At 39.0% G+C, this 288,358-nt stretch overlaps 2 protein-coding genes and 1 long non-coding RNA gene across 9 annotated transcripts; 1 reads left to right on the top strand and 2 right to left on the bottom strand.

Moving 5' to 3' along the window:
• Nucleotides 1–68,922: 68,922 nt before the first annotated feature.
• Nucleotides 68,923–113,611, bottom strand: AKAP11 (A-kinase anchoring protein 11). Of its 5 annotated transcripts, XM_085059221.1 has the most exons (13): nt 113,503–113,611; nt 104,743–104,850; nt 98,945–99,061; nt 95,379–95,426; nt 93,812–93,946; nt 92,701–92,965; nt 89,133–92,259; nt 87,606–87,962; nt 85,210–85,365; nt 81,290–81,403; nt 80,521–80,567; nt 77,935–78,095; nt 68,923–73,306 (listed from the first exon to the last, which is right to left on the bottom strand). In XM_085059221.1, the coding sequence occupies exons 2-13, from the start codon at nt 104,800–104,802 to the stop codon at nt 73,160–73,162; spliced, it is 4,734 nt and encodes a 1,577-aa protein (XP_084915347.1). In that variant the 5' UTR covers nt 104,803–104,850; nt 113,503–113,611; the 3' UTR covers nt 68,923–73,159. The 5 variants fall into 5 exon arrangements, with proteins under 5 accessions (XP_084915347.1, XP_084915314.1, XP_084915321.1 ...); XM_085059188.1 differs by having other exon boundaries at nt 87,606–92,259; XM_085059195.1 differs by having other exon boundaries at nt 81,290–81,373; nt 87,606–92,259.
• A 2,415-nt stretch (nt 113,612–116,026) lies between these two features.
• Nucleotides 116,027–122,603, top strand: LOC146444691 (uncharacterized). Its single transcript, XR_014851785.1, has 2 exons — nt 116,027–116,258; nt 116,428–122,603. It is a non-coding gene; the product is annotated as an uncharacterized LOC146444691 (long non-coding RNA).
• An 8,207-nt stretch (nt 122,604–130,810) lies between these two features.
• DGKH (diacylglycerol kinase eta) lies at nt 130,811–287,949 on the bottom strand. Of its 3 annotated transcripts, XM_085059159.1 has the most exons (31): nt 287,762–287,949; nt 281,261–281,446; nt 207,291–207,401; nt 204,972–205,052; nt 189,162–189,266; nt 188,703–188,835; nt 181,951–182,057; nt 180,727–180,852; nt 179,818–179,920; nt 177,955–178,117; nt 175,490–175,598; nt 175,048–175,187; nt 173,425–173,509; nt 170,974–171,059; nt 169,446–169,545; nt 167,953–168,226; nt 167,371–167,499; nt 163,825–163,959; nt 163,104–163,221; nt 162,540–162,650; nt 162,288–162,384; nt 159,707–159,814; nt 156,721–156,834; nt 156,301–156,435; nt 155,500–155,666; nt 154,574–154,679; nt 153,805–153,897; nt 149,475–149,594; nt 148,961–149,069; nt 147,445–147,575; nt 130,811–141,657 (listed from the first exon to the last, which is right to left on the bottom strand). In XM_085059159.1, exons 1-31 carry the CDS (start codon nt 287,816–287,818, stop codon nt 141,568–141,570), a joined length of 3,729 nt encoding a protein of 1,242 aa, XP_084915285.1. In that variant the 5' UTR covers nt 287,819–287,949; the 3' UTR covers nt 130,811–141,567. The 3 variants fall into 3 exon arrangements, with proteins under 3 accessions (XP_084915285.1, XP_084915291.1, XP_084915300.1); XM_085059165.1 differs by lacking the exon at nt 147,445–147,575; XM_085059174.1 differs by lacking the exons at nt 207,291–207,401; nt 281,261–281,446; nt 287,762–287,949 and having other exon boundaries at nt 188,703–188,804; nt 204,972–204,991.
• Between the last annotated feature and the right edge of the window lie 409 nt (nt 287,950–288,358).

The following is a 288,358-nucleotide window of genomic DNA, read 5'->3' as shown; positions in this document are numbered from 1 at the left end:
AGGAAAGAACAGTGAGACGCAGTTAACAGTTGGAAATTTATATTCCCAAAGCAACCACTCCATCTCTAACCTTGCAGTCCTGACACTCCAAGACCAAAGATGGGCCAGAGAACTAAAATGGGCAACTCTGTGAGATACCAGATATTTGAGAAGTTTTCCCATTTCTCAAGTCTTGCTGATCTTTGGTGGGATTTACAGTTTCCTCTAATCATTCTGCCTTTATCACCACTTTTAACAGGGTCAAGATCACCCTCTGCTCCCAAAAGAGAAAACACTTTTCTCTCAAAAGTCCGATTGATTAAAATAATCAAATGGAATTCAAAGAAATTAGCTACAATTACTGTCATATTTTCTGTTTACTGTGGACTCAAAGAGTAGTTCTTCTGCATAAGAACGAATCTGCTTTACCTTGTCCACACAATTGTCTCTGTGGGCCTAATAAAAGTGCTTTCTTATCAAAATATGTGTCATTTTTTGGATTGTGTGAGGACTAATGACATACATAACAGTTCCCATAAACGAAGTCCTGGCTCTGTAATGTGAACTCTTGGCCCCTGAGCAGAACACAGCTCTTTGCTATTGTCTAAAAAATACTTGTGTTGTAGGTGATGATCACAAATATACTACCTGTTGTGATAAGACTGCATAGCTGCTAGGATTTTTTTCGTCATTTTGCTTTGAAGCAAAACAGGAAATAGAGTTTACATAAAAAGGCTGTGTTGAAAGTAGTTCTCATTGTGAGGTCGATTCTCATTGCAAAGTTGAAAGTCTCAAAAAATCTGAAAATGTCAAAGAGCAACAAGCCTGCAGGTCAAAGTAAAACATTAGGGGGGAAAAATTCAGAATTTTTAATTTTAGTTTGTTCTCTTCCAAAAGAGGAAGAGTCACAAGAAGTTCTTGTCCTGACCTACACTTCAAATAATACAGTGTTTTTTACCTTGAGGGAGATTATGCAGCTGAAATAGTCCATTTTGGTAAAGCAGTTAAACAATGTTATATTCTTACACCAGAAAGATTTTTTTTTTCCTGTGGACAGATGTTTGTAACTAAAGTGTCTGGTATTAATGTTGTTTGGAATATTGTCAGTGAAATTATTTCATCAGGTTTTGGACCTGACACAAATGTTTGATTAAGTTGAATCCATTTTGAACATGTTTTGGACAGTAAGGTTTCTAAGGAGCAGCACAGACTCTCTAGGGAATGTAAAGAGAATCCTATACTGAAACTCTGATCTACTGAGTGTGAATTGGGATGTTTTAATGCAAGAAAATAGGCAGAGATTCCATATACATTAGGAGGGAATTAAATTCTACAACTTCCAAAATTGTCATGAAATTGACTTCAACTTTTTTTTCCCACTTCTCTACATGCTATGCAGTGGTTAATATAAGTAAATATGTAAATGTAAAGAGAAAGGTGGCAAAATAGGACCAATTACAGAGAATGCCTTGGTGAAAACTCAGGCTTTTATTTAAAATACTATTCTAAAAAAGTCTGGGAAACAGCAATTGATACACTGGGAAATAATGACTATATTTTAAAACAGTGGAAAAATGCATTAAAATGTCATTTAAGTTTTCCAGCCATTCTGCTTCTTTCTAGTCTAGTGAGGAGGACAAAGGTCAAAACAATGAAACTGATATTGAAACCTCAACAGAAATAATTAGTATATTAAAGTCTTTTATGTAAAAACTCTTAAATCAAGGTAATAGAAGTAACTTTTTTCCCTGTTCAGGAAAAAATTACCTGAAATGAAATTGTAGGAATGTTCTTACACTGTTTTAGAGCTGAAGACAGCAACAGGATGTTGGGGAAAATACTGGGAAAATAGTTCATATCTCTCTAGGTTTGGTAAAAATAAACAAACAAAAACAAACAAACAAAAAGAAACTGACAAACAAAAAGCACACAAAAACCCCGCAATCCACACTACTTGTCATTAGTTAAAGTCTCAGAGCCTGTTAAAAACTCAAACAAATTGGTGAATGTATTTTTCAAGACTTAGATATGTTTTGGATCAGGTTTTTCCAGTAAGGCAGCTTGAGGTCATCTTACTTGGATTTGCACAATTTATTTCTGCATTGTACAGGTTTCACACATTAGGACTACAGCACCTTGAGGCCTCTTTTACCTCTTTCCGGATATTTCTTTAAGCCAGATTTGCTGAAACATTTCTGAATATTAAAGATTTTTTTAGTGCCACTTAACTGTCATAGCATATTTCTTTGTAGTGTCTGAGTTTCAAGTATCCTAGGCCATACAACGTCCATGACGAAGTTACAGGTGACATGCAGAGCTGTGAAACTCCTGAGAGGGAGTCAAAAGTCCATCCCAGTGATTGTAATCCATACCAGGAGCACTGGCAGTGAAGCAGTTTGGTCAGAAGAGTTTGATATTAGATAAGGTCACTCCAGTCAAACTATACATTAAAAGTGTTTCAGCTTCACTTTTTACTAAAAATCATGCTATCATACAATACAATAACCAATTAAATTAAAGCATTGCAGAAATAGTACTTTTCATTAAATGATGCTGTCAGGATTAGTTAGACACTTTCTGTCTTATTTCACTGAGTGGCCTTTCCTTCTCCATGATTTTATGTTGGAATACACGCAGCCCTACATTTTTATTGAGACCATCTGCCTAGATTTAAACATTTCAATTTACATTGCAGTTAGGAACTCCATAACTTTACCTTCTTGTGGCTGTCTTCCAAGCTGCTCCTACACATCTACTGCTCTCAGCACTGCCTAGAAATGGGGGAATTGCTCTGATGCCAAAGAAGAACCTGTTGCTGCTAGTACTGATCAGATTGAGTTGAGGTATATGCAATTGAAAACAATTCATTTGTTGACGGCATCTGTGCCGCAGGACAGTTTTCTCACACAAGAGGATGAGAGCAGTACTGAGTCAGACAGAATCCAGCTTCTCACACTGGCCTGTGTGGGTGGCAGCTGCTGTAGAATAGGAGTAGCCATGTCCAGCTGTGGAAAGCAGTGTGGGTAGCCCAAGCCCTGCTCTTTGGAAACCAGACTGCAGTTGCCTGGAGCCTGTCCTTCACAGGGACGGTTTTGTTAATCAAATGGAGTCTGGAGCTCCAGCCACCGCGCTGGAATTTCTGGGTCTGAGACTCTTGAGCTGGCTGGAAAAGTGGTTCAGGCAAAAAAAAAAATACTCCCAACCCAGGATTATGCATTAGCACCTGCAGTTCTCCATCCACAGTGACAGGGAGTAGAACAGTTGCATGCTCACTCAATATCCAGGACTCTTGCTGCCCAAGAAACCAATAGCCGCAAAATCAATAGTGAGTAAACCCAGCTAAGACAAGAGAATAACGTTCTGATTTCACAAGTAGGACTGGCCAACAGTTTATGCCCAGGAAAGAAATAAAAGGCCAAGCATGTAATTAGACTTCCCAGTACACTCCAGCAGCCTGTGGCTCAGAGCTGCCCTAAGCCAGTGGTGGTATTTTTTGTGTTTAAGTCTGCTTGAGGATTCTGATGGTGTGTGAACATGAGATGGAGCCTTGGTGGGAGCTGAGTCTTGGATGGGGCAGGGATGAGATGTGACACAAAAAAAAAGGCATAACACAGCAGTGATCGCAGCAAAGAGTATGAGTCAGAAGCTGTCAGACATGCCCAGCAGTGTTTGTGGCTCACAAGAGGGGACAGAGAGTACCAGATGATGTAGCAAAGATCGCTTAGAGATATTGAACAGAGAGGACCTGGAAACATGAAGTACTGGATGAAAACCCACGGGAGCAGAGGAAAATCAAACACTTGGAGGTCAACACCATAGAAAAGCTCCTTCTTAAAAAATAATGCCCCTAAATCATAGAAAGGCTTGGGTTGGAAGAGACCTTAAAGATCATTTAGTACTAAACGCAAAGCGATACTGGAAAGGAAGTCAATTGAGATAAATTAATTGTCCACTTGATGTAGACAAATCTTCATCATTCCAGGCCATACTGGAGGAGGAAAGAGGATCTCCTTTTGGAAGAGAAAAGGCAGTGCCTCTACCCTTCCCATGAAAGTTTTGACAGTCCTCTCATCACATGCCATCAAATCTCACCAACTGCTTTATTCCCACTCATCTTGTTGGCGGCAGTCATGTCTGTAGGTGCTCTCTGGGCTTGGCACAGAGCAGCCATTGAGGAGGAGATGCTGGGCTCTCCCACAGTCACTCCACAGGATGTGGGAGACTTGCCTTTACATTTCTTTTTTTCCAGTGGGATTCAAGCCCACAAATATTCCAGGATCCCTAAGAAGAAATCCTAACCACATATCTGTGTGCTGGCTGAAGGATGAGCTCTCCCAATTTGCACAACAGTTTTAGGGATTTTGAAGAGGAAGGAAATAGGAAAAAGAATAATATGTGGGAGGGAGGTGATGTATAGGTGTGTTCCCATAGAAAGCAATGTTTGCCTTAGAGATATTATCTGTCTATCTGTCTTCATCTCTCACTTCCTCTTTTCTCCACATATTTCAGTGGTTAAAGCATGGGGCAAAAGCATCTGGTTTCAATTCTGCCTCCATGAAGGCACAGAAGCGTGTCCCACGTCCCCAAAAAGTAATACAATTATCTGCTCTTCTGACGTGGGAGCAAATGCATTTGCGTAAGCCCACCTGTCAAAACTGTTCCACATTGCTTGGAATAATTAGAAGGAAAACAAATTGGGATTTTCCAGCTTGGAAGGATACTCAATGGAGAAAGGAAATGGCATGAATTGGAGAAAAGTTTTATGTAAGTTATGATGTGATGTTAAATGTATATCCTGAAAGCAGGAATGCAGGGCTGAGGAGTTGCAGACTCAGCACTGGACCTTGAGATTTCATTCGAAGTACCTACTTTGGAGAACAGACTGCAGACCCAGCTCAGGACAGTGTCCCAATGCCTTGGCAAGGAGAGCCTGAAATCTGGTGTCACAGTGCCCAACATGCCAGCCCCAGTGCCCTGCAGATGACCAAAGCCTGCACAGTAGTTGAAGTAACCTGCTGAAACGCACCTTCACTAGTTTTTCCTCCTTTATCCTCCTTTGATCCTGCAGCCAGTCCACTAAACAGTTCAAATAAAGACTGGTGTAAAATCTGGCCAGGAGCATTATAAAGCAGAGGCAGGCTTTACAGTCTGAGGCAACCTAACATAGCATAGCCACTGTAGCATAGTCAATAGCAAAGAATTCACTTGTACTTGTTACCTTTTCTTCTATTAGTTATCAGTAGGGCTGTAGTGCTAAAACTTGTATAAACCCTTCAACAAATGCAACAGAACTACACAGAATCACCAATGGTTTCAGGAAATATTCAAGTAGAAGGCAGCAACTCCCTCAGCATCATTTAGCTTGGAGCCTGAAGAAATAGTATAGTTTCTTCATGAATAACTACTTGCAGACAATTACACCCTATTCTACTTCATCATACAAAAGCACAATAAAAGAATTAACTGAAATAGGGCACAATGCTGTTTATTCTGCCATATTTTTTTAAGATCTCAGTCCTAATTACATATCATAAAGTACTTTGATGCCTAATATAAAAGCAAAGTGTGAAAATAATGCTTTGCTAGTTGAGAACTTCCTACTAATTATAGTTTGAAATGTTTGCATTTGCTTTATTTCCTCAAAGGCAATTACCAACAAGCTGGTGAAGTTGTCTGAGACTCCAAATATGATGCTCCTGTTCCACATCTATTTACACAGGGGGATAAAGCCCTGTGTAAAGGTGAGAGCTCAGAATCTGTCCCAGTCTGGTACCCACATTGAAGAAAAGTTTCAAACAGGAAGCAGAACAAAGAAATGGTGCCGGAATATCAGAGGATTGAAAAGCTTTCAGTCAAGGCTAAAGGGGTATAATTACTTGCCACAAATACATTAGGGATATGTGAGTGGCAAAGGATCTTATTTAAAGTAAAGGTCTAGAGACAAACAAATGAATATAAATTTTCAATGATTATTTAAGCAGGAAATCAGAAGAAAGCTTTCATAGAAGCATAGAATACTTCAGATTTGAAAAGACCATTAAGATCAGCAAGTCCAACCATTAACCAAACACTGCCAATTCCACCACTAAGTTTTGTCCCTAAGCACCACATGTACATGTCTTTTAAATACCTGCAGGAATGGCGACTCAAGCACTTTCCTGGACAGCCTGTTCCAACGCTTGACAATTCTTTTGGTGAAGACATTTTTCCTAATATCTAATCTAAACTTCCGTGTTGCAATTTGAAGCTGTTTCCTCTTGTCTGTCATTAGCTGCTTCAGACCAGAGGCCAACCCCTGACCCCCACCTCACTACACCCTTGGTTCAGGCAGTTGTAGAGAGTGATAAGGTCCCCCTGAGCCCCCTTTTCTCCAGGCTAAACAGCCCCAGCTCCGTTAGCTGCTCCTCATAAAACTCGTGCTTCCTACCCTTCCCCAGCTTCACAGATCTTTTTTTACCCATTTGAGTAGTAATGTTCTGGAATAACCTGTCAGTTAGAGTAGATGGAGCAAGGAATTTGTCTAGAAACCTCACTAGCAGACTTTGTCTGTGGAAGGGATTATTTGTTTTATAAGTCTTGCAATAGCAGGCATCTGTCTTGAAAGGTCTTTTCCAGTCCTCCTGCTTTGGTGACTTCTGGATATCAAGAACTTTCAAATACAAAGGGGAAGATGCTCCTTTGCTTGTGCAAGGTGCATTTGTCTTGAAGCACAGAGGAATTGTGTGGTTTCTACCTTAGAACTAAAAAAATAAGGCTGTTTCTCATGCAGTTTTAAAATTACTATAGCTAGGAGTTTTATGGGACAAAGGCTCAACATCTAGGTATTGTTATCAACATGGATAGAGAGGTTTAGAGAATTAAACTGCAATACAAGATTGCAATTTCGAGTTCTGTGCAGCTTCCTTTTCTCAGACACCAGTACCTCTTCTGCCTTTAATTAGCAGAAGATTGAATCCCACAAAGAAAGGGAAAGTTTCAAACTCTTACAATAAAATAGATGGCACTGGTAGAAAAACCTCCATGTTAACAATTTTGCAAATTGGAAAGTGAATGTGGAAAGGAGAATTCTTTCTTACAGTGAGAATACCTTCATACTAATGTTCTGGCATAGCAGCCAACATGCACTGCAAGTCCTTGGACTGTATATGCAGGTGATGGTTTTATCTCCCTCTTTCACACAGCAATGCCTTTCCCTCGGAACAAGTCAATGAATTTTACTTAATTTTGCTCTCCAAACATCTTTTAATTAAAAAAAAAAAAAAAAGCAAATAAAGCAACAAACGGCGCTTGGCCCAAGGTTCATTTCTAGCTGCAAGACTTGTCATTAATTAAATGGCAGCTTTTCAAGCCCATCACCACACTTATGGACAGCAGAGTTCAAGAAGTTCATGAACTGGTTCCCCACAGTTATCTTGAACATGAACTCACTGTTTAGTCAATGGCTTAGAAAAACAAGGCTGGACAGCTGGTCTCTGTGCTACTTACCACAGTCTCAGGGCAGGGACAGAGGAAATTTAGAGAATATTTCCAAATGCAGTCTGCCAGATTATTCAAATCTAAAATGCATCTACATAGATGTTAAGTATTATTTGCTCTGGAATTTAATGTACACTGTAATATGCTCCCTGTTTTATGGAGTGTGAAGGCTGACATTTGAAATTAGTGCTGTTTCATAGCCTGGTATCTGGTTGCTACATCTGGCTGTGTCATGTAGTCTGGGGAAGTGCTCTACCACAAGGACTTGAGCCGCAGAGGATGGTGAGACAGATGAAGCTAGATAATCTTTTTTATGTCCGTGAGGGTCAGTGTTTCAACACCAAGAAGAACTAAGACAAATAAACAGAAAGAGGACTCCGTGTAATTAATGGCTCCAGAACACAATAAATCCAAACAGCTTCTTATTTTCTATCTGTGCCTCACTTCAGACTAATATGAAAATTTAGAGGGAAAAAAAGATCTTTCCTCTTAACTGTTGAATTGAAACTTACCAGAACCACTTTCAAACTAAATATGCACATAGACAGAGCGCTCCCCCCACCTAAGGTCTCTGTCTGTATGTATGCATGTCTGTGCCAGTATGTCATTTGAGAGGGCTCTTCCTTTCACAGTGTTTCCTAATCCTAAGAAAACACCATGTCCTCACGTTATAACTGTGCAAGAACATTTCAAAAATGTTGCCACGTGGACTTGGATATCAAATACAGCTTGTTCCTTCTCAGTTTCTCCCGTATTCTCTGTCGATCCAAACCAATTTTCACTTTAAAGTCCTTAAATATGAGGCTTGAAGCAGAGATGGCTGCAAAGATTATTTTCAGCACAGATTACCAGATTCACACACTTCACTGTTGCTCTGTAATATGACAAGTTTTGCCGTGTGAAAACTGAAGATCAATCCAAATAGTTAATAGACATGATTTATTAGTACTATCCCCAGCCGCAAAGATGCGCACGCACACACACACACACACACACACGTGAAAACTGCAGTCTGGACTCAGCAGTCGCTTTCATCTTCCCCATGGTGTGAATTTGAATCTCACTTTATTGAATTGTGGTCACATTCAAGTTCTTTGAGTACAACAGGTCTGATTCAAAACACACTGCAGTCAATGAAATACTTCCATTTAGAGTCAGAGACTGCCTCCTTCTTTTTTACACCCCACCTCCAGCACCCCAAGGCATTATCTCTCCTCCTCTTTGGCTTTGACAAAAAAGAAAGAAAGAAGGAAAAGCAGTGAAGGGGTAGGAGGGACAAAGTGAAATTCCCAAGAAAGGCTGTGTTGCTTGGGCAAGCTTTGTGTTCTGATGCCTGTTCAAAGCAAGCCTGCAATCCTGCACATTATCTACTAAACACATACTGCATGATTTGAAGAAAAATATCTGGTTACGCATCATTCCTTGAGGCTGGTTCTTTGGTAGTGTCTTCTTTACAACTAATTCTGAAGCACTTTATCTCATTTTATTATGGAAGTTCAGGCAGTATCTCTTTATGAGATGTGTTAAATCCCCAAACACACACACACAAGTTTTCGGGTTTTTTAATTTTATTTTGAATAGCTACACTCATGTGGATTGTCAGTGTGCCAGCCCTTGTTGCAAATAGCATGCTGTCCTTCTGTGCCCTGGGCCTCCTGGTTGGTCTGGGAAATGCAGTGTGCTAGGAGTTTCTGGCCTCCTTTGGGGTTAGGTATGATGGTCTCCTTGTGCGTAAGCAAGTGGTTTCAATCCTTAATTGCAATGGGGAAGTGGTCAGACAACATACAGTCCTGGCAGGATAATGGCAAAATGTCTTGGAAGGAAACCAGAAAATAACAAATACGTTACATATGAAGTGAATATGTATTTCTAACATAACCTAGAAAATGTGTAACATATAGGAAAGCAAAATGCAAACATATTTTTGATGGTTTTGCTTTGTAACTGGTGCATTATCTCATTCTATTCCCTTATTCCTCTTTACAGAAATTAAAGAAGTGGTCTAAACATTTTCTTCTTACATCAGAATTACACAAATCCAAACACTTATTATGAAGAAATGGATGTGGGTTTTGACTATAATTATGAATTGAAAGTGAGCTGTCAGTCATCAGTAGAGAAGCACCAAATTACAGGATTTTGCCTTGTTTTATCTAGGAGAGAGATTGCTTCATCACAGATGTACACTAATACCTCATATTAGACAGCTCACCTCTTCCAAAGAGACAGGATATCTTTCACAATATCATTTTGGTAACTTACTACCTCCTTCTGAGATATGTTTTACTTTGCTCACTTTACAGAGGATTAAACAGAGACACTGAAAACTTAGCAGCTCTAAGTCTCTCTATAATTCAACATGACGGCTGGGAATTACTTCCAGGAATTGTATTTCCAGTGCTTTCTTACAATCACTTTAGCGATTCTCTCAAAAACGTGCTGGCCAGGATAAAATCCAGCTTATGCTCCCAAACTTGTCTGTGAAGCTGATTATCTGAATCAACAACAATTATCATGTACATCCCTGAAGGAAAAAAAAAAAATCCCAACCAGAATCAAAACAAAACCAAAAAACCAAACCCAAACAACAAATAAGGAGCAACCTCTCATCTGAGAGTTTCAAAGTGAGCTATTTGGCCTTCCAGCTCTCACTGCTACTTTCAGACAAGGCTGCATATCACTTAGATTTGGACTCTTCTGTGATTTAACTGGATTCTTTTATAAGGGTGGATGCATTCTCCCACCTGCTGACCTTACTTTGTATCTGTGCTCTATTTACACTGCAGACATTAAGGTGGCAGGACATTATGTATATAAGTTAATACAGGTAAATAGCAACACTGAGGATGCTGGTGCCCATTTCTCAGCTTCACCCTCTGAAGTGATACACAGAAGCTTTGTCCAAACCCACTCTTCTTGCAGCTGCTTTTCTGGCTTTTACAGAGTGAAGCTCACACACATAAAAATCGTATATCCATTAATACCACCTCTGGTTTCAAGTCATAGACTTTCCTCACTATACAATAAATTTTCCTCCTTGTTCATTAAAGGTCAAAGCCTATCTCTGATTTTATGTGAAAAATACACAAATACAAGTAACTCCTATTTGGTCTCAGTCCGAAATAAAATACCACTTGGAAAATAATAATTTAAGACTCTTTTTGACAGTAGAAATTACTCCTTTACTGTCTTAGAATATATGCACAAAAAAAGATGTAAGGGTTGTAGCTTAATTCAGCAAGAAATGCATTAGCTTACATCACCTGAGAGGTAGTGACAATAATTCTTACAGTGCAGGTCATGGTCTAATCTTAAATAATTTCTATCTTCATAAATAGGAGAGCTGGCTGCAGATGCTTGTGGAACTGTGGAGTCATCTTGTCCTACCAGAAGAGGAGCATGAAAGCATTCAGCTTCTCCAGGACATGTTTTCCTCTACATCCACCTTGATTCCAGGGGATGAGGATCTTTATAGCAAAAAATATTTATAGCACCTTGTGTTATAGGCAGCTGTTGCCTGCTCAGCTATGTCAACATGAACAGCATATCCTGATGTACCCAGCATTACTCCAGCTACTCCCAGAGAAGGCAAAACCTGAACAGGAGCTTTGATTAGTCAGTCTGATGCTGAGTAAAACATTCTTCCACACTTCTCATGAGGCAACACCCTAAGACACTATAAAACCTGGCATGTGTATAAATGGCTACTCCAGGGCTGGTTTGGACCTATTTCCCAGTTTCTATATGCGCCTAAAGTTTATAGTTCACCTGAACTTCACCAGCTTGTTTGAAGCTCAGTCACCATCATGTGGGGAGAAAGGAAATATCCATTTAATAAGGCCCTTTGTCTGCCAGTTCAAATGCCTTTGCTGATGCTGAAGATGTTGCACTCTGAGGCTCTGTTCAGTCTGACCAGAGAATGGCAAATGAATGGATTGTAATTGCAGTTGTTGTTTTGTCTATATAAAGGAAAAAATAAAGGAAACTGGAGAGGAGGGACTTATTACTTCAGTTATATTTCTGAATTAAACATACAGTACTTTTAATACAGTATTTTTAATATTTTAAAATTATTCTTCTAGAAAAAAAAACAAACAAACATCTATATATTTGGGGGAGGGGGGGAAAGAACAGTTCTAGTGATGACATAGTTTTTGTTGTTTATAACTCTTCTCACTTAGGATTGACCAAGTATCGCACACAAAAATATCTTGGGGAAATGTCACTGCCATTTTTCAATATATTAGAATGGTTTCAGATGGCTAGAGAAAACTGCTAAGACATTTTCAACCCAAGATGACATTCAGAGCTCTGAAGCATAAGTGAAAAGTGCAAATTGGTTTGTGCAGTTTCCATTTGCTCTTTTCACTTGCTTGCAATACACCATTTTCAGTATTAGACCTCAATACCTGGGGAGTTAGTTATCACAAAACAAGCATAGCTCTCCATTCTGGTAAGAGTTTCCCAAAGGTCGAGTGTTGTTCACTCTAAAACTGTGTTAAAATTTCAGTTTCAGGTGTGGTTTTTAGAAGTCACATACATATGGTCTGTGTGGGAGTCACTATTGGTTGAATTTGGGGGGATAAGAGGTGGATTAAGCTTAAAATTAACCTGAATGTAGCTCTGCAAGGTACTGTCAACACACTAAAAAAAACCAAACAAAAAAACCCCAAAAATCAACAAACAAGATGGAGTGGGCAATTCATTTTCTCTGATATATTTAAAATTAGTGGCTTTTATAATAGAAATTAACTGAATCTGGTTTTTACTAGCATAGAATATCTACCCTCCAACATGAAGAATATCCATCTGCCAAAATGAGGAAATACTACTTTCCCAAACCCCAAGTAGTAACCAAATTCAAAATGCTGGAAAGAAACCCAGAAGGAACCAAGTTAAGACAGCAGCACCGCTGTTTTATTTTTGTAGTTCTTTGTAACTCAGTTTCCTGTTCTGTAATAAATTGCTTAACCTCTTACAAGACTAAGCTTATTTTCATCATTAACCTTGTCCAGTAAAAGCGAAAGTGAATTGGCAGATGCAGGTTAGTCTGTTCCCACAGTAACAGGTAATCCACTTACGGGGTGGATTTGCATAGTATCGATGAGCCTGCAGCCCAGCACGTCTCGCAGTGCAGCTGCAGCAGGCAGCTTAAAGACAGCTGACAGCAGGGAGGAACTGCAGGCAGGAAAGTTCCCATTTTCCAAGCACAAGCCAGAAGGCAGGGAAGAGGCGGTGGGAAGACAGCTGATTACCTAAAATGCCGAAACATTGCTTGTCTTCTAGATCTCACCCTGAGCTGGCTGGTTTGTAAGGCTGCAAGGAGCTTTGTCTACAGCACCACGGAGATACAGAGAGTAATACTTCAAGTCTAAACTGCAATTTTCTGGCTCTCAGTGTGAAGTCAATGCCAAGTCAGGTATCTGCAGTAGGGGTTTGTGCATTATTAACAGCTTTCTGTTTCTTGAATATGAAATCATAGTTTGGCCTTCCTAGGTAACAGCTTAAATCATACCTCTTGAGCTCAGAAACTGTGGTCACTGCTACACCAAAATAAGGCAGCTATACCAAGAAATCTGAATGTGAGCCAGACTCACCAACAACAGCTTTGTAATCTGGTTTTAGATATGTTGCAATGATTATCAAAAAATTCAAGAGAACAGAAGGGAGAGAGGTCAAGGAAGAAAAAGTAAACAGGCTGATTGAGATTCTTGCATAAAGCAGCATCCTTGTGACTTAATACCAACTTTGGAAGTGCATTTGGGCTTGTTTCTTCACCTAGGTAGATGCCAAAGCTGGTTCTGCCTATCTCTAGTCTCACTCGGTGCTCTTTGTTGTAACATTCAGATCAAATCTAACTTCTTATCAGTCAGTAGATCGTTCATTCTCCAGGCTGAAATTGTTGATGTTGGATATATTGATGACAAGGGTAAGTTTAAAAAAAAAGTCAAAACCATTTATTTTGGACATGGTAAATGAGATATTATCAGCTGGCAGACAAGAAGTCATTTTGCACTACAGATATTTCAGTATCTGGCTTTAAAGGCTTTTTCCCTGCAATTATGTTACACTACCCACAAACTCAGTTTCTCCCTTAGTTCAAATGGCAGAAGCCCATGTACTGGACTGAAATGTTCCAGTCCTTCAGACTCACATTGCACAATGATGCTGAGCACTGGGACCTCTTTCCATTAATTTTTTGTTTTTAAAAATCTAGGAGGGAGACACACAAATCTGTTAAGAGCACAAAAAAGATTGCAAAGGAAGATAGGAAACTTGGTACATGTATATACACTGTAGTATGTTCTTTATATATCACAATCATACACAAATTTCATCTCTAGAGTATTTTGTTATTGTTTATTTTCTGGCAAGCCTTATTTGGAGATATAAATACTTTGGGCAAGGCATCAAAAGACAGTGTTGTACAGAACTGGCCAAACTCTCTCTCCAGAGTCCGAAGCAATTCCAGACCAGCTCCCACAATGAAAATGTGTTGTGTGACCCCATGGAAGTAGGCAGAAATGTACCTCTAAAATTTTTTCAGTCCTCTGGGCCTCAACTGTGCACCCAGTCTATTTCAGAGTGAGAGGGGAGATCCCTGAATATCTCCTAGCTATGCCTTCTATATGTCTTTGCCTTTGCCTTTGCCTTTGCCTTTGCCTTTGCTTTTGCCTTTGCCCATGCCTTTGCCTTTGCCTTGCCTTGCCTTGCCTTGCCTTGCCTTGCCTTGCCTTGCCTTGCCTTGCCTTGCCTTGCTTTGACAGTCTCTCTTTTAATGTTTTCTACTACATTTTACTTAAAGCCAAACAGAAAGATAGGCTGCAGTTGTAGGCCTTAGTTGTCCTAAAGTGCAATTTTTGTCTTAGTATATATTGTTCCCAAATGTTACAAAATTTCAGGGAAAAAGAGATTAATGGCAAAGGAGAATATGTATTCCCATGGCCAGAGGAATAGGGATAAAGGATGGAGCAGGGGAAGGAAGACAAGGTTGGAGAGAGAGACAGTGATGACATTTGTTTTCTCAGATGAAAAGCTGTTGTCCTTTGAGAATACTTAGCATATTTATCTTTTAGGGGAGGAAAAAGAATTCCCACTAGATAGACTGAAAATTTGACAAAGGTCTGAGAAATAGGATCTTCTCAGAAGATCTTTGTCTGTAGGTGGGTAAAGTCATAATAGCTCTGTTTTTCTTGGTTTTCTTTACATGAGAAAAACTGAGTAAGAATGCCTTACTATGCATAATTGTAAGGATATTCATTTCTTGGAGTCCTTTTTACACTGCATCTCTGTCAATGGAAAGGTCAGTTTAGTTATTTTTCCCTCCCTCACATCCTATACTGAGGGAAAAAACCAACACCAAAACATGTAGACAGGTCTTTCAGATTTCAATGAAAATAACAGCTGCTACCCATCAAAGCAGCTTCCACCCAGAGCACGGATGACATCGCCACAGTGACTGAGATTTTCCTCCCAACAGGCAGAGCTTTATCTCAGGCAGAGCCAGGCACTGCTTTGCTTAGCAGAAGCAACTGTCGTGATTTCACTGTCAAACCTCCTCTGCTTTGGGACTGAAAGGAAACCTTTGATCTGACTGCATCTACCAAGTTACCATGTAGATGATGGAGCATATTGACTGCAAAAATTGCTAGGTTCAGCAGTTGTTTGTTTGGCATGGCACATGCAGACACTTTGGTTTCATATTGTTTTGGTCAGATGTAGGTTTTACATTCCCTTCTTATTGCCTGATCAGTGCACTGGGAAGACCACCAATCTTTTGGGTGGGCTCTACAACAGTCTCTTATTTCCCAATTTATTTAAATTCAGGGTATGAAATCATTGCAACAAAACCACAAAAGCCATGGAGTTTACAGACAAACTAAATCCTCTTCTCCAGTGACTTAGATGCAATTTTAGTACATACCAAGCAAGCAAATATTGTTTAGCAAGGACTTAGTTTCCCTCCTAAAGCAGTGAATAGGAAGACAGTCATTTCATGTGTGCCTCACAACAGGCCAAGCACTAATGTAGTAAAATAGGGATTCAAATTCAGCAGAGAAGCAGGAAACAATCATGGACTTCCATAGTGACCTTAGCCCATCAACGTGTGTCCCATGGCCAGAGGTGAAGATGATCAAACACTGTAGGGCAGAGAAGCAGGCACTGGGCTCATCTATAGCATGGGACTGTGAAATAGGTGAGACCACTAAGAGTGCATGGAGCCTGGGGCACTTTTGACAGCTCTAGCACTCCTTACACTTAGCCACCAGTGTTGGAAAATATATTTGATGAGAACATTTCGGCTAGAGGTTGGAAAGAACATGTACTGTGTTTCCCAGTGACACTCAGTAAAAGAGTCTGTAGTCTGACAGTAATGAATTGCATAAGAGCCATAAGAGAAAAAGAGTTTAAAAAAAAAATGGAGGAAAACCTGTCTATAAAAAAAATCTAGCTCTAGTTGGATGTGCGTGACATGCTTGAAACTGGGTTCAAGATTGTCAGAACCAAAGTGTTGCTACATCAAGCAGTGGTGGGCAGCAATAGACAACCCAAGGCAGTGATGAGTAAGGACATTTGTCTGTGTAAAAAGGCAGCAGCACCATTACTTTTTCTCTCCAGCTGCTGGCTTTCAGACAGCCTTCAGCAGTGTCTCATCCTGGCAGTTCACATTTGAGTCCTGGGGTGCACAGTGCTGTTACTTCTGTTCGCAGTCAGGGCATCTCCCAGCAGAACTAACATTTCAGCTCCTGAACAGCTTTCACTAATTGAGCTCTGAACATTAAGTGTGCGATATTAAGGGATAATGTTGTGGCTTTTTACATTGTCTGCAAGTATGCAGAGCTGCTGTGCATTACTGAGGCTTCTCAAGAGACCTGTTAACTGCTTTTTAATATTTCAACCTCTGACATGGGTGTTAATGTGGTGTTATAATTGGAAAGTCTCTCTCCCTTACTCAGCAGTTTTGCTCCATGTGTGTGTTCCAAGACTTACTTGCTGACTTTATTGACACACATAATAAGTTTATTGCTTCTCCTCTTGCTCTATACTGTTATTGCCAAGTCCCAGGCATGAAATCTTCAGTCTTGATGGAAATACATAAGCTAGAAAAGCATAAAGTCTGACTTCTTTTATCCAGGCCTGGGGTTGCAAAGTTGTTAGGTAGCAAAATGAGAGGATAATGGGGAAATGCATCCTTTCAATAAAAAAAAGTTGATCCAGCCCAGCAGTCCTGTCAATACAGGTTAACAGAGTACTTTTAACAGAATCACAGACTATTTTGAATTAGAAGACATCCCTAGGGATCACTGAGCCCAACTCCCTGCTGGTAGTTAAGAGCTCAGAGCATCATCCAGACACTCCTTGAACTCTGACAGGCTCAGGGTTGTGACCTGGAGAGCCTGTTCCAGGGACTGACCACCCTCTCAGTGAAGAGTTATTCCTTGGCCCACAATTCGGCCATGCTGATTTCTCCTGAAGCATGGCCAAAAGTAGCAAATTGGACATTTGATTTTAACTTTAGGTTTAGGAGGAGCAGTGCTGCCTTGAATAAAATTACTTTTTACGAAGGGAAAGAATAGAAGAGTGGCAGTGAATAGTTAGGATCAATGGGAGAAATGGAGATTTCCTACCACCATACAGGGAATAGTAATTTGAAAAGGATGGGCTCAGTAAAAAGAAACTCATTTGATATGAAATGTTAGCACATCCCCAGACAAGTAACTTAGTACTGAATCACTCTTCGCTGCATTCATTAAGATTGTCTTTATTTTCTCCTTTTTATACTCTTTTTTAGGACTTCCACAGATCTGATTCAACATCAGCTTAAGTCCTCCAGCAGAGTAGGGAAAATTGAGTTGTTTGGGGATTTGGAAGCTGATCCTAAACCTAGGATCTGGCCAATGTCATGGCAGTTCAGCCACCCCAAGGGGAAGAAGGGCAGGTACAAAAGGGGCAGAGGAGGGGGAGGTCTTGCATAGCTATATCTGTGGCTTGTGCTACTGCTTAGGAGAAACAAGCCATAAAATAATGACTTGTAGGGGGTTTCTCATCAGCAGAAGTTGCCACACAAAATGCCAGATCGTATTTTAGTTATATCAGCTTCCTGAACTGACATGCCACATGTTCACGCTCAGTGGTACCAGCATTGGAAATGGGTGGGAAAAGATATTCAAGAGCAGGGGAAGGGGAGCTGGACCACATCATCTTCAGCTCACGTGAGCTTCAGCTGTTGCAAAACCACAGGGAAAGAGCTGTGGCTGTGGGAGAGGGCTTAGAGCAAGGCACACACCTGTATCACTGTCTCCAAATACATCATCTGGCCATGAATCTGGTCTGATGAATGTCATACCTGAATAGCCACTATTAGGGCAAGGTGAAATTTTTAGACAATTAATTTCATGCCACGCTTACCTACAGTGGTAAGAACCACAAATGACTCTCTAGGTTTCATATCCTCTGTGTGGTCATGGATTTTCCAGACAAGCTTAGCACCTTTCTGTGCAGCCCAGTGAAGCAGCCCCAAAATCCCACAACAGAGATTGATATTGTGCGCTCCCTCAAATTCAGCTTCCACTTATCCCAGCATTGATTTGTTGTGTTGTTTCTAAACAGTGAGAGGATGCTTGGGCTCACGCAAAAACGAGCCTCATAATCCCCCAGTATGAGCAGAGCAGTGCTGCAGCATGAGCCATTGTAGCACAGCTTCTCATGTTAAAACACTGCCAGCAACGCCGAGCAGCCTGTGGGAGACAGCCATATTACCTTCCCACTGCACAGTTTTGACAAGGATAAAAGGAAATACTCGGGTGTCCTGTGGGAATGTGGGTGATCTCAGATGCGAAGGAGTGAAGTGTTAATCAGTCACTGCATTTTCTTAATGAGGAACCACATTAACTGTGTCATTTGGTATTATTGCTTGGAGGGCTGGGGAACTGTGTTACATTCATTCAGCTCTGATCCTGTGCATAGTGAACATCCTGTCTAACTGCACACCTTGTCATAAGGAATAAATCCTTGGAAAAGGATTGGAAAAATGCTGTGACTGATTAAGAGTGGTCTTGTTAACTAGACATCTTCCCAAATGGCAACATCTGCTTCGGCAAACCATGAGAAATGGAAGTACCAGCAAACACAATAATACCAAACCCACAGCAGCAGGTGCTGACTTTGGAACAGTTGTCTTTTCATTTTTAGAATCTGTTACTCCTTTGCCAATATTCTATAGGTATGCCAGGTGACTCAATTCTCCTTTTTTTTAATGTTTATTTTTGGCAAACTGAAAAAACATGACACTTCTGAATAAATATGAATAAAACAAGAAATATCTTGAGAGGAAAATATATTTAATAAAACTTAAGAAAAAGCTGAAGATCTGGTAGGTCTGGTAGTATTTTTAAACAATATATTTTTGTTTCAGGAGCCATTATTATTTTAACCATTTTTGTTAGCACAGCAAAAATAAAAAGGACAAACAAATATTTTTGTGTTATTCCGGATGCACAATTTGTGTGCTCCAGCATAAAAAAGGATTATTTTTATCACTCAAAGATGCAAGGTTTTTGGATCTCGATGCAGCTCTCAGGGTATCTGTCTACTCCTGGTTCCAAACCATTGTGCAGCAAAGGGGAACAGCACATTTCTGGCCTCTTTCTGCACCTGTGAAGAGCTGGGATTTGCTGCAAAGCCAGGTAGCACAAAAGTTAAATAATTTGGAGAAATCCTCTGTCAGGATGGTGGCTCAACATCTGCCCAAACTCTGCTCTGGCACTGAGATGAGGCTGCCACAGTCAGAGGGAGCATTTCCACCCTGCAAGGATGGGGCTGAGGGCAGCAGGCTCTGCCTGCAAGAAGGTCTGGTTACCATGTCTGCCTGAAGATTGAAGGTGGTGGCTTGCTGCCAGGAGGAAAAGGTTGAGAAAAGCTGATGACTTTGGGAACAGTAACTCATTAGTGAAGATCAGCAGTAAATGCCCTGGTGGCTGCAGCCCATTGCTAGGTGGGGACTGGGTGGGGAGGGATGATACCGAAGAAGGGCATTTTCTCACTTCCCAGTACTGTGTTTCCAGTTAAGGAAAGTTACCATTAAGTAGCTAAATGTTTCGTGTCTCTGGAAGTATCCTGGGGGCCCAGGAATACCTTCTCCTGTCCCCTTCCAGAAGGCAAGGATGCTCACACACACGTGGGCATGGTCACTCAGAAATCAGGTCCCTCCCAGGACTTTGTCATGTGGTTTTCCCCCCTTTTTTTCCCTAGCACCAGGTAGGAATCTCTGAATGCCCGTACCCATTATATATTGGGTTTGTGGTTCGGGGGTTTTTTGCCCCAAACCATGGTCCCACTCTTTTCAGGAGATGGTGCTGTGGCCTCCTGATGGCTCCACACGACGCTGATGAAAGCATCAGATGTGCCAACTGCCTGACTCGCCTTGTGGGTGTGGCTACAAAAAAGGGACTGGCCCATCCCACCTAGTCTAGGGCACACCACAGGCAGGGGATGGGGCATGGTGACAGTTTTATAGGGCAGCTATAGTAGTTTCAGCCAGGCAGGGTTGAACCCATGTCCTCTCAGCATAAAGGCAGGCAGGCAGGAGGTTTGCTGGCTCCTCTGTTCCTTTACCTGCCACTGAGTATAACCTAAGAGGTGGGAAACTGAAGCCAAACATTGATTTTTGGGTAGAAACCTGGGTGTCCAGGAGCCTGGACTGATTTCTGTTTCCTCAGCAGCTGGTTAGCTGCATCTACAAAATGATGCTCTGAACAAGGAGAAGTCATACTCTTTATTTTTAGATCTTTAACTTGGCATGCTCTGAACTGGTCTCAAGCTAAATAATGAAGATGTTTTCAAATAGGGATGTTGTGCACTCACTGAGAAAATTCACTAAGAAAAAAACCAGTCTCTTTAAAAATACCTTAATACAATACTGCACTGCAATGATGGAGGAAATCCTTACATTTTCTGTATTATCAAACAAGCAGAAAGAGAAGCTTGGAGGAGGCTAAGCCCGTCTATTTGTTATCTTACATATTGTTTGGAAAAAGAAAAAAATCCTGCAGTTCGGGTATGTGTAATCTTGGAAGCTTTAAGCCTCCAGCGCAGAAAAGAAATACATATATATATATATATATATATATATATATATATAAAACAAAGTGGGACAAATTCAGGTGTCATTTTCACTTTCTTTCGCTGTTTGGAAGATTAGCTGGCTAACCAAAACACTTCTGTATCTCTGGGTAACAAAGCAGGATTTGGCTTTTCTTCAGGGTTGTGGGTGTTCATTGTGGATTTTACTGACACATTCTTGTGCGTTTTAGGGGGAAATTGTCTTAGTGTGGGATGGCTAGAAAGGGTTAAGAAGCCACTGCTTTTGTGTGCGATAACATTATTATCTCTATTTCATTTTCGCTTCACAGCAAGATAGTTGTTTTGCTTTCCCGTGTTAATGAACTGAGCACTGCCATCTTGTGGGGATTTGTAGCAAGTGAAATTATTCTAGAAAATCTGCAAAGTGCAGGAATAAAAGTTATCCATGAAGATCTTGCAGATTGATTACTTTCCACCTTCATTATGATGCCTCTGTTTACATCTGTGGACTTTGGCTGTGTAAACCTAAAAATGCAATTAATAAATTATATTAAAAGTGTAATACAATTTTAGAATCATATCCCTATCTCGTCCTACTTTTTTATTTTTTTGTAGGGACATTAACCAGTATCACATGAACTTCGCAATCATGGCCCTCAGTATTTCTCTGCACATTTCTGAGACCGCTTCACAGACCATGAGCTCAAAATCCAGTAATTGTATTTAACGTTTATTGACTCATGGCGGAGGGGTGATTCTGTGAAGATATCCTTGATCCAAACTTACCAGCTCTTTCTGACAGGTATAAATTGAAGAGCCATTCTTTGAATTCTCCCTTAGGAAAAAGCTGTGAGACAGCATCATTTGGAACACTCTAAGGTGAAACCAGGAGCCTGAGATATTTCAGTCTCAAGACTGCTTAGCATGGTTCTCCAGCAGAGAAAGATGCTGACACAGCCTCCCTTTAGAAAAATCATTGAATAAAGCATAAATTTAAAGAAAGAATGCCTCCTGTTGTCTAACGCCTAACTTTTTGCACAGGCAGATACTGATGGGACAAGGGAGAAAGAAGGGAGAAGATATTTAAAAGAAGGGAGAAGAGATTTAGATTAGCTATTAGGAAAAAGATTTTTTACCCAGAGGCTGGTGAGGCACTGTCACAGGTTGCCCAGAGAAGCTTCCCCATCACTGGAAGTGTTCCAAGCCAGGCTAGATGGGACCCTGAGCAACCTGGTCTAGTGGAAGGTGTCTCTGTCCATGGCAGGGGAATTGGAACCAGGTGATGTTTAATGTCCCTTCCATCCCAAAGCATTCTGTGATTCTGTGAGTTTAGAGAAACATTTCAAGGAGAATTGCCAGTGTGAGAGGATCATTGTATACCTATGCAGTGCTGCTAGAGAAGTCAAAATGCATTACAGAGTGTCAAGGAACAATACACACTCATTAGAGTTTCTTATCTCCAAGAGAAATTGGCAATGTAAGTATGTCTCCAGCAATGTAGGTAAAAGTATGGCAAGAATGGGTATTAGTGAGAATCCACTTCTGCATAACATAAGTTAAAAAAATAAAGGGTTATTCAGTAGCATATCACAGAGATTGCTGAAAACAATTCAAAACTGGGAGGCAAGGCCATCTCTAACTGGTGCTTCAGGTGATGTCTAGACCAAGACAAGGCACCAAAGCCATTGGCTCAAAAACCTGGTCAAACAGCCTGGAATAACAATGATGTTGTCCAAGACAACATTTCTTGCCTCCTGCCAGGAATAAAGTGTGTGTCACTTGATGGTGAGGGACTTTTCCTCTGACTCAATGCCTGAGGTAAAATCTTCAGTGACCAAAGTCCCCCACTTACAATCCCTCAGTCCAAGAACAGTGTCCTCACACCTGTCTTCTGCCATTTTTTGGGCTGTGCTTAGGCTTGTGGCGAATGCCACAGATCCCAAGCCATCTCTCTGGACCATCTCCAAAGACCCTTAGACTAGAGCCAAATGATAGAAAGTTGGAGGAAGCCTCCCATGTCCACCAAGCAATCCTACTCCCAAAGCCTTTGGAGAAAGAGAAGATAGATGCAGCTGCATGGTTGAAGTATATGCATATATTATTTTTTTTAAGTATATGTACGTGTATGTGTGTCCATGTGTGTGTATATATATATATATATATATGTATATATATGTACATGTCTGTATGTATATTTTTGCAAGCAAATCAGCCCTGAAGAGATTGGTGCAGGGCTTTGTCAGTACCAGAGGTCCTCCAGCACAAATGTGCAATGCTCGTGGGCTTTCACTGCGATGAGAATGTGTGCAGCAGCCCACCATGTGGACATACATGGGACTCTCTGCTTTGGGGTGTGCTTGCTGAACAAGTTCTTAGGAAGCAGCCTAAAGAATCCACACTGAGGGCTGCTTCTCCTCCACTGACCTTCCAGTTCTGCCCCAAAAATCCCCCATGACTGGTGAAAACAATTTGCACCATGTACATGCTGGCATATAGGTATCATTGGTTATATATCTGTAAGTCAGTCCTGGTTCTTTATAAAGCTTTATTTCTTCATCAGAAAAGCAGGCTTAGTAATAACATGGTTTGGGTTTTGTTTGTTTGTTTGTTTGTTTGTTTGTTTTTGTTCCAAAGAACATGGAAAGCCACAGCTCAGTAGTCCTTCATGTAACAGATAAAAGCTATTAACGGTGTCTTCATGGCTCTGGTCAATAAGGCAGAAATAAATTGCTTAGCTAGAAAGGATTATGAATGGTTTTATTAACATTTGCAAAGTACTTTGAGGCTCTAACATGGACAGTGGAAACAAATATTGTATAAACATGCTGTTATTAAATGACTGCTCATCTCTGGGAAGTGGCATGGGAGCGGTTTTTCCATATTTGTTGTGACTCAGTAATTCCAGGTAAAACACACGCATTTCACAAGTTAAAAAAAGAGAGAACTCTAAACTGTCAGCTCTGTCAACACATCTGAGGAGTCAAAAGCCAAGCCATGTTTTTCCTGGCTTGCTGATTAACGCCAGTAGCGCTGATCTTAGAGGGCAAATGCTCCTTGCTGTTGCGTTCCATCCTATTCCACAGGATTTCACCTGAGGACGTGAGCATGCTGCCTGTAGATGAAGGGCTAAGACACTGTCAGTCATTGCTTATTTAACAGTGCTATTGACAGACAATGCATCCAAAAGCCTTCAGCTCTCCCTCCTCATTCAGTTCTGGCTCAGCAGAGTTTCCACATGTAGAACAGTTAAACATTTCTTTAGATTAATAGAGAGAGCAATGACTAAACTCACATGCAGGATAAGTACATTGGGTAAAAAACACTGTTTTTACACAGTCACTCTGAAGGATGCAATGTGAGGTACTGAATTACACAATTATTTTTTGTCAAAATGCTGAAAATTATTCATCTCCCTGCCCTAAAAACCCATCAAAATATCACTTCTTTTTCAGTGCAGCTTCTAACCAGTGGTATTTAACACGGGTAATTATGCCTCTTCAAATGCAAAGTAGTCAAGTTTTGTAAAGGATGATGCATGAAGCAGTTTTACCAGCTGTTTTCCCAAGTCTGAACTTCTGAGCTAGACTGATACATTGTGATCCTGATGCAGGACTTCTGGTGGTTTCATGAAAAGCATCGGCAGGCGAAAACATTGTTGTATTGTATTTCTACTGTGTTTGGATGCTGGCCCGTGTGGGCTCCAACACCCCCAGAAGCAAGCTGAAGCTGGCCTTGTGGCCATCGACACTGCTCTGAATATGGCTCATGGAAAAGTTCCATTTGGTTTTACACTTGCAATAACATTGTGCTTTGTATGTTGTTGGTTGTTTTTTTTTTTTTGCTAGCTGAAAAGCATATGTTTTGACTTTTCCCATCAACGTAGGAGCAATGGCTTGTATTTTAAGTCATGGGACAGAAAAGAAATAACAGAGTCAAGGCTTTCTTTCCAAGCTGCTGCACCTACGCAACATTTCTACAAGCTTTTGTGCTAATTTGCATAATTGCTTTTTGCTATTTTTTACTCACTTCTGCTAATTATCATCACTCAATTTTTGCGCAGAATTAACAACTTGTGAGGACATTTTCATAGCACAGAAGCAAATTTTCTCTATGACAGTGTTTAATTATTCAATTCTAGCAAAAAAGTGCTGACATACATAAAATGAATCAAACATATTACCCTCTTCACTGGTCCATAGAAAATCTAATAAAATCAAGAGGCACAGAAAACTTTTTGCAAGGTGTTCTGACACTGGAAGTCTGGATTTCATTATTTATAAGGATTTATTAAAGCTAGTTGATTACCTATGAATTGATTACAACTAACTCATGTCGGATTTTACATTAGTGGTCAACAGCCATCGCTTTTCAAGCCTTGTCAGTTGGTGCACAAGAAGGATAAATTTGAACTGATGCGATCAGCTGTGAAGCAAAAACCTGTTTAAACTAGTAAAGGTGTAAAGATCTGGCACTGGGTATAAATGCCACCTTGCTGTTGTTACATGCTGGACTTCAGATACTGTCCATCCAGTAAGTATTAAAAATATCAAAAATGTACAGTTTTTCTTAATACCACCATCATAGTTTTCAAAAAATAATCACTCTAAAATAGAATAGCTGTAGATTTTACTAGCAGACCCATCAGCTACCCATCTCTCTCATTACACTGATTTCTACAATGACTGTAAAAGCAAGTTCCTCCATGATGCTGAAACCATAAATAAATCTGGGGAAAATTACAACAAAACCCACGAGATGTCTAATAGATCTGATTCTGGAAGTATACCTATTTGACAGTCAAGTACACTGTTGATGTGAAGGGAAGGACTTTTAAGCATGAACTGACTAGCATGATCCCATTTTATTGAGTTAATAAGAACCAAAATTTTTAAAAATTCCCCTAAACCAGTGCTGGTGTACTGATACATGCTACAACTCAGCCTACCTTTTTGAAACCACTTTGAGTGACAGCTCAATCTTCTGAATGTCTCCAGGCGCACTTTTTTCTTCCTGGTGACTGTAGAGAGAATTTTAAAACCCTGTTCAGAAAGAATGTTTCATCAAGTAAGTCAAACTTAGCTCCTCTGCTTAGCTGAGCAGAATAGATCCCACGTAAATATACAAACTGAACATTAAAAAAAAGCTGTCTGCTCATGTAAATTTACTCTGGATGCTGTGCTGAGTGAACATGCCCACCTGAAAGCCAGCTCTGGTGACTCTTGTAGCTTGTGTGAGATCCTTGGTATTTCTTAGCAATTGAAGCCCCTGCCAGATGATATCCTGAGCTGGGGGACTGTCCCCATCTCAAAGCTGAAACTTGCATAACATCCATTTCCATAGTGTGGATTTACACCCGAGGAGGAGATGGTTGTATCTCAGAATGTGAACATTGAGTTGATGATCTTTGCCTTTTATTTTCTAGAATGGGAGATTCACCCATGCTGGCTATTGCAGGAGGGCAGCAATGAAAGGAGCCCTGGGGACAGTGCAGCTCACAGCAGGCACCTTGGCTGTGTGTGGCTGCCTCTGAGAGCACAGCAGCAGGGGCATGTCCCCTGGACTGAGGGACACAGCTCAGCCTCACAAGGGGACTCGGTGCCTGATGTGCAGGCAAATCAGTTCAGGAATCATTAACTGGCCTTCTCCTAAAATGCCACTGAGGAGACTGAAGGTGTTGAAGGTGTCCTCACATTCAACAGAGCAGACACTGAAATACTGATACTGATACTACTGATACTACTTTTACCTAGCAGCAAGGAAATTTTATTGGAGAAACCATCCATTTTGTGAAGAAAAATGTGCAATTTATGTTCTATCCCCAGTGAGTATTTTTGATTTTTGTTTGGAGGCTGCATGTAGATAATACCTCTCTCTTAGTGACACACCATACTACACGCAGAGGAGTCAGACACAGCGGTGATTATCTTGTGGACAATCCCTTGTTTCTCTTGGAAATGTTTCAGGGATGAAGTAACAGTAACCACAGTGAAAAAAAGTCAAACAAACAGTACAGTATTATGGCAACTGATTACATCTTGTTCAAGAAAACATTAAGAGTCCTGCTCTATCTTATTTTCTTTTTTTTTTTTAACTTGCACATATATTTTTTCCCAATCCCTGTCCTTCCTCCAGCACCACCTTGCCAAAATCTTCTTGTTGGGATTAATGTACAAAGCAAAATAGCTAAATTAACTGCTCATTACTGTTCCCAAAGGAGATCCAAACTGTAGGATACACACTGGTTTCAAGGCTGTAGTAAAGTAGTGCATTTGACTGTGAAATTAAAGATGGCCCTGGGGATTCCTTTTGTGGTCACACAGATTAGTAGGGTAAATTTCAGTATACAATATATAACATTCAGACCAGGATGATCACAAAATTGGTAGTTAAGGCAAATTAATGGTCAGCCAAGTAAGACAAGTTTGTCATGATCATGCAATGATCACTTATCACTCCTGCAACTTCACAGATTGTTCCGATTCCTAAACAAAGCATTTTAGGGTATCCCAAAAATTAAAGTGCACCAAGAATGGAATAATTCTTGGAAATAGCCACAGAAATATTAAGTTCAAGGCTAGCTACCATGTTCCACCACAAATTGTCTGGCCTCAAGTACACATTTGCTTCTAAACTCCTGGAACTTATACACAAATGTATAAATAAGCATTTACCCTAAAACTATTTGGTCTGGGAAAGGAAAAGCACTAATTTAGAATATAACATGAAGGATGCACTTCTGGAAGCTACATTTCCTTAAAGTCAGGAGAGTCCTGGTTAAATGCTTCCTCTGATTGCAAGGCAAAATGGCATGAAGCAAGAATCAGTTTTTTAACAGAGCAAATCAAACCAGAATGCAAATAGAGTTAACTTTGCCGGAAACTATAAACTCTGGGATGACTGACTGTGAAACACCAGTGTCACGAGCAGGCACTAAATTATAGCACGTGTTGATTGTGCTTTGCTACAGTTTCTGGAGAGGTGAAGGTACAGTTTTACGGCAGGAATACTGCCTAAACTCCAGCTGGTGTGCACACAGCTCTTGGTATCTGAGTCTAGACTCAGAAGCAGACACAGCCTCCTACCCACACTGGGTGAAAAAAAGTTATTTATTTGAGCCACTTCCACAGGGATGAACAGCCACCACCCGCTTCTCCTCATCTGGTAGTGCTTGGGCATTGCCAGATCAAGTCCTCATTCCTATCATGAGGCATAGTAAAGGGGAAGGGGAAAGGGAAAGGGAAGGGGAAGGGGAAGGGGAAGGGAAAGGGAAAGGGAAAGGGAAAGGGAAAGGGAAAGGGAAAGGGAAAGGGAAAGGGAAAGGGAAAGGGAAAAGGAAAGGGAAAGGGAAAAGGGAGAAAGAAGTTGCAAGATCGAATAAGAAACAAAAGATAAAAACTAAAAATAGCTGCTATACTTCTAGTTAAACACTTTTGAATGTCTCCAACATTTTAAATAAATAAATAAATAAATAGAATTCTTTCTGTCATCTATGTTTAAATCAAATTTCACTTAGAGCAGCAGATTTCTGTATTACTAATATTTTGCTACACGGCTACCCACTAAACCAAGGGCTGCTTTCCAGTAGACCCCTCACTCTGCCGCAAATTGCACAACACAAGCAAACATAAATAATGCAACTGGAAATACATGACATATTTAAAACCTGCAATCAAAGACAGCCCAATGGGGAGAAAAGAGCACTGGAACAAGTTCTATGGCACTCATATAGCATGGACCCTTTGCCCCCGAGTACAATCTGCTCGATACATGCTGGAAAACCTCACCGGGCCAGCCCTTCATTCCTGATTGTCCTCGGCACGGGTCCAGCTTTAACCATGCTGGCTTCAGCCAGATAGATTACTGAGGGAATGAGGGAAGATGGATAAATTCACCCACAGGTCTGAAGGCCAAAAACATCTGCCGGAGTCATGGAGTTGTTGGCTGGCTGAGTTCACATAAAGGAAGCCCCGCTGGGAGTCAGAACCCAGCTCTTTTGAGATTTGAGGGCTGTCCTTGGAGACCGCAGCGCTTTGCTACCTAGGGGCAGCAGAATGTCAAACCGACCAAGAAATCTTGCAGCCTATTAGTACAGCATGACACAGCCAAAATGCTCTTTGTGAGTATCAAATAGATATTAACATTGGGAGGGGGTTTTTTTAAGAAATCCTTGAGGCTGCACACAGCCCAAAGGCAGAGCTCACTCCCCTAAATTAAAGGTTTCAGATGTGCAAAGATTTATAGTGCATTCATCTGGGGAGATGTGAATGTGGCACCAAAGTGACAGGCAGCTGCACAAGTGCTGAAAACAGTTAAAATGTGGCAGCTTTTCTTTTTGAGTAACAGGACTCAAACAGAATTAATATCAAGATTAAATAGGAGGATCTTTTCTCTGTCAGGCAATTTTCCGAAGAAGTTTCTTATCCCTGATGCTTGGTGAGTATTTCATGTGGTGGTGTTTGCTAACAGTGTTATGTCAGATTCATTTGTATGATTCCAGCTTGTGGAATCAATGAGTGTTTCTGAAATAACCTGCTAGTCCACAACATTCTGTGTCGCTGTTGAGCAGCTAGCAGAGTAATGAAGGCACCAGTTCTCAGTGGCAAGAAGGAATGACCTTTATTGTTTTGATTTCATCATATATATAGAGTTCTCAAAAGTCACCCAGATTGGTTGGTCAGAAGCCTTCCCCCAGGCCTGATTGGCCAGGCCTGCACTGTCCAAGTTCTGGGACACTGTTCCAATAACATCCAAACTTTATCTTTATTTATAAAACACAAGAAAAATTCTCATGGGAAAAACCTGTGCTAGCCACAATTCTGGATTGAATAAATCTTATAAATACCTTAATCTCCAACTCCTAGATAAAATTAATCTTAAAAATCCATATGTTATGTAAGTAAATTGATAATCCAAAAGCTGCATACTGTGACCCTGTACCAGACTTTACAACTGAATTTTGCCACTCTCTGATGACTAAGGAGTTGCAATAAGTGTTGTCCTTGTGGTATAAATACAATTTCCTAGCAGTCCGCTGTGTCTGAGTCATCCCAAACACTAGGCAATAGAGGAATAAAAAAGTCTCTCCCTTCATTTTTTCCTTCTCATATCTGCACAGGGGGCATGGAACATTTTAGAGCCCATTCCCTGGTTCAAAGCCCATTGAAATCAGTGGGAGCCTTTTTGCTGAATTACTTAGTTTTGGATCAGAGCCACGACTCTTTAATACATTAAACAGTGAAGCTTAAAAGTTGCCTCTTTCTTGAGATTACTAATCTCAAAGTATAGAAGTGTTTTATAACAGTTACCTTTATAGCTGGAGATTGAAAATCCCATTAACCTGGTCACTATGGGAAATACATATATAGATATAAGAGCCTGATCCTCTGCAAATATTAACACATTTTCAACTGAAAGTTATGTCTTTGGCACTCATGCAGATGTTGCAGGTGGGAGTCAGGGCAGGAGTTAATGTGCATTTTAGATGTGCATCCTAGAATCTTTTGAAGAGTAACACCACCCCACAGCATGACAAATTTGCTGCAATGAATTGCTGTACACTGCTTTTGCCTGCCGGTTACATCCTTTACTTACTGGTTTATTAGTTATAGATCACAAGCCACAGAAATGCCAAATCTGTCTCTCCTGGGCTTTGCACTTCACTGGCTGTGAAGCACTTGGAAATCTTCAGTGTATCTTGACATTCAAGCTTGAGCCCCTCAGCAAGGAGGCTGAAAAGCAGGAGCTCAGAGTTTTATCATCCAACACACAATGTCCCTCTGCACCTGAATTTCCTCTGCTGTAGAAATGGGACCACTTCTGAGTATGATGACAAAAATAAAAGCTGTGTTAAATGTTCTGTGAGGTCTTTCAAAAGTTTTTTACAGAAAATAATTTCTGATTAAAAGATAGGACTTTATTTCATGTCTTAACTTGAAGGTCAGACTAGATTAGAAGGGGACTTTTGCTCACAGACATTTTTTCATCAAAACTTCACTCTCATGACATAGGCAGCAACACTGATTTGGCTAGGGTTTTAGAAGAATGAGAATTAATTCTTATTACACATTTAATGGGAGAGGGAGAAGAAAGAAGATATGATCTTTTCTTTGTAAATTTACTATGTGGTTAACAGATATATGGAGAAACTATCCTATTTTAGTAAAGTGCTGGTTAAATATTTAAACACTGAAATGCTAATTCCACAGCAATTTTTAAGTTACTATCCATCCTATTTCTGTAAAATGTCTCCTAAGAATTATAGTGTTGAATTCTGAAATATTTATTGAAGCAACACTGTGTTTTCCCTGGGTAACAACTCAGTAATGACTTCAGCATATAATTCGTATTATTTAAGTCATATGCAGCATCCATATTTTAAGCAGTATGTCAGCTCCTTTAAATTGTATCAACACTGTGTTGTATAAGCTTGTGGCAGGAATAGAAGCAGCTTTTGTTTGAAGCTACTATTTAAATTTTCACCAGAGAAAGAGAAGGTAGTAATTTATCCATGGAAATAAGATGTTTCTGAATATTACAAAATAACCATTATTTATGGTTAACTGCATCCAGAACCTTTTCTAAACTTGATGTGAACTTCTACAGTCCTTCCAAAGAATGTTTTTAGTCAATCCTGTATGACATCTATAGCCATAATCTGGGGAGAGTAACTGGATTCCACTATTTAGTATCAGTAGTATCTACTCTGTCTCTAACTATTTATCAATTATGTTTATAATGCCCAAGTAACCAAGCAGTACAATAAAGACACTGATTGCATTCTTGAGAAATGAGCCTTTTAAATTGTAATGCTGAACTGCTGAGCTGACAGGCAGCCAGATAAAGAATGAAATGAATATTAAAGAAGAGCTTTATTTTGTTGTGATTACAATGTGATGTAAGAAATTCTGTGCAAGTCAAAAACATGAAAAAGTTACTATCAACATTGCTTTTTCATTTGTTGAAAGAAAATAGATTGGGGTTTTTTCTATCAAAAGTGAAGTAAAAATCTTATTTTGTTCAGGATGAGAATCTGAACATAAATTAACTGATTTTTAGATCTATGAAGATTTGTGGTGTCACTACTCATGACATTCCTATCAGTCAATAGGAGTAGATATTATTTTTACTGTGTGCATGTGTGTCATTTTCCTGGGCCTGGTTTAAAAAAAAAAATTTAATCCAGATACTTTTGAGAGTCAGAAGTCAAAGACACAAAGAAAAATAATGTTCCTGATTAAAAAAAAAAAACCCAACAAAACAACTCAGGGGGTTACATCAGGCTTTCACTTTTAACATGGCCATGATTTCATGGCTCTCTGGTTGGCTAGACACATCACTAACATTTTTGGTAATTAACACTGTTTTTGTCGCTTTGTGGAATTGTTTGCAAATCTATATTTACATAATTGCTTCTCCAAACTGCAACAGAATCTGGCAGAGGCGTGCGTCACAGAACGAGCTGGTTTTAGACCCACTCATTGTCTGACCTCTCTGATTGTAACACATACAAGGTTTTACCTTCATCATCCTAATTAGCTGGCCTGTGCTGTGTTGAGGTCTTCTACAAGCTTGAAAACAAGTAGCCTCTGTTTCCTGGTAACCAATCTTAACTGGCACAGACATTGAAAAACAGATTTCATTTTGAGCTGCAAAATAAAATTCATGTGGATATTTATCTCATTTATCTGTTTTCTATACTTGCTCATAAGATCAAACCTGTACGCAAGCTATGTAATATCAATGGAATAAACCAACCCCTCCAGTCCTGGTGCTGCTGCAATCTGCCTGTGTGGCATTAAATCAAGGACCAAGGCATTGCTGGGGCACTCAGTTCCACTCTTACTCAAAAAATGACTGCATTTTTATTCAAAGAGATACGCTCAGCAGTGAGGCACCACATATTTACAGCATTGAGCTTCAGCCCTCTCATGGCCTGGAGACAAGTCCTCTGAAGCTCTGGACCCCATGGCGAGAGAGCCAACACAGAAAATACAGCCTTTGGAAAATCAGAGTTATCTTGTCTCAGAAATTGCCTGTAGAGTCTCCTGTTATGGATGTGAGCTTTTCATGTTTCCATTCTAAAGTCTATTGTGAATGTTGAAATCCTGTCCTTCTTTCAGCCCTAATGCTTTCTGTAAAGCAGCTATAGAAAAGAAATTTCAGGCTGTGCCTACTCCTTTCTATGTGAACGGAATATTAAACTGTGAGAGAACAAGAACACCAGGGAATTAAAAAAAAAAACCACATTGCAAGAAGGAAAAAAATAAACATGCTTTTAGTCTTTCTGTTGATAACAGTCATACTGCAGCAAACCTAATCCACCTTTTTGAGCTGTAATTGACAGGTCTGTCATGTTTCTAATCATATCTCAGTCTTTCACAAAGTCTGACACTCTGTCCACCACACAAACAGAAGATGCATTAATCCCAATAGCAGACTGTTAAATCTTGTGTTCTGCTTCTTTTCACGGCTGCTTGCCATGGAGGTAGCTTTACTTAAGGCACTTTACAAAGCATGGAAAGAAAAACTCCAGCTTCTCAGGGCAAACAAGAGTTTACAGGTGTCCCTGTGCCTTAACACCTCATCACTCCTTCCACACTACTCTTACACACGTTTTTATGGCACTTCTGGCATGTCTGAAATGACCACAAATTATCAGACTGTTTGCTCTGCTCCTCCCAACATGTGGAAAATAATATAGGATGCAACTGGGCTGTGTGGCAGAGCAGGAAGCATATGAGTAGTCACCACACTGTCATTCAACATTTCCTCCATCCCCAGCTCCAGGGTCCCAAATGAAAGGCTGTTGAGGTGGGGAAACTCCACATCTGTTTATTTTTTCAATGTTTTCACTCATGTCAGATGTTCTGAGGGGTTTCCTAAGCCACTTAAGCAAGGGTTAGCCTGTTTCTCAATATCTGACTGGTATTGATGCAGATGCATCAGAAAAGTATTTTAAAACAACTTAGTAAATAGTTATGGTTCAGTATAAATTACAGAGCAACCTCTGTTTGGAGCCTTATCATCCCCTCTGCTGTCATTCTCTCTGGATTTATCTGGGAGGGAAAGGCATGGAGAGACAGTAAAGGTCAAGGAAAGAGACTTCTATTTTGAGGGGCATGAATCAGCCATTCACTGAGCCTCTAATAGATGTGCATCAGTTAAAACAAAGTTCAAGCTTCCTCTTTGTACTTGGTCACACTAAAATCCTGGATTACTGATGACTACATAGCCCCTTCACTAAACAGAAGAAACAGGATTAGAAGCCATCTGTAAATACGAATTATCACTAAAGGCTCAGGTCTGTTGCCCACACACAGATATTTAGAGGCACTAGATGTTCCCTGCTGAATCCTGCCTGAACTCCATCTCCTGGCCCTCAGCTCCCTCTTAGGCTTTGTGTCCTACCCTTCAGTCCACCTTGGATGTCTCAGACACCACAGGGCATCTATGTTTAGGCAGCCTAATCCCTAAGCCACAAGTGTTTGATATTCAGGTCCAGACTGCAGACACATAAATATACTTTCTAAATGTGAGTGTCTTCGTGTGATCCAGCTCCCATTATAGCAGGTGGAGACTAGTCCATAGGGGCAGAGGAGTCTGGAGCACTCTTCTGCTCTCCCTAAAGCCAGACCTGTGTCTGGCTGGTTGAGCAGCCCCCCTGCCTGTGAGGATGGGCTGGCTAGCTCACTTTACCTGACCAGCAGCCTGCTCACGGCTGGGAGATCAGTGCTTAGACCTTGGAAGTGCTCACAGCCAAGAGCTAAATCCTGCCCTGTAAACCCAGGGCAACTGGTTGTGAGAAGCTGTTGGCAGGAAGGGAGGTTCCTGGCTGAAGCCTTTATTCCACACAGTCTCAGACTTTTCTGAATTTCAGAGACATCAGTTGTGATGAGTTGAGCTACTGAAGAGGTCTCTGCAAGTATTGCCTGACAGATTACACCGGGTGGGCTTTGCAATAAGCCACAGAACAAGAAGTAGAGGGGCTGTGAAGACATGAGATGCCCATTAATACATCCTCCTGGGAAAGACCCTCAAGTCCAACACAGCAAGGCTAAGAGAGAGGAAGGACCCAGCACAACACAGTGCTACAACAGCTCCAGGAGTCTTGCCTTCGGCTGCCATTAACAGAGGATTGCAGACCTGGCAGGGCTGATTAAAAGTATTCTTTTAACCCACACAGGGAGAAAACCTGCTAAATCCCCTTTTTCCACTCAATTAATCCATTCTACAAGATTCTTCAGAGGCATCACTGCTTTTCTTGGCATTCCACTGACCTAGTGCAATGCATCATATCTGCAGGGTCCCTGTGAAAAACTGTATTAGCTCTATTAACACCACCAAGAAAACCCTTGGGCAACATGCAACAAGTTTAAAAAGCAAGTCATTACAGTGTGTTTGCCTACAACATCCCTTCCACAGTACCAGCTACAATTTCTCTTCATTAATCTCCTACTGCTTTTTACCTAAGAGGCTCATTTTTTAAAAAATTGAGATATATTTAAAAACCCAGAGAATTAAGTACTAGCCCATGACCCAAAGTAAAAAATATTTGCCAATAACTGAAAGAAAATTCAAAACCATCACCCATGCTCCCATTTTCAGAACAAGTAATCCAAGGAGCATCAAGAGGCATTGAGAGCAATTGAACAGGACAAAAAGAGGTGAAGAAAAAGAAAGCATTTCCTGTTGTCCATCTCCTGCTGTACAGAGCAAAGGATTGCAGTATTGTGTGCTAAAATACAGTCAGTGCCTACCATTAAATGTGCACAGAAGAAACATGGTAAGTAGCCAGGGAGAATATTCTTTTCGTTCTTTCACTTACCAGTTCATGTGATTCATATGTCTGTGTAGCAACTTGAAACTGGTGGGAATACCAACATTCAGCACCTGCATACCAACAGTAAAATAAATAATTGCCAAAAAGCTTCTGCAAGTCCTCTGAAATTCCATTACTCTGCCACTCCAAGCAAAAAACATGAAAGCATCCAGGAAACAAAAACCAAAAATTAGAGGGGGGAAATGTTTCATTCATTTTCTCCATATCTACATAGCTTAGTGATTTCTTAGGTGCCCATCCTTGTGGACCCTTTACTATGAAAGACTTTTGTCTTGTGAATCCCTTCCTCTATTTTGATAAACTCAATACACTTTTCACCTAGTCTGACAATATTCATAACATGTATTTACTTAATCTTGTTTTCTTTTCTTTTTATAAAATTATATTTATTATTAAGAGAACTTTAAAAGGAAAGTTTTTGAGTATCATTTTTAATGGGGAAAGGAAATTTTGGGAGGTTTCTACTGCATTTGAAAATGCCTTCAAAATAAACTTCACATTTGAGAATACAGCCCCCAAAGGATAACAAACCACAATTCTGGTCTTGCTCAGAGCCCAGGGGAGGGGTTCATATGCTTTAAGGAGACCCATATTCTGTGTTTGACTGGTTACTGGAGCATCCAGCAATTTTCAGAATGAAGCCACCACTGAAAAAAGGTGTATGTCAGTATATGATGTTGAATCAGTATTTAATAATTATTTTGATACTACATTTATTTTCATATAATGTTTTCAGAACTGCCTGTTTTGGTTTTTATTCTCAATACCACATGCAGTGTTCAGCCAGGCAGACACTGAGGCATCAGCATTGAACTGAAAAGATGAATGTTCACTCCACATATTTCTTTTCCTCTGTTTCACATCTTGGCTCATGCTTACTCAATGTTCACTGTAGATTTCTGACATGTATTTCCAAAGGCCCAAAAGACAGCCTGACGTGCTTGTGCCATTGGATGCTGGCTTCTTTCCTATCAATAGAGAGACCTCTCCCTCTCCCTAAAAAATGCCAATAACTATGACAATTAAGTAATTTTTTTTAGTTATGCTTAATTCCAGAGAATTGAGAGAAAACACGGTGAGCAGAGAAGACTTTCTAAGGAGAGAGGATTTGAGTAGTCTCAGCAAAGTTTTACACACTGCTTAAATATATGTCTTTTTATATTAAGGAAAAAAGTCCTTCAAAGCCCCTCAAGCTTAGAGTTTGCTGCCTGGTTTGAGGCAGTTTAACCTTAAGGTGTGGCAAGCTCTGGAAACTAGTGACTCACTGAGTAATAACCAGCTACAACATAAAACATCAGCCTACACACAATTTTCCAACCTCATTCTGTAAATCTTTTACTTGAAAAGAAAAATAAAACAATTATCTCATTTAGTCTGTTTTTAATCTTTATGGCAAAAAGTAATAGACTTAAGGTATATTGTTCTTTCTTGAAAACATACTAAGATACTAAAAAAAATCACAAACAAGTCCTTGGAAATTTCAAAGAAGTTCTACTCTCCATTTCTTCATTTTCATTTTATTTCTAAATGAGGATAACATTTGTGATATAATATGCAAGTATCTGCAGCACAGAAAAAATAAACTTGTAATATCCATGGCATTACTATTATTATTATTGGCAAAAAAAGCAAGAATGGGGCACACAGATTTTTAAAATAATAATACAAGAAAAACCCACAGAAAATACATATTTTCTTTATTCTTCCAGACAGGATAAGTGTTATGTTACCCCCCACCCCCATGTGAATAATCTTTGTTTGCAGAAATATTCCAAATTACTCCAGAGACAGGACCAAATAAAGAATGCCGTTAGCCCTCAAAGGCTTCACCTCATTAAATTTCCTTTTCCCAAGGGGAAACCAGCATTTCTGAGGAGTGAGAAGGAGGAAGAGACACAGGAAGGGCAGCATCTCACCCAAAATTGCAGTCAAGATGTGGCTGGATGCACACCTGGATCTGAAAACTGCAAAGTGCTCCTAGAGCCTCTGTTGAGGATTTAGTGTCTACATACACAAACACACAAATCCATGCAGTCTCGGGTGAGTGTGGAGTGAAGCCACCCCCAGATACAATGCTCCATTTACTAGGATGCAGTCAGGTAGCTGGGACATTCAGGATATGATCCCCTCTGCTGGAGCTGCTCCAAATGCCTTTGCCAAGAAAATGAAGGTTGTTCGAAGGTCAGGCAAGATGGGTCTGGTGGGAAATATCCCCACAGCTGATGGAGTGGGCTAGGTTGATCCGGGCTGGGTGCCAGGTGCCCACTAAAGCTGCTCCATCACTCCCCTCTTCAGCTGGACAGGGGAGAGAAAATCTAACAAATATAACAATCGTGGGCCATGATGAGGGCACAGGGAGATCAGCCACCAATTACTGTCATGGGCAAAGTGGACTCGACTTGGGAAAATTGACTGAATTTATTACCAATCAAATCAGAGCAGGATAACGAGAAATAAAAGCAAATACTGAAACACCTTGCCTGTGCCCCTGTCTTCTTCCCAGGCTAACTTCAAATCCAAATTCTCTCCCTCCTCTTGCCCCACAGCACAAAAGCACAGGGAATGGGAGTTGTGGTCATTTCGTCACACATTGTCTCTGCTGCTCTTTCCTCCTCAAAGGGGTGGACTCCTCAGCCCCTCCTCCAGCATGGAACCCTCCCTCCCTCCAGCTAGTCCTCCAAAAACTTCTCCAAGGTACATCCTTCTCCTGGGCTGTAATTCTGCAGGAACTCTTTCAGTGTGGGTCACTCACATGGGGTACAGTGTGGGTTCCCTGTAAGGTCACAAGTCCTGCCAGCAAACCTGCTCCATTGTGGGGTCCTCTCTGCATAGGGACACACATCCTGCAAGATTTCTGCTCCAGCATGGACTTTCCACAAGGTCACAGCTTCTCTCGGGTATCCACCTGCTCCAGCGTGGGCTCCTCCAGGGGCTGAAGGTGGATCTCTGCTCCTCCTGGGACCTCCAGGGGCTGCAGGGCAATCACTGCTCTGGTGCACCTCCTGCCCCTCCTTCTTCACTGACCTTGGTATTTGCAGAGCTGTTCCTCTCACATATTCTTACTTCTGTTCCCAGCTGCTGCTGTGCAGCATTTTTTCCTCTTTATAACTCAGCTGTCCCAGAGGCACTGCCACCATCACTGATAGGCTCAGACGGGGCCAGAGGTGTGTCCATCTTGGACCCAGGTGGCATTGCCTCTGTGGACAGAGCAGAAGCTTCTCACAGGAGCCACCCCTGCAGCTCCCCCACTACCAAAACCTTGTTATGCAAACCAAAAACAGGCACATGCTTTGCAAAATAAAAAACAGAGAAATTATGAAGGGATGTCTTCCAAACAAGAAGCCTTTTATCAGTACTGAAGCAGCTCATCCTACTCAGGACTAAACTTAGGAACAAAACTGTGAAGCATCAGTTTTGCTTTTCTCTGTGACCTTGGATACCAAAAATATACTTATTTTGAAAGACTCCAGGATATAATTCGCTGTTGTATTCTGTATCCCCTTTCCAGATGCCAGAATTAATGCAGCCATTTCCAATTTCTATTCCAGGATTTAGATGAACAGGTTTGGGGAGGCAGTTTCCATCAAGATAACAATCTCACCTCTCATGGCTTGATTTTTTTTTAAGCCTTTGGTTCCTGTCTTGAACAGCTTCTTCTGATAGATAATACCAAATGAAGGGATTAATCAGTGGCAGAAAAATAAATCAATGCAGAGCTTTCCACATAGTTTAAGGTCTTTTAAAAAAGGAGATTTTTGAGTCCAACATCAACTGCCTAATTTTGGTAGGAAGCATGAGGTTACTCCAGAGAGGGGAGGCAGTGAACCATGTATTTGTGGCATTCAGATTGGTGATACAATCATGTAGCTCCAAAGCAGGAATAATCCACGCTGCCAAAAGCCACAGAACTAAGTGTGATGCAGATGATGTACAGAGGTGCAGGAGCACAGCAGACTGATTTTTTCTAGTGATTGCTCCATTATGTGCCAAGTGTACAGGTGAAGTATTATTGGAGCCCAGTGCTTTCTAGAAGGAAGCATAAAGGCAAAGGTGTACAGACTGGGAAGTATTAAATACACTAAATTGTCGTACTGATCCTTTTAGAGCCAATGTTTTTTCGCTAATCACCGCAGCTTTTCCAGCAGTGTGTCAAAATATCAAATGAAATTGCATGGCTAATTTAATAAAATTGCCTTGGCGTGTGTGAACCAGGTGACTGCATGTGCAGAACCCCTAAAGCAGCCAAGAGGCCACCAAGGCACTCAGCCTATGCCTATAATTACTTTAACAGCACAGACACAGTCTGCACAAGCTTTTGTCCTTTGATATTTGCTATGTGAATGTTATACGTTAAAAGAAGTGAAAAAAAATCCAACACCAGAAGTTTTCCAAGCCTATGGAATGACTTACATAAAGGTTTGGGGGATTGGGCCCCAAATGCAGGAAACAATGTTCTGTCCTAGTTTTAAACTAAAAAGGAAAAAAAAAAAATAAAAAAGACAATTCTAAATATTCTAAGTTTGTAGATGGCACAGGGCATTAAGCTGTGGAGCATCTCACACAAGTTTTGCTTGTGGCCATCTTGAATGCCTACAGCTCCAAATACACTGTAATTACCCCAACCCATGTGATGCAGTGTGTGCTTTCCTCTGCCAAAGGAGAGATGTCTTTTCCATACAGCAGTTTCCTAGCAGCATACTCCATGTGCCATAAAGCTCATTCTGAATACAGTAGGAATATAGCTGGTCAATGCAAGAAGAAAGCAATTAATCAGGATAATTTACAGCCTTTGAATTTCCTAAACCTATTTAATACAAAACTTATACAAACACTGTAAGTAGAAAAGCTAAGCCACTCCTACATGTGCATATAAAATCACTCATTTATCTTTGCTGGGTGTACCACAAAACCCACACATTCAATTAGAATGGCATTAAAAAACAAATGTATTAATGCATTAAAAAGGAATTAAAATATAGCTCCCCCAAGACTGTAAATGTTTAAGAGAATCATATCTGTAATTGAAACAAAAATTGCTTTGACAAAACATGATAAGCATAAAGGATTTGATGGCAATTATTGTAAGAAAGGAAAAGAAGTGCTCAATAGTCCACTTTTCCTGAGCCAAAGAAAATACAGACAAAGACAAAAGACAACAAGCTACGGCTACAACATGAAGTCAAGAGATGTAAAGAAGCCCATGCAAATATTTACTGCTGAGCTTGAAAGAAAGCCACTGAAAATTACTATCAAATGCAGGAAAGTCTGCCCCAAAAGTCCCAAGAGTCTGAATTCTCTAACTAAGCAAGATTTTCAGTCTCAAAAGTGTGTATATTTTTAAGCGCAGTGAATATGCTGTACAATGATATAATGTTTATTTTGATAAATGCCAAGTCATTGTGGTTTTCAAAATTAATAAATATATGGCTAAAGAAAAATGTCCATCATGCTTAAATTGAGCAGCATGGAACAGGGCTGTTGGTATGTAATATTTTGAATTTATTATGCACTCCTAATGGGTCTTTGTTAAATAAATGGATAAATTCCATTCAAGCATTTCTAGCTATTCTTTGTCCAAATTTTAGCTTTGAGGAGCAAGGCAGTGAGTAATTTTATAGGTACATGTTTGCATTACAAGCAATGGACAGTGGGAATAAGGTTTTATCATGGATATTAAATACATCTATGCTATCTCAGTGAGGTTATTTTTTCAATAACTGTTTAAATTTCTGAGGCTTAAGCTGTAAAACTTCAAGCTTTTTCATAACAACAGCACAACTATAGTAGCAAAAAAAGAGTGCCTAAAGAGGATTTGCAAAAACTGAAAATAATTACATCCCCTTTGTAAGTGCACACACAAATACGTAAGAGCACAGAGAATGATCATTTGAGGCACATGCACATTTAAACTTCTGCTTTGTCAAATATGCAATTGCAGAGGAGTAAAATCACTTCATTACTTTAAGCTGCAGATGAAAAGTCAGTGACCTCTGCGAAAAGTAACAAAGAGCTGACAGAAACTCCAGCACTTTCAAAACATCATATTGTACTTTTTTCCTATTTTTTAAATGGCATCTTTCTTTCAAAAGGTATAGAGACACACGTGAGGTTTTTAAGTAATTGAAAAGGGTGTGTGGTGCATGAAACATTAACATTGTAGTGTATGAAACATTTAAATTTATGCCTAATTATTCATTTATTCAAAAGTTTGTCTTTTGACCAGTAAACAAGAAGAAAGAAAAAACCAAAGCCGTCTTTGCCCAAGCTTCCTTTGGATGCACATTCATGTTTCGCCTGCTTGTTTTGAAAAGCTGTCCATAAATTCTGTCCAAGTGGCATTGTGGCTCCAGGGTTCCTAGAAGTAAGAGATAACAAAACACTCCTAGATCACTCAGTTCATCTCTCTGCTAATGTCAGACAAAATAACAACAAAATAACAGCTCTTACTGCCAGGAAGTTTCTCTTAACAGCTACCAATGGCATTTTCTCTCACTGTGTCACTCCCTTGTGTATGCCTTGTGCACAAGCTTGAGTTATTCCCTCATTTTCTGATGTTGCACACAGCCAGTGTGATGTGGCTGTATTGTAAACTGCCCTCCACTAGGCACCCACAACGTGTTAACCTCAGACATCCGAGAATCATAAGGTGTGACCTCAAAATTACAACAGCTTTAGAAGAAAGCCTAAATTTTGAAAAAGTTATTTAATTGAATTCTCTTTATTCAACCTTTATTCAAGGCTCTTGGGGTTCACAGATTAAAATGGTTTTTCTGTGCAGCTCCAAGAGCTGGGACTTCTCAATGTGTTTTTAAGTGAAACCTTTGATTTTGTGCATTTGCTCAATAGAAAGATTAGAGTTAAAAAGCTAAAAATGTATGAATTTCCAAGATTTATAAAATATTTACAAGTTTTGGAAGTATCTTCCCCCTTTCCTGCATTTTCCCCAATATTTCTGGATTTATCAAGAAATACTGCCTCGCCCTTCTGGCAGATACAAGGACTGATGATTGCTGCTATGGACTTGGCACTTTACTCTGCATTTCCAAGACTCATGTTTACTGCAGAACCAATTTCCTGGGAGTTTCCTGCATCTGTGGAGGGAGAAAGGAGGTGGCTGCCAACTCTTTGTGGGAGGCACAGTCTAGCTCCTTCTCCATACAGTTCTGATTTTATTAAAACAGAGGAATTACTTGAGCTTGTGTTCACCTTATTCCAAGCTGTCTATCAGCTGTCTGTCTCTAGATGATATCCCACCACCTCCCATTTTTAATGAAGGCTTTTATTTTCCTGGGAGCGCAGAATGGAAACAACAATTGAAACCTCAGAAGTTGCCACAAAGCAAATTTTTCTGGCAGCTCTGTTCACATGGGAATTTTCAAAGAGCCTTTAATAGTCTTAAATCCAGAAATATTGCCATGAATTTGTGATTTTCATCCGCAATGGTCAAGAGTTTCCATGAATTGCAGTGTAGGAGTAAGTCTGTCCAGAGGAAGATCACTGCCTACTTTCCCAAACTTTTGAAGGAATAACTGAAAGAGCCGCCTCTGAGGAGGGTTTCTGTCTCTGCTTGTTTCCAACGAGAAGAAATCCAATCCCGCTGTCTCGACACTTCCCCCTTTTCTATGTCCATTCCCGACAAGGATGAAAAAGTCAGCAGAAAACCACAGCTGGGTGCTGGCTTGGTCCAGAAGTGTTGACTGGGTGGAAGGAAGGAGGAACCAAGAGAGGACTGGGAAATAGCTGGGCAAGAGAGAGCAGGATTTAGGGACACAGGGACGTGTGAAGCAAGAAAACAGATTGCACAGGGGAAAGCGGATGGAGCTCCGGCAAGAAGCGAGTAGAATGATTTCGTGGGGGCAGGACCAAGCTGCCAGAGCAGCTGAAAAGTGACAGCTGAGTGAAAGAGCAATGCGGGAAGAAATGACAGATTTACAGTCTTAATTACAAGCCGTGAATAGGATCTTCTTTCCTAGACAGCGGGCGAAATGGCTGGACCTGCACGGACACGTTTGCCTCGCAAACCCTAAGCAGGCAGAACAACAGCGGGATGCGTTTGCTCATTTCCTTCTCATATCCTGGATTTTAAGGCTGATCTCCAAATATCTGAAGGCGGTAACAGCGTAATGACAAGAATGAAGACGCCGAAATGACAATTTCAGTTTATATTATTAAAACACCTGCGTGCCAGCTGCCGCTCAGACGAGCCCTTCAGTGTTCCAGCTGGAAATGTTTCTGAACCAGGAAAGACTGAGGTGCTTGGGGAAAAGAGAATTTCTCTTAATAGGGAAAAAAAATGTATTTCAAACTTTTTGAACCATGGGCTGGCATTTTGACTGGGATTTTATAGGATCCTAGGGTCCAGAAAAGATCCATTATAAAAGACAAATTGGGGATATCTGATACAATGAAGTGGAAAAGATCATATTTTGCTGAACAAAAATATTTCCTTCATAACCGAACATTGAGTTTTGATAAAATTTGGATGTGTAAAGGAAAAATCTATCGTATTCCACATGGAAAGGTCCTTAAGTCAAGAGAGTGAACACTGGGGCTTCTGAGTGACTCTTTACTATTCCCCACCTTCTGTTAAAAGAGATTAACATCAAGCTAGGGAATTGCACTTACTTGCATCAGAAAACCTCATTCACATACCAAGATGTCAGAGCACATCAGGAAACCCTGAATTGCGCAAAGCCACAAGTAGCCTACTGTGCATGATATTTTTACTATGATGAATTAATATGTAGTGGTTTTCTCTATTTGTTTCCTGTTCAGTATTGTCCTTAAAAAAATTACTCACTTGTTTGCTTACATTACTGGAGGGAATGATCACACTCAACAGAATCTGAAGGGCAGTAATAACACAGAGGATGAAGTCAGGCAGCATTGTACTTCTCTAGCAGCTCTACTTCTTTCATTTGGCTGCACTTAGTAAGGAGGTCCTCAACATGGAATTGTACCACCGTTTCTATGGTGATATGTCACATACATGTCAGCTTTTTGTGGCATTTGCAACCTTCTGAAGATTCAGTTTAACCTAAATTTGTAGGGGTAGATTACTGGAAATGCTCTTGGCAAAGGTGACTGGCTGTGGTTAACTGCTAGTGTGCAAAAAACTTGTAGAAACAATGAAATGTGACTCATCACTAGATGGTGTGGGACTTCTCCTCCCTTACTATATAGCATTTGGTCTTAAATTGCAATTTCATTTGTACTTCAGTATTTCTAACCTCAGATATTACCTAAGCAGTGCAAGGTCGTTCAAGGGAAGATGCCACCTCCACCACTCTGTCTTGTATTAGAATGTAGTTACAGTAAGATGAAGTGGAAAATTTTCTGAGAAGAGGATTTCTGCCTATAAAGTCTCTGAGAATGACTTTGTGAGAGTGCATGCTTGTCCTTTTCTGTATTACATATAAAACTGTAGGGAGTTCACATTCAGGGAGCGTGAATGACATTGAGTCAGAAAGACACTTTTAACAAGGGACTGCACATCACTGGTTTTATAGCATCATTTGTCAAAGCGGAAGCACGATTTAAGGACAATGACTTCACATTAATTTGAGAATTCTGAGTCCCTTGACACTTTTTTAAAATCAGAATATTAAAAAAAAGAAAAAGAAGTGGAAGGAGGAAAAGAGGAAATAGTATCCCCCTGTTGTAGTACTGTGAGCAGTGCATTTTCATCTTTATATGATGAAAAAAATATTCCTAACATCTTTAAGGAACCTGAGCTCATTTCCCAGCAACCAAGTTCATATTTATCAGGAAAACCTATGGATTGTCTGGTCATGGTGGGCAGGTGGTCCCACCGTGGTGATCCCACATTTTCTCAGAAATGTGGAAGAATTGTAATGGGTCCAAGTTGAGTGACAGATATTCTGCCTCAGTGTCAGAAGTTTTAAAAGCAGTGTTGAGTCCCACAGCTCTTGATTTACCCTCTGATCAGCAAGGATACTTGTGGAGACTTCACCCAAAGACCAACCCAATCCTAAAATCATTTCAATAAATTGTTTCCCCTTTAATACCAGAAGTTCAAAGCAAGTTCAAAGCTCACTTCAAGCCAGTCCTTCATATATGCAGAAAAATAAAGTGCATCAGGCAAAGTTTTCAAATGGTGGTGGAGCTCCCTGCCAGCCATGGCCAAATCATCCAGCCATGGTGTTCTCCAACCAAATGTCCACTCTTGCACCAGCATACCACTCAGCTGTTGGAAAGTGGACAAACAGCTGGAAAACTGCTTTGCACATGCAGTCAGCATTCATAACAATACTTTCCTTGCTATTATTTCTGCTGCATCTAATCCACCACAAACTATTCAGTCCTTCCGCTTACTGCATTTTCCTTTTAGCGAAGTTTGTAGGCTAAAGGCTGCTTTTGCTTCTCACGTGTTCAATCCACACAGCAAAATGAGGTTCCTGTTTTGATAGCAGCTACTGATGGTTACAAATAATAGCAAAAATAAACTGCTGCTACTATTTGACATGACCTATTTCCAGATAGGAAATGGTCTATCATAGCATAACTGAGAAGATAACCCATTATTAACTCTTGTCTCCAAAACTTCCAAGAAGACTGATTATATGGTTCACCCTGAAACACTGCAATTTCACTAACATATTTGTTGAAAGCAATTATAATCTATACAATACTTCATAGATCTTGGAATACAGTAACTTTAAATGGAGTAAATGGCTTGCATGTCCTGATCTCAATTGAAATGTGACACTATTATATCTTCAGAGGTTACCAACAAATCTTTTTCTCCTGGGTAAACAAAGAAAATCATGAGGAGGAGAGAAAAAGAAAATATTTTGAAAAGTTGTGAGCCCAGTTGTTCTCTGCCAACAGCTCTGCAGACACTGAGGCTGACTTGTTGCCAGAATCAGCACACTAGTTAGAAGTCTCACATTCTGCAGGCAGCAGTTTGACAATAAAAAAGGAAAAAATCTTTCCCTTCTTGCCGCCTTCAGCAGATTACTCCAGACTAGAAGGAAGTCAACCCAAGTATTTGCAAGAGCAATTTGTTGAGTTTTTGCTCATTAAAAACTTTGCCAGAGCTTTACTCCCTGACCCGAGTGGCTGGCTGACTGAATGCCTCTTCCCGGACTGAGGAGGCTGAGCCAGGGTGGCTCTGCTCTCTCAGCCTCATGTCTTAAAAGGGTAAAATGAGGGGTTTCCACCTCTCAGCCAGACAAGAATACAATAGAGAACTGCTGAGTGGCTCACAGGCACCAGGGGCTACCTGGGGCATGACAAGAGGTGCTGTTCCACCAGCACAGCACGTAGGTCATTCCTTGGGAACAGGCAGCAAGGGCCCTGGTATAGCACCTTGGTCTGTGTTCAGAGAACACTGGAGAGAAAGCAATAGCTTAGGTAGCTGCAGAGTTAGATTTTTGTCCTCTAACCTCTCCTATGCTAGGGCACTGGAAGAGAGCACTGCAGGCAGGGATCATAGGATCCTGGAATCAGAATGGTTTGGGTTGGTAGGGAACTCTAAAAATCATCTAATTCCAACACCCCCACTTGGGCAGGGGCACCTTCCACTCAATCTGGTTGCTTGAAGCACCATCTAACTTGACCTTGAACACTTTTCTGGGGAGCAGCCCTGCAGAAAGGGATCAGATCTGGGGGTGCTGGCTGGCAGTAGGTGCAGTGTGAGCCAGCTGTGTCCTGGAAGCCAAGAGGGCAAAACACATCCTGGGATATATCAAACATGGCATCACCAGCCAGGCAAGAGAGGTGATTATCCCACTGTATTCAGTGTTGGAGCAGCCCCACCTGGGGTACTGTGGGCGGTTCTGGGCTCCATAACTTAATAAGTACATGAAGCTACTCGAATGCACCTAGAGGAGGGCAATAAAACTGATGAAAGGGCTGGAAGGAACATCCTATGAGGAGCAACTATGAATATTTAGGCTTGTCTGGTTTGGAGAGAAGGACACTGAAGTATGACGTCAGTGCTCTCTACAGCTTCTCAAGCAGGGGAAAGGGAGAGGGAGGTCTGAGCTTTTCTGCCTGGGATCCAGTCATAGAATGTGTGGAAATGGTTGAAAGCTGCATCAGGAAAGATTTAGACTGGATGTTAGTAAGCATTTCTTTACCAAAAGAGCAATCAAACACTGGAACAGGCTTCCTAAAGAGGTGGTCGATACCCCAAGCCTGTCTTAGTTTAAGAAGCATTTTGACATTGCCCTTAATTGTATGCTTTAACTTTTGGTCAGCCCTGAACTGGTCAGGCGGTTGACTAGAAGATCGTTGTAGGTCCCTTCCAACTGAACAGTCCTATTCTATTCTATTCTATTCTATTCTATTCTATTCTATTCTATTCTATTCTATTCTATTCTACTCTATTCTTTCCTTTTCTTATCTATTCAATTCTTATCATTTCCAGTGATGGGGCATCCACAGCTTCTCTGGGCAATGTTTCAACATTTCTCCACCTTCATTAAAAACAATTTTTCCTCATATGCAGTTTAAATTTACCTTATTTTTGATTAAAACTATTAATCCTTGTCCTATCTCAACAGGCCCTGCTAAAAATTTTGTCCTTGTCATTCATATTAGCCCCCTTTATGGGCTGAAAATCTAATAATGTGTCGCTGGAGTCTTTTCGTCTCCAGGCTGAAGAAACCAAGTCATCTCAACCTTTCCTCATATTGAAATGTTCAGTCCCTCAGATCATCTTAGTGACCCTCCTCTGCACTCACTCTAACAGGTCTGCGTCCTTCTTGTGCTGGGAATGCCAGAGCTTGACACAGTACTCAACACAGGACTCATAAGAGCAAAGTAGAGGGCCAGAATTGCCTCCCTCACCCTGCTGGTCTCTCTGCTTTTGATGCAGCCTACAACATGGTTGCTTTGTAGGCTGCAAGGATATGTTGCTGGCTCATGTTCAATTTTTCATCCAGCAATATCCCCAAGTCCTTCTCCTCAGGGCTGTTCCCAATCTCTTCATTCCAAAGCCTGTATTATACTGGTAGGGATGATTTCTCCAACCCAGGGTTCAGTGACTCTTATTTATGTAGCTCCCTGCCACCCTTGACAGAAAATCTGTTGGCTTAGCCTTTCATCCCACAACCCTCTGGCTGTGTTAAGGAAATAACATAGATTTAGAAAAAGAATATATTTAGATTACTATGAGTGGGGATTCTGAGGCACCCCTGCATCCCTAGTCCTTCCTCTTGACTAGGCAGAAGTGGCTTCCCAAGAGCATGTTTGATCCTTGATGCCAAGAGCAGGCCTGTAACTCCATAACAGAAGATGTCCAGAATGATCATCTCAGAGTTTGGGAACCCCCTCCTAAGGACCAAAAGCTTACAAGCATCTGTATCCCTTTCCACTTCTATTTTTTAATCTCTCCCCAACATGGAGGTCTCCTTTTGTTCCAAGGCTCAATGCCCAGATAAGGTGAAATCAGGAGTTTCTGCTGGTGAACCATGGATGTGAAGGAGGAACCTAAAGAGGCAACAGCTGCTTCTCCCTTGGTGTAATAGATAAGAAAGGATGAGGTTCTCCTTTCTCCATGTGGTATGATTTTGTAGCCAGTTTCCCAAATGTATCAAGCAGAAGCCAAAGAAAGTATTTTGTCATGCCTCTTCCTGCCTGCACACAGAAAGGCAAGCTGTGTGTGCATCATGGGGCAGACCTGCTAAGAGGAAACTTAGGGAGGATGTGATGTGCCAAAAGGAGGTTGGGGAGTTTTTGGTGGTTAAAATACACACCTCTGTCATCAGTTCTTAGCAGAAAATGACAGTCAAAAGACCAAAGTATCTGTGAGGTAATTTAAAGAAACTAAAAGGTCCTCAAAATAACAGAGGTTTTGTCTCTGTAATCATACTGCACTGAGGAAATCCATTATCTTATTTATGGTTTGTTTTTCAGGGTCAGAGCGGACATGGTACTGCATATTGAGAAATACAAGTTGTAATGCTGTAACAGGTTGGGCCACCTCTGTGGCTTTGTCATACAGTCCTGTACACTTTGTTTTAACTAGGGTGCACTCATCAAGTATACAAAATCAGTTAGAACTTTAATGAAAGCCAGGCCAGTATCAGCTAACTTGCAGTGTTTTAACTCTGTCAGATGGTCCAAAGGAGGTTTTGCCAACCTGTCCCAAGAAACAAGAACTCAAATTTAAGAGAACAGCAGCTAAAAATGTCAGAACACCTGGTATGTTTCATTTGGCCAGGTGAAGAGCCAACCAATTTAACTGAAAACATCTGCAAGGCATGGATAGTATCTGCAGGGCTCTTGGAACAAAATTCGCAAATTCTAGCAACAACTATCAACCAGATATTGCCACTCAGAAGCAAAGCGGCATTTTGCAAGTACACTATGTCTGCACAACAGAAATAAACCCTAAAAATCAAGTCAGTATTTATAGCAGAAATATACCCAAGAAATAATTCAGTGTTTATAGCACCTCATAAAGTATCCCGTGCTTTCTCACCTGCTTTCGGTAATGGAAATTCCAACACTGGCTGTGCCTTGCCTAGCTTTGCATCATGTTCCATGTCGCAGTCAGCTTTTGAGCCAGGCTCCTATTGCTGTCATCCTCTCTCTTCTTCTGACCTACTTTAAGTGTCATGGAGATTAATATCTCCAATAGAAGTGCTTCTTCATTGACCATAAAGGGACTTGGGGTGATGAAGATGACTGAGATCAGCTCACACAAAATCTATGCAGACAGATGAAGATTCATCTGTTCAAAAGTGTGATGGCATCAGTTCTTGGTTATCCAACTTGAGGATGGTGGAATCAGAGAAAGTTCAGATATGCCTATCCCCAGACTTTCCTAATGGCTTCTCGTCGCAGTTTCTGAGGAGTCATTTGGACAATGTCCTGTCCCAGAGGACTTCAACATCACTTTCTGACAACTTGGAAACCAAACCCCAAACTCCTAAGTTACTCTTGAAGTGTTTCCAGTATTTGTGGTTTAATGGTTGGGACTGAGCATATTTGGTTGTTTTCTTAAAGCCCTAGTCCCTAGCATCAGGTTATTTATTACCTGAGAATTCCACCTACTTTCATCTGAAAGCCCTTGTTGTAATCACAGGGAGATCACAGGAGAAAAACCACTAGCAAACAAAGGGGAAAGCATGTGAGTATAACGAAAAAAATGAAAGTAGTCCAGAAGTAATGATATTAGGAGCTGGATGATTTTTAAGCAAATGTCTTGATTTGCTGGAGTCTGACCCAGGTTTTGAGCAAATGGAGCTATTTCTTGTCACCATTTATTTGACTCATCCTTCAACTCCTGAGCATTTTTGTAATCTCCAGCCTTCTGTCAGGCTTCCAAAAATGAGAGTGTGCACTTGAGAAGCACATTCTTCCACCTTACCCAATTTTCTTTAAAGCTAATATCCACAGATAGTCTAAATGATTAATTTCATTGAGACCAGTTTGGAAGTTGTTTACCCAGAATTATCCTTGTGCTGAGCCACAGCCTCTTCTTGCAAGTCAACATGAATTTTTTTGCTATGAGCAAACCTCATGCATTGAAGGAAGTGGCACATCAAGGACAGAAAGTTTTCAGGTTTCCTGCCATGAGGGATCACACATTGCTATTGCCTTGGGGTGGTGGGCAAATGCCATTTTCTGAATTTCCACCCTCCCCCACTGCTTACTTTCAGTCTGAGTAAACCTGACCGATACTGTGACTAGGCTGGTTTCAAGCAAAGGCAGAGTGGGACGGGGTGGGTGGATAGGGTAGGAACTAAGATACCTGGAAATTTATCATGAGATGGTTGGTTTTCATTCATATAAAAAAAACCTTGTCCATCCCACCTTCCAGACACAGCATCATGATCCCCTGGACTGCTGGAGGCTGTCTATAGCTGTTTTGGCATGGAGATATCCTGGCACAGGCAGGATGTGTCACAACATAAGAAGAATGTGTCTTCCATCCATCTGGTTTACTGATAGCTGCCTCCAAGTGCATTGAAAGTGCTGACAGAAGATACAGAACAATAAATCCACAGTTTGCCATTCAAAGCCTCAAGAAAAATAATAACTTTGCACCCTGTCCTGCACTTTTTCACTTTATGCTCCAAAAGGACCTCAATGTCTCAAATGGGCTATCCATCTTGAGAGTCATGTTTTATTGGCAGCTCATTCTGACACAAAAGGGCTAAGAGTGCATGCCTGGTCTTAAAAATACCCACTTGAAAGTTTTCTGAAAAAAGTTTAAAAGTCTGCCTGGCTGGTGGCTTGGTTTCTTGCTCCACTACCAGTAACTTCACATTTTCTGTGTCACTGTAATCTTACGTTGATGAGCCAAAATTTCCTCTTTGGAAAATTCACTTCTTCCCCAGCAACTGATAGCCTTCCACCTTCCTGGAAGCAAGCCCCAGCCCAGCTCTGTGAGGGCACCAGGCCAGGACTAAATGCTGCATATCTAGCGTAAACCAGTCTGAAAATGTGCTCTGCCACAGCAAATCGGGTTCTTTTAAACTCTGAACATATTTTCAAGCAGTGGATTTGAGTGGCCATGGGGCTGCAAGACCCAACACCAGCCTGAAATAGGGTGCAGGGAGGCCAAGGTGGGCCTGGCAGGGGAGGCACTGGTGTGCCAGGAGCAGCAACTGACCATGAAACCCCAACTTTACAGCTTCCCTGGGTTCAGCCAGCACATCCCCTCTGAATGCACCCACTGTGCCACCCCTGAGGCTCTCAGTCATCTCGTCTCACTCATGCTACCAGAGCCAACAATACTGCTGGCTTTGCCACGGCTTGTGAACATATTTTCTCCTTACACAAGACCAAGACAGGTAAAGACAAAGGCTTCCCCATCCATTTGCTTCTCTCAGCCATACCCAGTGGGCTGATGGTGTCTATAGGTAAGTAAATGGCCTTTTCTGCGTCTCATCCAAGTGCTTTTTAATTATCTTCTGTGGGACTAAACTCTGTGAAAGACTGCTTTTTAAAAATATCATCCCTATTCATGATTCATTTTGTTTGTGTCAAGAGTTTACTTCTTTCATCTTGGCAGATGAGTAAATGCATTTACTCTTTAATCAGGCACTGTAGGCTCATCTTTTTCACAATATTTATCAGCAAGCAAATGGGATGGCTGCCCACCATCAGGAACCAGCAATGCTAGTGGCAGGGAAGAGTGAGTATGAGGGTTTTTAAGGATGAACCAAGTTGACTGTTGTTACTGAAACACAGTGATAAAAACAAGGCATAAAAACATGTAATTCCCCCAAAAGCACTTAGGCAATCTGCAGGTCAGAACTATGTCACTTCTCCTCTAAACATCACCCTTAGAATTGAGCTGAATATTCTTTTTCTTACAGGCAAAAGTTCTTCCAGCATACTATCTGATTAAAGAAATCTCTGAAATGTTCTGATGAAGGTAAAGTTGAAAGGCATGTTCCCTCAAAATCTGAATGTTGTGTAGGGGCTGTGATAGGAAACATTTGCTGCCCAGGATACTAAATATTTCTCTAAATTACTGCATGCCCAGGTACATCTCTACTAGTTCTGTCAGCTCGAAGACAAGATGTATGGCACAATTAATCTCTGCACATATGAACCCTTCCATCCCACAGTGGCTCAGCTTCTTCCATACCCTCTATTTGGAAGGGTCCCTTGGCCACACCACCCTCCAGTGCCTGCACAGTATGTGCTAATTACTGGTACCAGTGTTGCTATTTGGTAAAGCCCAGGTGTCATTTTTTAACATTTCTCTTTTGATTTCTAAATTGCCAATAGTTAGTGATGAAAACAAGGCTCAAGAACTACTACAAAATTTCAGCCAAAAGAGGCATCTTTCCCTATGGGCTTAATTCACGTAAATTACTGCATGTGGGAACCATGGGCAGTAAACTATGTAATAACATTACTCTTCTGTTCAGTAAAGGTATGAGACTCAAAGACAAAACCATTTGGCTCCCAAGCATGCATAGAGAAAGGAGAGCAAATGCATCAAGGCTCAGCTAAGTGCATGGACTCAGCCATGGGCTGTGACATCAAAGCTTGAGGCTGAAGTGAGTTCTTCCACTCCTACTGAGGCAGGCAGGAGCCCAGCAGAGTTTTTGATAACATAAAGTGTACTCAGCTGCATAAAGACTTCAGCTATCCATGCCGGGTTAATGTGAGATGAGACAGGGCAATATATGTTCTGATATCTGCTCGTAGGGGGAAGGTTTGGGACCCAATAGGGATCAGACAGCAGACCTGTTGTCATATCATTTTACTGATACAATACACAATTGCAAATCTTCCCTTGGATTCTCTGAGTGGAAAAAAAAAAATATATATATACATATATATATATTTAAAGGCTTTAATCTGATTTTCAGCTGCTGCTGATTTAAGAAGCTGGGCAACCTCTTCATTATCTCCTTGTTTAGAGAGTTTAAAAATCATGCTACGTTTAGCCTTGGAATTAACAGGTGCTTGTTTGCATCAGAGGTTAAATTTGTTGGAGTCAAAATGCACTAATAAGTAACAGACATTCATTCTTCGTGCTCAAGGCAACAGGGTTTGTTCTTGTTTACAGGGCACCCTTATATAGCTGAAACAACTTGCCTGAGCAGAGGGGGGATGACCTGCCTGTCCCCCTGACAGAGAGCCAGGAATGATGGTGCAGTGCAGGGCGGAAAACGCAACAGGAGACACAGGGAGGATGTCCTGTACCGCAGACAGGGACAGGGCTTTTAGTGGTTAGGATGACAATGAATGCACACCTCTGTCATCAATCCCTAGTAGCAAGCCATATCCATGGAGAAATTTAGAGAAACCAAAAAGGTCCTCAAAAACAAGTGAGGTTTTGTTTTTTGAATAATGATAATATACTGAGGAAAGCCATTATCCTATTTATGGTTTGTTGTTCAGACTCCCAGCCAAGAGTGCACCATACTCCATGAATATATACATTCTAATGATATGATGGGGCAGGACACAGATGTTATGGGTTTGTCACACAGTCCTGCCTGGTTTGGCTTAACCAGCATGTAATTGCCAAGCATAAGAAGCACTTGCAATTTATAATGATTGCCAGGCCAGTGTCTACTAGTTGCTGTAGCATGATTGCACATGACAACAAGAGAGAAGGGGGAATAAGAAGGAAGTGATAAAGGGAAGGGTTCAGGGGACCAGTCCAAGGAATAGCAAAATGAATTCAAAACAATTCAAGTTGAAACCGCATAGCAATTTTGTCATGCTGAAGCAGAACTGCAACTAATTTAATTGACTAAAGAATGAAAGGAGAGTCTAATCTCAAATACTGTCAAAGACCACTTGCTCCTCTTCTCTAGCGATGGCCAAGCAGTAGAAAATCTAACAGATTAGGATTATGTATCACTTTGTCTCTTCCCAACAGAACCACTGAGGTGGAAATATGTCTGAATCACCATTCTCATTCTCCTTTTCCTGTGTGCTTTTGTAACCAAAATCTTCCAAGATTTTAAAAATAAGGGCATTTTAAATATGGGTGCCTTCCCCCTCATGCCCATATAATATGTTACTTCCCAAGCAAATCTTTTAAAGGTAACTATTTGCAATTCCCCTTGACTTTAATTGCAGATTTCTTTAAATTCTTGGTTTCTACTCAGTCCTCCAAATATTTGAGGCACTGAAAATTAGAGGCCATTGTTGTCAGATGAGATTTTCAAGAATAGTTTAGGTCTACCCATCATGGCAAATTAGACAAATGTTCAGAAAAAATTGATTAGAAGATAAAAGGTAAATTGTTGATACAGCACAAATAGGGGTTTACTTGTATATGAGGCTGGATTTTCAAAGAGCATTGATTTTTGCAACACTTCAGTGTTAGATTTGTACCTCTTCCATACAATTTGGCATCTTAAGAGATAAATGAAGGAAGGCAAATATCTGAACTGGGATCTGAGGTCCAGATGAGCCTCTGTCCTCACTGCACAAATCTAACCCCTCTTCATAGTAGGTTTGCCCTGGAGACAATCTCTGAGGGATGTCTGAAACTGTGATGGAGAGCAAGCCAGCTCTTCAGCATTGTGGATAACTGGGGCTCACTTCCCAACTCTTTTTTATTTGGCAATGCAGACATACCCTTAAAACCCTTCCACTGTCTCTGCAACTGGACAAGTACATCCAGAAGCCAATTCAAACTTTGGAAGAGCTGCCTTATCTTCTTTTGGATATGCCTGTATCCCTCCACTGGGTATAGTGAGTGCCAAAGCAATTTGGTGACTAAATCTTCTCGTAAATCTAGCCATTTACAAAAGAGAGAAACAAACTGAGATTCTTGTGGGATTTTAATTTTTTTTTTCCAAAATATTTGAAGATTGTTGAGGATTGAATCCAGGTAGCTCAGTGTGAAGATGCAGTGGGAGCTGCAGGTTGAGCTCTGGAGGATGGGAGCCCTTGGCAAGAGGCCATGGACTGCTGACCACTTACATAACAAAGAGCACAAGGACCTGTGGCACCAGCCAGGTGACCAATCACTCGACACATGGCAGGAGCCGAGGACTCAGATGGAAGGACCCAGACTTTTGTGCACATCAATGTTAAGGGTATAAAAACCCAGCGTTTCCTTTGTTTAGAGTCCCTCCTTGAAGACATCTACTCAAGTTGTTGCTGCACCATGATAAATTTTCTTGAAGGAACCAGAATCTTGAGACTCTGCCATGGGTAACCTGGGGTCGAACCAGTGAGGAAACCTGGTCTGACTGTGTGAGTGGGTGTGTGGGGAGCCAGGGGGGACCCGTTGGTCACTGGAGCCTCCTGCTGAGAAGGGGCCTTGGTCTCTGGCCTTGGGATGTGACTGCCAGAGTGCCTTCTGAATGGTCAGACTGGGAAGATTCCTTAACAAAAAGCCATCACATGTTTATGATGATGTTAAAAAGTCAATAACATTTCAAGCACTTCGGAACACATTAGCTTATCTGAAATTTCATCCAGAAATGAAACCTGAAATGAAAACATTATTTGCTTTAATTATTGTCATCTGGTTCTGTTTGCAATCAGAAAAAAAAAAAAAAAAGCATTTTGTATAACAAAACGTTATGTTGTGAGTAGGAAAAATTAATCTTTCCTCAACAATCTAGAAGCAGAAATGCTTTTATGTAAATAGATTAAATAATACCTATGAACACAGCTAATGAAAAAGAGGAATTTCTGTTTAGTGATGAAACTGAGTATGTCCAAATCTCATCACACTTCCTAATATGGGAAGAAGCATGAATTCTATGTTTTAGGGAATTTATAGCTCAGGCAACTAACTAGGTTATCAGGTCAGGTCATACCTGCATGCTGTGTGTGACAGCCACAGATACCTGTGATGCATCTTATAGAGAAGACAAATAATAGTAAGTCAAAAGCCTGGAATGGCAACTGAGAAGCTCTACTCTTTGAAAAAAATGAGCCTCTAGAACTCAAAAAAGAATCCTTTAGGACTTCAGAGGACATGGATTAATATTAATACTAAGTTAGTTTTTGGTTTTTTTCATTTGGATTCTACCAAGCAACTCACCAAGCATCCTAGATCCTCCCAACTTGAGGCAACAAATGTGACGTGTTGATGGAAACATGTCAGAAAAAAAAAATGAAACCATCTTCCTGTGGTAAATTTTGATTTTTATGAGAACCACATTTTCCATTTTTAAGATAGAATTTCCAAGCAACTCTTAAGTATGGCTAACAAACATATCCACAACCATCAGGAATCATTGGTTAGCAAATGGAAAGAAAGCTCAGGTTCAAAACAAACAATGTGGGTTTGCAACCTTTTGTGGTTTCATTGTAGGTATCACGATAACCAGCCCTTTTACCCCTAACACCAAACAAAAAGAATTTGTTCACTGTCTCAGATCTCACAAAGAAAACAAAAATGTGAGCCCTGAATGCTCAACCACCAGCAAGAAAATAAAAACAACACAAAACACATTCTTTGTACATCTCTCAGTTTTGACTGGTTGGGGTCCTGACTCATGAGTGTTGAAAGTTTGGAGTTGCCAAAACTGCTTTTGTTTGTCACTAATAATCACTCATCCCAAGGAACATGTGGTTTACTGTCTCATGCCAGGCCTCCAATGCTAGGGGCTGAGGTTCCTTGGTGAGACAGCCTCTCCCAGCTCCAAGACATGTTCTTCCGCATTATCGGAATATTTTATTTTTTTTAAGCATCAACTGTAAAATAAATAGGTCTTTCCCTTGATAGACATGAGATTTTAATTTTTTTAAGTTAACATTTTTAGCCACAGAACTTTTGCAATGTTTCAAGACCACTGATAACTGAGCAGGATGGAAAAGAACACAAGTACATGCAGCCTGCTGTTTGTTTGGTTTTAATTACTTTCTCTGCTATGGCTAGAGACTTCTGGAATTATCCTCTGGGTGGAAATAAAGTTAGGCAGTTGGGCTTTGCTATCAAAATACTTGGATGAGTCATAAGGGTTGGGGAAAAAGTAACACAGGATGAGTTTAGAGTGGTATGGAGTTGTCTGGTAAGAAGGTACATTCTTCAGGAGTGCCAAGGTAAATTGCATTTTCTAATGTGTTTTCATTCTCTACACTCTTCCTGATTGAATAGTCCCAAGATGAGTTGCTTGGTTTTCTATATGTCCTCTCACTGGCAGATTCAGGCAGTCCACAAGTACCACCTGCCCCAGAGAAGGCAATGCAGAGTCCTTCTATGGCAGTAATTGTTGGAAGAAACTCCCATAAGAAAATATTCCAGTCCATTTTCTGCTTGGAAATATCTCTCCATGAACAAACAAGTCCACTTCAAGCTCTGACTACAACTGATGTCCATTCCCTCCTCCCAGTTTTTTCCAGGAATATGGTAATCTCAGAACTACTCCAATAATAATCCTACAAGCAAGTAATATAGACAGAAATTCAGTGTAAATATTTTGTGGGACTGAGCAGTTAAGCCAAATGGCCAAATGCCCAGAGTGGGACTCAATTCTAATAATATCAAAAAACTACTATGCAATCATCCCAAAACAAGAAAGAAAAATTTTACGAAGAGTGTAGTCATATACTGGAACAACCTCCACAGGGGCATGACGGTGTTCCCATCACTGGAGGTTTTCCAGATATGACTGGACAGGGTGCTAGATAATCTCATTAAGACTCCCTTTCCCCCAGATCAGACCAGATGATCTTTCAAGCTCCCTTTGAACCTGGACTATTCAATGATTCTATTATACATATCAATACATTGACTGGTAATCTGGACTCCTTTATGGTTTTAACCTGGTGAAAGGACTAAAAACCAAGTTTATGAGGAGTGACTGAGGGAGTTGGGGGTGTTTAGCCTGGAGAAAAGGAGGTTCAGGGAGAGCTTATCAGTCTCTACAACCACCTGAAAGGATATTTTATGAAGGTGGGATTCAGGATCTTCTCCAAGGTAAGAAGTGACAGGACAGGAGTAAATGGCCTCAAGCTGCATCAGGGAAGGTTTAGATCAGATATGATGTTAAGTTTCTTAACTGGAAGGATGGTTAAACATTGGAATATGCTGCCCAGGGAAGTGGTGGAATCACCATCCCTGGAAGCATTCAAAAATATGTGAACCTGGAACTCATAAACATGGTTTAGTGATGGACTTGACAGCACTGGGTTAATGTTTGGACTCTGTGATCTTAGAGGCCTTTTTCAACCTTAACAATTCTATGATTCTCTGTTTCTGTGACTGTTAAAAGAAATAGAGACCAATTGTTTTCAAATGTCTGCATTAAATGAGACAAAACATGCTACAGAAGGAGATTTTGTTTCACCTGTGTCCTACAGGGAACTTAGAGCAGCTGATTCCAATGTAAGTGGCTCCTCCAGTAAGGTGCATCACTTTATGTGCCTACATGTCTCATAAATGACATTTCAGCTCTGATAGGACTTTGCTCATATAGTCTTTTATTGCATTGCAGATTTTATGGCTGGGGCCTCAGCTATACCCCAAATCTCTGCTGCAGTTCCAGACTGGAGAGAGAAGGGATTCAGAAACTTATTCAGTTCACTAGGGAGGCTAGTACTATTCTGCTCAAGCAATGTCTAAAGGATGTGGACTCATAGGAGATCCTTGGATAACTGAGACACCTTTTGCTGTTCCCATACTTGCTTCTTGGTAGGAACATTGCTCCCAGAAAGGATACACTTGCTACTGTGCCTGTCTCATCTGAGGAGCCTTTAAACCACCAAGGCACTTGCAATCCAAGAGTTGCTTGTCACTGCTTGTCACAAAGCAAAATTTGACTTTACAGTTCTAACTAAGCCTTGCTGCAAAATACCCTGTGAACATCAGAGTGAGCAACAGAAATAAGAGCACCATTCTGGCTGTAGTGCTATAAATTGGCATCTTCCCTGCAGACAGGGAATGTCTTGGCCTCCCTTCTAGGCCTGCTTATGCAATTTTACACGTCTCGTTTAAGCTGCTTTGGAGAAAACGCATAAAGGGTTGTATTTGAGCTGCTAAAAGGTGGTCTTAGGCCTGTTCCTGAAATTAAGCCTTAAATGCTTTGGAAAATGTCTTTCCATCTCTGCCTTAGCATACAGATCTTGGCCTGACTATTCATGGGCTGGAGCTTTATGCTGTCAGCGGAGCCAAAAGGAATGGAAGGGAGATGCTATTAGAAAACAAGGATATCCAGCAGCAGATCAGGTGTCTCACCCTCTCAGCCCTTCAGAAGTTCACTGAAGAAGTTTGCAGTGCTTACACATCTGATCAGGACTCATGGCAGGTTCTCAGCCTGTCCATCAATGGTCTCAAGCTGCCTTCCCACCTGAGGACAGACAAACCAACAGAGGTAGTCAGCACTGGGCTTTGGGCTGAGAGATGTCTGCATTCCTCTAATCCCTCTGCATTCCTCTAATAAGAGCATTTTCAGCATGAAGCAGTACATGCTGCTATACAGCAAATACTGATTTATACACAGGCCAAGGACATTGTCCTGCATGTTTCTGTGAAGTAAAAGTTAAGTGCCATAAAATTAGCCCCTAATGGAAGAAATAGATTTTGTCTCATAAACACAGTGCTTTTAAATCCTGATAATAATTTTTTGGTCTCATAAAATAAATCTAGTGACACCACTGTGTGTTTATTTCTGACTCTGAATCTCAAAAAAGCCAGTAACCCAGTAAGGAGTCCTTGCTATTTATTTTCCTCCTGATTCTTACCCATTAATGTATCAAAGTGGCAATTTTCCAAACAGGCATTCTTTTGGACAAATGCATTTTACTGACCCCTTTCACAGAGGCCAGACCTTGGAGAATATGTAGAAGTTTCTATAGAAAATTACCTCAGTGTTAAGTAGTGAGGACACTGTATGTCTCCATCTCAGCCATCCATAAGTCATCCTGATTTGTCAGATGCATTGACTTTTATAAAAGCTCAAGGTAAGAATAGCCACAGGAATAACAAGCCTTGTCAGCTACATTTTATGTTTCTAGCAACAGTCAATAACAAAGATGTTCTCTTCCCATATGATTCTTGTACTTCCAAAAATATTCCTTTATTTACATAATGCCATCAGTCTTAAAAGGTTTTCCAATAACTATGAATTACATTTTAAATAATTACCTGATTGGAAATTAGGACCAGGATTTTCAGCATTAAAATCCTTAAACTGCAACCATCTGTGATGTCTACACAAATGCATCTCTCCAAGTAACTCAAAAGCTTTGTGAAACTGCAAACTGGAGAGGTCTGCTTATCTTCCTTCTCTCTCCATCTAAAATGTCCTGGGATTGGTGACACTGCATATGTTCTCTAAAGAGCTAAAAAGTGTGGATTGACGAGCTTCCAACTGCAGAATTCATATCCTAGAGATAGATATGCAGAGCTCTGTTTATACCAGGTACACATTTTTAGCTGGGCTTAAACCTGGGTATTTGCACATTCACAGCACTCCAGGTGTTCAGCTAAATATGAGCTTATGCTTATAGCCAATTTAAAGAACAAGCAGACAGGCATAAGGCAGACAATGCCAAATTTGATAGCATAAGTAAACTCCATCTTTGAAAATCTGTTACTAATCTTGGTGTTCACTAGGCCTGTATCTAACCTAACACCTTAATTTAACAGCTCTGTCTGGGCTTTTATTTCTGGTTCTGCAAAGTGTGATGTTTCCTTCTTTGGTCATACACTGGCTGGAGGTGCATATACACAAGCTAAGAGATCCATCCTTTCTCCAAAGGCTTATAATCAAACACTCACCTTACAGCAAGGTTGTCTGGTTTCATTTTTTTGCATTACAACTCTGACACATTATATTGCCTATTTTTGCTGCTACTTAGAATTCCCCAGCTCCAACACCTCTTTGTTTTTCCGGTAATCTGTGCCTTTTCGCTGACCCATATACCCACAGTTCAGCAGCTGAGCCATGTTGGGTGCACCACTGGTGCCTGTGGGTAACCTCATTCACCTCTTGGCCAACTACTCTTCTCACTCTCTTGCAACACTTATCAAATGGGAAAATCCCCTTTGCAGAAACCCACCTCTGTCATCTTCACAGCCCAGTAAATCTGCATTTTCTTTAACTCCAGCATTGAAATTACAAAATCATAACAAATTTCTTATGATCTGGAATTGCCACTCTTACTGTGGTGAGGATGAAGGGTTTTAAAGCAAAGAAAAGATTTTTGAAAGTAAATTCAGTTATGAGCCAGGTTTCACTATAATTTCCAGAGCAAAGTTATTAAAAGGAGATGCAGAAAAATGCAAAGAACTAAAAATGGGCCAATATCCTCTAAAAGGTAACAGGACATTACTTATGGGATATTGCTGATGCTGAGTCTCCGTGACAGTGTTTTTGTTCAAGTGAGGGTGGGAAGCAGGTGGAAGATGTGGAAGATCATTTACGGCTGATGAAAATGCATCCATGTCACAGACACAGTTCACACGTAAAGACTTAATAGGAAAGATTTATTTCATAAGATATCAAAACCCACAACTTTACCTTTGGCTTCCAGGGTTGTATGTTCATCCTTAACATAGGAGACATGAACATTTGAAACTTCTTATCTACTGAGAGACTATATCTCCAAGAAAAAAGAAAATCTAAGTATAGACAATCATTCTGTAGCACTTAAAACTCTTATTTTTGTGTCATTCTTTTCCTTAAAAGGCCGTTGGAACTGCCAGTGATTAGTACAAAGATTAGAGCTGAGTAGAAGAACTGGTATAACACTATGTATAAGCTAGAGGAGTACAGAAAAAGGGAGTAATATAAAACAGCAATTAAATCTGGACCGGATGTACTCACTCATCACTAGACATGTTACATGATTAATCACTTGTCCTCATTGTAACAACGAAGCCAGGAAATCCACAAAACCTCAGTATGTATGTAATAGTGCATTTCTAGCTAACAAATTACAGCTATCAAGCTACAGAGAGAAGCATGCACTACATTTACTATAATTTAACATACTGGCCTTGCCTGAAAACCTGGCAAGGTTTGCCACCATGCAAGCCCATAGCATCTGTATTTCTGCAAGGGTAAAAATCCAAGCATTTAGCATTTACATGAGATTGAGGCAGAAGGACCACGACTGGGGCAATTTGCATGAAGTGGTTCATAGTGAAGGTACTCCCGATGGGCCAGCCTGGCCAAAACATCCATGGATAATCATAAACAGAGCAAACATTCTAAACAGGTTGTGGTGGCGTTACCTGGAGCCAAAGCACAAGCCTGGCAGCATTTTATGTCAAACCACTGACCAGCCCTGCTGCCGCTTGGAAAGTATGGCTGACATCCGATTGCGGGTCACCCCGTGAGGTTCACCAAACCACCAGCAGGAGAGTGGTTATGCTGCTTTCTTCAAAACATTTCTGGGGCTTTCTTGAGAGCACGGTATTTGTCAGGTGAGTAGCACAGCCAGGATGGTTTTATCTCCTTGTTGCCATTATATGTGCTTCAGTCCCATCCCAGAGGCCTCCCTTCTGCTTAGTTGTAAATTGAGTGTATGAAGAACCCTTCTCTGGAGGGGCTGCAGGCTTCATAACACATTTTAAGGCTAACAAGGAGCATTTTCTGTCCGAACTCCTGTACACCCAGCAGGAAATACCCAGTTATTTATGTAACTCTACTTAAAGCATTTTTTATTTCTTTCAAACACAACAGTTTTACCTTTCAAGCTGCAATTTTGAATCATGTTAATTCATGACCAGTACTTTCTCAGTGGGAGAGGACTGCAATTCTGAAATGGTTACTTCAGGTCTTCTCAAGGGGTGGTTAATTAGGTGTTGAATTAGCTCTCTGCACCTAAATTAACACATGACCACCTAACACGCCTGTTAACATCCATCTGCCACATGACATCCTCTACTGCTGACCTCTTTCCCTGGAGCCTCATCAATCAAATTCAGCTTGGCAGGAGATTCTTTGTTCATGTAGAGGAGAGAGGGAGACAATTCCCACCATCTCCCTGTGCAAAGGACAGGAAGTGTCAGTCAGCTTCACAAAATGAGGAACAAAGAAGCATAAGACAGGAGACCTTACCCAAAAGATCTTCCAGAAGCCTCATGTCAAACCTGAGTAGAAAATTCCCATATTCCAGGCAATCACAGTGCTATAAATATCATGCATCTTAATGCAGTCTTTACTGTTGTGGCTTTTACTACACAGAGGGATAATACCATGTAGAACATTAGTTCCTTTCATTTCTAGTGTTATCTTCAGGAATTCCTAGACAGGAAAACCTAGCCATGGGTTTGCTACTGCACTGAAAGTAAGCCATCATCTAGAACAAGGAGAGACATTTCATCCTTTTGACTCCCCACAGGAAAACAGAGCCAGGGACTTAGAATGATAGGATGGTTTGGGTTGGAAGGGACCTTAAGACTTACACAATTTCAACCCCCCTGCAATGGGTAGGAACACCTTCCACTGGACCAGGTTGGTCAGCCTGGCCTTGAACAATTCCAGGGATGGGGCATCCACAAATTCTCTGGGCAACCTGTTCCAGTGCCTCGCCGCCCTCACACTGAAAAATTTCTTCCGAATATCTGATTAAATCTCTCCTCTTTCAGTTTAAAGCCATTCCCTTTTGTCCTATCACTACATGGCCTTGTGAAAAAAACCCCCTCCCAGCTCTCTTGCAGCCCACTTTAGGTACTGGAAGGCCTCCCCAGAGCCTTCTCTTCTCCAGGCTGAACAGCTACAGCTCTCTTGCTGTGTATTCACAGGAGAGGTGCTACAGCCATCTGACCATCTTGGTGGCCTCCTCTGCACCTATTCCAGCAGGTCCATGTCCTTATGTTGGGGGCCCCAGAGATGAACTTACAAAGTGAATAATTTCCAAATTATGAGGCTTTTTCTACATGCAACCAGTTTGGGACAGTCCCGGAGTGATTTCCAGATTTGCCTGAAAAGACCCAAAGTTTTCAAGCTTTATTACAGGAAAGTATCTGAAATTGTAAATGATTTTTTTAATCACATTTGATAGAGTAATGAAAATGCTAACTATTGTGGGATTTGGCAAATACAGGGAGTAATTTTCAATGTCCAAAATTCTTCAGAAGAGCCCAGGATCATTTTTCCATTTTATAGACTAGCTCTTTCCAACAGAGACTTCACTTTCTTTGAGGGTATCAAACCTCCTTCAGGGTCAATGAAGAGTCTGCAGCACAGGACTTGAGGCTGGGAGACCTTTTAGGAGCACAGAGTAGTATCAAAACAAAGTCAGGGAAACAAAATGCAGAAATTCCAGGGAATAGGTACCAAGGATGACATGTGGGATTAATGCAATCCACAACCCCTGCTGAGAAGGTGCACTAGTGAAAAAGTCTCATCCTGTAAGGACACTACAACCAAAAAGAAAGAAAACCTTTGCAACCTTTACCCTTCTCAACATCACAAGACTGTAGAAACTGCACATTAAAAACAGATATTGAATTTAGGACACAACTGTGTTAGAACATTTGACTTGCAAACAAAAGATTGTAGGAAATTAATTTCAGTTCAAATTAAGTGAGCTCTGGGGTTAAGACTGTATTATGACCACAGTTCATTCTCGTTTGCTTTCTCCTTGTTAATTAGATACAATTTCATGAGCTTTAGCTTTACTGCACTTCCAGTCTAATTACTGGAAAATGTTTACATTTAAAGAAACAAAATTGAAAATGAACGATGGAAACAACCAATCTTCTCATTGCTCCCATGTATTCAGATTAATGGTTATTTCCCTAATTAATCTCAATCACTCATCCAGTGTAATTTGGATGGCAGCAGGAAGGATGACTTTTTTATCTACTCTAATTTTTTCTTAACAGTTGTGGCAAGCTAATCCATGGAGAAAAATAAAATAAGTAAAATTTTAAACACACAGGCTACACTGAACATATACCATAGGCAGTGCCATTCCAACAGCTGCAGAAGACAGGAAAAATCTCAGAAGATAATTTTAAACAAAAATGACCACATTCTATGAAACCATTTCTCTAGGAGCCTCTCAAAAGCACTTTGATCACACTGATGAGGACTCCTTGGGGAATTTCCAACACCCACCTCTTTATTTTCTCAGGCAGTCACAGGAAAAGAGGTTTTGTTGAAGATGCCAGCATGTACTAGGCTTGTTGGGATGTTTCAGGCTTAACACTTTGAAGACTCTGATTGCCCTAAAGATACAATATTCACATCATGGTTTGCAGCAATAAACTAGGACACAAGCCAAGTTCTGAACCTCCTAAGTTAAAAGAACGAAAAATGTGTGTGATCTGTTGCCACAGAAATATTAGTTAAGTATCTCCCGTTCTTGGAACAGTTAGCTTGGATGGTCTCCTATTGTCAGTGCCTTTTAACTCCAATGGATTTAGCCGTGAACTCTAACTCCTCTCTGGTACATACTGCATAACATAGGGTAAAGAGTTCAACAAGACAGCTGAGTATTGCCATTTCTCTTGACATAATTTCTCTGCTTTTACAGCTTGGTTTCCACTGAGCCATATTCTAATTTCCTACAGAAACATCATGTGTCTCCTCTAAACTACAACTTCCAGCAGGAGCAGAAGGTTCTTTGCTGTATTTCTGTCCATATTGTTTGCATTTTTGTAGCATCATGTCTGATTTTGTGTGGTTAATTAATCCAGTTGCAGCATCTGTTCACAGCACAATACTATTGGGCAATAATTATGAAAACACGACCATCTTAGTTCTTGACTATTTGCTATTAAAGGTTACTACCCATCTAAATTAAGCCCTGTTATTAAAGATTACTATTTATCTAAATTGAGCTGATGCAACTGGATGAGACAACCGGGATTTTGCCAGCTTTCAAAAGGATTGAGTTTTGCCCTGTGTCTGGAAGCCAATCAGCAGCACACTGCACATATAATGGCAGGAATTACGGAGTATGCTAGAGTTACATTATACTTCAGTATCAGTTTAAAAGTTACTTTTAGATCAGCATAAAATCCAAGGGTTTTGCAAGCAGCAAATTGGGTTCCAAACCAAAGCAACCACAGATTACTTTCCTACAGGAGTGAAAAACTCAGCCAAAAGCAAGTTTAGCTCTTCTTCACTGCTTGATGATTTCTGGTAGGCAAGCCTTATTCCATAGCCTCACAGCTAAGACTCCCCTTGCTGGTTTTTAACCACTTCCACCAGACAAGAATGAGAAGGCCAGAAGTCACATCAGGACAGCAGAGCAGGGTCAAAAAAGAAGCTGAAGACGACAGCTGCACTACAAGACTTGACAAGGGACAGAAAAAAGTAGAAACCAGCAACAGCCACAAGGAAAGTGTAGGAAGAGACTTAGAAGTTAAATGAGGTGGAGGCTGTACAAAATAAGAGATTGGCACTAAGTGGGCGACAGGGGCAGATAGCAGCAAGAAGTACCACATTATCACACCCTTTCTTCGCTCAATATTCATCTTATTCCTGGTTGAAGCACCAGAATTTTAAAAAACTAAGTCAAATGTGTTGCACAAGTGTTCTCTTTTGCCCTTTCTTAATTAAAAACAAACCAACCAACCCAAGTAAATGCACACAAAGCTCCCTCACCATCCTACAAGCAGCAGCAATTTTTAGATGCATAAAGGCAGTGCAGACTATATGTTCTGAGTACATAAAGGTCCTAATTCAATTTTTGCAATTCCTGTGGAAAAGTGTTGTGTGGTTATGGACTAGATAGCCAGTACCTTGACCACAGACACGGCCTCATGCTTGTGTTGGTTCTCTTGCCCCAAGCAGTCACACGCTTCATGGTTTGCCTCAACAGCAGGGGAAAGAGACAGCATTTGATTAATATGGTGCTCAATAACCAATAAGGTCAGTGATCTGGGTACATTTCTGCAGCCTTGGCATGACTCACTTTCCGTAGCCACCTTCCAATCGGAGGCTCAGAGCAACAGCCAGCATGGAATTCAGTCACACCAGAAGCTCAGGCTAGGGAGTGAGAGGAAGGTCTGACCAACAGTAGCAAGAGATGGAGCAGCACACATGTCGGGTGAAGACTAGCTGGAGACTTAACTCTCAATTTCATACACCAAGGTTAAACAAAGTGCATGGATACTGTTCTGTGGTTGAATAAAGCCAGCCAGAACCAGACTGCTGAATGAAAGAAAAATAAAGTCCAAGGCAGGAAGAAAAAAGCTCAGATTTATCTTCCACATAAGTATCTTCTTCTTTCCCTTTACAAAAATCTTTATTTTCTTTCTTTCCGACTCACTACTTGTCCTTTTTTGGATGTATAATATTTGAAGAATAAGTTAAATATTTACTTGCTTCAGTTAACATATACTTTCCATGTGACTGACCACGAGGCATTACCCAAACAAAAAATCTTTGAAACAGATATGGTAATGAAACAAAAGAATGCTCATTTTGGAAGCAATCTCAAAATACCTCCTTTAAACAACCATTGCAAAAATAATAAAGGAGAATTGCTCACGCTTACCAGTTTTAAAATAACTTCAGCAAAAATTTCCTAATCCTTGGGATGAAACCCAGCTGAGATTAGTAGATTCACAATTTATGCATCAAAAGACATTGAGACAGCTATTTGCTACAGCAGAACTTCTAAATCTCCAATGGTACCTGTGCATATCACCTCTGCCCAGCATTACTATTTTGGGGTACTTGACGATATGCTGTTTGTTGGATTTCACAAGATACCAGAACACTTAAGGATTTTGAAGAAGCCTGTGAAATGTCTTTTTTCATACATTTCCATTAGCAGAGTATTCTTGCATTTGTCCAGAAGATTAAAGCTGAGTTCTAAGCTAATTTCCCAAATACTGTACAGATTGCCAAAGTCCAACCTCAGTCTACATGGAAATATCAAGGCAACTTTGCTAACCCAGCTTCCAGGCAAGATGAGGCTGAGGAAGACTGGTCCCTACATCCCACTTGTGCTGTGATTAGAGTCCACATGACACTTTATTGCATATCAGTGGAACTACGGGTTTACCTTTCAACCCAAAGACAGTAAAGCAGTGTCCTTGCTCCCTGCAGGACACCAATTTAACTCTGTAAGAAGTATGCCATCTACTGATGCACTCTTTACCCTTCCTCATGTGCCTTCACACAGCCACCAACCAAGACCAGCCTTAGCTGTGATTGCTGAAAAGAAAAATAACATTCCATGAATTTACAAGAAATGACAGCACTCTTGAAGCCAGTGAAATGTGTTTTATTTTAAGCCACTGCTAAAACAAGGACAAATTTAGTGCAACCTGGAGTTCATAATCTGAAAACTGAATATAGTTAAATTACTAAAATGGCAAAACTTGTCACCATTATACAGTACAAGACCTTCATATTCATTGAGTACAGTTACATAAACATTTAGTTACTCAAACTGCTTTTGGTATACAATTGCATCACTAACTGGGCTGTGAATTACTGTAACACTGCACAAATAAGCAGCAGTTCCAGCAAATTATAATAAATTTTAGTATTAAATACTATTCAGACATTAAAACAGAACAAAGGCCCTCTAAAACTACACCACCAGCTATACAACAGGAATGTACAAAGATGGTACAAAATAAAGTGACTACAGTGGCTGGGCTCTGTACCTGCCTCTTCAGAGCTCAAGTACAGTGAATGCTTGACAGTAGTGGCTCTTGCTGAAAAGCCAAAATTCTTACAATGAAAATCATTCCTGAATCTTGTACCTTTCATTGCAAATCAACTGTCGAGAACTACAGGAGTTTGCGTCGGTGTTTACTACTTACTGTGTTCCCATCTCCAACAATATGTGGCTCTTCATACAAAAGGTCCCAGACAAAGTAACATTAGAAAATGTAACATTTAAAATCTGGTATCATTTTTGAGAGACCTAATTAGTCTCGGAATGTGGGTTGCTGGGTTTTGGGGTTTTGGTTGGCTTTTTTCAAAAAAGCTTACACAATCTTTTAAAACTCAAGAACAAATATACTACAGAAATTGCATTCATGTACATCGTCTGAGCTACCTTTTCACATCCTTGTTTTGAGACAACAAATCCTCTTTAATTTTAGAATATGGGTTTGAGTTTTGTTTGGTTTTTATTTTAAGGCATTATGCATACTTTGTATTATTTATGCACTCTGTTCTGAATGTTTAAACTAGTTTTAAATATGGCCACTTCTAACTGTTGCTTTACAGAGGGACTATTTCTCAAAGTGCTTTTTCTACTACAGAATCTTACAAAACATCACAACACTTCAATTTTTTAAAACACCAAATGCATTTATGAAGTGTTTGTGTGATTTCTGAAACAGTAACATCCTAGGATATATTTTCCTCAACATAAAAATTGAATTACCAGGGTTTCCCATAAAGAAAAAATGCAAGATGAAACAAACTATGTTATTATGTTTGTTTATAAAGCAGAGCTGTCTGCTTTAAATGGACCAGAATGTGGCCCTTCATGCTTCTAGTTTTCTCTTACATTTCTGTATTTGTGGTCAGGAGTCTTAAATAAACTCAGTAAAAGCATAATTTAAGACTCGCATTAGCAAAGAACAGCTTTCTCACTAATATGGCAGACAACACCAGTTAGATATAGTCAGAATAAGGTTTTCAAAGATTATTACAATTATTAAATTGTAATAATTTTGCCAGGCTAGTTTAATTTTTTCCTAATTTCATACAGAAGGAGAAAAGTCAAATAATTCAGAAGAAATTTAATTCAGAAGAATTTGTGTAGAAAACTAGTTTCATTTTTTTGTTTGTTTTCAGAAAAAAATGAAGTATTTAACATTTCTCTCATGAAAATTTGGAAACTATGCTACTTTCCTCAGAGGCTAATAAAACAGTTTCTTCCCTTAATATAACACCAAACAATAATTACACAACATATTTGATCCAATCTGGAAAAAAGATTCTGTTTATAAAAATAATTTTCAGTGCAACTGTTGCCTACTCAACTCTCTGAATAGCTGTAAGCTTTGTGAATGGCGTGATCTTCTGCCTTTCTCCACAAAAGTAAATGAAAAGAAAAAGCACTTCACCAACTTTAAAAAATCCAACATTCTGAATAAATCAGTTAAAAAATGGCTGTTCCTGCTGTGTATTTTGTTGGCTGTGTTTTGCTGTAGGTGTTTTTAAATGTACAGTTTTGTACATTTACAATACCATCAATATCTTTCTCAGTGTACAGAAACACTTTACTATACTATACTATATACTCATGCCCTGAAATTCCACTTGGTGAGCAAAATTTAGCCATTTGGCACTGCTTTTAGCATTTTATTGACATTTCAATTTTATAGGTAAATTTGTACAAGTATATTATTGCTGTGTTAAGGGGAAGGTGTTACAGCCAGATAATTGTTTAAAATTTTTATCTAAAACAATGTTGAAAATGAACCTTAAGAAGAAAAAGGAAAAAATATGGGGGTTGGGAGAGGGAAAAAATATCCAGACAACATTTGTAAAATTCTTAAAAAATATTTGCTACTAGGCCCATCTTCCAAATACATGAACTAACATAACTTCCCCTGACATGCTTCAGGCTCTAAAGAAAAATCATTCCTGATGCCTGGATTACATTACCTATAACAATACAAAACACCTAAAAGTGTTTTTTGTCTTTTTGCCACATACACAGACTTTTTCAATCAGTGAAATGATATATGAAGTGAGGAAATAATCTGAGCATAACAGGATTCTAATTTAGTGGTAGAAGTCTGCATTAAGAGTTCATATTGGTGAGATCTCATACACATATAGATAAACAAATATATCTCTGTGTGTATTCACATGTGTGAACACATGGATGTGCATATACAAAAACATGAAAAATCTTTGGCTCTGTGAGAAAGGTGAACTTCATGAGATCCAAGGCAGAAATCCAGATGACAAAAGAGGACTAAAACAAACCAGGTCTCTGCAAAAAGACTAGTGGAATGCTTTCCTGAAACACAAAGACACTGCAAGGAGAGCGCTCTTGTGTTTACCAGTGTGACACTTCATAGTAATTCATGGGGTAGGGGAAATCAGAATTGTACATATGCCATTAAAACTCAGAAACATATTTGGAGAACATCTCTCTCTGCTTGTTTGGAATCACAAACTTGTGCACTGTATCAACAGTATATTTTTCTGTGAAAAAGCTATTAAGTTTTTTTTTGTTAATTCAAAATTAGTAAGGCTCTATGATTATTTGCCAAGCTTTAGGTGACAACCTGGTAATTACCAGCATGTGCCTTTTTCTCTCAAAGGGCATATAAAAACACAAAACCCAAAAAACATTTTCAAACCACAGGATAAGTAAAGGTCCAAATTTCCCTTCAGAAAGAAAGGCAAATCAGCAGCATTGGTGAGAAACCTGACAAGACCGCTAAAAACATTCAATTAAAAATGCCTTTAAAAAAATCCGTGAAGGTAGTTACAAAAATGAAAAATCAATTTGCAAAAAATTCCCGTTTTTTATTACCCTTCTTTCCTAAACACTTACATGCTTGCTGAGTAACAAAATTGTCTTCATTACTGAAAAGAAAATTCATATGTGGTTGCTTTGAAATAAAGAATTAAAACTAGTCAAAAAGATGGGCAAAATCCTCTGAAATTTCTGTCTTCTATTTTTAGCACATCTGTGTGAGAGACTAACATACAAATTCTTTGACACAAAACTAGTGTCACAGAAGTTTGCATACAAAATCTTCAGTAAAAAATTTAGCAATTTAAATCTGATTGGCATACTTCAGGAAACCTTGCTGAAGAATTATGTATGAAATCATACTCAACTAGTCACTCCTACCCCTTCTCCCAGAAGTTACCAGCTCTACAGTAGTCAACAAAAGGGAACATGCATTTGCACCACAGCAGTTTCAAAGCAGACTCTCCCATCTTCACATAACGTTAAAACTTATAAAGGTGGCAATGAAACCAGACTGTATTAAGGGGCTGCTCAGGCAAATCACAATTTTCTTCCTGGCAATGCTGCTCTTGGCCATGTAACACCTGGCCAAGATGGATAATTTTTTCCATTGTCTGCAGCAAGGTAATCCAGAGCAGATTCTTGCTGAAATCAGTGCACTGAGTGCTGCTCTGAATATAACACACATAGGAGTATGAGAAAGAGCTATCCTGGCACAATGGGAATCCTGAATATCACATCTGAGACTCTCTCCTCTGGACTACTATCATAGACAAGGGTTGTTCATAAATATCTCAATGGTATGAACACAGCAGTAAATACAAGTTATGCATGGGTGGACAACACCGATTATGGACTGAATAAACATACCATGTGCACAGTATCACAAAGCACAGCACAGCTATTTTGACTTTCACCTCAAAGCCTTTTAATGCTGACTATTACTTAAACATTCACTAGCTGAATTTTACTTTACATATCCGTGTTCTTTCTATCTCCTTTCAGAAGAGGAATGAAGTGAAGAGTGTTGCATCTTTGGATTTTTCAGACATTTTCCAGAAGCCAACTGACCAAAGGTTTACTTAGAGCTTGCTCTCCATCAGATGCCTTCTCTATCATTTCACAATATCTCAGCACTGCTTGCAAGAGATCTCCAACTTTCCAATCTCTTTCTCTCAGTCTTCTGGAAAGCTAAAGGGGAGACGGGAACACAAAACAATATATTTTGACTTGGACATCCTGATTAAGTTACAGAAGTTATTCTTGAAACATTAAGTCATAAGAGATCAGTTTTAATGAGTTAATCATTATTCCCACATCTATAAAAACAAAAACTTCCACAAGAATCAGGCACTTTTCTTCAGGGCTGTCTTCACAGAAGTTTCTTCTGGAGGGAACAACATTTTCAAATTATGTGGTGCCACAGGTATGAGGGCTGTGGTTCATCAAGACTGCAGAAAACAGGAAATTCTGAACACAAGATTTTGACATTTGCCACCCCTCCCATGCCAATAATGCATGTATAAAAAGACAAAACTCTGTCTTAATAAAAGGATGTGGATTTTCCTTTCACAACATATAGTGTGGTTGGGGTGGCACAGACACTACCCTCAATGAAAACAGTGTCTTCAGAGTTGGGAAATTATAACATCTTGGGGAAGAGGAAAAGGTGATGATTAAGTTAAACTACCACTCAGGAGCAGAGAGCAGTGTAGCTGAAAACATTTCTTTTCCCCCAGGGTCCAAACAAGAAAATCTTCCATTGCTGATGTGTCAAGCTCAGCTATATGTGTAAGAAAGCCTGCCCTAAGGAAAAAATGTATTTGACAGCTTGCCCAGGAGTAAAAAATTTAACAACTTTTAGTTTAAATAAATAAGTAAATAAATAAATAAAACAACAACCTACACAAACAAACTTTATTCTCTGTAGCTTTCTGGACACCTGACATTGCTGCATTTAGTAAACAGAGTTTAGACACCCTACTCATTCTTTGGAGCTGTAGATTTTTATTTCCTTTTATAGTCCCTACCAAGACATTCTATATATTAAGTTAAAAAAAAAAAGTCATAGATAGTGTTCAGGGAAATATTTTTCCACAGCTACAAAATTAAAAATTCATAGAGTTTCTTCTGTGAGACCTGTCAGATTGCAATTTAAAGTTCTATTAAAAAATAAAAAGGAAGACAATCTTTCCCTGATTCTTCACCTAGAGGATGTTTCAACTGCAACAAGGCAGGTAATAGAACTGGCAGAAAGAACATGGGCATAAAAGCATGTATCAAACAATTAACTTGAGAAAACCATCAACGTGAACATGTGAAAAAAAATCCTCTCTAATCCTGAGCATAATTTATTCTGAACACTGGAAACTTTTCTCAGTGGAAAAAAAAAAAAAGACATCTTTTGTACATAAGAAGAGACTGAAATCTGTAGCTATTTCTGTGAATTTTAAAGCAGGGCACAGGAAGTAGGAGTTTTATAGTCTACAACATGCAATTTTGTAAATGATGTTTGTTGGTTTATAAAAGAATGGTCATTTTTCTTTCCTCTGCCAGAGGAAAGTGTGGCTAATGTCCAAATACCTACTTCAGCAAATACAGTACAAAACTTCTGTCCAAAGAAGTTTTCCACCATGGTAAAACTACAGAGCTGGCACCTAAATTTTGATTTAGAATTTAAATTTAATCTCACTTTCTTCTGAAACGACCAATCTGTTTCTTACCATCAGAGAAGTGAAATATTAGAGTTTACTCAAAATAGGAATGTTAAAACAACTAGGAAAGGTGTGATTAAAAACTGAATCCATATGATCTTTTAATCCACACATTTGCATATCCACATTCTCAGGCATCTCAAAGACATCAAGATCTATTCTAATTTACTGGTTTCCTCTTATCACGCCTAACAAATGTATTTTCTTTCATACGCAGGTATTTCACTTCTTTCTGCCCTGCTGAGCATAACCCATACCCTGAAGAAAGAGTTCATACCCAGCTGCAGCAGTAATACCCTGCCTGACACGTGCTAGGAGTACTTCTGCTTTTTATGCAGCCACATCACATCAGTGCCTTGTTACCCTCCTGTGATCAGCTCACACTAACCTTTCCTTCCTTCCAGAACTCACCAACTGCTTACACTGCAAACTGCTGTTCCCGATGAGCTCTAAGTCCTGGCCGATTCCCCAGGAAACCGAGATAAGCCCTGAGGGTGCCCAGGACATGACCCGAGGGTCCCCAGGAGATGTCCCCACGATTGCCCCGAGGGTCCCCGGGAGATGCCCCGAGGGTCCCCGGCAGATGCCCCGAGGGTCCCCACGATTGCCCCGAGGGTCCCCGGCAGATGCCCCGAGGGTCCCCACGATTGCCCCGAGGGTCCCCGGCAGATGCCCCGAGGGTCCCCGGCAGATGCCCCGAGGGTCCCCGGCAGACGCCCCGAGCCCGCGGCTGCCGAGGCACTGCCGATGGTTTCCCGCTGGGCTGCAGCGCCCTCTGCAGGCCTCGCTCGGCTTTACAAGCGACAGACCGGGAACGACGATTTCCGACTGAAAACCCTGGATCAGAGATCATTCCAGTTGGGAAGTGGGATGGAATAAAAAACAGGCAATGGCTCCCTGCCTCCGGGAAGGGAAACGAATTTCAATTTATTTTAACACAATTGCATCTGGAGAACTAAAAATCTATAAAACTAAGTGAAACAATTAACTACTGTCGCATTTTCAGGACTGCCTGCCTGAAGGTCTAACCTTCAGGTGTCAACTCAGTATCAATTTAGGACTGAAGCATCAAGTAGAAAAATATTCTAATTTTTAGGAGGGCCGACATAACAGACACTGCTATTTTCCAGGGTGCTCTTCTCAATATGTTGTCTTATTAAGGTAGCTGGAGTCATGCTCAGATACCCAGCCAGCTAGTAATATCTTTCCTGCGTGTCCTGTAGCATTGGCTCAAATCTCAGCACCACAACTTTGTCATCTCTTAACTCAGAGGTGGCCAAAGAACGAGAGACTCAAGGAAAAATTAAAAAAGAGGCACCTACCATCTATTTTCTGTCTTAGATATTCCATTGCAATGTAAAATACAGGTGTCTCACATACAGAAAAAAAAAATTATTATTAACACTTGTAGGTCCTACCACTATCCTACCCAAATACCTGCAACATGAAACAGATGAACAGATCTTCAAAAGACAACAAAAAACCTCACGAGATCAGAATTACTGTAATCCCTAACCCCAACTTATTCACATCAAAAACCCTTCTGAGACTGCTGGACCAAGTATGTGAAAACAAAAAAGTGAAGTATTTTCTTGTATTAAGGCACTTATAAACTGTAACAAAGAAGAAGCATATGAATATATGGATTAAATTTAAACAATTTCAAATAGCACAGAAATGGAGAAAAGTATTCTCTAACTGCCTTCCAGTTTACAAAAGCACTCTGTCAGAACTGATGTCCAAAACATATTCCTGAAATAATTCTAAATCAAACATACCACACTCCAGAAAAGGAGCATAGCACATATATTTCTACATGCCCAAAAAGCGTTTCCAAACTTTCTGGATTACTCGAATAAGAATGCAAAACTTTCTACTCTCAAAAGCAAATACACATTCCATGCAGTTACATAGGCAAAAAAACACCCCAAAGTTACTCTCTTTTTGTGCCTGAAGGGAGAAGCCACTCTTAGGAAAATTCAGACCAGGTACAATCTGGATTGGCCTCTAGGTATCTTTCACATTCTTACCACAAGTCTACAGTACCTAAGCACCATGGGTGCACACATCCATCCAGCTCTGGAAAACCCCAAGCTGAAGAGTCAATATTAAATTTCAGAAATGAGAGCAAGTTTTTTCTTCCTTAATATACTGGTAAGTACGTTAAGTCATTTTTGCCAAGATCTTCATTGTTAAAATCATATTAATGGCATCATGTTAAAGCTTTTTCACATTACCAAGTCACAAAACATAAATATTTGATAATTATCATTCCTATGAATCTTACCATTAGAGACAGTACCTATATATCTATTAACTTAGCCTTTCAATGAAGAGGTAATGTTAAAGTAATTCCTTGCTTAATTAAAAAACAGAGGTTTAATGTAAGAAGTTCGAGATTATCATGTGTAGTTTGGTGTGCAGCCATGACAGAATAGTTTTTATGATTTCATAAGAATAATAAGTTTCTCTTATGTGTTTCTGATGGAAATACTCAGGACAGTATGCATACCAAAATACTGAGCCTTTCTAAAGGGACACAAATTGCTAAAGCCTAGTTCTTTGAAAGTGTTATCTATAAAACCAAAATAAAGGCACCTAAGATAAGAAATTCTTATTGAGCCTTCTTTTTAACAGATTTGGTTTCAGTTGCTTACAGAATATAGACATAATATTTACTTAGAAACTGAACTTCCTTCTAACAAGAAAACATACCTTTGCTACCAAAAAAAAAACCTTGGCAGAACATGTTAAGTTAGAAAATAATTTGCATGACCAAGTTCTCAGAAAGATTCAGTTTACAGACAATTAAATATGAAGTAAAAAATGCTTGAAAAAATATAATTTTCACCAAACAAAAATGCTGCCATTTCATCCTTTTGGAGTAAAACACTTCTAAAAGAAATGAACCAATCAGCTTTGATATTTATGTATAGTATATACACAAGCTATACAGGCTGTTCCACTTTGACCTCTCAGGATTTAAATAATTATTTTCCTCAGCAGTGAACAGTGGCTGAAGCAATAGCAGCTGGTATATCACAGCAAATGGAAATCAAGGAAATCCCTTCCCTTTCCCACCACCCATCAAACCCAAGCACTTACAAAGACAAATTCCCTTGCAGCAGCGTCACGAAAGTGAAGATCAGACACCTCTGTTTCAGAAGCTGCCAGCCATTGGAGTGCTGCTCTGAGCTGGGGGTCCACTAGATTTGGTTCCAGATCAATATTCATTATTGATAAAGTCTTTCGGATTTGCTCCAAACCTAACATTAAATAGAAAATCGTCAAATCTATAGCTTCAAATTGTTTCCAAAAAAATCTCAGTAAGTTCACTGTATATAGACTATATTACCTTAAAAAAAACCTCAATTTAGTACAGACAGATAATATGAAAGAAAAGAATTATGCTGGTCTGAAGTGCTTCAGCACTTTCCCATTAGGAAGTACCATTTATCCCATTTACAATTGTGTACAAACATAGCTGAGCATTAAAAGATACCTAAACTATGATGTCTATTCCAAACAACAAGGAATTTAGCACAGACTTTCATAATCTGAACAGCAATGGCTCTCACATGGTCCATCAGTTACTTCTGTTCCAGCTGCTATTTTTCACTATGCCTTCATCTAGTGATTTTAAAATAAACTGCATTTCAGAATTCTTTCTCGTACCAATGAGAATGCTTCTTGAGCTTTTCCAAAATATATTGCTGGTTCTACTGAAGCATATCCAGTTTTATAACACTTTGTTCACAGCATAAGTTCCAAAAATTAGTACAGTATTGGAAGAGTAGTCAATAACGCTTAGGAACTACAGCATTGTCATCTTCTGTTCCCAAGCTGAGTTTCCAGCTACCACAGAGATCCTTTGTCACACTCCCAGAAACAACTAGGCACATACATAGTGCTCTCCAAGTTGTTCTTGAGGTCTCTGCTTCCAGACTACTGACCTTGACTCCAGAAACATGGAATATATTTGCAACAAAAACACATATTCATGTTGAGTTTACCTCAATCTCACTAGTCTTCCAACTAAGGTCATGAAAATTGAGGTAAGTAAGGTATTCATTCCCAATTGGCAAAGTCAAGCAAGTTGAAACAGATTCCCCCAGGAAGTAAAAGAAAGAGAAAATTAACTATCAAAACTGTCAAACAAGACTGTGCTTTTAATGGATAACTGAGTGTTTGTCTTGGAGCCCCAAAATGTAACTTCTTTATAGGAGAAAGAACAATTAAAAAAAAAAAATTATGACACTTAGTGGGCGGAAAGCATTGCAGCAACATTGCTGAGAAATTTTGGTCCATTTTTTTAGTCTCACAAAATGGATGTACATTTGCTAATAAGGCTTTGATTCAAATCCTTTGGTAAACAAGGCACAGTTAGCTTAGAAAATGCCAGAAATTTCCAGATATGACATGAACAGAACTTTCAAATGTCTAAGACCAGGTACAAAGGCTTTCAACCTAGCACACTGTTTAAACAATCCTACAATGACACAACAGGAAGAGCCTTTTCAAAACAATAGTGAAAAGGTGAGGAACTTAAACTGGAAACATTTCAATAGAAAATCCTTAATATAGTACAAAACAGTCTGCTGCACTACAGACAGTAGGTGACACCTAAACAGTGTCAAGAAAAAATCCAATCACTATTCCAATTGAACAATTTGAGTACTTGAGATGCCAGAACTTATTAAAGTTGACACCAAAAGAATGCAATGGCATATTGATAAAGCAGATAAAACCTATAGAGCAGAAAAAATCTTAATTATAATTATTCTGAGCGAAAAATACTCAATAATTTGGCTTTACTTTCTTATATCCTTACAGTCACATCTGGTTTAATAAAATTAAGAGATGTTGTTCATTTATATACATTTTTCCAGGAGCTTAAAAAGAGAGGAAAAAACCCCAAAAAAACAAAAAGCCCTAAACCCACACCTCTTTCCACGCACATCAAGACTATTTGAAGATGTGCAACAAGGCTGAATATCCCCTTTGAGGAAGTACCAGAGGTTTCTGGAAACTCTTACTTTATCTTCAGAATATACCCAACACAAAGGAGAGCTCTGTTACAACTTGTTCTACCATCATCTTCACACGTGTATTGAGGCTGTTCTGAGTTAACAACCTTTGGCACATCAATCAAACTGGAACCAGAGCACAGAGATCTACAAACCACAAAGTGGTAACAAGATTATGGATAGACCCTGTATTATACTTCAATAAGAAGAGAGAATAGCAAATGCATACAATCCAAGATTTTTATTATTTTTCCAGACTCTCCCAAGATTAATGTGTCCAGTTTGAGTAATTTCTTCAGCATCTTGAACACAGCAAAGTGGATGTGTTGCCATGGCTCCTTATCAAATATTTTTAAAAAGGTAATTATGCATAGAAAATTACATTTTCAACAAGCTGATCAAAGTTCCCTACCTTATGTTATGAAATTCATGTAAGGATCAGTAACTAGCACTTCCCAAAGGCTGCAAATTTCAGTGCATTAAGAGGATTATGTAGGGCATTAATCTAAGAATACATTCTGACACTTGACTGACATTCATTATGATGAACAGGGATAATAGGGAGTCACCTTGTTTTGCAGACTATAAAGGCAAAGAATTGACAACATAATTAACGTAGAGTGCACAGGACAAGAACAATAATATATGCTGGAACTGACATTACCTTCTACAGCATCCTTGGAATCTTCATCTTTATCTTCTGTTCCATCACTGTATTTCAATTTAAAAAACCCAAAAAACCAAAAATATGAATACAATTTAATATATGCACTAAAGGCAGTAAATCCTAAGACTGTAATGAAGGTTAAAGAACTGGAAGGTCATACAAGAATTAAGAAGTGATCATGAAAAGCAGCTTTGCTTCTCACACCATTTCATGTTGTAAACAGACATCATCAACTTCACAAGATTTGCTCTTAGGAAAAGAAGGGAGAAGAGAGAAACAAGAGAAAGGTGTTAAAGATATTACTTATTGATTCTAATAGCTTTTCTTCATATGTGAAAAGGTTGAACCATCTTATATCACAGATATGAAGAGCTATAGGTAAGCCATAAGTGGTCTATAAAAACCAATTAGGAAGCAATTTTGAAAGTTTACACAAGCTGAAGGGGGAAAACCCCAGAAATCCTGTAGGAAGCAAGGTCTAGTCTGCACGAAAAAAAGTAAATCTAAAGACTTGTAAAATTGCAGGCAAGAACATGCAAAAAAGGGACCCTTTTGCAAGCAAAACACATTCATCAGGTTTAGCACAGCAAAATTTAATCATTCAGGATGGATTAATTAATGAAAAAATCATATTGTGATTAAGTGAGAAGAGTGTGAATAATGTATCAGCATAAAAAATGCACTCTATTTTTATTTTTTAAAAATGATGATTTCATGCATTAATTATGAGGAACCCATCTGGTTTATATTTCTCAACTCAACCAACCTGTCTGACGTTGGAAAGGATAAATTCTCCTCATACATATCCCCTTCTAAACCAAGACTGCTCCAGCTACTGCTGTTACCATTACTGCCAGGAGAAGAAGAGAACACAGCTGAACTAGAAAAGAACAATAGCTCAAACTAGAACCTTCATTTTCCTTACATTTGTTTTGGCAAGAGATTTAATTCAAGAGCACTGAAACTTTCTAGACAGGTTTGCTGGAACAAGTGTGACTCTCAGCACTATCCCGAGCAGCAATGTGCACAATAATGCAAAACTAGCAGGTTTCAGTACACAGGTCAAAGTATTCATTTGTACTTATTAATTTTCCAGATCAGTGCTAGCAGGAATTCTGTCTTCAGGTCTAAGCACATCACTCATTATATATAGAAGCTCAACAATTTCAAAAGGATTACTCATAGGAATATGCATTACATCTGTAATATTTGCTAAGGTGTAGCTAAGAGTTCATAAAATTATGCATTGTGAAGACAACTTCACATACAAAATCCTTCCACCTCACTCAAAAAAATCCAGTAACAATCTCCAACAGCCTCATGAGAAGGAATTCCTAGAGTAACTTTTTTTTTAAATTTTGAATATTGTTCTGCAAGTTGATCTTTTTTAAAAAGGGGGTTTATAAACCTATGAAAACAATACTAAAAAGATCACTTCACTCACAGTTCACAAAAATAGTGCATTTATTCTATGACTACATTCAACCCAATGCAAAGAACTGAAAAAATTAAGCATGTTCTTAACCCTGGTAAATTTTAGTCATTATAAATAGCACCGTTTGTTAAGCCTGTCAATATGTACAAGATTGAGCAACTCATATGATTAAATCTCTGTTCCCAAACTTCATACCTCCCCCAGAGCATGTCTGGAAGCCTTCCAAGAACAGGAGTTCCAGGAACAGGACTTCCAAATAGGCAGCGTTTTTCAAGAAAGTAGACTGTCTACTAGAGATGGCATGAGAGGCTGCAGCATAACTGCAGAGAAAAACTGCTCCAAGAAAATGCTCTCTTCACCTAAGTTTTATGTGACTGTTGAAGCCCTTTTCCACTCATACTCCTCAAGGCAAATAGCAAAATGTTGGAAGAATTCATGGGACAGACACTCTCTTTCAAGTGTTTGCTATTAACATTATCACTTCTCAGTGTCTCCTGCTCTCCCCAGCATGCCTGCTTGGATCCTAATTTCAAAACAGTGAAGTACCAGCAGGTTAGGAAACCTGCAACATAAACACACCTGAATAACATGAAAAAAAGTTTAAGAAGTTGCAAGTGCTTCATTCAGTACATTGTTGCTTATTTAGACTACATGTCCAAAGAAAATTCAGAGTTCTCTTGCTATGCGAACAAGAAAAAAGAAAATTAAAGAGCAGAAGCCTCTGAAGAAACTTGCAGAGAATGCAAATCTGATCTAAAAAACATTTCCAAAGTTACTGTGTGAGACGATGACACTCTACATGAAGTATTAAATTTGGCTTAAAATGGTTAAATTACAGATATAAAAAAATTTAATATAGCCTATTGATATCAATACTTTACACTCACACAGCCTCTTTCACCTAAAGGTACAGACATAGAACAAAAATAGAAGTAAAAACTGCCCTGGGTCTCAGACTAAAGGATAAAATATTTGCAATCTGAAAGAGTAACCTCTGCTCACTACTGTTCTGGTTAGGTAAGAAACTTAATATACTTTACAGAGGTCACTCTTGGTCTGAAATAATCATATATATTGAACCATATGATTGCAATGAGGTATGAGAAACAGATGGGACCTTTTCGTAATGTGATCTTTATTTTAAGTTGCCAAATTAACACTCTTCAAAACAAACTCCTGTAACTACAAAACAAGAAATAAACAGACAAAGGCATTATAGTGCCTCCGTAATGGTTCGCGCAGCTCTTCAACAAGGAGAAAAATGAGAAAAGCAAGAGGCTTCTGCTCTGAGTTATAACCCCACCTGCATGCTCTGATGCATCCCCTGGAAAAGCCTATGTCTATGCCTATGCTTACACCTACACATTAACTAGAGAGAAAGCTTAAGACCTTTTTAATTCCAAATTCAAGTCACTAGCATTAGGCATGAACAGCAGAAGACACAAGCACTTCCCTGCAGAGCAAACTACCAAGTTCTCTAAAAAGTTTCATCTGAATGGAACTGCCCTCGGGAAGCAGTGAATTAGTTTCTTGTTTTGCTTTGTTTGTGCATGGCTTTTGCTTTACCTCTTAAACTGTCTTTATCTCAACCCATGGAGTGCTCTCACTTTTACTCTTCCCATTCTCTCCCCCATCCCACCTGGGAGAAGTGACTGCCTGGCTGGGTGGGGCTCAGTTGTCAGCTGGGGTTAAACCACAACGGGGTGTTATTATCTCTTTACACATCTCCCCCTGGCTATCTTTTTTCACTCGGGGCAATAACCCCAGATCCTTCCTTCCATCTGATAAACCTCAGTAACACAAATGAACACAGGTGCTGTTACCAAGCCACAATTAATTCTGTAAAACCAGCTGATCAATTTGCATATGCCAGTTTCCTCCATCAACATCTTGCTATCCAAATTATGCCTCCCCTTCTAAAAGTAACATGTTAATTCAGGTCATTCCTCCTCTAATGAGCCACAGATTTTCTTCCAAGTTATATAAATTACCTTCTTTTTATTTATATCTGTTTTGGGAATGATAAACAAATAACAAATACAACATAGGCACTACTGGTCCAGAAATTTTTTTATACTTTTTCTCACTATCCTATATTTTATTGGGTAGGTATAACTGCCAATATAGCGAATATTCTTCCTTATACTCGGATTTTCATCATAATTTTCACTTTTTCAAGAGATGATGTTTTATTAAATTAACTAACAATGTATCCTTTTACAAAATTATTAAGTCGTGTGAGTGATAAATTATAGTAGTGTTTTGATTAAATTATCTAGTTAAGCAAAACACATAAAGTATTACAGACATTTAACTGAGCAGTTTCACATTGGTATCAAATAACCTATTTGTATATTACTTAAGCAAGCACGTCTCCCATACTTTCTTTAATCTCAGCAATGCTGGAAGGACTAACTAAAGAAAAAAATTGCCCTCCCATTTCTGCTATTCTTCAACAGAAATGCTGAACTTGGTTATATCAATCAAAGAAGCCTAAGTTTACTCATTCCTCATACAGAAGCCTGGGCCACAACTCTCAATATAATTCTCCCTGGAAACAGGCACAGACATTGAAGATTTCAGAATTCCCATACTAATCTTCATTAGTTATCAATCAGACGTGGACAGTGTCGTGAGAAGCTCTGTAGAAAAAGTTACTACCTGAATAGCTACCCTGGATACCTAAGTTCCAATATTACACACCTGCAAGTCCATGGTTAACAGCATATAAATACTCCATCACTATGAGTTAGAGCAGCTTATAAATTCCAGTCCCAAAAAATCCAAAAAGAGCCGTAAAAGCTCACCATGCAAATTAAGCTAGTATTACTTTTATTCAAAACCAGATTAATTTATATTAAATACTTTCTCAAGGATTAAGTTTTAATATTTTAGAGCACAACCTTCAAACAGTAGTCTCAAGCTGTATTTCACACAGGGTGTTTGTTTTAAAAATGCTTACATCTTTTGCTAATACTTAAATATTATATGTATAATTTTACTTGATGTCACTCCCTGGCATCCATGACAAGGCACACTCCACATATTTTACAAAGTGTGAACATTCATGGCCAACAATGTTTTGTAAGAGAACAAAACCATAACATTAGAGCCATTTTTAATAAAAAAGTCATTTTGTGTTGAAGACAAAAATAACCTCTTCTCCCCCAAACCCTAGGAGAAATACACTCGATGACAAGTTATTTAATGTCAAGGTAGCTGTTTAACTATACTAACATCTTTATAATTACCTGTCACTTAGGTGAAGAAAACTGCTGCTCTCATCAGGATGCTCATCTTCAAAACTTAGATTGGACCAGCTCCCAGTGCTATCATCACCAATACTAAGGCTCATCTGCTGGCTAATGACAGATTCAACAGAGTGAAATCCTTCTCTTCCAACAGAGCTAAACAAAAATTGAAGACAAAAACGTCACTGCATTTTATGCTGATCTGTGTTAGTTCATTTATAGCAATTTAATACCACTTCAAAGAATTAAAATTCAAGGGAAAAGAAAAGGTGGGGAATCCCTTCATTTGTACCCTATTCTCAACACAAATAGTGCAACCAAATTAGTCTGAAACATCAGCAGAGTTAGGTCAGGGATTTCTATTTGGAATTCTTGCACTAGAAGTCAAAGACTCGAAGTACAAAGAAGGACAAAGAATTCCCTAATTTGGAATATTATTTGCTATAAAGCACAGAAGACACTGTAGCTGTGCAGACTGTGTATCCAGGTACACTTTTCAAGCAGAAGACTTACCATTTCTGAACTTGTTCACCACAGGACAGTTTGGCTATTTTCCGTGGCTTGCTTTCAGTAAAAGCAGCTAAGTGGTCTGCTACTGCAGGCAAAGTGCTTAAATACAAGCTGGTGTCTAAAATATTAGGATTCCATTTTTTAAAAAGATATTTCTGTAGAAAAGTATTTGTTTTTCTCCTTCAAGAAAATGTAGCAATGCACAACCTGTACAGAATTTTTCCCCTCAAGAAGTAAGTTTGATTTTTTTATCCAAAAAACAATCAAGCAACCATACCACATGAAAGTTAGTCTTTAGAAGACACTTCAAAAAATTCATTTAAAGAACTTTGAACACCTCATTAAAAAAGTAAAGCAAAAAACTTACAAAATGAGAACTTGCAATTATGAACTAACTTTCATGTGCAAACTGTGATTATCTATATATATATGAAGTGGTAGGAAATTCAAGAAAAATTACCATCCTACTCCCACATAGCAAGCAGCCACAGTAACATGCACTATTTAAAAATCCAACTTTAACCACATCATTCCTAACACTTTGTTCCAGTGAGCATGAATTTGTACAAATACGTAGCTGAACTTGAACCAATTAGCGTAATAAAAAAGGTCATTTTTCCAATATTTATTTACAGTTATACCAGCACCAGTTCTCTACATCACACAAGGCAGTTTCTCAAGGACCATATGCAATACATACCACACTCTAGATGTCAATATAAGAAACATTTATAAATATCGCCTACTTGCCACAAATTTAATAATAAACAGTATCTCTCTGAACCCTGCATTTTGTTGTTGCCATATTCTAACTAGAATTTTTAAACAAAGCATCATCTTTGATACCATAGGTATAGAAAAACATCAGCACATGACTACTTCCACTTTTTGTCACACACTGAGTAAGGACTCAATCCTGTTGTGCAGGGACCAACAAAATACTACCCATGAACATTTTGATGCTGTTGTGTGTTTCATATCAAACCCTGAAAAATTCAGTTCAGTCCCACTGCGGCCTTTAGCCACTAAACATAAAAAAAATCAATTTTATTGTTCATTATGATGCCCCTGTAAACACCAGAGAAAGAAACCAGCGTGAGGAATTCCCCTTTAAAAAAAAAAAAAAAAAGTAGGAGTTTTAGTATTACTTCAAATTAAAAAAAAAACCAACCAAAACAAAATACAACATGGTAAGGATTGCCCTTGGACCTGAAGATATTTCATTCTGATCACAGCAGTCTGTTTTAGGAAACAGTTGTTTGCCACAAATTTACTGTGGCACGTATTTCTTATTTATAGGCCTATTAAAGGAATCAATATGTTATCCTTTGCTAAATACCCAAGAATTTCAAAGTCAATTTCTTGTTCATTGTATTACTATTTTATATAACAGTTTCTTTTTCTTTTTTTTTCCTAGTAGTAAAGACACTATCACAACACAGCCATAATAAAAAATCAAGTCTTCATACTACAAAGCAATGGGCTCATTTGACCAGCATCAGATGCTGAAGAGGAAATATAAATAGGGAACAAGCCTGGCTTCTGTCATGGCTCACAGATCAACAAAACCTGTAAGGACTAGTATTCACTAGTGTAGGTAGTATTTTCAAGTTGAAACAATAAGTTCTACTTATTAGTCACCTACTGGAACATATGTGTGCTGATATACATAGTATCTTGGTTTCAAGCTCACACAGGTGAAAAAAATCCTTTCTCTTCTCTAGTTCTGAGTCTTTTAAATATAACCAGAACATTAAAAAGAATATATTCAGCATAGAAAGCGTATCTAAGAAAATATATATTAAAATTCCTTCTGGGCACATACTTGTATTAACAATCCTTTTTCTGGTACAAAATGTAACAAATAAATAGAAAATTAATATTACCTTATGGTAACTGCCTGACCAATATTAGTCATAGCTGATGTCATTATTTCAGTAGTAAGGCTCTCAGCAAGACTGACTCCATCTTGTCCAATACCACTGTCAGCTGTCAGACTTGCGTAACTCAGCTCTCTTTCTGTTTTCCCTATGGCCGCAGTAGCCCCCTTGTCAGAAAACACTGTCCTCTGTTCTACATCAACGTGAATTTTGGGAATATCAAGTTGAAACACTCTTGAATTTTGACAGGCACCGCCCAATCCAGAATGAAGAAAATGCCTCACTGGAATGCAGGATTCTTGTGCAGGTAGATGATGGGACATACTTTCTGTACAGTACCGATGTTCCTTCATACTACAGCATCTACAGACAGTTCCAGAAAAAGGAGACAGTTTCTCAGTATATGAGAGCTTATCCCCATTTTTTCTGTTTTCAGCCACATGGAGAACAGCAGACTGTAAACTCATTTCTAGAGTATCACCTGCTACTTTCCTAGCATATTGTTCTATAGCTTGAATTATGCCTTCACTGTAGCCATTTTCATTTATATTACCTGTACTATGATAGAGTTTATGATCTGGGGAGAAAGGAAGAAATGTCCTAGAGAACCTTGTTTTAATGAGATCCCCTGTGACCTCATCAAATTCAGTCTTTTTATATAGACAGGAATCTGTTAGAGACTTTGGCAAACATGCTCCCGACATCTTCAGTTTCTTCCTGACATCACAAGTAATACTGTGAGCAAGGGATTCGGAGAAATGTAACAACTCTGTACATTCCCTTCTGTGTGCACTGATGCTCCTCTCCAACGTTTGGCCTTCATAGCGATGAATGCTGCTTTTCACTTGCTGTACTGCATCTTTATTCCCTGCTTTGATCAGCTCCAGCTTACCATTTACCTGTGCATTCTGCCCAGGAAATGTCTTTCTGCCGTATCTGAATTTGGTTTTTCTAGCTGCTTGCTGCAAGCCTGATTTGATAGACCTGTAAGCAAGTCTGCTGGCGTATTGATCCACTAACAGCTCAGCATTACCTCCTTCTCTTTTCAGAACCCGGATTACATGATCTGCGTATTCGTCAGTCACACTTTCACAGCTCGGGTACTTGGAAGTCAAACCTCTGCTGCCTGAACCTTGTGGTAAAGGAAGCATAGAGCAATCCCTCTCTCCCTGCCACTGGTCCCGTACTGGGCCACACCATTCCTTTGAACTACCATCTTTATCACCCCTTCTCAGATAAAAGCAATCCACCTGGCAGTTAACCCGCTTCAGCCTCAACAGCTTACAATGCCTTGATTTCACTACTTTCTTGGCCTCACTGATGACCTTTCCTGCCATATCACCTGCGTAATTCCACAAGGAATTGCATGTCTCTTCTGGGATATTTACAAATGCAGTATACCTGCATCTTTTCTTTTGCATACCTAACTGAGCCTGCCTACCAGCTTCTCTTTCATTTGTTTTGCCCCCTAAATGGGAAGCAGCCATTTCAGTTGCTGCTGAAATTATGTGGCTAGATAGGCAATCTGCATACTGAATTGTTTTTGCTGAATGCTCCTCTTTCTCAACAGGCATTTCAGAATGATCTTCGTCTTCACTACTTTCCACTTCTTCAGAAAGGGACCGCATGAGTTTCAGCACAAATTCCTCATTTTCCAAGGAGTCGTGCTCAGTCTCAGACAAATCAGTAACAGATGGATTGTAGGGTGTAGAAGGAGGTGTTGCAGGGGCAAATTCCTTTGCTAATTCTCCCTTGAGTTTCTTGGACAGTTTTCTCAGGTTCTTTTCAGAACTACTTTGACATGGTACTAGAGGAGTTGGTGGGGGTGTATCAGGCATTAAACAGGTATTTCCATGTTTCAGGCTTGATTTTTCTTCCATCGGCAAAACACCTTCACTGCCAAACACCTCTGATGAAAAGCTATTTGCATGCAGAAAACAATCAGTTTGCCTGTAATTCAAAGCTCCTGCTGACAGTTTCTGCATATCACTTTTTTTGGAAGGCTTGTTTAAGCATGTTAATGAACAGCTTCCCGTGTCAGCACAGTCCTCTAGAACATGCCTAGCAAAAGTCACAGTGGAACAAGGCGGTGGTGATTTTGAAGACAACCTGTTTCCTTTTTGTTCCTGCCAACAATCTTTAGATTCTAAAAAACACTGAACTGAATGAGTTGGAGTAAGAAATTTACATGGATTATTCAAAGGCAACTGTTGTTGTTCCACAATTATAGAAACATTACTTTGTTTCTCAGCCTCTTGCTTCTTTATCACACATTGTTCTTTCCAATTGGTATCTCCACAAGCCTGTGAGCTCACATTACACGTTAAATTCTCACTGGTGTTGCACAACACAGCTTTACTTTCTTCCACAGATTGTTTTATGACATACTTGGCCAAATGATCTGCAAACATGTTCTTGGGGGAGTCTTCACCAATACCTTGCACACAAGGTTTTTTATCTGTTACTTTGCTTGTTAAAACATCTGTATACTCTTCTACTGCCTTCGTTACTCTAGATGAGGTTATGGCTTCGTAAGCTTCATTTACTATCATGTCTACCATAGTTCCAGAGAAAGTACCAATGCCTTCTGACCCACTTGTTAATTCTGAGTTATTGTTCATTCCATATCTGTTATTTCTTAGTTTGGTATCATTCTGGTTACAAAAGAGTGATGGAGTATTTTCAATACTTTGACTGTGATCTGAAGGTAGATAAATATTTCTGAAAGAAGCTACATCCACTTCGCTCTTTCTGCTTGTGCAAAATGGATGATTGTAGTCTTCAAATACTTTCATATTGTCACCAGCATTCGGAACAGTGGATACTTTTGCTTTGTAAGCATCAGAGGAAACCTGCTGCTGACAAAGAGCTCTTCCAGCTAAGGGCACAGGTATTGAACTTACAACACCAGAGGTACAAAATAGAGCTTGCTGTACTGTGTATTCCTTCTTGGAGTCTTGGATTTGCTTTAGTGCTACCTTATCATTAAAATTAGGAGAAACTGTGGAAGTCTGTGTTGACTCTAACATACTTTCTGCACTTACATATTTGATATTGTCCATGGAAACACTAATGGCTGCTTGTGTTGTGAAGGTCACATCAACCTGAGATAGTTCAATAAATGCCTCCTGAATGACAGATTCAGACAAATCTCGGGCATAGGATCTTACCACTTTGTTTTCATAATCAAATGATGAGGGCTGTGCAGTAGGTGTTGATGGATATGAAAACTGGCATACTTCCATGATTCCTTCAAACACAAGTTCTTCAGCGAGGTCTGCTGCAAACCGTGCAACAGTGTTGGTAAATATCTGTTTCTTTACCTGACGCAATTCTTTCAAAGCACCAGTTATAGCTTCGCTCACCAAAAAGTTTGCTATGCCATTAATGGCACGCTCCTTCAGCGAGATTGCTCTACGTCTTCCAATCTCATAAAAAGCCATTTGAAAGACTGAAGAAGTCAACCTAGCAGCCAAATGACAAAGTGCATTTGTGCATGAAGAAACACCTTTTTGGAGGTCTTTAAATGCACTGCCAAAACTTTTTTCAACCAATTCAGTTGCAAATTTTTGAATGCTATCTCTGATCATTAGTGACTTATGTTTAGATTTTGCTTGCTTCTCTGATTCCTTACTAGTTTTCGTTTTGAGATCTGCAGCCTGTCTCTTCTCCTTCACAGTAACCCTTTTGTACTTGGAATCATTCTCTGCACACACTCGTTCTGATGAGGACTCAGAAAAAAGAACAGAACCCAGTATTTCAAATGAAACACTATCAGCATATGCTGAGTAACTGTTATAAGCCGCATCACGGTGACTTTGACCACTCCCATCTCCACCAGGATTAATTCGACACAAACATTCGGAAGAACCGCAGCTCCCCAGTGGGCTGAAGGCTGATGTTCTAATAGGGCTGAAGAAGCCTCCACTCTCTTCCCCTGATGTTTTAACCGGGCGAGGGGAATCTGGGACCTCAAAGATGCTGCTGTACGGTGACTCCGGCTTACGGGGAGTTGGCTTCTTTACATTGGCTGGGAGAGTGGGACGATCAAACTTGAATTTCTGAGGATTCATTATAATGCTTGCAGAAGACAATTTTTCATGTGCAGTCCTCCTTTTCTGGGTGGGATTCTTTAAGATGGGATCCCTAATAATTTTACAAGAACTTTCCAAGGCTTGCTCCAGCTCATCAAACTGATCAAAACTATCAAAAAATTCACTTACTTCTGAGTCTGAATCCTCTATACCATCTTTTACTACTGGAATTTTTGGCAGCTGAAGTTTTGCCTTCAAGCTTTTTTGATATCCTTCTTCATCTAAGAAGATGATGGGGCTTGGGCTGGAGCAATCTGACTCAGAGGATTCCGCTGGAGAGGAAGAAAACAATGTTTTACGTAAAAAATTAACACCTTGATCAGAAGGATTATATGGCTTATAGAAACTCCTTTGTATCCAAGGATCAGAAATTGAGGTTGTAACTGAATTCTTTACTGAGGACAGATCCTTAAGTCCCAAAATATCAATTAAAGCAGAAGATCTGGCAGATGACTTTCGACGTGCAGAGCCCACAAGGATCTTTGAGTCAACAGCTTCTAAACATTGAGCAGGGACAGTCTGTGAAGCAGCGTCTCGATGGTTTTGAGAAGTAAAGCTGCATGCACCTGAAGGGAAAAAAAAAAGGTAAAAAGTGATTGCTTCAAAACCAAGAATTTCCACAGAGCTACAGCAAACTGGACAGATTTTAATGGCAACCGCTGTGTTTTCTATGGTTGCAAAATGCTAGCTCATCTTTCACAATTAAAGCAGTATTTTATTTTTTTAAAATCCTATTATACAAATCTAATCACTGACAAATTAATGTATTTTTTAGCACACAAAGTAGAACAAGATTCTATTTGATATCCATTTGACACTGAGATTAGAATCTTTGGTTTATGAGCTGGGAAGCTGTTGTGAAAACAGCAAAAAATTAATTTTTCAATAGCCCTTTACAAAACATTATTAATGTAAAACAAATTACTATTTATTTGCATTTACTTTCTTATTAAATCCCAATAGCCTAAATTTCAAATACCAATTTTGACAAGTGTGCAAGAACTTACCAGTACTTTGTATCTTTGAAGGCTCATCTTCATCTAAGTGTTCGAAAGCAGTGACAAAATCATCCTCAATTGAAGAAACTGACTGATTGGTGTCATCATCTTCTCCATGGCTTGCCTCTGTTTGATGTTTTTGTGAAGAGTTTATTTGCACTGCATATCTTATGCCTGTGGTATACTTGCTTAGCAAGGTAAATATATAATCAACTTTGATCCTTGGGAATGAAGGGGATAGTCTCATCACACAAAACACTTCAGGAAGTTGATTCTTGAAAAAGAGAACAACAAGAAAACAAACATAGCAATCTTCAAGGGATTCCTTCAATGCATTTTTATGAAGAGTAAATAATTAAAAAATATTTTAAATACAAGAAAATTAATTCAACAGCTTGTGTAGAGCGACAGCTAGAATGACTTACTCATTTTTGTAACTTCTGAATTCTGAAGAAAACATTGCAATAATGTAACAAAACCATGATAACATGTACCCAAGAATCTACTAAAGAATGCATGTTAATCTGTGGAGGAACACAGTATTTCAAAGCATGTTTATTCTGTATAATACTTCCTTTTATAGGATATTTGTTTCTTCAATGTACCTTTTATGTTACATGCAGTGTTTGTAATTGGCAAGAATACAATTAGCATGATAATAATGGGAACAATATAGAAATAAAAATAATGGAAATTACATAATTAACACCATTTATAATTTTTTTTGCAACAAAAGCAACCACTGAGTTTTATGAACACTGGACATTCCCTTAATTTTTGACACCTCTTTTTCAACAAAAATAGTCTGCTGAAGATGAAACCTATCTGAGCAAAGCAGAGATAGGTAAGTTGACAAATTTCACATTCTTTCCAATTTGCCAGTGAAAGGGACTATAGCCCAGCAGAAGCATGGGATCAGCACCATAATTGAACATTTATTAAATATTTTCTGTAAACAATACAGCACATTCTATTTTCGTGAAACTACAGAAATATAATATTAATACTACTTTGGCCAAGATGGCTCAAAACCAAAAGCAAGACAGGGTGTAATAAGACTAAACTCTCTAGGAGGCAAAATATACTGCTTCTGACATGCAAGAAGAGACAAAAATTTTACCTGATGTTTCATGACATAAGGTTTTGCCAAGGTTTTCTTTACATCTTTTAGAAAGACAGCCTCATTTTCTTTTAGTTTGCGCAGCTGGAATGATTTCACAACATCTGGAAGCTCTACAGAAACAGCTGACAACTCCTGATTTAAATTTAAATTAAAAAAAACATTGAGAATATAAGGTCAAAGAATAGCATACAAATGACAACGGATTTGATCACATACCTCCCGTAAATGGTAACAGCTGCTAATTCTGGTAAAGTTTTTCTGTTCTTCCCTAGTTCTTGCTCTATCCCCCACTTTCTCAAACTGTGATATAAAGCTTGTGTAAACAAGCTTTAATTCAGTCCATACTTGGAAGATGCTTAGAAGTCATAAAGCAGAATCTTGTAAGTGCTGAAAAGCAGCTGCACATCCTACAAGGTATCCAACTACACTGACCTCAGCTAATGATGGTTCCCAATGGATCTCTACATGCTCTTTTGTGTGCTTCATTGGAATAGTGTTCTAGCTCCCTATTACAAAAACATGGACAAGGCACTTCTTTAACAGGACCCTGGACAACCTTAGATTTATCTAATACAGGAGAGGCCTATGAAAGATTTACAACTTCTTTTTACAACAGTCCAAACCCTGCTGATCCCTATACTTCAAACCATAGCTCCATAAACCTGTTCTGTCCAACTTTCTCTAAATTCCATTTAACTCTAAACAATAAAACAGTTCTTACCCATACAATGCGTAACAATGTCTAGTATTATAATTTGATGAATTAGCAACATTAATATGGAACACAAATGCATTCAGAGTTTCTGGTTTACATTTTAAAATGCCAGCAAACTATTACAGCAATCTATCTACTAAGACCTAGACAGAGTGGAAACATGGAATTTTACTGTGAATATGTATTTTATGATTTATACTGATGTGTAAATTGCACAGGAAGATTAAATCCTTAACTTATGAAAATGGCACATCAAAACCCTCCTAGTTTGCTACACTCCACCTTTTAAAATATTATTTCCTTACCTAAATCTCCTGAACAAAATATCTTAAGGCATAACCATAATACTGGCTCCTGAAACCCCACCAGCAACTCACAGCTAGCAGTCAGTCCAGCAAAGTTTTAGTTTCACACATGCAACTACATCATATTTATAAGCACAGCTCAACTAATGATAACAAACCAAAATACTGATACATACAAGTTTTTACCAACAACAACAACAAAACCCAAACCAAAAAAGCACCCACAAAACGAGTGCCTTCCCACCCAAACATCCCCCCTGCAACCAACCATCCTCCTCCACTGCATTTAAGTTGTTCCAGACTAACATAATAAAAAAATTGAGTGAGGTAACATTGCAAATACATATAAAACAGTGATTACCATATTAAAACAATTGTTTTCAACCTTTCAGTGACATTTGAAACTTAGGCTGTTAAATACTCGAGATATATCTATTTCATTTCTCGAACACCAAAATTCTTCTATTTAAAAACTAGGTGCTACTTAGAAAAAAGCACCAGCTAAAGAAAATAATTTTCCAGAATAGACAGATATATGCTGTACCTGCAAGCGAGCAGCACCCATCTCTTCAGCAAAACCTATAAAGGTAATCTGTAAAATAAATTCATTAATATAGTCGAGAACAGTAAGGATTTTTTTTTGTTTCCTGCAGATATTTAAGAGTTAAAAATTCAGCAGACTTTAAGTTAAAGCTTCATTCCACTGCCACAGAAACCATACCTTAGGGTAGCACAGCTTGCTCAAACAGTAGCACAAAGTCATACATGAAGAATAGTAACACTATACCATTTGACTTGAGAAAGGTCAGATCAGACTGAAGAGCCTTTACAACATTTAAAACCCACTACACAGGAATTTTTTTAGTGGCCGGTATATACAGAGCAATACATACAAGCCTCATTACATCTGTTAAAATAAAGACAATTTTGCAAACATCAGTGCTCAGCTGTCCTTGCTTCGGGCTGGGCACATATAAAACAGTTCCAGTCTGAAATCTGTCCATGCTAATAAACTGTTACACTTTTGGATATACTGAATAAAGCATAATGCCAACACATTATGCAATTTACCATGTAAACTGATTAGCCTAAGGCCAAAACACAACGGATTACTTAAGCCACATGTTTGCATGCCATTGCCAAGTAAACAAACCCTAACATAAGAAATAAAATATCCAATCTCTAAAAGAAAAAGGTCTTGTCAGGCTCAGCAAACTTGAGTATGCCAGAAGTATCAGTTTTGCCTCAGGCTTTTGTGCTTGTGGACAGGGGAGATATGTTATTACATACTGCCCCTCTCTTCTCTCTACAGGTGTCTTCTACCATTCAACATGAACAGACCAAAGTGAGACAGTCACTACTCAAACTTTGGTTCCAACATCAGATTTCCTTAGCTCTCATTTAGTATTTTCCTAACAACAAATCAGCAGGTTATCTGCATACTCAGAAAAAAAATCCCAAGGCATTTATTTTTGAAACAAAGGTGTCAGAAAATATTTTTTTCCCAATATGGATATAAATATGATATGGAATAAAGCGTGGAGACTAAATACTTCCACTGATATTTGAAATTCAGGTTTATATGGCTTGGGTTCCACTTCTTCAGAGCATTAGGCAATAGACTGATTTTTAAGCCATAACTCATAAATTTGTAGCAGTTACTCCAGTTGCTCCAAAGAACAACTATGTTTATATTGATTTATTATTATCTGGTTCAGTTACCTGCTTGTACATACACAGAATCTCTGAGAGTACAGAGCTAGAAAAAAGAAATGGCTGGAAAACAATTCTATTTTGAACTGTATTGGTGTTTTGAATATGTTGTTTCAAAGTGTGACCAAAAAAAGAAATCTTGAACTTTATTTTCAACTGAAATCACACTATGAAAAAGTCTGACTTGTTTCTTTCAGGGGGTCTCATGCTGGGCAGAAGATCTCATGCCTCCAGTAAATATCTTCCTGCTTACATTCACTTATCCTTATGTCAGCTATGACAAGGATCATAAATGAAACAATGCTTCTCAGTAGCATTCCAAATAGCTCCAGACAAATTAGACGTCTCCAGCACCATATTCACTGTGTTAACTGTGAAACAATCCTGTTGGAGCAATGTTACTTTTGAACTCCTACACCTTCTCTTTAACTCCTACACAACTGATCTGCACAATATCTACAAGACACACTTCAACTTCTACATCTTTTTATCTGTACAGTACCTATGATGTGAACTGAATTCCTCCAGAGAAGAGACAAAATATCAAACAATTTAAACCAACTGGGAAAAAAACTAGTTCTCTGAAGAACATTTTGAGAGGCTCTAGAGTTTGTTGCTGTTTAGGGGGTTTTTTTGGCAGCTTTGCTTGGGTTTTTCATTTTCTTACATGCCCCTTCCTCTTCCTCAAGATAACGATTCCAGCCCTTATCTTCTCCCATGGGATAACTCATTGTGCAAGAGAGGGCAGTGTGCAGGAATACAGCGTCACACAAATGAAGGGCAATATTACATTGCGAGGTCAGCAGACAGCTGTCAAAGAGACCACACCACTACTGAGTCTGCCTATTTTTGCCTCAATGGCAATGCTAATCTGGATCTCTTTATTGTGCCCAAACTCCAGTTTTCACAGGAAAAAAAAATCACCTTTTAATACCTTGAACATGTCTTAGTACCTTGAACATGTCTGAAGTTAGTACATCAGTTCAAAAGTTCTTGGGGAGTAGGCCAAGAAAATAAAAAGGTCATTAGTAACACCAGTCCTTTCTTTAAACTAAAAGTGTATAAGACACTGTATTCAAAGGTTATCTTAAGCAATAGATACAGAGGAAATAGTACAAGAAAACCTAAATTCTGTTTTTCTCAATTCTGAGTTCTTTTTACGTCATTCTCCACATAAGCATCTTTTCCTGTATTTTTGTAAGAAAAAAATAAAAAATTTTGTAAGAAAAAAATACCTGTTCTGTGACAGGATATTGACCCTCTTACATTTCAACCAAAGGACTCTTAATTGCTTGAGCTAATAAGGTAACTAAATATAGTCAGCTATCTTTCTCCACAGGGACCATCATTGCAGACATATAAAATATGTTCCCAGCTACTTGTCAGGTAATTGCTACAAGACAAAAAAACTTTCACAGACTCTAAAGCATGGTGTCCCTGATCAGATAAAGACAAGGTTTTGCTCAGCTCTTCCTCCTTAGATTAATCTGTCACAGCTTTCATCTTTCACAAATTCATCTTTCACAAATTTGGCTGCTCCCCAAATTCATAGAGTCACAACCCCTGACTGTATCCATTCCATCACAAAACTTCTGGTGTAATCCAGACAATCCTAACTCACCTCTGCTGGTCACACAATCTGCCTCTTGCTACTGCCTATGCAATTATCAGTCTCCCCTAACCACTTCCTCAGTTGTCTTTTCTTCAATTCTCCCTATCTCAGCTCCTCTGCATGGCCAGTTCAGGTCATCCTCTCCTCCTCTAAGCTCCTTGTCAGGCCTGTCAACTACTAATTAGAAGTCTTTAAAAACAGGTAATACAAGTCACATGGTACACACTGTTCGTTACTTTTTTCTTTTCCCTTTGGAGAAGTTGATGTTAGCCTTGTAACTCAAACACTTCTAGTAATTCCTCCTTACAGCTTAAGCTTCACCTAGAGAGTCCCACATTCTGTTAGGTCTACCTCTCTCCAGACCTCATCCAGCTTTCAGCCCATCCATAATCACATAAAAGATGTCTAGATCTGCAACTCTAAGGCTTCAGCTTTATCTTCAAACCTGAATCAAAGTGTTCTGCTACTTAGTTAGGATAGCACCCAGAGAGCCTTGATCACAACAGTGCTCACAAATGCAGTGCACCCAAGTCATCTATTTACACATCTTGGCTTTCTAGCTTCGTAAATTCTCTGAAGCAGAGAAATGTAATCTTGAAATGTCACAACTTTTTTTAAGACTTCAGTGACTAAATTAAAAAATGAGACTAGGGGGTATATATTTTACAGCCAGAAACCTGCAGCATTGTTCCTATTTACTATCCTGCAACTTTCCATACTGTTTCAGAGAAATTGTTTTCTATCATAACCACAAAATATATAAAAATGGTAATATTATGGCAAACCTCAATAAAATTATCTTGTTCTTCCCGATTTAAGCATTCCTCTGCTGATATGTTGCATAACTCTTTCCTGCTGTGTAGCAGTGACTTCATGGAGTGCAGTATACTTTCACCAAAACTCTGAAAAAACAATGAAAAAATAAATTTAAGAAAAAAATGCATTTTCAGTTTCAGATACATGGTCCATTCATCTATTCCCTGCTCCCCCCAAGTTTTCCTAATCTGATTACTACTTCAAATCCTTTTGTACATAAGTCACCAGGTTTGAAGTTCAAATTGACATCAGGACATGAAGCTGAACCAGGTATGTTTTTTTAAAGCAATATTTTTATTCCAAAACAGCTTGACCATTCTGTATTAAAAAAAAGAAAAAAAGAAAGAAATGTGAGAACACACAGAATTGAAAAAAAAAAGAACAGATGAGTCCAAGAATAAATCAAAACCCCATCTATTCCTTGCATTGAAGCATGTATATGGAACTTTTCCACCAGCTTTTCCTTAAATAGTATGAAAAGCAATTTTAGCCAAGAAAAGTAATGAAGGTGGCTTCAAGTCAGACGGGAAGAAAACAAAGAAGAAAAACAGCCCAAGAAAATCCACATACATTCTTTCCCATTCAATGAAGAATATAAAACAACTGTAACTTAATCCTACATAAATACTTCTTGTAGCATTTCTTGTAATTACACTTATGGTGACACACAAGCTCCCAGGGATGGCTAAAAAAGGCTGAAGAATCCAAGACCTTCTCCCAGTGTAACAAAGTGTTAGCAGAACAAAAGAATCAACACTATGAAGGCAAATAAGACTACAGAACAACAAAAACTGGTTTGTCCAGCTTGTAAAAAAGACAATATCCTCTCAATTGTTTTAGGAATTCAGCAATCTTTTCTTTTTTAATTTAAAATTTTCATCTTGTCTAGCAAATTATAAGGCTAAGAAGACAAGTAAGAACATCTTATGGTTAAAAATTATTAATCCAGTTAATTATTCTCTACAAGACTGCCTTGTTAAAAATGACATAAGAAATCAGCGTGTCCAATTTATGACAAGGTATTTCAAATTTGCATAGCTTCTCAAACAATAGCAGAAGTGCTAGAGAGCCAAATTTAGCCTAAGAATGTTTTGTATTTCTGGTACTCCCACAACAAAAACAATCCCTTTATAGCAAAAAAAAAAAAGTGATCTTACATATTACAGTTACACCTCAAGAAAGATTTTATTTTTTCTCTGTATAAAAAGCAGTATCAAATACTACTATGTTGAAAACCAAATTACTAGAGCAGGGCCAGTGTCACCATGGTTGTGCTAGTGGCAACAGAAAATTAGGAAACCATTTCTAGAATGAGCAGACAAAAGCAAAACAGAACTTCAGGATCCTTGAAATTGCCAAAATACATTTCATTGTTAGCCAATAAGGCTCAGACAGCCACGCTGACAGCCAAGGCCAAGCAACACTGAAGAAGTCAAAACAGTAACTTTGATAGAAAAGTAATAGCTGAACTATTTTTAAAAGTATTTTAGACAGATATTGGGTCATTTGAAATAAATTAATGAAGCGTTCACCTAATTTCCACTTCTATCTATTCCCTTGCCCCTGCACATTTAGTTGCAATTTGCTTCCACAGTTTAGTATCATCTCTTTGTACTTTCCAAAGTATGCTGTTGGTGCCTTTCTCTGATTCTCTGGATATTCCAAGTTTACAGATGGCTGCAATATCAGTGCTGCTCAAAGACTGTTCCCTAATAATTCCTTCATTCATCTTGCACAAAAGCAATTTCTGAAGCCAAGCAAGCATGTTGAAATGTCTCATTTTTAGCTCCTACAATAATTTAATCATTCATAACACCCAAAATAGTAATTAGGGGAAAAAAAGTCGTATGAGGCGACCTGCTAATTTTCTGCAAGCCAACAGAGCTCCAGTTTGAGAAGGGATCACTGTAATTCTCTAGTTGGCTTTTCTAAAGCTACAAACTATTACACACACCTTATTTACAAGCAAGTACCTTTCCCTAGTTTCACATCTGAAAGGAAGAATGAATAACTAAGAACCAGAGCATGGTACAAGGAATTACTGAGGTGAAGGAAAATTCAACATTTTGGAGAATATTAAGCTGAACTGGCAGAAGAAGAAAGATGAAACAACTGGAAAAATCTCCCTAAGGTCTGGAAGGACGAGCATACAAGACTATATGCAGGTCTGGTAGCCCATGGTGGCACCATGCAACTGAAGAGATAAAATATCCATATTTAAAATGAGAAGGAAGGAAGTGACATGTTTTTCACATCATATAAATAAATACAAAAAAGCTCAGAATGTGAAAGTAATAAAGGTATGGAAATTAACAGGCACACTAAATACACAGAAGAAAAAAATCACATCTATCTTGACTTCCACCTATCACTTAAATACAAGAAGAGTTAACAAAACCAGATAAAGACAGAATTAACCAAAAGAGCTGATTTTGGAAATGAAAGCTTTGCTTGAATGCAGATTTTTATCTGCATTCAAGGGGGGGAAGTGGTTTGAGAACAGTTGACATAGGTCAGTAAGCAACTTTCTCAAAATTTATCTTGAGACTGATGTCAAGTATCATCATGATGAATAAATTTAATGAGAAAAAAAAATATGAGAAAGACTGTTGATAATTTGAAGTAAGAAGGTGTCATCAGCTAAGAAGGAGAATAGCAAATCATACATGAAGAACTTGCTCAGCATGAGTGTTTATAAAAACAACCATAAGAAACACAAAGTTATGTCCTTAAAAATGAAATGCAGGCTTTAAAATTGAATTGTAAATTCACAAGCTTGGAAATAAAAGACCTGAGCTGACTTCTTGATTGTGGCATAGCAATCAATGAATGGTCAACATGATATTGCACTGAAAGTAGCAAATATGCATCCTTTAGTGCAAGAACTGACATCAGAGTCACTGAGAAGGACATCCTGTGTAATTGCACATACAGTATTATCCACATGTAAAAAGAAGATTAACTCACAACAAGCACAGAAAGTAGGACTATGAAGGATAATCACTGGAATGCAGAGGCTTTCATACAAAAGCAGACTAAAACCTTAGTTTACACAGTTTCCAAAAACCAAGGCTAACAGAGGACAGATCACCAATTGTAAAAAAATAAGAAGGGTGAACATTACCAAAAGAAAAGAAATTACTTAAGCAGAAGAATAAAGACATCCATCAACAAACAGGTATAAATTTGCTGTGAGTAGCTTTAGCCTAAAATTCAGTCTTAGTTATCACCACAGTGTGGTTCAAAAAGACAAAACCAGCAGTAGGTCTGGGGGGAGGTGTTTTAAGCTCCTCATTAACTGAGAGGCTATATTTAGTAATTTTTTTATATTCTCATCCTTTTTAAAATTGTGCTCATAACAGCAGAGGACTGGACCCAATTTCAGAGAAATCCTCCTGTCCAACAGACGATGTAAATTCTCTCACTATCCCAAACTAGGAGACTCAACTACATTAAAAACTAAAAATTAGCAAGTTCCAAGATGATCAGCTCAGTTTAGGTAAGAACAAGAGGTCACCTTCAACAAAAGGATGTAATTTGTTTTTATAAACAGTACAACTACTTCTAACATACATTGACATGTAGGCAAAAACCACCCAAGCAATCTATAAAGCTCTGCTTGGAAGGCCTGTAGGACTTGGTACTCCTTCCTCACAGAAATTCTTGCAATAAATCCTATTTCATTCACAAGCACAGATTTCAAATTTACTAAGTTGTGCCAGGGGAAAACCACAAATATTGTCAGGAAGCTCAGACATGAACAATGGAAATCCTTGCCACATCTCTAGCTCAACTGAGCAAGTCAAAGATTTGCATTGCTCCAGCAAATCAAGAAGTCATTATCCAAGGATCCATCACAGTACACTGGAGGAGGTATTTGGTCTCATGAAGTGTTTTAAAAATCAACTGTTTTCTAACATTTCAAACAACCTGTAAGATGCCATGATCTCTAGAGAAATGAAGTGCAGTGCTGGACAGTCATCCTTACTCTGCTCTAAAATAACAAAGCAGCTCTTCCTTATTTCATCTGCTGTAAGATTTAAAGGGACTGAATATTTTAAGGTGATTTTGTAAAAATAGAAACTTAGGCTTTAAATATGCACACCATAACTGTGCACTGACGTTTAAGAGCTACTATTGCAATAATTCCTGTTAGCTGTGACAAAGTATTATGGAGAGGACAGGAATCAGACTGCAATCTTCTGTAAATCAACAGAAGGTGAAACACAGTGCAGTTCTGACCACCCTGCCTGGTTCTATGAGAAGGAAAGTTCCACATCACAATACAAATAGACACCTCTCAGGTAAACATCAAGAGGAGGCAGCCACAGGTCAAAACAATGGAGACTGGCTGTAAGAAAATGCAGAATTCTGCAAGAAGGGTTGAATTCATGTTTCTATAACCACACAGTCCAGAATGCTTAGTATTAATTAATGGAGCACTTCACAGAGGTAATATTTTAAGCAACTATTAGAATCAGTGAGGACTCACTGGTCACTGTCATTATTAGAAAGATGTTTCTGTAACTCATAGGTCTAAAAACCTGGTGGGGCAGGGAGGGTAGTATTTGTTTTGCTTAGTAAATTGGAACAGAAAAAACAAATAAAGGGCAGATTTAAAAAATACTCTAAAAATAAGCATATGTTGAAGTGAAGCAAAATTACTTGACTGAAGTTGAAGATCTCTATTGGAGCTGGAGAGTTCTCATAAACCAATAAAATACTAGGTTTTATACTGTGTGTTTTAAAGTGAAAGATTATCACCCATAATTACAAACTGCTTAATACATGGCAGTCAACATTCCGTGTCAGGACCTGGAACAACCCACTACCTGCCTGGCTGTCTCATAATACTTTCCTTTGACTTTGAACAGTTTCTACAGGACACATACCACAGCCACTGATTCCTTAAAACAACAAAAGCTGCTTACAAAATAAAATAATGCATTTTCATGTGATAAGATGCTTCCTTGCTCAGTTTCTCCTCGTACTGTTGCAGCAACTTGCAAATAAGGAAGTTATTAATAATCAAGAAAGACCTAGAAAATTACTCATCTGTGTTCAACTACCTAGAGGAATTTGATTAGATAAATAAATTTGTTCCTTCAGGATAAACTGCAACTTTCATTTCATTAAGAGCTTATAGAAGTTCCAAGAAAATTTTAGGGAGAGTACATTATGTTCTCCAAGTTAAAGTGACAAAATTTAAAGAACAAATAAATTTAATTTAATATTAGAAAACGCCACTAATATCTTTCGTAAGTGCCAGATATATTTTCTTTTTCACCAAGGCATTTCCTAAATGTTCATGTAAACACAAGCATAAACCAGAAAGAAATTAAGATCTAAAGATAAAAATATTACAAGTAAGCCCTAACACAGGCTTCACAGAATTCAATGAAGACTGTATATTCGTATTTTATTACATATAAACTCAAAAAATCTGCTCTAAAATAAAAGCTATATTCCAATAAACAAGGCAAATTCTAGTAAATTAATACATCACAATTTTATCACATCGCCTTGAAAGACAAAAGCATGCACTCTTCCTTAAATTATGCTGTCTCTCAGTTCCATTACACTGAATATGCCAAAGAGTAAAGCAAAAGCGATTTCTTTGCCTCCTTGAAATGTCATACAACTAAAATTAAAACATAGTAAAAAAAAAAACAAAACCCACACTCAAAAAACCCAAACAAACCACCTGACTTGGTTCATTATTAGATCGAAAAGCTCTGAATTTTTTTTAAAAAATACAAATAATTACCTTTTCAACAGATATTCTTGATTTCATGCGACTGCCCTGAGCCCTGGCACACATGTCCATGATCTTTCCAAGCTTGATATTCGATGAAAGACGTCAGCTCAAAAACACCTACAAAAAACATTTATATTTGATTATTTTATGTTTATCCATTTCGTTTCTATCCATTTTGAAAATGCAAGTAGACAAAACAAGAACCACTAAAAACCATTTAGAAGCATTTTAAAACTGGGAAAGATTAAACAGCACACCATCCATACTGACAGCTGCCTTTAAAAAAGTGCAGCCTTAATGACCTTCAAAACCAGACATGAAATGCAGAACACAGACACCTTGCAGTAAATTTCATCGTTTAACTAGAATTTCAAGGCTGCATTGGGATGGGGAGGAGCACTGCATTAAATATCGTTCCACTGTCACTTACACCCTGGAAAGTTTGTCAGCAGGTTCCCATACTATAAAACACACTGAAACCACCCTTAAACAATCTTGGGAGGCAAATGTACAACTCACCCACCCAGCCAACCAGCCTGGTCATGTCTGTCAACCTGAGGTACTCCAGGCTAACATGGATCATCACTCTCATCCTCTGGCTCTGCTCTGACAGCCCAATCTCTGCTGGCAAAAGGCAGCAGACCCGATGCATTCACCAGCACTCTCGACCAAGTAGGTCACAAGAGCTTCTGCTCGAGTCAGCTGCCCTTATTTATCTTAAGTCAAATTCTAACAAGAATATAAAAAAACCAGCTATGAAATGAAAGCTTTTTTTTTTCAAGTTTCCCTCTTTAACCAACGGATCCAGTTTGTTTCATTCACCTCTACATGCCCCAAAACAGGCAACAAATAAAGAGTGTTAACAAAGACAGAAAGCAAGTGCTGGTGTTTTTGGCTCTATGGAAGTTTTAATATTTCATCTTTCCCCATGGTCACACCATTTAATCCAGAAAAAGAATTCCTAGACTATACAAAATAAACCAGGCATACAGCAAGTGCATGTAAAAATGACTGCAAAGATAGAGAAAATAAACACCACAACATCAGAGAATGGGTCTTCTTCACACAGCTGACCAGACTGGTTTTGTCGATCTCATCTCAAGCACATACTTGATCTTTATATGGGAAATAAATCTTTATATGAGCTTGGTCTTGAGTATAAGTCATTTAAATAAGAGATAAGTAGTGTCATCAAGTAACTATATTCTTCATTTTCCTCCACCCCAGCACCTCTAAAAGCAAAACCCCTTCAAGAACACAATAGCAAGAGATTATTATTAGGTACATCTATTCACATTTCACCTTGACTTCTGCTTTCCTTCACAAAGATGAACTTGCTAAAATCTTATAAAAGAAGTTACACTTAGGCAAATAAACTGAAATATTTTCATCTCTAGAGCACAGCTTCTCTCAATTGGATGTTTAAAGTTTGGAAAATTAAGACAATTACATGAAGCAGCCAGGCACATGTTCCACAGATTACATCTCTTATATATAAATATAATAAATACAAATAAAAAAATAATTTTACAGTAAACTATGGCTAGAAGACTAAACACAACAATGCTTTTGCTGAAACTCATATGTTTAAAAGAAAAAAATCCACAAAACAGTATCAGGCATTAAAAAGAAATCCACTTTACTTGTCCCTACTGCTCTATCTTAAATGGCTAATCCACTAAAAATCCAAAGCATATTGGGGAAATACTCTTAGACACTCCTCCTAAGAGAAGCCATCTATAGGAAAAGTTAGGTTTTTACGTAGGATTGCGAACTTCAGCTCTACGTTTCAGGAAGGATCCCTCCTTGCAGCAATTTCAACAAAGCCCAATACAGCAGGCTTCAGAGATTACTTTTTAACCCTGTTGGGCACTGCAGCGTTTACTCAGGTATGTAGCTCAGAGTTACACAGTAAACTGCTTTCAGGTTTAGGTAATTCCCTATGTCACCTGCTACTAAACTCTGGGGACCTGAACATCAAGCTGCAGGGTCCTCTACCTGTAAAACCAACAGCCTTGTACATCCCAGGGAAGACTGAAAGATACTGGACAGAAACCATGCAGGTTTATCAATATAACACCATAGCCATTTTGTCTTGTCTGCATCCTGTCCTTCAGTACTTGAATTATACAGATTCTCCCCACCACCTACAGAACTTCTGCTCTCTGTTATGCATTTCAGAGAAGAGTGAAGGGTCCCACTCATCCAACAATGCAGCAAAACCTGAAGGTTTTCTTCGTAATATACAAAATTATTATCCATTTTCAATACAACAATGGTCCAGTCATCTGAGAAGTACACAAACGATAAAACTAACCGAAAAAGAAGTGAAAGCACTGACAACAAAACAGCCTGGAAATAACTCATTTGTATAAATAAAACTTACCATTCAAAATTGCTATTACTTCTGGATATTGAATCTGACTATTAAATTTAATTTCCTCCCATTGTTAACTCAAAAAAGGGAATAAATGGCAGAAGTAGCAGATATAAGAAGAACAGGACTTTCCCGTTATTGAATAACTATCGGCAGGCAACCAAGAAAAAGGAAAAAAATTGATCACCCAACTAACTAATAAACAGCCACACAAAGTTTAACCATCTTTACCTTTTCAGTATGTTGGATCACTTTAAATGCACACAGCATGGGCAACACACAAGAGGAGTTGGAAGCCTCCCTGCTGCTAGGAAGCTACAACTTAGTTACCATTACTGAAACTTGGAGGGACGAATCCCACAGCTGCGGCTGTAGATGGCTACAGGCTGTTGAGAAGACACAGATTAGCAAGGAGTGGCTGAATGTTGTCCTCTACAACAAGGAATGGATAGTGAAGAGCAGCCATAAGCAGGCTGAAAGCATATCGCTAAAAACAAGAAAACAAGGTATCAAGAGAACCTTGTGGCTGATCCAGGGAAGCCTAGGGAGGAAGCCTCCTTGCTCCAAGCTACAGGAGGCACCGCGTTCACAGGCTCTTGTCCAGCTGGGGGACTTCAAGCACCCCAAAATCTCCTGCAAAAGTAGCACAGCAAGCTGTTCCAGGAGGAGACTCGTGGAATGCATAGAGGATTGCTTCTTAAGACATGTAACAGACAATCCTAACCAGAGGGGATGTAACACTGGACCTGTTGGTCACCAACCTAAGTGAGCTAATCAGTGACAAGTTTGGAGGCAGCCTGTGCCATAGAAGTCACGCACTGGTGATGTTTTCAGCCCTGAGGGACATGGAACAGGCAAAGAGTAAGTTCAGGATCCTAAATTTTGGAAAAGCATACTTCTGGCTGTTCAAGGAGCTAAATCCATAGGACCCCCTGGGACACTGTCCTCAGAGACATGGGAGCAGGACAGAGATGCAGAACTTCAAGCACACTTTCCATACAGCACAAGAGCTACCACTCCCTGGGTGTAAGAAATCAGGAGAGGAAAGCAAGAGACTGGCATTGCTGAGTTGTGAACAAACTAAGACCAGCTGAGGTCAAACTAAAGAGAAAGAAGGTGATGCACAGGCAGTGGAAGCAGAGACAGGTATTCTGGGAAGAGTACAAGGACACTGCCCAGTTTTGGGGGGGATAAGGTCAGAAGGCCAAGGTGAAACTGAAGCTGAACTTGGCAAGGAATGCAAAGAATTAGAAGGGCTTCTACAGGTATGTCAGAGAGAAATGGAAGGTCAAAGAAAGTGCAATCCCACTGATGAACACAACAGGCAAACCAGTAACAACAGACGAGATGGTTGAGGTGCTTAACAACGTTTCTGCCTCAGTCTTCACTGGCAACCTTTCTTCCCCCACCTCTCCAGTGGATGGACTGGGGGAGCAAAGTCCTTCTGTAAGAGAAGATCAGGTTTGTGACCACCTGAGGAACCTGAATGTACATAACCTGTTGAGACACATCCCAGAGTCCTGAGAGAATTGGCTGATGTAGTTATCAAGTCACTCCATCATATCTGAAAAGTCATGGCAATGAGGTAACTGGAAAATGGGAAACATTGGACCCACCATCACATAGGGTAGAAAGGCAGATCCTGGGAACTACTGATCTGCCAGTCTCACCTCTGTGCCTGAGAAGATCATGGAACAGATGCTGCTAGAAGTTGTGCTAAGACACATGGAGGCAGGAAGGTGATGCAGGACAGCCAGCACAGCATCACCAAGGGCAGCCCCTGCCTGACCAGTCCAGTGACCTTCTATGATGGCGTGACTACACCACTGGACAAGGAAAGAGCTATGGATATCATCTATCTGGACATCTGTAAGGCTTTCAAAAAAATCCCCCAAAACATCCTTCTCCTCAAATTGGAGAGAGATAGATTTGATGGGTGGAATGTTCAGTAGATAAGGAGCTGGCTGGAAGTACCCATCCAGAAGAGAGAAGTCAACAGCTCAGTGTCCAAATGGACACTGGTGACAAGTGCTGTCCCTCAGCAGTGGAACCAGTGTCATTTAGCACCTTCATTAATGACATAGACCAAGTGCATCAAGTGCACCCTCAACTAACTTGCAGATGACAAGAAGCTGAGTGGTGTGGTTGACATGCCTGAGGGATGGGACACCATCCAGAAGGACCTGGATAAGCTCAAGCAGTGGACCCATATGAAGTTCATGAGGTTCAACAAGACCACATGCAAGGTCCTACATCTGGGTTGGGAAAATTCCCAGTATTGATAAAAAACCATAGGATGAACAGATTAAGAGCAGCCCTGAGAAGAATGACTTGGGGGTGGCGATGGACAAGAAGGTAGACATGACCCAGCAATGTGTGATCACAACCCAAAAATCCAACCACATCCTGGGCTGCATCCAAAGCTGAGTAGCAAGTAGGGTGATTCTCTGCTCTGGTGAGACCCCACCTGGAGTGCTGCATCCAGTTCTGGGGTCCTCAGCACAGGAAACACATGGACCTCTTGGAGCAGGTCCAAAGGACGGTCACAAAAATGATCAGAGGGATGGAGTACCTCTGCTATGAAGACAGGCTGGGAGACTGGGAGCTGTTCAGCCTGGAGAAGGCTCCAGAAAGACTTTACAGAAGCCTTTCAATACTTAAATGGGGCTTATAAGAATGACAGGACAAACTTTTTAGCACCTGTTGTAATAGAACAAGGAGGAATGGTCTTAAACTAGAAGAGGGTACATTTAGATTAGACAGAAGAAATCTTCTGCAATGAGGATGGTGAAGCATTGACACAGGCAGTCTGGAGGTTGTAGATGCCCCATCCCTGGAAACATTCAAGGTCAGGCTGGACAGAGCTCTGAGCAACCTGATCTAGTTGTAGATGTCCCTGCTCACTGCAGGGTGATTGGACTAGATGACCTTTAAAGATCCCTTCTAGCCCAAAGCATTCTATGAATTTAAAAACCCATTTTTCCAGTGATTTGCTGAGGAACATCCTTCTCATCAGAGCACATAATGAGCATTTAGCTAGCTTTTCCATATACATGTGTCCTTGTTTGAATATATTAAGGAGCAAAATGAAATAATCAGCTTAAGGGAATCCAACAGGAAATTTGCCATGGATTTAATCTCTTTGTATAAGTCTATCCCATGTCTAAATTTACTTTAAGTCAGTATGTATTGACAATCATTAGCTGGCAGAAAAGAAGAAACTTTATCTTTTTTCAGTAAATGTGCTGAGTAAATCTCTTCAATTGCTATAGGGGCATATGCAGACGTGCACACCTATGTTAAACACATACAGGTTATGAGAAATTTGAATTGCACAGGCAATAAATTTAAAATACATGTAATACATCCTTATTAAAATTAAATTTCAAATAAAAGATTCTAGGCAATAACAATAGTATATCTATACTATGTTTTTAAAAGGAGGTTTTTGAGTAGTACTAGAGCAAAAGTAGACATCTTTCTTCTAAAGTACTTTTTTTTTTTCTCTTGAACACACTGACCTGAAGCAGCCTAGAGAACCCTGACGATGATTTGCAAAAGCCAGGCCTAATCAGACACTGAGCTTTGAATGATTCATTCCAAATATGAAATTCAAAAATACCTTAAGAACGACATTCTTTTAGAATCACAAAATCATCAGGGTTAGAGAAGGCCTAGATAATTCTAGTCCAATTTCCTCTGGTCCTCTCACTGCAGGCATGGAAGAAGAGTCTGGACCCCACCTCACTACACCCTCCTTTCAGGTGCTTATAGAGAGCAATTAGGTCTCCCCTGACCTCTCTTCTCCAGGCTAAACACCCTCAGCTCCCTCAGCCACTTCTCTTAACTCATGTTCTAGACCTTTCAGGAGACTTGTTGCCCTTCTCTAGATGCACTCCAGTGCTTCAGAGTCCTTTTGGAAATGCGGGGTCCAAAACTGAACACAGAACTCGAGGTGTGGCCTCACCAGTGCCAAGTACAGGACAATCTCTGCCCTGGTCCTGCTGGCCACACTATTGCTGATATAGACCAGGATGCCATTGGCCTTCTCAGCCACCTGGGCACACGCTGGTTCACGTTCAGCTGCTGTCAACCAGAACCCTCAAGTCCTTTTCTGCTGAACAGCTTTTCAGCCACTCTTCCCCCAGCCTGGAGCACAGAGTGGGGTTGTTGTAGCCCAAGTGCAGGACCCAGCACCTGGCCTTGTTAAACCTCATGCCACTGACCTCAGCCCATGGATCCAGCCTGTGCAGGTCTCCATGTAAAACCCTCCTACTCTCAAGCACATCAACACTCCCATCCAACTTGGTGTTGTCTGCAAATTGACAGAGGGTGCACTCAGTCGCAATGTCTGGATCATCAATAAAGACATTAAAAAGGACTTGCCCCACACCTGACCCCTGGGGACACCACTAGTGACTGGCATCCAGCAGGGTACAGCTCCATTCACCACCACTCTCCGGGCCCAGCCATCCAGCCCATTTTTCACCCACTGAAGAGTACTCCCATCCAAGCCATGAGCAGCCAGTTTTTCTAGGAGGATGCTATAGAAGATGGTGTCAAACACTTTACTGAAATTGGGATAGACACCATCCACAGCCCTTCCCTCATCTACTCAGTGGGTCACTTTGTCATAGAAGGAGATCAGATTGTCAAGCAGAACTTTCCTTTTGTAAATCCATACTGGATTGCGTTTGATCCCCTGGCTGTCCCACATGTGAATTTATAACCTTACCAAACAATTGCTATTGAAAACCAAATTAAGCAAGTCTACACCGACAAGCAGACAGAATAGTCTAATGGATCTTTCTCTATTTCTCATTTCTAATGATTTATCAGTTTCACTGACCAGATCGGCGGTCTTGAAAAAGACCAGTTACAAAACACAAACTGGCTTGACCAGAGCCAGACCCATGGTAGGAGGGAGGAGTGAAATACATTGTTTATGGTTAACATTATTGACAGGATGGGTCCTCTTTTTTTGTTTGTTTTTAATTCTCTTACATTGTATTTTTTGTCACATAGAAGCAGCAATGTCAAAAGAATCCTTCATTTTCTTTTCCTAGATCATGGCTAGAAAGTCATCACCCACAGGTTCCCCCCAGTCCTGGATCCGGATTCTCAAACACTTCCTGGGGAAAAAAATGTTACTTCACATACTAGGAATATCCATTAGCCTAGATTTTGCAGCTTATGCAATTAACTAAGTTTCTGCACTTCATTCTGTTGTGTACTTTGTACATAACAGAACTACACCAAGTAAGGTGGAGCTATTATTTTCTAAGCTGCAGCATTTTCTCAAGCAAACTTATTCACTCCTAGAGAAAATTTCCCCCCGAGAGAATACCTTGTTCAGTTCTCAAGGATTAATTAAATATTGGTGGTATCTATCACTAAAGTCTAACTGTATGATTCTGAAATAATCTTATAAACATGAACCAATGCAAAACTCTTCCAAAGTGCAACATGGATAAACTTCGAGCATCGTATTACCATTTATTTCAGTACCACTGATCTCTTCCAGATACAATCTAAGTGAGATTTTTTTTCTCCCTATCTCACTCTGGCAATACATTAGAGATTCAGTGAGAAGGCTGTATCAATATACAGTTTGTATCTACGGTTCACCCATTTTTTTTTTTCCTTTGCTTATTGGATTTTTTTTTAACAGCGAGAAGTACTTGAGCTGTAGTAAGAAAGCCAAAGAAAGCCCCTCAAACGAGCCAAGAAAGCAAAGGAGGAACGCTCCCTGTTCCTCTTCCCTAGAGGGAGGAAAGGAACTGGGAGGAGGACGTGCGGCGGGAGGGAGGGAGGGAGGGCGACGAGGCACTTTTACAGCGAAATGTAGAGAACAGGCTGAACTTCCTTAACCCTGCGCGCTGACCACAACCCAAACAACGCCCGAGGGGACGCGAACTCACGGAGCCGCCGGGCACCGACCGCGGCAGCACCAGCACGGGTCCGTCAGTCCCAGCCGAGCCTGCGGACAGACAGACAGAGCCGGCCCACGGGGGCAGCGGGGGACCTGCGATCGCGAACCCCGCCGCCCGGGGCCGAAGCGCTGCGCTGCCCCCTGCCCAGCTCGTGTCACCGCCGCGCCGCGACCCAGCGCTGCCCGGCCCAGCCCCGGCCCAGCCACGCGTTACCGGTGCGGCCCGCGGGAGCAGCGCTGCCCCAGGGCAACCTTCCCCGGGAAGGGCGGCGGAGGATGCGCTGCCCCGCGCCTCCCCGGGAGCCCCCGGGCCACCTGTGGCAGCCAGCCCCAGCTGACAGGCCGGCGGCGGCGCCCCGCCCTGCGCGGGGATGGCACCGGCGGGCCCCGAGCTCGCCCAGCGGCGCGGCCCGCGGCGGAGCGGCCGGAGGGGGTAGGAAGAAGAGCGGGCGCTCCGTACCTGTGGCCGTGGCTGCCGCCGCCTCCTCAGCGCCCGCCGCCCGCGGCCATGGCCCCGCAGCGGAGCAGCCCCGCAGCGCCCGACCGGCCCGCCGCCCCAGCCGCCGCCGTGGCCCCGCCCCCTCGGGCCCGCCCCGCCCCGCCCCGCGGCTCCCGCTCCCGCCCCCGGCGCGCGCCCCCGCTCTCGCGACGCTTCCCGCCCGGCCCCGCCCCCGCAGCGCCCGCCGCCGCGCGCTGCCATTGGCGGGAGAACGACCCCGCCCCGGAAACGGCCGCGGCGGCGGGGCGCGCGCAGGGGGAGGCGCGCGGCGGGTTCGTGCCGGCCGCAACCCGGGCGGGAGGAGAGACCTCGCTGTGCTTGTGCGTGTGCCTGTGCCTGTCCCTGTGCCTGTCCCTGTCCCTGTCCCTGTGCCTGTCCCTGTGCCTGTCCCTGTGCCTGTCCCTGTCCCTGTGCCTGTGCCTGTCCCTGTGCCTGTCCCTGTCCCTGTCCCTGTGCCTGTGCCTGTGCCTGTGCCTGTCCCTGTCCCTGTGCCTGTGCCTGTCCCTGTCCCTGTCCCTGTGCCTGTGCCTGTCCCTGTGCCTGTCCCTGTGCCTGTGCCTGTCCCTGTGCCTGTGCCTGTGCCTGTGCCTGTGCCTGTGCCTGTGCCTGTGCCTGTCCCTGTCCCTGTGCCTGTGCCTGTGCCTGTCCCTGTGCCTGTGCCTGTCCCTGTGCCTGTCCCTGTGCCTGTGCCTGTGCCTGTGCCTGTCCCTGTGCCTGTCCCTGTCCCTGTGCCTGTGCCTGTGCCTGTCCCTGTGCCTGTCCCTGTCCCTGTGCCTGTCCCTGTGCCTGTGCCTGTCCCTGTGCCTGTCCCTGTGCCTGTGCCTGTGCCTGTCCCTGTGCCTGTGCCTGTCCCTGTCCCTGTCCCTGTCCCTGTCCCTGTGCCTGTCCCTGTGCCTGTCCCTGTCCCTGTGCCTGTGCCTGTGCCTGTGCCTGTCCCTGTGCCTGTCCCTGTGCCTGTCCCTGTGCCTGTGCCTGTGCCTGTCCCTGTCCCTGTCCCTGTGCCTGTCCCTGTGCCTGTCCCTGTCCCTGTCCCTGTCCCTGTGCCTGTGCCTGTGCCTGTGCCTGTCCCTGTGCCTGTCCCTGTCCCTGTGCCTGTCCCTGTGCCTGTGCCTGTCCCTGTCCCTGTCCCTGTGCCTGTCCCTGTCCCTGTGCCTGTGCCTGTCCCTGTGCCTGTGCCTGTGCCTGTCCCTGTGCCTGTGCCTGTGCCTGTCCCTGTGCCTGTCCCTGTGCCTGTCCCTGTGCCTGTGCCTGTGCCTGTCCCTGTGCCTGTGCCTGTCCCTGTGCCTGTGCCTGTGCCTGTGCCTGTCCCTGTGCCTGTCCCTGTGCCTGTCCCTGTCCCTGTGCCTGTCCCTGTGCCTGTCCCTGTGCCTGTCCCTGTCCCTGTGCCTGTCCCTGTGCCTGTGCCTGTCCCTGTGCCTGTCCCTGTGCCTGTGCCTGTCCCTGTCCCTGTGCCTGTCCCTGTCCCTGTGCCTGTGCCTGTCCCTGTGCCTGTCCCTGTGCCTGTGCCTGTGCCTGTCCCTGTGCCTGTGCCTGTCCCTGTGCCTGTCCCTGTGCCTGTCCCTGTCCCTGTGCCTGTCCCTGTCCCTGTGCCTGTCCCTGTGCCTGTCCCTGTGCCTGTCCCTGTCCCTGTGCCTGTCCCTGTGCCTGTGCCTGTCCCTGTGCCTGTCCCTGTGCCTGTGCCTGTCCCTGTCCCTGTGCCTGTCCCTGTCCCTGTGCCTGTGCCTGTCCCTGTGCCTGTCCCTGTGCCTGTGCCTGTGCCTGTCCCTGTGCCTGTGCCTGTCCCTGTGCCTGTCCCTGTGCCTGTCCCTGTCCCTGTGCCTGTCCCTGTCCCTGTGCCTGTCCCTGTGCCTGTCCCTGTGCCTGTCCCTGTCCCTGTGCCTGTCCCTGTGCCTGTGCCTGTCCCTGTGCCTGTCCCTGTCCCTGTGCCTGTCCCTGTGCCTGTGCCTGTGCCTGTGCCTGTGCCTGTCCCTGTGCCTGTGCCTGTGCCTGTGCCTGTGCCTGTCCCTGTGCCTGTGCCTGTCCCTGTCCCTGTCCCTGTGCCTCTCCCTGTCCCTGTCCCTGTGCCTCTCCCTGTCCCTGTGCCTGTGCCTGTCCCTGTGCCTGTGCCTGTCCCTGTCCCTGTGCCTGTGCCTGTCCCTGTGCCTGTCTCTGTGCCTGTGCCTGTGCCTGTCCCTGTCCCTGTGCCTGTCCCTGTGCCTGTCCCTGTCCCTGTCCCTGTGCCTGTCCCTGTGCCTGTCCCTGTTCCTGTCCCTGTGCCTGTGCCTGTGCCTGTCCCTGTGCCTGTCCCTGTGCCTGTGCCTGTCCCTGTGCCTGTCCCTGTTCCTGTCCCTGTGCCTGTCCCTGTGCCTGCCCTGTCCCTGTGCCTGCCCCTCCCCAGCCCCTCACCGCGGGTGTGTCCAGGCGCAGGTATGACCTTTGATAAGCCCCCGGGAGCCGTGTGCGTGCCAGGGGGCCGAGCCGCTCGTGCCTGCTCTCTCGGGCCCGGGTCGCCTGTCGCGGCCGGGCGGCGGGCTCAGCACGGGACGTGGGTTGGAGGCTGCAGCCTGGCTGTGGTCAGACCAGACCTTTTCAGTGAGACCCTGTCTGAAAATGCCGTGCCCTCCCTCCCTCCCTTTACACTGCCTTCTTAACTGCAGGATTCCTCAGGACATCGGGTGTGCTGTTTGTCCCAGCAGGTGCGCGATCGATTCTCACATCCTCATGAGTTGTTCTGGTGTGTAAGTGTAGGGGCTGTTGGGGCCTGGGGTTCTTTGGGTTCGGATGGAAGCGATAATCCCGTGCAGCAGGCACTAACCTGGCATCAAGGACACGGCCAGGAGAGGTGTTGAACAAAACGCAGTGGATCCTCTGAGCAGTGTGGGCTGACAGCTCTGTCCCCCCACGAAGGAGAGACTTCGGGAATCGGGACAGCTCTTCTTGTGACCCCGCATGTGAGGGTGAAGCTCGGGGAGGAACGAGAACTGGAGCTCCTCTGGGGCTGCAGGTGGCGATGGGGCAGCGTGTGCCTGCCTGCCTGCCCGCAGCAGCTTCTGCAACACAGAAAAGAAAGAGGCCTCAAAGCCACATTCTGACAGAAAAATCCCAAGTTTTGTATACTAGGGAAGGGGTTAGGGTAGAAAAAGAATGTTACCTTGTAGCTTTTGCAGTCCTGGGTCGTTTTAAGCTCTAACCTGACCCATTTTACAGAGAGAAAGACAAAGGGAAACTACCCTGACCCCCTCATAAATTGTACTTTTCTTCTGGATACCACCCAAGGCCTATAAAGAGGATATAGGATTTTTTGCTACTGGGTTTCCATTACTTTCCTAGATAATTCCTGCTTCTGCCTACCTTCTGTTTTTACTTAAACTGTGGCTTTTATTTTTATTTCGTCTTCGATGAAGGGCTATTTCTGGGTTGTACAATCATTTAGACACTTCAGAAGTCAGGACCTGCATATTCATTTTTGCCAACAGGTAGATGAACTACATTTTCATTTATCCTAAAAACTACTAAGCTGTGCAACAAAGCCATGCAAAGACTACATAGGTAAAAGAAACAGAAGATTGGTTCTAAACTGTGTCACAGTGTGTGGCATAAGTGGGACAAATAAAATGTTTCTCATATTCCCAGGGCCTCCAGGTCCCTGTGGGATGGAGAAAAAGTAAATGAATAATATCATCAAATTTAACTCAAGTTAGTCGTCATTTCAGTGCCCATTGAGACCAGTCTGATTTGGAAATACACTGCCATTTGAGTAAAGATATTTTCAGTTTGCTCCTCTTCAGCCTAACAACAAAATATCCCATTTTAACCAACTCCATCATTAAATACAATTTTCAGCTTGCATGAAAGCTAAAAATTTTGTAAGAGGATTTTGTTGCTTTTAATGTATCATTTTTATCTATCAACAGTACATAAAAAATTTCCAAAACAAAATAGCTCTGGAAGCAACGTAAATATGAGAAAGCATGCTTTTAAAATAAATTCAAGCCTTTTATTCCCTTTGTTTTATGATTCCCCGTAGACTGTTCAGAATAATGAGTTCCTATGGCTCCCTGCCAAAACCTTGAGAAAAATGAATGTTTACCCTCGTCAGGAAACTATGAAACATAACCCATGGCATGCCATTGTTTATCACAAAAAATGTTCTTTTTTATACAATAATGAAAATGGGTATAGCTTTTTTACAATTTATTTAAATACTGCCTATGTAAAAGCTCAGGAAACTTGTCTGGTCAGCCAACACTTCTTAAAATTTGTACTAATTATGAAGAAATACAGTGTTGGTTTCTGTGCTCTGGTATTTTCTGTCCTGTTAATTTTATATTTTTCAGGGCAGTGTCTGGCCAGTCAGAGCCCATCCCACTGACCCCAGCCAGGGCAGAGAGCAAGCTCAGGACAGTCCCAGCCCTGGGGCATTAGGCACCTGTGGTGACAGCGATGGGTCTAGGCCAGGCTGGGACATCAGTCCATGTGGGAGGCCAGGATCAGGCCCCATGAAGGGAATCACCATCAGGCAGAGCTGACCATGCACCTGTAACATTTTCTGCCTAGTCATTTGGTATGAAAAATAGGCATCTTTAAAATCTTTTTGTCAAAACTATTGTCATGTCCCTGGTACTATCCTGACTCACTGTGTGCACCTGTCTATTAAGCTGGATATTTCAAGATCACTGGCTTGGAACACCTTGTTCAAAGACTGTCTCAGACTGAGTTATATGTCATCTCTCTCAGCTATTGAATGCCAGTTCTGTGAAGATACATGAAAGGTGTTGAAAAAATAGTCTGTGATTTAATGTGATATATTTTGTCAATTTTCTTATGGCCCCTTCATTACATTTTTTCCCTCAGTACATGAAAACGACGCAGTTTTATGATTGTTGCTTTGTTGGGGTTTTTTTGATGATACTACCTCTGGAATATGTACCTCTATAACTAAAGCTTTTTTAAGTTCAGGCAAGACCTGAAATTATATCTTGTAAGCTACATTTACAATAATAAGGATTTCCTTCTGAAGGGCAGATGAGTAATTTATAGTATTATTCCTACCTTTAACAGGAGGCATAGCACACTCTTCCTGTCATAAAACCTTTGTAAGCCTTTTCAATTGATCCCCTTGCAGCAAGCTGGGAAGGATCTGCCATGCTTGAAAATATTCCTCCCTCCTTCTCCCCTTTCCTCCCCTTGCCCCAAGCCCCAATAAAAATCTAAAGCTCATAGCTCATAATGTAATAATTTCATTAATAACTTCTGGTGGCATATCTGTTTATAAGACATCCTTCAGCTCTCCAGCCCAATTCCCTGCTCCTGCATCTGCACTGCTTCTGGACTGTGCCAGCATGAACAGTTGTGAAATCAAGTAGTAAATGAGATTGAACTGAGAGGAGCAGAGAAGAACCTGCTTTCCTTCCATTTTGCCGATCCAATAAATGTGTCAGTGTGGCACTGGAGAGCACAGACATAACCAGAACAAACACAGCTTAAATGGTCTTGTTCTGCTGCAAGTGCACAACCAGGTGTTGACTTGCTTTGCCATTTAGTGGCTATTCAGTGTCTCCTTGAAAACACTCCTGACACCCCTACCACCTCCAAAACTGGAACTCTTAGTCTCAGTGGGTAATTCTGTAAGTCATCTTGTCAGGAAGCTGGGCCGGATCATGGTGTTTGTCTCCAACAAGAGTTGGGTTTATGGCACTATGGTATCGTGATGGCATTTTTTGGTTTCTCTTCACCAAATGCTTCACAAATCCATTGTTTCCAGTGACATGTTTGAGGAGTCATTTTTATTTGCATGTTTATGGGTATTCCTTTTTCAACAGCAAAAACATAATAATACTTATATATGTAACCATGTTGCCGCTATTACTGATTCCTCTTTCTCCAGAGTTTGATCTGTAACCTATGTAAGTGATTTTCCAAAACAATGTGCATGAAGGGTGTGATCCACAGATTCCATACTGAACTGGCCAGTTATGTCCTGCTGACAAATGAGTTGTCAGAGCCAAGCTAGTGGGCCTTTTAATGCAAAATGGAAAGCGTCACACGCTAACCTTATCAAAAGATGCATTGTACTCCATCGAGATGATTGTAGATGCTATGAGATTATTATCCAAAGCCTTGGAAAGCTCTCTGGATTCACATCCTTTCTGTGCATTGTGTTTATGAGAGGATGAGATAAACGCCGTCGCTGTGTTACACAAGACCATACAATAATAATTGGAGCTGGCTGGGAAGTGAAATTTTTATTCTACAGGAAATTCCAGCTTGTCAATATTTTGTTTCATCGAGTGCTGGAACAAAACGTGTTGGCTCTGCAGCCTTTCTGGCAAAAATGGAACAATCTATTTCTTTGCCAGCTGACAAGCCTGGGAAGCCAAGAAACCAACTGAGCCGTTGGCCTGATGCCAGGGAGCTGGATAGCCAGTCAGCTGAGCTTTGGTAAGAAGCCAGCTTGGCCAGCAGCCACAGCCACATCATGGCCTGAGCTTCTGTAGAAAGTTTTGATGGAACCAGGACAATCCAGAATTTCCAGTGCCAATCTGTTCAATTAGAAGATGGTCAAAGACTCTCTCAATAATTGGCTACTGTCAGGAAAGGATGTAACTACTGCACTTTCTGTTCCTTATGTGTTTACTTCTTCAGTGTTTGCCTCATGAGTTAAGAACATCTCTATTGCTTGTACGAGCAGATTAAATCAAAGAATTTTCCTTAGGGATTAATGATGACACCCAATCCCCTGAAGGAGCTTTCAGAGTGTCCCTCAGTGCTAGCTTTGTGTTTCTCGTTTAAATAACATTGTGTGCCAGCAATACCTCATGGTATCTGTCTGTGCATGCTCTGCTAACCCAAGTTACACAGTTACTACAGGCAGTACACTGTGACATTGGAATAAACTCTTGTCTGCTATGAGATAACACACTATCTCATTGTCTACAGCCCTTCCTGGGAGGTGAATTTAAGATGAACTTGCCAAAATGCAATAACAAGGCAAAAACATCTTGTGAACTAGGGAAATGATAGTGATCTTTACTGTGAAGTTGGTAATGTGAAGGTCAAACACTGATATGGGGAGCATCCTTCTCTGTCAGAAAACTAGCTTTTTTCAAGAGCTCAGTTGTTTGCTCAATATATCCCTAAACATTATTGTAGAATTCTTGGAATGCTCTGGTTATTTTTCCCTTTTGGTGTATTTCTGGAAAAGTATCAGTTTGTAAAAAAAATTAAATCTTTGCCCTCCTGCAGTTTACAGTTTTGGTGTCATCAGATTAGCAGCTTATTTCAAATGTTTAGATAACTTCTATTATAGGAAAAGTCTTATAATTCCTTAAATCTGCAGACACTGTACACGCTATACACATCTCGTTTGTTTACAACCAGTTGCTGCCTATACTTCCTCTTTAAAGCCCAGAGATGGCATATCCCATCCTTACAACTGTGGTAACTCCAGGGAACAATGAATTTCCTTGTAAATGTTTAGTGGTAATTAAATTTTCTGCAACTTCATCTGTTTAAGTAGTCTCTAATATTCCTGCTGTGAAATTAAAGGAAAACCAGATGCTTTACTGAGACATATTTCAAATCTTGTGCCTTCCACATGTAAACAAACGTGACTTACTTTCTCTCTCGAATTTAACTACTGTGGAGATGCTACAGCATCTGGATTCCAAATGAATTCAATGTCACTTTTCATTAACCTTTATATTTTCTAAGCATGGCCCAGTTTATTGCTGGTTTTACAGAGTTTATTCTTGAACTGGAATTCATTTTCACAGTGAGTATTTTCCTGCAATGAAAATAGTTCAGTGTAATGTTCATTATATGCTTTCTCCTTCATTTCTGCTGGACAGTTTGCTGTGTGCTTGCTGCAACATATCTTGAAATATGCTCTTCATCTCAGATGAAATAACTTGAGCTTGTGTTTAACCTTTAACTTTGTGTCAGTATGACCATTTGCCTTGCCTTGTTTATATTCCACACATGAATTACTGCTGCTGTATGTCATTTAAGTCCTTCTGATTTTCAATTTCCTCAGGGTTGCCACATACTCAGAGATTATTTAATTTCCCCTCTGATTCAGTATGTAATAGAAATGCTGTTTAAACATGAGTACACTTTAATTACAGTGTTATTGTCTTTTTCCATCAAAATATTGACTGGAAACTATCAGGTCCTTACATGTCTTGGTGATACCTTTTCAGCAAAATAGGAGGATTAATAGCTTCTCCCAAACTTTGTTTCCAGTTTTCTCTCTAAAATACAATAAATAAAAAGAAACTGAGAGTGACAAGGAAACCATCACCTAAGACAAACTAGAAGTGCCTCATTCCTGCATCCACATGGTTGTACAAAAACTTGGCGTAATCCAAAGGACACCAAAAAGCCTTGTGTCAGAGAGAGGGACTTTTTACCCCATGGGGGTTGCCATTGTGAAAAAGTCACTGCACACTCCTTTCCAAGGACTTCTTTACAAACCATTCTTTGAAGACACAAAATGAAACACAGAACAGAAATACCTGAAAGTAATACTGTGAGTCCTTCCCTACCACTGTAAGATTTCTGAGTAGCTATTTCCGAGCTACCTTCACTGAAGGCAATTTCATTTTCCCAGTTAAATTTTTCTGGGTACATTTCTTAACTCAGAAATGTTACATTTACACAGCCTACTGACAACCAGATAAATTCAATTTTTAAACAGTTTAAAATGAAGCTCACTTGATTGTGACAGTAAATTGAGTTTTTTCAAGAGTCAAAATGTAGCTTAAAATGATACATCTTGGTAATGTATTTTACTGCATACATTGGACCTTGTACCATTGAAGTATTAGTTGTTCTTGTAATTAAGGAAATTAATTTTCGACTTTGTTGAAAGGAAAGTAAAAGTATCTTCTGTGTGGTCACTTACCCTTTAAAGCTGTGGAGATAAATAAATATATATATAAACAATAAAAACATATTTTAATATATAAAATTGAAATCTTTTTCATCAATCAAAAGGGGACTTATCCATTGTCTGTTTGCTTAGTTGCAAGAAACTGCATTAGGAAGATTTGAAAACATAATAAAAGTGTTCTAAAATCAAATTGTTTGAGCTTCAACAATGTGTCATCATTTATAACTGATAAGCACTGTTCTGTCTATAAAAGAATGGAAAATGAGAATTAATATTTGCTTTTAGATAACTGCCCGGGTCATATGTTGCATAATAAAACAGATGTGCTATAGATAAATCAGAATTTGATCCTGAAAGCTGTGTCGTTAACGTATTATTTTTTTTTCCTTATCTGCCAAAAAGTTTCCAGAATTACCAGTAGCTTTTAATTTAATCAGCTTTGGAAACATGGAACTGTTGAGGCTTGTCCCTGCAAGTTGGTTATATTGAGAGATTGCAGTCAAAAGGTTTCTTAAGTATTTTCCTGCTGCTAAAAGTTAGGTAAGAATTGACCAACTGTGATTTTCTGTTCTCTAGGGGCAGATGGGGTACAGGAAGGAAATTAGTGGCTGAAGCATCAGTAATACTTGTAGCTCTTTACTTTTTGCTAAAAGGTCTACGATAGTTGTAAGTGTTGAACCACCCAATTCTTAATGAGTATAATAAAGCAACTGAAGAGTAAGTCACAATAATTTACTGATGATGGATTCTTTAGTAATATAGCCTTTAAAACATATCATATTAAAGGAGAAAAATGAAAATGGATTTCTATTCCCCTACAAGCCCAACTTTACCATTTTTATATCAGAAAACAAAGTTACATTGATCTGATTTAGCTTATTCATTGGCAAAATGTGTTGATTTTTCAGGGCATCAAAAGGATTTTTTTTGTGGTTGAGAGCTGATGGATATGAATGATTTGCGGGGGGAAGAACTGCAGGGCTTCAGAAGAATCATGGAGCACTTTGCATGCAGTTCCTGTTAGGAAATAGTCCAATGTTTTGTTCTCCCATCTTGGTTCCCTCAGGCGCTGGCAACACAGGGTTGCTTGAAGGCACACTTTTCTCCTCCTGTCTCCTTCATTATCCAGGGAGGAAGAGCCTTTTGGAGCTTTGCAGCTTTGGGACTCATTTTTCCATATCACAAAAATAGATGTTTGGGGGTTTTTGTGAGGGACAGTTTTAGAACACACAAGGCCACTCCTGATAGCTGGTGTGTGAAATGAGAAATGTGGCTCCAGAGTACAAATTACAGCTTCCTCTCTTTTGGCTTGTTTTTAATTCAAGGCTGGGGGGTTTTTGGTCCCCTTCTGTCTCAGGTGTACCAGGGGAGGATAATTTTCTATGTAAATTCATTTGATGACACTGCAGAAACGTGATATATATTGATGATTGATTACAAGACTGGGTTTCCAATAAAAGTTAATTACAGTTTTATAGGTGATGAGTTTTGAGATATTATTTGAAAAATTGAAATTAATATTTATAATTAATATAAATAATAAATTGCAACTTAGCATAGCTATATGGTATATTTGAGGGTAGTATACATGTGTGTGAGTGAAAAATACACACTGTGCTCGAGAAAATACATTATATTCATTAAAATAAAGTGTTCTGCTGCGGCTTTTTAGTGTGGGTGTTTTCCAGTTCTTTTTGGAAAAGATAATGATGCACACTGCAGGTTAAGGAGACTTGCCAGGATGATACAGAACCGAGGTAAAATGATCATAAGTCAAAAGTAAAACTCTGCCAACAGGACAAAGCACTGAGGAGCAAGATTACAGCATTTTTTGATTTGGAAGAAGCTTGTTTAGACATCTTCCTCTAATGAATTTCCTACCCCTGTAGAAATGTCAGCATTTCTATCCCAGATCCAACAGTTCAGCCTGTATTCTTGACAGTAGTTAACAAAAGATACATTATATGAAGGTGCCCATTATCCACTGCAACCCAAATCTAGAAAACATTTATTTATAATTTCTGTAATTTAGTAATTTTCTCAAGTTTTACAGTCTAAGACATAGGGTTTCTAGAAATGTTCTTGTTAGTGGTATGGATTGATCCTCTAGTGTTAAATTCCCCTTTTTTTTTCTTTTTTAAATGAAAATAAGAGCTCCGCGCTTATTTAAAAGCAGATTAGAATGAAAAATTACTGTTTTTTCAAGTAAACTAAAAGGCTAAACCCATACAATGAAAGGAGAATATTGCCAAATACATTGGCAGCTATGCAGGACTGAATTTAGGTATGCTATGCAATATGCACGGCTGCATAGCTCAGTATTTGCACTTCTTACATATGCACAAAACACCCCAAACTCACCTCTCACGGAGAGATTTATCCAATTTATCCAAAACAGAATTCAGACAGGATTTATGTTCACCAGAATTTAGATGTTCTCTGAGAAGTGCCACAGGACCATTAATAACAGCAGGTGTCTGGGTCTTCTTGTCTCACGGGGAGGAAGAAAGGAAGCCTCGGCAAAATGCTGGGATAAAGTATCTTCCCGGGACACTGGTTACATGTCTCATCATACAGCTACAGAATTAGTAACATCATTCCAGGCTGTGCTTTTCTGCTTTCTTTGGAGATGTCACATTCCAGTATGGATACTACTGGCTCATCATTTTTTAATAGCACATGTAAAGGACTGGGGCATACTTTTTTCGTCTTAAAATGGCCTGGTGTCAGTCTGGAGGATGAGAAGTTGCCAGTGTTTCTACTTTAATTCTCTTTTTCCCTGGTGAACCTGAGGGTGTGGTTTCTGATTGCTTGCTGGTGGTGGTGAAAGGAGAATATTGCCCTCTCTTTCTCTTTTGTCTTTCCTTTTTTCTTCCAGTACTACCTTCTCACTGGGCCAGTCCTGGTGCTAGATCCTTGTACCATTTGGCTTAGTTCATTAATCCAGCAGATCCCAACTCCACTGTCACATTCCTTGACACTTCTTGGCCATATTAGGGAGTTAATGCTGGTTGACAGAGGGGGCTGACAAAACCCAGTGCTGGAGCTAGGCAAGTAGCAGAGAGCCAGGCAGGGAACAGCCCTGAAATCAACACCCTAAAGTTTCTGTTCTTTTAAGCTGTATGGTGGCACAGGGTGTTTTGAAAAGTAGATGAGCAGCTCCATGGTTTAAAGGGAGTGCAAAGGTGGGAGGGAGCAAACCAATGTGTTGGCACTGGGCTTCTGTCTGTGCTGAAGCTCTGCAAGCACTAGGTGGCCTGCTTTTAAAGGAAATGGGCAATTCCATCCATTCCCGTGTGAAAGAGAAAACGGAAAGTACAGTTTGCACAAGTCGTACATCTATTTTATACATCGTGCTATCCAGGTTAAAACTTCATTGCCTCTGTAAAATGCTAATCCTGTGTCTGAAGGAAGAGACACCACCAGTGCTGGTATTGGGTGCCATCAAAGACACCGAGGGCAAAGGAGAATGGAAGGTAAGAGATGCAGCTATCCCGCAAAGTGTGGGACTCAGAGAAACTGCATTTTAGCTGAGGTATTGAATGTCTTGTGGAACAGTCCTCCTAACAGTTGTAACTTGTGTATCTCCAAAAGAAAAGGCCTTCTATTTTGGGTCAGTAGAAAGAGTCAATCCAAAAGGAAAACTTTTATTTACTATATAGGTCTTGAACCACTAAATAAATAAAAGAAAAATCAGTCAATATTGAAAACAAACAAAGCTCTGGTGAAATAGTGATTCTAACAAGAGATTTCAACAGCATCATTGCACACATCTTATGTTCACTGAAGCCTTATACACCAGAGTCACTCAGTGCCCAAAACTAAGGTGCAACAGAATTTTAACACGGCATGCACCCTAAAATTCTCATTTTTCTCTGCTTAATCTGGGAGGTGGGAAACTGGTGGCAGCAACAAGTGAGCCTGGAAGCCAGAATGGGAACATTAATGGTTTGGTAAAATGTCATGTAATATGACATTTCAGCACTGTGATTCTCTCCCAGGCAAAACCCCTCCATCAACTCAAAGGATGGTCAGCTTCCCACAAGTCACAAAGCAAGTAGGTCTACAGCGATTAGGAGTCCTCTCTAAATTAAGGAAAAGTATTATTTCTTTCCTCTCCCCCAGGGATTAGTCTGGATATCAGAAGCATTTAAACTGGGTATTAGCTAAACAGATGTAAAAGAACCACAAGGGTTTATGTTCCAAGTTTTTCACCATTTAATCTGGCAAGGGTAAAGGTCTTTAATAAAAACCCAGATTACTCAGCCATCTAAGAAAACACAGGATATTGAATCTTGTTTTCAAAATATATACATTTTGAGAGGGGATTTTTATTGAAAAAAATAAGCCATGATATATTGTTGATCCTGCTAGAAAATGAAAAAACTTTAAAAACTAGCACTTCCATCAAACCTTAATTGAGCCTAATCTGCCATTAGCAATGGTTCTTATTGACTGAGAAATAAATGATGATTGATTGTCCTGATATAATTAATTGTTATTGTAGTTTTCAACAATTTAGGATCATTTGCCCAGGCTACTCTTTCCACAGTGTTTGGAAGATTTAATTAATACTCCTATCAATAATTCAAATAGGCTTAAAATTCTGGGAATTACAGATTAATTGTTTTCATGCCTGAGTGGTCACAGGGAGATAGAATTATATTGAAATTTTTAATTCTGAGGACAATTGATTTGTAAAGCAGTATATACCTTCCTAAGGCAACTCTGTGAACTGTAAAATTTATGCTGTTCATTTCTTGATATTGTGATTGAGCACAGCTGGCACAGGTATTGTCTCCTCCATCTCTCCCTGTGTAGCTGCCAAATTCCTTTGTAAATTATCTAAGGAACATATTTGATTTTTATTCATCTATAAACTCATTCAATTCTGATAAGTAAGATAACAAATGATAGCTGTGACTTTAACTGGCATCTGGAAAAATAATTTCATACTTCAACTGGATTTTAGAAGGCAGTCAATGCTGTTAGATGCTCTCCCTCCTTTTGATCTGGAGTGTGGCCCCTGTACCTACAATTAATTCCTTGGGTTTATGGCCTGTGGAGTGCCTGAAAAAAGGTGCTCAAAACATGGTGGTGTGAAAGGTGAAGGCCCAGAAGAGAGGAAGTGAGAGACAGAATGCCAGAGCAGAACCACGTAAGGCTTGTCTTATTAGAAAGCCAGCACTTAAAAAAGAAAATCTCACTTTATAACTTCCTCTTTTATTCAAGTGTGTGGGTTTTAATTTCAGGAAAGGGTTGCCCACACACTCCAGGTAAAGGCACTCTCCTCTGAATTGTCACTGTGCCTTGGATGAGGAGCTGGCCCCAGAACCCACCTGCTCCTGCCAGAGTTTATAGAAGCTGGAGAAGGAGAAAGGATAACCTGAAACCATGACTACCAAGCTTTTTGTGCAGGTACTCTGAAGTGACCTCTGACCCTACCATCCTTAAAAAAGCAGCTTCCCCAAAGAAACCATGTTTTGGGAACAGCACCAAAGCACCTTCAACTTCTTGAACTTTTTTCCTTTTTATTCACCTGAAAATACCCCCCTGAGATTTTGGAATTAATTAATTAATGCTTTTAAGCAGATTAGCTGGAAAATAAGTGATCAAGCATAATTCAGAAGGACATACATCACTTGCAGGCTCCTGTGTGACTTGACCTTCAGAGTACTGATGGCTTCCACAGCAGTTTGGAAATGCTGTGCCCAGGAAGTCTGAGCAAAGCAGTGTTCCCTCAGAGAGAGGGAAAACCCACCATCAGTTGAATCATTACACCATTAGCAGATATTATTATTACCAGAGACATGCATTAGGGATTCAGAGGTATTACATGTCTGATTCTAATTAATGAACCGCTCTATTCAGTGGATAGCCTGACTGCCAGAACACATATCTTCTGTTACAATAATGTCGCTAGGCAGCTGACAGACTTTTTTTTTTTTTTTTAATGAAATTGAAGAAAGGAAATTGCACTTGGCAAAGTGTAATTGGGAAATGGCTGTAGGTACCCGAGAAGGGCTGAAGTCTTTGAGCCATGGGAGATGCAAATAACAGTGAAAGGGCAGAGGGGAGGAATGAGTTCAGAGGGACAAATGCAGACACAGCTGTGCACTGCTGTCAGGGAAAGGAAATGGAAACTAAAGTTAGAGCAAAAAATCCTGCTGCTTCAGCGAGGCATCTGCCACATCCCAGGATGTCCCATTTCATCACCATGACATCTCTCATCTCTCCTTCTATAAAAAGAAAGATGCACTTCCGTGTAGATCCCTTCGGTTCTCATCTGAAGGAGGGCAGGGGCAGCTGCTGCTTTCACTCATCAGTGTGCGTTTGGCCAGGACAGAAGCTATTGCACCTGCCTCGTGTTTTGTCATGCTTTCAAGACAGATTGAATCCATGACATCTTTCTACCATTAGACAGCTGGGGATGATCAAGGCTGTGGCTCCATTGACATATTTTATTTTCAAAAAGTAGAGTTTTAAATATGATCAGAACTGCATTCATGTAATTAGGAAATGGTCTGCAATAACTCCAAAGGAAATGGGGCAAACTAGTTAAATACACAGCCAATTCAGGACAATGCCACACTCCTGTATGTGCTTCCAGAATGGGTAGATTTTAATCTGCACACAAACTTCCAGTGGCCTGAATGGCATAATTTAAAAATAATTTTTGTTACTCAGTTTTTACCATGCTCAGTGTTTCAATATTTTAATACTAACATGAAATGTTAATACTGCACCAGTTTTATTTTTTGCCCTTGTAGTTTATCATGCCATCCCCATTAAACCTCTTTAGATAATTTGCTACTAGATTTCATTTTAGACAAAACATCCATGCAGCCCTTTTTGATAAAATAACTCTGGGCAATAACGCTGTTAGATTTGCTTTGGGAGTTTGAATTTCAATGCTTGCCTGTCTACAACCTTCTTTTTTTCAGATTTTTATTAACTTAGGCATTAAAAGTTAGCAGTTTCAGACTTCATCATCAGCTATTTGGTGCCACTGACATGAACAAACTAATTATATGCCACAAGTAGTAACACGTGGTATGAACAGTTCACCCGTTTACCAAACTTTTCTTAAAACTATTAAAAATTTCCCTCAGTGCATCTTCCAGGTTAAGGCTTATCATCCAGCTACTTTTTTTCCCACATTCTTTGATTTCTTATTCACAGAAATTTAATTTATGGGCAAGATGAACTGTGGGGAGCCTACCTTATTTTTCAGTCTAACTGCTAGAAGAAATTCTGGAGAATTCCTGGTGTCCAAGCATCATCACACCCAGTCTCCTCAGGTACTGCAGACTGCCATCCCTAGTGGTGTCCCCTACTTTAACCCATGAGATATTTCTCCTACTACAGTCTCTCCTTCATGCCACAACTGTGATTATTGAAACCAACCATTTCAGTTTAGTTAAAGAAATTGAATCCTCCCAAAACACATGTAAAGTTAAACTACAGGCTTCAGTCCTATGAGAACTGTAAGCACCTGGAATTCATGGTACATTAAACCCCCCAGCACTGACCTTTAAGTTTGCTGGGTTATCCATAAAAATCATGTCTCCAATGTATGATCACTTCAGGACAATGGGATCCCAACCACAAGACAATCAGTCACAAGATTATTCCTTCATGAACTGATTTAGGTTCATATACACTATTATTTTCCTTCTGTATTTGCCACTGATCATAGTGGTTTATATCTGTATAAAGGGTCTTGTGTTAAATGCCAGCCTAGTAGCTCACTGACCTACGACACGGCAGCTGATGCTTGCCTGCAGAATGGCTCTCTGGAATCAAACCCTGTGAGTGTTTATCAGGGTTGGTGCTGGCCATGCACAGTCCACACTGCTGAGGAAAAACGCTCTTGCTTTACTGCCACTTACCCATGAAAAAGCGGGTGCTACTGAGTGTTCTGTTTTAATGACTGTTGTTACCATGGATGCAAATGCAAATCTGTTTTTACACTTAATGCGCTGTGTGGCAGCAAGATCCAGCAGAATATCCCTGCAAATGTAAACACCTACATGCACAGTGACCTTCTTACATCTGGGTTTGCACATAGCCATATAGAGGATGTATAAAAGCTGTATTCAAAGCCCCTAATTTTAAACAGTTTTCAGGCAGTTGTTGATAGACTGACTAGAAATTATGCTCGATTGTCATTCATCCATATTTTATGTAGTTTTTACACAGAGAGTTTTCTTTTAAATCCCAAAGTCTTAGGCTACGCCAGGGACTTGTCCTTGTATTGATTTCAATGGGGAATTCTACGTTTAGATTTGATGACATTGGTAGCAGCCCACATTTTGAGTAGATAACACCCAAAATTTAGTGTCATGATGTTCAAAGATTTCCACGGATTTCTAGACACAAAAAAAATTCAAGGACTTATATACATTGAATGCATTCTGTTTATTTGAGAAGGAAGATCTCATATGAGTGCCTGTTATGGAAGGCATCTCTTATCATGTACAATAAAATCAACCATTGCTTCCAGCAGAATACAAAAATACACATCTCAGTGACTTCCATACAATAATAAATATGTAATCATGCATCCAACAATAAAAAGGCACGGAAAACTGGTCACTTAGTAGTCATAAAAATTACTAACTATATTAACAAAGCCACCCAAATTATCTGTACAAGGAAATGTAACAATATATTCCAAAGGTGAAAACACATAAAACATCTTTAAAATAGTATATGCAATAAATACCTCAATTGTTTTTATATATTAAAAATAAAACTGTGCCATTGTAAACAGTATGTAAACAAACAAAATTCACTGTTCCTTACCATTATTACAAGTAAATAAAGCCAAAAGTTACACCCCTGCTCTGTTAGATATACTTCATTGGCAAGTTTTGTCAGGCAGTTTAAAATTTTACTCTTTTCTGCAGCAAACAGAGCCTGCTATGTGTGTAATTCTAAGTATTAGAGCAATTGCTAAGCTTCAGAACTGACTACCCAGGACGTCGTAGGTCATCAAAGAGAACTGGAACTAGGAAAAGCAACTCTTGCTGTGTTATGGACAAAAGTAATTTATTTCTACTACATATAATAGTGTGGGTAAAACTCAGCAGATATATAACACTGCTCTCCTACAGGACTCGAGGGGCTGTACAGAGGTGGTGAGCATCCCTATTCCCATGGGCGGAGAAAGTGAGGCACTCAAAGGTTAACTAAGCTGCCCCTAGTCTTACACCAGCTCCACGACAGGAAACCAAAGGCAGAATCCAGACCTTCAGCCACTTCCTCCTCATTTCCTCAGATATCACATGGCCTTGCAGACAAACAAAGGTGTGTCCTGAACTTCAGTCCTGATTGGAATTGCAGAAAGACAACCAACATGCAAAAGGAAAGGCGACTGCTCGCTTGGGCGCCCATCTGCCCTCACTAAAACCATGGAGCCTTGCCACCCAGTGCAGCACGAGCTCAACAGGAGCTTTTCCCCCACAAATCTGTAACCAGATCCACATTAGGAGACTAATGAGCCCAAGCAGAGCCCGGTCTTTCACAAGCCTACTGATTGCCTTCAATATTTATTCTTTTGAGTTCTGTTTCTACAGCCAGCTCCTAAAAAGTTCAAGCCAAGGTGCATACTTCCCACCTTATTAGCAAGGGGAAGAACAGGAATCTGAATATGATCCTTTCTTAAACAAAATTATAGGAAAAGATTCCCAGAAGTGGTGGGCATTTGCACAGATGTCTTCAGAAAGAGCGTCATGAAGGAATGTGTCTGCTTTGCTATTTCTTCAGCTTTAATAACCTTGACATAACTACCTCATTTTACAAGTATGACTATCCCTGGGATGAATACCTATGATGAATATAAACTTACCTGTTCTCAACACATGTATTTCAAAGTGCATGATAGCTCTTGTTTCAAAATGATATTTTTTAGCCTTAGATGAAGAAATAAGGATGCATCTACTTAGCTGTTTCACAGCCATATGGTTTTTTTACAGGAAGAATACACTTCGAGCATACACAATTTTAAGATACCCTGGAAAGGGATTAAGGAAGCGCTGCATTATGGTATTTTTCCTCCCTTGTGCTATGAAAGAACAGATCCTTCTGTCTCTAGATAAATGATTCCTCTAATATCAAGCAGTTGTCTGACTTGCCTTACCACTTAACATTTTCATCATTTTATTTCATCCATGGAGTATTAAAAGTCATTCAACACACTGGCTCTGAAGATACGAGAAGCTTAAAGCCACATACATAAGATATGTAACTTTTTTTTTTTCCCAATAAGGTACTTTTGGATAAGGTACTTCAAGTGTCTCACACCAGATCTGCAGAGACAGGTGAGCTGCATGAGATCAGTAGGTATAGGAAACAGACAGGACTACTTTTCATTAATCAATGAATACTTCTTCATATTCACCTGCCACACTGCATTTCCTCTTTGTGGAGAGAATCATGAAAGCTGATCTCTTTTTAGATGATTCTGTATTAAATTTTACAAAAGTTATTTTAGAAGGTATTTTTTTAGACATATTCAAGGACCAGATTGATGAAAAATTCTGTACATTCTCTGAGGCATATATTCCCACCTGTGCTGTAGTTTGCAGGTTCTGTAGAAAAATCCAAATAGAAACTGCAGATTTCACATTGGGAAAAAATAAATACATTTCACTCATTTAAAAAAATTATCACAGTAGGAAAATAGCCAGTAAACAATAGATTCAGAGGGGTTTAATCTTGGCCCCAGTGAGATCAATGGGAGTTTTGCCAAGGATTTCAAAAAAGCCAAAATTTTACCCAGAATCATATACAATTCTTTAGCTGACAACAATCATAAACATCCTGCCACCCCATTGTATAAGTTAAATATTAATAAGCATCTGTAAACATCCTGCAATTCATCTGATATAAAAAATACTATAATAAAAACAATGCAGCATCTCAAGCACTGTATAGTTTTAAGTTTTTTTGGCTCTACACACAAGTTGGCATCATTATATATTGGGTAAAACCAGGGTAGGTATATACATGTCTATGTACAGGTGTGCTCTCACATCCACACTACAAACTAGATACTACATAGCTACACACATCCACACAAATACTGGCAAGAGAACATTCATAGCTATGCCATTTAAAAGTCTACCCATGATCAATCTGAGGATCACTTTTATGTGAGGAGCAATATTCCCCCACCCAAATCATCCATAGGCTTACATGTAAATGCTATAACTGAAATACAAGAACAATCTGCAAGGGGCCAAAAGTACTGTTGAAAGCACAGCATATGCCTAAATCCCAACAGATCTATACATTTGCAAAGATGATGAACTTTCTTGTGGAGTGAACACGAAAAACGGGAAACAGGGTAGAAACTACACACCAGTTTTTACCTAAACCCGTGCAAACATGTTAGATGTTTTCATTTTCAATTGAATGTGGTTTTGAATTGAGTGGAAATCACATGTTTCAGCTCTTTTTTACAAACTGATCTAATATTTCAGATCCAAATATATGAGTTATGCAGAGAACTAGACAATGTCACATCTCTGCAACACTGTCACATGTACTTCATGCATTCACTCATGCATTTAAGTGGATGTTACTACAGAATTAACAGTTGTACTTGACTGGAATACCAGTGTAAGTTAGGAGCCTGGCTAATGACAGAAACCACCCATGCTGAGCTGGGATCCTCTCAGAACCTTTGAAATACCTTTAGATGAAATTTACCTTTCTTAAACACCAGAACATACACTAAAAATACATTCATGCAATTTCATAGTGCTTGACATTTAAAGCCACCTGCTCCAGACAGACAGATGTGACAGTGAGAAGTTTTGTAAGTAGCAACTGATTCATTTGCCATCACCAAGAATTAAGACAAGAAGCTGCTAGTATTAGATGATGTTAAATTATTTGTGTGCAATGACAGCAGCGAAGAAGGGCCAGAGGGGAGGTGCAGGGATCAGGCCCTCTTCACCTTTTAGGAACACCTCAACAGCTTGTACTCTTTATGCACAATCCCATCTATTGCATGTCTCCTCTGCCACTGTGAATATCACCTTGCCCTTTGATGATCCTGTCAACATACAAGCATGTTAAATTACTAAGGTAACTGGCAGCTCTAGGGAGATGCCATGGTATCAGCTCTTTTAGGATTCAAAGGATATGATGTAAAAAGGTGGCTAATGAAACTAATTATTTCAGGACATGTTCACAAGCTGCGCTCCTTGAGTTGGAAAAAATGGTAATTTTTGTCATACATGGACAACTGCATTTTTCAAGGTGCATGATTTAAGGAGACATAAAACCAAGACAAAGTATGGACACCACAAATGACAGATGCCTGTAGAAAATCTTCTGGGATCTGGCTAAGCACACAGTCCAAATGCCTGTTTCAATATATAGAGATGGCATCTTGTGAGAGAACAGTGCTACCAGGAACTTTCACAGTGAGTATCTGCAAGCCTGTGTGCTCGTTGTAAACCTTCCCAAGCTGTCCAGCTGGAAAATCTTGTATCCTTAAAATTCTCATTAAGAGCCTCCAGGCCCTACTTTTCAGCACACATGCTCTACTACTCCCTGAAAAGCAAGACCAAGTAGCTTCAAAAGTCTTTCCCCAACCTCCCCATTCAAAAAATAATTGACTGTGACTGCGAAGAGAGTTAGTCCCAAACAGAGCTTACTTCAACTAACATCCAGAGAAAAACACAGTTATGTCTCTAACCCGACAGTGCATTGACAGGGAAAGAGACAAATTAAAATGGTTTTTGTCCAATTAATTCTTTAGTTTAATAAAAGTAGGACTTCAAATGCTAATTCACTTTAAAACGTCACAGAAGGGATTTGGGGCCTTGTGGAGATTTTATTTTTGGCTTTTCACACAGTTTCCATAATGAAAACATACTACCCAATTTTACTTTTAGTTCATTTCTTCCTATTTCCACCTTCCAGTTCACATGCTCTTGTACAGCTATACCTGGATCAAACGCAGCTTCCTAAAATAGTTGTTTCCAATGAATTTGAAACAAGATAGTTCCAAATTACTTTAAACTTTGTACCAGTAGCTTTTCAATCCTAACACTAGTATTTGAGTAATACTACAACTATATTTTTCCAAAGTATTTGTTCCATAGAAAAGAATATTCATTGGTCACTTGGATATTTGTCCTACTAAAAGTTATCATAATTTTCAGTACTTTCAATGTCTTACATAGCTGGTAGAGTTAGCCAAAACACTTCTCTTTCCAAGAGCATTCTGGTAGCTAATTATTAGACAGAGCTTCCAGCAGAAATTGAAAAAACGTAACTTGAAGGATTTTAGTCCACCATGGCTGTATTAGCCTTTGGAGCCTGAAGCCTTGGTCTATCTTGATCTCCTGGAAAACCCTACTACTTTTTCCCAGCCTGCCTGTCCAGCTCTTCTGAACAGAAACCATGGAGAGAAATGCAAGGGTTTCATCTTGCCTGAAGCTGGGGACTAATCCAGAGACAGGAGCTGGGAAAAAAATGTAAAAGCATTAATACAGGCATGACCAGAATCAAACATAAATGAGGCACCAGCTTATTCTGCCCCCAATAATACAAGCAATAGGTTATATGAACTCAAAATCCCATCAGAGAGCTTACCAAGTTTTTGTCAACTGGGAAGTAAGTCTTGAATTATTTAAAATATATGTTTGTAACTCTACCACGTACACGTATGAATTTTCTGTTGCCTTCTCTGAAGGTGGTAGGTCTTTACCACTTCAGCTAAATTGATTACAATTTGTCCAGAAATGCTCTTGGTTATGTATTCACCAGCATTTTGTTTGTTTGCAAAAGTGTTAACAGTGCTAATATTTTATTATTTACATATGATGAGGGCATGATGTTTTAAAATTAATTCTATGGACTGAAAAAAACACAAACCTTTCAAAACAACTTTTTTCAGTTAAAATATTGAGGGTGATCACTATTAAGCCTACAGAAGTTGCTATTAATTTTGGTATTAGCTCCAACTGGCTACAGAAATAGTCTTCTCAAGGTCTCCAGATGTCTTTCAAATGGATTATAATTTCTGAGAAACAGACTGGATTTCTGGTATGGCAGAAACAAACATTTCAAGTACATAAGTGACTGCTTAACAGAGCTATGAAACCTAATGCAACAGTAGTAGAAAACAGCTAGAGATTTTTTTTCTTTTTGTATAAAAGATTCATTCTACACTATACTCCAGATATAAATACAGGAATTTATACAACCACTAAAGATTTTCTATGGGAAATTACCAAATTATGCTTTCTCAATCCTGCTGATGCTACCATTCATCTCTGAAGAGGAAACAGAGATATTGTAAGTCCTGTCCAAAGTTTAAACCCTGCCCAAACTCCTCAGCCTCCACAAGTCATCAAAAACTTGTTCCTTAAGACAGCAATACAGGCATGTACAGTTCTTGCAAACATTAAATCTTTGCGGTTAGAGTAAGCAGCATCAAACCTTGATGATATGAAAATGATACCACAAAACATACAATCCATGAAAACAGAATCAAAAATATGGAACAGCCTGTGTTATAAATGTATATATAAACAGGATGCTTCAGTTGAGAGGTACTTAATCAGGGTGAAACAATAAATTTAGAGTTACTTGTTTGATTATATTTTCTGTGGCTCTCAGTTATCCATGTGAGTGATGGTTTTGTGGTTGTAAGCTAAATAAATTGCTTCAGCTCAGTTATCCTCAACAATATGTAATCCTTTCACAAAGACTTTTTGCACTGCTAATTATTAGTTACCTGAACTGTTGAACTTGTAGGCAATAACTTAATATTTAGGGGCACAGAGAGAGCACTGCAGAAACAGCTGTAAACACTACTAGTGCAATCATTAATAGGAAGCATCAAGTGAAATGGAATCACCATGGGGTTTGTTGTCTTACATGTCCATTATTACAACTGTTTTTAAAGTAGGACTATGGAACATCCTTTCATATTTGCTTTATATATTAATTTTCCATTACATGTGAAAGAGGCCTCCTGAAAGTCTTCCTAAAATGAAGACCAGATGTATTGAAAAACACTGATAATTTTACCCTTGAACTAAGATGTATTCATTATCTAGGCATTAGGAAATTCTCATTAAATTAGCATGAGTGAGCTCAATTAAAAAGTAAAATTGACACGTTATCTATTTCTCTACAAAAAGCATAGGAAAATATAAAATGGATGTTTATGAAGAAAAAAAATCAATTCCTCTTATTTGAATTACAATTATGCAACATTGCAGTATTAATTTCCTTGGGCAGGGATAGAGAAAGATGATCTTTATTTATTATTTACAGGACAAAGCATGTTAATACCAGTCCCAGAACAAGAAATACTGGAATGAAATAATCTGGGAGGGTTTTTGATCATTTGCTTTACACTTTACTGCTCTCCCAAGTTCAAAGTATTTTTCTTTGAAAGAAAGAGACATTCAGGAGAAAAGAATAGTTGTTAAGGGGAGATACATAAAAATGTATCAGAGAAAATTTGCACTTGCCGACATACAAAAAGAAAATTGATTTTTGAACCTTGTTTTCTTTGAAGTATTGCAAAACATCACCAACACCTACAACCATGAGTTTGCTTGATTTCATTCAGTTTCTAAGAAGGCATGAGGCTTTATAAAGGCAAAACTTGCATGACCTAAATCACAGGTTGCTACAGCAATCGAATACAGTGAACTGAGAAAATCCCATTTGAAAATGACAAAACAGAAACATACATTTAGCAACCTGCTGCCATTTTTAAAACATGCATTTCTCATGTTCCTCTCTCTGAGGTGAAGAGCTTTTCATCTATACGAATACCAGCCACTACAAAAAAATGCAGATTAATCTGCATTCTTTTCAGATTTTAATGTATACTGACCACAGAAATCACGTATATTCAACTGGGGGGAAAAAGATTCCACCTAGTAAACTTTGTATAGAGATTGTCTTGATAAATCTAGCATGCTGAACCAGGCTCCACAGGATCTATCAGGATAACTTATTTTCTAAAAAACTAATTGCTCTTAGAGATGTGTTTACCTTGGTTTTGTTGAAATATTGGGATGTGTGCTTTGAAGCACTTTTAACAGCAGGATTAAATTAGAAAGAATAGAGTTCATTTAAAAATCTGGATATTTATGTACATAGTTCTAGGAGCTGGAACTTTTACAGCAGTAAGGAAAAGACCCCAATACTTAGAATAATCAGGAGAGAGTAATACTGTGTTCAAAAGCCTTTAGAAAAGCCACATCACTTAAACACTGTGATAACCCACAACCTCCACAGAGAACCCCTGAAAAACATTTTGAGCCTCCCTGTCAGATGCATTTGCACTTCATAGACAACACTAGTCTAAGGCATAGAGTTGCATAAAACTTGCTTTCCTGGGCATCTAATAAATACAGCATAAATGATGCTTACAGTTGTTTTTTTCTACTCACACATTTTAAAAAATTGCTTAGGACAATCAAAGTTAAATTCTTTGGTGGTCATTTAGAAAAATGATCATCGATCAGTTGTCCTATACTGAGGTAATTTGAGGAGTGCCATAAGAAAGTTGTGTTACAAACAACATTTGCTCATTTTCCCTGCCTAAAAGCAGCTCCCACTTTTAATATACTCAGCGTAGATCTCTACAGTGACCTGAAGAGATCCTGTTCCATAGCCCATCTCAACGCATTGCGAACAGCAAGGCTGCAAGTTGTAATGAGATTGTATCAGGAAAGCAAATGTATGTATTATGTGTTATGTCCTTGAATAGACCAGAAGATTAACTATGTTGTCTACTGTAACATCAATATGCTAGAATGTTGCCAGATCTTAAAATACAGTGTAGCTTATGCAGAACCAAAGAGAAAAGGAAATAAAGCTTACAAATTCTTGACAGATGTCATCTGAACATCATTAAAGGGGGAAATGTCAAGCACATTAAAATAAAACCAAACCCAAGAAATTTTCCATTGTTTGCCAAACTTTCCATTTTTTTGCATATGCTTTTTATACAACAGCATGAAAATCATATCATTTGGTAAAGGCATTTTGGTTTGTTTTTTACGGAAACCCTGACAGAAAATAGCCTTTTCCTTCTGTTTGTTACCAGAATAATCAATTATGTCCACAGTGCTTCCAGAGTGATGCTTGTTGGACCTACAGCAGCAAGAATACAAAGAACAACAATTAGATATAAATTAAGCCTGTTTTGCTTCTTTTGATTTTTTTTTTTCAATCAAACAGTGAGGAGAGTAGATTTTACTTTCTAAGGCATGAATCCCATCTACTTGCCATGGAGTTACTTTTGTCATACATAGGAGAAATGGAGAGCAAAACCAGGATGCAGTACTTGACATTGGCCTCTTTATACGAGAAAGTAAGTTTTTGTAAAAACCAAATGAAACCTTACTCTGCTGCCCATGAAGAAAACATAAATAGATGTTAAGACACTCTTTAACGTGCAAGAAACGTCAAAGCTACTTGATTAAGTAAAAATCAAGCGTTCCTTGTGCTGCAATGGCACATTGCTAGGAACAGCAAGGAGACAGCAATTATGTGCAAGTTTTCTGGCAGGTGTTGCAATGTCATCTTATCTCAAACATTTAAGTAGAATTTTCTTTGTAGATATCTGAAAATTATTTTCCTAATTGATTAATATTTTTGTGAAAAGTTAACCAGGAAATTAAACTAATTATCTATGTTTCACTTAAGTAAACTGTAAATAACCTTACAAACTCTGGTCTAGCGCAATTTCTAAACAAAGACAGTTTTAATTTTTTTAACCTGTTTACACTCATGGATTACTGTCTTGCATGTGATTCATCTTAGCATGCATAGTGTAAAACCTTAAAATCTGGGGTTTTTAAATTTTAATGGTCTACTGATGTAGGAGTGCTGTCAAGATTGATAACTTTTTAGAGAAATGCACACAGATGCATTTTAAAATTAATAGTTAATTAGCAATGAGTAAAAGCTTACCCCACAAAAATGAAATCAGCTGCTACATTTTAAATATCTTCTTATGTATGATAAATAAAATTAAATTTTCCTTCAAGAAAATTTCATTAATCTTTAAACCTGCTTTTGAACAATAGAATAAATTAAACAATTAGTGCCTAAAAGTTCAAATATGCTACAGATGTTTAAGACAACTGAATAACTATATTAAAATGCACCATGAGAAGATTCTTTATCATTTTCCATGCAGGAAGCCAATTGATATTTTTGTGAGGTACCGGTCTTCCAAAAATTCTCATAAGTTAGTTACCTGATAAACCTTCTGTACATGAAATATTTAAAAATCTAACTGTACAGTGTTTCAATCATATATAATCTGCTGAATATGGCACAAATGCTAAATTTCCACATCCACACACCCTTTGCCATAGAACACATTTTAGGCATAACACAACACTGAAAAATAGAAAAGTGCCTGAAACTAAAAAAAAAAAAAAAAAAAAAAAAGGGAAAAAAAAAAAGACACTCAAATAGCAATAAATTAAATCTCATTCAAACCCATAAAAAAGTTGTTCAAGTGTTTAAAGTATCAGATGTGTCATGCAACAGAACAACAGACAATTCAGGCAGGCACACCATGCATTATAGTTTGCATTCATGGTATCACAAGGTATCTCTCCCCTCTCCTGCATGGCCAGCGAGTGCCAAATACCTGCGGCACTGCCAGGCTCACGCGTTGAACCTTCCAAACTTCCCGCTCTCCTGCACAGGAGGTTTTACAGAGCTACGCCCCAGAAGGATAACCAGATGACCTCATGCTGTACAGTGGCATCTTGCTGCAGCATAGAGAGAGGCATACTGAGCTGCATGTAAGCAAAGCAATCATTTCTTGATTATATTTTCCAGTCAGTGCAGTTCACCATCAACCAATCAATTTACCAAACTGGGCTTATCCAAACTGGCCAATTCGCACACCAAGAAAACATCTTCACAGAACATACCACCTTTTCCTTTTTTTTTTGGCACAAATCCTTTCATACTCTTGCTGCAAGTTCTTCACCACAGAAGAATTCAGAGATGCTAGCCTGTACAAACACCAGTGCTTATTCTTCCATAGAGGAAACTACAAAGACAGCCAAGTGCCTGCAATAGCTTTGCTTCTCCAGCAACTTTCTCTTCTCTCTTTAAGGAAAGCACCAGCATGATTACACTTCAGAGAAAGGGGTGTTCTTGCTGAGCTCTTTAATTCCCTGGAGAATTCGCTTCATATGGCCCACTTTCGTTATCCCCAGGTCCTACAGAAAATTTAAAGAAAGGAAGATAGAAAAAAATAGAAACAGGAAGTTTACTTTTAAAAAGGGAAAAATAAACCCCATTGATTATGATCTATCCATGCAACAGATGTCTAGATATGTGCTCACTACAATCAACATTAACCAGGAAGTGTTAGCAAGAGTTGCTTTACAAAAAGACTGCTTAGAGCATATGAGTCCCTCTCCATCTGGCAGACAAAAAATTACTTACCTGCAATAGTGACAACCCAGGGCACTTCAATATATGTCAAAACCATTTTTGGCTTGACCTCTAAATAAAACCCCTTTCACAATTTCTGGCAAAATAAAGAGAACAATCTCCCCCTCCTCTCTACTACAGCAATCAAATGCTTGGTAGGATGTGATGGGTTAGAACTTCTGTCCAGCAATGTCACTTGATCAGAGGCCCTATGATGTCTGTTTTAATCAACAAACACACATATCCCCAGTTTCTCAAGGGGAAGTGGATGTAATGGCTACAGGCATGTAGGACAACTTCCCTTTAGAGAGCAATAGAAAAGGTAAACATTTGTTGCTCATTCTAAAAAGGTTGTATCTCCTAGCACGGATTTTCCTGACTAGAGAGCTCGAAGAAAAATTCTCAGAAACATGATTGTCACATCCCAAAGGAAAATGTAAAAGGCACAAGAGTAAATCTCCTTGTAGCCACCCATAAATTATTCCCAGCAGCTGAAAGGTTTGTATTACTGGTTTCCAGACCCATATCTGTTTGCAAGAACAGACAAGAATTTTTTGCAGCAAACTTCTTCCAGTATTAGTAAGAGCTTTAGCAGCATCCTTTTTCAATTTTGACTGGTCCAATGGTCAGAGAAGCAGAATGGGATGCCCAGCTGTGCTAACGATCCCCCACCACACTAATGAATTTTCAGTTCAGTTTGGTGGAAATCTGCTTCCCTTATCTGTAAAACCCAGCTATGAAAAAGTCTTTAAAATCCTTGTGTCAGTGATGTTGAGCAATCGGCAGAGTTGAACACTAGTTATTTGTAGAATAAACTTTGTATAAATAGATCATGGTTAAATAACTAAAAAACAACTCAGAAAAGTTTCACTATTTTTCTGAAATAAAAATTGTGTCATGTTAATAGGGAGATTTTTCCATTATAAAGACATTAAAAAGAAAGGAGTGTAATTAGGCAGCTTGAAAACATTATTCTCATACAGAGTGGAAAATGAAACCATATCTAATATTCCATACATACTCTACACAAAGACTGTGTCTACATTTCTACAGCCACAGAGACCTCAGAAAATCTGTATTCTAGATTACTTTAAAATGTTAGCATGCATTTCATTCTGGAAGAAAGGGGTGGTAAAATGGGCATGAATTTATTATTTTATTATAAGGGTAGCACAGCCAAGATTAAACAGATGGTTTAATTTTCAAAGAGTCAAGACTGAATTCTGGTTATGTTGGAGATAAAAAATACTTGGTTGTTTCTTCAGTTGAAAACTATCAGCAGTACAAATGGGTGGTCATTCTTTACAGCACTTTGGCACTAAGGTGTCAGCATTAAGGAGCTCACGATATGTTCATAAAATTTCCCAAATCAAGTGCTCTTCATAAACCTATCTGAAAAAACTCCTGATTTTCCATACCATAGCAATTTATATTTTAGTTTTGCTAATGGTCATAGCACTTATAAACAAATGTAGCACTAATTTTTAAGTTAGGAGAATTAATGTAGGTAGCAGTCAAATTCATCCCAAAATGACAGTAATATTTATAATTTTAGATTTCTGTAATATTATCTTTTTTATGTTAAACTTAATTTTCAAGTAAATCAAAATCACACATGACTACTGAAACTAATGAAATAGCCTAGTTGCAATGTGGATGAAATTCTACATAAGGAAAAACGCATAAGGATACTTTCCAAACCACAACAAACCACATAAGTTCAAGGTTAAGAACTTAGAAATTCTTCAGAACAAATATTTTTTTATGAGTAGAACTTCTGTTGGATAACCAACATAGTGAGATGCTGCCAGACTTCAAAGTCAGAGGAAAGAAACCACGTATCCCACCAACCTTGGTAAAGCATTTCACACCACATTTGATTCACAGGCAAGAGATTTCAGTTTTATTTCTGCTCCAGCTGAAGTTGCTGTAATGCATATCAGAAAAGCAAGTCTCAAGAGCCTCATCAAAAAATCTGGGGACTCCTTTCTGCTACACTGCCAGGGGAAAGAAAATCCCCAACCAACAACTCTGAATTTTTACGCTTTTTTTGGTTTGGTGGAAACTAGAATTTATACAGTCCTGACACTGGATGCTATCTAATATTCTCAGTTTACTGCTTATGCAGGTAAGTTTGATGAAATTCTTTCATTTCAGACTAAAAGGATCTGCTATATCACGCATCCTTCAAAGAACAAGATCCTCACATATCTCTGCATTTTTGTGCATGGGTTTCACCATCCTCTACATAAACTATACATATCTAATTGATATCTAATTAACAAAAATTAAATTTGACTAAAATATGGTATTGAAGACAAAACTCTAGCCAGAGGCTGAAAAAAAAATAGCCTTTCTTTTTTCCCAGCTATGGCCTTAGAACTATGTTACCACCTCTCCTTCTGCTCTCCCTAACCACTGTGCCATTTCCTGGCCATTTTTTGGCCATATGTACCACCACACTAGCAAACTATTTATATAAACACTCCTTAATAATAACATCTTCCAAATGAGAAATCTACCCTACTTGCATTCCCAGTGTAAAAAGCCATCTAGCATGTCTGAAATCTAACAAATCTTACAAAACCTTTTCCATGAAGGAACTTTTTTCAAAACATGCTACTGCAAAACACAGGGATGAAGTGTCACAGTCCTCAGCACAAATTTTAGCTTGACTTGTCACTGCTTATCAAGTTGATCTGTGGCATGGAAAAATGCCGTTCCTTTCTCCAAGGAAACCAACATTGCTATGCAGCTTTAAGGTGACATCATCCCCTCATCCTATCAAATGTGTTGCAGTTCTGATTATGACTAAGTTGCATGCATAGGAACATGGTTATCAATGCTAAGAATGCCAATATTTATTTCAGAAAAATCAGTCTCATTTTCAGAAAGTTTGCTTGTAAAATAAGGTTAAGAAAAGAAAGTCACACCAAGCCTTCTTTCTACAGTTTCTACAGAATAATTCACAATTCACTGCCCAACCATTCCTCAAGCAAAAGAAAATAATATGGCTGCAAATTTCTAAGATTCCCCTAAATGAAATCAGGCATATGAGGCTGGAGACAGGGTATCACTGCAAAGAGGTATCTGGCCCTTCCTGGACGTGTTCTTCTTTTGCCAGTTGCCACACAGAGCTCCCTGAGAATGGGATCCACAAGCTATGCAGAAATATAATTAGAGGTGCCCAATTCTTCTGTCAATACATCAATCTATACCAGCAATGCATGCAAAGGAAGAGTGTTTCGTCAGATCCCTTTCCATACTGCTTTTTATGTCTACTTTTGACCACATAAAGGAAGGTGGGCTCAGAGGATTCAATTAAAACATGCAGCAATTTTTCCTGCTGCAGACATGAAAGGTAATAGAGGTAAATCCATTGCACAGGAGCTCATTAGGAGCTCATGAATCAATGGTGATCCCACTGAGCTTGTCAGGAAGCACAAGCCTTGCAGTAGAAGAGAGGCTGTAGACAGATTATGGCTTGCAAGAGCAGTGATGGCTCATCTGCACACCTCGACAGCCAAAGGAGGAAAGATCCCCAGGGCAGCTTGTGACGTGTTCCTCATTTCCAAAGTACCACATTCCACATCTTGACACCGATTCAGGTCCCTGGCAGAAAACTGCAGGATGTCTGAGCCATCTTTAATTGGCTCCCTGCAGAGACCATGCCCCCTACGTAATGAGCAGGATGAGTGCTAAACTCTGCTATTTAAGTTCAGTGCTGTCATGCAGAGTGCAAGCTGTGCCTGGCCAAAAGCCTGGCCTAGCCTGTGAACAGCACTGATTTGGAAGCTCTCAGCATCTGCTAATGAGCACATGGGGCGATTCTGGAGCAAGATTTTGGTTAGCTCAGGACATGCCCTTGGTAACTTGTGTGGAGGAACTCCTCGTCCCATGTGTCTCCAAGCAGCACTAGATAGAGGAGACAGCAGGCTGGCTTTCTGTAGGCCCTCCAAGACAAGCCTTTAGTATTTCATGGCACAGACCTTTGTCATGGGGTTTTATTCACACTGAACCAGCATGAGCCTTACCAACAGGGATAATGGATTGATAATTACCCTGCTGCAGATATTTATTTGGTTTAAGTGCCAGTCTTCTGGGCATGCAGTCAAATAGGTACCTATAAGAAACAAGGCATGGCCAGAAGCCATGTCTAGTTTAACGCTGACCCCCCCACCATCATTTCTTCCATCAAGTTGGACTTTTTAAGTTTTCTTAACATTTTAGCAAACCTATGCATTGCGTGATGCCCAGTTTTGCAGTTGAATTATAAGTTTGTTCAGCACCCACTCAGAACAAGGACTTGCAACATCCATCACTAGAACACTCTGGTGGATTGCTTGGGCAGTTTTCTATTCCTTAATTTTCACAGGGAGGGACTCTCCTGAAACTGTCCCTCCCTGTCAGTAACTATCCTGATACAAAGGAATTTAAATTCCATGGAAAGAAGCATAGGCGATCTAATACCAAAGGGTGAAATAATACACAACAGCCAAACAGATTATCTCAAACACAGCTATTTTCAGCAGCTGCTTTCTACTGCAACACTCACACAATACAAGCACTACCTCATAACACCAGGGTTCCATACTTTATGAAAAAGTTTACATAAAATAACACATTTTTATGAAAATATTGTCCCTGCCTGGAGACTACTGCACTGTGGCTAGAGCAATGACTTGCACTCTAAATGTAAATGTTTGCAATTTATACAATATCCCATTTCCTCTCTTACATGCTAAAAACAGTTGCAAAACACATTACCAAGAACTCATTACTGCTAGGTTCCCGGAAAAAATAATGTAATGAATCCCCAAGGATATAGCTGCTATTACATATAATGGATGCACTTAAGTCATTCTTGAAAAGCAACAGCAAGCTCAAATAACAGCCTCAGACTGCTGGATAACATTTTTCCCTGCAAAACGTATCTATCTGACCTCAGAGGAAAAACATTTTACAATTCTGCAGTCAAAATAAAATACTCTTTTTTTAAATCTCTACAGCCAATATCAGAGGTTGGTCAGGGAGGAGAAAACCGATTTTGACACACAAACACCAATGCCATGTAAGCCCAATGCTGCAATTTATTAAGCTGCTTATCTCTCTCACACCCACTATATCCAATATATACACAATAAATCATGTGGAGCAAATCAGGCCTTGCAGGATATAGATTCAAAATCATTATGACTGCCATCAACTGATCCATACTGACCATGTTTAATGGAAACAGTGAACTCTTGAAGAAGACATTATATTACACAGATGCCAGTAAGATATCAAATGTGCTTCTCCTATGCCTTCTGACATAAACTGCAATGCTATCATTCTACATAAAGTAAAAAAAAAAAAAAATTTTTTGAGTAACACAGATATTCTCGGTTGTGAGTTCAAGTCAGCACTTCAGAAAGTCAGGCCCAAGGACAGCGCATATTAGTTTATTGCATATTTGCACAGTGTAAGCCAAGCTACAAGCAATGACAAGTGCAGGGAAAGAAGAAAAGTTGGTTGTTGTTTTGTCAAAGAAAATGGTCAATAGCAGAAAAGTAGCACAAAGGAAATACCTTAAGATCTCGCCTTTCCAGGTGTAAAAGCTCAGAGCCTCGGATGTCATGGCTGATGAAGATTTCTTTGTACTCTCCCAAACTGAGCAGATCCAGCCAAGCAGCAACTTCATCTGTGCCCCACTTTTGAACTACCAAAGTTAAGAGCAAAACCCCCTTAATTTCTACATGCTCAAATGCATCACAAGCAAAGGTTAGGCCAAAGAGAGTGGAAAACAGAGTAGAATTGCCGTGCTAGCAAAGGGAAAGGTTAGAGGTGTCTTTTCGACAAAAACTGACAATTTCCTTTTTACATGCAGGTTTACAGGTTAGCAGTTAACATGAGAAAGTATCTAAACAAAGTTGGGGGTCTTTGCTTTGCAGCCATGCTTTCAGCTTTACTCCAGTTTCTTCAGTAAAGCCTTTAAAACCTCATGTCCCAACAAATTCACATTAAACCAGCTTAGGATCAGTGACGCAAAGTCTAATGCAGTTCTGCTTTATGCCATTAATTTATTAGTAGTCATCCAGGGAGAGGAGAAGCCTTCAAAAACTAATTGACATGTAAAATTAAAATAGCAACCATACCTCAAATATAGCAATGGCAGCAAGCAAGTCCAGTTTTAATTAACATATTCTAGTATTCTTAATTAAGACAAAAAGTACTCTTTAAGATACTGTGTTACACAGGCCATTAAGCAGCTCTCTGTAAAACATTGTTCTCTAAGGTTAGTTGCCCACATTAGTCCTATTAAGACCACATATATTAAAAAAATAGTTATGCTACTTATTGCTATAATTTTGCAACTTCATTCAATGCTGATCACTTCACTTTGTAATGAAAAGAAATCTGAAGTCTAATCTGAAACTCAAGTCTGATCAACAACAGCAAGATTTTGCAGATTGTGATCAACTGTTCATTTAAAAAATAACAACATAGAAACAGTTTTAGGACCATTTAATCACTGATTACCTCCTGGACGTAATCTTAAGGCCATAAGTTCATGAATAAAAATGGGAAGAGAGGAGGGTGGAGTTTGTTCAACTTCTAACTAAAAAATTAGTATTGAATATGATGATTCTTTGTTTGATCTGTCTCACTTACTGAACCTATAACCCACCCAAAATTTAGGAATAACTGGTTAATTAAACCAGTGTGATAAAGGCTATTTCGCACCTGAAACTGACCTGAAAAACCTGAACTGGAGCTTCGCAGGGAAACAATGTGTTTACCCATGGCTTGTATGGCTATGAGTTAATCAGATGTAACCACCAGCAAAGACACGGGTCCTGTTGCACAATAAAACTATTAAAATATTTTCATAGTAGTTCTTTGGCTTACTTGGAAGTATTGGGGTTCTACTGGATGCTTTTTAAATGCACTGAAAGAAATATTTATCCTAATGAAGATGGCAGTTAGCTCAGCTGCTTTCCACTTTGACTTTACTCCTAGGCAGTCACCTCTTTCAAAAAACAACCCATAAAATAACATTTTCTGCAAATGCTATTATTTTTCTTGCAATTTCAAAACACATACCAGGCTGAGGGCTGGTCTTATGTTTCTGAACTTTTTCTTTTTTAAACTTTGGCACTATACGAAACACTGTACTTCTGTTGTTTCTTTTAGCATAATCCAGAGGGGGATCCTGCATGAGAAAAGAGGCATGGTTACCTTCAATTCACAGAAAGCAACAGTTAAAGTATATGTTTGTGATGGCAGTTCAAAGTTAATCTCGAAAAGTAAGACCCAAATTTACTTCTGTAAAGAATAATGTCAGGATTTAACTCTACACATGTTTGGTTTAATAAATATATATTAAATATACATGCTTAATTTATTTATTTATCAATCAAAACCTTTATATTCACAAAAGGAAATAAAACACAAAAAAAAAAAAGCCCTAAGCTTAGAAGCTTGGTCACAGCAGACAGAAATGATCCAGCATCACTACTGAAAGCGCCTCACCAGATCACGAAAGATTGTAACATACTTTTCCCTATCAAAAAGAAATTATGTTCAGTGAAAATCAGGATGTATTAATCAAACTTACCTCATCATCATTTGGTTGAAAAACATAATAAAGCCAAGGAATCTCAGCAAGTTTTCTCAACTCTATTTCCACACTGTGCAAAGCATCAGACAATAGTTCTTCATGGGGAGCTTCTAACTGCTGTTTATAAACAAACCAGAAAAGTAGTACTTTTAGTTTCATTTGAGGTTTAACATTTAAATCTAGATATCTTGTTATCACACACAAACAGATGACTACTTCATGGTGAGCATCAAAAAATGGTGAAAACAAATAATCTTCCAAAATTAGAGTTTTCTTCTGAGATGTATAAGAGCACCCTGACACAACATTTAATATGGTCCTGACCACAAAGGGATGATGGAGACAGCTGAGATTTTGGTGCAGACCAGCTGGACATAGCTGTCAATCACTGTCATCCCTCACTACACTCCTGAGTCTTTACAGAGCAAAAGTTATCTGATAACACCACTGCAAGGACACACTAGAAATGGGAGCTACCAACACAAGGGAGAGAAAACCTCATAAGAAGAGTAAGCATCTGGAAATTCTTTGTATGAAAAGTGGTGTAAAAAAACTGAGTAGATGGTAATAAGGCTAGGTATTGTTTGCAAATGTCTTCTGACGGTAGATCCCTGGCTCATGTTCAAGTAAGAGGAAATGGATCTTGTTGAAGATTCTCCATTCCCAAAGGTCTCCCAGTGGTGATATGATACCTGCACTACCCATTCTAAATAGGTTAGACGGGGAGAAAGAAAATGCTGCTGGCTGAGGGTGGGAAGAACTCCCCAACAGGAGACAAAACGACAAGAACATCAGTAAAGGCCAAAGAAGCAAGCAGGGGCTGCATAAAAACATCAGGATTTGATGACCTACATAAATTTGTCTCTATCAAGACTTTAAGAATGCCACAGAGATACCTGTTTCCTTTTAAACTCCAGTCTGAAAACTGTCCTGCAGCTGTTGTGAGAGTGAACCCATGTGGAAGAGGTAAGGCAGGCAGCTGATGCCCTGAAAAGCTGTTTTGATCTTATCTGGGATTGCTGAAACACTGTTTTGAAGTAAAGAGTTGAATCATAGACCAAGTTGCTTGGAATCATTAATAAAGCAATTTGAACATCAATTTCTCTGTTTAAACTACAAGTAGTCCCAAAGCAGTGCAGAATATCCTTCTGAAATGATCTCATTCTGTTCATCCTAATGAATGCATTTTTTAAAAGGAGTTGTAAGAAAATCTTGGCTATCTCTAGTGTCAGAAAAAGATTTTGACATTGCTGGAGTTTGGTGATAAATTACAAACCCAATTAATTTATCCTACCTAACAAACACTTCTTTCCTCTGCTTCAATGGTTTGCATATGTTCCCATCTTTCAAAGAAGAGACCACCTTTGGTAAGATCTTACTGTCTAGTATAGTAATACTAGAAATATCAGCTCCCTTTGCCATCATGTTATTTTCATGGCTAAAGCTCAGAGAATTCAGTGTCCATAAGCAGACTTTGATGTTTCTTTTGTCTTACCTTCTTTTTTTTTTTTCCCATGTGAATAGTTCAGTTAATTTGGAGCACAGGGAAAGAGCCACTTTTCTTTGAAGAAGTTACAACTTTTCTTGTGTTTTCATTTCTGAGAAATTACTCAAGTCATCTAGTTTCTATAAATGAATGAAGCAAAGAATTCTGTCTTTCTCGACAAGTACTTATCTAATTGCTTGATTCACAGAGGAAAACATTTTGCCTGGGGACAAAATTGCTCATCTGATGGTACTCCTGAAATAAATCCAAAATAATAATTCTGGTACAAAAAGAATCAGCAATTTAGGGCAAATTCTCCTCCTACAACATCTTGGAAAATCTTATTTCCAAGATGAAAATTCAAACTATTGAGGAAACAATAAAAATAAAGGATTTTTAAATTCTTTCCCTGCTTAAGTTTTTGATATGAAAATATTTTATTTCAGTGAGTTCAGATAATTTTATTCAGTTGAAATGAAATATTCTGTCATAATTTTCCCTTAATGCATTTGAAAATTGTGCTCTGCTCCAGACTGGAAATGCTTTTTAAAATTAAAAAATGGAAACAGTGCCTTTGGAAAGTATCTAGGCAAAACACAGTATTTTTAATTTTTTCCAAACTGTATTCCAGCCATTACCATCTGGGAGATTCCACAAATCAGCTTCATTGTCCCATCTGGTGCAGCCTGGTCTCGTAGAAGGTGTCCCTGCCCATACTAGGGGAGTTGGAACTAGAAGATCTTTAAGGTCCCATCCACCTCAAATCATTCTGTGATCCTATGATATTATCATTTCACTAAAAATTGTACTTCACCATTTGCTGTGATCTAATACTAATACTGTTTTATGAACTTTGTTAATCACAGCTCTTACAGGAAGTGGTAAGAATCACAGACTTGTTTTATGTGTATTTACACTTTTTTCCTCTTCTTCAGGAGCTGTAACAGCAAGACTCAAGAGACAGTAAATGGCAACCAAAGAAGCAGCTTATCAAGTGTCCTAGTTTAGTTGCTACCTGGGGTTAAACCAAGTAGTATAAGCAACAAAGACATGAGTTTACTGCTCTCAGGAGCTTTGAACACAGGGAAGAGGGGTGAGGGAGAAGTGACGAAGCTGAAAAAATAGAGGATGATATCAGAGAAAGAATGTCTGTCAGAGGAGAAAGGTCCTTAGGAGAACAGTTTACAATGGGAGCAGCTGATACATCAAGCAACATCTTACACTTCATCTGTCTCTGTTTTAATAGAATGAGGGACCAACAGACAGGCAACTTCAGCATTTAGAAAATAAATGGCAATAAGGCTAACCAGGGTGCCTTCCTCCTGTGACTGTGAAACACTGTTCTAAATAAGCACAATGTCAAATGAGCATAATGGATATCTCTGGAATATTATCTTGGTATCTTCCAAACAGCCTTTTTATTAAAAAAAGGGCTTGATGTAGCCTCATGAAGACATTTGTACAACCATAATGAGAAGCAGAAATACAACATGCAAAAACTCAGAAATGAAAAAAATGAATGAAATGAAGGTTTGGAGCCTGAACAAGGGCTCAGTTCAACAGCACAATGAGATCACAACCAGCTGCAGAAAAGGTAATGTTTCAATGGGAAGGTTTACATAATAACATTACTTCCAGGCTGCCTTGAAAAATTTCACCAGTCCTAGTATGGCATCACCAACTTAAGTGGTTCCTTCTAATTTCTTTTCCTAAACAATTTTTTTTTAAAAATCTCTTTTAATTCCCCACTAAATATGAAATATATGCGACTAGCAATAACACTTGGAAAAAAACCCAGCAGATATCTTTTCCCTTTTCTTGGACAAAAACATCTAATGAAATAACTTTCCCTTTGAAAACACTGTAAAATAAAACATGTGAACCTTATCTTTGACTATTTCTGTAACTTAATTTTTAGCCTTTAGACTATATTCAGTTTTGGTTACTCTAAAACAGACTCATACCATTTATCACTTGTTTAGAAAGGTATGTGGATCTGCAGTAAGTTTCATACCCTAACTCAGCTAAATGAAAATATTCCTATTAATATACATTTTTAATTACAACACTTAAACAAACAAGTTAGTTATAAATCTGCTTTCAAATCTAAAGAAAATGTAACTGCTTCTACTGAATATCTTCTCAATATAAAACTGGACCAGCACAGAAAACCTGACATATTTCTTCTTTTCACAAGGTCAATAGAGAAATTTTCCAATTATATATCCAGATACAATTGTTGAGAAATCTTCATCATTGGGGGCACAGAAACACTTGCCAAAGAAGATGCAAAGTCTGCAAGCACCATTAGGGGTTTACTGAATACTTACCAGTTAAAGATTATAAAATAACTCCCAACAGGTATTAGAACAAGGGTGGTATTTACTCGCCCAGATTAGATCTGTAGAAGTTGTATGAGTCTAAACAGCTCTCAAACCCCAGGCTCTCAAACTCTGAATATGGCCACATAATAGCACTCCAGAAGTTCTCTTGAAGGCTACATCTCAGAAAGATAAATCATCTTTTTCAAAGACAGGCCTCCAAGACAGCTGAGTGTGAATCAGCCTCACAAGGACACTCATTTCTCACCACTGACTATTAACAAGAAGAGTCCAAGCAATGACTTTGCTATCTGAAGTGAGGAAAGATGGATGCCAACCTAGAGCAAGATTTCATAACTCCTTCTGATCCAACCACAGGTGCAGTGTAATCTCCTCCTATCCACCTTACAGAGCTTCTTGCAGTGTGTCTTCACTTTGGCACCAATTTACAAAAATCAGCAAAGAACAAATCACAGATAATCTGAATGAAGGAATAAGCCCATGGGTTTTGTGAACTTACCAAAGGAACTCTTCCTACTAGGAGAGATTCTGTTTCATTATGTAAGGCTTTCACATTGACAGCTATCTCCATGGCAGTGTTTCTGGTAAGGCTCTGGGGAAAAAGAAGCATAAACATTCTTTGAAGTGATGCAAGTCAGACTGAGAATTAGTACTTTAGTCTTACAGCACAAATCTTAAGTGCCTTCTCCTAGAAGAAATATGTCAGTTTAGCTCTAAACTGACAACCTGTTCAGCACTGAGAACGGAAACCAAAAATGTAGTATCTATTTACTGTCTTTTCCTCTACTTCATTTAGTATGACCTTCATATAATCCTGAAGATCATCAGATGACCAACCACCATATCAATCCCCATATAGCAAAGGCCAGCAGAAAAATTGTGAATCTCATTTAACAATGACTGTTGATTTCAATTTTCCACCTTATTCTTAGCAGAAGTAAGCTAATAGCCATATTTAAAGAAGGTCAACTAACATATTTACCATTTGTCAATTTAGGTTAGCTGTGGACAGCTTCTACCTAATTAATCTTTTCTGGGTCCAATCCCTGTAAACACCCAGATTATCGAGCATGAAGAGAGAAACCACGAAACTCATTCCCCCTCAGCCCCTTTGCCCTCTCTGTATAGCACTTAGATAGCAATTAAGCATGAAAATTTCTGTGAAGGGATCCACAGACAGGGATTACAATACAGCCCCCATGCCACCAGCTTCTGCACCCAGATGTTATAGCTTATTTACTTATACATAAATCTCTGTTCTTCTTTACCTCAGGAAACCTTGGGTTGGCTTTATTTAATGCATGTGAACATGCATTAACAGCATGAGCAAGCTCCTGCTCCAAGAGGCTATGTACTTTTGCTGCTTCACAGATCCTACAAAAACATTTAAAAAGGAGAATAGAATGTCTTAATTTCTTTACAGACTAATTCTTGAGTACACAGCTTAACCAGATGAGAAAATACACAAAGATGTGCTTCACAAAACACTTTTAGATAAATATGATACTTAATAAGAAAAATTGAAAGGCAAGTATCTCTTCAAGCAATAGAGCACCTCATATAAATGATGTCCATCACACAGATTATTTATAATGGTACAAATTACTGAGATGGACTTATTTGTTTTAGAACACTAATGCTATAAAAAAAACCAAAACACCGGACCAAAAAATGTTGGTGCTATTAATTCAAATAAACTACAGAGGAAAACTCTAGCACATTACAATAACTTACTTGAAAATTGGCTGCAAACATTTAAGATAATGGGAGGTCCAGCTGTAACTACAACCTCCAGACCATTTCAAGAACAGTTAAGTTTTAAAGCTGTCTTGAATAAACTTCAGTTTGGGTAATGATAGACTAAATTATTCTTCTATGTCTGCATCATAAAAAGAGTATGTAGCTCTTCCTTCCTTATATTATTGGTGATTTTGATGCTAAAGATAATTTGTTGTTATGGTAAAATGTGAAGCTTTTTAAAATGTTCTGATTTAAAATAAACAGTTCTCGTCTTTATCTCAGCCTATACGAATTACTGAATTTTTAAATTGGTAAAAACCAGCTGATGTAGTGACAACAAAATATTAATAAAAAACCAGGGCATAAAAAAATGCACACTTCTCTGTATGAATTTACATTAACAATTCAGTCTTGGTGTCTAGGTTGCCAATCCAACCTCTTAATTTTACTGTACCTGGTAATAAGTTCTTCTGCAGCTTGTGAGCACAGCTGGATCTGTGCAACTTCTTCTTCTGTAGCCAACTCAACAGCTTGCTGAGGGTACAAGGGAGATCGGATAACAGGTTTGCAGGAATCATACTTCTGTTTGTCCTCCCAAGACTTCAGGGTGTTTTCAAAGGCCTAATCAAAATGAATTATACATTCAATTCACAGCAGTTGAAGTAGTCTTACTCATTAAAAAATGTAATTTTACATTTTACATAAATTTAAATTTTATATTATTTTACTTAAAATTAATTTAACAAATAAACAACTGCTTGATTTAATTTTATATGAATAATACAACCTGATTAAATAATAATTTTACTTTTCAAGTTTGTAAAGCTTAGTATAGACAGTAAGTCACTTCTGAAAGCTTTTCCTCTGTCTCCCCCATTATCCTCAAAATGTGTCTTCCAAACCAATAAGAACATAAAGACAGTGATAATGGTTGGACTTGATGATCTTAGAGGTCTTTTCCAACTGAGGGAAGGAGGGAGGGAGGGATAAAATGTTGACCATTCTTACTATATATTAATAAGAATATAGCAATAGCACTAATAAAACCAATAGAAGTTGACAAAGCTTTGCCACTTACATAAAATAATTCTCTATCAGGCTCATTATAGAAATTATATAACTGTAAGTAACTGTATGAATTACATAAATAGTCATTAAACATTTTGTTTCATAATCACTGTTTTGTTCACATTATAACTGAAACCAATTATTACAGAAACCAGTGTTAGCAATGGTAGCTCTTTCTGCAACATACTCTGTCTCGTGTCAGCATCTGAGCTCTGTTTTTATGTATGATCTTAATAACTCCTGGGGGCTGGATCCATGCCTCGCCATCAACTTGCACTGGAACCCCTTCATCACCAAGTATGGTGATCTTTACTGACCGACACTGCAAAAGAACAAACACATTATTTTACAGGGTAATAAATACTGGTGAGACTGACAGGCCACCTGTAATCTGTTGATTACGAGGAGCTGTGGCTTCTGTCCAGAACTGTCTCAAGAATTAAGCACTCCTATACTTCATTCATCATGGAACACAATTTGTTACCCACTAAAAACAAAACAATGTCAGGACTTTATTAATGTATAGGGTGGCTGCCATCAGGAGTGCCGCTACTTGCCAGAATCCCAAACTGCTGCCAGCCATCCCACATGCTTGCAAGAAACAAACCTGAGCTATCCTGTGGTGCTGCAGTTTGATGACTCTGGAAACTGCCATCTGCATGCTGCCAAATACAGCTACAACTTCTAAGATTTTATCATCAAATGATGGAGCTCCAAATATCTGTGAGGAAAAGAAAGTATTCAGTTTTTGATGGCATATACACTGCTCAGATTGCAATGAAACAGATTCATTGACAGACATGTTTTCAACATTTAAATGCTCTAACTTCTTTACTGTAGAATTACACTGTCTCTTTAAAGTCATAGGAGTAAGATACCACAGACATTAGGTAAATATTATTTAAAACACCAATGCTGATAGTATTTCAAATATCTGAATGACAAGCCATATCCTTATGTAGGAAGCATGGCATTTTTCAGCAAGCAGATTAAGAAATGTTTTTCAAGGCAAAATGTAAGGACAGTTCAAATCTCTGCTTGGTTAATGTACTTAATATCTAGGAGGCTCTTCAAGGTAAGAGAAGTAATGCAGTCTTTTTCTTCCCAGAAGCGCTTATCTGTTTATATTCTGAATTCTGTAGAAACCAACATCCAAGTCCACACTCTGCTTTGCTTAACACTGCTTTGATGCTGAAGAGAATCTTGCTTGTGTTGTGTATAATTAGCCACTGTAAATTATCCACTTTATGGAACAAATGTCCTCCTCTGCAGACAAGGTGCTGAATTTCTACAAGCTCACACAAAGCACAGAAAAGTCTTGCCACCTGGTGACCTGCTGGGGAACTCAGCCACAGCACAGATCTCAGGCTGGACTTCACCTGGGTCTGGCAGGTGACCCTACTAAGTCACCCTACTAAGTGACTTGACCCTACTAAGGTCACTTGAAGTTTGGCCATTTCATCTTAATATGCAATAGGGATCAGTGAGAAATCACTCTAGTAAGAGTTTAATGGGTAGGGAGATCACCTTTCTGAGCAGTATTTAGGCACCCTAGACAGAGCAAGCTGCATCAGAGACACTCAAGACCAGACTGAAGAAAATTCCAGTATCTCCATCTGATTTTTTTTTTCTAAGTTTCCACAAAATTTTTTCCATTTTTCACATGAGTACATGAACATCATGAAAAGAACCAAGAATTGATTGTGCTATTCCACAATAAAAAGTGTGCAGAGCTCTTGATCCAGTAACTGATATTTACAGGGCTAGTTCTGGCATGCGTTAAGAAAAAGTAGTTGTAAAATTTCATTTATTTTGTGTTGCCATTTCAGCAAAAGTACGGGAAAAACACAACCCAGTCTTCTGCTCTGTCTCTCCACCAGTAATATCTGTACTGAAAACCAGTATTTTCTTTTTCTCCTTTTTTTTCTTTTAAAGGCAGACCAATCTTTACAGATCAACATTCAAGTTGACTCCTTTCCTGTTGCAGGTCATGTTTCCAGCCTGTCATCTGGAAACCAAAATAACATGCCTTAATAAGCCCTGCTCAAGCCACTCAGGGTACAGATGCCCTGCTTGGCTCACTGCTAATGTTTCAGCAATAGTCACAGCTGTCAAGGCAATATCTTTCATTTGTCCAGACAAGCAGAACCAGCAGCACTTCAGACCACCACCACTACCACCACTTGATGAAGACTCATTCAAGACTGCACTAAAGCAGCGAATTATGCTCCTAACTCTGTCCAGAACAAACATGTCATTTTGCTGGTACATCTGCCCATTAGAAGACTAATAATACTATCAGCAAAACTGCTCTATGACACACACATTTGCTGTATAGCAGTACAAAAGCTAGGACAGATCTTCTCTCTCACTGAAGCAGTCCAGGGAGAAAAATAAACTCCTGAACAGGGGCTGAGCAGGTGTTAAAACAGCTTTCAAGTTATGTCTATGAACATGGAGTATATAAAAACTTCAGATATCCATTGCCAAATATAAACAGAATTGCCATCCTCCAACATATACCAAAAAAATTAAAAGGACACTGAAACATGTCTAAATTTATTTTTTCACTTTTATACATGTGAATATATATACACATATATAAAACATATATATATGTATGCAATTATATATGTATTATAGAATATAAACTAGCAATCAATGCAATAATATATAATAGATATAATAATATATTACATAAAATTCTCATATATATATATATATATATAGGTATGTATAAAAAGAATGGAAAGGATAAAAACTCACAAGAAACCCAGAAATGCAAAGCTTTTTGGCAAAAAAATCCTGGATTGTCTATATTAAAATCACAAGCCAGTTTGCAACTACAGTTTTAGGTGATTCAGACATCACACACCAAATCAGGACATGCAGATTAGGATAATCTGCCAGTAATTACAGTTGGTGCATTGTGAATGAAGTGGATAGCAGCAGTAACACTGTTTCATGTTGTATGACATTTAGGTATCCATGCAGTGAAATGTTTCTTGGGAGATGAAAGGAAGAAGGAGAAAAAGCTACCTTACGGTATTTTAAAAGTTCATTGAAAATAATATTCAAAAACCAGTTTACTACCCCCAGTAAATTATCAGTCACTAAATGCATCAGTCTTCATTTTCTGAATCCCCATCCCTTATAGCAAAGCTGTTTGAGGAACAGGAAAAAAATTAAGGTATAAAGTTTGTTAGACTATAGCAAACAGAGGTATCTAGGCTTTGAGAAACCTTATTTACAGGCATCTGTAAAACAATACAGAGAGAAATTATTTGTGTCTGTTTATAAAATTATTTTCTAAAAATACTCATACAGATATTTAAAAAAACAAAATCATTATGCTTTATTATGAACATTTTGCTGGAATGGACATGACAGAAGACAACGGACAGTAAAAAATCATGGAATATATTTTCAATTAAAAAAACCAGCAAGACAATACAGTTTGAACTGAGACAGCCTCCTCAAACAGGATCTGTTATCCAAACTATACACTACTATTTATATCAAGTGAGAAGAGCAGTTAATTATATTTATTGCTGGTTTTGCCCAGGAGGTTAAGTCTTTTTAATGCTACTTACATCATCTTCTTTGGTTCCACCCCAGAAATTAGTCCCACCAGCATAGCTGGGAATGTTTAGCACAGCTATGCCCTGCAGGCTTGGAAGGGGGATGTACTGTCCGTCACACTGTAATGGATAAAAGCTCCTTCAGTACATAAATAATATGATAACAGCAATCAGCCATTTTTAGCACATGAAGCTTCAACAGAGCTGCCAGGGGAGGACAGTCATTAGAAGGTCTGACACAACAGTATTCCCTCCACGCAACGAAGCACCTCTAAAACAAACCTCTTCTTTCCAATCTTAGCACTGATTTTTAATGAGCTGAAAAACATGTAGATCTACATGCTGCAGTATCTACAGCACTGGTGTTCCATGATTCTTCAAAGAAACGTTTTCACATCGCTTATCATGGAATCTCTCATGCACTTAAACCATTGTCTCTCCATCAAGGATTAAAAATCTTTTTGCAGTGAAAACCAATCTCCCTGAGTCCACATAGTAAGATTGCCAAGGAAATTACAAAAAGATTCATTTACACATTCAGTAACTATATCAGCATCCCCAAAATTGCAATAGACTTGTTATTTAGTCAAATCCATTTAAACCAGGGGTGGGGGGGAGGGGGATGGGTGGTGTCAAGAATATCCAAGAATATTTCTGGCATAGCCACAAACAAGTGGTTAGCTGTCAGCGTTTGCATGTATTGCTGACTTCCTGTAAAAATAACTTCACTCTCCTCCCAAAAGTGCAAATACAAATCTAGGACTGACCCCACCAGTGTCACCCTGGCAGTGGATGGGAGATGTTGATTTTGCAGGTAAGAGGTCACTCTTATGTCTGACTGTTCAGTCCTTCTTTCTTACTGCTGTGTCTCCCAAAACCCATAAGCAACTCCATGTCCTACTCAACACAATCATGGGATAACATAGGCCAATCTCACTTTGGTCCAAGAGTAAATTTAAAGACATCAGTGAAATCACTCTTGAACTGCAGCAGTACAACTGCCTGCAGAGGGGAGCCCAGTGATCTCAAACCATTCCACTGGGAGTCAAAAGTGAAGTCCTGCAGCAGTGCCACAGGCATGGAACTGAAGCAAATTAGAAACACAAGGTTGTAAATGCTGGACCAAGTGTCATTTTATGGACCAAGAAGTTGCAGGTCTAGCAGCCTTTAATGAAGATTGCTAGATTACTACACATTACCAGTCCCATAGAAGGATCTTAAAATTATGCAAATGAAACAGAAATTCTAAAGAAATAAGGACAAAATCTGTAGCACCTTTATCAGGAGGAGAAAGAGATGCAAATTATTTCCAGAATGTGCTTAATGCTCTCATTTGGTGATTTAATCTTAGCAACAAGACAGAATGTAACATTTTAATCAAGATGAGACAGTATCCAAAATATGGTGTGATATTAATAGATGCTGTGCAGCCATTTGTATTATAGTAGAGGTCTGCCTCTAATGCCTGAATATGTAGGCATAATATGTCTAATATTATGCAAGGCAACAGTAAATATGAAATTTTTACTTGCTGACTTACTTCCAGAAATACTAAAAACTAATTATGGAAGGGTCAGCAGTATTATTGAATCTTATTTGAATCCAATTCAAAAGATCCCTAAATTAGAATTCTATGTGCAGTATATATAACATTCTTTCCTGTCATTATATTTGCTAACTACTGCATAATTCCTTGATAATTACTCAATCCTTAGCTGACAGCAATCTGCTGCTACCAGAGAAAATCCTTCTAAATTTCAGAGTGAGAAAGAGCTCCAGAAATGCAAAACTATTCTTTCAACTTAAAAAGTTACCTCATATAAATATCATAAACTTCCATATGAAATAGCATGAAATAAAAAGAGAAATTATGTATTTTCTCTGTCAAAATCCACCTTAGATATTACTTGGGTGAAAATAACATTAACCATCCTGTAGCCTTTTTCTGCATTTGGGAATCATTTATACTTCCTTTAAGTTTCCAATACCATGTGGAAGACTTAGATTTTATGTTAGAACTTAAAAGCAAAAAAAATAACTATGTTTAAACATGGAACTTGTTGCTGTGATGATATCTTGCTTCTTTTTGAGACTACTAGAGAAAGTCTCTACTGGTGTAGCTGGGCTTCTTGTGATGCATATTCAGAATCTCCTCTCTTGTCAGGAATTTTTTACTATTTATGTGCTTTCCCTATATGTGTAGCTTTCAGAGACTTTAAATTGAACCTGAAGAATTAAGACTCCTTATTTCTTTCCTTCTGTTTATTTAATGGTCATTTCTGTTGTTGCCCTTAAAACCTGGTCTCTCTTCTGATGCAGTGAACATTAAGAAATATATCCTAACTATACAATTTATTATCTTTTTTTAAGCCAATAATTACAAGAAACATTATACTGGGTATTCTGCGATCCTAAAGTACTGACATTGTCCTCCAAAACATGACTTGGAGAACCAAGTTTTACATAGAACATCTTTATACAGTGCCTTTGAGGTCAGCTTGGGTTGACACAAGAACGCTAACAGATTTCAAAAATAAGCACAAATTCCTCACTACACATTGTGCAAGCAACTCAATCCATAAATAAAATTTACCTCAAGTTGAACTTTTTGTTCTAAGTTCTTGTAAGTTCTCTGCAGTAGCTCTTTTGTGCCAAGAACTCCATACCACATCATGTTTTTCGTCCGACTTCTGAAAACAGGCAGAACAAGATTCACATATTGAAACATAAACATTATTGTGTCTTGTATTTGCAGAAAAAGAAACAAATTAGGAAATTCATATAAAAAGGTAAGGAAAAGAAAAGAATGGAAACATCTTGGCTCTGTTACTGACAATTAGATTACCTGCACTTTTCAGGGTGTTCTTCTCGCTTGTTATTAAATTCTAGAGAAATTTTTGCATCTAACCCAATCCCGAAGTAGTTGTTCATGACACATTTTTCCGAATATCCCTCCCTGTTGAAGGAAAAGAGAAAATTAGGTGTACATCTGTACAGAATCTGGACACACAAACATCTTTGACCAAGACTGTGATTGGTCACAGAACAGAATACCAACTAATATACTTCAAGAGATCTTTTCTCTAATTCTGCCCGAGTAAACTGGCTTGGGCTGAAAAATCCAGCTCTGAAAGATTATTGTCCTCCTCCTCCTCCAGGTGAGCAAGGGGTAAGTAAGCAAATGTCTCCTATAATTTTCAGCTGCTGCAAAAACATTTGTGCCACTCATAACTAAACCAGCACAGTCCAGCTTGTTTTCAGACACTGAGGTCTACTGCCAAACAATAGCAAACAAGAGCTTCATAATGCAAAAAAAAAAAAAAAAGAGACTACAAAAATATAAGAAGGATGCCCTTAAGGAAAGCAAAGTAAAGCAAAATAGTACATTTGGAAACAAAATATTTCTTACAAGGAATCTGGATCCGGGTCAATAAACGGCGTAGCACCAAATGGATCGATGTTTGCTAGCAACATTTTGCTAATAATTGAACTTCCTGCAATGGAAGCAGCTAGACCAGCCCTTAAACCTGATTGAAAAAGAAAAAAAAAACAACAACAACAGAAAGAAAGAAAATAATAAAAAAACAATTTGTATCTGATAAATAGACAAACATATAATATAAGCCACATACTGGGAAACAAAATTCTTTGAATCTGTACAGGGAATGATTGTGATTCTATATCAATTTGTATATAGTGAGACATGGGAAGAGGTCACCCAGAGAAGCTGTAAAAGCTCCACCACTGGAAGTGTCCAAGGTCAGGCTGAATGCTTTTTTGAACAACCTGATCTAGTGAAAGATGGCAATGCCCATGACAGAGGGCTGTACTAGATGATCTTTAGAGGTCCCTTCCAACCCAAACCACTCCGCAGTTCTATGATTCTGAATTTTACTTTTCACCCTCCAGAATGAAATGCAACACTTCTGCTGCTTTTGGTATTTTGCCAAATGATCAGAAATCTTCTACATTATTATGAACTTCCTCCTATATAATACAACACAAAGATGTGTATGTCAGTTCAAACAAATTCAGGGCATGAAGTAAAAGTCATTATTTGACAGCAAGCAGGAGATTAGAAGACAATATTAAAGTAGGGTAGGAACAGTAGATTTGAAAATCATAATTACCTGGGCAGATAATCCTCGTGTTAAGTACTGGGAGGTTTTCCTTGCTTGCTGCCAAAGCTGAAGCAGAGAAAGACCCTGTCTGAGAATGGATACCTCGGCTTGTACGTCTATCAGGAGATCTTGGTGCAGTTTTAGCTGTGCGGAAAAAAATAGATGTAAAAACACTAATTAGATCTATTATGACATTACCAACGACAGAGTTTTTACAGCCCTGAAAATACATCAAAAGCATTAATTTAATTTGTTACCACTCCATGACAAAAGTCCTTCCCCCTCACACCACAGTTTTTCTTCTAAATAGGGGAAGAAAACTCAGAAACAGATCAAGTGACAAAAGCAAATTAAAATGACCAAGTCTGCATGGCACTCAACATGAGGAGTTCCCAACTTATACTTCAAGCTACCAGCAAAAGTATTATATGTATTAAATGTAAATATGTTCATAAAAATGTACTATATCCACCTTAAAATGCAATAGTATTTAATGCTGAAGTAAGCTTCTGATAAACATATTACTGAAATAACAAAACAACTCAAATTTCATCTGTGTTTACTTATAAATATAGATATATTATATGGTATATTATTATTTATAACATTTTTAATACAGATAGTACAATGGCCTATAGGTTAGAATAGCTATCTCATCAACACCTACACTATTTTCTTCAAGCAGCTAAAATAGGCTGCCTGCCTGCATCAGATTTCTGAAAACATCAGCAAAAACTCTGACATTTTTATTTACAGCCAAACTGAAAGCCGCAGGGGAAGGGAAAAAGCTATGTTCACCTTCGTCTTCTGCATTTAGAGAGATTGTGGGGTGCATCAGTTTTCCATCATCTTTTTTTTCACAGAAAAACACAGAAAACAAACAAACCAGCAATTTCCCAAGTATTTAGTTTATTCATTAAAATTCTCTGGAAGATGGATCAGTGAAACCTTGACTGACAGCAATGTTTGGTAGCTGACATAACTGTTACTGACAAAGGCTCAGGAAAAGCATAGGGGAGAAAATCATGGGGAAAGATAAGATATTCTCAAAGCCTCACTGGTAGCTCACTTTGGCTGCCTCTGGAGGTGATGAAGAAGGATCAGCTTTGCAAAGGGCTGACTTTAGGTGCTGTAATTTACTTTCCTGGGCAGAATTTGTTTCATGCAGCCTGAGAGAACCTGCCAGAGCCTGCTTTGGCCTGGGGAAGTTAACCTTTGTGCAATTCAGCCCCATAAGACATAGCCAGAAACTGGTGCCTCAAGGAAAGAAGTTTGGGTATTACCAAATGCTTTGTTACAGCATTTCCATGTGTCTGCAGAAAGCTCTTGCACAACAGATGGCCACACAAAGACACTTCTTGGCTACCTCTGCTCAAAATTATCTCACATCTTAAAACTACTTCAGCTTAGGACAGCTTCAACCTTGACCATCTGAAGAAGCTCAGAACAAAAAAAATGAAATTATTTCAAGATGATCTGATTTTTCCTCTCAAAACACAAAAACTGATCCAGCAAAAATAGAATTAGTAGGACTAGCACCAAGACAACAGCAGGGAAACAGCACCAGGAGTGTGGTGGGAAGGATAGGATATATCCTTTTCAGTGGCAGCAGTGGGACAAATCAGTTCATGTCAATCATGACTTAGCCTGAGAGTAACATGGGTGTACTGTATGAAGAAACTAATGGAAAGAAAATGTTGAATAGGAAAATCTGGAGACAAAAGGAATAACTAGAACAACAGTTCACACATTGTGCTCAAATCACTTCAGGCCAGGATTTGCACATTCACCTTTTTTTTGAAGTGATGATAATCTAGCATTGAACAGTAAATGGAATGGCAAATTCTTCACTTTCTTGTATACCAGAAGTACAATTACACACCTTTCTGGATGACTTGCTGAAGCCAAAGAGAAATTATTATACACAGGACAAAGAAAAGTGGGTGAATTTTTCTGGATTGTTTTATATGAAAGGACTGACCAAGTGAACCAACAGCTCCTTCTGACTTTAACACCTGCATAACAGCCACAGCAGTTATAAAACACTGCAATATTGCATGACAGCAACACAACTCAATGATTTGTATCTGTGCATGACAAAACACTGTAATAATCTAAAAAATAAAAAGGAATAAAAATGGCAAACGATATCTAACAAGAGTCATTAAACATTTAGATGAAGGTATTAACATATGGAAAAATATTATCTTCATGAAAGGACCAGGAAGATCCTCAGAGGGTGAAATATAATACTTAGAACAAAATTAACATTTATTTTTCATAATACTACTGAAAAATTCACAACACTGTTCACACAGTCTGTTCCCTCTGTACTTGCGACAAGGCAGTTGTATTAAATAGGAAAAATCAGCAGAGCAGCTGCTCTTTACTTGACAGATGAGACTCATGGGAATAACTGCAATAAAGATAAACTTTTGCTGTGAATGCTCTGATAAAAACAACAGAGCCCTAATGAGTAAAACTGATGTTTCAGTGCAGATAATTGAATTTGTGTTTCATGCTTTGTCCCTAAACATCTATCGTCCAGTGACAGCATTAATATGACCTCTATTCCACATATATAAGAATAATACAGCTCCCCATTAAGTGCAGAAATTATGCCATCAAGAAACACGGGGTTCAATAAATTTCTAGAGATGTGTACATTTTTATTTCATTAACAGTTATGGCAGTAGGATTGGATCATCTGTAGGGTCAGCATCCTCTATGAGCTGCTATTGAAAAGGGACAACCAACATGCATTGATCCCTATAACCAAGAGAAAATATAAGTGACCAGTGAAGAGACAATCACTGGAGAAAGCCTGACATCTGTTTCTGGAGAATATGTGAGTTTCTGGGTCAACTAAAGCCCCAACACCCAACAGTCTTATTTCCAAGGTAGGACCTACCAACACAGGCACCAGCTTCAGAGCAGAGCCTTGTGAGGACAGCTTTTGAGGATGTTTGTGGGGTTAGGGTAACAAAAAGAGATGCAAATCCCAAAATACTTTTCTCATTTTGCCCCAAGAAGTTGCTCACAGAGTACCTAGAGGATGGGCTTTGTTGCCTGCCAGCTACCACTGTTTCTCTGTGACCCACAGATCATCTTGTGACCTCATCTGCAGTGCATCACTCTCCACCTTGATTATATGGGAAAGACTGAAATTACCACCTATAATACAAAGCAGCTTTCCTAAAATTACTATGTAGCTTGAGAATCTTAGTCTACAGCTGAGACATACTATTGCCACCATCACCTAGGCTCTAGACTTTGCTCAGCTTCATGTAGAAAGGTGAGTGTAAACACTGGATTTAATTCAGGCACTTCTCTCCCCAACAAGTGCCTTCTCAGCTTTGTAAATACATTCCAAAAGACTGTTCATCTATTATTTCCCTCATTTTTCCCTTAGTTTTTATTTATCCAAACCTATTGGAATTGGTGAGTACTTTTCAGTCAAACAGGATGCTAGTATTTTTAATTACAGAGCCCATTATGCTCCAAATACAACTATAAGGAGATGGCATATTTCTATTTTATTCCTAATTTACTCACTGGATGGGGACTCAAGCTCCTTTGTATCTTCCTCTTTTTCCTCTTCTTTGGATTCATCCAATTCTTTGCTGTATTCTACTGGAGACTGGTTCACTTGCTCTTCACTATGAGCATTCTGCTCATCCACAACTGTTTATTAAGAGAAAAGACACAGCTTCAAGATTTCTAAAGAAAAACTGCATACACCAAAACTAGCACGTTTTTTGTAGTTTTTAAATTAAAAATATTAACAAAAGAGTTCCATTGTCAATTCACTGAAAGAGTCAGTCAATTCTTTGCTGTCCAGATTTGCTGTCAGAAATTTTCACTTTCTGGAGGCTAATAGTTAAAAGAAATGCACTTTTATATGTGCACACACATATATCCATAAATACTTACACCTGCAGACAGTGATCAACATTCAAACAAGCTGCATTTCTTTTCCTTGCAGCTTGTAATAAGCACATAATTTTATCTATGTAAGAATGTAGAAATCAAATTTTAAAATGAAAACTTACTCCAGTTAAACAAACAAACAAACAAACAAACATCATTATCCTATTCTATTCTACCAGTCCAGATCAAAATGTTGCTGATGTGCACCTTTTTCTGCTTGTTCAATGATCTGCCTCACAGCCTTCTTCAAGCTGTTTGCTCGGAGCATTAACTGTTCCCTTGGTTTGAAGAGTTTCTGGGAAGACTTTGAGACACACTCTGCTAATTGCTCTTTACTTTCAGACAAGGATTCTTCACTTGAAAACTCCTCAGGCTCTTCTTCCACAATGGGGGGAGCAATGCCTGGGAGAATGGGAGCAGCCTGGGCTTCTGTGTGAAGAGCCTGGAGCAATAGGTCCAGCTTCTCATTTAACTCTGAGCACTAAGACGAAGTGGAAAAGAATAAACACACACACAAAACAAGAAAATTCAGCAGTGAATGTGTGAATATTTTCAAGAAATTCAGTATCAGATCATATTTGAAACTGCAGGTGTCTTTAGCATTTACATAATTCCTTACGTAAAATCCAAACAGAGGTTCAACATTTTGGAATATCAGGTCTGCATGGGCTTTTTGCAGACAATGTGACACTCTACCAGATTAGAGTAATTACAACACAAAACCCCTACACTCAGATTCAAATAAAGCTCCATGCTAAACTCAGCCTGCCCCATAACCAGGGTAGGGATTAGATCCTAGCCCTCTCCCCATGACCTGCAGCACAGAAAACTACCAGAGATTTGCCCATACCATGGGTGTTCCATACCCAAGCTTTGAGAGGTATTTATGGAGACATGCCCAGCTGTTAGACTGAGACACATGAGGTTTTGCAACACATCTGTACATTTAAGAAAGTGAGTTGTCACAGACCGAGAGGGTCAAGCCAGAATCAGATGCTGTCAAATGCTTCTACCCAAAACTAAGTAGTTGTTCTCTCTAGGTAGACTGGAAAAGAAAGGATTTTCTATTCCTAAGGGAAAGAAAACACTGTCTGGCCTTGGAACAGTGAAAAAGAAAAAAACTGATTTTCTAAAATGTGCACTGGATAGAAACGTGAACCACAAATTGCCACTTAGCAAGTACATTTTCTGACTCTAGATTGTCAGGGATTTTGTTTTCTTCTTTTCATTTCAGTGCATATAAATTTTGTGTCTCATACCAAATCCTTCTGTTGTGTTTTTTTCCCCAATGCTTTTGCAACAAAATCTCTATATTCTGCAGCTTAAACCACTGTTTTTGACATTGTGGCCTATCTCCCCTTCATTCTCACAGCACACTCTTCATTATCCCATTGTTTTCCTGTAGCAAACTTAATCCCTAGAAATATAACTAATGCAGAAAACAATTCATTTTATCTCTGTGCATGCTACCATGAACTTTATCCTTTACAAAGGAAGAAAGTGAAACACTTTAAAGAGCTCTGAGTTTAAAGATGGTTTGGAAATAATTACTCTATGCAATAAGAAAAGAAGAATTTTGATGTCACTGGTTGAAATGAAAGCCAAGCTGGGATCCTAAAGCAATGTGAAAATTAAACATCCATGAGCTAAAAACTTTAAGAATCCAACAACTTGAAACCTGAACATAGTCATAGTCTTACTTTAATGGCCATGGCATCAGCTTCTTCTGCATTTTCCATTGGTTTTTCGTAAGTCTTCCCTATTTTGGCAACAAAGTCCTTTACAGTTTCACATAATATTCTTCAGATAAAAAAAGGAGAGGGAAGAAATCAAATGAAATAAAATATATAGGTTTTTAAAATTAAATTCTTATGGCAATTTATTTATAAATCTGCTATAAATCATTCTCATTGGAAACTGAACTCTGCAATCATACTTGGAAATCAGATGACATTCTTTTGTATAGCCTCCAAAATCGAAGTGATAAGCTTTAAAACAAACACTCTTTCACTTAAGCCTTAACATACATTGCATCTCAGCCTCTTATCTGAAATAAACCTGACTGATTTTATCCACTCCTTTGCTTGCACACCTTCCATACAAGAGGACTTAGCGAACCTGCATTCACTTTGGTAACTTCAAACACAGTCATGCAAATTCCCATGCAAATTTGGAGCTTAGAAACCATGGAGAAAATCCACTGACTTTAATGGAGCATTTAGATAAAAGCATATGGCCACCCACATCCCATTGCATAGCTTGTGCTTTTGAACCAGCCCTGAAGCATATCTGTGCAAACTACAGTGGCTGCAATGAATTTTCACTGTGTAAATCAGAAAAATACTTGGTTCTTGCTACCTGCACTGCAGACAGACAGCAAATGTACTAATGAGGTGAGGATAATTGCTCAGTACTATTCATTTGGTTGACATTTTTCTGACAGAAATTAAACAGATTTAACAAGGTACAGAACCAATTTAGAGCCTGGAGTTAATAATATCCTGCAGTTTCATCTTCTACATGTGCTATGTATAATTTAAAAATGAAATTTTGTTAACTTACTTTTAGGAGAAAAGAAAAGATGTAATGACATTCAGATGTATTTTAAAAGATTCTATGACTAATCTTTCGCATATTGCAAAATATAAGATGTTTTTTCACAGAGAAGGTACACACAGAACAGTTCTGATTTCAGATGATGTCCATGATTTGCCAATTTTCTCTCATTTCAAAATGTTTCAGTTTGGGGGAAAAAAAAAATCGCACCACTTTCTTAGATCACTATTGATTGAACTGACACAGACAGGGCTGTAACAAAGTTACCAAGTTGAAGTTCTGCTTCACGCTGGTGAAGTTGTTTGTCCTCTAAACATACGCATAAAAAAAAAGGCCAGAAGAAGTGCAGTGTGAAGCAGATCACATCTTTGCTTTAATAACAGGAAGTTTCGTATTTAAGCCATGCACTGATTTGGAATGATTTAAAATAATTTAATATTGATATTGTGCGAATATTTCTTTTAATTTCATATTAAGCCATCTATTACAACTGTACCATCTAAAAACTCTGCAGAAAAGAATATCCACTCTAAAAGATATAAATCAAGATATATTAAGCCAAGCCAGTTGGGCCATCCATAAGAAAATCAGGCTTAGACAGAAGGCTATTATGGTGATGATGTTACACAGGGAATTTATCCCACATATTGTGCATAAAACTGATTGACTCACTTGGCAGATGATATGACAACTGAATGCTGATCAGAATTGAGAATTTTTGCAAGATGAGCAGCAACTGAATCTTCATAAGCAGATATCTGAAAATAGAGAGCAAAGAGACTTCAATTTCCACACATTCCAGCAATTTAACACCCAGCAGTGAGTTTAAACACCTCAAAAATAGAAGGATTTCCATTTCAGATCTAATACAAGACGAAGTGGCTGGCAGTGCAGATTCTACCTGCATACTGTATTTTATGTACCAGACTCTTAATATTCAAAGTAAGACTGCATCTGAGAACTTGATCCCCAGCTCTTTTTCTCCTGTAGAGAAAACAGTAAGTTATTTCTAGGCTAAAATCAGTCCATGAGGCAGAAAATAATTTATCTTCTCAGATTTATAACAATGTCCAGTATTGTAATCTAATATCTTTTACTTCTAAAATAAGCAAAGTTTTTCTCGAACAAATTGCTCAATAAGAATAAATCTGAAGTTCACAATTATAATCTGGAATTTGCACTTTACAATCAGGTGGGCTCTTACTCCCCAAGAGCCACAAGTGACAAAGGCTGCCAAAATGGTATAATATTATCAAAGCCAATCCCCATGGAGCAAACCATTTTTGGCTTAGTGTTTACAAGAACATTAAAAATTACAAATTATGAAATAGTTAGAAAAAGATTTGAAATGGATCAAAAAATGCATCCTCACACACCATATCCTATCTCAAAATAACTGTGGATCCAGACTTCAATTTTAAAAGGAATTTCTAATCAAATTCCAAATCTAAAGCTAAAAATAAATGCAGTTCTGATGGCTTCCTTTAAGAATCTCTTAAAATCCTTAGCATGCTTTTGTCTTTGATTTTGAGCATGCAGATACACCACTTTCGTTTTTTCTCCTAAAACTCAGCCTTCATTGTAGGACTCTGACATCAAATCAGTTTTCATTTCAAAGGAGAAAACAAAACATAAACATCTGATCTGTAAGAATGAACTACTGTTTGTCAAACATCACGACAAGATTTCTGGAAACCAAGTGAAATTAGTCTCCTACAACTGCTGCAGGAAAGAAGGGGGAAAAAAAAGAATCAGATACGTGCTTCCATTTGCTTTTCAAACTGCGATATAATCCAATACCTACTATAAGGTTAAATACTATTTTTTCTAAAATATCCTAACTTGGTAAACAACATAAAAAACCCCATTAAAATAGAGATTGAACAGGGTACTCCAAAGCAAATGGTTTTGTCCAACTCAAGTAATGACAGGTAATATAGCCTACAGAATATATTTTCCAAAAAAAGAAGCTTCATATGAGCAAGCAGTTCCTTCCATTTTCAGAAAGGGCTAAAAAAAATTTCAAGGCCAGAAATAACTAGAATAAAATGGTGATGAAGACACACTTGAAAATTTTAACTGTCTTCAAAAATTAGAGACGATAAAGCCTTGATCTGCATTGCTGACACCAGAAGCAGAGCCGCATGCAAAGCAATCCCCTTAAAATCCCAGCCTTTTTGAATCTCTATATCCAGCAATCCATCAAAGGTTATAACCTCCTTGCCAATTAAAAGAGCCTGAATTATTAAATTGTTCAAGAAACTGCTGATTAATTACGGCTTCTCAAGTACTTTTGAGCTACAGTTGATATGCATTAACTTTCTTGGGAATATATTATTTTCTCATTTTCAGTCAGACTTTTCATGCCAATTAATTTGATTAAAGCATCTCCCCCTCTCAAAATTGAAACCTCATCAGCTAGCACAAGCACAAATCTAATCTGGAAGACAGACTAAGCTTTTCTTTGATGATGTTTAGGATTTTGAAGTCTCTAAAAGAACAAAGAGAAAGTTGGGTGGTGTCACCTGATCAAACTCAAGCTCCAAAAAGCTCCTGTCTTTCTTTAGGAATACAACCCTTGCCTCCAAAATGCTGGGGGCTTTTTTTCCAAACTCAAGATAGCAGACATTTGCTTTTATATATTATTAAAAAAATTAAATATTTATGTATATTATCATAGTGTATATATAATATTATACAGTAACATAGCACTAAATTATACTATTATATACAAAATTATATATAATATATACTCATATATAAGAATTATCTAAAACATATTGCATGATATATTATATAATAATATGACAGTAGATTACATTCTTGTCTAACATGTTATATAAATACACTTTCCAATTAATATTAAAATATACATATATATTCAGAAAGAAATTTTTCAGACAGTTTTGCTGGAAACTCCTTACCTTCATGCCTTCTAGGTAAATAACACAGAACTGGAAACCTTACTTACTTGAGATACCCAGCATGAACAGGTCTTAATTCCATTCAGCTAGCAGATCACAAAACATCTGTTTTTCACACAAATGCTTCAGCTATAGCTATTGTCATGCCAGAAGCTCCAAGTTAACTACACGAAACAAGAAAACAAAAGCAAAAGTGCACCTGGCACTCCTCTGACTCTTCTGCAGTCACTGGAAGAATAGAAGGCTTTGCTGGTAATTTCAGTTCATATGACATTATACTCCACCTGAAAGAAATACAAGTTTCCAAACTGTTAGCTTTACTTTCTCCCCACTATATTAATAAAAAGAAAGCTCACTGTCACACCACAGAATAGCTATATATAAAAAAAAAGCAGCTTAATTTGTAATTGTAAACTCTATGGGTGAAATAATTGAGATTAAAGGTAGTAACTTGTTTTATTGGTCAGATTATTTTTTTAATATTTGATTTGATTATCAATCAAATTTGATTATCAATCTCATCTGTGAAAAAATCATGGGACATTCAGTACGGGCAATAAAGATTTTCTGGGAAAAACATTCACATTATAAAAGAATTTGTGCAAACTAACTGCAGAAGTCAAAGGAAAATAGACATCTTCCTAGAGAAAAGGCTTTAAGGAGACATTTTCACCTCAATCAGAGAAAGCAGGCATGAAAACAAAACAAATGAAGTATCTTTCTTGATGCCTATATACATATGTATTTTTTCCCTGGTACTGGACAGTTACTTGACAACCACTAATAGCAACAACATCTTTCAAAGCCTTGCTGAAAAGAACAAGTAATCACTGCAGATGGGCCTTGGGAGCAAGTCTACTGAAATTAGACCAAAAAATGAAACAGCATTTTTTCACTGCAGAAAAAGGGAAACATTATTTAATCTACAAGTTTTCAGAATCTGAGGATCAGTAAAAAGCATTTCTCTACATACTTTGCTGTAAAGCAATCAAGTAGTCTGCAGAAAAGCTTAAAATAAAGGACTTTTTCCTCTATTTCACAAAAATAACCCAAAGTAAAATCCTGTATATGACATTCAAGTGTTTGTAACTAGAGCAAGAAAAGAAACACTCATGAGAGAAAGGAACAGCGTAAGAAATACTCCTCTCAAAAGCAGTGCTAGACTTACATTGGAACAACATGACCATCATCTCTGAATTTTGTTTTTTTAATGGGGATTGCTGCTTTCCTTTATGGATGAAAACACACAAAACAAGGAGTGGGAAGATCTCGGTTTTTTAATAAGAAAATGCCTCAAACATAAATATTAGTCATGGATCCAATTAGCCCAGCATCTTGTCAACAGCTGATGCCTCAGGAAAGGCTGAAAGCACACAAGGCAAGTTTTCCCCACATCCAAGGACAGAGAGCTCAGGTGTTTTCTAAATAAAGATGCTACCATTAATGGTGTTTAATAAGCACGCATGGAGTCCATAAAATTGCTCAAACTAGTTCTGAATCTACACAATTTCTTAATGCTCCCAAGTTCTTGTAACAGGCAGTTATGCAGCTCCTTCAGTCATGCAATAAACTGTCAACTCTTGAATGTGTTTGGACAGCACACTTCTCAGTTCCATCATCCACTCATCCCTCTGACTCTTTAGTTTAAAAAGCAGGCAAAAGAGCTGCCCCATTATGATTGCAACTTCCTCCATTATTAGGACCCGCACTCAAAAAACAAACTAAACACCACGTCTCTAAGACGGATTTTAGACCATCAGAAACCCAAGGAAATACAATTTAAATCTCATGGTAAGTCATATATATGCACATTTAGGTTTACCTGTCTAACATTTTTGTGCTGGCTCGTTCCAGTTTTTCCAAAATCTGAGGAAGCTGCGTATCATCATCACAGGATCCTCCCCAGCCAAGGACACGAGCAAGGTCATTTCCAGTACCAAGGGGTAACACTCCTAACTGACACTGAAACACAACACAGGAACAAATCTACTATTGAACACTAGAAAGAAAATACAAGTGGTTACAAATGCTTGTTATTTCAATCAACAAATGTTAGTTTTATGGCTGATGTCTAAAGCCTGTAAGTCAAATTTTGCTATTCTGATACAACTCATCCTGTTTATAACAGTGAAAACTTTCATTAAAGAGTAACTTGAGTTTGGCCCATATACAGAGATACAACAAGGAACCCAGTCAAGGAAAAGGTAAGCACACAAAATTAAATCTAGTCAGTCTAGGCAAGGAAAGTAAATAAGCATACTTGCCTGCTTGTGCAAGCTGAGCTTATCAATTTCTGACAAGACCCAACCCACGCTTCCATCGCCACCACACACAAGAATCCTGAAGTTGTCAAACTTCTGAAATAACCGCAAACTGCAGAGAAAATGCAGAGCTAGTTACATCCATTAGCAAGAGAGCCGTGACATTCATTAACAATATTTACAAGAAAATCTTGTGCACAGCATCTTTATGATCCATTAATTGTTCTGGAGTATGTGGATACAACATCTACTTAATTAACCTATCTGCAGCCCATCTGTCACTGTATATTACACTCACACTGACATTTCTGATAAATAACATGCCAGGTTTTTCTTAAAAACATTCCCTTGATATTGTTTTCAGGATTTTATAAGTCTGATTTTATTGATTTTATTAACATTTTTTTCAGAAATGCTAAAATTGCAACTGCTCCATGCTTCTCATTTCAGCCAGAAGCATAAAGCACCACCGGGGATTTTTCACGAGAAGAAGTTAAGATGCACTGGCAGGATGTGCTCCACAATAAGGGTGAGCTTTTGTCAACATGGGGCTGACTAAATGCAAAGAGCATTGGGGGCAACTCTTAAACATAACGTGATCACAACAATGTAAGATAAATAATACAAGTATTTCATATTATATTGCTAAAGCCGTATGCTGCTTTCACTTCCTACGGCGCTTCCTCCTGTTCTCTGACTTTTAACACCTCCAGGAAGCAGAAAGGTGAGACACAAAGGAATTGGGAATGAGATGTGAAGAAACAGCCAAGAGGTAAAAACAAGAGGGACTTAAACAAAAAAAAAAAAAAAACAAAAAAAAAAAGGAATTGGAAAGTATAAATTCTTAAAATACTAACAACAAAGATGTTTATTTTTAATGCATGTTATTTTCCAGCATATGTATAGTCTCTATACTATTTTTAAAAAGCAACATATCAAAATCACAAATTTTTGAAGCATTCATATTTTTTCTTATGAAAATAATGTTACTTGAATACAATGGGCAGATACCTACTCAGAACAAAAGAAGCAGATACTTAAGGGAAAAACACATTGATACCAGAACAATTTCTCCTATCCTGAAAAAAGAGGAGAAAACCCCTAGAAATACACTGTCCCATGGAATACACCTCTGCTCTTTAGATCATTTAGGAAAAAAGAAGACATCAGTGTGACCTGATGGAATAACTGCTAAGGACCTCTCCTTAGAAACTGTTTGGGAGAAGTAATTAAAAGCAACCAATATGAATTGCAATTGCTGTGCAAAATCAAAGTGAGCCTCCTCAGCCATGGTATAGCTATATGAAGGAAATGAACTTGCAAACATGCTTTTCAGACTGTCTCCTTTCAAAGACTCATCAATTATGACAAATGTGATATGTCATTATAATTACATGTACAAAACGATAGCTAAAAGTAACTTAGATTCAGCTCAGATTATCAGGGTTGTAATGAAAATATTAAAACTCAAGGAGTCAATATGACATGTCCATAACACAATACTAATTATTATAATCCACAGCTGTATTCAATTATATCTGTATTATTTCCACACTGTTTGAACTGAATTTTTGTGAATTTGCTTCATCTACATCTATATCATTAAGAATAATTCTGCCACTTTAAAAGTACAAAAATTAGTGCTTTTAGTTGCTACAACTAATATTATTAGGCCATTTAACCACATCACTATATCTGAGCAGAATTAAGTTAGGCAACAGAAAAATGGGTATGAATTTAATCGTCATGAATGTGCAAAGATGCTTGGATTGTGGCCACCACTATGCAGATTTCATCCATAGCTCTCTAACAATCAACCCTTACATTTTGGGGAGAAATGCCCAGTGTGTTCTTGCTCCAAATTCTGTGGGATGGTCATTGTCTTGACCATTTGCATGTGTTGCCCAAACCATATTTTGGATGTACATTTCTTAGGTGAAAAATTTTCATGTACTTGTCCATTACCCACTGCAACCCCCCTGCTGCCATTTGTGCTAGGAATTTAAAGAGGTACAGAGCACATTTAGACAATAGTTTTATTCCATAGCTATACACCAAAAGGTTGGAAGAATATATGAATTATGCAAGTGAAATAGAAGAAAAGCACCTGGGCAACCACGTATAAAGGCAAAATCAAAGTTGCTGTGATTCAGGAAAACATCTTAACATTTGGAACAGTTTGGTGCCTTACCAGTTAACAGTAGTCAAAGCTAGCCAAGAGCTTTCGGTTTTCAATTTTCAAGCTTTTCTAGAAGGAAACTGTTATCCTACAATCCCCTCACCCACCAGAATTTATCTTCAAATTCTGTTGTCTCTCTTGGATTTTAATTAGGAAGTCAGAATAGATATTGGTGATAGAATTACAGCAGCAAGGGGACATAACACTATAAAACAAGGAGAACACAAGACTATACTTTGCACTAAATTCCCTTGTGGAAAGGCTTGGTCAGGAATTCCAAGGTCATTACCCTAAGTGAGGTCCTCCATTCATTAAATCGAAGACCTGAGCTGGATTTAACGACTGTTTGAATCGACGAAGAAACTTTACTCCCTGATTGTCTCCACTCTTTGAGTTAACAAAAACTAAAAGAGGACTGGCACAGGATGGCGGGCATGTGGCTTTCCAGAAACCTGCAAACATAGTTAGAAAGAATGAAATAAATAAGGTTTTCTAATGTGAACAACACAAAAAGAAATCATGGGAAAGAGGAAGAAAGGGATGAAGGACAAAAGGAATACATTTTATCATGCATAATGTAAATGCTAATCTGAGTATTAGTCCTGCAAGGAAAACATAATTGCACAGGATTTACCAGTTCTTTTTTTTTTGTAGTTTCTGGTATTTTCAGTGCCTAGATTTAGTAAAATCCTGAAGACAATAGCTCTATTGTTTTTCAACAGTGCAAATTTATTAACCTTTAAGAATACTTCTTAAATCTCATCTTCCCAGATTATTATCCCATAATTGAATATACATATCAGTTACAAGTGTCTGGTTGTCAATCTCATTTTTCTTTAACTTTACTGGGTTGAACTGGATCATCCACGTCTGTATGAGCTTTTTAAGAGTACTCACAGACTTTAAAAGTTACTTGTACTCAGCTCCTCCCAGGTGAGACTTTGCATAAGAGCTATCTTTTCAGACTGAAGTTATACTATTAAGTATGACAGAATCACTGAACAACAGAAGACCTTCAGCTGTGATTCAAAGCTTATTAAAGTCAATGCAGGTCTTAACTAATTACAGCAGGCTTTCTACAAGGCCCTTAGTAAGCAGCACTAATGGACACAGTTGTCATTAACATGACCGGTCCATGGAAGCAGTGGTTTCCCAGCAACACTTCAAAATCAGACATCACATGTATAGGTTTTGACATTTGTCTCTGGTAGTATTAAAATGATTATGTTGTTTTCAATTACTAAAAAAATACTAAAGCTACAAATAAAAAATTGGCAATAAAGGATGCTAATTTAATTCCACATTATCATAATGTCGAATTCAAAACAAGGTTTGATTAATTAATTTAAATGCCAAGAAAAATAATTTCACATATTGAACAATCTTCTGAGCATGAGTAATAAATAACAGCATGATGTCTCACATAGCAAGTAAATAAAGTGAATATATACAGCATAAACAATTACTTTTACTAACTTCATATAACAAAATTCATTGAATTGTGTTAAAGTTGTTGGTCTACATTTGCCATCAACACAAACTATAAAATTTTGTGATACTTCTGTTTTAAATCCACTCTCTGCCTTGAAGTGCCGTCTCCCACTGCTGACGTGTCTCTATCCTGAACTGACAAAAAGCATCTCTGAGTTTTGTGCATTTGCTGGGTTTGTATCTGTGTGTTGCAGGATTCTTACACAGCTCATATTTAAAAAAAAAAAAAATTAGAGAAGTCATGGAAACAACTCCTCTCTTAAGCCTGCTAAAGTAGTTGTTGGATCTGAGCTGTTCAGCTAGCTTATCTCTGCATAATGCAAAACTATCCAAAATTTGAGAACTCACAGAAGGAGTGGTGTATGCCAGGCAGGCATCAGCCCACTTAATCTGACGACTCTGATCATTCACTTGAAATGTTTCCAAGGGTCATAAAGAAAATGGAAGAAAATTTCGACTGGGGCAACTTTAAAAAACATTTTTAAAAACATAACAGTTAAATAATTCTCTAAAAACCTACACAGAAAATTATACTTCTCTCTAAATTTGCAGACTGCATTCACCTGCACAGCAGAAGGATTTTAGTCTTGTTTATTTGTAAGGATGTCAATAGGCACTGGAAGTCCAGAGGTACCACTGAACACACTACAGGACTACGTACCATCGGAGTCTATACTGTTCAGTGCTGTTGGAGGGATGATCGATACCTTACATTGGCCAAGTGGACATTTACGAGGGTACAGATCTTTACAGGCCGTGTGAACCTACAAAAGAAACAAACTATTATTTCCTTTCACCGGAATTTTGAGGTGAAAATACAACTGATACTATGTTATCTATGCAACAAAAATGGACTCATATATAACATTTAGGTGTAGAGGGAAAAGAAGTGAGACTAGGAAAGAAAACCAAATGTTCAACCACAGAGGATTGTCACCTCTGGAGATGCCAATCATTTCCTAATGCTTACACAAAGAGCCTTGGACAACTACATGCCAGAAGCTTCAACAACAAATAAACTGCCAACTTGCATAAAAAACCCATCTTTTTAGATAAATTGATAAAATTAAGAGAAAACTATACATAGAGGAAACAGCAGTAGTATGTTGGAGTATTTCAATCAGCAACCTACAGATTGTCCTGAAGAAGAGAAAGTCAAGATTTTGCAGTAATAAACATGTTACTACATTAATATTAAAAATATTAATATAACGTATTACTAAAATATTAATAGATCAATAGCTACAATAAAAATACTAGAAAGTAACATATGATTATTAGGCATAGGAACAGGCATCTGAACCTTCAGTTATCAGCTAGGAGAAAGCAGAGAAAATACACTGGATAACAACACCTATTAAAGAAAAGTTGCATCTGTGGGTATATTAAAAATTAACTGTGCAAGTAGGACAGTCATCACAAATTCTGAATTCTAGACAGACCTGAGTTTGCAGAAGCTGCCTGCTCCTACTAAATCCAAGAGCAGGCAATGAGATGACAAAACAAAAAAAATGGTAAGCAATTAAACTGTCAAAATGCAAGATGCTTGGATGTGGTTCAGTGCACCTACCATAGCTTTACACCAAAGGCACTTCCAATCTTGCAGGCGTAGAACACTGCCACAAGTCTTGTCACAGACTGCGCATTTGGCACTGACAGGCAGGTTTCCCTCTAACCACTGGTGAGGCATAGCTATCTGTGGAGAAGGAGTCATTAAAGTTAAACACCCAGAAAGAGAAACTAAAGGCTTTTATCTCTCAAATATAGGTGGATTTAGACTATTGCTCACAGCAGCACCCTTTTGTCAAAGAAGCAGGTATACTGGTCAGCCAGGATAAGGGACGCTGATGCTCACAAGGCAACAGCAATCAATGGACTGCTCTGGTGTTCCACATGCTAGGCAGAAAACATGACACCTGAAGAAGGGAGACAAGTCTCATGGCAGAAATTAACCATAACACAATGGGGCAGTTAAGTCTGGAGGCTCTGTCATACAAACAAGTTCCCACTCAGCTATGTCGACTACAAGACAGAAACTAATTAAAAATACCTAAAATTCATAAGAATGGGCAAGAGAGCAGAATACCTCTGTCACTTCACTTATCCACTCACCATGGCTGGTAAGTCACAGCTCTATAAAGCACTTCCAAATGCAGTGCAAAGCTTTACTCAGTGCACTCTTTGTCCCATTAATACCATGAGCAACTCAGGACCATTCAGGTGTACAACTTAGTACCAACCTTCTGGGAAGATGCTTCACACCAGTGGCTCATACACAGCTGTGTTTGTAAAAATAGTCCATTTATCACAATCAACCTCACAAAAGCCTTTGTTTTTTCTCCTGCTAATTTTAAAATTCCTGCTTTCATTGGCAAAAATCCCCTCCCAATTCAGTGAATTCCAAACTGGCCTCCTGGGGAACAGCTCTAGGTAAGGAGTACAAAAAATAGATTGCCAAAACAGCATGGTAACAGTGTAAAATACAACCTTTGCTTAAGAGCAGTAGGAACTTCTGGGAGCAATTCTCCAGTTGCAGAGTTTCTCCACATGTGCCCTTTAAAATCTTGTAATATATCTGCAATCAAGTACCCACAGTTGCTAGACTTGTCTTGTGAGATAGGAATACAACTTTTGTTCTAAATACCATGTTAATCTTTGAAAAGTGTTCAGGAAAATAGCCACCTACCATTAACTTCAATGGGTCACAGGGCAATATTTCTATGCTTGGCCTTCCTTTTCCCCCCCCCTTAAAGAAACAGCTTTGGAAAATATTGTAAATATGAACAGTACTTACACCATCTTCATCTTCAATGATGTCTTTTCCAATTGAGGCTAATGTAGTCCATTTGCAGTTATTTGTTGCTCGGACAGCACATCTTTTATGTGCTTTAAACTTACACACTGCAAGACACACATATACACTGTGTTATTTTCAATATCACAGTGATACACTCCTTTTAAAAAATAAACACAGATGCCCCATAAAACAGCCAACTACATGTCTCTTAGTGTTGCACACATGACACAAAACAACTAAAAGAAAATTCAGTTCATAATCACTCCAGCTTTGACTCTCTAAACTGTGTTTAACTGCTTAGCTGTAGCCCATGCTAAGTATGCACTCAAATCCACATCAGTCCCCTTTTTTTCAAGAGCAAGGTACAAATATATCTTTAACTGTGGGTTTGCCTTTTCTATTCCTCTTTTTTTCTCTTTCTTCTTCTATTTCTGTAACTCAAATACCTGGTTTAAATTTGCAAGAAGTGATGGGAGAGGGTTTTACAGAAGTATTTTTAATCAGGAACTCTGTTTCTTTGTTCAAAGGATGCCTTGGGGGCACAATGCTTGGCCACTACGTTTGGCCTATTTTTCTCAGAAGATGAGAAAGGAAAGGGTTTATGTGGTGATATTTTTATTCAGGATACTGGGGATTACAAAATTTTCTAAGAGCTTATATTAAATCAGGAAGAACCTTACTTTTTACTGTATAATTTATTAGAAGTCTACTAATTGGAATACCCAGCACAAGTGTGTAGCACAGGCAGACATTTTGACAACCTAATAACTATTCGAATTTTGTTCAACTCAATGCGCCTAGCTAATGATAACATATTAGACCAAACAGACTGATGCACCCAACTGTGGGTATTTCTTCTACTGGAAGTGCATGATGTAATTGTATTTAGAGTGCATTATATAAATTATTTTGGCAGAGACCATTAAAGGCTTATGAGAACTAGCCAGCAGCTCAGAAGTAGTAGTCTCTTTTCAAACAAATACTTGACAGGAAATTATCAAGGGTTTGGCCCATCGCTTATCTACCATTAAAAAACATTAAGCCATGGTACAAAATGTCTTGTGAATAATAAATTTCCCACTTTAATTCCACTGATCCATTGCCAGATCAATTTAAGAAGTGAATTGAGACTATGTAAGCAACATCTGAGTTTGAGAGCAATCCTCACTGTTCTGGGAGATGCATGAACTTGCATGCTCAGCTCTCACTTTCTTACTTTCTAGAAAGAAAGAGAAGGAAACAAACCAAAAATGTTTCATTGCTTCTACAGTAACTCCCCCAATCATTTCAAAAAGCAGCATTCATAGAATCACAGAATTGTTTGGGTTGAAAGGCACGTTTAAAGACCATTTAGTTCCACCCCCCCTGCTGTGGACTGGGACATTTTTCACTCGACCACGTTGCTCATAACTCCATCCCGCCTGGCCTTGAACACTTCCAGGGATGGAGTGTTCACGACTTCTCTGGGCAACCAAAGTGTCCCACCATCATCACAGTAAAGAATTTTTCCTAATATCTAATCTCAACCTACTCTCAGTTTGAAGCCATTTCCCCATGTCCTCTCACTACATGGCCTTGTAAAAAGTTTCCTTCCATCCTTCTTGTAAGCTCCCTTCAGATACTGGAAGGCCACAAACAGATCACCCTGAAGCCTTTTCTTCTCCAGGATGAACAATCCCAACTCTCTCAGCCTTTTCTCATTGGACAGGTGGTCCAGCCCTCTGATCATCTCCCTGGCACTCCCACGGACTCACTCCAATAGGTCAATGGCCCCCAGCCTAACAAGGGCATGGAGTAAGACCAACACAGACCCAAAGTGTGCAAATATCCCATAACTGTCAACTAACAGGGTAGACTCACTTTTTCTAAACAGCTGAGCATCACATTATATATTTGCCAACCTAAGATAGTTCCAAGCATCTAAGGAAGCCAGCTCTCACAGAAGAACAGAAATGAAGGCTACATTTTCAAGTGATGGACCATAAGCAGTTTTCTCCATTTGAATGCTTCAGAGGAGATATGCCACTGAGTTCAGCTTCCTACTCATAAATGACATGCATTTGCTTTGCCACACAGATCAAAATACAACAAACCAGGAACAAGGAGGAATAAGAAATTACAAATTACAAAGTGATAACGAAGTATAAGAATTTTCAAGTCCTACTGAGCTGTGAATTCAACCTGATCTTAGGAACCCTGTATTCAACTTCTTTCTCAACAAGCCAAGGACAAATTCAATCCCAGGCTCTGAAGAGCTGCAGCAAGCCACACTATAGATGGCAAGTGACAGCTAATGTTTGCTTTGTAAGCACTGTAAATAACTTACCTACCAAATCTCAGATCAGACTCTTTGGGTCACCCCTGTTCAAACTCAGTATCATGAAAAAACAATTTATGTTGGTCTGAACATTAAACATTACCAACAACAATAACTTTAAGACACAGATGTAACTTTCAAACAAGGAGAGGAATATTTTAAATCAAATCTCAATATTAGTTACCACTATTCCCTAATTTCTTTTGTCTCAGATTACACTGAATCCTATTCATGAATCAGTCTGATATCTGAAATCTTTTGGAAAACATGCAGACATATGGCTAGACATCAACTACCATTACTTCACCAATGAAAGCTAAAATACAAGAAAAGTTAAGTTATTCAGGCAACTTAACATTGCAATATAGTTTCTGAATGCAGATGTGAAGTCTTTAGTTGTATGACCATACACTTTTAGAGAACAGGACCCTCAGTCACTGCATGTAATAGATGGTGCTTGATAAGTATTGGGTTGCACTATCCTCTGCTTTGTAATAATTTTCAACAGGTATTTGCCTAATTGACCAAAAGTTAATGAAATATTGCTTTTTAGACACCAAATAATTTCTTCCTGGCCTTTTAAAATTATTATTATTGTTGTTGTTGTTACACCCAGTAATACTACTACTACAATTAAGATTTTTTTTCAATACTGTATATCTTCAAAATATCAGGCACTTCTGAACAGAAACTGATCTTTGCAGTGATAGAAAACAGCATTTCTGTCATACAGGTTGCACTCAACTTCTGATTGGATCAAAATCTTATTTAAATGTTGTCTCTACCATTACAGAAGGGTACCATGTGATATAAAATCACAGAACACTTCTCTATTACTCCTTCATTCTTTACCAACAAACATCCCTTCTCTTCCAGACTGCTTCATTCACTCTTCACTCTCCAGACTGTGCAGAAAATGTGGCAAAATTATCTGAGACAATGACTGTGCAAGTAGGGTCTTTACAATTCCCTGGGTAATGGGTAAGAACAACAGGGTTTTGTGGGCAAAACCCCACAGCCATAATGGAAAAAGACCAAGTGCACAAAGTGCATTTGCAGAGATAATTTAATCTCAGTACTTTCTTACTGATTGACTTCACAATCCTAAAGTGTTCTTACAACATTATTTGTGCGATTTGTTGCAGGAGAATGCATTTTAAGAGATAGGCTTTCTCCTACTTATTAGCTATACTTTATACTCAACAATCAAGATTTAGTCATGATAAACAAAATGCAACATGAAGAAATAAATTTTTGAGAATAATCATAAAGGCACTGTTCCACTGGCAATGACCGAGATAGAAATGCAGTATTACTACAGAGTAACTGGTGTTAGAAAGCTCTGAAAGAGTTTCTGTAGAGAATGATATTCTTTACACTTCTTTGCCTAAACATTCCATGTTGAAGCTAAATTCTGAGTAGCTTAAAAACCAAATCCCTTCCTTAATTTAGCCAGTTTGGAATAATTTCTAAATCAAGGCACAAAGATCATAATTTCTCTGTCCTAGTAAAGACTGTGGATGAACATTGCAGAGATCGATCCTTTAGTGCTAGCTAGAGCAACACAACACACAGACAACATTGGAAAAGATTATCTTTTGAGATGACAAAAAAGAAGGAACCTGTGGGAAGAATAGCATTGCATCTCAAAGGAGAGTATGATTTTTTTAGAAGTCAGTTTTTTGATTAGCAGTAGCAAGAATGAAGCCTGGTTTGTTACAACTTACATCTTCAGATTGATATACATATTGATATACATATTGAATCTTTGCTAAAAAGAGGCAAGTTCACACTCGTCTTTTACCTAGCAAAGGCATGAACCTATCATATTTTTCCACACTGGTTTCCACAAGACTTAGAGTATCTTCAGGGTGGCCTGCAATTAATTTGGCCAACCTTTGCCAAAGGGAAGGGGCCCTGAAGAAAAGCCATTCATCATCTCCAAAAGAAATGAGGCTTGTTCTGTGGCGGACAAAAAAACCCAGTTGTGCAGGGCTGCTGGAAAACAGCAGTTCTAAGAGAATAAAATATTACTGGACAGATCTTCTAAAATATCATAAGCTGCAAGGTATCAGCAATGGGACTTAGTTTCACCTACAGTTAACAGTCAAGAATAGACCACAAAGACTCTGAGATACTTTCAAGACAACTTAGTGCACCAGTAACCCAAACCACTACCAGGAGAAAGAGCTCAATTATCTCTTGAGAAGTAGCCTCTCATGCTTCTTAATACAAGGCATAATAGAGCAGCCTGGGATCAATGACCACACAAATAATTGAATTTAGTATAGATATAAATGGATTCTCAGTGTAAAGCAGTGCTGGAGGTTTGAGATGCCAGGCATGAATATTTAAACAGGTTTTTTTTAATTATGTAATGGGAAAAAGCAGCACAGAACAAGTCTGGGGAATTTTAAGACTCTAAACTTCCTAGATTGTCTTCTCAAACCGTATATACTGCTAACACAGGTAAGCCAAAGGAAAAAAAATAGATGACTGAATGCATTAGAAGTACACATGGCAGAAGCAAGTATCAAACAAAATGCAGTTTTTAGATTAAGAAATTAAGGATGAATAACATGGGTTTTAACACGTATACATAACTGTGGACAAAGTATAAAGTATTCCAGTAATGTCAAATGATTTAAATTAGATCAATAACTAAAGATCTTCTTTAATTTAAAAAAATAAATATAAAATAGTAGTTGAGAAATAAAATATATAAATAGTAGTTATAAAATAGTAGTTGAGAAATAAGAGGAGATAAACTTATTAATAGACAAAAGAATATCAAAGTATTTACATGTAAAATATTCCAGGTCATACAGGATTATGAAGCTGTGGAACAGTGAAAGCAAAATCCAAACCACTTTCACAAGCTAGTCGTAAAAACTGAGGAAAGATTATCTGGCATCAGAAATGTGGCAAATGTAGCATTAGTTTGTCATAAATTATGCAGAAAGGTGACAAATTCTAAATCTAGAAATTATGGAAACTTCTCTAATGTAGAGTTAATGCCAACACCCTGTATATTAAAAACACACTAAGATGCAAAATTAGACACTGAAAAAACATTAAATGGTGAACTACAGACATTAACATTGATAAGCTCACAATAATAATTTTTGCTCAACTATCTTTTAAAATAGCTGTAATACTAACTTATGAATTGATAAATTCTTTATGAAAGTCTTTCCTTTCCTTTCCTTTGCCTGAGCAAATATAACTGTGTTTGTACACAGAGGCAATACAACTGCATTTTAGTTAAGCACACGATACTTCCATCTGCCAATATCAGACAATGAGAATACCATAATTGCCTTAAAACTGTCGAAAGGACTTACACACAGTGGAAAACATACACCAGAGAAGCTGGAAGTAACCATGCTACTTCTAATTTCTACGGAACGGATTTGTCCTGTTCCTTGGCAACTGCACCATTAGCTACACTAAAAGCATGGACAGTTCAGGACAGTGGGTTGATGTTTCCTTTGTATGATTTCCTTAATACACATTATTATGCTCAGACCTCAAGTATTATAACAGCATCAATAACAGAAATGTATTTGCAGTTGGGTTACATACATCAAAAAAAATCAAATTATGAATGGTGTAACTCTAACTCACTTCTGAGCAGTCAGCTATTTTAGTAATTAAATATCTCTAGGTTTCATATGTCTCATAAGGTCACACAAATGCTTAATTTTCTGCTGGATCCTAACACAAGCAGACTTGTTACCACTTTTCCACAAAATGTGCAGGAAAAAATTAGCTGTTTCAGGCCTATTATAATTGTTTGTTCATTAAATATTTCTCTGGATAAGCGAAATGCTGAAGTCTTAGCTGGATTTCCCTTGTTGAAACATCAAAATGCAGTCATCTACATCTTCACCCCCTCACATCATGAAAGAATTTTTAGAGTAATAAATCAGTATGTACTGCAGCATCAGGCAGCAGCGATAGAGCAAATAAGTATTGAAGGGGAATGGTCATAACACTTGTTCAATATTAACAATATTTCTAGATTTGGGGCAGAAACTACCATTATGATTTTCTTTTCTGAGAAATGCTGATTCTGCAAAACAGTAACACTATTTTGTTCTACATTTTTGATGTTCAAATCAAATAAATCCTCCATTTTCTTGCAAACCCTCCTCCCTGTACACTGCAAACTGGTTGCTGCAACAAAGAAATAGAAATTTCTTTCCAATAGAAATAAGTGTTCTATTGGAAAAGCCACCTGGAGCAACAGGAAGGTGAGGCAGATCATTGGCAGTCCCTCTGCCCGGAGGAGAGTCTTTCTCATGAAGAGATTTCTCCCTTCAGGCTCTTTTGTTACTCATTATTTTCAGAATCATGACTCAGTCTGAACTTGCAGCCTCCTGTCCACACACACAGCAAGCTACCCAAGGGGAAGAAAGCACGACTTTACCTTCACAGGACAGGCCGTGAGAAGTGACTCCAGAGAGGCTCTCTCTGCACACGTTACAGAAGGTGGGTCGGGCGTGGGAGCAGGCGTACCAGTTATGCATCCCTGAGAAATGTTCCACATTAAACTGTGCGGTCTAGTAAAGGAGAAGTTAAGACAAATTTGCAAGTACAGAACACAGCTACGGTGACTGACATTACGTACGGTTCCATATTTCAGGGAATGACAGTGCAAAGCTCACCAAAAGGATTTTCCAAAGGGTATTTAGCCTGCTCTCCCTCCAAGATTCTAAACGGAAGTGTGATAATAAGCTCTCATTTTGCTAGTGAAGTTCTTAACATGAAGCTTCACTCTGGCATCAGACACACTCCTCACACTAAGGAGGGTGAATACTCCAGTTCTGTGTCCTGTAGCTTGGTCTTTGAGCTAGAACAGGTTGCACCAAGAGAGATGTCAGCTTACCTCATAGTGTTCTCTGGACTGAACGGACTTCAGAGAGCTTATCCAGTCCTCCATTTCTTTTCTGTTCTCAGCACACAATATTAGCCTCCTAAATGGAGTGATTATCTGAAAAAGATAACAGCCTGATTAATCCAGATAGTAAAAATCATTATAGACTATGAAATTTAAGGCACTCTTTCCTTTGAGATGATGCAAAAGGATGACACGCCCTACATAACAAGATATTAAGCACTTAAAAATATTTTCTTTAATGTACTACCAACAAAAAAAGAGTTTGCTTTTCCTTTGACAGTTACGAAGATTCAAATCAGGCTTTTGTATAGGTCTCTGGCATCTACATTGATCATTATCCCTTCTCAGCTCTTTGTCTATGCACTGAGATTTAAATGCTCAAATGGCAGGCACTGAAACTGCTAAAACGCCATTCTGGAAATTACTAATTGACTAAGACTGAAATCCTATTTCATAACAGCATCATAGCAACTGTAAGGTCCATTACAGTTGCTACAGACAAAACAATATCAAAATCAAAAGCCTGGAAGTCTTAAACAACCACAAAAGCTGTCATCATATTTCTCTATCTTGTATATTGATATTATATTTCCACTAATTTATACATATAAAAATTTAAAACAGAACTTTCTATATTCAACTATATCAACTCAGTATAAGAACACATAGAAATCTTTATAAAAAGGCACAGAGAAGAAAAGCAAACAATTGAAAGCATATCCTGTTAGAACAATTGAATGAATTCCTGGAACAAGTTGATGCTGGGAATTTTTCAGTGGTATGGAGTTGGATTCTAGAAATCTGAAAATACTGTACCAAGGAGGTGCAGAGTATAAGCTGCTCTCCCCTCTCCCTAAACAGCAGAAAAATAGGCAAAATAACAGGAAGGCAGCAGAAACTATCAGCTAACTCCCACTGAAATTATTTTGAGCACTGCATTAAAATAGATGAAGCAGATACTTACATAGCAATGAATTTCAAACAAGTACAAGAAATTAAAGGAAAGTTATTTGTTTTGTTGTAGAAAGTATGAAAAATAAAATTAAATCCTTTATCAGTATTACGCACTGATCTACTGCATAGTAGGTACCACCAACACTTGCAAATTACTTAAATAAAACAGAGAAAGGACCACCAAAAATGATAGTTCTGAGTATTCTTTTAAATGCTACAGGCTAGACATTGCAAAAATATTTGCACAATATTAGGAAACACTTATCTAGAGCTGCAGTCACTTACCCAATCCCTGCCGTAAATAGTCTCTAGCCTTGATGTGTCCTCCCCACTTCTTCATTAAACTGAGCTGCACTTTAACATATCTCAGAGGCGACGTTAACTGAAGTGCAGCAGGCTGCAAGTCACATGGAGGGGAGGCAAAAACCCTTTGGGCTGGCTGCTTTTTTTTTTTTTTTTAGTGTACTCACTTCCCATGGAAGGGAATAGTTTCTTTGTTTTCTGTTTCCTTCTATCTCACTTAAAGATACTTAATAAGGTTTAGTAGTAGCTCTCCATGGCTTTTCCTAAAGAAGAGTTTATGCAAAGAGCAATCAATGCTTCTCTCATTAGTTTGGAGCCAAACAGACACTTTATTACTTCAAAATGTTTTTCTAGGCCAGGTCATCAAATGAAGCCAAGAAAAGTCATTAAATCATAATATAACCTGGCTCCAACAACAGTCAGCATTCTGCTGAAATTTCCAGGTTTCAGTGGACTTGGAAATCTTATTGGGGCAAACAGAAACCACAGATTATTTTCTATTATATAGCATGAGATTATAATATAGATTAAATAATGATAAATCCACCCAAGTCTCGGCACGTTGTGTCCATCCTTCTGCCACAGTTATTACTGATTCTAACCTGTAACCAGATGTTGTGAAATGCCATTAAGCAACAACAGCTGCATTTATTGCTGAAAACTCCTGACTAATCTTGATCTTTTCAAGTAATATTTATATATACTACTGGTCACAGAAATCCACTCCATCCTCTCCATCCTCTCTCTGCATCTCTCCATCCTCCCGCCCAGAATTAAAGGCCCTGATTCAGTTGTTCACACCTAGTTACCTAGTGCCAATGAAGAAACTCCTCAGTATCCAAAGTTTTGGCAGGGGAGGGTAAGTACAACAGAGGACCAGAAACAGTAACTATAAGTAAGTTAGGTGGGACACCAAACTTCATCTCAAAAGGCACTGCACATCCATTTATTTGCAATCAAATCACATCACCAAACACTGCTAACCAATGCATGCAAACATACCAGAAATTAATATATTCCAGTTTCTCACTAAAATCAGAGTGCAACAAACTTAATAAAGTTCACAGCATTGCAATAGCCTAACAGTTAAATTGGATACTGTCAATCACATGAATGTAGGATCAATCATTAGTAGTGCTATAAAAATGAAGTGCAAAGTTGGAAGACATACATATTTGTAAGCATCTGTAATATGACTAAATACAGCATCTGTAATATGACTAAACTACATATTCTCTTTGATTTACATGTTTGCAACAACAAACTTCAAGAAGGTACCTGGTAACATGAAAAAAGACAAAATGCATTATAGGCAAGAAGTATAAACAACGCTTGGAATTTTAAAAATAAAATTAATAGAATAAAAAGAAATAAAATAGGAACTAAGAAGCCTACTTAGCTTCTCATCTATGTCAGTATACAAAGTCATGGAGAAATTGCACTCTCATTATTTTTCAGATATTTCATGTACCATAAGAACTCAGGGAATCAAGGAAACTGTTAGCAAACAACAAGGAATGTTTTTCCCTAAATGCAAATTATTAATTATATGTGAAAAGCATTCCCAAAGGATGTTGAGGACATGAAAAGCAAAAATGTCCAAAAAGGCATTTGAAAAATTAATCACAAATAAATGCATCATATACTATAAAAGACAATATCTGAAATCTTCAACTTACCAGGTCATTAAAAATCTAACAATGAGTCAATGTTGGGAAGTTACTCGAGTAAGAATCACTGCATATGCTCTGCTGTTTCTACTTCTTTCTTTAGTATCTGCCACTAATATTATAACACTTTGATTCAATATGGTTTTATGAGCTTTACACTAACTCAGTATAGCTTTCCTTGCTTTTCCTAAACTGAGAATGACTTCCTAAACCTTCTTATTTGCATTTACACAGACAGCCTGCTTTCTTCTGAATGCTTAGACAGTGCTATGATTCACTAAGTGGGATGTTTAAAGTTCATTCATTAAAGACAGCTGAACCTGTATACAGACATAATAAAAATCAAATGGATGTAATTGTCCTTAAAACAATTTTCTTACCATGTAATTTGGATTTGACAAGTAATATTATCTCATTGAATGTACTCACATTCATAGTCCTGTATATTCTCTTCTACTGACCCAAGTCAGCATCTTTTCTTCAATTACATATTATCTTTTTAATCCTTGCTGTTCCAAATATTAATATTTGTACACCACTCTGAATATGCTGAACTCTCAACAGAAAAGAAGAAATTGTTTAATGCAACACAAAGGAAGTGTTACAGGAACCACTTGAAGACCACTGAGGGAACATACAAATAAAGAAAACTGTAAGTCTTGAAGGAACTCAGGTGCAAATGGTCCACAGGCTGACAAAGCAGGAGACAAATCAAGAAGGAAAAGACAGTCAGAAGGCCTTAAAAACTAAGTAAGATTAAGTTCCTTTGAAAATTTTCACCATTGTCAAGTAGCCAAGAAGTCATTGCTGATTTTGGAAAAGAGTTACCAAAAGCAGATACTGCAGTATTTTGGAAAGTAATGAAACAGAGGTAGTTGGAATAAAAAACACTTTTGATGCAGTAGGCATTGGGAAAGAGTGAACATATAGTCTGAAAAACTGAAGACAACCAACACAAACCCTAAAACATCCCAGGAAATAAAGAATGTCTGAATGGGAAGAAAAACTACCCATTACTGCAATAATGTTCCTGGTCTGTTCTGAAAAGTAGGGGGTTTTTTTTGAGCAGGGAATGAGGGAGAGATCAAGAGATCACTGTTCACTCTGCCCCCACAGGAGCCTTGCCTTAAATTGGGATTTTCACACAAACACTATGATAATTTGGCTTTTAAAAATATGCACATACTCACATATATGTGTACTTAAGTATCTTGAAATTACTTGGATGACATTTCTACAGTCACGTTTGGGGCTACTACTGCAACTTTTCTTTCAAACAACACTTATTAGGAACAAGCTTAACACCTTGAAAAGAAATAGAATTGTCATCCAATTCAGAGTAAATCTGAAAGCCCTTTCTTCTTTCAATGGGAATACCACAACCAGTAACATTCTATATGCCTTCAACCCAGTGGGTTTAGACTTACATTTCATAAAATAAAATCACAGAGTTCAATTAAAGCATTTTGCCTAATTTTTAATCTATTTTTTTACTATCGGCAATATATGCGAAAATACAGTTCCCAAAGCTTGGTGGCTCCATTTCTGGTTTCTTTTACCAATTCATAATGCAGACACAGTATTTGCTAATCAAGAGAACAGTGGTCTATATCTAAGTAGCAACAAAGCAGCTATCATAAAGCACTCTGCTGCCTGCAACATGATATTTGCATTAAGGCACCTTCTGCTGCTCTGAACTATTATCAGGCATTATACTAATAGCCCTTTGCATGGCTGATCTTGAATTAAATTAGTAATGTAGAAATATCACTTAGAATCTGAAAGGGGTGGGGAAATGGTTTTCCTGTTTCTTAGACAGATGCTTTTAAAATATCTTTCCAGAAATAATGAAGAGAGGATGATACAGAGAGAGCACCCCAACTCCCTTCTTAGGGACCATATTTAATGCCTTGGGCAGGAGGGTAACAAATGCTTTCTAACTTCTCTGTGTTTATAGACATTGGTGAGTCAGTACTGGCAAATACTAGGATAACATGCTCTGCCTCCCTTGCTTTCTGTCTGCCCCTGCGAGTCTGCATGAGTTTGTCAGGTGAATGCACCACCATCAATGTTGGGAGTAGACTGCTTGGGTCACTGATGCTCCCACACCTCCCAGAACTTTGCTGCAAACATCACAGTGCCACCAGTTGGACAGCTTTCTACAGTAATTGTAATTTCTTGGTTTCTGGATACTAAATAAATTACAACAGTACTGTCATTGTCAAAGGGGTAGTTAGGCAGTGCTTTATGGTGAATCGTCACTTTTATTTTTCATGATGAGTCAAGCCAGGCAAAAGTATAAATTACAGACACAGCGGAGGATTTAAAAGCAAGGTGGGTAATAAATGGTTATTATGTTTGCCTGAGTACAATACAGAATTTATAATCAGAACAATTAGCTCTGTCTTCTCCACTAAAATGTTGCTTCCCTCTTTTTCCTGGCCTTCTCCTATTTCACTGTTCTCAAGCTCACAAATATCGATGTAATGTGTGGTTTTGGCTCCCACAGTAAACCTCTTAGGAGGAAAAAGAAAAGAGTTAGTCCCACACAGTATCTCCTGCACCAGTACAACACCAGAAAAAGTAAGTTTATCTAAGAGACAGAACAAAAAAGGTTACACCATTGAAAATGGTAAAAGGTCTGCTGCAACTTCATTCTGCAGTAGAATCCAGCCTGGATAATTTAGGCAGCTTGTCGTATACCACATTAAGCAAAAATGAAGGAGCCCAGAATACAATCAGGCACATGGACAAGAAAGCAGTTGGGAATAGTCAGCATGGATTCATTCACCAAGGGGAAGTCACGCTTGACCAACCTGTGATGAAGTGACTGGCCTGGCAGATGAAGAGACAGAGGTGGATATTGTTCACCTTGCCTTCAGTAAGGCTTTCAGCACTATCCCTTAAGATCTCCCTGGAGAATCTGATGAAGTACAGGATGGATGAGCAGACTGTGAGGTGTGTTGAGAACTGGTTGCATGGCCACGCCCAAAGTGTGGTGGCACAGAGTCTGGCTGGAGGCCAGTAACTAGCAGTGTACCCCATGGGACAACACTGAGTCCAGCCCTGTTTAACATCCTCATTAATGATCAGGATGATGTGGCAGAGTATATCCTCTGCAGATTTACTGATGACAGAAGACTGGGAAGGAGTGGCTGATACACCCAAGGGTCACACTGCCATCCAGAAAGGCTTCAAAAACCTAGAGAAATGAGTTGACAGTAACTTACAAAGTTCAACAAGGAGAAGTCCCAAGTCCTGCACCTGGGAAGGAACAACCCCAGGCATCAGTGTACCCTGGGGGCCACCCAGCTGGAAAGCCACTTGGCAGAAAAAGACCTGGGGTGCTGTTGCACAATGAATGGAGCATAAGTCAGCTACATGCCCTTGCAGCAAAGCAGGTCAATGGTATCTTGGCCCGCAGGACCAGGGAGTGAACCTGCCCCTCTGTTCAGCCCTGGTGAGGCCTCACCTGAGTGCTGAGCCCAGTTCTGGGCTCCTCAGTACAAGAGAGACATGGACATACTGCAGATGTTCCAGGGAAGGGACTGGAGTACGTTAGGAAAGCCTGAGGGAGATATACAACTGTTTAGCCTGAAACAGTTTAGGAAGATCTTATGTATGTAAACCCCTGAAGGCAAGGTGCAAAGAGGACAGAGTCAGGCTCTTTCCAGTGCTGCCCAGTGAAAAATTAGGAGGTAATGGGCACAAACTGAAACACTGGAGGCTCTCTGTGAATATCAGGAAACAGTGTTTTACAGTGTGAGAACCAGCACAGGTTTCTCAAGGCAGTTGTGAAGTCTCCATCCTTGGAGATACTGAAAAACCACCTAGATGTGGTCCTGGCAGCCTTGACTAGGTGGCCCTATTTCAGCAAAGGGGGTAAACAAGAACACCTTTAGACGCTCCTTCCAACCCCCAGATCATTCACAGATGATTCTGTGAAAACAGAATACAGGTAAATCAAGTCATCAGTTACATGTCCAGCCTCGAACTGCAAAAGTATCCAGCAAAGGTTGCTTTGTCAGAAATCCAGGTCCCCAAGTCAACCTCATGTATTCAACGTCAACCAACTGCTAAGAGAAAAACATTATTCCTGCAGAAGTATAACTTTATAGAGAGACAGTTACAAGAAGCAGGGTAGGAAAGTTCCACGAATTTGGACCGAAGAATTAGAAATTTATTTTAAATCAGCATTTAAAATAGCAAAACCAATAAACCATTCTTGTAAATGTAAACTGGAAACTGCTATATATAGCTCAAGGCCTGCATGTTTCTTTAAAGTCCTTACATAAAGATTTGTTAAGCACGTTACTTTGCACTGCTGTGCCCTTCGCTCTGGTTTCACCAGCTCACTACACATCTATCAGATGGGATGGCTCCTGTGCTTTAAGGAAAACACATAATTATATATTTAATGACATTAGGTGCAAATTTATACAAAACAAACCAGCAAAGGACTATTTTTTTCTGTAATAACAGATTCCTGTTTAAACATCACCCAGCTGCCTGAAGCCAGGGATCCTTGTTCACTAGAAACAGGAAATTTTTTCGAAGTTTACACCAGTGACTTTATTTATAAAATTATTTGGTAAACAGGAACTGCAGTGAGGGATACTTTCTAAGGTTCCTCCAGGTATTTTAACCACTTATAAAGCACGAAGAGAAGGAAACGTCAGAGAATAGGTTAAGTCTAAAAGTGCAGGAAGAACGAAATCTGGCAATCTTCAGTGCATATTTTCCACACATCCTATATGCTTCACCAGTCAAAAGGAGGAATTTTCCGCAAGTTATTTTTGAAAAATTTCTTCTATGCATGAAATGTGTGGAAAACAAGCTCCAGGCAAATGTAACTAGAATAAAAATGTATAATATAGTCCAGAATGGTCACATTTTACAGTTTCCCTTTATTTTTCTCTTCAGAAAAGTGTTCAGCTTCATTGCACCAGACCAATCTCAAGCGATTTATTTATGGATTTTAGCATCACAGCTGAAATGCTTTATTGCTTTTTCATAATGAAACTTAAAGCTTCAGTATCTCCAGGCACAGAGAAAGGGAGTCAATGCATCAATTCAGAGATAAGGAGCTTAAAACTTGGAAGTCACACCCAAAGCACTCCCAGCTGCATTACCTTTTTTTGTCAGTGCCAGAGGATGGGGGCCGGGGGGGGGAAGGGTGGGGAGAGGGGAACTGGGAAGAGCAAGTGCTAAATGGAGGAAAAAGCCCTAAATGCATCACAAGTGCACACTAATTGCTTTTGCCTAATTTTTCTTTTCCTCAGCATATTAGTTTGCTATTTCAGTTTTTGTCTTACTTCTAAGCTGCCTGAATATAAAAAACCCAAAAAAACAAAAAACACACCAAAAAAAAAAAAACCAACCCTGAGTGGAAAATTGAACAAAATGGAATACAAAGCACTTCCCCTCTCTTTCTGTGGTTTGGGTATTTTTCAGGCTGGGAGCATCAAAAAGCCCTCATCACTTAGAGGTTAATCGCCATCTGTATGAAACAGCAAAGAGTTCACAACTAGGGGAAAAACTAAACCCATTCCAAGAGTTAGCTACTCATGCAAAGCTGAGTCATGCTGGTGAAGCCAGCACTGGAACTTGAGCCATTTCCAGCCATGTTCTACCTCCCAGAGACAACAAGAGGCCCCAGGACCTTTGCAGATGTCACTGCAGGACCTGTCAGCCCTGGGCTGCACTGCCAACAGGGCACAGGGAATGTCTGGATGTGCCATTCCCCCATCTTGAAACAGTGCCATGTGCTGAGCCTTCTGATAATGCCAAGGGCAATAATTAAAACACAATGCCTCTGAGGCTGGGATTTAGCTCACAGAGAAAAGTACTGTAAGGAGACTTCTGCAAATGTGTGTGAACTCCCAGCATCATCAGTATATACTGTTAACATCAACATACAACAGGAATGCACAGGAAGTTTCAAAACATATCCAAACGCAGGAGATTATTGCAGATCTAAAGGATGAAAAACAGAAACTTGTTTCCAAACACAAACCCATTCCTTTCATGTTCCTGTGGTTTATTAAAGGGAAAAGTCAAGCAAGAGTGTCTCCCTTCAAGGGAACATCAACACAGACTATATATAGACATTTACTCAAAATAGATTTTTACAAAGAAGAATTGTGGATAGCTGTGCTCCAGAGTATTCCTACAGAGCAAACCAGAAAGATTAATCTATCCAGGATACAAACAAGGCAATATTTGCTTAGCAATAGCTGAAACCACAGAGAATCTGCCTCAGGTTTGGAAATTAGAAGGTAGTTGCTGATCCCATGATCTTAGGAGCCTCCCAACTCAGGGATAGAGAGATGATTTCGCCAAACTAAAGAAGTAAGAAAGACAGTGAAAGAAAAGCAGCAGAAAGATCAGAAAAGGCCTGTGTAACCTTTAGCTGAGAGGCCCTTTGAAGAAAAAAAACAAACCAGACTGAGGTAGAAGAGCATCTGAGGGGCTTGAGGCTATCAGTAAAGAAACCATCTCCTGATGTCCACTGAGATGAACAGCAGTAGAGAAATACCTCCACTAGCATTCAAAAGCTTTCTGTACTTAAATAAATCTCAAGACCTTGAACTTTGGACAAATCAAGAGTCACTAATAAAATTGAATTTATGTTATGTTATTTAATAAGGAAAAAAACCCCCAAGTTTTAGGATAATTACTCCCAGCTTTAGGAATACCTCTCTTTGTCCATAATATTTGAAAAGACAGAATACTGGAGTGTCCAAATCCAAAGATTAAAGGTTTTAAACTCCTTTGGGAAAAGGCTCTTCTCATTTCTTTCTGATGTGGCTTGAGGGAGGTTAAGCAGTTCTCACATTCTCTGAAGTTTTTGTAGTCCCTGAAGGAAAGTTTCAACAACAACACTGAAAAAATCCGAGAGGCAAGAAAGGAAGCAAAATATGTCCAAGTCCAGAGAACTTAACACTATCTCTGAAACATACTGCAAAACTCTGGCAATGCATTCTGTCTCCCAAGCCCAGAGTGAATATTAAAAGTTAGTTCTCTAAAATCAATTAGAAGCAGCTAATCTCCATGATGAGCACAGAGCTGACTGATGTGGGAAGCAGCAGGACTGAAATACACTGTTGAAAGCAATATGCCTTTCAGGACTGGTTGCAATATTCCACTTGAAATCCTGACAAATTGCAAGAATTGGGCTTCAAGTACAACTGGGCCACCTCCCATCAAAAACAGCAGCTGTACAAGAGGATTCACAGGTGAAAAAATTAGTTTATCCTTTGAGCTGGTTCCACATAAGTCATATGCAAATAAACTTCACCTCTCCAACCAAGACATATAATACGCTACATTCAGAAATATGGATAGGAAATAAGGTAATCAGAGGTCTGTAAGAAAACAATATAAGCTAGAAGAAAACAATATAAATTTTAACCACACTTGAAGCACAGTTGCTTCAATAAAATATTTGGCTTCACTAACCTATAGAAAAACCCTAACCATCTCAAAATAATATATCTGAAGAAAATCAGCAAACATAAATATGTAGTTTTTTCAAAATCTATCTAAATTTACAGAATATCAATAAAACCACAGACAGCTGCATAAGGATTTTTTTGCTGCTGTTTAAAAACATATAAAGCAGAATCCCCTGCTTTTCAGTCCAAGTGAACTGGTAAGTCTGACCAAAAAAGTGGAAATCAGAGAAAAACAACTTTTACTTTTTGTAACAAAATTACATTCAGGGACTAACTTTAATGAAATGCCATTCATGTTTTGTTTGTCTTTTTAATATAATATGAAAAAACACTTCTAAAAATATTAAGCCATAAAGGCTTTAATTAATTAAAGGATTAATTTGAACAAAATTAAGTACTTCTGTTCAGAAAAGTTAAAACATCAGGCTGATCCATAATCATGTTTAATTCAGTCATTGAACTGAAATGACCAATTATTTTATTCACCATCGTGCAATGAGATGAAAAGCTCAGGGATGTAAAAAAGTAAGAAGGAATAAGAGGAATGTTTAATATGAAAAAAGATTAATAGATAATAAGCAGCTTATTATTCTCCAACAAAATTTTGTGGTGTGATTCTTAAACTGGAAGAGAAGTGTAAAGTAGCAGTACGAGAATATTTGCAGACTGCACAAAATTTTGATTACTTGACCTCCAAGGCACTTCAAAGTGAGCCAAGCAATGTATTAAGTAGAGCACACTGACTTGAAAAATTTCAGTGTTAGTAAAAACAAAGAAATACAAACCACAGAAGCAGAGATTAAATATTTATGAATTACAGACAACTCCAAATTAACAGAAAAGGACCTTAGTATCAATATAGAGGATACAAAAATGCACAATATGCCACTGCAGAAAACAAACAAAACATGGGATCTGTAAAGAATGTAAATGCACATTAATTTATAAAAAATCCCAAATGTCTGTGACTTGTGTTTCCCTGAATGTCCAGCATGTCACTTCACTTACAAGATGATGCTGCAGAATAACAATCAGCAAGAATAGGTAAGAGTATAGAAGAATGTTTACTAAGATGATTTACCTTGGAAAATAGTCAAATCAAATGGAGGTAATAAAAAATGTAAAATAAAAAAAAGATAGCTTATAAGTTTCTACTGCCTTTGCATCATAACACTAGGTGAGAAAACTTTATTAAAGCCCAGCATTTTAAAAGTTCTCTAAGAAAGCTTTTTTTCTTCACAGAATAAATAATCAAGACTCTGTGGTCTATATGGTATAAAGCCTTGCTAAAACCAATAAATCAGCAGAAATGTATTGTATTAGACATTTTTGCAAGCATATCCAGAATCCTCGTAATCAGTGTTATTAGCTGGAACATAAAGTTTCCTTTCCAGCCAATTTCTAATTACTAAAAATCACAGTAGGCTTTCCAGGATAGCAGATCTGCCTACTGCAGCATCCTCCCTCTCAAGATGACAACTTTCAGAAGATGCATATTCAACAAAAAGCTCTTGATTCAGCACCTGATTCAGAAAGCTGAAAGCAAAGGCCTACATTTTAGGTGCCCTGGATGACAAAGCTCCTATTGCAGCTAAGGGAGAATTAGTTAATAATCAGTGGAGTCTAAACTGAACTGAGCAATTACAGAAATGTGCTTCAAAGACCTACTAATTTTATTCCAGGTAACTAAATTTAGGGCCCTATAAACCCATCATTGAGTCCCACACGGAAGTTAGGACAAGCTGAATCCCCATCCTGAGTATCATACATTATGTTAACTCTCATATTCCTGGAGGGCACCTTCCAGAATGATAGAGAAATTATTTCCTCTGTTATTCTTAGATGCAATTAGATAAAGCCAGCTATAAAAAGTAGTGCCTCAAAGCCAGCATTTTACCATAGAATTATTGTTTTCCATCACATTTACCATCAAAAAAACCCATAACTGAATTAAAAGTTTCAAACAAAAGTCTGGATGGATTAAATACAGGTGCTGTCACATGATGCCTGTGCATTTGATGTGTGACTTTAGCATAGGTTTATAGTAACCCAGGGCATTTTACACAATCATGTGGCTCAACAACTTAACAGCTTATGCTAAGCATGCTTAACATCTACAGATTTTTTTCCTCAGCAATGTGCATCAGTTCTTCATCACCAAAAGCAAGGCAGAAGTAGAAACTTAAGCTCACCTAAGAAAACTTCCTCTTAAATCACAATCCATGATCACATTTGTTTCCTTGAGGAATTTAATTACCTGAATACCCCTGTTATAGAATCCTTCCTGTATTTAAAAATCCCATTCCTCATACCTGTAAGAACAAAAGCACACCACCACTGCTCTGCAAGGCCATGCCTGCACGCCAGAGATCACTCTTCAGCCTCATTCAGCCTTGAGACTCGTTTTGAGAAAAATAAAGAGGTTTTTCTAAAGGTATCAACAAGCCATCTTCTATTCCTTCAAACCAAAGTGCACAAGGAATTACAGCTCTCAGCAGAATTGGTCACTTCCCTATCTGCTTCTGTGCAACAAGGATGGGAGACTGATTCATCTGGGAAGCATCCCCAAAGAGATAACATGATGTGCAACTGGCTGTGCTGAGACAACATAAACCACCCTCTGAGGCAGAAGCAAAGTGCTGGAGAAAAACACGTTCAGCAGAGTACCCAATATCATCACGATGACTCAGCCCTCATCCATGCCACTGAACTGGACACGGGCTGGGCAAAATCCCCCATGAGTTCCTGAGGTGGAGAGGGTGATGCAAATCTCTCATGGGCTGAATTGGCTTCTTGAACCTTTTCTCTCTCTTCCCATAGACTTGGGAGACTGGTACTTAACAAGGCAGTAGGAGGAATCTGGCCTTGAGTGTCTTATGTAAAGACTCTGAAGTCAAGGGACACCTTCTGTTTAATAACCTCTAGGTAGGGATTCTCAGCACTACAAAACATCTATCAACTCTTAAAAGGCATCCTAGTGCAAGCTTGTGCACTAGAAACTAATTGCTAGGAGTGAGTTGGTTGTTCATGAAAAGGCTATATCATCAGCAACAAAGAAAAAGTGAAACAGATGAGCTGATTTATCAGCTTTACTTTTTGATTAGAAGATATTATGTACCTCAACTTCCCCTTTAACCTCAACTTCTCTGCAGAAAGACAGGAAAAGTAATTCTGGTGAACAAACAGTGGTATTTAGTTACATAAAATATTCTGCAGGCTTGTGCATTACAAATAAACTCAACCTTAAATCTGTGTGTTATGACTAATTTTAGGACTTGAGTTTTATCCAAAAAAAGAGCGTGGAAAAACTTGACACACACACCTCTGCCTTGAAACAGACAAACTAGAAAGGGCAAAAGAAGGCAAAACAGTAACTTCTACAAGTTGAGGGTGGGAAATTGAGGGGAGAGGTTGGGACTTAAGTGAAATTACAAATGTTTTTTTTTTTTACATTTTTTTTTAATTGCTTTAATATGAATTTTTGAAGGTGTGTTTTCCTGGAAAAATTGTCATTTGGTGTATATTCCATCTACGTCAGTTTGAGTTAAAAATATTCTCTACTGGGACAAAGAAACAAGAGGAGCACATTAACTAATGTTACTTGGTTAACTTAATGTAACTAAGGCTATAGTTAAGGATTTAATTTTTGCTTTTTTAACAAAGAGAATGCTAACCGATCACTGAGAACATAAATAAAAAAATCATAATTTTAAGAAAGGCAGAATTATTTTTTTTTAAATGGAAGAAAATAAAAAGGCAAAAAGAAATGTTTCCTTTTATTTATAAGGAGTATTGCTGGAGAGCTAACCACCCACTCCACTCTCAGCCCCTGAGTCCAACCCAGCGCAGGCGAGGTCAGAGATGTCTCACTTCACGGAGCTGTGTTGCTGGGAGACTGGGTTAGGCAAACACAAAGAAAGAAGCCAAAAGATTAAGCAAGATGACGACTGCTACCACATTTCACAGTCAAATCAGATGATTCTTCAATCCAGGACACATTTAAATCCAAATAATTTTTCAAAATGAATTTGAAGACTCCTTAGAGAAAACACTCTTTGCCCTGAAGTACCCTGGACATTAAAATGAAGTTTCTCTGAAGCTGTTAAAGCTGTAGCCAGAGATTTCTTTTTTCACTACTGCCTTCCCCCAAAGTCTTAATACTAGAACCAAAACATGCTTTTGATGAAGAATGAGATACTGAATGGGCCTAAAGGATTACAAAGGATAACAAAACTCCAAACATTGAACAAGAGGGGAAAAAAAACCAAAAAGGAAAAAGCCCAAGCATCCCACTTTTCTAAAGAAGCAGAACTTTTAGGCAACAGAAAGAACCTTTCCAAAAGACAAGATGGCATCTTACTCAGCCACCACCTCATCTGAGACCTTCCATCAAAGTAGTCTTTTTAATTGCATTTTTAATCAGCAAAGCAGCTTAGATTGCCACAACACACTGGACTGGCAAGGCCACCACAAGCACATCTTTGAAGTGCTCTGACTGCTTCAGCAGCTGCCTGGGAAGTACCAGAGCAAGGAAGAACTTTGAAGCTCTCACGAGGCTTGTGTTTGACTGCCTTGGAGAAGAAAAACCAAGACTGGTAATATGGACTAATACGGATCACCTGTGGTATTAAAAACATCAGGAAAATGAAAAATCAACATTTTAATAGAGAATTATGGGACATACAGTTCAAGAAAAATTATGACTTTGCAGTCAGTGGGATAACTCAAGACCTTCAGACGGACAACTTCACCCACGGTCTTCCCCATAACTAGTTCATGTTCAAATTTTTTTTCCCCAGGGGTTAAGAATCAGCAGAGGAACTGTGTCAGACATTATCACTTAGTTCTAACAGAGCAGTTGAACAAGAAATGGAAGACCATTTGTGTATGTAAAACACACCTGTGAACTTACAGAAACGGGGATTTATGAACACTTTGTGTTTCTTACAGCAGTATCAGAATCAAGGTGTGATTGTAGGGACAGTTTTCCACGTGACTTGGAAACATACATGGGTATGAATGGCAATGAAAAAAAGCACACTTCAATATGAGAAGAATCCAAAAATGTTATGATAAGAAACAAAACCACAATTATATTTAATACAGCATGTCACCTCAAAGAGAAGCTACAGAACAAACCCAAGCTGTACTAATAAGTGCTAAGAAAGTACTAACACTGAATCTTGTATTTTTAATGCCTTGTAACATCATCTTTTGAAACAACTGTCATATGACATTTCTGCTCACTGAAATAAAATGTTCTATAGTCGATGTGGTATTGTTCTCATACATTAAACCAATTCCAAAAAAAGACATTTCCAAACACAGGAAAATAAGAAATTCAGAGGACGCTTGATTTTCTTAGTAACAGTCTATCCACAGCTTTCTGTAACAGTGTTAAAATTGTTCCATACCGTGAAGCTGTTGTTGACATTTTTTGTGCTTGATTCAGCTACGCTGGCATCTGACAAGTCAACTTCATCAAATATTAGAGACTGTGAAGGGAAAAGAACATAGAAGAATTAAGTCTGAGTCCATTTTCAGGTATGCTTACAAAATGTGCTTTAATTTCATTCTGTCTATTCCAATTAGAAAATAAAAATAGAAAATAGAAGTAGTGAAAAAAATAGAACACACTGATGATGTGATAAAATTTCATAGCTGGCCCCTAAATACTTGCTACTTGCTATCTAAATGGTACATGAGAGCATAAAAAAAGCAGCTCCATTATCATATTGCTTTAAAATCTCTCAAAAGAAGGGTTTTTTTTTAGATAGATGAAGCTTTGGAGTGTCTACTGTGTAGCAAAAATGTGGTGTCAGAGGAAAGAGATTCACACACAGTAAAATGTAAATTAATTATTCAGTTTTAGAATGGAACTATAAAGTCATGTAGGAAGCTATGATATGGTACCCATATGAGAAGATGAATCTCAAAGGCCTGAAGACATCTCCTCCACTCCTTTGTTTGATGTTCCAACAAGAGAAATATACGTCTACCCTGAACACTCCAGCCTCTGGCAACGGATCAGTTAGGTTCTGTTATGCTCACAATGGGTTTTTTTAGCACAGAAGAATAGTCCAACAAAAATGCCTATTTTTTTAGCCATACCATGTATTTCCTCTTCCATGCCACAGAACAGAGAATCCATGTTAGGGGAGTTTCACATGTCTGGATTCAGCATTACAGTACTGGCACAATTGCCTACTCACACCACCTTCTTTTTTCATCTTTATAATAGAATCACAGAATGGTTTTGGTTGGAAGGGCCCTGAAGATAATCTAGCTCCAAACCTCCTGCCATGCCACCTGCTCAAAGCCTCACACAACCAGGCATTGAACATTTCCAAGGATGGGACATCTACAGCTTTTCTGAGCAGCCTGTGCCAGTGCCTCAGCACCCTCACAGTAGAGTATCTTCCCTATACCTAATATCCAAATCTTTCCTTTCAGTTTAAAGTCATTCCCCCTTGTCCTATCACTACCAGACATTGTAAAAAGTCCCTCTCCAGCTCTCCTGTAGCCCTTATTAGGTACTGGAAGGCTGCTAAAAGGTTTCCCTGAAGCCTTCTCTTCTCCAGGCTGAACAACCCTAACTCTCTCAGCCTGTCCTCATAGGAGAGGAGCTCCAGCCCTCTGAGCATCTTTGTGGCTGTCTTCTGGACACGCTACAACAGTTTCATGGCTCCCAAGATAGCAAGTGCTCAGACCTGTTGGAGTGAAACCAACACAGAACCAAAAGCATGCAAATATCCCATATTCCTCATCCAGCAGGGTAGGCTCACATTTTCAAAACATCTCAGCATCATATTGTGAGTTGAGGTTGCCCTTCTCAGAGCTCTCATCTGCCATGCTTATCCTTTATATGAACAGCTCGTGGTGGCACCAAGTGCAGAGAAGTTTGACAACAGAGGTACTGCAGTGCTGGGCTCCTTGGAGTAATGATGCTTTCATTGATTCATTAGAGCCACACAACTGTGCAGCTACAGTTCTGCAGTACCAGAAGGAGAGATCTCTGTGCCTTTACTAAGAGTTTTGTTGAGAAAACAAGGCTACAGAAGATAGAGACCTGAAGCACCTCACCTACAGCTCCCATGAGATGCTGCAACCCCACAGGGTAAAGGAAAGTTAACACCCAGCGCTGCGGAACAGCGCAATCTGAGTCAGCCCAACAAAAAAAATTCTCCCAGCCCTGGCCTTGAGGGGGAGGAAGGAAATGCCTTTCAAAGAGAAGACAAGTATTCCCCTCTGCCCACCCCCAATTCTCCCATCAAAAAAATTCAATTGATGAGAAACAGCTTTTTCCCCTATACATCAGTTTTGGCAGAAAATCAGCCTATCTCGATTCCACATAACTATCTGTACGGGCATCAGAGGAGAAGAGTTTTAATAGAATTCAGTTTGAGAGATCACTTCTGAGCATTATCCAGTTTTTACTTTTTTTGACTGTCTGAAAGCCACTTCCCCAAAAAAATGTACAACTCCTTAAAATGAGTTTATTTGTCTGAATAGCTAAAAACATTTAAATAACTGTGATAAACTTCATCCAAAATAAAAAAAATCAAGAGAAATCACCAATCTTCCTTAAAGTTAATACGCTACATCCTATATACAACAGTTTTTACATAAAACAACCGTGAACAAACTATTAAATTATTATTACTGTACTTATAAACCTAAACAAAATTGAAGTCACAAGTCAATGACATTAGACACTAATAGCATAGAATTACCTTTGAATCCTTAGCATAGTAAAGGGTACGACCTCGAAGTTTGAAATAACGCTTTTTCCACCTTTGAAAAGAGCTGGTTTGCTTCAGTAGTAATCCTTCTTTTATACTTGTCTGAAAAATATTAAAATACAGAAACCAAGGTAAATACATGTAGAAATAGCTACACATATAAAGTTATGCTTTTTAAAAATTTATGTTACACCTTATATAACTGTGAATTTAAACTTTCATTTGTTCACATTAAATAGAGACTAATTTTTTTGACCACCAGATTTTTCTTTTTCTATTTTTTTAACAACTACAGTGTTAGCAAAATGCTAATTTTACATGTAAACAGAAAAGGCTGTCAAGAGGCATATAATTATTCTGAAGATACACACAAAATAATTCAATTGTCTGGATAGCTGCAAACCTACAAGGCTGAGCAACAACTGATGGTGGCACAATTTAGAAAAAAAGTACTAAAACCATCAACACAATGTAATTTCCAGTTCCAAAACTGATTATGTTGAGAAGAAACACAATTTCCACACAGACACTAATTCACCAAGGTACTTAAATGTATCTGATTCAAGCACGTGAATTACTTCAAAACAGAGGGAATAATCCAGTATGATGCAAGTCATGCAAGACTTTGAATGTGTTGCTGAACTGAAGCCTTCAGCATGAAATCAGCAAACCATTAGAGATAATTATTATCTGCAAAGTGTGAGAACAGTAACAGATTGGGGTATTTTTACCATGCAAACATTTTTAGGCAAAAAAATGACTCGCTGATCCAAACCTTTCCATTGCAGACAGAACTCTGTCTATATACAACCCATATTTTTAAATGAGCAAGAGACAAATTAGTGTATGTTAAAGGTGCATGCTGCTTTCACCAGTGTGCGTGGGACTCATCCCATTACAGAAATTCTCCTCTTAATCAAATAAAATTACATGAACCCATCATGCTAATTACACGAGTCCCAAAACATATTTTCTTCAGTTTTGAAGCCCACAAGAGTATGAGGAAAAGCAAGTACATTTGGATACTATATTCCAAAATTACTGTTTTCAGAGTATTTTCAATTTGTACGGTAATAACATGATGAGACTTTTATAACACAATTTCTAGCCAATGTGATACAAACATCATTTGAAGATGTTTGTTCTAGAACTTTTAGAAACTTAACCAAGACCGGACCTAAAGTTCATAAACATCTTCTATTATCAGACGTCAAATTCTCCTTAACTTTAATGCAAGTAATAAAAACACAGAAAAAGCTGAAAGCACTTTAGTGCTCCTACTATTTCCTTGAAATGAGAAACAGAGATCACACCCTTCATTTAGACAGTCCTAGCATCACACACTGCAAATACGGCCCAATGACCACCAAGCCATTGAATTAATGCTCTCAAAAAAAGCAACCCTCTCAGATCTAACGTAGCTGAAAGTTTAGATTTGACACAGTTTACTTCACATGCCAACAACCTGCACCAATGGATTCAGTCAGCCCTCCTGCTCTAGCTAAGGGGTAGCAATTCCCAGTGAAAAAGGTCTGCTCATCACACACCATTTTAAGACAGTTTGCAATTTTCTGATCAGACCCCAAGATAAGCTAGTTTTCCATTATTTAAACACATTTAATCAGTTAGCAAATGCAAGCACTTATTCAAAGCTCTCTGTTGCAGCCATGCAGCATCTGCGCTTTGTATAGCTCTCTGAGATTTTGGAAGCTCATCACAAGGATGGGAGGAGATGACTTGTGTGTTTATCAAGGGTCAGGAGATGTTAAGGCCAGAGAAATTTAGTTCCAAGGAAATGGTACTCTACATTCATGAGAGACACTGACTTACTAGGAAAATTTCCAAAACGGAAGGAAATCCACACTCCCTAAAATGCACTAGGTGTACTAGGAGACACAGAACATATATTAAGCTGAATACTTTTGGAAATTTTAAACTCTGTTCAAAGAACAAAGCTCCCAAAACCTTGAGCTATGACTCACTGAAGAATTAGTTAACTCTTTCCTCTAATTTTCATGTGTACATAAACCATTTTCTCTTTTTTCTACTCACCCACTAAAAAACAATATCCTTAATGTCAAACCAATAACTTCAAAATTAAATCTATTTTGCCAATCAGCCATTTGAAATAAACTTCCTAAAGCTGGCAGTAAATAATCTTGTAGTAAATAATCTACAGAATTTATTTTTGCATCAAAATTTTCAAAAAATCTGAAAAACATTAACCCAAGAAGTATAAGCACTTAGAATATACACTTGAAGTTTTCATTTTACCACAAATAAATACATTGGGCTGAGATTTGAGCATCTTAAGTAGACAATTCCATGGCTGCAGGCACCAAAACTGAGCACAAATCTTTAGCCCAATATCCCTATTTAGACTTTAAAATGTTTAAAATTCTATCTGCCAATTGAGTCACTAAGCAATCTGCTAATAATGCTTTCCTGAATCTATACCCAAGTTAGAGCATTTCCAGTAATTTGAGATTGGAAGGGACCACTCATGTTGTTGAATTTGGGTCCTCATTATTGCCTACAAACAGGTAATATTAAGTTTTTCAAAAGCATTGATCAGGCTGTAACTACACCTAAAGAAGGTAGCTGGTTCCCCTTTTTCTCCCCATGGCAATTAAGACAGTGCTCCAAGATCTCACTGTTCTGAGAAGCCTTTTCATAATTAATCTCAGCTGGACATTAAATCTGAAGCATAAGCAATAATGACTCCAATTATATTAACTACTTTCCTACTGTAATTTAAGAGAAACAAGAAGTACAGATCCTACACTCCCACGCTAGTTCTCACTTTTACAGAATCACCTCTCATCAGCTTGCCAAAACCTCTGAACTTCCCCATACATCTTGTATCATCTAGAAATACAAGGTCCCTCCAGAAGTGTACGACTAGAATTACAACAGAATGGAAAAGAATCCCTAACAATGTTTACTATTTTAGCCATGAGTAAAGGAAAATGATTGACAATATTACAATCACAACATCACAGGGCTCCACTGTGGTATATTTTCCAGAAGAAATCTAATTACAAAAAATACAGCCATTTTTCATAAAATTAGGGAGTACATATATGCTCGATTATCCAAGAATGTCAAATGCTACTCTGCAAAATCTCAAGAAAAAAAGGATTTGTGGGTATTTGGTTCATAAAAAAACAGAGATATCATCTTTGTACCAGCAGATTTTAAAACGTCCAGTATATAACACCTGAAAAGTCAAACAGGTTTTTTTTTTTTTTCTCCAAAGGAAACCAACCACTTTCCCTTACTTCTAATTCACATACTTTGCAAAGTCCCACATTTCTGCAAAGATAACTTTTTTACTTCTGCTGCTGCTAGAAACACACAAAGAAAGGAGAAAATCTTCTGAATTTAGAAAATAGTAAACTGATTATGGACCCTTTACTGGCAACTGCAATCTAAAACACTGAAGGATTAAAGATAAAACTCTACCCTCTACTTCTTTTTATGTAAAACATTGGACATGCTGCTCAAAATGTCTCAGGACAGTGAATAAAAGAACATGAGGAAATTTCTGGAAGTGAGTAGGATGAAAATGAGAATAGGAAAGGCCATAAAACAGGGCAGTCAAATGCAAACAGTAAATTAAAAGGGTGAAGAAGAATTTTAAGATAACCTTGCAACAGATGCTCATGATGAGACTAAAATGTTCGTAAAACTTCGTAACATGAAACACAGCCAGCTGGTTGGCAGGACCATTTCCCAACGGAAGTATGAAAAGGGTACTCAAGGATAAGCAGGTCACAGGAAAGAAGCTCATCAAATCCTCAGCACTTGTCTTTACCAAAGAATACGATGAGATGGTATCTCACACACAATGTTCTCCACAACATCAGAACAGCTTCATCAACACTAAGGGTGTATACAGGAAGTACTAGACCAGCCAAATCACTAAGTCATGTGCACTAGGTGGCATTGGCCTGGGGGCCTTCAAGGTCCCAAAAAGACCACTGATACTAACATCCACTCCTGGTAAGACAGTAGAGTCCATACAACAGAATATCCACACACATCCAACAGGAAAAAGTCAACAGAGCTTTTGTAAAGGAAAATACTGCCCTGCTACCTACCGTGAGTTCAGGAGGTGTAGATGAAAGCATGTGGATAAATTAAGATCCTGTAGACCTGGATTTTCAGAAAGCCTTTGACAAGGCTTCCTACCAAAGAATACTGAAGAAATATTACTAGAATTGAACTGGGGAACGGGGCATGTTGTGAACTGAAAGTTGCTTCAAGGAAAAATCTAAACCTCATTAACATTCTCACATCAACTGGGGAGTGGAGATCTTGGAGTTGCAGTTTGAGCTCTCTCTAAGTTCAGCCACAGCCAGAAATGCCAGAAAACTTTGGTTATCACTAAGAAAAGCAACAAACCAAGACAGAAAATAATTTTGCTGCTCTATAACACTGTTGTACCAGACAGTTCTGCTCTCTCTAACTCAGAAAAGGTGGTTAAGAGAAGGTACAGAGAAAGGCAACACAAATGATTCACAGAACAGTAGCTGCCTTACAACAAGAGAGACTGAAGAGCAGAAGACCAAGGTGATATGAACAATGTTTAAAAAATAATTGAGGAAAAGTAAGGTGACTGCAGAACTATAGCTCACCAAAGCCCACAATATTACAACACAGAGGAATGTGAAAAAACTGTATTGAGATCAGCTTAACAAAGAAAAAGAAGCACATCTTTACATAGCAGGTAGTGATTTTATAAAGCTTGCTGTCACAAGAGATTGTACAGGCAGACAGCATCAGCAAGTACAAAAAAAGGAACAGACAAATTCAAGAACAATGTATCTGTACGTGGTCCCTTTAATTTGCCATGGGGAAGTACCAGGGGAATGGATGGCCACCAGACTCACACGCTGCTACTGAACAGCCTTTTCTATTCCACTGCTGAAAATGGATCATTGTGTGACCAAGTAAGAAATTCACAGGTTGAATCCAGCCCTCTTCTTTTCAGTATTGCAGACAGTTTGATAAATTGTCACCATCTGCACAGGTATGGCTTCAGACAGACAGAGCATTCATTACAAGGTAAAGTCTCACAGCTCATATTAACTCAGAGCCCCTTAAAATATGCCATGTGTTCAGTGGATTGAGAATTATTTTTATTATTAAAAATGTGACAATCAAACACTTGATTTATATTAAAATAATGACTCGGGAACTCCAAGCCTGTGATTTTCTTGACAATCTCTGTATAGCAGCTTCCATTACTGTCACTTAGGCTGACAGATTTTTCATTAGTTATGTCAAAATACAAATAGATTTTATCTACCAAGAATAAAAACTTCAGTAAAAATGTAACCTTGCACTGAGCTGCTGATGAAGATTCCTGTTCACAGTGAAGGAAGCCTAACATTCAAAAATTAAAACCAAACAAAAAAATCTATTAATTTAAACAGCTAAGAAGCATCAAAATAAATTTGAAAATCAGTATGTTGACTAAGAAACATTGCTTTCATGCAAAGTAAATTTTAATTTAAAAAAGTACCACTAAGAACTGGTAGCTCAGTGGAACAAGTGGAGCTGTATTGTGGGGCGCCTAAAGCACTACACTTGCCTCAGCTGAGATGCCCCAGGCTCCTGCTGCTAATTCATCCTCCAGGTTACATCAGTGACCGAAATCACAAAATGCAGCAAGTTCCACATGCTCAGTCTTTCATTGTTGATGAAAGTTATCCCTGTCTTGTTAAAGAAACTGACTAGCTAGCTTTGAGAAAACAGCTTTCCAAAATCTCAGAATGAAAGCCAGCCACACACTTCACCAAAACACTAACTTGTGATTAAGCAGCACCATTTCTGTGTAGTAACAAACTGTATGTTTTTTCAAAGTTATTCTTATACTCCATATTTTCAGGGTCATTCATGTGGATGTACTCTAGCCTAAGTGAAACTGTAATACATATAGATGCAATTATACAGCTTATGCAGTGTGCTTCTTCCTCAACCTTCATGATCCCTTCCAGCCTATGCTAAGGAAACAGATTTTTGCACTATTACTGTTAAAATAAATAATAATAATAATTAAAAAACCCCACAACTTTCAGCTTCCTTTAAGTGGAATATATGGTAATGCAATAAGACATGAAGTAAATATGAAACTACAGACAAATTGCCATAATAAAAATATCTTGGTAGCAACATGAAATGCAATTAGCAGACTGATTTAAAAGTACAGTTTGTAGCACATATCAAAAATGAGTAAGCTATTGCCATATTAGGATGAAACATTACACGGCAAATTAAAAAAAAAACAAATAAAGGAACAAAATCCCTATTTTAGATATAAAGTTGATACTAGATTGAGAATGGAGAAGAAACTATCTGCAGTTAGTTCAAGTATTTAAACTCCTAATTTCCACTCGTGCAACATGTTGCTTTCACGCTCTGTTCTCATTAATCAGGGCATGAAACAGCTGCAATACACTGAAAAAGGATAAAACACTTCATAAGACTACAACCTGGTGCCAAAGACTTAAGAGTCTTGGTGCTCTAACACAACTCAGCTAACTCTGAGAAGTCTTTCACAGCTACCATTTGGAGCTTCAGTAGGTGTTCTGAATAACACATGCTCTGAGCAGAGAGATTTCAACCAACTAAACCTAACTGGTTTTGATAGAGAAGAATACAGATGGTACATACTTCAGGAATAAAAAATATAAAATATAAAACCCCTAATAAAGGGTCAAAGCACTCAGCTGGAAAGATTTTTTTCCTTTACCAGGGTAATTTAGACTCTGTCTGAACTAAAGAGGAGGTGCACCCAACACACTTGCCAATCAGTAAAGTGTAGGCAGTATAGGTCTAAAAGAAACCATTTTGCCACCTCACACAGCAAGATACAGAAAAAAATCCCAATACTTCTCCACAGAAAAGAGCAAACTTTCTCTAATTCTCTCCAGTGCTCTTTTTCCACAAAAAAGAGCAAACTTCCTCTAGTTCTATCCAGTGTTACAACGCAGTTGATCAATTACTTGAGGAAATTACAAAAGCACCATTTAATTAAAAAACCTAAACACCACTACAAACTTTTAAGTGCTCCTTTCTCGAAAACAAACCTGAAATAAATCTTGAAGTTTTCACTTTTATCATTTTGAGATTGTTTCAACAAATTCCAGTGATGCTATCAGACTTCCTCGGAGCTACACTCGGTAGAGAGGAGCTACACAGAATCACTTAGAGCTTGTAGCTCCTCATGGAAAGCTGAAGAACAACCCATTTCCTTCTTGTAGGCTTTTTCCACACCTCAATCTGACTTTGGCTGATCAAGTTAGGAAAGAGAAAAAGCTTTTAGCAACAGAAGTCACAAGGCCAAGAAGAAATGTAGAATAGAATAGAATAGCCCAGTTGAAAGGAACCTAGAGGCTTCATCTGGTCCAAAACATACACATTGTAAAAATATAATTTCAGGAAATTTTAGTATCATGCAAATGTATTTTTAAGAAGTAAGTTCTTAGCATCTTTATATTTATCACTTCTATGAAGAGATGAAAAATTAAAAAATACCATCCCATCCGTTCACTCCTTAACCTTTTCTAAATTACCAGTCATTGGTCATTACAGTACAGTACAGTAATTGGTCATGGCAGTTGGTATCTTACTCAATACTCAAGTCCACAGAGACAGCTGGCACCAGTTTCACAGATACCATAGCCCTGTGATCTGCAAAATCCTCTTTTGTTTAGAATTAGAAACAGAGACATTTATTAACTGAATACGCAAACACTCCTGAATTTTTACAGTGTTTCTGATGTCCACAGATAGAGAGAGCACCAGAATTTAATCTAACTCAGTGGCTGAACTCCATTTGAAATCTGTCTTGGCCCTAGTTTTGGTTTCCTCTATGGCACATAAAATCCTGGGCACATATTAATCATGTTTTGAATTACATTTTCTAGTATTCTCCCAGTACCAGTCTTAGATTAATACTCTACTTCTAGAATAGCTAAGTCAACAAAACCTTTAATTCCATAATAACTCAAATGTAAGGCTCTCTCACTTACCTGTATATATGGAGAAAAATACTAACATACTTTCCACTATCAAAAAACTCATCCTTAAGTGAGAAAGACAGAAATCTAATTTGAGTGATGACAGTAAAATTATACTAGTGAAATACACAACACGGAAAAGACCGATAATGCTTCAGCAAGCACTTAGAAGAGCTAATTTATTATAGATAGTAAAAAACCCTTTTGGTTATAATCAAAAATATTCAGAGAAAGCAGAAATATGGGATAGCTGCTCCAGAGACTGGAAATCTATTCCAAGTTTGACTATAGATTTTATATGTGACCTGAGGCAAATCAGTTACTGTGTGTTCTGTGATCTCCCCACTGAAAAAAATACCTTCTTTATTCTTCTCCACATGAGTCTTGTGATTTCTTACCATTTTACTGAGCGCCTCACTAGAGGTGGCGTATCATTTTAATCAAAAATGTTCATAAATGGTTTTTTTGAAAGATAGGGACTTAAGAAGTAATAAAAGTAAAAGTAAAAAACACTCACAATTCCAATCCTTATAGATGAGAATTATAGGAAAGAATGCTGAATGCTTCCTTTTCACGTAAGTTTTTCCAGAAGTGTCCTGTTCACCCATGCAGTAAACTAACCTTAAGACTGTAAGACTAATGACTATCACATACAGCCAGATTATGACTCTCTGTCTTTAACTTCTGTTAGTTCTAAAAGAGAAAGCCCTTGTAGCAAAAGCACAACTATTTTCTAATATTTCTTTTCCTAGAATTCCTTACAACTATTACTGAGGAACCTACACCTTGCACAATTTTTTCCCAATTCAGATTTTCTTACATGAAAATCTAGCAGCTCTAGACAATGTCTGGAGGTCAAATTGGCCAGAAATCCTAGTTCCAGTTACTGTATTTTAATTCTTTTGGAGTTATTAAATCAGGTAGGTAAGTATTTTATAGCTTGGTATGTTCTGGAGAAAATTTAAACTTCTGATAGAGTACTGAGTAAGTGCCACATGGATCTGAAGTTTACTCCATGCCACTAATAGTCTTCTGTAACCAGAAACATTATGCTAATACATTCACTTGTTTATGCAGCTACATGTAAACATTACACATGTACCTACTGAACCACTATAAATTTAGGAAACAGCTTATTATTACATAAGTGCTGACAAATTTCAGTATTTAAAGGGAGCTTATGAAAGAGGGACATTTTACAAGGGTGTGTTGTGTCAGGACATGGCTGACAAGGGGGAACAGCTTCAAACTGAAAAAGGGTAGATTTAGAGTAGACAAAAGGAAGAAATTCTTTACTGTGAGGGTGGTGAGGCACTGGCACATGGTGCCCAAAGAAGTTGTGGATTCCCCATCCCTGGCAGTGTTCAAGACCAGGTTGGATGGAGTTCTGAGCAACCTGGTCTAGTGGAAGGTGTCCCTGCCCATGGCAGGGGTGTTGGAACAAGATGATCTTTAAGGTTCCTTCCAACCCAAACCATTCTGTGAGCCTATGAATTCCCCAAAACAGCAAGGTGCTTTTAAACAAGGACAGAGTTTCAGACATTTCTTTGATTCTCATGATAAAATTCTATTGTCCTTCCCAAATCATTAGCAGCAATCTTGATGAAAGCAGAATTCTCATGTAACAATGAGTGGAAGAAGTTTGCTCTTTTGAGACAACCAGACTGGAAAGCAGAGGAATAACATACATCAGATCCTCCCTTTCTTTCTGTATACTGACGGGACATAAGAGCCTGTAATTACTTTTGGATTCACATTCCCTTTGTGACCAGGCCCATTCATGTACATGCTATTTTCTCTCATTCAGAAAACACACTGAAACCTCTTCTTCAAAACAAACATATGTGACCAGAATGGGGCAGATCAGTATTTCTCAGTGTTTTATACAATGTGGCTCATGCTTGCCTATCCATCAAGGAATCTCTTCTCTGGCTCTATATAGGCTTCAGGTCTTACTCCATGTCCAAACTCTTGAGCTGTGAATACAACACAAAACTTTAATCCATAGCAAAATCAGAAAGTGGATCCTGTTGAAACAAATTTCTGGGTACAGGAAAGACAAGAAGGTAACTGGACACAGCATGAACATACCAAAAGTGAATCATGCCTGAACACTGGGAAAGCTTTTCTAAGACTCCTGCATCATACAGTGGAATAGCATATCCCATTTCACTTGCTGTTCAACTGCTCTTATTGCTAAAATACAACAAATATAGCAGTAACTCACTTTTCCCCTTTGGTGAGTTGAGCTATTAAATACGAACTTTGTCTTTAAAGCTATAAAATATGAACTTTGCCTTTACCAGGTTGATGGTAATTTTTTCCATTTAAAAATTTTAAACTGCTATTAAGAAAACAGCCCTAATGTAGAAGTAAAACTAGAAACATGGGATAAACGTGCTAGAATAAAACTTGACTACAGGTGTTGGGTTTTTTCCTACTGAGGAAAGTACTTTCTAGATAAAGAAATTTTTGGTTTTATAAAACCTATCACTTTATATATTGCTGTGTTTTACAGTGTGCTTGCTTTCAGATTGTGATGCAACAGCTACTTTCCAGGGGAGCTAAAAAAGGCAAATTCTACTTCAGCTTCAATAAAATCGCAAAAGTATTCTGAAATCTTTGTTTAACAGGGTATTCTCCATACCCACTAACAAAATCAGAGGCTCATAAAGGACCTAGAAGAGGCATAGAGAGATCTTTTAGTGCACATTCTCCTCCAAGGTAAATCTAACTTTATACAGATTTGCAGGAACAGGCTATACATCACCTTATTTAGGTGTCGCATTTTATTATTGAAAACTTTTTCTGGTCCAGTATCATCCAACATCTGCGCTGGAAGCCAGAAACACACAAACAGTAGAGATGCTGCATCTCAAGCCTGCATTCATTGCTTCTGTAGAGACAATCTTCACATGTTCAATTTCCAATTATGGAATCCCTAGACAGAATAATGGAGCTCTGAGTTTCCACATGACCTGTCATTACAAAAATTAACCAGCCTTCACTTCTTTCTATTTGAATAAAGTTTGCATCTCCCTTTGTCAGCTATCCTTGAACTATTCCCAGAGGACATTTCCCTAAGATGTTCATAAAGCCCTCAGTTACAGAGATTCTCTACCACTAAAATGGATTCCCTTGTGTAAACTTTTCTTGTTGCACTTTAAACTCAAAGTGCTGTGGTAGGACAATGATACGGATATAAAATATCAATAAATTAACTCAAAGGTTGTTACTAACTCGCAATACTTTTTAAGAACAAAGCATAGAACAGAACAGTTGTTACTGTTCTTCACCTGGTACACTCCAACTTTCTTTTGTTAAAATCACACTAACTTTCCAGCAGGAGAAAATACTATGAACACACAGCTATAAAATATGTAAAGATTGTTCTGATTTTTGACCAAACTAATTTACAACCAAGCAATCAATGCCCAAACCAAATTTACATCTACAAGTATTTTTAAACTGAACAAAGAGGGAAGAAATTCAAATGGCTTTCCACAGAGGATGTATGTTATGGAAGTCTTCTATCCTGTCATGTACTGAAATTAGACTTAACATGCAGCCCTAGAGACAGACACGGTTATGCTCTGTGAAACCTGTCCATGAAGTATCATCTTCAGCAGCTTTTATGAGCAAGAAGCTCTACTCTCCTCTGGAATGCAGATCAAGTGTCCTATTTATTTTACTGGCCTTTCACATAAATGTGAAAAGCAAGAAATTTTTTTTTTTTAAAAACAGACATAGTTCATCAGATTTCCTCTTATATTTCCTAATCATGTTTCTTTGGAATTTACTCTCTTCTGTTTAAAATACTTCTATCCTCATAATTGCTTACTTGTGTTCAATACAAGGTAGAATAAGCACAAGGTAGAATAAACTCTTGAGATTCATCCCATTTCTGAGCACTAAGAACTTACGGAACATCTGCAGCTACCGTCTTTTTCCCATGACAAGAGCTGGAGGACTTGGAGAGATCCACCCTAGAAAATCTTGCTCATGCTCTCTCCTATGCTGTGTCAGTCCTGGAAGGGAGGATGCAACCACTGTGCAGCATTTCAGGTCAAGCAGCCAACAAGAGTGAAGCCTGAGCTGAGACAACACCCTCAGATGCTGCAATGACTGACACAACATGCAGCATGTCTTGGGATCAGTCATTTGGGGCAGAAAGGCAGGGCAGTCGCCTGAGCACTAAACCCACCAAACCTTCTGAGCCAGAGCACCCCATTATCTTTACACTGGAGGCTGAGATACATTAGAACTTTCTCCACATGTACAGAAAGCCACAGAAAACCAGCTAAAATAATTAAAAATATTTTAATCAGATCTAAGCTGTATGATGAAAATTTTAAAACCACAGGATGATCTTTAATCTCCTTCAAATTAGCCAGGCTCCAAAGAATAGGCTAGGTAATTGTGGTCTTATGTGACCTTAATTGCAAGAAAAATAATTCTAGCTACTTTTTATAATGCTTTTCTTGTTAGGAAGCCCCTTTAGGTGGAATATTTTAAGCAAAAATACTTCGTTGAAAATGTCCTTTGCACAAAGGTACTATGAGTTTATTAATTGGTTGCAGACAGTAGATAGAGGTGCTGATCACAAGGACCTGGATGAAAGAAAGGTGACAACGAAGTCAAGGCACCCATATCCACAGTTAGTTTCTGAATCACTGAGTAAGCACCTGAACTTATCACTCAGTTCTTCCAACCAGATTCCTGATATGGTCTCATACCAGCAAGAAGTCTGGGAAGGAATGTGATTAATGCTCCTTTTTTTTTTTCCCCCTTCCCTTCCTTTTTCTTTTTTTTTTTTTAACACCAAATACACTTCTCAAAGAATTAAACAATCTGTACACTGCGTAACTTTCTAGTTAGGCTGGTTATTGTTGTGATTTTTACGGTTCCAATACAGACCTTTATTTTAATAATTATTACTTATAATCCCCTCTCTGTTTAAGACTCAACTTTAATACGGTGCTACATTAATGAAAAACATAACTAAAAATTAATATTTTAATACAGAAAGCACAGTGACTGAAGGCAGGGAAGTGTTTGCTTTGCAGGTTAGTAGTTTTTTTAAATAAGTTTTATAGTAGTTTTACTTTCTTCTGCCTTAAACACCAAAGATGAAGGCAGGATGCTCCTGCTGTGACTTGGAACATCTTCTGATGCCGTTTATATTTGGACCAAAAATGGGCTGAATCTGGTCCATGGCACAAAACAAGGAGTTATCACCCCAAAGAGCAGCTTTAAACAATCCAGTTCTGAAAAGGATTTACTAAAACACCCTGACAAAGGAATATGTCAGTTTTAAACTAAGGAGTAACAAAAGTTATATTAGTGTTTGAATACCGAAAGGAGACATAAACAGTTAAATGGAGAAAAGTGGTGTGATATGCATGAAATGGGAAACAGGATTCTTAATGCAGAACTGGCATAAAAGAAGGGAAGGAAGAAAAAGATTATCAAGTTGAGCATCACTGATAACACACAAATCAACAAGAGCCTCTTGCAGTGAGAGCCTACATCCTCCAATTTACAGCAACCATTCAGACATGCCATGAATAATCAAGAGCTATTCATATGAACAACAATATTCATTATGAATAATCAATGACTGAGAAAAACTATACTTTGGAGTTCTTGCATAAATTTGTTATCATGGTTATCTAATAATAAAATCATACAATAATCCCTGAAATCATACAATTCAGTTGAGCTGTTTAACTCACCCACCTAGAAACATTTTCAATAAGCAAACAGGATCAATATTGAAGCAGAGAGAGAATGTGCACTATCAAAAGGAGGGACATCTTCCTGGATAAGCAAGCCCCACCAGAATTAAATAGGAGACTGCTTGCCAGTAGTGAGGAGATGTACTTTACATCAAAGTAGAACATTCCTGTTCTAAGGCCAGCTGGAAACTGGTTCTAACCAGTTATCTGATGAAGTTCCACAAAAAAGTAAAATTACAACCAATTTTAAAATTCCACTAACATTCCTCTAGTATGAAAAATAATAATCTGTCAGCAGAGTCCAATTAGAGTATAAATGGATATACAAACACTAAAAATTGGGGGGAAAAAATGTTTATCCCATTTCCCAAAGCACCATTTATTTCAGAGCAATAGTTGAATAATGTTAATACAGATTTTTTTTCATGTCTCTAGAGAATGATTCATGTACTGTTATCTACAAATCAAAATTTGCATAATAAATGATGACCACTGACCATCTTTTTGTATTTTATGAAGATCAAGGCAGGTTCTTGAAACTGACAGAAGAAAAATCCCTCTCAACAAACTGCCCTGGCATACTACACAATGCTAATTTTTACATGAAAAATACAGCAGTTAGTCCAGGTTGGCAAAGACGATAATTAATCCTAGAAATTACTTTCTATAATTGCACTAATAGTGAGGATGGATATTGCATGGAAGCAATCTATCAGAAGCAACAAAATATCTCCTGCCCATATAGGTGAGAATATACAATCCCAACAACCAAATGAGTTCACTTATAATGCAAGACACAAAGACAGCTCCACTTCCAAACTTAGTACTACTTGTAAGGAATTTTGATAAGATTTAAATTTAGATATGACATTGACGATTTGGACTTCAAAGGAATGTCATTAATATCCACACATTATTTAATCCTTTATAAGTTCTAAAATATATCATTATGAAGCAATAAATCACCACAAAGCGAAAGTTTCCTGCACTGTTTCAAAAAATATATTGTAATTATTTCAAAATTTATTACACATTGTGACAACAGGAAATTATTAGGCAACAATAAACATTTTTTAAGTCTCTTTCTGAGCACTCTTCTTCTTTACTCCACTCTTTTACATAGCAGAATGTCACAGACACTCCCAATGCATACACTGTTTCTGGATGTAAAAACTACTTTGAGAGTAAATACTGTGCCTAGCACTTTAATACAAAGACCTGATGCCAATGAAATCTCCTATCAATGTTCTTTGCATACATTCTGGTTTATGTTTTACAGTTTATTGAAATTAATTTAGATTCTATACCTGAAATTTCCAGATGTTTCTCCAATGAAGCCATAAAAAGTGTTAGAAAAGGTGGTTCTCACAGCAACTTCCTAAGCCACATTTTGTCACATTATAATGCGAAAAGGAGAACACATGCTGAGTTTTGCAATTTCCCAACACTCTCCATCTTTAACGTCTTAAATAAATATTAAGATAAAACACAAACACAGTGTCCCTCTAAAAATCATCATTGCCTTTTAAGTTAAAGTAATCGACAAGAGCTTTCAGTCCTTTTCATAGAAATTGTTCTCTAGCAAATGACCACGCGGGGGTAGCAGTGTGATGGCAATGCTCAGGTGCAGCCCAGCAGCACGCAGCCCTGCAAGCTCTCTGGCTGCATGGAGGGAGTGCATTTCTGCTGTTTGTGTTTGAGTCTTTATAGCATACATCCTTTAACCACAGAACGTACATACACGTGGCCAACTGCAGTGTCAAAATCTGAAATCTGTGACACTCAAGGAAGAAGTAAGTTATCCTTTCCTTATACACAGCTTTTGGTGTGGAAAACCACAACAGTCTCAACCCAATGCTTAGTGAGAAAATACCTGGAAGAGCTGTGGCAGTCTTTTACTGAAAGTTAACATTTTCAATTGCTAAATTACAGAAGTGCAAACACTTTTGCTCAGGTGAGTTGCTAAATTATCTGCAGTTAACTACTTCTGCTCTTAAATATGTATTTGAATTTCATATACATGAAAGAGGATGCTCAGGCTTTACTTTTATTAAAAGAAAGGTTAATTCCTATTTTCTTTTTAGTGTAAAATATGGTCCATCTTTTTTTCTCTTAGTTACATGAGCCAGTATCATAAATAACTCAAAAGTGTTGGTCTTGTGAAAGTCAGTTGCTTTTTTTAAGGTAAGTATATAAATATTTATTAGATTTGTACTGCACACAATGTAAGAGAGGAGAAAAAAGGTGGAAGTGATTACTTGCTATATAAATAGCTCCATGTACATACAAGATACAGTTCAGCTAAGCCTTATAACAAATTGGTTGTGCCATATAATTTGTTGTTATTCAACTATGTTCATTCACATTCACTTACTATTTTACTCACATATATTCTATTTTAACATATAAGAGAATAGTTTACAAATATGTATTATTTTTACACATATGGGGTCCCAAATACATTTGATAGCGTTGTTACACAGTCAGAGCTTGCCAAGAGAATACAGCCAGGAAAAGAAAGGAATCTTGAAGTTGCCAAGACAAGCTGAGCTATAGCCCACTGACTTGTCCCTCTCCAACCTTTTTTTCTTCAGTGCTTTCACAAGTAATATGTCACAAAGTCAAACTCCCACCTTCCTATGATCTGTGAACAGGCAGCATTTGTAGTAAAACTCAAAGATTTGTTAAGTGCTTGCCCAGGCTTGAAAGATGGTGCACATTATGGGAGTGTTTGACACAAAAGCATAACAGCCGAGCAGTAAGCCAATGTGCAGTCACTCTTACCCCCAAGCAACAGCATCACATTCCTGTTTGCCTTAAACCCCAGCTAAAGAACTTCTTCTTTGCTGTCAGGGTGATTCATTAAATCAACAGTGAAAGAAAGAAAAAATTGAGAATGGGGCAAGGTATCTCATGACAAAAAGCAACAGAATGGACAAATGAGGGCAGAAGCAGAAGTTACCAACAAAATTCAAGTGCACAAAACTTATTTGCCACATTAACTCTTTCTGAAAAAGGAGAGGTTTTTAATTAGGGATTTCAACTGCCTGGTTAAATACAATGTCATCTCCCTTTATCTGAATGCTTTTACCTTTTAAAATAACATTATATTAATATTAAATAATATAAACTTCTCACTAGGGAACTAATTTGTTAAACTAATACCCTCCCCTTAAGCCAGATGAGGCTGAGCAGTTTGTTCTGGCACAAATAACTTGCTAACTAAAATGCCTGTGTTAAACATTATCAAAGGGGATTTGAAAAGCTATTCTTGTTTTCAGTTTGTGTGTTTGCTGATTATTTTACATAACAGTTGCTTTAATTGTAAAATAAGGCAGAGTCAATTCTTCTCATTTGTAAAGTTCTCCACAGTGAAGCAAAGACATTGCAAAACAGTAAAAAAATGGGGAAACGGAACTAAGAAAAACTACAGTTTTTTAAGAATATGACCCAGATTTGAAAATTTCTTATAATTTTTTAAGTACTTCTCCCCTTTCATTTGCAACAGTCAAAGCTCACAGGCAGTCACAGAAGGTGAGAGGAATAGCATATTTTTAGGCTGAGCTGCTGATATGTAGGAAACTTCAGTGACTTGCGTAAGGTCACAGTGAGTCAGCACCAACAGAACAGTTGATCGAAATCCTAATCCCATTCTTAAACTACTGAATTGACTCACTTCCCTCATCCAGTTACTCTGCTTGTATTTTATGCAATAACCCACTCAAATCATGAAGCTGCTCCTGTAAGTGGAATTTTTCGTGTTACAGCCCACTCTTGTAAATCAACCAAGGAGACATTTCATTACTTTTTAATGAACCTCTGTGATCTCACTTCCCATGTCATATTGGATATCCTTGCTTAATGCTAGGTATATGAGTCAAGTTGGGCATTCCAGATGACTGAAATGAAATAGTTTTAATGCATCTTCTTGGGAATGTATTTCTACAAAAAAAGACCCTGACCAAAAAAAAGAAAAAAAGGTAAGTTGAAATGCAGATATCATTACATCTGTAAATCAATACACAATATTGTTCAGGAACAATCTGTTCTGGCTCAGGGAAAAAGAAAAATAACATACCTTATTTTTCATACGAAAGGACCATTTCAAAATCCCAAAAGATCCTAACAAATTATGCCAAAGATCCTACGTTTGCTCTCCCAACTTCATGAGAGGTCTCTTTCAGAAAAAAAGCACTTAAGAAGTTCAGAAAAATAAGCATCTTAGCCTTTCAGATCACTGAAAGCTCCAGTGTTATCTGCTGAAAGTAGGGTAGTGTCTTACTCAGCTGTTACAGACAATACAGATCAAGAGTCTACACAAATGCCGAGGGCTTCCCTTCTACATTTTATCTAAATCTGTAAACCTTCATGCTTCAAATCTCATTGCGAGTGGTAAGAGCTGCTTCCCTGGAGTGTCATAAATGCATCAAATCCACCCCTGCACAGCAGAAGCCATGTAGGTCTTAGGGCTGGGAGAAGGCAATTCCATTTGGTTCATAGGTAACCAAAGATGCCTATGAACTAGCCAGGTTTTGTAAGTACCCAAACCTGCCCGGTTTGGTAAGTACCAGGTTTAATACTGGTTTCCCCAGCCAGGTTTAGTAAGTACCCAAAACCTGGCTCTTAGGGCACTAGGGAGTCACACAGCCTTTCCTAGCACTGCCTTAAATGCAGGCATTTGCCAGCCTTTGCTCCAATTTCAAAATTCTCTTTCATGTCTTCATTGACAAACGAACCAAAAGGAAGGGACAAAATACTCAGTTGTTAATATATTCAACTGCTGCGTGTAGGAAACAGCTGAATTTCTTATCTTTCTGTTGCAATTTCCTCATACCTCCCAAGGCAGCAGCACCATGGACTATCAGTCACATTATGAGAAGTAGGAAAGATGTGAATTTCTGCCTGGAAATAGTCATCACATAAAGGCTTCTTAAGCTGTATGTTAGATTTCTAGAGTAAAAATCAGATGCATGATACACCTGGCTGTGCTACACAGTCTGGAGATTATGAAATGGTTAGTGTACTGTTTAAAAAGCACCCTCATGATTGTACCTCTTAAAGTACCTGGAAGACTTTAATAAAATAGTGAACATATTAGATATATTTATATATTTTAAAATATTTAAAACAAACATAGTAGGTGAAAAAATTAAAATTTATAAAACCAAGAAAGGTAAAGAACACAAAATTTGGAATGGTGGACGGCAGTGGTTATGGGGCCACTGCATGCACTTCCCACACATCACCTCTTCACGCCTCTAAAGATACCAGTGTGAAACTTTCTGTTACCAATTGCTCAAGAGCTGAAAATTAGCTTCTACTTTTCATGAAGGCTGTGAACTCGTAGGTGATACAGCAGGAAACATTCAAAACCCAGAAAAAAAGAAAAGAAACAGAAGAAAAAAATCTACTGACAACTTCCACCAAGGTTTTTAAAATAGCACTCTTAAAACCACTCAACTTCAGTTGCAGTAGAAAGAGGTAGAGCTGCAATGACACGTGTCTGTATGACAACAGGCTTTCACAGATGCTGTGAAAGTCACACATACATTAGCAAACTCAATTTTTGCCAGCGTAAGTTACATCAGTTGTCTGAAGAATTATAAACTGTACTAGGAAATAATTTTAATAAACTGTACTAGAGAGCTCTTGGTGGTTTTGGATAGTTTATTTAGGTTCCTGATGAAAAAATTAATCAGACTCTGATTCCTTCCTCACAATGACACAAGTTTCTCTTGAGTTTCACAGATCCTGAACCTTTGTGCAGATGCTCAAACACTGGCTGAAGAATTCCATAAGACCACTTATCTAACCCTAACTCTGAAGGAATCAAGCCCAAAACCATTTTTTTGAACTGTCAAATTTGACAATTTAAAGTCAAATCTATGGTAAAGAATTACCAGACTGTATACTCCACTCACTTGATAATTATAAATTATCAGAATGGTTTCAGTTATAAATAGCCTGAAATGGCTTCAATTAGTTTGAGCCAGTATCCAATTTAAAACCTTCACATTCCATTTCCAGGAGAACAACACCAATGTCAACTGTCCACAAATCTTTAAGAAATGCAATGCATTTAATGTGAGAACATTGAAATAAGCTCCATAAAATGCCAGTGCACACTGTACTCTTCCACAGCGATGAAAAATACTTCTGAATTAAAGACATTATTTAACACAGTAGTAAAAGCATGCCTCTTGCTTAGAAATTGTACACCTGTTTTAAAAAATAAACTGACTCAGAGCACAAAGTACCCCAGACCAGCAAACTGAGCATTGACGTGATTACACTATTCATTAGTTGGGCAGTCACAATTTTGAAACAAGTCTAAAAAACTTAGGCATTTCCAATTACGTATCTTGGTGTAGAGAAATGCTGGGGTTGTTTTTAGAAAACAACTACAGGGATCAACTTTCCAGATTCAAAAACCCTCCCTGCTGATTCAGTTAGTAACTCTGGAATGCCTTTAACATCTTCCAGCACCAGTGTTTCCCATGATGTATTGTAGACATTGAAGAGAAGACAACGCCTGCGCCATCAGAGAAGGCAAGGAAGTCATTATTTAGCCTTTGTACACAGCTTTTGATCTCCTTGTGTTTTACAGTGTGCCAGGTTATTTTCAATGCATCCTGCAATGGATATAAACCAAATTATCATAACTCACAGAGAAAACACTACTTTTTGCTTATTAGAAGACCCAGCTTTATAATCATGATCTCCAAAAGCAGACATATTATTCTTACACCTCTTTCTGTGCTTTTCTAACATAGAACACTACCATGTATTTAAAAAAGAATGTTAGAAAACCCACAGTTTACCAAAATATATGATTATTCATTGCTGGCTCAAAATATTTTATGATCAATTGTTTTAAAAATGGGATTACTCATATCACAAGATAGTCCTGTTTCACAAATTCTAATGGAAGACAAAATTCGTAATCAAAAATAAATCTGAAAACATTACGAGAAGTGTGTGGGGTTTGTAACAAACGTAGTATTTTCAGAAGGAAGTAGAGGTGTGATACAGCAATCAATGTGTAATTTTAGTATCTTGTTTGTGCATTATTTCCATATTCTGGGGCATCTAATGAAATAGTGTTTGTTTTGTGCAATTTTTCTGCTGTTGTTTCCCAGTTACCCAAATAATGTAGACTCCTGCACTAAGTAAAGCTAGTAAATAAAAACCTTCAAACATGTAGAGAACCGGGGTTTTTCCACTGATGTAAGTGTCATTTGTCTAACTGTGGAACATACAAATGAGTATATTCTATTTACTGCCATCAGAAATTTGCATCTCCGTCTACACAATAAAATTAGGGGTTCAACAGCTACTTTACAAAATCACTTCCTCCATCTCTGTTCCACAAGAGTGCTAGGACTATCCTTCACAGCTAAAAGAATATATTCCTAGGTTATCCATCTTCCCCCTCTTCAAAAGGAGTGCTGATTCCAAGGGAAGGGCAGAAGACAACTCCAAGTACATCCCCTCTTGCAGAGGACTTTGCACGAAGTTTGCTTGAAGTATTACAGCAAAAACGAGAATAAGACTGAACTACATTTGAAGAATTATCACTTCCTCAAATTGCTACATTACTTGTAACAAAACATATGGAAGAGCGGGTACCTAAAACTGCTTCTGCAGATTTCATAAAACTATGTGCCTATGGCACTACAGGAACCTGAAGACAGATATTATAGGTGCCTATAAATGAAAGTCATATTGCAGTGCAAAAGCCACTAAATAACCTGATTCACTGAGCCTTCTCCCGTTGCCTCAGAAAACTGAAATATAGATGCAAGTAGTTCCTCTCCTCATGCAAAAACTAACACAGAACCACTCCCTGCTTTACAAACATTTTTTTTCTGATTAGTTCAGCCAGAGCACACCCAAACTGCAGCCAGGCTCTCCCCAGCAGCATGACCTCTCACAACCTTCCTGGTAGGCTTATGCAACCAGGAAACCAACAGCAATTCTGTGTAACTTGGCTATTTTCAACCCATCAGAGCATTTTAAAATAAGTATAAATAAGTGACCTCTAATTTATAATCAGCAAGAAAAAATTATTTGCAAAATAAGTACAAAAGCATACTGAAAATTCTGAAAGCTCTAACCCTTCTTCCTATCTTTCATTCAAAAACACAAAAGTGTTTCACTTCAGTTAATTGCTCCTTTCCAATTGTGAAACAGAGCATATTAGAATCCAATAACGTTTTAAAAACGGCAAAAGTTTGGATGCTATGTGTGCATTTCTGTCACAATTTCAAATGAAACTTTCACCCCATGCTGACATTAATTGGATGCTTTATGCCAGATTATTATTTCAATAGATCTTCAGAAACTGTATTTCATTATTATTACTTCAACATAACAATATCCTTCATCAGAAGACCAATTAAAAATTGATGTTATAATAGCTTCCAAAGGAAATACAGCCTTTTTGAACATTTACATCCAGACGAAAAGGCTTAAGTAAAATTCATACATGATGAACGTGGCAAATAGTTTACAGTGTTGCTGTACTACAGAAAAAGCATTTTTCATATTGACACAAGAGTGTGAGCTGGTGAGCACCAGTGATACACCTAATGCTTATGAAAATCCTCTACGCTACAAGTGTCTGCACACAGCAAAGCCACATCTCTATCGCCTCTGTAATTGCCATTGGGAGATGAGATGGGTTTTTCCCTCACAACAAAAGAATATCTTCTCTTTGTGGCACCTGTCTTTATGTGGGATCAGTAGGTTCAAACCACTCAACAAAAAATCCTAAGCGGCAATTGGGACAAAAATTGCCACCCATAGACAACTTCATGGGAAGTTTGAGGAATTGCCCACCACATATATCCTACTGCTGCTAAAAGCAGCCAAATTCTGGTTTTAGGGAGGGAATGAGAGGAAAAATCAGAGCAAGAACATTCCTCATTGTGTATCATGCATATTGATCCCTCTTCAAAATAGGCAGATGAAGATGAGAGGCGAGTGAATTTTCTTCACAGCATAAGAGGGGGAGCATGAAAAGAAAAAGAAAGGCTATCATCTAACTGAATCCACCTAAGTGATCTTACACGGGAAGAGATAAGATCTCTGGCAAACAGCTAAATTTTACTATATTTTGCTAAAAATAGCAGCTTATCTGAAGCACTGGACAGCTGAAAATAAAAATATACTGTTTTTTAAGTGGAGGTGACTGTAGTCTGGTTTACTTTCTGTCTCCATCTGCTGGTAAGTCACACTGCCAAGTTCCGTAATTCAATATTTTAGAACTCTGATAAAATGTCTTTAAAATATATCAGGTGGTATAACTTCCATTAACATCAACAGAATTACAGCTGGAAGTTTATGGGAAAAAAAGCCCATTAAAAGTTTTGCCTCTTCAACTTCATTCAACATCACTTCAAATAGAACACTCAACAGTGGATGCCAGGAGCTGAAACAAATATACAGTCTCTAAATGGCTCATTTTTATCACATTTAAGTAATGTTTTACTTTAGAAAGAGTAACTAACATTATTTCTTTTGCTCTTAAGAAAAGCCTTCACTTTTGCCACCATTTTTAGCCTACTTTTATTTTCTCATATAGCTAGAAATGATTCCCAGAAAATCCTCTCGTTTATACACTGAATTATCAAATAATAACAAACTGAAACTTCTATACACACATACAGAGTAACTGTTTGAAGAATGACTATAAAGCACCACTGCTCACTGCTTCACTGTTACTTTAGTACTCAAGAGACAAATAGAAATCCCTGGCTGACCCCCAAATTGCTCTGTACTCCCACTCAAGCTTTGTAAGATAAAACCTATGTCATAAACCTGTTCATAAGCAAGCTCCTGATAATGTCAAACTGACCTTAGATTCATTGCATCTGAATTTATCAAGCACCTATTTTTCCCATGACCACATTTATAATAAGCATACCAGGTTACGGGAGGATAATACAGTAGGGGAAAAAGGAAAAATAAATCAATACACTGAACAGATACACATTAATATAGGTAGCCACTGGAAGAGAAGCCAGCCTGCTCAGAGCTTTCAGTTGAAGCTGCAACTCCAAAGTTACTAAAAATAATATTTTCCCTTGGAAAAATTGACTTTCATTTACAAGCCAGTCATTGAGCTTTGCATCAATCCAATTATTTCACTTCAAAGTAATGAAAAACAATAATTATTTGGAAGCAGATAGGAAGCTAGGCAATTCATGTTTAATATAGTAAAATAATTGCAAATAAAAAATACAATTTATCAAAATTTGCATCATCTATATTCAGCTTCTTGTCAGGTTGTAGGGTTTGGTTCAAGCCAAAAAAAACCAGAAAAATACAAGTCATTTCCAGAGATACTCACAAGTAAACCCTGGCAAATAAAGCCTTCATGGCTATGTACGTTGGCTTAAAATTAATTACTTTCCTGTTTAACCCATTAATAATCTGGTTTTCATTCTGGAGAAAGCCCAGAGTTTCATCTTCCTTTGTACTGCAACATTAAACCAAGAAAATTGCCAGTGGCAAAATAAACATCATAATGCTTCATGTAAGGTTTCCAAGATTCTGGTGGGAGCTCTGTACAGAAGTATTTCTGTACTCTGGGTTACGACATTCTGTTATTTAAATATTAATAAAACAGTGATGTAAACCACATTAGAAAAGAAAACAAATCTTTTCAATTAAGTTTATTTTTAGAACAAGTCCTAGGATTCCGAATACAGCAGCATTTTCTGAACACAGTGTTTTTCCCCTAAGATTTCTCACTGGCAAGACTCCATAACTTACTCGGTTCAGTGGTGGGAGGTGAACTTTTGTAGAGAGAACAGGCACCTCAGAACACTTCTAAATGGCCAGCCAACACATTCAATAGCTGCTCTAAATGTTTAACACAGTTAAAACTGCAATCAAAAGTAAAATTTTAATTTTCTTTCATGGCGTGAAATACCAAGTTATAAGGAGTTCTTTCAAGAGCATTTAGTAAGCTAAACTCTGAGGTATACAACAAAAAACAATTAGCTCACAGCACAAGAAAAATGGGGCTAAGCAGTGCTATACCAAACCTAATTTATTCGGGCGACATGCAATCTGGCCTCAACCAGATTCTATTATCACATCTCTGCATGGAAAAAAAATTAAAAATCAAAAGCTGTTATTTTTAGGGGGAAAAAATATTTCTTTAAGCTTTCTGGATAATAGCCAACAGCACAGGGCCATGTCAAGATGATGGAATAACTCAACCTTACATCTCTAAGCATCACGGTCACAGGAAACAGAGGCCAAGGCTAAAATGTGACCCATTGTGGGAGGATTTAGTTAATCTCAGAGTTTAAGTGGAGCAATTTCTTTCTCAAAAAAACCCCAAAACAAATCAAAAAACCATCAGTAGTGAAGTGGACAGGTCGTACGATATTTGTTTAGTATCCATAAAATACCCACTACCAATCTCTGTCACACTTCCACAAGGGGGACAATGTGCATGTCTCTTGCAGATTTTCCCTCAATGATTAGTAAAAGTGAGACAAAGCTTTGAACTTCATTACTCAAGAAGAGCAAATGTCACTGAGAAAACACCGCTCTGTCCACAGTCGAATGGCAAAGACTGTACTGTATGTTTCTTGGAAGCAGGATTTTTTCATTCCCATGAAAACACTCACTGCTGATGGACAGCTGGCATTTTAACAGATGCATTAGTAAAGCTTAAAGCTTAATAGTAAGCTTTTCAACAGAGGACCTGGAAGTGTTTGCTTATCCACATTTACAAATTCAATTAACATGGGATGTGGGGGAGCAAGAACCCCCCGCACTGTTAGGAGAAAGAGCAGAGCTCATGCCTAGCGTAGGGTTAAGGAGGAAGGCTGGCAGGCAGGAACCAAAGGCAGCTGCCAAAACCTCCACTTCTCCACTTTACAAAAACCATTCCTCCTCTGCAGCTGTGCCACTCCACTGCCCCGTTAACCGAAGGTGCACGCGCGGGCAAGCACGAACAGAACGTGGCTCCCCAAAGGGAATCATAAATACTGCGCTCCCAAAGAATGCACAGCATGTGTAAATAGTCCAAAACAAAAACAATCTGTCACTAGTGATATAGAGAGGTTTCCTAGTGGGCAAAAATTCTGACACTGCTAAGAGTCAAACAGACAAAATGCCAAAGGTAAAGTGAAAAAAAGAAAAATTAAAAATAAAAAAATAATCTCCCCCTCAAATCCACACACACATCTCAAGTCTAGTTAATGCTCATGATTCACATAATCACGTTTCTGATTACACAGACGTGCCAAGGTTTCCATTCTCAAGCGATAAACTAGAGAAGTTATTGGTGCCTCTTACTCTGCCCTGGAAAATCCAAGCATGGAAAAAAGGTACAAAAAGACCTATTGGAAAAATTCAGCATTTAATATGGATCTTTTATTATTATGGTTGTACCAATGAAAGTGAGGGTGGCAAAAAAAGAGCTGAATTTTTGACAAAAATTACTTCAATGAAGAAATACACAGAAAAAAGTAATATTTAATAAAACAGAGCTTAATAATCAGGCACATCCCTGAGGACACTTCCTCCAAAAATTCTAGCTGTCCCATACAGACATATCTGGAAACATTGCATCAGTGAATAGCCACAGCATTTTACAAGAAGCACAATCCCATTCAGCAAAGATCAAAGATGGGGTTAAATGTAAAAAATCCTCATATGAAAAGCTAGTTTTTCTTCATTAGAAACTACATATTAGCAGCAGTATACAGACTACATACTTTACATGCATATATCTCTCTAAGGGGAAGGAAAATAGCAACAGGCATGATACTGGATTTCATCACAGGTCTGGAAGGTAATTGAACAACCAAAAAACATGGGGACATAGAAGAAAGAAGGAGAATTAATAACCCCTCAAAAAATGCCCAAAAGCAAGAGCAATGTTCATACAATCACACTACAAACATTCCAAGCCTAGAACACACTTTAAGACAAACCTCATGTATATAGGCTTCCTAAATATGAAACATTTGAGTAAAACTGCTGACTTTCAGCCATGAACATAACTTCAAGACAACTTTGCAATAATTTTCCATGTAGTAAAACCACAGAAAAGACAACCTAAAGATCTTATACAAGATTTCAACCCACAGGTGAGTAACAGCCTGAACAAATACTAAAATTAAAATAAATAATACAGAAGGATACAACTGTATCCTTCTGCACTACCAACCATCCTAATGATGCCTTATTATTCATCACAGCACAAGAGCAATTAATGGGAGACAAGCAAAATCAAGGGTTTCCTGACAAATTAGGAAATCATACTGAAGGTTATGTGCCAAAGTTATTTGTTTATTGCTTTTTTTTACAATGCTTTATGCTTCTGCAGAAGCACAAGAGGTAAAGGAGTACAGTCATTGAAAGCATACCTGCTACTTTACCGTATCTCTAAGTACCACAGTTAATGCAGGTACTGCTTGTTGCACTTTTGAACATACAGCCACACCAATCGACACCAAGGATAAACAAGGAGCACATCCTTACAGCTTTCAAATACTTTTATCCTATGTACCAAACATTTCTAAAATCTATGTTCATTAAAACACAGTGTCCAACAAAAGCTTTAAGAAGTGCTTCCCCTCTGCTCTCCTTATGACCACCAAGCATGAAGGGGACAGACAAAGCAAACCTTTCCCACAGACACTGTGGCAAAAATGAAAGATTTCCCCCCAACGAAACCAAAATGAAACCAGAGCATGATCCTGATAGCTGACAAACACCCTCCACAGACATTTCAGCTGATGGAATAAGAAGCAAGTTTTTCTGTCTTGGGACAAAGTAAGTTCTATTTTAAGTTCCAAAAACATGACTGAAAAAACCCTCAACACTTCTTCAGACTCCTCAGTTTCCAAATAGTAAAGTACTGTATAGGGGGCTAAAGCTCTGATTCTACAAGTGCCCACATTGGGCCATATCTGCCTGGTCCAGATGCACACAAAGAAACAGGCTTGGGATTCCCATAATATCCCAGAAGTATCTCATCTGGCAGGTGTTGTCAGCATAAAAATGCACAAAACCTACAACCATACCTCCAGGAAAGCACAAAAGAGCCATCACAATCACTTATATTGAGGGACAGACAAAAGCACTGATAGTCCAGTAGGTCACAGTTTAATGTGTTGTCCCATGATGCAAGAAACCCGTGATTGCACTCTGTTCTTCAGCTGCAGGGGACCCAAAGCTGTATGTACCTTTGGAAAAGGGTAACTGCACTAGAAACTGTTTAGTCATGAAGCAACTGCCTACAGCAAAGCTGAAGGTGCACCACTTGGCAAAAAATACTTAGCAATGTCCAAAGGGCTTCTGAAAAATCAGCATGACTCTGTGAGTCAACAGACACTTCCCCAGAAAGCATTCTATCAAAATAAAAAGCACAGTTTTACTTCCAGAATTAAACAAATACAGTTTATAGACATATTTAAACCACAAAAGCTTGTGAAGTAGCATACCACCTTTACATGTGTATGTTTGTGAGTTTCTTGTCGCTATTGTTCTTATGCTGACAACATACCACTTACCTTAAAATAACCACCAGTACCCAAAAATAGTTTGATTTTAATGTGTAATGCTATATTTGACACTCGTTCGTCAATTAATAATCTAGTTTTAGCACATGAGTTTACAACTTCAAGTCTCTTTTAATCTCTACAAGTACTGCGGGTGCTGAAATTTTTCTTTATTTAAAATGAACTATGGCAAAAAAACCTACAACCCCCTTCTACCAGTTTAACACTCTTAATATCAAGGCTGCAGACAATCCCAAATAGATGCTTCCCCACATAATTGAGCTATTTAATGCCAATGAGAGGATTACATCTGTTTAAGACACAACAAAACCACATGACACCCTGTGTTATACATCCGGATACTACTGTCATGAACAGAGAAGCAATTCTAAATATAGCTGCCAAATTCCTCTTTTTTTCCAGCATGAACTCCTAACTGGAAACACAGCTTCTTCCTTTTCTGCATTGATACAGCACTCCCAAAGGCAGACACAGCAATCTGTTATGGCCAGATATGACTCAAGGTCCTCTCCAAGTCAACAGCAAAAAATCCTTTGTTTTTGATGAGAAGAGGAAGGCTGGGTTCCCAAAGAATTCACAGTTCTGCTTCCCTTTTAAGCACCTTTTCATCCCAGGACATACACAGCATCCTATCTCATCCTCCCACATTCCTCTTCTTAGTTCAAGTGTATGAACAAAATCTCCATTTCTGCATACTCCACTTAGATGCAAATTTGGGAGCACTCCAGAACTTCATGTTAACTCAGACACACATGAAGAATTAACCATCTGTGTTACTCCATCTGTTGCCTACTGTATGTTAGACTAGCCCAAAACAGCTTGTCACATCTCACTTTCTTTTGACCTAAAGTCAGATTTTTTTTTTTAATTACAAAAAACAATGCAACAGACTAAAATCATATGGTTTTCTGGGTTAGGAACAGCTGTTTCAGACAATGTTGCAAACAGATTTTCTTTGGCAAGTTACTGTTTGGCAAATCGTGTCTGTTAAATTGCTTGTAGTCTGCAAGAACTAAATAAAAAGGAAATTGTATACACTAGACAAAGAAATGTAAAAAGAATTGCATTTTAAAAACCTCTTCTTTCTTACCTCCTTTAAAAAGAGATGGAGACAATAGACCTACTACACTGCGTATTTAATAGCAGTTTACATGTATAAACTCTTAAGCAAAATAATATCTATCCTCTGAAATATGTTTTTCAAACTTCCTTCTAAACAACAAGCATTGAAGGCCAAAATGTCAATCATAAATAATTAGGAAACACGCTGTTATGTTTTTAATTCTTTAACATTTCTGTCAGTGATAGTCATTCAGGACTATGGTATCTTGGCTTTCACTTGTGTTGTAGATAATAAAATGCTGATGTATTGATGTAAAAGTTATTCTCAGTAGAATCAAACCTGATCCAAGAACATAAGAATGTCAAAAGTTGTTATTCCATGGCATTTGGTCTTCAGGAAAAAAGATTTGAAAAAGAGACTGTGCAAATAGCTTCTATATTCTGCACCTGTTTATCTTAGCTTCCCTTCATCACAATCTTTCTAAAAATAACACCTTACACCTCTCACAAATGCTCACATGTACAACTGTGTTTGAGTCAATTTAGAAGCTTCAGTGGCTCTTTGATAATGTCACCTCACAAAAGAGGAACCTGAAAGGCAGTAGATGGAAACAATTTATACACTGCCCAATCTTATGTCAAAACTGAAAGTAAATGACTACAGACTTCTTAAGGAGTATAAACAGTACTGAAAAACTATGAATTTTACAAAACCGTGTAAGAAGCCCATAAAATCCAATGTGGCAGAGGCATGACTTGTGAACAGAAACTCAGGCCCCACCTCCTATCGACTTCTTGATGATTGCATTAAGTAACTTTTCACTTCTCGTTTATGCCTTTGTTTCAGAGTTGAAAATAGCAAGAATACTTTTTTATTCATAGAACAGGGAAAAGATAAATTTAGTTATTTTGATGATTCATTAAGATAAAATAGCCATGGGAGACATTCTAATATCCATAATGTAAGGCAGGCAGATGTTATTGGCAGAAGTTTCAAACAATTCCCATGCAATATAAATATATACTGCAGACTATTGAAGGGAACCATCTATTCTTTTAAAGAGCATTCACATGAGATGAGAAGTGAAAAGACTATATGACATGATGAATTTAACACAGTGTTAAACAGTACCTTGTCCTATTAAATGTTTTTTATGTATCTTCCTAAATAATTTAAGGAAATTGCTTTATACTTCTGTGTTCTGGAAATCAGTTCAGTGCCTGCACATATGACAACAGGTTCTTAATATACTACATAGACTACCCATGTGGGAGCTTTGCTTACCTTCCCACAAGGGAGAAAGTATAATTGTAATCAGAGACTTTCTAGAGTACAATACACAGTCTATTTCTAAATATATAACCTTTCCATTTGTGTTTAAAAAATTTGACACAAAGCAGACAATTTTCATCTGAACTGTTTAGATGAAGAGTACAATTTTAGCTGCAGGACCCCCAGAAAGAATGTTTTGAGACTGTTCAGATTAATACCTGCAAAGCTATTCAAAACTAAACAGAAATTATAACAAGGACAGATAATCTAACCTAGCTAATATATGGAACAAAGTTCAGATAGACAGAATCTCGGAGTTTTATTCCAAAGCAAAGCATCAAATCAAGTACCTGACTCAGGGATGTTCCCAGTACTACTTACCTCTAAAATTAAAGGATTATCTACACTTCAAAAGTGCAATCACTCAAATTAACCTGCAATACAGTCATCTCAATTTACAGGGTTTGTGCTGTAAAATATTTGAATTTTTACACATTGTTATAATGATTTTGAACGTGTATTTTGGCACCAAAGCACCTTCACCAACAACTTCACCAAAGCCAGTATTTACGTCTAGCTGTCCTAAAGTAATGGTTTGTTATTTGTCAAGTGCTCCAACTATTAGACTTCATGTTTTTCTGCCTAGCTGGAGAGCCCAGCTTTTTACCTGAATATAAAAGCTAGAGAACTTATGCATTGTATTAGGTCATCATAGACCCAACATTAGCTTGAACTCTTCAGAAGAGAGGAGTGAGAATGTGGGGGAAACAGCCCTGCAGACACACCCAGGTCAGTGAAGAAGCAGAGGGTAGTGCTCCAGGAGCCAGAGCAGAGATTCCCCTGCAGCCCCCGGTGCAGCCATGGTGGGGCAGCTGTGCCCCTGCAGCCCATGGAGGTCCATGGGGGAGCAGAGATCCACCTGCAGCCTGTGGAGGACCAGAGCAGGTGGATGCCCTGTGACCCAGCGGGAAGCCCACACTGAGGCTCCAGGAAGGACCTGTGGCCTCATGGAGTGAGGAGCCCATGCTGGAGCAGGTTTGCTGGCAAGACTTCTAACCCCATAGGCTGGAGCAGTCCATTCCTGAAGGACTGTCTCCTGTGGAAGCGATCCAATCTGGAGCAGTTCTGAAGAACTCCGTGAATCTCACATAAAGCTTTCTAACATTGCACAATGCACACACCAGCGTAAGCACTGTTGCCAATAAGGCTTCACACACAAACAAAGCAAGATGTTTCCTGGCAAGGAATCCTCAGAAAGAGTCCCTTTGGCTCTCAAAACATTCATTAAACAACTCATTATGCTACCCATCTTTCCCAATATCCACAGGCTTGGATTCCTTGCTCTCAGAAAAATCTTAACGACACAGAACAAGAAAAACCAGAAGGCAGGTAAAGGCAGATTAGAGCGTGGCCCTCACATACCTTAGTTCACTCTCCCGTTTTGCAAATGCACATTCCATTCTAATTCCACAACTAAGCTGCAGCACCTTTCTTCCACCCATGTGTCCTCACAAAAAGGCTACAGAAGCATAATTTTGTCACTACAAAGGAAATATAAACCATTCAAAAATTTCACCTTGAGACTCCTTCCCAGGAAAAGACATGCTGATGGTGCCAATAGAATTGGAATGCTGAGCTAATTTAATATCCTAACAGTAAAACTTTCCGTATGGTACTCCAACTTGTGACCAGGAAAGAAAAGTATCCTTTGATAACAATGCAGACTTCCTCAATACAGTAGCTCTGAATTTCCACCTATCAACATTTAACCAGGTCAACTATTCATCAGAAGCACACGGAAAGTAAATTAGACATGTCAAGATGAAAAGTTTTATGCTCCTTGTCTGCCTCAAAGCACTAATGGATAGCCTGTTTCTGTATTTCTAAGTCATGATCAAGTTTCTGGGAAAGTGTTTCTTGTATCTGTGCAAGTCATTTCACATTTTCAGGACTACCTACTCACTAAGAGTAGAACTCCAAAGCAGCATCCACTGATCAACTGCAAGTTTTCTGCCAGTCCCCTGCTGCTCTGGTTCTCAGTGCACAAGTGTCACAGTAGTCTGGTTAAAATCAGCACAGAGCAGACTAATTTCTTTGAACTTTTCAGCCCCGATGGGTTTTTACCCACTTTAGGTTCTTTGTCTACCAGCCAACATATGCTACACTGATGTCTTAAGCATAGATCAAAATTTTTGAAAGGTGGAGTCTAATTTAAAGTGCAAAGTAAACCCTAATTTGGATCTCGCCAAGGATGTACACCAGTTTAAAACACATATGTTCTGTTCAGATCAGTATTTTTACTAAGATAAAATATATTGAAATTAACCGAATTTAAACTTAATTGAGCACAGGATTGTTCAACTAGACTGTTTTGAAATGCTGTTTTGCACTTATCTGTACAAGCTGTCTACAAGTCCAGACATTGGGACTTTAGACTTCTGTGATTTCATTTATTTTTTATTTTCTTTGTGAACAAAAGGAAAACAAATTGGGGGTCAGATTTTGTTTTAATGAAGTTGCATTGCAAAAAAATATGGGAGATGGGATAATGATTTTGAATTACAAAAGGGAAGATTTAGATTAGATATAAAGAAGAAATTTTTTACAATGAGGGTGATGAGACACTGCCACAGGTTTCCCAGAGAAGCTGTGGATGTCCCATCCCTGTAAGTCCTCAAGGTCAGGTTGGATGGGGCTTTGGGCAACCTGCTTTAGTGAGAGGTGTCCCTACTTATTGCAGGGGTGTTGGAACTAACTGATCTTTAGAAGGTCCCTTCCAATTCAAACCAAATCACTCTATGGCTCCACAATTCTCCTAAAACTGGTTCAAGACCTAACTAACTTCTCCATGACACAGAATTATGGAAGGTACAGTCTACACACAGAGAGATGAAAAGATTGATCAGAGTGAGAAAGGAAAAGTAAAATCAGGCCAAAGAGTCTTTCAGACCTGAAAACCCATTCCAAAGGTCCCCAAGAAAATTTTTCTAAGATGTTTTTGTATTCACTGGTTGTTTCAAAGACTGAGGGAAAAAAGGGCTAAGTCTAAAATTGATGGTTTCCTCTTAAAAGCATTGACAAATTTTCTTTAAAATTTGAAATAGAAAGTTGACCTACTTTTCAACAAAATAGATTCCATAGAATAAAACATTAATGTAAATAAGTAAGAATGTCTACCATTGTCTGACCAATCTATAAAGCATAATATCAAATTTGATCCACTCAAGGAGTGATGAAACTTCTCCCCATACTACATTTTTATCAAAACACAAGGCTTATTTGCATTTGGACCATGGAGTATGGACTGGACATGACCACCTTTCTAAGTACTCCAGACTGTCACATGAAATGCTTCAAGCATTATATATCCACCACATAAATGCCGAACACAAAACAGGATGTTTCATATTCAATACTGTGTGATGAAATTTTCATGTTGTAGACCAGGCATAGCCATCCCAGGTCTACAAAAAAGGCATAACAACCTTCCAGAAAAATTAACGTGGCACCCAGCTAGACAGGGATCAGTTCTCTGTTGTTAGCCACTTCTGGCCATCACTTTAAATATGGGATTCTGGATGCCCAAAGTGAGCCATCACAGTGACTGATCTCTCCAAAGAAATCAAGTCCCTGTGAAGTGCAGCAAATTGAGTACTGACCCACAAAAGGAAAAACAACAGAAGAAACAGGCATGACTAGTTAATCGTAACAGCTGGTCCAGAACAATATGTGAAATTAACTGGGGCCTCTTTGTATATGTCATTTGTCAAAACTTCAAAATTTCAGAACTTTGTTAGCATCCACCGGCAGCCCTGATACACAAAATCTTCCTCCCCAAACCTGCACCTACTAAAACAGCTATGACAATGTGAGGCTTCAACTTCACTTCCTACAACCCCAGCTTGCCATGCCAAGAGCAGACAACTGAAAATGCCTATGAGAGTATACACATTGATGCAGTCAAGAAAATCATGTTGAACTGTGATAATTTCTGTGGTCAGCACTATCAAGGTGAAATCAATTAAAAGACACTCTATATATACACACCATGAGCTTGAATTCCTTTGTTTCAAACTCAATTAAGCTACCAGTATCTCCCTTTTCAAATATTTGTCTGACATTGCCCTTTTTTCATATAATTCTGAGGAAAAATCTCTTTTAGTTAATATTTATCCTGGCTAAAAATAAATGAGCACTTAATTCTCAGCTGTTTCAAGCTCTAATTAAAACCAGTTCCACAGCCAGACACAGACACTACGCTAAGAAGAAACAGCCTCAAGTAACACAATGTTCATTGTTAAAGAAAGTGGTTCATAGGCAATTATATCTTGTCAGCTCTAGCAGTTAATCTAACCTCTTCAATGACACCCAGTTATTTTCCCACTCAACATCCTGCCACGATCCAGTAATTATGGCCTGCACTTGCTATCTCTGCTGACACTGACTTGCAGACTACAGAGACATAGGCAAATGAGCTTATAACCTTAACATAACCAAAGGACACTGAAGAGGTTATTTTTTGCAACGTGACATTTATTCCTGAAATTGTTTGGCCATTAAACAACGATCATTTCATCATTTAATCTAATTCTAACCAAGACTTTGCTTCCAATGGAAAGCTTTTCCACTGATCTTTTCTTTTTCCTATTTGAAGCAAGTCATTAAAACAAAATTAATACATGAAAAAAAAACTGCGGTGAAGAAAAAAAAACAACCACCAACCCTGTAGCTCTTTTTTTGCTCCAGGGAGATTAAGATTTCTCATGCTAAAGAAGGGGGAGAAGGGAAAATTAAAGCTGGCAAGCAGTGACTGCAGAAGCAAAGACTGCAAACCCCTTCACTCACCTTTCCAAAAACAAGTGGCAAAAGACATCAGTTCTTAATGTTTTTTTGCGATATGACACAATTCATGACAGAACATTAGCAATAACCTTCGAGAAGTCAGAGAAATAGACCTTAGGAATACCAAGGAGAAAAACATCATTCTTGTTGAAAAGAGGGTAAAGGAAGAGCCAAAGAAAAATGGTCAAATTATTTTTCTTAGTAAAATACATAAAAATACAATACCTGTGGGTACAGAAAAACAACATGTTGTAATACTTTTTGATAATCCTTCATGACATTCTCATCACAAGAAAGAAGTTAGTCTTGCATGGTTGTAAAAGTGGCTGGGAAACTTTACTTGGGGAAAATATAAATGAAAACAGGACTTAAAAAAAAGTAATACGGGTTACTTACAAACTCTAAGATTTTGAAGATCATAACTGAAAAATGTACTCTCACAATAGCCAGTATCAGCAGGTATTTGAACAGATTTTTCAATTAAATATCAACAGTGGGTGTAAGCAAAATACACTATAGGGTGTATCACTCTACAGATTTGCCTGAGAACTCTACAGATTTGCCTGAGAACTCTACAGATTTACCTGAGAACTCAAAGTATAAGCTGTGCCTGCAGAGATTGCAAAAGAATTTAAGGATTTTAAGCACTAAAAGAAGGAACTGAAGACCTGGCATGGTCCTGTTCACCTGATGTGTACAGCTGATTGTTAAGAGACAGAGACTTATCGTATTACACCAACAAAATTTGGTATCTCACCTGTAATTTAAATTATTTCTCCTATTGGCAGATGATAAGCCAAGTCACAGTACAGCAGATTTTAAAATGAATGATATTTCATGTAGTTACTCAAGTTAGAGTTAGAAGTAATGCTACTTTGCACATAATGTCTGGTCCTGCAATTTTGCCAAAGTAAGGTACGTCTTTATAACAGGAAGCTGTTGATCCCTGTTAGGAGGAAACTGCCTAAAAATGGGTAATGTCTTCTTTGCAGAATATACAGAAGATAAAATGTCTGTTTAGGGAAGACTTTGGTGGATGTACTTTCCCTTCATTCCTAGAGCTCTCTAGGAATATAACAACAACAAAAAAATCATCACAACATGTGAGTAGAGAGCTGAGCTATAAATAGAATTTTTTCCTACTAAAATTATTACTAGAATTTCTTGGTAAAAAGCTTTAGTTGAAAGAAGCCTGAGAGAAAGTTTGACACAATCCCCTTGCAGCCTGCAAAATACCCACTTCTAGTCAGACTTAATACAACACCAAAACCAAATAGAGAAGCTATCTCCTGAAACAAGACAGGTCAGCAGAGACATCTAATTATACTCTGTAGCAGTTTACTATTTACACAAAACAATTTAAAAAAAACCCCAAAATAAAAATCCACTCCCACTTTTCTTACAGGAAATTAAAAGCCCTAATTATACAATCAGCATTAGCAACACAAATGTTACTATTTGGACCATGAGAAGCATTTTACAATTATAAGGGGAAAAAAGAGACACAAAGAAACAAATATTTATACTGGCTCCATCTTTATTTCAAAAATATTGTCACATTGCATTCACTGAACAATTTTTTAAGTGACAAAGTCAAGGACTAAGAAACTGAACCAGAATAGTTGGGTTGAGCAATCATTATTTAGTTTTGTGAACGACAAAAATACTTTTACAGATCAGCAATTACAAAATTATATACTATTTCTTTCCACTGAAGCCCCAACTCCAGGCAAGTGAGATGGTGAGAAAGATATAAGCTGCTCAAAGAGCCAGAAAATCATATATTTATTTTTATCCTGATCATTTGGGAATGCTACACTACCCAGTCTTCCTGCTGGCTTCAGAAGTGTTAATTTCCTCTTAATAAGACACTTTTCACCATCACATCATTCAAGCATCAGTGCACGTTATCTTCTTATGTGCCCTGTGGAATAAGAACATACCTTTCCCCTTGTATAAATAAGGGCAGAGAATCACTAATGGAGCTGGGGACAGAACTTCAGAACTTGTCTCCAGTCAGAAATTTACACATTGCTCATTCCTGTAGATCACAGATGGACTTACCATGTCATGTTCCCATGTACCTCAGGAGATATGGTAAGAGTCCAATTCAGCCATAAATAGCATCCGAAAAGGGGACAACTTGCAATGTTAGTGGCCATCCATCCTAAAGTTGTTTTAGCTAATCCTTTAAAGAGGAAATCAAGGCTCATATACAGTCTCCTCTGTGTATCACTCATCCAATTAATAAGATCAGCTTTCCTATCCTTGTAATTTCTGGCTTCCCTATACACATGGTGAGACATGGCACTTTCACACTTCAGCCCCAGCATCTTGCCCTCACTCTTACCAAACTTCTTGAGTCCTGCCCATCTGCTGGGATGTATTGTAATACATCCATGTATTGTAAAATAAAATAAAATAAAATAAATAAATAAACCCCTGCCCTTCTTGGACATTCTTCTTCCAAGTGATACCATTTCCTCCCTCCTTCACTGTCGAGCACCACACACTGCTGACAGAAGGTGTGGGACCAGATTTTGCTAAGAATATTTGTGCTCAGGCAGTGTTTTGACAAACTGCCAAAATTCTGCAGACAACAAAAGCAACAAGAGAAAAAGAGTATCTGTTTTTAATCTTTTGTAACTTAGCTTAAAAAACACTTCAGGATTTCAAGCAACAGAGAAAAAGCACTTTTTTTGGCTTTGCAGTTACTTCTGATTTTCAAAGACCTGCAGTAAATAATGGACTAAATAGAATAGAGGAAAAAGAATCTTTTTCCATTTAAAGTTTTAGACAACCTAGACTAGAATAAAAGAACATCAACTGCAGACTCTTGACACCCCTAAAAATAATTAAAAGTGTAGTTCATCAGACAGCAGCAGCAGCCATGGGCCAGATAAAGTGCAAATCCCAAATTCACCTCAGTGAAATGATACTTCCACATCTCTGCAATGTTGACCTCATTTCTTCCTTTCCCATCTCATACTGCTCCTGGTCTACCAACTACATGCAATTAAAATAAAGTTGCCTGAGGCTGTATCACTTCTTGCACATGCTTGACTTTTTCCCCCCAAAGATAAGGCAGGGAAAGCAGAGGGAACCAGCGATGAGAGAGACACAATCTCAGAACTGGAAGCTACTCAAAGTGCACCTGCTGCCACTGAAAACCAGCAAAATTTTGATCCCAAGTGCTGAACTACAAAGAAAACTGCACAAAGACATCTCCGTAGAGGTTTCCATGGAAAATATTCTACAATGCAGCTTCAAACAGCTTGGCGGGGGGGCAGAGGGAGGGAGAGGGGGAAGGCAGGAAGGTGTCACACACAAAGTCTCCAAACTTTATGTAACATGTGACACTGAAATCTCCTTGTTCTTGTGCCCAAAATATTATACTCAGTGAGAAAGCAACACTACTTCTTCACCAGAAAATGTGGTCTATACAAGCTTATGATTGTTTCAAAAACCTGTGTGACTGACTTTTCAGTAATCCTGTCAAATCATCCTCTTAGTATTACAAAACATCCACACAGAAGTACCTCTCTTCAAAACTTTCATTATTTAATTGTTTTAAACAGGTTTGATTTGGCTCTAAATTGCAGAGAATTCATTGCTCTGAAATGTCAATATAGCATTAGAGTGTCCTGAAACAAGGAGCACTGTTGCTAATGACTGAAGAAGGAGTTGTGTTCCTCTGCACATCATATTATGGGACAAGGACAAAATGCACACCTTTAGCCTAGAAACGCCCCTTGAAATTCAAGCACTTTCCCCCCAGTGTCTGATTAGCTACTAGAATTAAACTTATTTTGCTAAACATAGACAGAAGGCAGTCTCTGATACAGCTATGACTTGGTCTATTAAAGTCTTTGAGAACTGCGATCAAGGTCTCAGCTGTCCCCAAAAATAAATTGGATATGTTGAATATCCAATTGAATAGGAACAGGGAGAATGGCTTTAAACAGAAAGAGAATAGGTTGAGATTAGACATGAGGAAGAAATTCTTCACTGGGAAGGTGGTGAGGCACTGGAACATATTGCCCAGAGAAGCTGCTGATGCTTCCTGGAAGCACTGAAGGTCAGGTTGGATGGGGCCCTGAGCAATCTGGTCTAGTGGAAGGTGTCCCTGTTCATGGGAGAGGGGTTGGAACCAGATGATCTTTAAAGTCCCTTTCAACACACACCATTCTATGATTCCATGCAACACGAATTGCAGTGCAAAGAAGTGACACAGCTGGACCCAGATATAATGTGGAAGTGGAGAAATGCTGTATAGTTGCTCCCCCTATGGCAATCAGCGGCCCACAGGTAAGAGTGGGGACAAAAAAAAAAGGGACTAGGATGTCCACTGTTCCTCTCATAAATATTCCCCAGCAGTGGTACAGGAAAGAAAAATCTATCAAACACTACACAGGAGAAAATCACCTCTCATTCTTCACATCAAGCATAGAAATAATTTAGTCAATGGAATATTCAGTCACAAAAGAGACACAGGCTCTTTCTCCAGACTAATATTCCCAAGAAAAAAAACTAGCTGGTGTTTAACTGTGCTTTCAACATGTTCTGAAGAGTACAGCTGAATCCTCTTTTGGAAGGATGGGATGAACTCTACTGACATGACAAAGTTGGCAAATGTTATTTCACCCTCTGTCATCACTTCATTAGACTTCTCCCTATTGTTGAAAGCTATGAAACTTTTTCCTCTAATGACTTTCATTTTGTGAGTCACTAGGCTGCTTCATTTGCAATTCAGAATCCTACCTGTGATTGTACCATAGGCTTGACTTGAAGCAATATGATAAAAATCATAGAATGGAGAGGGTTGACAAGGACCTTAAAGACCATTTAATTCCAATCTCACTGCCATGGGCAGGGACACCTTCCACTAGATCAGGTTGCTCAAAGCCCTGTCCTGTCTGGCCTCAAATATCTAAAGGGATAGGGCACCCACAACTTTTCTGGACAACATAGGCTAGTGCTTCACCGTCCACATTTCTTTCTAACATCTAATTGAAACCTGCCTTTTTTCCATTTAAAACCATTGCCTCTTCTCCTGTCACTCTCTGCCTGGATACAAAGCCCCTCTCTCTCCTTTTTACAAGCCTCATTAAGGTACTGGAAAGGCTGCATTAAAGTCTCCCTAGAGCCTTCTCTTCTCCATGCTGAACAACTCCAGCTCTCACAGCCTGTCATGTTGTAGAGGAAGTCTTCCATCTTCATGGCCCTCCTCTGGACCCACTCTAAGAGGTGTACAACTTTGTGCTGAGGACCCCAGAGCTGGATGCAGCACTCCAGGGAGGATCTCACAAGGGCAGAGGAGAGGGGTAGAATCACCTCTCTCGACCTGCTGGCCACGCTACTTTTGATGCAGGCCAGGATGTGGTTGGCCTCCTGGGCTGCAAGTGGACATTGTTGGCTCATGTCCAGCTTCTCACCCACAAAAATCTCCAAGTCCTCCTCTGCAGAACTGCTCTCAGTGACTTCTCCCAGCCTGTACTCATATCTGGGGTTGCCCCGACACAGATGCAGGACCTTGCACCTGGACTGTGTGAACAAAGCACCTCTCTTGATATTCTTTTGTTCTCCTTGCAAAAGCTGATGCAGGTAGAAGGCAGCACTGTGAGGTGTGTCCCTACCACTCCCACTTGCCTGCCTGGGTAGACAGTGGGGAAAAGGTTAGAAAACCCATTTATTAGAAATATTTATGTATCTTATACATATCCTTATATAATATATTCTTTGATATAATTATATAATACAAATATTTGATGTGCTTTATCCTGAAGTGTCTAAACCAGACCAGACATCGCCCTAATGGTACCCGTTTCTCTCCACTGATTGCAAAGTAGAAGTGACTGGCTCAATATAAGGAAAGATGAATATTAGCTGTGACTGACATTTTTGCTGGTTTAGACTCATTTCTGCTTTGCCTTTTTTATTGTGTTTGCTTTTCTTCAACAATTCTCTCTCTGAGTTACAAACTCCAATATCTATTTTCCACCACCTGATATTCATGCAAATGCCAGTTGAATTCTCTGCATGAAAAAACACCATATCTTAATTAAATAAAATAAAACAAGCAAACAAAAAACAATCAAACACAAACCATCCTCATCACCACCCCCAACCCAATTCACAAACACAAAACCTAAATAAAAATGTAACATTTAGATCCAGAGGTTAGGTTACAGTAAACTTTAGATTTACTTTTAATCAAGGCAAATGAAAGCCAGTCCTTACAGTGAAAATCCAAGCAGATTACTTGTTTTTGCAGAATGCTGTCTTCATACAAATGGCCAAAAAGATTGATGATGCATCCAATGCAGGGATTAGAGTGATCAAAACAGTGATAAGTAAATAAAAATATCTAGGTTTTATTTATTACTACCCACTGCAGGTATTCATCATTATATTTCCAACTCCTGGGATTTTTGCATGTACCTTATACATGTTCGTTTTTCCTTGGCTTCTACATTGCCTGGCTAATTCTTCTCTTTGAAGATGAATAAGGAAAATGATCCATAGGAAAGATCAGACTCAAACCACTTATCTCTCACATTCTGCTTCTTTATTAAAGTATATCAAGACTGGGACTGAAGCAGCTGAAAATAGTATTTGTACGTATCTTAGTCGACAGACCTCAGCAGATTGCGAACAACAACCGTAAGTTGTTTTTATCTGAGGTCTCTACACTTTCAGAAGGGAAATTCCCACATTTGATGGTTAAAGACAGTGAAAACAGGAATGGGACAGTATCATGGTCATCCACAAAAACACACAGACAGAACTAAGAGAACTAAGTTAGACCTCCCTGAAGAAAAAGTTATTTTATGTTGCTTTATATATGCTTCAGTGGTTAAATCAAATATATCTGAATTATTTTTAAGAAAAAAAAAAAAATGTGCTCTAAAAATTTCAGTAACAGTAATTCTGAAGATTTGGAAATCTAAGATTAACTTGGTCAGTGGTTAAAAATACATTCTCTGATTTGTTCCATTTTCTCATCATTAGAAATACTACATGAGCCAAGCAAATGAGCTGATGGATTAACTATTTAAAGCAAGACAATTTTTAACTCTTTTCAAAATGTACAGTCATATGTCTAATAAAGCTAAGAATCTCAAGTACTCCTTCTGTGGGAGACAGTCAACACTTAATCTCATGCTTCAGACCACTGCAGGCAAGTTTAAGAAATCTGTTGGCCTTCACACGCCCTCGCAGGCTGGAAATACAGTTGTATGCTCAAAAGAGAAGGTATCTGGACATCCAGCATATGAGAGCAATGAAGACACACATGAAAAATCTCAGTCCAGCTCATTTGGTAAAAGTTGCATCCCAAAGGATGTTTAAAAAAGAACTGTTTGTTCCTTAAAGTAAATCACTGAAACATTAAAGCAGAGTTTTAAAAATAGCTTTTTCTAACATTCAAGAATTTACATTTTTATGTCATTCTGTATTTACAAGCAGCTTTTCTATCAAAACATCAATTTGACATAAAAAAAACATTCAGATCAAAGGAATGATGTGTAGAATAATTACTGAGCGTCAGTGAGCAGAAATTAATTTTAAAAATAAGTCTGTTTGAATATTTTAGCAATTTATATACGTATTTTTTCTTAGAAAAGAAAAAGTAACATGGATGACTCCTCCATATGCTACCAGTTGCTAGGTGAAACTATCTGCAGCTGTACACATCCAAATGTAACAAGAAGACAAAATAAATACAGAAGATAACAGAGAAACAGATCACTTATTAAACTTGAGTTTAATATCCCTGACTAATGCTAGAAGTGTACATACCGCCTTACAGTTCTTAACTGAGCAAACCAAAACAGGCAAAGACAAAACCGAGTTTTTAAGGGTTTGGGGGTTTTCACCTTTAATAGTTATCAAGGTAGATTACAAGCAAAATAAAGGAGCAAAGTCAAGGTAGAACATGAGTATCATTCAGTAGACGATGAGCACAATAAAACTGAGATGATCAGAAATACACAATGCAAATTATCTTCTCATACCACCCAGAACACACTGCACCATGAATTTAAGATTAAATCTGAGCCAGAGATCAGACAAAGGTTTACATATCTTTTAACTCAGCACACAACTGGTTTTGAAAAGGATTGTGGGCTGGAGGTAAAGGTGTTTTAGATGGAAAGCAGGCACAATGCTAACTATGAAGATCAGTATGGACTGTGAGGAACATTGCACTACTGACCTCACAAAAATACTGCACTAAAGACCTGTTTCTAAAACATATGTCTTAAAATTATTTGAGATTAGAAGTCAAGTTGATACATGAAAAGGAAATGTCCATTTATCAGTCTGATTACCCCACTTAACTGACTCCATCACCGGATCTTGTATAGGTATTCATCAGCAGTTTGTTTAATCAAAGGCATTTGCCCTCAGACCCACTTTAATGGTTTTAATATTTTTTTACAACAAACTGACAGGATCCCAGTTAATGCAGGAAGATCATTTAAAGCCACGATTCTGTTTACTCTCTCCCAGACGCAAAGGAAAAGTTAGCTCCCAGTTCTCATATGTAACTAGCTATTCAACCCCCAAAACAGATGGAAAATTGGTCATTACTGAGTAGTATCTAAGCAGATTCTTATGTATAAGATATATGTATCTACAAGGAACACTCAGAAACTGAGGGGAGAGTTACACCTCTAATAACTCAGTCCTAATCACACACAGAAGAAAAAAGCTAATTAAATTAAAGGCAAGACACTGGAAATGGATAATTAGAAAACAACCATGATCCAGAAGATGCTGTCAACTTTCAGCTGTAGTGACTCACAGAATACTGACAGAAAGCAGTCAACCCTATCCACCAATTACACATCTGTTAAAAAACCTGTAATGAAGACATGGCCTTTCTAACCAACATTAATGTCCAAACAATTTTCTCTTCTCTGAGACAAAGCAGGGATGCCACTACACATTAATTCATCTCAATGACTTTTTGGGGTGAAAAAGAAGAGTGGGGAAAACAGAACAAAAAAGTCCTCACATGCTCCTCTGCTGGCAAAACATGTCAAAAACCCCTAACGCCCCTAAATTCCTTAAAGATTTCTATGCATGCCTAATACACACATTTAGTATGCAAAGACAGATAGACAGATAGATATACATACATATACACGTACACACATGCATATATGTCTGCGTATAAAAAGCTACCTGTACATAATATAAAAAAATCTCAAAAAAATAACAAATATCTATAAAAGCTAATATGGTTGGTATCCTTTGAGACAAAGGTAATGTTCTTCCCAGTACATAGGAAGGTGCTAAGCCTTCATTTTTTTCCTGTAAATAGTATGAACACAGCTGTATTTTTGTTACTTTTGAGCAGTGCTGACACTGCGTCAGGGCCTTTCTGCCTCTCACCCCCACGGAGAGAGGGTAGGGGGTGCACAAGGAGCTGGGAAGGGACACAGATGGGACAGCTGATCCCAACTAGCCAAAGGGATATCCCATAACATATAACAGAACCACAGAATATGCTGAACTGGAAAAGACCCCCAAGGACCATTGAGTGCAGCTCCTGGCCCTGCACAGGGCATCCCCAAGAGTCACACCATGAGTCTGAGAGCATTGTGCAAATGCTTGTTGAGCTCTGTCAGGCTGGTGCTGTGACCACTTCATGGGGAGCCTGTTCAGTGCCCAACCACCCACTGATGGAAGAACCTTTTCCTGATATCCAACCTAAACCTCCCTGACATAACTTCAGGCCATTCTCTTGGGTCCTGTCATGGTCACCCCAGAGAACAGATCAGTGCCTGCCTCTCCTCTTCCCCTCCCATGGAAGCTGTAACTGCAATGAGATCTCCCCTCAGTCTCCTCCAGGCTGAACAGGCCAAATAACCTCAGCTGCCCCTCAAGGCCTTCCACCATCTTTGTTCACATCCTTTGGATGCTCTCTGTGGTGTCATGCTCAGCATAGAGACCTGGAGGAAGAAGGAGGAAGGGGCAGAAATTCAGAATGATGGTCTTAAGTGACCATTACATGTGACGGAGTCCTGCTTTCCTGGAGATGGCTGAAAATCTGCCTGCACATGGGAAGTGGTGAATGAATTCCTTGTTCTGTTTCGTTTGTGTCCACCTTTTGCTTTACCTATTAAACTGTTTTTGTTTCAACCCATGCATTTTCTCACATTTAGCCTTCTCATTCGCTTCCCAGTTCCATTAGAGAGGAGTAAGCAAGCAGCTGCACGGTGCTCAGTTGTTGGCTGAGGGTAAACCACAACAGTCTCTGCAAAAAGCAGCCACTAATGAGCACTAGACTCTAACACGCCAGCAAGGCCCATGGCAAACAGAGAAGCTTGCCAATTAACAGCTAAACAGCAGTAACAGCTATAAAGCCAATCTAACACACTCCTATCAAACCTGTTGTCATCTCGAACCCTTCAAGCTCCACACTGGGTGCCAAAAAACACTCTATCCCAGCCAAAAGCAGCACAGCTATGCACATTTTTGTATATATTTCTATGTGAATGTGTATATAAATGTATTTACATATGTGCACACACACACAAAATCTCAGTCACATCTCTTCCTCAAAATCTGCATCCCAAGAATAAGGTAAAGTTTGGCTGAAGAGAACCAGAGAATAAATAAATGCATACATACATAGATAAATAAAATGTGATTAATTTAATTTGGACTATGGCCTGTTTCCACAACAGAGTACATTAAACACTCTTATTTCTAGTCCTCTTTTTCACACTGCTGCTCAATACTGTCAAGCATGGAAATGAGGAGAGGTACTACACTATACTCCAGTCTCCAAAGTCCCCAAAAGCACTAAATAATTCATAGACCACAGCTTAGAAATTTATGAAAGTGAATATCTGAAACTTAATTGAAGCAAAGAAAAAAACTCTACCTTTTTTGACTTACAGGGGTTACTCACTGGCCTCTTTACATCTCTAACTCAATTGCTTTACCGTATTATTTGATTCAACTCCCAAATTTTAAAGCTATCAAAATATATGAGAAAAGTGTCAAAAATGAGAGTGCTTTCAAAACAAGGAACATCAGCTTTAACTGTTACTTACAACTCCAAAAAATGAAGCTCTCAGGTTCTACCCTTATATCTCACTCCTCACCCCATGTTTTTTTAATTTCCTTTTTCTTGACAACACTGGCTTTTTACTCCACGTGTCAGGTGCTGACCCCCTACTTTTCATCATGAAGTACATCAGCCACAACAGACAGTAGGTAAAGTAGATGAGTCAAAGAACAGTATAAATAAACTATTTTTCCAAAAATTAAACTAAGCAGTAGATTTGGGTGCAGTACCAATTTATCTCCAATCTACTAGACCATCCTATCTGACATACTTCAGGCTGTGCTCCCATTCTGTGGGAAGATGGAAGGCTTATCACCACCATTCCACTGATGCAGAGTTTCATCCAACTGTGTAACACACTAAGGGAAGCTGAGCAGAGTCTGGGGGACTTCATTTGACTCTCACCCCAGGGCTTCCACTAACTGCACTGGGACTTTATTTACTGAAGTTGAACTAAAAATTCACAACAGAACTGGCAAAACATAACAATGGATTTGTTCTCATCAGCTTAACATCTGGTTTCTGAATTAACATGAGTTATAATTATTTAACCAGAATAATCACAACAAATAGCAAGAGCTGCCTGTCTCCAGAGTGACTGACTCTGTTTCCTACAAGTTACTGCTTTTTGCTTGCGTTCATCACTTTTTTTTCTACAAATTGTGAACACTCAATGCTTTCTCAAAGAATTCATGTTTCATGTTTTTATTGATCAGCACAATCAACTGGGTCAGAATTACATACACTGTAAAATGCCTCAGTGCAATATGAATTTTAGGTACAGTTACTCTATATATGGTCCCATGCATGCAGTTCTTCTCCTTTGGAAGAATACAGAAGCACTCCTCGGTAATCTGGTTAGGACAGGCTTTAAATTAAAAAAAAAAAATCTCATAGGAGGTAAAATATCCCAGTCCCCAAACATCATCTGCTTAATATCTAGCAGTCATCTAATCTGCATTTTTTTCTCATTTGGAAAATAAATGTTTCTCTCTGTTTTATGTCCTGTACAAGCTGAAGTTGTTGCCCTGAATAATAGGTCAATATCCTGTAAAAATTACTAAATGAGAACTTCTTCAAAAGTAGTTTTCTGAAAAAATCAAAGATAATAAAACTGTTGGCAAAAAGTATTCCCTTTTTTCATACTGCATCCAGCTCTGGGCTACCCAGCACAGGATAGACATCAACCTGGTCCTCCTCTGGACTCATACCTCTGCCTAGGACAGCTGCCCAGAGCAACTGTGGATGCCCCATCCTGGACGGTGTTCAAGGCCAGGCTGGATGGAGCTCTGAGCTGCCTGTTCTAGCAGAAGGGGAGCTGGAACTAGATGATCTTTAAGGTACCTTCCAACCCAAACCATTCTGTGGTTCTATGCTTCTTTTGTCACAGAAACTGCTCATATTTCTAAAAGCAGAACTGAACCTAGTGATGAAGACACATTATACTAACAAGAAGCCCAAAATAAGGAGGCATGCTTATTAAACTGTGATTTAAATTCACAACAGAATTCCAGACACTGGAATCTATTCTATTGCCAAAATACTACCTTATTTTGATGGAAATTTTAACCTCATCCTTGCTCTAGTGATAGACCAGGATGGCAGTTAAACCAGGCCTTTGTACAGATTTCAGCACTTGGGTTAAATGAAGCAGAAAGATTAGACTTTATTCCCCTTCCCACACAATTCATGCTCTACAAATAATTGGTCTTCACTTCCTGGTACACTGCAGGTCTGCTCCAACTTGCTCAGTTATAGCAACACTGGTAGCACAGATCATGCCTTACCCTCTTACTCATTCCTTCTAATCTTCTGCCTTTCCAACAAAACATATTTACTTTTTTTGCTAATATCTTTTTCCTCCATCTCATTTTAAAACAGTTTGTTTCTCCTTCATCTGACCTTTTTAATTAAACTTAACAATCCAATAAAATGCTTAACACCAATGGGCAGAAAACGCTCTATCTAGATGTGCTTTAACAGAAAGAAAAACTATTTTAAAAAAGAGTGTGCTGAAAACATAAAGACCAGAATTAAAGTATTTGTTCTGATAGTGCAGTAGAAAGGCACCACAAAATCTCTAAATTATTTCCCAAATTCCAATCACTCAACTAGAGACACTGTTTAAGTTTGCTTCTGGGCTGACATGGCATGAAAACAATAGATATACAGACACACCCTAAGAGAACATCCCAGCTTTCTTCTCACTTGGTTCTGCTTCCCATTTTTTTTCCTCAATTATTTCTGAGCCAGACCAAGTTCACCACCCAGGCTGCAAAACCTCCCTCTTCCTTTCCCCATTTCCTTGCTAGTTTTAAACTCAGAGACTGACATAGCTCCTGTCCTCTCTTAAAAAGCTCTGTTTATCCCCAGTTTACCTTTTTTTTTTGTAAAATTAATCTCCAGCATGCTCAACGGAAGTTTTCCACATGTTCTACTTGGATGAGCATGTATTAGTTAGTGGGTCCTATTTTTAGCTGTTTTGCCTTACTTTACAGTCTATTTCCTTAAATAGCAATCTGGATATCGACATAGAGCACAGATGAAAAATCAAATCTATTCCCTGTTTCACATATATTTAGGGACATGGAATTTCATGTTTATAAATAGGAGTATCTAAACTCAGGAGTGAAATTTAGCTTCATAAGGTTGAAATAAAAATTTTATTATTAAAATTTGGAAATTTAAATACCTTTTTTATGGGAAATGAATCCACTTAATTTTAGATATTTTTAATGATGGAGCTGCAGCAGCCAGTATGGAATTTACTGGTAATCTTCATTACACTGTAAGCTTTATTCTGAATCCCCTTTAAACTTGAGACACTTCAACTGAGGTGGACAGGATCTCCCTCTGGAGGCCTTCAGAGGCATCTTCCTCTCTCTCTTGAAAATGTAGGAAACTTAACTTGGTTGCACAACAGGTTGGTTCCTGCATGCAAACTCAGCCTAAAGATGCTCTTCCTCTCATTCCCGTTCTCCATCACCCATATACTCACCTGTATTCCACCTGTCAACTATGGTGATTCAGCCTGGATCAATGAAATCACTGAAGTAAAAGAAAAAATTTTTTTGTGTTATTTTCAGCCCAGATCATGTCAAACATCTCATTTACAGAGATTACCATACAACTGCACTGGCATAATTAAGAGAAGCAAATGGCAACACCAAAATAAAACAAATTAAAAAAAAAAAAAAAACCAAACCAAAAGGCATCAAAGCAAAGCACCACGGGAGGCATTAATTTCTGAGTCCCTTCCCACTCAGAATATTGTATGATTCTATGATTCATCTCTGAATCCAAATCCCAATAGTTAATAGAATCAGTATGGCTTCACCATCCTGGTAGTTTGAGTGAAAAACATTGCAATGAAGACACAAAAGAAAAAAACTTGCAAAACCCCACTTAAAATCAGAGGAGAGTGCAATTTCTAATGGTTTTGCAAAACTTTGCCCAAACCAGGAAAAAATACTAAGCTTTCTGATAAAAGTATCCTCCTCAGTGAGGCTGAGATGAGGAAAAACCAGATGGAATTTTCAAACATATCAGCAAGTCATGCAACCTCGTTAGTTAACAACACTGGCGTAACTTCTGCAGCAAGGCAGACGTATCAAACACAGGACCAGGAGAAGCTCCCTTGTACAATGGAGCTTGATGGTTTTCATAGCTTTGATAAAAGTCTGAATCAATCAAAATCTCCTGCAAACAATGCAATGCATTGACTCATGCACCTTTTTGATGGATTCATTCAGGTTTTTCCCTTTGTTTCCTTATCTAGCATTTTCACTCTACATCCTAGCAAGCTGATCTTCTATAACCACATAAACATCACAGTAACAGTCTGTGTGCTTATCTGCCTTAATCTTTGGGAAGTCTGTCTTTTCATCTATATGATAGTACATAACAAGGTATGATAAAATTAACCAAAACCCTTCTTCTAGGGGGATGCTTCACTGATTCCAAGTGGGCTTCCCATTTTTACCGTACTTCTTACAGTACTTACATGGGAAACTTAGTCAAGAAAGAGATGGGAAATTTTATTTCTTTGATTCAATTTTACATTTAGTATTTTACAGTTTTTTACTAGAACTCTTTAATGAAACAATCAATTTAAAGAAGATATTTTTGATGATGGTGATATTCAGCACATACTTCTGCTTCACAGCAATGCAGGCAGTGGAGTATGCATAATAATAGAAACATCAATAAACCAAACCTATTTAATTGTTTAATACTGTAGAGTGCTAAAAGTTGACATTTAATATTCACATTTAAGAGTAACTTAGGTAAAAGAAGAATGCAGCTGTGTGTTCAACAGGCAACTGTTATCTTGCTTCTTTGTGGTTTGAAAATAAAGTATTTTAAACTACCAATTTATCTACTAGTACACATCAGTAAGTATTCAGGAACACAGTATAATACTTTCCTTGACAGGTTCTAAATACCTGTTCCAACAACATCAAGTACATAGTTATTTCAGTAAAGTAGGATCTAAAGTATCTGACTTTCGTGTACAAAGATTCAAGAGAAAGCTGATGATCTAGGTGTTGCCAAAATGTATTTTTTTAAATTGACATAATAATTAAGAAAATTAGTATGAAGGCAGCCACAAACCATGGAGTGTTTCTCTTGTAATAATTCATTATGCAATGTTTTACACTAAACATTAAACATTAATCACTCTCATTTTCATAAAAATTGGAATCAAAATAAAACTGGGATAATATTTTTGCACTTCCAGCAGCAACACAAAGTCATAAGTTTGATTCCTGCACAGCAATATTCTGGATCTTTGCTACTGTTGGTGAGTATGAAAAGTTTGAGGAAAAAAACACTATGATGAAGAGGGTAAAATGGTTTCAGGTAAGCGACATTTATATACCTCCAATTAAAGAAAATGTAAGCAGATAGGTGCTACACAAATAAAATATCCACTGCGTATTACTAAGATAAACCAGGTACAGATAATGGCATGAATTACACAGAAAAAGACAGCTGTAGATTAATACAAAATTATAATAATAAATGACAATGAACCAAAAGGTAAAGCATTAATAGACATAAGACCAGAAGAAATGAGAAATATTGAAATCAACGTGCTTTCCTCCAACATACTGATGATTACAAAACACATCTGTTTTAGAAGAAATTATGCTCACTGCACAAGTTTACTGAACTTAAATGTTACTGCTGATATTAGCTCAGATAAAATCCACCATTCTACAACACATTTGCCTTTATACAGATATCTGGCTTTACAGATACACACTAAAGAGTATAAGCTTAATCTTCTTACAATACTTACTCCTTCACTGATTCTCTAGAACTATGTCTTCAACAAAACCACAAGTCTAGTCTAACTCTTATTTCCTAGGAGTTTTCCCACAAATCTGCAAAATAGAAGATTTCAAGTACATACTGTGGCTATTCTGCCTCTCAAGGTTTTTATATGCCACTGCCCTCAGCCAGATTTATTACTCCCCACATAATCTAATATAGAAAGAATTCACCCGATTGGTTAAACTGCAGAGTGAAATGTTGCTATATAAAGCAATATTTTGAGCTTCCAGTTTGGGATGTTCCATGAGCACAACACTTCGAAGGAAAAGAGAATTTCCATCTACGAGTAAATAGAAAGCTACACTCCAAATATTTTCAGCTATTTGAGATATTTTTAAACATCTGCATTTCTTATCAGCATTGACGTGGTTCAAACTGGAGGGAAACATGAGACAGAACCATCCAAGAGATTGAAGGAGCCACTTCTGCTCCTCCTCACTGCCTGCCCAAGGTCAGGTAAGAGATGGGGGGGTTATGAAGAAAATAAATGAAACACAGAAAAGAAAGCACTTGTGCTCATCTCCCAGCACCTTTCATGTTCACACAAAAGCCTCCTTGCAATGGATGACCTCTATATCATGGGTAATTTACAGACAGAAATATGAAAGGCACCAGTGACACAGCTGGGAACCCAAAATACAGAAGAGGGGGGATAATGACACATAGGAAGAAAAAAGGAGGGTGGATGCAACGACACAGGTGACTGAAGTCCAAAAGCACTGGAGTGAAGAATGGGTAAGAAAAAGCATGGAAGCAACATGAAGAAGGGAAAAATCTGTAATATTTACTGAACAAAAGCCCTCTACCTTCCCAGGTCACCTCAACTGCTTGACACGACACCATAACTTGTCTACACATCCTAAAAGCTTCTATTAATGTCTTCAACTAATGCCTACATTAAAAAAAATAGTATTTTTTCTTGTCTAAACCAGGAGTTGATTAAAGCAACCTTCTAGTAAAGAAAAGTCAGTTATTTATATTTCAGCACCTATATATGGCACTTGCCTTTATTCTCATTAAATATGCCTCTTCTGCACACATTATCTATTTATTTATACATAAGGAAAGTCAAATGGCTGAGGTTTTTTACAAGATACCTTTTCACTGTTTTGCAAACAACAATTTTAATGTCTAATATACAGTGCTTGCCTCTGCAGAAATCAGCTGAGCTCCTAAGTCTCGTGTAAATTCAAGCCACTGATATACTTAGCAAATGAAAATGCAATTCTCTTTAACATGCTATTTTGATTCATATCTTCCATTAATATATTAACAAAATAAGTCACAAAACACTTCACACTGTACTTCTACACAGCAGTCTTAAACTGGTAGAACTACCCTATTAAAAGTCATTTTCATGTAGTGGGAAAGGGCATGAGAAAGATTACATCTGTGAGATTTGCCTTGAACAGGGATTGAAACCATGACTGTGAGCATCCAGAAAGTTATTTGTGATTGAATTGCTCTTGCTATCCAAATACATAGCTACCTTGTTCAGGTTCTTATTTAATCAGCTCTTCTAAGGTAATTAACACAGCGTTTTAAGAGGTGACCTAAATGCTAGGTAGGACTTGGTTACTCCCTTCCTATTGAGCACCAAACCTGTCACCTTTTTGGAAGCAGAATAGATCACCTCCAACTACCTGGAGCAGTCACATTATAGCAGATGAGAATGAATGCACCCCAGAATGGCTAGTACACACCCAAACAAAATTACTGTCAAGAATGAGAAGGGAAGGAGCAATATCCTCCGGAAATCCCTGACATCCATCAGGCTTCAAGTTAGCAAGTCCCATTACTGACTGAAAAAGTAAAAACTTGTCAGATAATAGTGATAAAAAAGAAAAGGGATGCCCAAAAGATGGCAGATGGAAATGAGTCATTGCTTTGGAGAGGCACCTTTTTCATTCCACTGGCTATAGAGGGAGTGTGGGTAACAAGGTAGATGACTAACCTCGATATCAGAGAAGAGACATGAATCCCATTTTATCTACTCCTTCTAGAGATTATAAAAGAGATAATTACATTCACAACACAAAAGCTACATTTCCCTCTATTATCTCATGTTAGCTGCATGTATTGCACAACTTTTACATAAAACAATTTGGTTTAGCAGAATAGTTTTTAAATTAATTTTTCATATAGCTTTTCTGACAATCTGTTTTCACCTCAAAAAAAGCTGTGGTTTTATATTCAGACTGATGATTAAAAGCATTTCAGATGACAGATATTATCTATATTTATTTGCATCATAAAGCAATTTCTTGAAGGTAAAGCCTGATAGAAGTATGAATTCTCTAATGAAAAAGGTATTAATATTTGCATTTATGAAGCAATTATTAAAAAACCCACTTAATAAATGTTGCATCGACATGATATGTGGACAATGGGAACCTAAGTGGCAAGATGATTTAGCTGGAAAATTATATAGGTATCAAAAACAAAGTCCCTTTTTTCAAAAAAAAAGAAAACAAACAAACAAACAAAACCAAAAAAACATAGTTCAGACTCTTTTTCCACTGTAACACTGTTTGTTATCTGTAACAAAACAGATGACGATCAGTCCATTATTACCAGACACCTTTCCAGATACATCTGCTGTATCTCAACTCTGAAGGTTATTAGTTCATGAGTTTATTAGAGAAGCCTAGGAGTAACCAGGTAAATAGAATATAGTTCATTAGCAGCTCTGAACAGAATATACACTAATTCGGTGTTACAACATGTAAAGTGAATGGAATTAAGGAAAGCAATTTTAGATAATGAAATTTTAAATACTTTATATTCTATTAAGTTGCTTCCAGACTCCACTGGACGAAAGACAGACAGACAGAATCAGCTACAGAGTTAATTATCCCTCTTTCAGATCTTTCTAGTGAAATAGCCTGTTCTCATGATAAATTGATTCAACAAAGTAATATTGAGGTTTGAAACTAAGAAGTTCATTGAACTGCTGAATTATGGCTCTACAGTTTTTTCTCAGAAAACTTATGGTTCTGGCTTTGACAAACTTGGTGGACAAAAACCTATGGGGGGGGAGGGGAGAAGAAGTGAAGCAATCATTAAAAATATACCTATTTCAAGGTCATCCATGAGTTTTTATTGCCATCCAGTCCCTGAAACCATTGACACGTTCACTGGGAAAAAATGCTGGGTGCTGCCAAGGTATATTGTTTATTGGCATAGAGACCAAGAACTCAAATGAGTAGTTCCATCAGGTATGCATTCAGCATAAACCAAACATCATTCACAATGAAATGATGTAACAAATGTGGAAGCTGAAAGAAAAAAGCTGTGGAACAGAAGCAAGCACAGTGCTCCCAATAACACAGGGATGAGAGGAGATTCCTAGGGCACTAACACAGGGCACAGCAGTAAAATACTTATAGCAGAGAGTACCACTGTTCCTTGAACCACTATTTCCTCTGACACTGTCAAAGGTTGGCTGGCATCCACTCCTGACAGGTGCAGGAATGCCACAGCCAATGCCAGTCCAGCCCTGCTGACTCACTGTGGCAGGTGCTGCCCATCAGTTCCCCCCAGAAAAGGGAAATTGACCCCTCCAACCATGCCACTCATAGCTGAGAAACAGAGAGGAACCTTAAATGCCTGGCAGATGCCCATCCAGAGGTCATTCTCTGGGGTCGTATTATTGAAAACTCATTGACATTTACCATACATTCTTTTCTTCTGTTTGAACACTTCCAATAGGAAAAGGTGTCTGTAGACACATAACCAGGACTATGGACATTTCGCAAGTCCCATAACAATAAGCTACTCGAGCAATTGAGATTTCAAAAAGGACAGACAGTTCTTACCCTGCCACCTTTGTTTGCAAAATCAAAGTCCTCTTAGAGGCAACTATGTTCATGTAAGAGAAGTGATCTCATTTTAATTGCTTTTCCAATTAATTGGTTTCCAAGGCTTTCTTTATTTCCTGCAAGGATAAGAGGGTCATATTCTCTATCACACCCATGAATTTGTACAGATTAAGAACATCTACTTACTTCATCCACTAAAATCACAAGAAGCTGTTCACAAGAAAAGATTAAAGGTTTGAGGTTTGAATCTCTGGGGCAGATCTACTGCAGCCTTTCGCTGGTAGTCTGGGAGCTCAAAACAAAATAGACATCATCCCAACATCCTTTCCAGCAAGAAGCCTTTTGATCTTCCTCTCATGGAACAGTTCAGAAGTTCCAAAATGAGGCAGAAAAGACCTCTCTTTATTCCACTCCAAAGCCCATGCAAATCTGGCTATCTCTCCCCTTCCCAAGGGCTTCTATCCTGCCTCCAACTTCTCCAATATATCACCAGATAAGCCAGGCTTATGCATGCACTGATGTGTAAACAGACAGATTTTCCATGTAATGGCTTTGTAACAGCCTCTCTGGACATGCTGTTCTCTCTTTTGGGGAATGATTTCTCTCTAGCAGAGGATCCAGGTTGCCCTTTGGGATTCCTGAGTTTGTCATAGCTGCCTCTTCTTCTTCTTCTTGCCTGGGAATGAAAAAGCTTTTGATCTCAGCCTGAACAGCCATGAACTGAGGTTTGGTGGCATTACAGAACCATTAGCCAGACAGCCTCCATCTTCTTTTCCCTCAGGTGAGCATAGCAAAAGGCACAAAACAACTCTGAACCCAAGAAATACTACTTCATTATAACACATAATAAACCTATAAATAGTGAAAATTCTGAACTACCAAATGAAACATTTAAAAGGTTTGCATACAAACTTCTACCTAACTACCTAAAAAGAGGTAAAGGAAGATCTCTTGCTTTGTACATTGGCAATTCTCAGGGCTTTCCTCAACTGAACATGTTCTTCAGAAGCCCTTCCATCTCCTTCCATCACTTCTATGCCTTTCCTGTTCTCCTGCAATTTACCAAAAACTAAAGGTACCAATTCCCCTTCCCCTCCCCATCCCTCACCAGGAAGCAAAAGGGAGGAAACAGTAAGCAAGCTGTCTTCTGTCCTGTTCCACACACTCCCATTCATCTGAGGAAAAAACAGACAATATTTGTACAGGTAACTATTAATAAATCAATTTAAATACTTCTACCATCTGTCACAGTGTTTCTTGTTTCTTAAAGCAACAAATGGTCTGAAAACCTGGTATAAGTTGGCTCTTCTTGGAGGTCCAGAAACTACTTGTAAGAACAGCATACAAAGTACATGAAGAGGTGTCAAAATGGATGTTAAGTGTCTCAAAGCAGTAAGTCTTCTACTTTCATTTTCAAAGCAATCAAAATCTCATCTCCTAAGAAATCACTGCTTTTTGGCAGCCTATCTATTAGCAGGATGTGAATACGGGCTTTGTCCTTGAACTAAGATTTCTGTTTAAGGCAAAATAAAGTTACCCAGGCCCTTTGTTTTATTCTCCAACTTCTGCTCTGTTCATGATAACAGACTGCTTTAAACACTCTCAGATTTTCAAGAGCATTCAGCATCAACAACTCCCATTTAGGCATGTAAATAAGTCACTTTGGATTTGCTGGATGCTGAGTGTTCTTGAAGAGCTGACCCAACAACTACTTCTGTACCACTTCACATACTATTCACTGGATTTAAAGATGACATTGACAGACAGACAATGCACTACTCGGGCATAACTTTGACTGTTAGGCACACAGGGAGAATGGTTCTGTTGTGGTACAAAAATGCCTTTCATAATGATACGCTCTTCCGTGTATCTCCAAACTTAAGTGTTTAAATTACATACCTTGTACAGGTTTCCATACTGAAAATAAAATAAACTTCCTGAGTACCCTCATTTTTCAAACACTTCCACAATTCCTCCTTGGTTACAGCAGGTCATGAAACAGACACTTGCTCTTTTCTCCATACATGTGGGTACGTGTGTTTTAATTTGATATTTTCTTGATACTGAAACACTTGGGAGTGGTCATTATTGAATAACTGAAGAGAATATGCCACGATTCAAACTGCACAGCTTGTACTTCTGGGCCTTTCACTAGGAAGGTAAGAATTCACATTCTTCTGACAACTAAAGGGGAGGCATGGACCTTCCCAGTTGTTGTCATGGATACAGCTGCTGAGAAAAATGTCATTGTACCCCCTGCAGATAAATGCGTGTGACAACTGCTTGGAATACATGGTGGTAAAACTACCACAGATGTTAAACATTCTCACATGGCCACCAGGTTCCTCTTGAAATGTACACTACTTTAAAAAAAGATTTTAAAAAGAGAAAAAAGTTATTTTTAAACATAAAGGTTATAGCATGAAGGAAGAAAAGGCTAAGCAGTTAAAAAAAAATGTTGGCACTTTCATAGTTCATGATGTCATGGAGGAAAAAATATTATGGAACAATAGTATGAGTAAAGGATCAAGTGTCAGCCCAACTTTGAGTTATCTGGATTTTGTCAGTGTGTGTTATAACAGTATTGTTAGCTACAATAACTGTATTTCTTAGGTCAATGGACGATTAAAAACCAAACAAATAAAAAAGGCAACAAACACACATTGGAAAATTCTGTACCAGGGAAGTTCTGATCCTGATTAGACCATCTCAAAGTGTTGGCATTTTTATCTGGACTAGAGCACTTGGAATCTCTTTCCACTTCAGCTTTACAATAACTATTTGCTGGGGACACAGATCACAAAAGAAATGAAGAGGCTGAAAACAGGAGACAGTTCTTCATTGAATCAAAGAGTCCTAGAATGGCTTGGGTTGGAGGGGACTTTAAAGATTATCTAGGTCCGACCCCCCTGCCATTTTCCACTTCCACTGATCTCAGATCTTGAAGGAAGTAAGGTGATTATCAGGATGCTTCTGGAGTGTTGCTGCACATTGCTTAGTGGTACTTCATTGTACCATGCAGGTACAATAAGGAAAAGGCAAATACTGTTCCTACACAGAACATACAAGGCTTTGGTTTCTCTTCTCCTGATCAAGTGGAAGCACACAATTCCCTCTCCCTCCTCATGTAATCTTTCAGATACCATGCTCCTAAGTAAGAACAGAGAGAAGGGAAGGCAGGCTACTCCTAGGGCAATCATTATTTTGAGTAAAGGAGCAAAACACCAAGGGCTGGTTAGGATGCAGAAAGGTGAGTTTGGTGGTGACACAAACAAAGACCAGAAAAGAGGAGGAGTAGAAAAGAGACCTGCAAGAAGCATAGAAGATATCCCCCCAAACTGAGGAGCTAATTCACCACTGTGCAAAAACCAAACAAATAAGGAAGCAGAACTGACCACCCTGTTATAAATCTTTCCTTCCAAGTATTTTGGGACAGGCCTAAACAATACAATGCTGTATTTTGCAGAGATATGTGAGCTACTGCTGAATGAAGCCCGTTGGAACTGGAAGCAAGATAACTGCTTTAGCATGATGTAATACCCCAACTAATTAGCTCCATTAGGAACAAAGCCCAAGAGGGCTGCACAGGATCCAGAAGGCAAGCAGTTCATTTTGGGCTACCTAGGGCACCTCACTATGGCACTGCTCTCCTCCAGACAGACACCTCCTTGATGTTATCAGCTGAAGTGGTAAACCATGAGACAATAAAAATAATCATCATCATCACCACCACATGCAGAGGCACAGTTTCACAGGAAAAGTAGCTGTGAATTACATGCTGTAAAAAAGAAAGGTGAGAGCATCCAATTACACCCCAAAAAGGTTGGTTGTTTCACCAAAGCTGAAAGATAGCACCTCCATTTGATGAGCACAGATCCTGCCTGAGCACAGATTCCTACACTGCTGCTGTCACAACAGGTCATGATGTTCACCCCAGCCAAGAAAATAGCTGTTGATCAGCATTCTGCCATACCTGATCATCACTATGGCCCAGCACCCTACCCTGCTGTTCACTGCAACACAAGTCCTTTGAAGCTATCCAGTTGTTATAGAAAAGCCAAAAAAACCAGAAAACAACTTCAAACAGCTCACCCATGGCAGGTATCCCCCCTTCCCACCACTGTAACCAACAGTTTGGCACAGGCCTGTCAAACAGGCATTTGACATAATGACTAACTGGTACACAATTCAACTAAAGAAAACTATCAAAAGGCATTTTAAACTAGTGTTGAATAGATTATATAGTATCCATCCCAATTTATGAGTGATAACTTCCTTCTTCAGGAATTAAAATGTTTTCTGAAGAATCCCCAAGCTCATTTGAGAGAAGAAAAAAAAAAAAAAGTGAAAAAAGAGAAAAAAAAATAATTTGGCCTTTCTAGTTTGACAGATAAATTTTAAGTTCAAGTCTCAAGTACAGATAATTATAGCATCACAATATGCATTTCAGAACCACATGTCTTGCAAAATGGAAATTTCTTAATAGTTACAAAAGATTTTCCAGTAACTTGCATACACATCCCAGTCCTTTGATACCACTAGCCTACTATACCTTCCCTGATTGTGTAGCAAATGATTAGGGTAATATTTTTTTTTTAAATCAAAGTAAGTTCTTATCCTCAAAACACATATAAAGCTTAGAACATCATTTCACTCCTGAAAGATGGAAAGGGGTAGCTGGATTTTCAAGACAAGCAGTCATGCTTTACTATTTGGCCTCCAACAGCAGCAGTTAGAAATATACTAAATTCATGGAAGAGACACACCTGAAGAAAACAAGGAAAACAAACAAGGAGTGACTCAGAAGCTGCAGACTGCAGAAAAAGAGCAAAAAGTTTCACAGACCAAACACTGTCCTGATGGCAATATTGTCCCTTTAAAGATCCACCCACAGAATTAAGCCTGTCCTGTAAGCACCTCTCTTCCAGGAGAAAAGCTGTCACAAAGCCATTCCCATAGCAATACCTGGTACGATGCTGAAGATGGAACACCCACAGGTCATTTTGCTGAGCAAGCTGCCCCTTTTTCTAGGCACACATGTGTGCCTTTTGCAGAGGCCAGCAAAATCTACAGGCACTTAAGTCCTGCTTCTTATTTGCTATAAAATTTTGCAGTGTGATCTGCTTACTGTGAACACAGGTTAGGTGCATACTAAAAACTCTGCACGAAGCACTAAAATCACACTTCTCACTCTCACTGCTACTCCACAGATTCTCCTTATTTTTGTGTGTCTGGTTCTCTGTCCGAAGCAGGAGCTTACACACATGTGATTTAAGTACTACGTCCTTCTTTGCTGACGCACTGAACACCCTCTCCTTCACTAAGCCTTCATTTAAGCTGCTGTTGGCTGTGATGACACTTGAAGATGCCCTTAGAAGCTGAAAGAACAGTCCTGTTCATTAGCAACATTATGACCATGTCAAGGCCAAAACAAAAGACTTAGAGGTCACTGAAAAAGACAGTCAAGTTAAGCTTCACTGGGATGTGTACTTCCAGGTCTCCGAGACATTGCCCAAAAAAACTGTTCTTAAATTACTTTCTTGTTTGCAAACAATCCTCTGCCTCTGCTTTGATCTACCTTCAAAAGGAAGCTGTTCCACACATTAAATTCCATTTGAACTGCACTGATGAAATGTGCAGAGTGCCCTTTGCATCCTGCACTCTTTTACATTGAAGCTTTTAGGAACGTTAAGCATTATCTATCCCCATTGTTCAAATCCCAGGATGCTGACATCTCAAATCAAACTCTCCTCTATGCAACTTGTGAAAATAACAAAGATAAAAACCTCCCACCAATGCTCAGGCAGCTGCTTGCCTATATGCAATGAACTCGGCACAGGTTGCCAAGAGACTGCAATGATGCGCAGCATTTATTCCCAAATACTCTCAAATGAGCTTTCACTATATATTAACTCTGAGCAATAAAACATGCAAGACCATATTCTTGTTTCAGTTTAGAAATAGTTTTTATTACTGATATATAAAATGAGATAGGTTTAACAGACATGCTATGATGCTCTTTACTGGTAAAAAAAAATTAATTTTTTTTTCATTTCAATAATAAGCAATTTTCAGATAGCATATACAGAAATTACCTCATAAGCTCCACTCCCTAGAGCAAAAATTAAGTTCACATTCAGTAAAATTTAGGAGGCTCTAAAGAACAGAAAAACTCAGTCTATTATAAGATACTACTAGTGATTTTCAACCTTTCCATCTAAGAATAAGGCAATTTAGTAATTTTTAAAAAGCCACCATTAAAACTTAGGTGTCAGAACATTTTTCCTTATTTGCAATTATCAAGATGAATAATAATTTTATACACTGTGTACCACCTAAAGAACAAAAGTTATTTTAGATGTGTTTCTAATACAACCTTGCATACATTCTTAGGCCCTAATCATTGATCAAAATTTTCAAGCAAAATTCAGTGCTATCAACTTTTTTCCTGTGGATACTGCATATTTTTTCATATAATTTAGCATAAATTTATTTTTGCTTAAATTACATATCTCTTCAATGAAAGAAAAACACAGAAGTGCTTTTCTGTACATGACAAAACTCTGCCCACATCAAGAATCAGAGGTTTAGTATTGCTTAACACCTTGGGGAGAAGAGTTGGAATCACTATTTCTCCATCACCATATGCTGCGGTAAAACTGACTAGTGATGTTAGCAACAACCAACAAAGTTCATGCGGTCGAAGGTCAAATAAAAAGAAAGATGAAGCTTGGGCTCAAACAGAAGACCTAGTCTATGAACTAAACTGCACAGCTTGAAAAGCTGTATCATAATTTCCATGATGGTGTAGCAAATTTCCAAAGTAGTGTAGCACTATCCAGGCACCCTCAACTGCCTCTTGATCAACTGCACATTTGTCAAATCCTAGGTCATTAAATGTGATACAGAATGACACCAGAAACAAACAAGATTTTAAAAATAAAAGGGGCAATCATTTAAATTCTTGCAATTTCCTTTTATAGCACATCCCAGCTCCCCTGAACCCTGAGTCCCTCTTCAAATTCTAGCTTTCAAATATTAACTAAATCTGCATACAAACAGTCTCACAGCAAATAAATCACAGCCATAGTAGGGAGACTTTTCAAAAGAAGCAATCAGGCCAGAGTGGTCTCATTTAGAGGGAGGAGAAAGACTTTAGACCTTGATAAGCCGTGACATAATTCCATGCCATTGATCTGCAATCATGTATCATAGCTGTATCTGTAATGCAAACAACAAGTTATTTAGAATACTCTTAATTAGGTAAAATAAGTGTACACTGGCACATTACTGAATCTATAAATAGACAGCAATCACATCATTGTACTCCTGCCCCACATTACACAGTATGGGAGGGAAGAAGAATGGCACTTTTTTAAAGACTTTTCTTCAAGTTGCCGGTTTTGGGGGTTTTTTGCTCCTGAAGGTAATTTAATCAGACAAATCTTCCTCAGTAGACACCGGTTATCCTCAACAGTTGTGTAAAAGGAAGAGAAAATGCTTAATTTGTAATAAATCAGGAACCATATTCTATTGATCTGTAAGACATTCAAAGAGACACGGCTCTGGGCAACCAACTGTTGCCTTGAAAATGTCCCTGCTCTGGGCATGGGGGTGGGACACATGACCTCCCAGAGTGTCTGCAACTCATATTACTACTATGATCCTGTAACAACTTTCATAATTTTTTTTCTATAAAAAGTCCCTCTCTATAACCTCTCACACCTACACACAGTAATTTAAGCTACAAATAACCTTGGGGTATATTTCAAAGAAAAGGTATAATCATCTGTAACAAAATTCAGCAGAAGCTCATATGCCTCTTGCCCTGGCTCTGACTTATTTTTATTTCTTTTTACTCAAATAGAAAAATACAAGATTTCCCTGCTGTTTCCAACACCTCACTGTGAGACAGCCTCTCAGGGACACAGGTTTATCAAAATCTCAAAGGGTAATTTGAAATAGGACCCCTTTCTAAAACTGTTGGTAGCTGATCCCTGGCTGATGAAGGGTGAGGAAGAAGGTAGAACCTATGATGTTAATTCCTTTTACCTCCTCCTCAACGGTGCACACAGCAACCATATGAAAAGAAAAAATTACTTTTTATTTACCCTAAACAGTGTAGCTCTAAAAACTGGTCTCTGTGCAAGTGAGATCATCTGAAACACACGTACCATCAGAATTATGGAAAAATGCAAAGCTTAAGGAAACTGGAATAAAGACTATGTATTCTTAAAAAAAAAAAAAAAAAAAAAAAAAAGCCATTCACTGCAGTTGCATTTACCTGGCAACAGCAGGTAACATGAGATAATACACAAAAGCACTGACGAGTCTTTAAACATACGGTTTGACATTGCCAGCACATTTAATAGCTTACTTTTGACAGGAGCGCGTCAGAAGTTCTGTACTTACTAGTATCTCAAGTTCCTTTGAAATGCTGAAGAAGAAGCAGAACAGAGTCTTGCAATGCAGCATCAGAGGCATAGACAGAAATCTGACAACCCTCTGAAGCCTGAAGTATTTTTTTAATGCCTTTTATAGAAGTACCAAGTTGGGCAAGGGAAAAACTTGTTCGCTAGTAGACAGGATATAAGCACAGACCATAACTTGTACAACCTGCTTTTAAATTTCTGAAATATTATATGCCAGTGGATCAGGGAAGGTTTGAGACCACCAGCCTAAGCAGTAAACCATCTCAGGTATAAATTTTATCTCACCTGCACATAGTTCTGAGGCACATTTTGGTGATTGTTCTCTCTACAAAATGTTAACCAGTGGACTCTGTACAAGTAAAAGCGCTTTATTTGCTTCCAGAAGCACCACAGAATCATGTTTATTAGCCCAACATTCATCCATTTAAAAAAAAAAAATTACCAAACAAAAATTACCAAAAAAAAATTACCAAATTACCAAGATGCAATCAACTGAGCTACTATAAAACCCTCATATTCAGGTTATATGGAGATTTGTTTAAACAAGTTCACTCAGAGAAAAGAAAATCAAGTTTAACAACATCAGATAGATGGTTCTGAAAGTTATTCCCGTTTTTGTCTGTAATGAGAAGCTGTATTAATGGGAAAAATATTTTTTACATCCTTAAAAATTCAGATTAAATCAGAAACATTGGTTCTAAATCACACTAGCTCCGTATTGCAGATCTGCATCCCCTCTGCATTCTTGCCAGGCAGAATCAATGTATTACAAATATATCATTATATACAAGAAAAAAAGTTACTGTTTTCACCATGAACACCACCATATTTCAGTGATGGGATCCTTGACTCACAAACCCCCTTTTACTATTTGTGCTCTCCTTTTCACTTTAATAGTTCTCTGAGACTGAGGCCAATCAATGTTTGTCTAGAGAGTAACTCATGTGAAGCTCCCTGACGCTTCAGGCAAAAAATGACAATAGCTGAAAAATCAGCAGAAAGGGTGCATTAATTTTCAAGTCAATAGCTCCACAGTGAACCATCTGCTCCCAGGATTGATCAGTACCACTGAAGGAGGAGGCAATGAACGGTGAAAGTATTAAAAGGAGCAAACTCATATCTGAACTCTCTCCAAGACTCCACGCCCAACAAACTTTATGGTCTTTGGAAGGTCCTCTCTTTATGGGAACTACTGGGAGAAATCTTGCAGAGGCATAGACTAAAAGGAAAAGGGATGTCACCCTTTCTCTGTTCAAATTCGTGAAGAAACTGTGACAGCAGTAGGCAGGAAAGGAGGGAGAGAGCACAAAGCAAGATGTCTCTATGGGAGCGTTGAAACAAACACAGAAGTAGGTTCCCGTCCTCACGGTCAACAGACAGTGTGCACAGGGAGGAAAGAAGTCTGCCTGACGGGCATCTGGAATTGCTGGATAGACATGCTGATCCTTACCAACATCCTTAGCTGAACCAGAGCAAGCCACCCTTCTCACAAGCAGAGATGCCTCTGACCTTCCTCTCACTCCAGAGTATCACAGCAGTAATAAGGACTACCAACAGTCAAACTGAAGCCATTCAAACTCAGTTACTAAATTTAAGCAACCACACAACAGGACATAACTGACCAGAGCAGCATGACTGTCCTTTAGAACCACTTAAATCTCTGCAGGCATGAAAAACCTCAGCAGATCTTCCCAGCATGGAACTATGCCAGCAGTGCAAAATGACACTGAGGGCACAGCCAGCTCTCCTCGGCGAGCACATCTAGAAAGACCCTGGCAAGCACTGGACACACATCCTCCTGGCGGCTGCCCACAGAGGCACTCCTGTTGCTTCCCACCCAGAAAATATATAGGGAGACTTGCCACCCACAAGCTACTACTCAGTTTCAAAACCCTATTCAGGTTGCTAAGTGACAATAAACTAGTGCGATCTCACACAATTTGCAAACCCCAAGCGCTTAAAGGCAAGGAAATGAATTGTCCAGATCATCATGAATCTCATGCTGCCCATCTAATAAACAAATAAATTATCATCAAACGTAAAAGCTTGCTGAATTCATTACAATAATGCTAACTCTCCCAAGAGTACAGCTCAGGTTTTGTTAATGTGCTTTCAGTATCTAAGTGATGAAATATTCCTAAACAGGGACATTAGTCAAACAAAAAACTTGGCTGGAAAAATAAATTACTTGCTCTTTTTTCATAATTGTGCAATATATCATGATAATTCCTACATAGTAAAAGTTTTTTTAAGTCAACTATAATCTGACTCTATGTATGAAATTTTTATGGCCCACATCCAATGAGCACTTAAGCATCATCTTAATTTTAAGAAGTAATTAGTCACATAAAAGTGGACAGAACAACTGAAGTGTCTCAGTATGTGCACATTCTAGGTGTGCTAGAATAAATCTCTTAATTAGTTTTAAATAGCATCTAATATAGTGGTCTTATTTTTAGCATATCAATGAAATAATATTTATTTGGGGTCAGCATTAAGCTTGTTTGCTGTGATAAATGCAATGTTTACATTAAGAAAGAATGAGGCTTCTTTTCAGTATGATATGGTGGACATAATTTATGGATGCCCTCCAGCCAGGCCTTTTTTTTTTTTCTTTTTTTTCCTTTTTTTTTTTCCCATTGCGAGCAAATTGAGAATCATGGCTTGAACTTCATATTATCCAGCTATGGTACTACACTTTAGTAGTAGTTCTTTAGCACTTTAGTAGCCTTAGGTTCTGAGGTTTTTTTAAAAGAAAATTTTGGAAAATGAAAATGATTTTTCCAAGGCCAGAGGGGAAAGGATAAAACAGTAATGCAAGAAGGTGGCAAATAAAAATGTGAAAGAAAGAGTTCTCTCTCTTAATAAAGACAAAGTTCAGATACCAAAGTATCTGCCTGAAAAAAACTACCAAGCAAAGCAAGCCATGCTCTCAATAACTTTAAGGAGGTATTGACATAACTTCCCCCTACTTTACCAATAACAATTTTAAAAATCTCAAAAATTTAATGGCCAACCAGAACAAAATACTGGTCTTGTGGTTCCTTTGCAAGTAAACTACTAAGTACTCTCACAAGACATCAAACTATGTCTTAATTATCTCTGTCAGAGGAAAACAACCAAAACAGCATGACTACAGAGCATTCTTTTATACCCAAAGCTTCATATTTTGAGTTTCAATGAATCCACACATTACCTTCTTGTTTTGCTAAGATTTTGAGGTCTACAAACTACATATGTTCTTCTATAGACTCTTTACCAGAAGTATGGCTGGTCAGAGTTCAAATATAATGAGAGGAACAATTAATAAATAAATAAATATAATATAGCCTTTTGGAGTGTTCCAGAGCAAGAACATTAGTCTAAGCTGCCTTTTATTGTCTTCAGCTGGTCAAGAGAACTTCAATACTTCCCTCCAGATAAAGGCTTTGTGATAGCCAGACAGACTATTCTTTTACTCGCTACTTCAAATACAAAATCACTTTAAATCTAGGTATTCTGCTTTAGATATCCAAAACAATTTGGCTAGTCCAGCTAGTCATCCAGTAGTCATACAGCAGTCATACAACAGTCTTGCATCCTGCATCCTGACGTAACTGCTGGAAACAATTCAAAATGTTTGCAAATTATCTATATAGCCTTACATGGATAGAGACCCATTTATAGAAGAGTCCTTTCTTGAGCTCTGGCATAGCTGTTATGAGTCTCCAGGACTCTGCACATGAAATTCACAAGATAAGCCATCTTCGAAAGGGATTCCCAGTTGTCATTTATTCTTGAATAAGTCTCTTCTTGTGCTTCTTAAAAAACAGAAATTCTCTTTAAGTACAAAATAAACTCAATGTGTTTCACCCAATCTTTTTCACAGAAGAGCAGTCTTCTGCTCCTTGGAACAAAACATACAATAACCAAAATCTTACATTAAAGATGAAAGTGTGATTATCTTTTTTCCACTGCCACAGCTTACCAGCCAGCTGGAGAAAAAAAAAAAAAAAAAAAAAAGGTGTATTCATGTTATCTTACAGCACTACATAGTACCCAGAAGGGAGGGAAAAAGAAAAAAGAAAAAAAAAGACCAAAAGCAACATCCTCTGAAGACCTGCTTGCAAATACCTACTGAAAAATGTTACAGACTCCTCCTTTCTGGTCCTTAGCTAGCAATTCAAGCTTTGCCAATACATGCATCACTAAAATGCCTTAGCAGATTTCACTTCAGTTTTATACAAACATGCGTCAGAATTTGGAGTGGTAATGACCACTGTGCCTTAAATAGTGTAACTCTTTCCATTCTAACCCTGCTTACTTCTATACAGTGCATTCAGTCATTTTTAACTTCCCCAAACTATCATGTCTTTGACTGAAATTTTCCTTTAATGGACTCTATTTTGAAAGCTTATGCAAACACACAGCAATTATGAGAAGCAACAAATACTGCACACCATTTCATGCTAAAAACCGGTTTGCTTCATCCAGGCATACTCTAGAACTGAATAATATATATATGTATATGACAACTTACATACATTGCCCTGCACATACATACGTGTGTTGCATGTATCAGGAATACACACTAATAAATATTTCACTTTAAAACTAGGTTAAAGTCCCCAGGATGTGGTAAGAGAAACAAATTTGCCAGATTTTACAATAGTTGTGGGGAAAAAAAAGTTGCTGAGATATTTTACTACAGATGGATATACAGTACAACCAATTTAATTGCAGAATGAAAATTATGGAAAATATGAATACTGAAGACAGTTATCATGCAGCACCCTTCACTCTCTACTGTGAACACTGCCAGGTGCCAAGAACTTGAGGACAATTGCTGTGCACTTCCTTGCTGGTGTCGTTATTCATATTACTGCAGTTGAAGAATACATTACAAATTACAATGCATTTTGAAGCCGTGCAGATTCACATAATCCCAAGGCATATAAAGGATCTCCTCTGGGGTAAACTTTGCCACCATGGCATTGTCCTGAGAACTTCTGGTGCATATAAATCATGTTTCCTAAACCAGAAAGGAACGAACCACTACTTAGTTGAGTAAATTGGGAACCATAAAAACGCAGCAAAGCAGATTACATTGCAAAGAATGATGCAGGTATCACTCACAGCACTACACATTTAGGTGAATTAACAAGCTAGCTAATCTGAGAGAAATGTATACCAGAAACAAACAGGAAGTAACTGCTGGGACTTGGCACTGTCAAATGTCACCATATGGAAAAGGTTAGAAACTTTTTGAAGGCTCAGTTCCTAAATGGCTGGTGTTATCCTCTAAGGCAAATAAAACCACAGTGGGGAATTGAATTAATTTACTTTTATTACTCAATAATGATTTAAGGTCTCTCAAAAAATATATTAGTAACTCAGATAAGAAAATTCAAGTAACAACTCTCGCCATTTAACTAAGCAACATCATATTATCTCCACTAATCATAACACACTCATGCTTCTGAACATCTCCCATGTTACAGCAATTTCATTACTAACAAAAACCACTGGGGGTAAAGGAGAGGAAGAAAGCTTTGTTCCACATACCTTACAAGTGTATTTATCTTGCTCAATACACCACATTTTCTTGCATTTCCTGATTTATGCTTTCTGCTCCAGAATGTCTGCTTCATCCAAAAATAAACACAGGCCAGATACCCAATGCAGATTTGAGAGCAAAACACATATCCAACAGAGCTTTTGCATTAACTGGACATGGACCCGTTAAGTAGGAAGCCAGGTCAGTGATAAAAGTGCTATTCTTCATATCCACTTTTTTACAGAGTACTCAAGACAAGTGGGAACTGTAACTGTGCTCATCTGACAACTCTATTTCCAAGTATCCAGGGATTATTTCATTTATTCATCTTGTCCTGATCCTCAAGGTGAGAAGAATTTAAAGAGGAAAAGTGTGAGCTTTAATTTGAACCTTCCCTTCTACAATATGTTCCTGCAATAAAGAACTGAAGCAAGGCCATCTTTTCAAGGAATGTACATTGCACTACAGTGATTAACTTTAAAGGAACTAGAAGCCAACTGATGACAGGCAGTTTTCAGGCTGTAGCCCCAAGAACTGAAGTCATCTGTTTAAGGAAGGCACTGACTCTGCCTGTCTTAACCAGCATCTTTAAAAATGAAGAAGCCAAGTTTAACACACGCACGGAAAACTTTCCATTACTTCAATCTCCAATATAACCCTGTTTGTAACCCAGTACCATCATATATACTGCTTCAAAACTGTCTGACTACAGTTTTCCAAAGTTCTCATAAAACCAAAATGTATATTCTTAAAATGTTTGGATTTGGTTTTGTTTTTTTTTTACCAAGACACTTTTGATGTACTAAATATTCAGATCTCCCAAAATGTGGGGGGAAAGATGAGCAGACAATGCAAAACCAAGGATTGTTTCCATTAGGGATTTTAGCTCACAACTGCTCAAAACTTCACAGGGTACCTGTCATCTATTTATTAACTAGCATTTCCTGCACGGAACACATACAAACTCCACAGATGCAAAAGCTTCCACCATGAGGTTTAAAGGCACTAGCTTTAATCTCACAGAAGTCCTAATCAGTTTTGGTCCCGACTGCCCTAAAGGTACCTACTGCTACTACAGCGTCACTCTACAGCCAAGTGTGGGGCTTTAGCAAACAGCTCCTGGTGACACACAACATGCTGTCGCAAAGCATAGTTTAGCCCTTTACCACAACTTGTTCTCTCCTCCTCTAGCTGGCAGACACCAACATAGGTTGATCTTCAAGTTTTCTGTTTGGGGTAATTAACAATAGCCACATACTGACACTGACAGTCCTTTAAAGTACTCTAAAAATGTAAAGACTAGATATGCATAAACTGAACCTACACCCATAACGGAAGTCACAATGATGTCTGGCCATATTGCCAAATGTTTCTCTCAGCAGCTGACTGTAAAAGTAGTTCCACTGAAATCAAGCTTGCCAAGGAAGCTGCCATCCAATATGGGTAAGCTATGGGAAAACTGGACAACAGTCTTCTAAATAGAACTGTGAGCCTATCATTAGCGTATCACAAACAAGCAATAAACTTTGGTGTAATTACAACTGTCAATACGGTATTCTCGCTTTCCATATTCTCATTCTGTTCTTCACCCCCTGCCCTGAGTTAAATAATTAATTGTTTTTATTTAGGAAGAAAAGGGCAAAGATTAAAAACTCCCTTTGAGCACTACAGATGTTACAAGTTTTTAGGCTTATGCTTGTGCTAGTGAAAGGGGTTTGTTCTTGCACATATATTTGCTAAATCTTGTTATACACACGTTAAAAAAATCCACTCCTGAGTGATTCTATCTGCAAAGTATCACCATATGGTAGCTTTCACAAATGATCAACTGTACCAAAACATCTAAAAATAACATCTTCCTTAAGTAAAATAAAAACAATTACCAGCAGAGACTTTTGGGTATAGTTCTGAGCTAAGGAATCAATACCACGTTGCTGAAATGCTTCAAGTAAGTAAATAAGCAACCTCCAGAGAAAAATAGCACAGTCCTAAATGGCCCACATGCATCAATGATAAATGTAATATACATGCTTTGGGTACTCTCAAAAGTCTATTCTTAGATGTAAGACAAACCAAATCCATTTAATTAAAACCTTAGCTTACAAACACATCCACCAAGTAAGTGAAGCTTAACAAATCTAATTTGAATGAAAGGGACTAGCTGGGTAAAAGAGCAGCTCCCTGATGTTCCTTGCTCTAGTGGTTTCATGTAACCACTGATCACCAACTACTACAACAGCAAACATACAACACCCTTAAACTAAATGGGAGTTGTCTGTCTAAATATAGCTACTTTTAAATAATGCATTGTGAGTTATAAAATAAAGTGCTACTGAATTATTTAACTTGGGTCTCATCTTTAACAATGATATATCACTTTTAATTAAATGGAAAGAAAGATGTTTCTATTCGGAGTTGCATATTATTGTAAATTGCAACCAGTAAAGCAACGTTTTGACTCCAATTATGTCAGCAGTCAGTTTTTCCTATATATATCTGATTTACAGAAATAGAACTGAGACTCAAGCTAAGATAAGCAAAAGAAGACTTGCAGAGCTGTGTTATATCTTCAGGCGATCCCAACTTAGCATTCATTCACAGCCTTCAGATACAGAATATCCCACCCATCTGTAACAGTTGGCAAGAACTGGCTGGGATCTCAATCTCACAAACCCGTGTCAATACCATTCATAATAGGCATGTTTTCCTCATGCAAGTATAAACCTCTATGAGAGCAAACACTCAAATGCACTTAATATCACTGCAGCTAATAAAGGCATCATGCTCTGTAACTTTTAAAACGTTTTGAAGACTGCCACACAGAAGGGTGTTATAGCTGAAAGTTTGTGTAGGACTACGTTTCCAACGCGATGCAACAGTTGTATGTTATTTACTATAGTAACCTTTCAGCCAGGCCTAACATCTGCAAATGCAAAATTAACATTCAGCAATAAAACGGAATGACACATCTTGTTTAGGAGGTTTCAGGAAAAAGCTGCTTTCCACCTCACATAACGGAATAACATTACTGTTTAACAATCATGCTTTCTGTTTAAAGGTGGCTGCCTTCTGCACGCAGTGCATGGAGCAAAAGCCCAAGGGAAGAAAAGCACCAACTCGACAGGATTTCACAAACTACTATCTTTAATGGGTGCTCTGTAAAAAAAAACAATGCCACATGACCCACTGGGTAGAAATGAAACCCCAAGTGTGATCAGTCCAGGCCTGCATGGAGTCTTTTGCCCCTCAAAAGACACTTCCAGGAAAAACCCTGATCTTGGAAATCATTGCATCAGTAAGCTCTCCCCGATGGGCTGTTGTACAGACCCCATCCCTGACTGTGGACCATGCTTTGTAGAAAGTCATGGGATCCTTCTACACAGAAAGTAAGTCTGTTTCACTATTTTTATGCTTTCAAATGCCTGCTTGTTGATTTTACATGGGAAAAAGAATTAAATAAATACACCATCTATGAAAAAAAGTTAATTCCACCGGGACAGCTTCGGCAGCCCGAGATAGCCAATAAACTGCATTAACCTAAAATTTTGACAGCTGCTTTACACATCCAGTGCCACGAGCGAGAATGTATATAAGTTTACTTCTCTTTCCGCGAGGTGCCTTTCAAAGTGGAAGCCGCCTTTCCCTCCTTGGCGGCACTCCCGCTCCCGAAGGGGAGCCCGACGTGCCACCGCGGGCTCGGTGCCTGCCGCTCCGGCGGGGCGCACGGCGGCGGCCCCCGGGACCGTGGGCGAACAAGAAAGGGTGGGTGGCGGGTATGGAAAGTGGTGAGGAAGGGCTCGCTGAGCCAGCCCACCCGCGCCGCGGGGTGGCAGGGCGGGATCCCCGCGGCAGCGGTGCCCGCCGCCGAGGAAGAGGAGCCGGAGGGAAGGAGGGAGGGAAGGAGGGAGGGAGGCAGCCCGCAGCTTCCCCCACACCCAGGACGCCCGGCAGGGCAGGGCGGCTGCCGGGGCAGGCGGCTTCCCCTCCGGCCGCGCGGAGCCCCGCCGCCCCGGGGGGCTCTTCCTGCCAGCCGGGGACAGATGTGGACGCAACAGCTGGACGGGGAGGAGGGGAGAAGGAAGGAAGGAAGAGGCACGGCTGCCTCACCCCCCCGCCTGCCGCCGTCTCTCCCGGGGATGCGGGCGGGATGCAGCGGCCGTCCCCGGCTCCGGGCTAGCCCCTCTTTGGGATGGGGATGGAGAAACCGGCCGCGAAGGCGGCGGGGTTGGCCGGCTCCTGCCCCCCTTACCTTGCTGCGGATCTGGCCCGAGGTGGACACTTTCCGGATGAGTTTCTGGGGGCCCTCGTGCTCCCCTTCGCTGTCCGACGACTCGTCCGCCGGCCCCGCCGCCGCCGCCGGGGGTTGGGGCTGGGGCTGCTGCGGGATCCCGGCGCCGCTCATCCCCGACTCGGCCCCGGCCATCTTCCCGGACTCCTACCGAGAGAAAGCACACGAGCCCGGCTCAGCCAGGGCAGCCGCTGCCGCTCCCCTCCCCGGGGAGGAGGAGGAGGAGGAGGCGACCGGGAGGGTGGGGAAAGAGGCGGTGCGGGGGGCGGGCCCGGGGGCGGTGGCGGCGGCGGCAGCCGGGGCGGCGGGCGCTGGCGGAGCGGAGCGGGGCGGCCCGCCCGGCCGCCATCTTCCGCCGCCCCCTCGCACGGCCGAGGGCCGCGGGCCGCGCCGGCCGCCTCCGCCCGCTCGTAGGGACCGGGGCACGGCCACCCGCGGGCGGGCGGAGCCGGGCGGACGGGCCCGGCCCCCCGCGCCCCTGCCGACGGGGAGCCGCCCGGGGCGGCCGCAAGCTCCAGAGGGCGCCGGTGCCGGCCGGGCCGCCCCGGGCAGGAGCGTGCCCGCCCCGCAGGTGAGCGCCCAGGCGAGTCCGGGCGGCGACACGGGCGACGGGGAGCGGGGAGGGCGCCCGGCGCCCCCGCACCTGCCCGGGACTCCTCGGAGGTCCCGGCGTGGCCCGAAGGTGGGACGCGGCACCGGAGGAGCGCCGCCCCCGCCCCGCACCGCCGTGCGCGCTGTGGCACCGGGTGAGCCTCGGCGGGGAGCGAGTGCCGAGTTGGAACGCAGGGACAGCGCAAGTGGCGGCTGCGGGTGGCGTGCCCTGCCCCTGCCCCTGCCCCTGCCCCGGGCCGGCCGAGCGCTGTGCCGCTCTCCCCTGGAGCGCAGGGTGTCTCTTCGGGACTGGACGGACGGCATCTGATGCGATGGGCTCCTTGTCTGGATGCTATTCCTCCAGCCGGTCAGCCCCGTGGTAATTATCCATCTGCGCCAAAGCCTTGGACAGTTTTAGTAAATGCGTCTATTGCTTTCCAGTGGTTTTCTCCTAATAGCTTACTTATTATTTTATTCATTTTTGTCTTTGTGAAAGAGCAGCCCTTACTTCTGGGGAAAGAAAGGGTCAGTTTTCCCTTTTCATCTCAGATCTGGCAGCTCGCACGCTCTCGAAATGTCACCACATGTTCTGAATTGTGGGACTTCGAAATTATTGTGGCTTGTATGCAGTCAGTGTTCAAAATAAGTATTTAAATCACAGCAATACTAAATAAAACACACGACTCCTAACTGCGTGGACCGGATTAAACATAAGAAAGCAATCAATACTTGTGGCTTCTGTATTCCCACAATTCTATTTATATTTCCAGAAAGGGAACTGACATCTCTTAACATGCTAATATAATGCCAGAGTGCCTAAATACAAAGCATTTAATAAGGAAAAGTAAACAATCTATTCTACACTGCAGACACCTTGCCACAGTCTGAATTTCATATAGTCCAGGGTATCCCATTTCTTTTACTGGGACTTTTATTTCCAGTAGTGTAGGAGAAAGCAAATATTTCCATGAAGCCTTGGAGTTCTTGATGCTTATTTCTGTGTTACTGCTTCAAATACGATTCCACTACCCACCTCCACATAGGACCACTTCTAGAGGTTATATTTGAAAATTACCAAAAGTAACATTTAAAAAGTCAAAATATCGATTAAGTTTTATTTTAAAGGAATTTTGGTCAAATTACCTACATGCCCTATTAGAATATTAATAAGGTCTAAATCCTACCATTAATACCACATTGCAAAATAATTGTGAAACTAAGGACTAATTCTGTCCTGTCTCACTCTTCACCTGAGAGGGAGTGTTCAAAAACATGGGGTCAGACTTGAGCAGATGCAAGTATGCATTGCTCTCAGTGAATTAATTTCAGGCACAGCAAGGAAGAAGGATAGTGAAGCATGATGTGTATGGACACTTCGTCTTTCCACCCTCCTGTCTTCCTCTTCCCCATCTTAATTTCGGGAATAGTAAATTATGCCAGAACATGTCTCACTGCAATTCCTTAATTCTTTTGAAGGTAAATGTCACTTGAATATCACAAAGGGACAACAAGACATAGTTTCCTAATTAATGTTAACATGTATTGCATGTAATAGTAACTGTGGTTTGAGGAACACTTGATGCTAACAGAACACAAGCAAGACTGACTACATTTAATTCAACTGAATTAAACAGTGCTGCAGAACAATAGTAATTACTGTTAGAATAAATGCAATTCTTCAACTTCTGTTCACTTTTGGAGATTAACTATGAGCACTAGTTGCTGCACACTTTCTGCACCATGCGTCTTCACCTGGGCTACCCCAGTGTGATCTTCCTCACTGCTGACTGTCCAGACACAACAGTGTGGTTACCAGGAACAAATGCACCAGCCTTTCACTTCCAAGCAAGTCTCTTTCATCTTGGTAAACTTCAGAGTGCTATGAAAAAAATAAAGGTACTAGGAATGTTCTCTCAGGTTACTTAATGTGAAGATTTTAGTAGCAATAACCTAAATCTGTAAATGATAAGAAATGTGCCTCAAGAACAGTTCAATGAGAATATGGGAACGTGGCTTCTGTGAAGTACATAGTGGATTCTGTGAAATTACAGGTTCTAAAGTCTGCAGTCGTCTAATGTTTATGGAGTTCTCCAAAATGGAGAAACCAAGTAAGCGTTAAGCATTGTTGAAAATACACAGGTTATTCATGTTAGCACAGAAAGTTGTTTCTTCAAACATATACATTGCCCAGGCACAAAGGCAGTTTTAAAGATCTCACCATTTCCACTTCTTCTTTTCAGAGGTATTAATAGATAATCAGCGTCCAGTTCCAGATAAGGCTGCCTCAGGTAGCCATGAAGTTCACCTTAATAAGGACTTGCAACTTGACTTCTATCCCTTCATCTCACAGCTGAATTTCTCCCATGTGATCGATGTCAGACTCAATATGAGAAATATCAGATAGCACATTTCAGCTCAGTGACCACAGCTATGAATACTGTGGTACAAATGGTACCACTGCACTTCTGCAAATCAGACTCTTGAACAATGTGGGACTGTATGCAACCATTAAAAACACATGAAATATTTGCATGTGCTCTGTCTTTCACTTAATAGTTTCACACTTCGTAGTAATGACCTTAAATTTCCTAACTGAGGCAAGGGCGTAAAAAGCATAAAGAAAGGTTGGCATTTAAAGGACGATACTCAACTGATAAAAACCAGCTCTGCTGACATCATTTGTGCTGTGGCAATTAATATCAGCTGATGAGCTGCCCGTTATGTTCAATATACACATGCATATTTACACTGTGATATTGTATAGATTTTATATGCATATGTACACTGTGAGAACATTTTAACCACATTGAGTCCCAATAATAGGATATGTATTGATAAAATGCATATGTAATGTAGGAAAAAATCCAAATACACATGCAGTCTAGCTGCACTGAAAATTATAGTTTATAATGCAGATTACTGCACTATTTGATTTGAGCCGTAAAACTGATTCCTTTTGTAACAAGCATATATGTGTCTTTTTCCTCTAAGTCATTTTGGTATCTATAAACTAAAGGGTAGTACTTTTATATCCTTCACCTGAGAAAGTTGTTCTGAAGGAATTTGAATCAATAGTGTGTCAGGTTAACAATGCATTATTCATTATGTTTAAAATATTTTATTGAATCTCCTGATTCAATAAATGGTTAATGATAACTTTGTTTTTTAACTGGGCTCCCCACTCTGAGCAAGCTCATTTCAGATCTGCCTCTCTGAACTGCCTCTGCAGATCGAATTAGTGATACTATTCTTTCTTGACTTCCTTACTTAGCTAAGAGGAAGCCAAAATATAACAACATGTATCCATGCCACTGTTAAAGAAAGTAACTACATCACTTGTGGCTGGTTTGGGATTAGGCAAGGGAACCCTATAACCTGTAAGTTACAAGGAAACTACTAAACTATGTTGTATGCTTCAGAGTGAATAGGTCAAAACCAGGACAGGTCATAAATATAAACGGCTGCTTTAAAAATGTGTTAGGACTTAACTATGCATTTCAAGAGAAAGGTAAAGCCAAGACTCAGGTCTCATATCATATATGAAAGTTGTGTCTAGAGCTTTGTAAGTCATGTGTTATGCACATTTCTACTACAAAGTCACCAAACCACTCTTGGAAGAATGCAGGGTGAGCCTTACATTTTAAGTCACTTTTTCTTAGCTCCACGTTGGGATCTTACACAACTTTTATTGGATTCAGGAAGAGCTGTTCCATTAAAAAGTTTGCTGTGAGTTAAGGAAAGAATTTTATAGAAATTTGAAGTAGTACTTAGACAAGTCCAACCCTCATAGGCAAAGCACTTGTGCCTGTGTTTAATGTCCATCACTCATTTCTCAAAACAGCTATAGCAAGAGCATTTCCCAATAATCAGACAATTTACATGGATTATTGGTTTGCAAAGATTCAAAACCTGCAATAAATAGTTTTCCCTATCCTACTGCTCTTTGTTCTGTGTTTAAGAGCAGGGGAGGAGAGGTTTGTGTACTTTTTTTTCCCTTTCATCATTCAGGTCTTCACCTAAATCTCTCTTTGCCCCCATTATCATAAAACGCCTGCTTATGAGCAGATGGAAAGAACAATGTGGCTCTTGCCACAAAGACCATGTATTTTACCAGCAGGTTACCAGGTAAAGGATTGAGTGGATCAGCTGAAATTAGAGTCTTGTAAAGGAAATCGGTGCAGTGGTTAACCTTAAAACTACATTCATGGATGTACTCTTTAACAAATGCAGCGATGAAATGATAAACATGACCCAAATCCTGGCCCTTACTGGGGGAGGGGGAAATGGGGGGGGGGAGGCAGAAAGTGCTCCTTGTTTATCTAAGCCCTGCGCACAAAAGGAGAAGGGTTTGGATGCTTCAGCCAGGACTCTGCATTTCCAAGTGGAGAGGGACTGCAATCTATCTGCCTCCCGAGTTTCAGCTGAGTTTTGGATGACGGCAGCAATTTAAATGTCACTGTTTAATAGGATAACACATTCGCAGGAATTGACTTCACTGCCTTCCTCCCACGATGTCTTCATCTCTCCAGGCAAAAATCTCGGGTTTCCCCTGCCTGATCCTTTCAATGTCAGCTCCATGTTACCGGAACACACATACAGCTGTTTTCCCTATCACAACTGCATCTCCGGCAACAGTTTCGGGGCTTGAGGACTGCAAAGGGCAGCAAAGGGGGATGTTCAACTTAACAACAAAAATGAGGATAGTAAAAATATATTCGTGAGGGATACAAATCCTATCAAGGAAGGAAGCGAACTTAGTTCATTGTGGGTATCTCCAGGGCTCAGCTGCTGCTTTCCTGAGAGTGTGCACACTAAGCCACGCAAAGTGTGGGTCTCCCCCCATCTGCTCTTTAAAACTGGGTTTACAACTAAAACCTGGACCAACAAAACGAGTTAGCAAAACATGGTACAGCCATCTAAAGGGGAGCTTGGCAGTGGCACGGGTCCACACTTCATGTTGCCTCACCAAGTTCAGGGCCAGAGGCAGCCTAGCCTTGACCTCTTAGATAGCCTGAAATCTCCCAAGCAGCCACCCAAAGCCTATTTTTAGCACTCCCTGCCTGATGTGTGTGTGTGTGTGTGTGTGTGTGTGTGTGTGTGTGTGTTTGCACAATGGAGAAAAGCCCAGGAGCGGGACCAGACTGCCCTGAAAAGGGAAATCTGATTTTATCGCCTGCTGAGGATGCCGGTGACATGATTTCCTTTGGTTGGAAGGAGGGTCTTCGAGTTGCTTAAACAAACCGCAAAGGCACCGCACCTCAGCTTCCCTCCTGGCCAGTTTGGGCACTCCCCTCCCTTCGAAGTGGCCCAAAGGCACGCACTTTCCCCACACCCCACAAAGCAGGGTGGCAGCAGGGTACCCCCAGCCCCGTCCCGCATTGCCGACCCATGAAAGCAATTCCCAGCCTAGCTACAGAAGAAGAAGGGAGGGAAAGTGTTGAGTGTCTTTCCTCCCAAAGCTGCTTGGACACGTTGCTTTTGCTGTTTTAAGAGAAGGCGTTTAACGGTGTCAACATCCAACCCACCCCCCTCGGCAAAGTTGAAGGCAAGGCTCTCGGTGCTAATCCCAGGCTTTCCACCCGGGCAGTGAAACTCAGAAAGGGCAATGAACTCCCCGTCTCCCAGAGGGACGAGCTCGTCAGCAAATGGCCAGACACGGCGGGGGCGAAAGGCTCCCACCCCCCCGCTCCCCGCGGGGAGGGGACGAGCGCCGGCGGCGGGGTTTGGCGTGGAGTGGGGTCGGAAGAAGGGAAGGGGGGGGTGGGCTGGAAGGCACAGATAAGGATGATAGCCCGACCCCCCGGCAGAACAATACAGGCAGGAAAAAGGGTAGGAAACGCCTGTGCAACGGCAAGGCACGCATGTACCTACCAGCTCCTCCCAGGCGGGGCTGCGGGCGCTATAGGAAGGGTACCCATGCTCCTCCATCACCCCGCAGCAGGTCCCCGACCTCCGCGGGGAGAGCGCCGGCGGGCAGCGGAGCTGGGTCCGAGGGGCTGCGCCTCCCTCCCGCCGCTGCCGCTGCTCCGGCTGGCAGCGCTTCCCCGGCGCCGCTCGTCCTCCCCCCACCCCGGCCCCGCTCCTCCCTTTTCTCCCCCGGCCCTGTCCAGGCCCCCTCCTCCCTCCCCGCCCGGCTCCTCTCCCTCCCACGGCCACCGGGCTGAGCCCCGGCTCCCGGGGGAGCCGGCCTGCAGCTGCCGCGCCGCTCACATCATCGCCTCCTCCCGCCCCCCGCACGCCCGCCCGCCGCGCCGTCCCGGGCTCCCCGCACGCCCGGCCCCCTCCCGCCCGGGCAGCCCGGCGGATCACGGGCAAATCGCCTTGGGCGTAAGCCGGTTTACGGCCGCTCCTGCTGTCGGCGTCGCGGCGCGGCCGGCGGGCGAGGATGCGCCCCGCGGCGCGGGGGGAAAGCCCCTCGGAGCGCCGGGAGCCGCTCCTGCCCCGCCGGGACACGCCGCCTCCCCTGGC

This window comes from Lichenostomus cassidix, chromosome 1 (assembly GCF_008360975.1).
Source record: "Lichenostomus cassidix isolate B80296 chromosome 1, HeHo_3.0, whole genome shotgun sequence".
NCBI lineage: Eukaryota > Metazoa > Chordata > Aves > Passeriformes > Meliphagidae > Lichenostomus > Lichenostomus cassidix.
Note: the sequence above shows the minus strand (reverse complement) of the source record. Positions and strands in the feature narration are given on the sequence as shown.

Excerpts from the sequence above, each read along its gene's own strand:
- AKAP11 (XM_085059188.1), bottom strand. The coding sequence starts at position 104,802 with ATGGACATGTGTGCCAGGGCTCAGGGCAGTCGCATGAAATCAAGAATA. Across the intron at positions 92,966-93,811 it reads CTTATGTCATGAAACATCAG|AATCAACTTCCTGAAGTGTT; the intron begins GTAAAATTTTTG and ends CTCTTTTTCAAG. Across the intron at positions 80,568-81,289 it reads TCCTTTCCAACGTCAGACAG|TGATGGAACAGAAGATAAAG; the intron begins GTTGGTTGAGTT and ends ATTGAAATACAG.
- DGKH (XM_085059159.1), bottom strand. The coding sequence starts at position 287,818 with ATGGAGGAGCATGGGTACCCTTCCTATAGCGCCCGCAGCCCCGCCTGG. Across the intron at positions 155,667-156,300 it reads AGATGCTGACACGAGACAGA|GCCTTTGAAAACACCCTGAA; the intron begins GTATGTTGCAGA and ends CATTTTGATTAG. Across the intron at positions 154,680-155,499 it reads GCAGAAGAACTTATTACCAG|GATCTGTGAAGCAGCAAAAG; the intron begins GTACAGTAAAAT and ends ATGTTTTTGTAG.